This window comes from Notamacropus eugenii, chromosome 5 (assembly GCF_028372415.1).
Source record: "Notamacropus eugenii isolate mMacEug1 chromosome 5, mMacEug1.pri_v2, whole genome shotgun sequence".
NCBI classification, from domain to species: Eukaryota; Metazoa; Chordata; class Mammalia; order Diprotodontia; family Macropodidae; genus Notamacropus; species Notamacropus eugenii.
This window is the reverse complement of record NC_092876.1, coordinates 414,796,903-415,066,087: the sequence shown is the minus strand read 5'-3', so window position 1 is coordinate 415,066,087 and position 269,185 is coordinate 414,796,903. Positions and strand designations below refer to the sequence as shown.

Genomic DNA, 269,185 nt, shown 5'->3' with positions numbered 1-269,185 from the left:
GTTTACCTTTGTAACTTCACCTGGTGCCTACATTCAAGAGAAACTTGCCTAAAGGTCAAGCTTTCATCTGGCAACTACCTCTACCCTTTACTCAGGTAGTTTTCAGGTCATATCTGGGTCTCCCTATTTTTTGCCCAGGGCTTAAAAATGAAAAGCCTCAGGGACAAGTATGAGAATGGGGACTAGGTCAAGAACCAAAAAAGAATTGATCCAGCTCTTTAGGAGGATTTAAAAGGAAATAGAAGTTTATAGGGAGCTGGGAGAGTCATAGGTGTCTTTGAAAATGAGCTCATTGATAATAATTGACTCTCAATTTTGAAGTACTGCCAGAAATTTTGAGATTTTAAGTATTACCATTAAAGGTTATGGCAGGTGGCACAGTGGACAGAGCACTGAGTCTGGAGTCAGGAAGACCTGAGTTCAGATCTGAAGTCACTTAACCAGGTTTGCCTCAGTTTCCTCATCCACAAAACAAGCTCAAGAAGAAAATAGTAAATCACTCTAGTATCTGCCAAGAGAACCCCAGAAGGGGCCAACAAGTGTTGGTCATGTCATGACTGAAACAACTGAACAGCAACAAAAACTAGTGCTTATAAAAAATCCAGATTTGATTTGGTCAAAATCTGTCCTGAAACTAAATCATAGTGTGACCTAAATGCATTCTCCTATAAGGATGATTGTGGTAAAACAGAACCTGATATAAACTATGTTTGCTATTTGGCATTAAGAAATGTACTTTATGTCTGTTTACCTCAGTTTACTAATTTGTAAGGGGATAATAATAGCACCCACTTCACAGGGTTGTAGGGAGGATCAAATTGTATAATAATGGTGAAGTGCTTCCCTAGATTGTGGCAAACATGGTATAAATGTTAACTTATTATTATGATTTCTTTAATCCAATGTAATTCTTCCATACTGGATAACTTTATACTGCGTTTTACATGTGATTAATATAAAATATCAAAGGGGGATAAGATGAATGATTTTCTATGTAAAATAATGTGGAAATGTATTCCACTAAATTGATAGCACCTTGTGATTTGGGGTGATGGGAACCCTGAAATGGAAAGGTACAGGGGGTCTGCCTTGAAAGAATTCAACCACTCAAACCTTCTTTCAGTCAGAGTAGGGAGGTTTTATTATAACACCAGTTAAGAGGACAAGATTCCTAGTAAATCTTTGAATTTCATGAGGATGGGACTCATGGTCTTATACAGAAAAAGACTGTGAGAAGATCTGGATGGGATTAAGGAGTGGCCAGTAGGCTGGGGTGGGCCAAGTGTAGACAATGAAAGGAGTTAAATGAGCTGGAGGCGGGTTGGGAGCGGGGGAAGCACAATGAAAGGATTATTGAGTATTGAGTAACTAGGCAGACTGGGATAGGTTGAATGCCTCAGGCAAAATGCCAGGGACTGGGTTACTGAAATGTGTGGGAAAGTTCAGGGACATTTAGAGATACCATGGTCCCATCAACCTGACTGGTAATGTTTGTTTCATGTTTTAAATGCATACTTATATTGAGAAACTTGATAATATCAACACTATTAGAAAAATAACTTCTCTTGTAATTCAGATACTGTTGGGTTATAAATTCAGCTGTTGTTTGAAAGCTGTTAAAATTTCATTGAGATTTTAATGATAATTTCAAGGATCTCTTAGGTTATTTCATCTGTTAAGTTTTAGGGATTTGCTATTTGGGCACAGTTATAAGGTCTTCTCCAGCCCTGCTGATAATATGACGCAAGATTCTAAAATGCTTTAATCCTAAGAAATTGTACGGGGGTTGCAATTTTACCAACCTCTAGAGTAAATCTCATCTAAATTTATTTAACTACTAAAGTCACATCTTACCTTAGTAGCAAGGTCTCAACAATCTTCTGGAGGTTTGGAGTCAACTATCATGTATTCATTGTGGTAAGACCACTAAACTAGTTTCCTTGATCGAAGATCAGGTTCTGGGCCCCTATGGTTTTCACAACACTTTGGGGGCAGCTAAGTGGTGCAGTGGATAGAGCACCAGTGCAGGAGTCAGGAGGACCTGAGTTCAGATCTCACCACAGACACTTGACACTCACTAGCTGTGTGATCTTGGGCAAGTCACTTAACCCCAATTGCCTCATCCTGGGTCATCTCCAGTCATTCTGATGAATATCTGGTCACTGGATTCAGATGGCTCTGGAGGAGAAGTGAGGCTGGTGACCTGCACAGCCCTCCCTCACTCAAAATAAAAGTCAAGTGCAAGTCATATCATCATTTCTCTGATGACATGGTTTTCTTTGGCAACGAAGGACAAACACACACACAATACCTCACTTCTCTTGCTGAACTTAAGACTCTTTTGACACCAACATTTGGCCTTCCTGTCTATAGTAAGTCTTTTACTTTATTAACGAAGGGAAGGAATTAGAAAAATAATAACAGAATTCATCTGGGAGAACAAAAGGTCAAGAATATCAAGGGAATCAATGAACAAGAAAATGAAGAAAGGCTGCTGTGGATAAAAGTTCTGTAATAGCTGTACTTCCCAATTAAATATGCTGGAGCTTCCCTCCTTCACAAGGAAGCAGGACTAGCCAGTGAGAAGGATTTCTCAGGCTCAGAGCTGCTTGACATGCCAGTGATCATTTTCAAAGTAAATTGTAGGTGAACTTGGAAATGGCTGCAGAGGCCAGACCAGATCTTGAATGGCTCAAGATGACCTTGAACAGCAAATGAAGACTCGGAAATTTCTGCCTTACTCTTTACATTATTATATCTACAGATGTCTTCTTCCTTAACCTCTTCCCCCCAAACCTCTAGAAACTGTATTATCTCCCCTCTTTGAGCAGCTGAAGAACTCCCTCCCCTACAAGACTTTTCTGACAATAAATACATTTAATTGGGCCTGGGGGTTGTAACAGCAAGGACTCCGGCATACACAGGAGGGCCTGCTGTACAGGTTCTTAGATCTCCTTGTCTAAAAGGAAAGCAACTTTCAAAAGGTCAACAATCTACTTTAATCAAGCACATAAATCATTCACTTAGTTCAGGAGAAAAGTCAGCACCCTGAACCTCAGAGAAAACACAAGCAGAAATTGCAAACAGACCAACAGACAGGGCTTCCATCTGCCTGACCATAGACAATACATACATCGTTACCAGAGAGAAAAGCACCAAATTTGGGTTTTCAAAGATGGAGGGGCTCCTTAAAACAGCTGCCCAGAGTCTCATCTGGCACAGGAAACTTCTTCCAAAAAATAAGCCCCAAAACAAAACCTCACCTCAGAACATATATACTCTTTCCAGGGCTGGAGAGCACAACCTTCATGACCCAGTGCCTCATTAGAAATTAACAAAAGGAAGGTGTTTGAGGCCTGTTAATGGGCAGGGAACATCTTTTACTCTTCTCCCCCCGCCCCCCCAACATTAATCTTACCTTAATATTACAGGGGTCATTGGATTTTTGTTTGTTTTATATTTGCTTAAAAAAAAGAATCTTTATCTTGCCATAAACACATTGTTAAAAAGGATTTCTCTTAGATCTCATTATACTGGCCAAAGGCAAAATTACTTTAATGAAATGTACATAAGGAAATCATTGCCTGTAATATGTCATTTATTGCCCCATTTACAACATAACTTGAAAAATTGTGATGAAATCAAAATATTCCATGATATTACATATTTTTGCTTAACTAAATACTTCTTTAAATTTTTCCATCCTTATTTTTTATGCTTTTATAACAATTATATTGTCTTGATAGGCAAGGTATATAATTGCCTTAAAATTATATTTTACTATTTATAAAATGAGCATCTTCATTTTCTTCTCATTTGTTAACACCTACTACGGGTACCAGGTCTCAAAATATCCTACAAAGTGGAAACTAAAATAATATGGTACTAGCTAAGAAATAGAGTGATTGACCAATGGAACAGATTACACATACAGTATTGACAGCTGTCAATATATTGACATGATACATTGACCACAGTAACCTATGTTTGATAAATCCAAAGGGGCATGAACTCTCTGTTCAACAAAAATTTCTGGGAAAACTAGAAAATAGGTAGAAACCACACTTGGACCAATATCTTACACCATATACCAAGATAAGGTCAAAATAGGCACATGTTTTAAACATAAAAGGTGGCATCATAAACAAATTAGGGATGAAAAAATTATCTGTCAGATCTCTGGATAAGAGAGGAGTTTATGACCAACAAGAGATAGAGAGGACCATGTGAGGAAATTAGATAATTTTCCTTATATAAAAGTAAAAAAATTTTGCACAAATGAAACCAATGGAGTCAAAATGAGAAGGAAAGTCCCTTGTTTCAGTTCCAGGCCAGAGAGAAGAGCTGAAGGTTGCAGTCTTCAGGGAGCATGAGTGTTTGTAGCACAGCATGGCTGGGGATCCTAGTCATGGCTTGGTGGTAGAGAGGAGTGCCTGAGTTTGGGCCCTGGACAGAGCTCAGAAAATAACAGTAAGAAGGACCTGAGGTCTGGTGCACCATTCCCCATACCCTGGGACTAGAGCTGATTATAGTAATAAGCTACTAAAAATAAAATAAAATGAGTAAGCAAAGGAGAAAGAATCCATAGACAGCTATTATGAGGATAGAGAAGATTTGGTTTCATATTCAGAGAATAATAGTAAAGTAAAAAAATTCACTGTTACCACAAAGAGCAATGTCAAATGGTCACCAACCCAAAAAAAGTTCTTGGAAGAACTTCAGAAAGGACTTCAAAAATTAAATAAAAGAGATTGAGAAAAAATTAGGAAGAAAAATAAGAGCAATGCAAGACAATCAAGAAAATTATGAAAAGAAAGTTAACCAATTAGAAAAAGAGATCTAAAATCTTAAGAAAAATAAACCCAACTCCTTGAAAACTAGAATTGGGCAAGGGAAAGCAAATGACATTATAAGACACCAAGAAATAATGAAACAAAAGCAAAAGAATGAAAAAAATAGAGTATGAAACATCTCAGAAAAATAACTGATAAACAGAGACAATATAAGAATTGTTAGAATACAGGAAAGTCATGATCAAAAAAGGGATCTTGATACAGTATTACAAAAAAAAACAACTAAAGAAAGTTGTCCTGAAGTTCTAGAACAAGAGAGTAAAGTAGAAATTGGAAAAAAATCCAACAATCACCACCTGAAAGAGATTCCAGAGATGAAAGAAAGAGATGAAAACCTACAAGAATATCATAATCAAGTTTCAAATCTCCAAGGTTAAGGAGAAAATATTATGAGCAACAAGAAAAAAACAATTCAAATACTGTAGAGGCACAATAAGAATTATATAAGATCTAGCAGATGCTAAACTATAAGACCATAGGTTTGGAACGCTATATTTCAAAGAGCAAAAGAGCTGGAATTGTGGCCAAAAACAATTTTCTCAGCAAAGTTTAGTATAATCCTGTCTCAAAAATATCCAAAATAAATGGATATTTAATTAATTGAAAGACTTTCAGATATTTGTAACAAAAACACCATAACTTAATGAAAAATTTGGCACATAAGTTCCAGGAGATATATAAGGTAAACACATTAAAGACTTCTTACAAGGAACTCAGTAAGACCAAACTGTTTACTTCTTATATGTGAAAATGTTATCACTATTTTTAAGACTGTCATCAGAACTTGGGTAGTTGGAAAGAAAGGTTGGGACTAAGCTGAGTATGATGGGGGTAATTCTAAAAAACAAAATTAGGAAAAGGTAAAAAGGAGCAATTATACAAATGAAGTATGAGAGGATGAACTGATATAGAGGAATTAGGTGGAGGTGGAGGGCTAGTAGAGCTAGAACCTTATTCTTATCAGATCTGGATTAAAGAGGGAATAGTATATAGTCCAGAAAGATATAAAAAGTCTTTTCTAAATGTATAAATAAGACAGCAAGGGGACAGAATGGGGGGATGGACTTTGAGAAAGATGTGTAGATTAAGATATAGGAGGGTGGCAGGAGAGGAAAACTGAGGGACTCTTAGAAGGGGATAGAATAAGGAATAGGAAGATAAGGGGAGAAGATAAAGGAGAGATTCTTTAAAAGTGTGTGGTTTAGGGAGGTAGTGGTTTGAAGTAAACTAGAGGAGGGATAGGGTAAAAAGAGAGGCCGAAAAGGATAATAGTGAGAAAAATAGGGTAAAGGGAAATACACAAATAATAATTATAACCCTGAATGTGAATGAGATGAATTCACCTACAGAGTGGAAAAGACAAGCAGAATGAATTAAAAATCAGAATCTGACAATATGTTTCTAACAAGAAATGCATTTAAAAATGAGAAATACACACAGATTTAAAGGACCAGAGTAACACTTATTATACTTCAGCTGACATTAAAAAAAGCAGAGGTAACAATCATAATCTCAAAGTCAAAGCCAAAATAGATTTAAGTAAAAGAGATAAATAAGGAAACTACGTTATGATAAAAGGTACCATAGACAATGAAACCATATCAATATTAAACTTTTGTGCACCAAATATGCATCTAAATTTTAAAAAGAAAAGTTAAATGAATTACAGATGAATATAGAATGTAGTACTATAATAGTGAGGGCCTTTCATCTTCCTCTCTCAGAGCTAGAGAAATCTAACTAAAAAATAAATATGAAAGAAGTCAGAGAAGTGATTAGAATCTTAGGTAAGCTAGATATGATAAATACTTGGAGAGAACCTTTTTCTCAGAGGTACAAGGTACATTTACAAAGAATGACCATGCATTAAGGCATTAAAATTTTATAGCTAAAAGTAGAAAAGGAGAAATATTAATATTAAACTATTAATATTAAATAGAAATAGTAAATGCTTCCTTTTAAGAAGCATTTAATGCAATAAATGCACTATAAACTATGTACAATGCAATAAAAATTATATTCAATAAGGTACCTAATCTTAAAGAATGAGTGGGCTAAAGAGTAAATCTTAGAAACAATCAATAATTTCATTAAAAAGAATGACAATAATGAGACAACATACCAAAATTTATGGTATACAGCAAAAGCAGTAATCAGAGAAAAATTAATACTTCTAAGTACTTACATCAATAGAATAGAAAAAGAACAAATCAATGAGTAGAGTATACAACTAAACTAGAAAAAACAAATAAAAAACCCCCAATTAAACACTAAATTAAAAAAAATTAAAGGTGAAATTAATAAAATTGAGTGTAAGAAAACCATTGAATTAATAAATAAAATTAAATGAAATAAAATTAAATAAAGCTAGGAGTTGGTATTATGAAAAAAACCCAAGAAAATAGATAAACCATTAGATAATATGATTTTAAAGAAGAGAGAAGAAAATAAAATCACTAGTATTAGAAATTAAAAGGGTGAATATACTATTGTAGCGCCAATGCAATATTCACAGCATCTAGGGTGGCCATGAATATCCAGGGACAATTCTGAATCTTGAAATGCCACAGACTCTCCACATGGAAGGAAGAACCAAAGCATTTATTCAGACACCAGAAAGTCAAATCCATCCCAACATCAAAAGGCTACACACAATAACAATGTAGAGACCAATACCATCCCCAAGCCTTCCTCCTGCTAGGCTTCCCACAAACCAGATGCATTAAACAAATCACAAGCAGGCTACCATAAAAAAAAAAAAAAATCAATCACAGAATCACTCATGCTATCCAGCAGCCTGCATCCTTTCTAGCTCTGACCGCTCTAACCAAATTTCCTCTCAGCTCTGCTCTAACTCTGCCTCTTCCTGTTCCACCCATTCAGCAAACTCCTTCCACCACAGGCTCCATGTGATTCAGACTCATGTGACTGAGTTTTCCATGCGACCCAGGCAGGTCATATGGGCCTATTAATGAATATGAAAGATTTTCCCATTTAAACTACCCAAAATCTTTTGTTTTCATTACATAGGTCAGGTGGGACGACAGGTATCAACAGAACTGTAACAGGGATAATGGAAAATAAGCATATAAAACAATATCTTAAGCAACTGGTGTCAATAGAACTTTACAACTATAACAGGGATCACACGAATGAGCACAGGGTAGGGCTTGACCATAAGCACCCCATCATTCACCCCTCAAACAAGTGAGACCCAAAATTTTGGGGTAAGGGATGAAAGTCTCTTCTTCCATAGCTACTTCCTGCTGAGACTGGGTGTAGAGCTTTCCCTGCCCTAAGAGGTCTGTAAGGTAAATTAAGGAGATTCTCCCCAGCCCCTTGCATGACTGCCATATGACCTGACATAAGGAATGTAACTTAAAGTTGATATGCGTAACTGGGAGTGCCAAAGGAAGCAATACATAAGAACTGAGGAACCATGTAGCCATGGCTGGGGTGAAACAACACCTTACCTTAAGAGTCATAAAAGTCCTTAGTGGAGGATGTGTATGTGCTGCAGGACCTGGTTAGGGTTAGTCCTTGAGCACATAGATCAAAACAGACATCTGGAACTTTAGCCAAGTTCCTTCTTTGTTCTACAGTTGTTTTTCTCTAGAGCTACATGTGGGAGAGGAATCTTTGGAGGTCTTTTGCTTCAGAAGTGGGGACACCTACTTCGAATTCTCTTAGCCAGGACCCTACAGACTGCCCCCCGCAGCCTCCCAGTCGAGTTAGATGATGAAGCTCCGCCTGGCTGATGTGTTTTTTCTCTTTTTCTGTTCTGTCTTAACTATTATCTATTAGATACACTTACGCTTGCTAACTTTCACTATTTCTAATATTGTTGAATAAAACTTAATTGCCTATTAAGCTTGTTTGAATGTGTGCCATTGTATCTTAAGATCTGAACCTAAAGTGAAAGTACTGCACCGTCTGTAATCCCTTTTGATTACAAGTTCCATTAGAGGGGTCAGCTCCTCAGCTGGCATCTAGAGTTCACTGATGCCAGGTCCAGAAGTGACACAGCACATCGTATAGGGGGTAATGACTGGCTTAAGCAATCAGGCATCTGCAGAACGAGGGTACTAGGCCTGCAGAAAGCAAATCTGACAAACAAGGTGAACAGACAAAAAGCCAAAAAGAAACAAGGAGACAATAACCAGAAGAAGGGTAGACAGAGGGTCAGCCATGCTCCTGGAGTCCATGAGCCTAATATCATAGCCTCATTCACTATTATTTACTGTTTTTCAACTTGCAGTACCAGGCCCATCATTCTGGCTGGATGTATACCCTCTTTAATATGAGGTGGAGTCTGGCCAACCCCCCTTCCCCATTCTCCCTTCAGGTGTGATGAACCTGGATATGATGTTTCAGAATAATCTACAGGGGCAGCTCCTACCCGCCCACTCAGTCTAAAATCAAGCCTCTTTCCTCAATACATTGTGTATAGTTCATTAGTTGGAATGCCATCTATTCTTGCAAAATCTACTCCTGCTCTTAATAGAGCTGTAAATAATTCTTTTCTTGTCAATCCATTCTGACTTTGAATCCTCTGACTATGTGTTTGTCTCTCTTGAGGAAATTTATCTTTTTCACTAATTCTCACCATTCATGGTACCAATGATTCTCCCATCCTTTGGGTGAACTGACTCAAAATATCTGTGCCCTTCTGCCGTGTAAAATCCTCACTTACTTCCCCAAACACTGTGGGAGGCCCCTGATTCTTCAACTTCCTTCTCAGTCCTAGCTGAATTCCAGCCTCCTCATTCTCCTCTCATGCAACCTCCTGGCCTATATTTAGGCCCAAATCAAGCCCAGTTTGTGCAAGGGCTGCACTGATTTTCCTATTGTTAACTTTTCATTTCCTGTGAGCCAAACCAACAACAGCTTTTTCTTCTACTACCTGAAACTCCCTAGCTTCCTCTCCTAAAGGATGGTTTGAACACTGTAGGATAAAAAGCTTCTCCTGCAAACCAGCCAACTCCCTTTCCATCTGATTCTTTTCCTCCAGCAACTTGTCTCTACTTTTACATACAATTCCACAGCCTGTTAGCAAGGCCCAGCCTCTCCCACACAGCCCTGCCACTTCTTTCCTTATTTTCATTGTTATTCCCTGCAAATATCTTTCCAAGTCTCTGGGTTTTCCCTTCTGTAGCCCTGGTTCCCAGTTTTCACAAAGCCAGGTATCTTTAGCCCATTCTCTTGCTAGGGAGGAACAAAGCAAATCATCCCACCCTGGAATGTCCATTTCTTCCTCTGTCTCCTCTGCCTTTCTGAATCCAAATACAAATCTGATATTTCTCAATCCCATCCCTGTTACCATTTGTAGCACCATTGTGATATTCACAGCCATGAATGTCCTGGTGCAATTCTGAATCACTAAATACCACAGACTCCACATGGAAGGCAGAACCAAAACATTTATTCAGACACCAGAAAGCCAAATCCATCACAACAACAAAAATTTATATGCAATAACAATGCAGAGGACAACACCATCCCCAAGCCTTCCCCCTGCTGGGCTTTGGAAAAAACAAGTCACAAGCAGGCTCTCTTAAACAAAAGCACAAACAAGTCCTCCCACTGACACTAACCAGCCACCTGCATCCTTCCTAGCTCTGACTGCTCTCAAGACTAAATCATCTCAGCTCTGCTTGAGCTATGCTTCTTCCTCTTCTACCCATTCAGCCAACTCCTCCTACCACAGGCTGCATATGACTCTGGCTTCCATGTGACTCAGGCAAGGCACAGGGGCCTATTAGTGAATATGAAAGGTTTTTCATTTAAATTATCATTACAACTAGTAACGAACACAAAATCAGACCAATTATAAGGAATTATTTTGCCCAATTTTATGCCAAAAAATTTAACAATTTAAGTGAAATGAAAGAATATTTACAAAAATATAAATTGCCTAGATAACACAAGAGGAAATAGAGTATCTAAATAGGCCTATTTTAGCAAAAGAAATGGAACAGGTCATAAAGGAGCTTCCTAAGAAAAAAGGACCAGGACCAGATGGATTTACAAGTGAATTCTATCAAACATTTAAAAATCAACTCATCCCAATATTAAATAAATTATTTGGAATAATTGGCAAAGAAAGGATCCTACCAAACTCCTTTTATGAAACAAATATAATACTGATACTTAAACCAGAAAGAATAAAAACAGAGAAAGAAAATTATAGACAAATTTTATTAATGAATATAGATGCAAAAATTCTAAATACAATATTAGCTAAAAAATTAAAACAATATATTACAAAGAGTATACATTATGACCAAAGGAGATTCATACCAGGAATAAAGGGATGGTTTAAAATAAGGAAAACTACTAACATAATTGATTGTATCAAAAATAAAAGTAACAATCATATGATTATATCAACAGATGCAGAAAAAGCATTTGCTGAAGTGTAACACTCATTTCTATTAAAAACACTTGGAAGTTTATGTATAAAGGAATTTTTCTTAAATTGATAAGAAACGTTTACCTAAAACTATCAGCAAGTATTATTTGTATTGAGGATAAGCTAGAAGTCTTTCCAGTAAGATTTAGTGTGAAACAAGGATGCCCACTGTCACCAATATTATTCAATATTACATGGGAAAGTCTAGCAATCACAATAAAAGAAGAAAAAGAAACAGAAGGAATCAGAATGGACTATGAGGTAATAAAGTTATCTTTTTTTGCAGACAATAATGATGATATACTTGGAAAATCCTAAAGACTCAACTTAAAAGTTAATTGAAGTCATTAAAACTTTAGCAAAGTAGCAGGATATAAAGTAAACCCACATAAATCTTCAGCATTCCTATATATCACCAACAGGATTCTGCAGAAAGAGATAGACAGAGATGCCCTATTTAAAATAACGCTAGACAGTATAAAATACTTGGGAGTACATCTGCCAAAATAAACCTAGGAACTACATAAAGAACATCAGAAAAAACTTTTTATACACATAAAATCAGATTTAAATAAATGGAGAAATATTAATTGTTAATGGGTAGGCAGGGCTAATATAATAAGAATGAAAATTTTTACCAAAATTAACCTATATATTCAAAGCCATTCCAATTAAATTACCAAAAAATTATTTTACTGAGCTAGAAAGAGTAATAATGAAATTCATTTGGAAGGACAAAAGGTCAAGAATATCAAAGGAACTAATGAAAAAAATATAAAGAAAAGAGGTATAGCAGTACCAGATCTTAAACTATATTATGAAGCAGTAATTATCACAGCTATCTGGTGCTGGCTAAGAAGCAGAAAGCTAGATCAGTGCACAGGCTAAAAATACACTTTACAGGAGCAAACAAATATAGTAACCTAGTGTTTGACATATGCAAAGACTTAAGTTTTCAGGATAAGAATTCATTATTTGGTAAAAAAAAAAAAAAAATCATTAGGAAAACTAGAAAACAGTCTGGCAAAAATTGGGCATAGACTAATATCTTACACCATTTACCAAGATATGGTCAGAATGGATACATGATCTAGACATGAAGGGAGATATTACCAGAATAGCCAAGTTTTTAGTTGATCATCACCACAACAATACTGTTACTATGTACAATAATCTCCTGATTCTTCATATAGGTCCTCTGTAAGGGAAAGCAAAGTAAGATCTTTTGCTGTTTTTGTTTCACTCAAAGTGCCTATGAATAATGTGATTAAGAAGGATCTTTCTCACCCATTGTTGGGCCTGGGAACATTTGTAGGAAGGTCCATGCCTTTTGTTAATGAGGCACTGGTTCTCAAAGGATGTGATGCCCTCTGGCTCTAAAAAGTGTATAAAGACTCTGAAGTTCGGGTTTTATTTTGGGGGTTACTGGCTGGAAGTGTTTATTTGGATAGACAAGGACTCTGGGAAGCTCTTAAGGAGGCCCCCCCCTCCACTTTGAAAACCCAGATGTTGGTGCTTCCCTCTCTGTTAACTATGGTCAGACAGTTGGACCTTTCTGTTGAATTCAGGCAGAGGAAGCCATGTCTGTTGATCTTTGATTTCTGTGTACTTCATCTGAAGTTCAGGGTACTAACTACCCTGAACTAGGTGAATGATATATGTGCTTGGTTAAAGGAATGATACATGTGCTTAATTAAAGTGATTGTTAACCCCTCAAAAGTTGCCTTTCCTTTTATGAATGCAGATTTAAGAACCTGTGATAGCAGGTCCCTCTGTGTATGTTGGGATACTTACTGTTACACCCTCCCATGTTTCCTCCCCCATGCCCCGCCCCATCATTTTCCATAGTACAACAGTACTCCATCATATTCACATGCCACAACTTGTTGAGCCATTCCACAGTTGATGAGCATCCCCTCAATCTCTAATCCTTTATCACCACAAAAAGCTGTTTTAAATATTTTTGTACATATAAAGGCCTTTTCCTTTTTCTTGATCTCTTTGGGGTACAGACCTAGTAGTGTTATTGTTGTGTCAAAAGGTATGCACAGTTTTATAGCCTTTTGGGCATAGTTCCAAATTGCTCTCCAGAATGACTGAATTTATAACTTGACAAATAGTTTGTTAGTGTACCTATTTTCCCTCAACCCCTCCAGCATTTGACATATCTGATGTCAAATATACAAGGAATGAGCTTGTTACCCATGTGTGGGATGGCTCAGGTCCCTACATAAATCAATTACTCAGAGGCCTCTCAAAGTGATGACAGAAAAGTGATTTATTCGATTCTTGAGAAGCAGGGCTCACCTGTAGGAGTAGGAAAGCCGAAGACAAAGAACAGGATAGTGATTTATATAGACCCTAACGCAAGTCCCTCCTCCCCGCACTGATCATTATCCTCATTAGCTGAGAATATGGTCTTACATTCTAGACACGAAATCTAACCAATCCCTTTTGAAATGAAGACATCGAGGAATTATGTAAGTTTTGTCCAATCATTGAGACCCTAATACACTACACAGTTTTATATCCTTATATGGAACTATTCTATTCTAAAAATATTGTAACCTTGAGCCTTTAGGCCTTACCTCACCCCTGGGAGAAAAATTACAATCTGAGGAGTCTTCACTAAGTCTATCCCACTCACCCAGAAGATGTGCATTTCTCTTCTCAATAGTGATTTAGAACAATTTTTTCATGAGTATAGCCAGCTTTTTTTATTCTGAAGACTTCCTATTCATATCCTTTGACTATTTATCAATTGAGGAATGGCTCTTATTATTATAAATTTGATTCAGTTCCGTATATAGTTAAGAAATGAACAATTAGCTATAATTTTTTTTACATTACTTCATCATCTGTGGTAACTTTTAGCAAAATGTAGTTTTCCCAATTCTCTCTTTTAATTAGTGCTAGTTTTGCTTTAGCTGTATCTGAGATCATGATTACTATCCCTCCTTTTCTTATTTCAGGTAAAGCATAATAGATTTTACTCTAGCCCTTTATTTTAACTGTGTGTGTGTGTGTGTGTGTGTGTGTGTGTGTGTGTGTATGTGTCAAGTATGTCTCTCCTATAATCAACATGTTGTTGGATTCTGGTTTCTAATCCATTCTGCTATCTTTTTCTGTTTTATGAGGATGAGGTGATCTCATCCTAGTCATGTTCACAGTTTGATTATGATTATTAATTATGATTGATAATTGATATTTTTCTCCATCCTATTTTCTCATGTTTATTCTTCTTTCTCTCTTTTCATCCTGTCCCTCCTCAATAGTCTTTTTTTTTTTGCTTCTATTGTCTTCCTAAATCCACCCTTCCTTATATCATGCCCCACAATATCTCTTATCCCAATTGCCTTGTATTTCTCTGTTGAGTTAGATATATTTCTATACTCAACTGAGTGTGTCTATATATTCTTCCTTCTTTGAAACCATTCTGATGAGAGTGAGGTTCAAGCATTTCTTGTCATCTCCTGCCCTCACCCCCAACTTTTAGCTTGCATGTCTCTTTTATGTGAGAAAAACCTCCCCATACTTCTTTTCCCTTACAATTTTTGGTACATTTCTCTTTCCCATCCTTTAACTTTTTTTTTTTTTTGGAGATCATCTTAATATAATTGACTCACACCTCTGTCTATATAGATTCCTTCTAACTACTCTAATAATGATAAAAATTCTTAGGACTCACATTGTGTCATCTTCTCATACAGGAATGCAAACAATTCAACTTTACCGAGTCCCTTATAATTACTTTTTCATATTTATCTTTTTATGCTTCTCCTGAGTCTCATGTCTGAATATAAAAGTTTTTTTTCAGCTTTGAATGTTTGCAAGTTCCCTATTTCATTAAATATAAATTTTCCCTTCTAAAGGATTGTACTCAGTTTTGCTAGGTAAGTTATTCTTGGTTATAATCTTAGCTTCTTTGCCCTCTGGATTATAATATTCCAAGCCCTCTGCTCCTCTGACATGCTGGTTGCTAAATCTTGTGTGAGCCTGACTGTGGTCCCATGATATCTGAATGGTTTCTTTCTGGCTGCTTCCAATATTATCTTCTTGACTTGTGACCTCTGGAATTTGACTATAATACTCCTGGGAGTTTTCTTTCGGGGATCTCTTTCAGGAGGTGATTGATGGGTTCTTTTAATTTCTATTTTACCCTGTGGATCTAAGAGCAGTTTTCCTTTATAATTTCTTGAAAGATAATGTCTAGGCTCTTTTTTTTTTATCATAGTTTTCAGGTAGTTCATGAATCTTAAATTATCTCTCCTGGATCTATTTTCCAGGTCAGTTGTTTTTCCATTGAGATATTTCACATTTTCTTGTATTTTTTCATTCATTTGACTTTGTTATCTTGTTTCTTGATGTATCGTGGAGTCATTAGCTTCATGTGCCTAATTGTAATGTTTAAAGAATTATTTTCTTCAGTGAGCTTTTGTACCTGGTTTTCCATTTGGTCTACTCTGCTTTTAAAGCAGTTATTTTCTTCAGTGAATTTTTGTGTGTCTTTTACCATTAGGCCAATTCTGGTTTTTAAGTTCATATTTTTTTCGGTATTTTTTGGGCCTCTTTTACTAAGTTAATTATTCTTTCATAATATTCTTGCATTACTCTCATTTCTTTTCTCAATTTTTTTTCTCTACCATTCTTAAGCTCTTTAACTCTTCCAGGAATTATTTTGTTCCATTCACATTTTTCTGTAAGGCTCTCATTGTAGCTATTTTCACATTGCTATCTTCTGAGCGAGTATCTTTGTCTTTGCTGCCACTGCAGTAGCTTTCCACAGTCAAGGTTTGTGCATTTTGTTTTCCATTTGCTCATTTTTTCATTCTATTTCTTGACTTTGAATTTTATGATAATGTTGAACTTTGCTTACATAGAGATGAAGAAGCATTGTCTCAAGCTTCAGACTTTTTTTTTGGTGCTGCTGTTTTCAGAAATAGCTCTGAGGGTAAACAATTTTTCAGTGCTTCTATGGTGGTGTGATGCCAGGAGAGGTGTGATCACTGGTTCCGATTCTGATCCTTACCTAGGAAGGGTCCCTGATCCCCTGAAACCATAAGTGCTAATGCTCCTCTTGGCCCAGGAATTGTAACCAGGGCCCCTGTTCCCTTGTGAAAGAATACAAGTGCTCTTTTATGTGGAGGAACTGCAACCCAGAACTGTGTATAGGCAATAGAATTGCTAATCAGTACCAGCTGCACCCAATATCCACAAAGATTTTCCTGTAATTTCTTTTTCTAATTCCTGTCCAATTTTCTAATTCCTGCCTAATCTTTTTTTATCATCTCTGGGCATTCCCTCAAGACAGGCTTCCACCCTGGAGTTATACCTCTCCTGCTGAACTCATAAATTGTTTTAGGCAAGAAAAAAAGTCTCATTGTGACCTTTTGTTGGCTGTGCTGCTCCAAAATTTGACTGAATGCATTATTTTAAAGTGGTTTGGAGGGTAACGTTGGGAGAGTTCAGCGGGTTGCTGCCAGTACTCTAGTGGTTTGGCTGTAATCAAAACTGTATTTCTCATTATTAGTGATTTTGAGCATTCTTTTATAAGGTTATTAATAGTTTGCAATTCTTTTGAAAACAGTATACATACATATATATACACATATGTGAATATATATGGATTTATCTATATGGATTCAGTTATTTCAGTCATATTTCTTGGCAAAGGTACTGGAGTGTTTTGCCATTTTCTTCTCCAGCTCATTTTACAGAGGAGGAAACTGAAGCAAACAGGGTTAAGTGACTTGCTTAGGGTCCCATAGCAATTAAGTATCTGAGACCATATTTGAACTCAGGAATGAGTCTTCCTGACTCCAGGCCCACCACTAAACCACTGAACCACCTAGCTGCCCTGTATAAGATATACATAGATATTATATATGTAATTGTGATGAGGTTAGGGAACCTTAATGTTGAGGTGCTCGGGTCCCCAAAATACTGACATGCTGGGTCCTGCCTGTGGGAAACAAGAAAGGCATTATGTTTCCACAGATTTAAAATTCATCCCAGGTTTAAGTGATCAGAGTTGTGACCTAGCATGGGTCAGATTAAAGATCAGAAACTTGTGTGGAGGCTTGATGAGCTGTTTGAGGGACAGCCTATCAAAGAGAAGAACCTGAAGTCATGTGGCCAATGGACAGTGTGGCAGGGAGTCCAAAATTTGGAACAATATATATGGCTTGCATTGGTCTGAACAAATTGTAGTCTTCCTGTAACCTTACTTGGGAGCTACCTGATCATTTAGGGGGAATGAATACAATGAATAAAAGCTTTCCTGATATCACAAGTATTATTCTTTTTTTAAGGTCAGCCTGTTTCTCACAGTTGGGGGCTTGTTGGTTTGGCTTATTTCTCACATGCTCAATGAATTTGACTAAAGTCTTCTTTCAGCCAAAATAAAATAAAGTTTATTAAAGATTCGCCATATTGGGTTGACTCTTAAGAAGCCTAACTATTTGTCAAGTGGTCCAGATAGAATCTCAGCTAGACAGAATCAGAGTTGAATTGAATCTGAGCACCTTCGTGAAGGCAAGATGGAACTTATATACAGACTGTGGGAGGGATCTGGGGGTGGTCTGGTAGTCTGGGGTGATGGGAGGGTTTAGGAAGGATCTTGATGAGGAGTCCAAAGAGGATATTAATGGGAAGAGGGTAGCTGATCAAGAAAATAGCTAGAGGCAATGGGGGAGGTATCAGACAATGGAGGACCCGGTGGGAAGCAGGTGGAGCAATCCTGAGATTACAGATAATGGAGGGACAGGCTAGGAGATAGATAGATAGATAGATAGATAGATAGATAGATAGATAGATAGATAGATAGATAGATATAGATATAGATATGTCAAAATGAGCACAGGCAGCAGAGAATTGATCCATACTTTGTGGCATCTCAGCTTCAGAGGCTGCATTGAGTGCACAATCATCTGCGAACAGAAAATCATGGACCAACACTCCCTCCACTTTGGTCTTGGCTTGTAACATTTTCAAATTGAAGAACTTACCATCAGTACGGTGGTTGACCTTGATGCCATGTTCATTCTCACTGAAAAACACAGGTGCTCCATCAGCTACCACCACACCATCCATACGTGGAACCATTGGTTACAACAAATGGAGAAGTTTTGAATGCTGTGGATAAGTTCACTTACCTTGGTAGTATACTTTCCAGGGATGTACACATTGACAATGAGGTTGATGCACACACTGCCAGAGATAGCTCAGTGTTTGGGAGGCTCCGAAGAAAGGTTTGGGAGAGAAGAGGCATTAGACTACCAAACTGAAGGTCTACAGAGCCATTGTGCTGGCCTCATTGTTATATGCTTGAGAAACATGGACAGTGTACCAGCGCCATGTCAGGAAACTGAATCATTTCCACTTGAACTGCCTTAGGAAGATTCTGAAGATCACCTGCCATGATAAGGTACCAGACACTGAAGTCCTTGTTTGAGCTAAACTGCCAAGTATTCAAACTATGCTTCAGAGAGTACAATTCTGATGGGCTGGCTGCATTGTTTGAATGCAAAATGTACGCTTGCCAAAAAGACTATTTTATGGAGAATTTGCATGGGGCAGGTGATCACATGGTGGCTAGAAGAAAGGATACAAGGACACTCTCAAGGTCTCTCTCAAGAACTCTGGATTTGACTGTGCAACATGGGAGAGACTGGCACAGGACCGACCGCTCAGCACGGCATGCCTACATAAGAAAAGGTGCTCTTTGAGCAAAGCAGAATTGAGACAGCACAAAGTAAAGGTAGGATGTGCAAATTTGGAGTATTCCCAAATATTCACACGGACTATCTGTGCCCAACCTGTGGTAGAGCATTCCGAGCTCCTATTGGTTTGATCTACCAGTTGGACACGCTGAAATTTCACTTTACAATGGTGATGTCATTTTGGTCCTCTTGGAGAATGAAGGACAACAACCAACTGATATGTTATATATGAAAGTGATTCCCAAATAGATAAGTGTGGCTTAAAGAAGGGATGTAAATATATTAATATATAATCTGTGATCATGAGGATCTCTGAGAAATTCCACTGATAACTCCTTTGAAATAGGTTGCAGTTGATAATAGGGTATTGTATTGAGCTGGCCACAGCCCAAGATCTTCTGAAAGGAAGCCTTTAGGGTGGATGCATTGGCCAGTTCAAGTCAATCAGTTAAGATTCTCCAGCCAACACAGCTTTGTGGGGGAGCCCGGGGATACCACCCAATGCTCCATTTCTGCCAACCCAACCCTGGGTCAGCCCTGGAATTTACTAAGCTGTGCACAGGAAGTGAGAAATGCAGATCGCGCTCCTCTTAACGGCCCCAGAGGCTACTGGTAAACTGAGTAAGAACTAGCCGTTAGAGGTCACCCTTCTCCCTGGGCGAGCAGGTGCACGTTTCCGAGGCTGCCCTGCAGGCGGCGCTCTCCCCCTCCCTCTCCCACGTGACGCCGCGCCGGGGTCGCTTTGACGTCATCTCCGCGAGACGCCTCTTCGTCGCTCCTCTTCTCCCCGGTGCTTGGGGAGCTTCTCGCCGTCATGTCTCCGGCACCGGAGCTTCCTTCGGAAATCCAGCTGGCGCAGCGGCTGGCCGGCAACGAGAAGACGACCCGGGACCGTGCGGTGAGGAAGCTCCGGAGATATATCCACGCCAAGACCGCAGCGGCCTCAGGTGGGCCTCCGGGGCGCTGAGCGGCGGCGGCACGTGGCCTGGGGCCGCCGCGGGGAAGGCGGAGGGCTTTGGGGGTGGCCGTCGTCGTGGGGGGAGGGGGGAGGGGAGGCGAGAGAGAGGGGGCGGGGGGCGGGGGCGGAGCGGATGGGGGAAGCGCGCAGGCGTCCTCGCGGAGCTGCGGGGAGGGGACGAGCCTTCGTGGGGGGGCGGGGGAGGCCTGGGGTGACTGTCGTTGGGGATGCTCTTGTAAGGATTCAGGCCCCCCCTCTCTGGGGGCTTGCGGAGGCCGGCCGGGGCTGAGTCGGGATTAGAACCCGGGTCTCTGACTCCCACCCTAAATCCGTAAGGCGAGGATGACGGCGATAGACAACGGGGGGTTTTACCTCCTGGCGCTGGTGCCCGTTTCCAAAAATGGAGGTGGCGGAGCCATGGGCTAGCAAGATAAAAGTGGGCTGTTATTATTTTTACATTTTAAGGGTCTTCTTAAGGGGAAAAATGTGATTTACTAAACAAGGATCATGAAGTGGCGGCTGTGGCTCAGACGGTCTGTGAACATTTATTAAGCCCCTGCTGTGTGCCAGGTTCTGTTCTTCAGAGTGCGGTGAATGGCAGAAAACTGCCCGATCTCAGGAGGCTTTTGGGGTGGGGGAGGACACAGCGTGCCCAGTAACATGGGCAGCGAACCAGCGAGCGGTGCCTGCTCTGTGTCAGGCTTGGCATCAAGTGGGGCAGACTCAAGGAAAGGTGCACAAAGCGAGATCCAGGGGAGCAGGAAGCGTGGAGAGTAATCAGGATTCTTGGGGTGGAGATAACGGTAAAAGCTAGCTAGCCTTCACATAGCACCGTAAGGTTTGCAGAGTTCTTTGTAAATACCTCCTCTTTATCCTCACCGCTCGGAGACAGATGAAGAGACTGAGGCAGGCAGGTGAAGTGACTTGCCCAGAGTCACACAGCATCGATTTGGGCTGGGACTCCAAGAGACTGGCCAGGAGACAGACATAAGGAGTAAGAACATTTTAAGTATGAGAGACAGCCCCAGGTGGAGGAGGAAGGAAGGTATAAGAAGACTCCAGAGATAGTAAGGGGCCAGGTTATGGAGGGCTTTAAAAACCAAAGAGTGCATTTTATATCTGATCCTAGAGCTAATGGGGTGCTGCTGGACTCTGTTCCCTAGGGGTGTGTGAGGTGCAGGTGAGACCTTGGATAGGTGAGAGGAGGAGGGGGAAGGCTTTTCATTTTATGTGTTTTGTATGTTACGTAGTTGTTGCATGTTGCATGTTGTCTCATCCATTAGAATTGTGAGTTTCTTCAGGGTCATCTTTCTTTGCATCTTTGTTTTATGCATAATAAGTTCTTAATAAATGTTTGTTGACTGGCCAACTAAGAGACTGGCTCTTGCAGTCATTCAGACTTGAGGTGATGAGGACCTGCACCAGGATGGTGGCAGTGTCAGAGGAGGGAAGGGGCTGCTTATGTTATCACTAAGGTACCCTGTTGTTGTGTTCATCCTTTGCTTTCGAAGACCATGCCGTCAGAGCAATGACGACATGACTTGCACTTGACTTGTTTTGAATGAGGGAGGGCTGTGCAGATCACCAGCCTTGGTGCCTCCTGAGCCGTCTGGGTCCAGTGATGATCAGACATTCATCAGGATGACTGGAGAAGGCACAGGATGTAACGGGAGACCTTAGCCTTTTTAGGCTGAGGCCTGGTAGTGTCTTAAACCTAATGACTTTTGTTTGGGACGTAATCCCAAACTGGCATTCAAGAACTATATCTGATGGACCCTTGTTTGAACCTCCCCAAGATTTGGGGTAACTTACAGAATTGGGGATATGGAACAGTGTGTTCCACACTCCACTTTTTATGCCGTGTCCCAGAAAATACTTAGAGAGTTGATTAGGGAAGTCCCCTAATTCAGTGAGATGCTTCTTTCTCCCTCCTGGCCAATCAGTTTGTCCAGAATACAGTTTGTGAACTTGCCATGGATGGAGGTAACGCATTAGTCATAGCCTTTGCTGAAAGGAGGAGAATTTCTCCGGTCCCTGCAAATGGGGCTTTCCTAACATACTTGGCAGTATGATCATAGCTTCATAGCTTGAGGAAAAAGAAAATTGCGGCCTTGCCAAGGTCACACAACAAAGTAGTGTGTACCGGAGGCAGAGTTTGAAACCACATTCTCCGATTTCAGAGCCACTTGATGTCAGTCTTGTATTTTGCTGCCTCTTCAGTTCATCAGGGAATACGAACTGAGCCTCTCTTGATTTTTTCTTTTCCTTTTTTTCTCCCTTGGATTTCAGATTGAAGAGAAGGGATTGGGATGAGGTGGGGTGGAGATTTCCTTCCCTCCAGACCTCTGAAGGAGCAGAAAATGATGACTTTCAGGAAAAGTACATGGCCCACAAGCTTTGTTTGTCCAGGCAAACCTGGGGGTGGGATAGGGTGTATGGCGAGAGAGTGAGGAGAGTGGTTCTTGCTTCTTTATTTCCTAGCTGTTTCATTCTGCCTTTTTCTTTTCTGAAAACAGATCAGAGACTAGAGTTTCTTATAATAGTCTTTTTCTTTCCTCAGGCTTATAAGTCTCAATACCTAGAATACTTTACCTTCTCACCTATATCTATTAAAATGCTTAGCTTCCTCAACTCAGCTCACCTGTCACCTCCTTCAAGAGGTCTTTGCTGCCTTCGCAATAATTCATCCCATTCATAAACCATAATTTTGTTTAACCATTCCCCAGTTGATATGAACCCACTTTGGTTTCCAGTTCTTTGCAACAACAAAGTATAACTACATTTCCTTTGTTCTTGATCTCCTTAGAGTATCGTGGTGGTATCCCTGGGTCAGAAAGTGTGCATACTTATTTGACTTTGAGGGTATTGGCCTAAATTGCTTTTCAGAATGGTGGAATTAATCAAATATACAGGTTAATCACCAGTACATTAGTGTACCTGCCTTCCGATGGCCCTTCCAACAATTGTCATTTTCCTTTTTTGTTATTTTTTGCTAGCCAATGAGTGTAAAGGGAAGCTCAGTCATTTTAATTTACATTTTTCTCATCATTAATTTTTTTGGAGCATTTTTTTCGTGTGGTACTATGGGCTCTGATAGGTTTTTGACTTATTTTGCTCAGAATCAAGCCTTTTTACCTCACTTCCTAACCACCAGCTCCAAACTGTGCTGCTGGTCATTCACTTCCCTCCTTTTGCTCCCTTTTGTGTGTTATATGCCTGAATTAAAATGTAAGCTACTTGAGGTTGGAGGTTGTCTTGGTTGTATTTGTATCCACAAACTTAACCCAGTGTGCTGCATACAGCACTTAATAAATGCTTTCTCTCTCCATCTCTAGCTTTGTCTCTATCTTATTTCCCTATGTATGGAATGCACTTTGGCCTCAGTTCTTTCTGAATTGGGGTGAAGTGGGAGGATAGTGATAGTTACACAGAAGAGAGTATTAATATCACTGATTTTTTTAAAGTCTCTACCGAGTTTTAGGTTAGATATCACCTCTTCTGTTAGTGTTTCAGCCCCTCATCAAAGTTTCCTAAAGTGCTAGTCAGTCTTTGCCCTGCTTTATATTATATTTATCTGTGTACATATTATGTCCTCCTCAAAAGACTATAATCTCTCTAGGGAATGTTTTGTCTTTATATACCAGTACCTAGTGAAGTACTTTGCAAGTAATAGATACTTAATATTTGAATTGAACTTAAATTCATTTGAATTTGAATTACTCCCAAATGCAGAGAGGCTGTTCTAAGGTTCTAGTGTTAAGGGCATTCTGCTTATTTAATGTAGATATTGCTGATTATTTATTCTAAGGAAAAAAACTTTGAATTTGTATTCAGAATAAATTTGGGATCATCTTGGAGTGGGGAGTATGAAAATCATTCTCTAATGAGTTCTATTCGTTTGCAAACACAGAACATAATAGTAAAAATTTATATTACTTGAGGTTTTCAAATAGATATATTATCTCATTTGTTTGTGAGGTAGGTTATTATATCATTTTACAAAGGAAGAAACTGAGGGCTAAGAGGTAAAAGTCAGGTTCAAATTTAGATTTTCCTGACTCCAAGTCATTTCAGTATACCATCTGATGTCTAGGAGAAACTGACTTTTTAAAATCCTGATGTTTTCTTTTGTGAGCACAGTGCTTACCTGTTAAATTGTTGCTTTTGTGTTGGGTGTTATTCCTCCTTATGTTATAGCAGTTTCTTAATTTTGATTCGTGTGTGTGTTTATGTATATAAATTTAAATGTCATTTTTGTTTTTGTTTAGGTGGTTTCAGTCATGAAGAATTGCTAAAAATATGGAAAGGGCTTTTCTACTGTATGTGGATGCAGGACAAACCTCTCCTACAGGTGAGATCTGATTTCTTAGTTTGGGTTGAATAGTGACATTTGGAAGGAGTCTGCCTGTACTCATAGAAAGACCTGTCTAGGATAGACTCACCAGGGTGATCAATACTCATGCAAATGCAGGGAGAGAAATAAATTAGGCCAGAATTGTCAGCATCGTTGGTTTTCTATACATCTGGAGTGACTGGTACTTTAGAATAGTCTTATAGAATTCCAACTTTCTTGTTTTATAGAAGAAGGAACTGAGGCTCAGAAGGGTTAAGTCACTTGTGCAAGGTCATATAGGTAATAAGCATCAGAGTAGATCTAAACCTGGGCATTCTAACTCTTTTCCATTATACCATAGGTCAATTTGGAATGTGTATCACTTTAGGGGAAAGGTGATAGGAAGAATAACAGGGGCAGGGCTTAGCTAGCATTGAGCCCAAAGTGGGAGACAAAATTACAGAAAGGAAAATGGAAAAGTACGAAGAAATATTTTCTCCTTTTAGTTTTGCCTTGAGCCCTGATAAAAGCAGCCTCCCTCCTGGTGCCACTGAAACGATCCTATTCCAGGTCCACAGATGTTTTTCTTTTATTAATTAACATACTTTGTTTGGTTTCAGTATATAGATATATACACACTCTCTCTCACACACATACAGTTATCCTGAACTCGGCAGGCACCGACAAATAGACATGAAAAACAAAAAAGATTGTACGTGAAACTGCAAATATGTACAGCTTGAATTTGTTTAAAGTATGTAATAAATTCATCTTGTTTTATGCTTCTCAGCTTCCTTGTATTTCTTTTGCACTTCCTTTCATTGTCTTCTAGGCATTTAAAAAATTATGTGTATTTTTTCAGTCAGCAAAACTCTGTCTTCTCTGCCTCTCCCCAACCCTTCTCTTGAGATTGAAGGAAAAATAAGATCTTGTTACAAATGCGTAATCAAGAAAAACAAATGTCCACGTTGGCCTTCTGTGGTCTGAGTCTTTCACCTGTTATTAAAAGGTGGATAGCTTGTTTTATCATTAGATCTCTGGAATATTATTTGGTCATTACATTGATCAGAGTTCCTAATTCTTTCACTATTATATTTTGAGCATTGTTATATACATTCCTAGTTCTGTTACTTCACTCAGTATCACTTCATAAAACTCTGTCTAGGTGTCTTTGAAACCATCTGCTTCATCATTTCTTACAGTACAAGAATATTCCATCATATTTATATACCATAGCTTGTTTAACCATTCCCCAATTATTTAATACCTCCTTGGATCCCCATAGTTTGCTACCTCAAAAAGAGTTATAAATATTTTTGTATATTGTTAGGAATTACTTTGTTTAGGATTAATCTTTTCCTTAATATATTCGCCCTATAATTTCCTCTTTTCTGCTTTTTCTCTTATTTCCCTGTTTATTGTACCCAACTCTGTGTGTGAGTAGGTTTAGTTTTTCCTCCTTTGACCAGTTCAGATGAAAGTGAGGTGCAAGTGTCAGCTATTCTCAACCCCCCCCCCCCAATCCCATTCCCTCTTCCTTGTTTGTATAGATGTTTTATTTGTGCACTCTGATTATATGGCATAATTTTCCAAAACCTTCCTTTCCTTCTTCCTTCCTCCAGCACCCCAATATATTCCTTTTTTCCTCTCTGTTCTTAAGATCATCACATAATTGAACCACTTCAAGTGCTTGTTTAATTAGACTCCTTCTATGATCCTTGATGATGATAAAGAGTTCAGAGGTGACACCATATCCTCATATTTCAACTTAAGTCATTTATCCTTGTTTATTCCATATCATTGTTCATGTGTATTTGCCTTTTTAAAGTTTCTCTTCACTTCTGTATTTGAACTTCAGAGTTCTGGTATTTTCATCAGGGATATTTGGAAATTATATTTCACTAAAGGTCCATTTGTCCCCTGTAGCATTGTATGCAGTTTTATTGGGCAATTAATTTTTTACTGTAAACATGTATCTTTTGCTTTCTAGAATATAGTATCCCAGGTTCTCTGTTCCTTTATAGTGGTGACTCCTTAATTGTGTGTGATCCTGGCTGTGACTTTGTATTTGAATTCTGTCTGGCTACTTGCTGTATTTTTTGCTTTCACCCAGAAGTTCAGTATTTTGACTATAATCTTCCTGAGTTTTCATCTTGCATTTCTTTTAGGATGTGACTGGTGGATCTATTTCCATTTTTCTCTGTGATTCTAAGAAATCTGTACAGTTTTCTTTAAGATTTCTTGTGGTAAGATGTCCAGGCTATTTTTTGGTCATGATATTTAGGTAGTGTGATGATTATTTTGTTTTTTCTCCTCCAGCGGCTTTCCAGGTTAGTTGTTTTTGCTGTGAGAGGTACCTTATGCTTTCTTCTGCTTTTTCCTACTTTTTCAACCTTTTGAGTTAGTTTTACAGTTTCTTGTGGGTTTTTTTTGAGGGGAGGGGTGGGCAATCAAGGTTAAGTGACTTGCCCAAGGTCACATAGCTAGTACATGTGTGAGGCTAGATTGAACTCAGGTTCTACTGATTCCAGGGCTGGAACTCTTTCCACTATTTCATCTAGTTCCTCCTTAAAATTTCTTATTGCCTCATGGAAACATTCTGTACTCCCCTTATTGTGTAGTCAGGAAGACCTGGGTTTAGGTCAGGTCTCTGACCCTTAGCTCGGACAAATCACTTAAAAAAAATAACAAAAAACCCCACTCTTTGCTGCAGTTTTCTCAACTGTAAAATGACTCTTGTAATTCACCTGCCTTCTAGGGTTGTTGTGTTTATTAAATGAGATATATGTAAAGTACTTAACACAATACCTTGTGCATCATAAGCCCTTAATTTTTTTTTTATTATCAGTTCCAAATTCTCTCCGCTCCCTTCCATACCCATTGAGAAGGCAAGAAATATGGTGCTCTTTATGCATGTAAAAACATCATGCAAAACCTAAAGAAAAATAAAGTTAAAAAAAATGCTTCAATCTGTACCCAGTTCGTTAGTTCTCTTTGGAGAGAGATAGCATTTTCTATCATGAATTTTTTGTAATTATCAAGAATCATTGTATTGATCAGCATAGCTAAGTCTTTAATAGTTGATCATATTTGATCACTTTTACAATATTGCTGTTCCTGTGTACAATATTTGGCTTCTGTTTACTTTGCATCAATTTATTTAACTCTTCAGGTCTTTCTGAAACCATCCCCTTCATTGTTTTTTACAACACTTCAGTACATTCATATACCGTAACTTGCTCAGCCATTTCCCAATTGATGGGTATCCCTTTAGTTTCCAGTGTTTTGCCACCACAAAGAGCGGCTATAAATATTTTTGTACATGTAGGTCACATAGTAGGTTCTTCAAAAATGCTTGTCACTCTCTTCCTTACTCCTCCCTTTCTCCCTTCCTCCTTTCTTTCCTTCCTATCTCCATTCCTTCTCCCTCTCTTCCTGTAGCCCACTGGGCACTGTCATCTGACTTACTAATGTAGCTTTCAGACTCCTTAGGACTTCTAGGCCTTTCCATCTTCCCTGTAGCTGAATTCTTTTTTTACATGTTGTCTCCCCCTCAAGTGAGCTCCTTGAGAACAGGAACTGGCTCTGTGCACAGTGCTTGTCATACAGTAAGCAATTACTTTTTTTTTATTCAGTAGAACCATATTTGTGTAGTGACCAGGGAATTTTTTGTTTTGTTTTTCTGCACAGGAGGAACTTGGAAATACAATTTCCCAGCTCATTCATGTTTTTCAGAACATAGAAACCCGTAAGTATATTGTGGCCTTATTTAAGATGTATTTTAAATGCTGAGTTTAGACCTTTGTAGACCAGAACTAATCAGTCAATAACTGGCTTCTGAAATCTATGCCAATCAATACAACCATGTCATAGATTCCCTCCTACCTGAAAGACTTAGCCAGAATTCATTCATTCTTTCTCTCTCTTTCTCTTCCTTTCTTTCCCTTCCCTTTCCTTCCCTTCCCTTTCTTTACCTCCTTTCCTCCCTCCCTTCCTTCCTTCCCTTCTTTCCTTTTCTTCCCTTCCTTCCCTCCTTCCTTCCTTTTCCCCAAACCTTACATTCAGTGTACTCTGAAGCCCATAGATGGACAGTAGGTCCCTGCCCACTTACTGGCTGCCTTAGACTGATTATCAGTAGTAACAGTTTCTCTTTCCTTCCCACCTTGATTTAGTCATTTTTTTCTTTTCATCATTAAATGGGCCATTCTGTCACTACTTCTTAAACAGGCCTATTCACTGAATGCCTGTTACCTCTCTCTAAGTGAGTACCTAAAAAGACCTTATCCTAAAAAGGCCAAGATCTCCGATTGCATCCTGGGCCTTCACTCGTCATTCTGATGAATATCTGGTCACTGGACCCAGATGGCTCTGGAGGAGAAAGTAAGGCTGATGACCTGCACGGCCCTGCCTCCCTCAAAACAAAATCAAGTGCAAGTCATATCATCATTTCTCTGATGTCATGGTCTTCTTTGAAAATGAAGGATGAACACGACAAGCCAGAACCTGTAAAATATCTCAGAGGCCAGTGGAATTTTAGTCTATCTGAAAATTTTGTTTGTTTCTACTCCTTTTTTCATGGTTAATTGATGTATGGCTAATTGCCATTGAAATCCTGATACCTTTGTTGCCAGGGTCTGTTGTTTAAGCATTAATGCTCTAAAAAGAATAATATTACTTTTTAGTGAGGTATTAGCAGGTGATAATTCTGTTGCAACAGGAAATACTGGTTTTACTTCACTTCTCTTTAGGTAGGTGTAGTAGTCAAAGACCATAGCTACTGGTAACTAGAGCCAGGACTTAGATATAAACAAGGTAATTGATTACGTAGGGCATTCAACTAGCCACACTCCGGATTAAAATGTAATAGGGAAATATTTAACAAAATAAAAATTCAGTAGAATACAGGTAGTGGTAATATGTTTTTCTAAGTCAATATGCAACCTGCAGGGATCCTAATGTAAGGTTTAGTGGCTGTTTCTATTTGAGTTTGAAACTATTGACTTGGGCAATGAGAGACAGTTTTTAATATTGCCTCATATATGTACATTTTTTTTTTTTTTTTTTTTTGTACAAATGCTTAACTTGCGATTTTAATAAAGACAATTCAAACTGCATTAAAATTAAATGAACATAACTTCACTTACAATGAGATGATTTTTAAAAAACCTGAGAATGAAAGTAGTGGTAAAATTATTGCTTCCAAAGTTCAAAGTTGGCACAAATCACAGAGTATATTCACACCAAAAAAACCCTCAAAGTTACATACTATCTCCTTGTCTTTTACTTTTTAACTTCATATTTTCAAAGCTACTATTTCATAGCTTTTACATCAAAAGTAATATCACACTGCTGTTTGAATTTCTAAATTTTTATATACAATGCTAAGGTAAAAATCCAAAGGATAATGGCATAGATACATAGGTATGACTTAAAACTTGCAAGATAATAGCCCAGTAAATATCTGGAAAACGTTACTTCTGCAATTCTAACAAATTGATCAGACAACACAATAAATGTCTATATTGGAAAACCAAGAATATTTAATAATCCTTATCTGAAAGAAAACTGATGCTTTACAATCCCTGATGCTGTAAATTTTGAAACTATACTTTTAATTTACAGAACTGAGGGAACTGATGTCTCTGTGTGTGTGTATTATATATAAATATATATAGATATAAAATACATACACATATACACACATACAAACATATGTGTATGTATATATGTGCAGAATGTGGTTTTGCTTAAAGTGTCCAAAACGACAGTTATTTTACTCATGTAAAAGCATAAGGTGCATTTTTTTCTTGCTTTACATTCATCTTAGATACAAGTTACTTACTTTCCAATAAACAGTTTCCACCTTGATTTACTGCTGTTTTTGAGAAAGATTTTGAAGTACAAAGTAAAATACAAAATCTCCTAGTTTATCAGTACAAGTTATTAAAATTCTGATAGTTTTGCAACTGTTGTGTCAGCACTACATGTACCATGTAAAATGTTAACTTCTGCTAATGGTTTACTCCAAGATTATACCATTCATGCCACTTACGTAGTCTGTAAGTGATGTTGAGAAAAAAACTGAAACTCAGCAAACTGACAGTTCCAGATGTTTAAAAAAACTTGGATTTCTCATATTTTTGTGCAAAATTGAATATAAAATTATCATGATATGGTCTAACTTAAATATTTCTGAAAAAATTAACTAGCCTATTATTGGGTATTTCGAGATATACACTTAAAATTCTGAAAATACATTAGCCCTGTCAAATATCTTAACAGTTACAAAGTATTGCTGATTGTAGAGGTGCATAAATGACTGAATGCACAGAAGCTTCTCTGGCATTTGTGTTTTCTGGAAAGCTCAACCCACTCTTTCACTGACTATTTTTGCTAGAAGAAATCAAAAGTGACAAATTAGGGAGGGCATTTCATTTTTATGGATATGAGCATTCAGAATACTGGTCAAAAATTGTAGAATTTCATCAAACAAGAGTGAATGATGGTCAGAGAAATACATACAAAAATAATAATTTTAAAAATCTGTTTATTTCTATGACCACACTGCTAAACTATATCAGGGTCATTCTTTAAATGGCTGCTACAAGGTTAACTTACTTGCATCATAAATACAAATTATTTCAAGTTGTATTTCAAATCATATACATTTATACATTTCTTTTATCACTTCTTTTAGACAAAAAGGATGTTTGTGCTTTTTGCAACCTGATCTAAATTTCTATATCAAACATTCTAATTCTATATCTTAAAATCTTATTGGCCAGAAGTCTCTGTGGGATGTGAGGAAATAAGGTGGGGAAGGAATGAGGTAGAGCAGGAAGGGTATTGACTATTAGACAGCAAAGCAAAATTCCGGAATATATACAACTAGTCAAATACTTCTTTATTAAAGACTGACTACTGCCTTTAAAAGGGCAGTATATTTAAAAAAAAAAAAATTTAGCTCCCCCACCCACCCCAACAAAACTCTTTACTTTTACAATGGCCACATTCTTATAGCAATTGTATCTATAAAACAAGAGTATACCAGTTTTCATAATTTCTTCACAATGTGTGCTTAAAGACATTTCTACATCTTAAAGATGTTGTTTTTCATAACGCAATCTAAATCCTGTGCTTTTAGAGACAGTAGCTTAGAAAAGGTTCGTTATGGTGGACCTATTTACAAAGCTTATTCTTTAGGTTAGCAATAAATAATCCTGATTTGGAAGAGTGGATACTCATGCATAACTGACAAGATGGACGTATACTCTCAAAATATTTACATAGTAATATCTCCTTCATAGCATTTCCATCAATAGCGGAAAGATAATTTTCTCTAACATTCTTCATATTGTTCAGTCTTGCTTTTGGGGGATGCACCCTTCCATTTCTACAACTTCTGGCCATCCTTCATATTTGTTTGTGTCCTTGTTGTTCTTTATGTGCTGTTCAAAGGGGCTTTTTGTCTTGATACCTTTTCCACCACAGAAGACCCAGTTGTCTCTAAAATCAAGGTTGGCTATTGCTGTACTTCCCAACGAAGCAATCAGTAATCTTGCCTCATTATTGAGTTTGGTTGCTCCATCATCATATGTTCCCATTAAAACTATGGTCCCATCCTGAATAGACTTAAGGAAGTCAATAAATGGTGCCACATCTCCTCCCCACATATCAAAGTATTCAGTGCGTAATGCTTCTCCTGTTTTTCCATTTACCAATGCAACATTGATTCCTCTTCCAACATTATTCTTTACACCACTCATTAAAATATTGTCTTCCACACAAATTTTGGGACCAACAACATTAGCTGCTCCACTTGCCATTTTGAAGGCAAAATGTTTTTCCGGACAAGCTTTTGAAATTCCACATTTATATCTGGGAGGTTTTGTATAAGCTATCTGTAGTGCTGACCTTGCAAATAAATTTCCTAAATTTGAATCCAGCTTTATTTCAAATACTTGAGATATAACATAAAATGTCAGTAGAAATACTGCTACAGCAACCACCAACTTTACAGCCCCTGCCATTCTCATGTTTGCGTTTTTCAATCTATGGCACTATTTTGTTAAATAAGTATCCTGCGAGTGCGCGCGCGCGCGCGTCCGAGGGACCGACGGTCCGAGGCGAGCGGCCGTCTCCCTACCGCGCCAACGGTCTTTACCGGCGCCCGCCACCGCTCGCGTCCGGTCCCTGCCCGAGGCCGCCGGGAGTCACACGTCTCCACCTCGAATGGTCCTGGTCCTCCTCCTCCTCCTTCTCCTTCTCCTCTCCCTATATGTACATTTTTTAATAGTATTTTATTTTTTCCAAAAAATCCAGTTTTTAACATTCATATTTTTCTTTTGGCAAGGCAGTCAGGGTTAAGTGACTTGCCCAGGGTCATACAGCTTGTTAGGTGCCCAGTGTCTGGGGCTGGATTTGAACTCAGGTCCTCCTGATTCCTGGACCAGGGCTTTATCCACTGTGCCACCTAGCTGCCCTTTAACACTGATCCTTTAAAAATTTTGACTTCTAAATTTTCTCCCTCTATCCATTCCCTTCCCCCTCCCTAAAGTTTTAAGCAATTTTATATAGGCTATATATGTGTAATCATGAAAAACATTTTCATAGTAGTCATGTTGTGAAAGAAGGAGCAGATCAAAAAGAATCATGAAAAAAATAAAGTGAAAATAGTATGTTTTGATCTGCATTCAGACTCCATCATTTTTTTCTCTGGGTCTGGAAAGCCTTTTCCCTCATTAGTCCTTTGGAATTATCTTGGGTCATTGTATTGCAGAGAAGAGCCAAGTCATTCATAGTTGATCACTGCACAATGTTGCTATTACTGTTGTACATTTTTTTAATGCCAAAGTATTAGGTTCTCTTTAGGATGTAAATATATTGTAGTATGTCGAGCTGCATGGATTTATAATGAAGACTTAGCATTTCCAGTAGACAAAGGAGATAATTTTTTAAACCTTGCCTACACCTCCCAAAGGCTTTGTCTCTGCTTTTTTGGTGACCTCATACTCCCCAGTGAAAATCAGTGGAATTGTTCTGGGAGTAGTATGTAAACTGCTTTTTGTCTTTATTTTTTCTTTATTACAGGGGAAGGGGGTAAAATATTTTTGAGGAAAAAGTTTTTGTAGAAACAAAAGATATCAGAAATTCAAGAGTAAGAAGAGCCGAGCAGTAGTGGTTAGTACTTGATGTAAGGATATTTTGCCCTCTTTATATTAGCAGTAATACTGTTTTCCTGGGATAAGCATTTAAAACATGATCTAATACCTCTCAAGACTGAAGTGTCACTGCAGCTTGTTTTTTATTAAGTTATATGGGGCTGAAAAATAATAGTAAGTCACTTTACTTCCCTGGGCTTCAGTTTTTTCAGTTGTAAAGTAAGAGAGCTAGATAAAGTATCCTCTGAGGTCCCTATTGGCTCCACTTCAGGGTTCTTAACTTGGGGTCCGTGGCCTATAAATGGATTTTAGAGTCTGGAAACTTAAATGCTTAAAAAACTACATCTTTATTTTAATATGATTTTTAAATTTGTGAACCTGTGCATTTAAGATTATTTTGAGACAAAGTTCCATAAATTTCACCAGTCTGGCCATGACAAAGAAGGGCTAAGGACCCCTCCTGTAGATTTATAATCCTATGACCTTACAAAAGGAATCCAGAAAGTATTGCTAAAGATTTTGGAGGTCTGGGCAAGAAACTGAAGGGCATCTTAAGGAACCACTTGGTGTTTTCATTATTGCCATCAGTTAAATACACACTTGGGAAGAGAGATTAATTTGGGAAATAAACACCTGGTTAATAAGATGGTGTGTCCAGATGAAGTTTGGCTTTCTGGATCCTGGCTTGCAGTATAGGAATGATGTACTAAGAGCTAGTAAAACATGTGTTTGCTCTATATTTTAAAAATCTAATCAATAATGCTTTAAACCTAAAAGATAAAGAGCTGGGAAAAGGGAAAATTGCTTTATCTCTCTACCTAACTAGATGCCACTAAGATAAACTACAGTATAGGAAAAATATTTAGCAGTCGAGATAGTGCGTGATTTATAGGAGACAAAAGTCTAAGAAAGAAGCTGCCAATAAAACCCACACACAAAAGAATGAAGTATAAGTGAAAAACAAGGTGAACTAGAGATACTAATGTAAGCCCTAGTCAGTTTTATTGTTGGAAGGACAGAATATTCCATTATTCAGGGGGTTTTTTGTTATTTTTTTTTTAGCTTCTGTCCTAGTCAGTCATAAGCTGAAAGAGGCATTTTAAGGAATTTAATGAAAGAGTTATCAGTCTTTGAAATTTTGATTGACTTCTGTACATGGGCCTTGTCTCTTCACTTCCCTCTACTCCCAAATACTATTTGTATACGTACAGGTAAGACTCCTGTGATCTTCAAGATTACCCATTCTTAGTGCCTGGGTCCACCAGAAATAATGACTGTTCTTAGTCTATTGGATAGATTGATAACTGGTTTGTATATATCAGATGTAGGAGGATAGGTTATAGTATCATACACTTGTGGAAGGAAGCTTAGAAGTCATTTTGTGGTTGAGGAAACTAAGACCTAGGGAGGAGAAGTGATTTCTTCCCCGGGTCACACAGTAGTAAGCTAAGGCACTTAGCTCTAAACTCCATGATCAAGCAACTTGATCTTTACCCTGGCCATTTTCTGCCTTGTTGCCACCTGTGTTTCTTCATTCTCCACCCCCTATTTCCAAATTTGCACCTTTCCATTGACTCTCTCAGAACTTTAACCTTACCTCTGAAAAGGGCTTGTGAAATTAACTTATATATTCACCTTTTTGTAAAAATTGATTTTTTTATGCTCTTTTTTATATAATGGTCATTTTTTAGAAGTTCTCCACTTAATCCCGCCTTCTTTTGTAACAAATCAACGCACTGGTCACATTTGAAACAGTTGTTCTTTGTTCTAGGCCTCAGTCATGCATTTGTGATCAGCAGTCTTCTGAAGTCATGATTGGGCAGTACATTGTCAAAGTATTTTCTATCAATTATTTTACAGATTATTAATTGTTGATGTTAAGACTTAGAAATCTTTATTCTCCTATAGAGCACCTGTTTGTTCAGACTTTCTGGCAAACCATGAACCGTGAGTGGATTGGAATAGACAGATTGCGCCTGGATAAGTTCTATTCGGTAAGAGATTTGCTTATATGCATTCTCCATTCTAAGTAGGTTGGCTTATATTTGTGTTAGGGAGAAGTTTAGCTCCCTAGTTTGCTTCCTCATAGTTGTTATTTAGTTTTAATAGTGTTGCTGAGAAGAAAAAGGGGATGTGGCCTATAGTTCTGCCTCTAGGAAAGTATATCCTGTGCTTTGAAACAGAATGTTTCTTACCTAACTAATCATTTATTCAATGCCATCCAAATTAAATTACTTAAAAAAAATTTTACTTTGGTAGAAAAAATAACAACAGAGTTCATTTGGAAGAACAAAAGGCCAGGAATTTCAGACACCAGAGAAAAACGATGTAAAGAAAGGAGATTCAGCATTAGATCATAAACTGTTATATCATAAGGCAAGATCATTGTCGAAGTGTACAATGGATAATTTTGATTATTTTAAGTTAAAATTTCTTGTATAAATAAAATCAATGTAGCCAAGAATAGAATAGAAGGAATGCAAAAAGGAGAAAACTTTCATAGACAGTTTGTCAGGGTGTGATTGTGTTGAAATACTGCTGTAGGTTAGGAAATAATGAGCCGATTTATTTAAAGAAACATTGGAAGATTTGGCCCGATGAAGGAACATACTGTCCACCTCCAGAGAAAGAGGTGACAAGTGGAAGTTTGTATATATGTGTGTATGTTTATAGGGGGATGTGTGTGTGTATCCACTTTTAATTGTAGCCTTTTTTGGAGAGGGGAGAGAAGAGGAAAAAAAGTGCACAGCAGAGAATGAAAGAAAACCTTCCTTTTGTAAACAATGTTTTGTAAACAATGTGTAGTATTTATTTTACAGTTTTCTTGAAATGGAAATGTGTAGTTTTATGTTAAATCTTCTCATGTTCTGCATACATGGAAATGTTTTTTTTCCTTTTCTCATTTTGTATTAAGTTTAAAAAGAATAAAAAATTTAAAGAAAAAAATTGAATTCTCCTTTTAGGATAAGGTGGCCAAAATTGATGTGTTCTGCCCTAACATAGGAGCCTTTGGTGGTTGACCACATAGCATGAAATGAAAGAAGTGAATGCATAAAATTCATTGTAAAAGGCAAATGTGGAAGCAGCTCAAGTATCCTGCTACTAGCCCTGGTCAGGAAAAAAGTTGCCTAATCATCTTGGTTGAGTTTAGGTGCTAGATAAAAAGGTTTATGAGAAGTTTCTTCCCCAAGCTTTAAGAGAAGCTAGCCTCCCTCCAGAAAGAAAACTGATACTTGTTGCCTTAGTTACAGTGTTGGTTACAAGGAGAATTTCCATATCTGACCATGACCTTAAAACTTTTAGCACTGGGAAGGTTGGAACTGTAAGATAGATGGCCTAATTACGTGGTGGTGACTACCCCACTTTTATTTTTGTGGTAAAGCCTATGTTTATATTTCTCTTTTACTAATTCTTCTTTTGTATCAAAGCTAATGCGCCTGCTTTTGAACCAGTCCTTCGAGGCATTAAAAAGAAATGGATGGGAGGAAAGGTGAGTAAATTCTGTTATAGAGTGATTGGTACCATCACACAATGAAACCCCCAGAACAAAGCACTCATTTTATAACTTTAACTAATTCCGATATTACAAGGTTGGTTTTTTTGTTTGTTTGTTTTTTTGTTAAAAGAACAATTTATTTTAAAGGGAGATAGGGTCACAAAAAATAGGTATGAATTTTGGGTTGGATGATCTGAAATATTTTTAGGAAAATATGGACCAATCACATCTAAATTATGAAAACTTTTCTTTCATACCTGAAGTTTCAAAAAGCACTTTCCTCAAAATTCCCTGTGAGATAGGTATTAAAAATATAATTACCACCATACTTTAGATGAGGAAACTGAAGTTCCAGTGGGTGTAATGACTGACCTACTCATGATCACATAGTAGAGGATAGGGTTTGGAATCAGGACCAGATATTGGGACTCTAAATTTAGTTTTCTTTATAGTATGATACGAGGTTGTATGGATTAGGAAATGACTAAATAAAGGTGATACATGAACATAAGTCAGTATTTCTGTGCTGTAAGAAACAACGTCTGTGATGAATACAGAGAAGCATAGACTTAGATGATCGTCTTTTGCAGTCAAGAATACAGTGTACACAGTGACAACAATGTAAATGGAAAGAACTATCACAAAAAAAAAATCACAGTGAATGTTGCAAAATTACAAAGAATAAACATAGCCCTAAAGAAGTGATTAAAAGAGTGAAAGACATTCCAACCCTGTTCCTTTGCAGAGGTTGGAGGGGTGTGGGTATAGAATATCGCATGTATTTTCAGATTTTTCCTTAAGATGTAGGAATCAGTTGTAGTGATCTTTTTTTAGTTCCTTTTTTCTTTGAAAAAGTATTGCTTGTAAAATAGGATGTCTCTGGGAGGAGGAAAGGACAGGAATGTTGTCAGAAATTTTGATCATGTTAAAAACAAAATATATCAGTAAAAATTAATTTTTAAAAGAAAATACTTAAGAAATTAGCAGCAGACATGCATTCAGTGTTCAGCCAACAATTCAGACTTTCATAAAGTGAATTAGATGATTGGCCCGTCTGAAAAAAACTTTAAATAATAAATAATAGCATTGTAAAATAGGAGTATATGAGGCAGCAAGATGGACTGGAAAGTGCATGAATAGTCATGCACTATTGGGTTTGAACCCTGTATCTCATCATCTTGATCAACTCATTTAACCTCTCTGAGTCTCATTTTCCTTCTCTATAATATGGAGATAATAATATCTACCTTATAGGGTTTTTTCTAAGGTTCAAATATATATGTATATAATATAATAATAAAAAAATATATAAAACTCTTTGTAGACCTTAAGTACTATATAAATTTTATTTGCAAAAATTCAAATTTTCATATACTCAACTTTAGTAATTGGTCCTGTTTGTCATTTTATAGTCTATCATTTTTTTTATGATTGTCATCTCCATTTTATTTTTTAAAATTAATTTATTTATTTTTAGTTTTCAACATTCACTTCCATAAGATTTTGAGTTCCAAATTTTCTCCCTGTGTCTCCCTTCCACCCACCCCAAGACAGAATGCATTCTGATTACCCTTTCCCCCAATCTGTCCTCCCCTCCATCACACACCTCCCCTCTCTTATTCCTGTCTCCTCTACCTTCTTGTTGGGCAAGATAGATCTCTGTACCCGATTGCTTGTACAGTTGCATGCAGAAGCAGTCCTTGACATTCATTTTTAAAACTTTGAGTTCCAATCTCTCTCCCTTTTTCCCCATCCATCCCCACTGAGAGGGCAAGCAGTTCAGTATAGGTTATACATGTGTAGTCATGCAAAACACTTCCATGACAGTCATGTTGTGAAAGACTATATTTCCCCCCATCCTATCCTGTCCATCATTTATTCTGTTCTCTCTTTTGACCCTGTCCCTCCTCAAAAGTGTTTGTTTCTAATTACCCCCTCCTCCCATTTACCTTCCCTTCTATCATTTCCCCCCCTTATTCCTTCTCCCCTACTTTCTGTAGTGTAAGATAAATTTTCGTACCAAATTGAGTGTGCCTGTTATTCCCTCCTTAAGCCAAAAGTGAGAAGAGTAAGGTTCACTCTTTCCCTCTCACCTCCCCCCTCTTCCCCTCCATTGAAAAAGCTTTTTCTTGCCTCTTTTATATGAGAGATGATTTATCCCTTTCTGCTTCTCCCAATATATTCCTCTCTCACCTCTTATTTTTATTTTTTTAGATATCATCCCTTCCTATTCAACTCACCCTTTGCCCTCTATCTATATGTGTATAATCCCTCCAACTACCTGAGAAAATCTCAAGAGTTACAAATATTATCTTTCCATGTAGGAATAGTCCCTTATGATTTTCCTTTCCTGTGTACCTTTTCATGCTTCTCTTGATTCTTATGTTTGAACATCACATTTTCTATTCAGCTCTGGTCTATTCTTCAAGAATGCTTGAAAACCCTTTATTTCATTGAATGACCACTTTGTCCCTTGAAGTGATTCTTGGTTTTAATCCTAGCTTCTTTGACCTCTGGAATATCATATTCCAAGCCCTTCGATCCCTTAATGTAGAAGCTGCTAGATTTTGTGTTATCCTGATCCACAGTACTTGAATTGTTTCTTTCTGGCTGCTTGCAATATTTTCTTCTTGACCTGGAAACTCTGGAATTTGGCTACAGTACTCCTAGGAGTTTTCCCTTTGGGATCTCTTTCAGGAGGCAGTTGGTGGATTCTTTAAATATCTCTTTTAACTTCTGGTTCTAGAATATCAGGTCAGTTTTCTTTGATAATTTCTTGAAAGATGATTTCTAGGCTCTTTTTTTTTGATCATGGCTTTCAGATAGTCTAATAATTTTAAAGTTGTCTCTCCTGGATCTATTTTCCAGGTCAGTTGTTTTTCCAATGAGATTTCACATTGTCTGCTATTTTTCTATTCTTTTGGTTTTGTTTTACAATTTCTTGATTTTTGATAAAGTCATTACCTTCCATCTGTTCCATTCTCATCTTTAAGGAATTATTTTCTTCAGTGAGCTTTTGGATCTCTTTTTCCATCTAGCCAATTCTGCTTTTTAAGGCATTCTTCTTCTCATTAACTTAGATCTCTTTTGCCATTTTAGTTAGTCTATTTTTTAAGGTGTTATTTTCTTCAGCACTTTTTTGGGTCTCCTTTAGCAAGCAGTTTTTCATGATTTGCTTGCATTACTCTCATTTCTCTTCCCATTTTTTTCTCTACTTCTCTTACTTGATTTTCAGAATCCTTTCTGAGCTCCTCCATGGCCTGAGACCAATTCATATTTTCTTGGAGGCTTTGGATGGAGGATCTCTGACTTGTTTTCTTCTGTTTGTATGCTTTGGTCTTCCTTGTCACCAAAGTAAGATTCTGTAGTCTGATTCTTTTTCTGTTTTTTGCTCATTTCCCCATCACTTGACTTTTGAGCTCTTTGTCAAGGTAGTTCTCTCCTTCCACTAGGAGTGTAGGGAGGGGGAGGGAGGGGGTAGAGTGGGGTGGATACCGTCAGCTGCTTCATCCCTCTGCAGTCTGTGGGCCTAGAGCTCCAGAAACAGCTACTGCTGTTCTTTCACCTCCTCTTTCTCCCTGGGGCTGGACCACTCTCGCACAGGTCTGACAGGTTTTTTCCACTGACCTTCCATTTTGTCCTCTGTTTTGGGGTTGTGAGGTCTGGAGATTGCCACAAATGCCAGAGATTCAGTCCCTACCCCTCACCCCCACTTGCTGTGCTGGCATGGCCCGCATTGCACTGCACTCTGCTCCCAGCATCCAGCGTGGCAGGACAGAAGCTTCACGTAAGCCTTCCAGGCTGCCTTGGGTTGCAGATTTGCTTTGCGGGTTATGCAGTTCCAGAATTTGTTTAGAGTCCTTTTTTTACAGGTATTTGGCTGGATTTGAGGGGAGAGCTCTAGCAGGTCCCTCTTTTACTCTGCCATCTTGGCTCCACCCCCAGCAGCTATTAATAATCACCTTGGTGTTGTTGGAATTTGGGATTAGAAGTTTTCTGATGTCTGTAGCTACTACTGTGAGATGCAGCAACAACAATGATGTAAACTGACCGCAGCAGAGGGAAGTTAGCTAAATTGTACCTTTCATCTCTGCTATTCTCCCGGGGTGGGGTGGGGGGGGGGAGGCGCTAGAGAGCACTGAGGGAGCAGCAGGCAGTCAAAGGGAAAGAATGAAAAGTTCTGGGTAACTACACTTGGAGTGACTAATTGTAAGGCATTATAGGATTATTTGCATGTAGATCCATTTCTCCTTTGAAGTGATAGAACCGGAAAGAGCCTTATTGTTAATTATTTGAGGGTGAGGAACACAGTGAGCTCATTTTTGTATCTCCCATAGTATTTAACAGTAGACTCAGTAAAAAATTTTTAAATTTTTTACTTACTTGCCAGTGAATAATAGTATGGTGTGAGTAAGGAGAGGTGGTAAGTGATTTGGCATTCTTTAATCTTATACAGTAAGGAGCTAAGTATATATTTTTTTATTTCATACAACAGTTAAGTCAGGTAGTAAAAAAAAAAAAATATTACTCCCGTTTTGAAGATGGAGAAACTGAGATGAAATGACTTGCCCTATCTAATTAAGTGTTGGATTCGAAACCACATCTCTCCTGATGATACCTGGCTGTTGTTATACTGTGTGAAAAGTCTCCTTGTGAGCTTAGGAATGGATTTTAAATATATTTGTGTCAGAGACACTGTGCTAGGCACTGGACATACAAAGATAAAAAGAGGCAGCAGTCTGCCCTTAAAGAACTTACCTCCTAATGGGAATGGAGGAAGGACTATCACACCTATAGTATGCCACAATGAAAGGCAAATTAACTGGGACAAAATGAAATGATTAAGTTTCTTGACATATAATAAAGCATACAAGTTTAGTCGTTGAGAAAAAACTCTTAAAATATTCCTTTTTGCTGTTTTTTATACAATTTTGTTGAATTCATAAGATTTTGATACATCTTTGTTTTTTATACAGTTTTAGCGTTGAATTTATAAGATTTTGATACATCTTTAATTTTTCATCATGAAATAATTCTTGACTGCTAAGTGGAATAAATAGACTGATGGTTGAAGAGTCCACTTTTCTTAGTGTAGCCTTGTTTGTTTATAGTGCACAGGTTTTCAATGAGGTTTAAATTAAACGAGTTCCCAGGCTCTTGAAACATGTTTATTTTTATCTCCATCTTTCAGAAGATATGGTATGTGGTATGGTGTAATATCATGTTGGAGTATTCAGTCTCCTTTTGAGAATTTTTACATTTGCAAAATAATTCTACCTATCATAATACTTACCTGACTTCATCATTCCTTTAGTTGGGACAGGAATTCCAGCTCTAATGGAAGTTAAATCTAATGGACTTTTTTGGGGGGGGGGGTGGATGTTTTATAGTCTGAAGATGCCTAGATCTTTGGACTTTTGACAATGGTTTTGTTACAGCCTGGAATGAAAAAAATCCTCGTATTGTCTTGCCCATTACTTCATGTCAATGATTAGCAGATTTTTTTACTGCTCATGATACTCTTGCTTAGAACTTTAAGAAGTCTAACTCCATACTCCAAAGGAATCCACAGCCCACTTGTTTTCTGAGGATTTAATCAGGCTGTTTTGCAGTAGTTTTTCATTTTATTATGTTTCTTTTTTTAACCATACTTTCCTTTGTGCTTTGGTCTACCTGTTCCTTTTTCATCTTGGGCTTGCATGATCTTTGAAAAGCTTGATTTAAATATATTAACAGCCACGGCAGTATATGTAACAGTCTTTGAAATGTCCTCTTTAAGAGTTACAAGTTTTACACACTTCCTTTCTTAAAAGAACAAAGGGGCATGATAAAGTACTTGTTTATGGCATAAAATCCAGCACTAAATTGACTTAATTAACTAATGGTGGGGATTCTAGCTCTATCTAGAGTCGTTTGGTCAACGTTCAGACTTCTTAGTCAACCTGGTGTTGGTAAAATCACACTGGCACAAGCATTCGTTGCTGTCACAAAATGAAATCATGCCAAATATTAATGATCGGGGTAGGGAACCTGCAGCTTTGAGGCCACATATGACTTTCTAGGTCCTCTAGTGTGACCTTTTGACTTAATCCATCTTCACAGAATAACTCCCCTTAATAAAAGGATTTGTTCTGTAAAACTTGGACTCAATCAAAAGGCCACACCCAAGGATCTAGAAGGTCACATATGGTCTTGAGGCTGCAGGTTCCTCACCCCTGTTCTTCACCTCCAAGTAATTAATACTCCGTTTTGTACAAGGTTGGTTGTGATAGAGTGAAAGGACAGAATAGGACAAAGTGTGTTCAGTAGTTTTTCAGTCAGTCCAACTCTTTGTAGAACCCCATTTTGGAGTTTTCTTGGCAAAGATACTCCTGGAGTGGTTTGCCATTTCTTTCTCTAGCTCAATTTATAGATGAGGAAATTAAGGCAAACATGGTTAAGTGACTTGCTCTGGGACACACAGCTAATAAGTGTCTGAGGCCAGATTTGAATTCAGGAAGGTAAGTCTTCCTGGCTTCAGAACTGGCACTTTATCCACTGACTTAGCTGTCCTACCAGACAAAATACTCTGGGAAATTTTTGAAGAGAAACTAAACGCTTTTAGTGTGGGGAATCAGGGAATGCTTCACAGAAGAGGTGGCATATTTTTATACATTTTAAGTTGCTCATTGCCTTAGTTAATATTTATATTTCTGCTGTTTGTATTTCAACGCTAGAATGAAGAAAGTACCAGAAATGGTTTAGATAAGTATTGATGGATGTGTTATTTTTGCATTTTCTAAATTTATAAATAAATTAAATCTTGGAACATAGGCAGATTTGTAGAATTTTATTTTTTTAAATGTGTATGCTTTGTTTACCTCAGGGTTATTGTGAGGAAAGAGGTTTATAAACCTTAAAGTGCTGTAAGCATGATTTGAAGGAAACTCAAATGGATAATACCATCATTTTTCATAGAATGAATATGGTACCCTGCTACCTATAATCATTAAATAAGATGTTAAATGAGTATGATCCTTTACAATAGAGTAGAAATAAAAAATATGATTTATGAGTCTTTCAATTAGTCTTGCTTTTCTGGTCTTTAGAATTTTTTATGTTTAAATTTTGCTATTTTTGTAGTGTTTTTAAAACCTGTCTTTGATGCTATTTGAATAATTTTTCTTGGTCAACTGAGTTATGACTTGAATGCAAGCGTAACTTTTTGATTTTAATAACTGGTTGCCTCTTTTTGGCTCATCCAGTCAGGTTGAACTACTTGTGGACATCCTAATGAAAGAAATTCTGCACCCAGGCAGTGAGGCGCCTTGTGGGGTGAAGTCCCACTTTATTGACATCTACTTGGAGGAACTGACTAAAGTAGGAGCAGAAGAGGTGAGAAGGCTCCTGGTAGTAACTTTGGAGCTGGGGAGTGCGTTACTGTCTTTGAAATGTCACTTAAACAGCTTTTATTGTCTTTCTTAAATAGCTTACGGCAGATCAAAACCTGAAGTTCATTGTTCCATTCTGTAGAATTGCAGCAAGGACGAAGGAGTAAGTTTATATACTGTCTTTGTTGGGCTTGATTATGTTTTAGTGGCTTTTGAGCCATTCAGGATGACTTTTTCTGAAATAATGATTCATTTTGGGAGAATTCATTAGGGAGAAAAAATAGTAATGGTCATTTGTTAGAGAATGTACTAATGGAGAAAATAACTAGGACTGCACTGAGTTGTGTGGTTAGTTGGGATTCAAAGCAAGAGTTTACACAGATGTAGCCATGTTTAAACTTCACATTTATAGTTCATGTTTCTCCTTTTTAGTTCTACTTTGCTGTATAATATAGTTGGAGGTATCTTTGAAGCAATTTTGGAACAAGCTCCCTTTGCCATTGAAGATTTAATAAGAGAATTAAATGAGAACAAAGAGGACAGTGAACCACTTGAAGCTGAATCAGATGACATGACATCGATAAAGAAGCAAAAGAAGGGTGAGATGTGGGAATGAATTTTTACACTTTGTGGCTCTCAGTCTTTTTCTGTATAAATACATACAGATATGTTTTAAAATAAATTTTACTGCTGTGTTTTATTTTTACATTGCTCATGTTCCCCCCCACCCCAACCTTGAGGCCTACCGTATGGCAGAGAATACTTTTTTAAAAGAAAAAGAGGAAGAAGAGATAAACAGCAGGACTGATCAATATATCCTAAAAATATAAAAATATGTGCAGTATTCTACAGCTTTGCTGTCCCACCTCTGCACAGAAGGAGGTGGTGATGGTCTTGTTTTCTTACATTTCTTCTTCTTCTTTGTAATTTTGCAGTATTGGCCTTCAGTTGTTTTATGGTGGTTGTTCCTCCCGTTTGATATTGGGGTTGTCACTGTGCTCTCTTGGCTCCGATAACTTGACTCAGCATCAGTTCATATTCTTTTCATGCTTCTCTCTGTTTATTACATTTGTGTTTCTTAATATATACACCTAGTTATCCTTGCGTTTCCAGTGCTAAGACAGTGTGAGGCATGTAGTAAACACTTAATGAATGTTTATTTTATTATGTTATTGTACTTCAATGTAATTTGTTTCCTTTGTCATCCTGTTTTACGTTATGCATTTCAGAACATTCTGAGAAAGAATATGTAGGCTTCAGTGTACTAGCAAAGTGACAGAAGAATTAAGGACCCTTGCCTAGATAACAGCATTCCAGCAGTATTGTTGATTATTGAATGATTATTATATGAGACTTTTGAGTCACCATGATGATGTGCTCCCTTACCAATAATAAAAGGGCAAGAGAATTATTGATCAAAGTGGCTTAAACTGCAGAGTTTATGAAGGGGGAAATAAAGTGAAAAAAATTAGAAAAGTAGGTTAGAGACAGATTGTAGAAGGGATTAAATGCTAGGCTATGGAGGGATCTAATGAAGTTTTTTTTTTTTTTTAATCAGGGCAGGGCAGTGACATGATCAGTCCTTTTGACTTAGAAGGATTATTTTGGCAGCTGTGCAAAAGGATATATTGGAGAGAGGAGAGACTTAAAAGGAAGGAAGACAAGGGGGCTCTTATAATATGCCAGTTAAGAAATGTTAAGGGTTTGAATTGGAGTGGGGATGATGTAAATGGAAAGAAGGGTATAACTGTGAGATGTTGAAACAGAATCACTAGGACTTGGCAACTGACTAGATGCTGGTGCACCTAAGACGTGTGAACAGTCAAAAGCGATAAAACTTTAAAACTAAATGACTCACTATTATAGATTTAAATTTGGGTATGTCGAGTCTGAATGGCTGTGGGTCATCCAAGCAGAGACAGTAAGGTCTGAAGTACACAGGAGATGAAGTCAAGCTAGAGACGAGATAGATGGACATCGAGGTGATGTAGGGGATGGAGCAGGCTTTCACAACCTGCAACCCATGGGCCGCTTGTACAAACCCATGGACATACCAAAGGATTTTGAGCAGCTCTCAAAAACTGTAGAGGATGTTTTCCTCTGCATTTTTCATGGGGTCCCTGAAATTCTTTGGCAGACCACAGATTGTGCAGGCCTTGGTTGGAGTAACGGACTTTTGGTTAGGAGGACATGCCTTTGAGTCCTGCCTCAGTCACTTTCCAGTTGGGTGGCGCTGGATAGGTCGCTTGACCTCAGCTTCAGTGTCTTTATTTGTAAAACAAGAATAACTGCACATGCCCTTTGCAGAATTGTTGTGGGGATCAAGGAAGGTTACATGTAAAGCATTTTGCAAGCCTTAAAGCTCTGTATTATTGTTAGCTTGTCATTTACTCATTTAGAAACTGAGCCCGTGGCTCAAAGGATAAAGTCTAAAAATTCTTAACCTGATATTAATGGCTCTTGTCAATCTCTTTCACAAAGTCTGCTTTTTCAACTTTATTGTCCGTTAATCCCCTATTGTGAAGCCTTTGATCCAAAAGTATTGGCCTATTTGGTGTCCCCAGAACATGCTATTTTTGATCTTTCTTCAGTCTGATTTCCAACCTTTCCCCTTCCCTGCCTTGTCCTAATTCCTTACTTTCTCCTTACTCTCCTATATGAATTTCACTTGAAAAAAGTCCTATGTTAACTTGCATGTTCTTAAAACTTCTTCCTAGGTGCTAGTGATCTCTCTCCTTTGAACGTCTTACAGCCTTTTCTGTTTGTCTGTGGCTTTATCTACTGCCTTTGTATAGTTTTTAGTGCATGTTCTTACAGGGTAGTGTACTATAGTTAATAGCCTCTCAATAAACCATTTGTTTTTTTTAATAGTATTTTTTCTTCTAGTTATATGTAAAAAAAGTTTTCAACATTTATAAGATTTTGAGATCCAGACTTTTTTCTCTCTCCCTGTCCTCCTCAAGACAGCAGGCAGTCTGATATAGGCTATACATGTACAATCATATTAAACATATTTCTGCATTAGTCGTGTTGTAAAAGAATCAGACCAAAAGGGGAAAACCAAGAGAGAAGAAAAGCAGCACAAAGGTGAAAATAGTCTGCATTCAGACTCCATAGTTCTTTCTCTGAATTGGATAGTATTTTTCCATCATGAGTCTTTTGGAATTATCTTAGATCATTGTATTGCTCATAATAGCCAAGTCTATCAATTAAAAAACCATTGTTGAGGATGCTTGTATCTGTATTTGCAGGAAAGAAAGGTGAGGATTCCTTTTTAAGAGAAGATAAACCAAAAGCGAAAAAGCGGAGAAGTGGCAAGGGGCCCATCGGGCATGTCCTTCAGGTACGTGTTGAGAGGGTCAGCACTTGTGCACTGAAGTCTCATTGCCCAGGCAGACGCACGTGCGTGCATGCGTGCGTGTGTGTGTGTGTGTGTGTGTGTGTGTGTGTGTTTGTGTGTGGTTTGTTTTTAGATTGTGGTTTTTGTTTATTCATACTTGAGACAAAGCAGATTAATTAGAACAGGCTGGAAATAATAACACGGGACTAGTAATTTTCAATGGCACTAAGAGGTGAATTCTGCTGTCAGGGCTTAATTTATGGCAGAATTAAAAATCATAAAAGGTTTGATTTTTTATTCTTTCTGAACACCTTTCAGTGCTCCATTCTTCTGCCTTGGGTTCGTGAAGCTACTTCCAAGGGTAGTAGTTCCTCTTCTAGCCCCCACTCCTCTCTTTTCTCCCAGGGATCTCCTTAGGATCATGCTTCAAAAGGATCTGATATGTAAAGAGACCCTGTGGAATCAGAGAGCCTGGATTCAATTTTAGACTGTCATGATTATTACCTATGTAGTTTTGGGAAAGAGACAAGCTTCCTGGGTCTTAGTTTCCTCTAGACAAAGGAGACTTTGAACTAAATGAACTCTCAAGTCCTTTTCATCTTTTAAAAATCTCATTCCCTCTGATTCCCTAAGCTGATCTTGTCTCAGTATTTGGAAGAAAACTGATCAAAGTAGTTCACATACTGGAGGAATTACCCCCTTCCTGTGTTATTTGTTTCTTGAAACAGGGTCTTTTTAAACAAAATAAATCTCTATTTGAGTCGCCTGCCTCCCTTTCTTTCCAGTTATTCCCCGTACCGTAGAATAGGAAGTCCTTAGTATGGAATCACATCAAATAGCACTCCCTTGACAGAAATTTTCTATAGAACTTTGTAGCTGTAGATATTAGCACACCTCTACCTACTTCTTTCCAGAGAATGGAGTTAGCTGGGACTTAGCCATGTGCATTGGACCCCTTTTTAGTGTTTGTCTAGTTAAAAGAGGAATTACTCTTTTTAGAAATAAACTCACTGAGATGTTTTGGTTAGGAAAAGGGTGGGTCGGTTGCAAGAATTTTCTGTGAATGAGTGGAAGAAAAGAAAGAATAAGTAGATCCAATAAAACTTTTGTTTCTTGTGGAAGAAGACAGTGATTGCTCTTCCATCAAGTAAGATAATGGGAGAAAGTAGATTTGCTGCTCAATAGGAAATAAGTCCACATACCCTCTGAAATGATTTTGCGTGCTAATCTATACGATGGGTTCAGAGGTTTTTCAGAGAAGTTAACATTACTGACCAAACTAGATTCAGAAAATTGAGTGTTCGTTGTTTTTAAAAATATTTTTTTTAATTTAACTTTTGATTTTCTTTTCCCTACCTCAGCCAAAAAAAAAGAAAAAAGAAAACCCCTGTTAATACACATACTTGGTCTAGCAAGTAAATTCTCACATTTACCCTGTCTAGAAATATGTTTCTCCTTCTCCATCTTGAGTTTGTCACCTTTCTGTCAGGGTAGTTGTTTTTCTATGTAACATTTTATTATATAAATTATTCTCCTGATTCTACCTACTTCACTCTACATTAGTTGAAGTACAGTCTTGCCCATTTTTTCTGAAAATGTCCATTTCTCATTTATTGTGGTGCCTAATATTCCATCATATTGTATATCTTATTTGTTTAGCCATTCACTAGTAGATGGGTAATCCCTGTTTTTAGTTTTTTGCTACTGCAAAAAGAACTGTTGTTCACATTTTTATACATAAGAGTCTTTTTTGTTCTTTTTTTTATCTTTAGGGCCTACTAGTGGAATTTCTGGATCATATTGCTATGCACAGTAGTAAACTACCATTGTCTTGGAATAGTTCCTTTCACATTAGGTAATTTCACACTAGATGGACCCAGAAAAAGTAATGGACTTGTTTTAAGTGAAATCTTTTTTTTTTTTTTACTAGTTTAATTATGAAGAAATTGCCAGTAGATTGTTTGAAATGGCCAGCAAGCAAAGCACTCCTTCCTTGAATAGGAACCGTCTCTACAAACTGGTCAGAAAGTAAGTACTTTTTGGACACTGGTTAGCATCGCTCTTCCCTGCAGCCTTCCTGATGCTTTGCTGCTTTGAGACCATTCTCTTTATCCTCACTTGTGAAAAGCTTCTTTCTCTGTACAGGACCCCCTTCTGTGAGATGACTCTACCCTGCTTGATGGCAGAGATAGGCCGTCATTCAGCATGCACTTAACCAGATTGTGCTTGCAGTTCTTTGGCAAATTAACTTGCATTCAGGGTAGTTTTTTCACTGAGGAACTCTTTAGTTCTTGTCCTTCTTGTGCTCCTTGTCCTGCCACTCTTTTTAAGTTTTCTTTCCTGGATCATCCTCTCTACCCATCCCCCATGTGGGGTTCATCCCAGGTATGTGTCCTCTCTCATCAGCTCCCATGAATTCATTCAACCATCATCATTACATTGATGACTTTTAGACTGATCGGTCAATTTGTCTGTTTACCTTTCTCAGTCAGAAAGCATTGTATAAATGTACAAGCAGACGTTCTGTCTAGCCTTTAAAATATAGTTACAGGTTTAAAAAATACAGGTTATATACCAAATAAATACACAGTGAATTGGGGAAGGAGTTGCCAGCAGTTAGGGGAGTCAGGAAAGGCTTCTTGAAGTAGAAGGCACTTGAATTGAGCCTTGCAAGAATTTGAACAGATATAAGGAGAGAGAGGAGAAAATTTCAGCTATGCTGGCTAATTTGTTCAAAGGCATGGAGATAGGAGGTGGAATAGGGAACAGTATGTAGTCCATGTTGGCTTGGTAGAGCTTAATACTTGATAAGGGCTGGTTATATTGACACATGCCAGTAATCTCTGCTGCTGAGGGAGGCAGAGGCAGACTGATGGAGCAGTTGGGAGCTCTGAGCTAGGGCTAAAGCAAATTTGAGTATCTACACTAATTCTTGAATCAGTGCAATAAGGCCTCTTAGAGCAGGTTGTGGGTGGGAGAAGGTATGGGCAGGGTGGGATGAACTGAACCAGGTTGAAAAGTGAGTCAAAACTTCCATGCCGATCAACAGTGGTATTGGGTCAGGCCATTGCATTTCTAACCTAGGTTAGTTAGGGAGATACCCAGTCGCTTAAAAAATTTTTTTAAATTACTTATTAATACTTCTCTATTTTTGACTATTTTTCCATATGCAGTATAATTAAATAATGAGAATTCTTGGAAAGCCTACTGGCTAGAGGTTTGAGATGTTGTCTTATGTGAGAATGTAGTGCCTTTTCAGTATTCTGAAGTAATGAGGTTTTTTTCCTTTTCAGGTTCCAGAGTCTTGCAGAAGGTAAGGATTACATTGTACAGAGGTAGCAGCTTCTTTCTTTGAAAAGGATTACTGCTACTCTTTAGATTGATCCTTTGTGGAAAGTAATATGTACTTTGTCTTTGCAAAAGTGTCTAGTAATACTTCATGTGGAAAAGGAGGTATTATTCCTTGTATCTGAGTGGTAATGTGCTGTCCTTCATGTATGATACTACTAACACTTTGTAAATAAAGATGATAGTGAATTGAATTATTTTTAAGTTTATAGGATTACACATCTCTTCACTCTGTTTCTTGTATAAGATAACATATACGTAAGGCAGTTGGTTGGAATTAGGAATAAAAGACAAGGTGTCTTCAAGTAAAGTTACATTGCACATGGAAGGATGATGACAAAACATTTGAGGCTTATCCTTAGGCAGGCATTTCCACGTCAGAGCACTTGGGCACTTTGGTTCTCATTCCTAGGTCAAAATGCAAATATAATCTGGAATCCATTAGTACTGAGAAAATGACTGGGTTTAGGTTTTTCAGGGGGTAAGACTAAGTTTAAGAGTTTGCCTGTTATATCTCACTTCCTGTTTAGTTTTTAGAATTTCTTTGCTACTTGTTTCTCTGGGGCCTATAGAGGTTAGGTGTATATATTTGTATTGTTTTGGGTTTGGATATCTGTCCAGAATTTAAAATTGTTTTAAAAACAGAATATTAATTAGGATAAGCTGGAGACAATCATTTGGTCCTAGAAAAGAACCTGGTTTAAGTTCTTTTCACTGATACTGTGGTGGGTGTTCCCATCTTTCTACTCATAATAGTGCTTTGTGGTTTGCAAAGTGCTTTACATGTTACCTCTTTTGATATAACAACCCTGTGAGATGGATGCTATTTTACAGATGAAGAAACTGAGATTGAGAGAGATTAAGTGACTTGCCCACTCTTCTAGTCACAACCATGATTTAGGCTTTTATCACTTCTCACTGGGACCACTTTTTAGCCTTCTGACTGCGCTCCTCGCCCCAGATTTCTCCCTGCTCTAAGCCATCCTCTGCTTGATTGAGTGTTGTTTCTGTGCTATCAAATACAAAGTTGTTGTTTTTTATCTTGAAGGTTCTTAACATGGGTTAGTTTTTTTTTTCCTAAAAGGAGACAAGTTCATCCCTGGGACATGATTGGTCCAGGGGCTGAGGCTCAAGTGGTACCTCCCTTGACACAGTTTCCTGATAACCTCTGGCTATATTGATTAGGCTTTGTGGTGACCTAAGGACATAAAAAACCCACCATCATGGAGTAAGAACATTATATATTTGTTGGATGTTCCAGGACCATACAAGTTACCACACCCTATCGTGCTGACTTAGTGATTTCTATATGGAATCAGGGGGCACCTTGTTCTCATCTAGTATCTTTCTTTATGCTATGCCTAAATACACCTCCTTTCATTGACTATTGAATGTCCAGATTGTATCTCACTTTGGGCTTCAATCTAAACTAGCAGGGTGCTGGCCTGAGTCAGGCCTACCTACTGGCAATACCTAGCCTTCTTGCTCCTCCTTCAAAATGATCCTACCTCTCACATCTCTATGTCTTGACACTGGCTATGCCCTAGCCCTGGAACACTCTGCCCCTTCACCTCCCAACCCTTAGTTACCTTGGCTCTTCTCATCTTACCTTCTGCAAGAGGCCTTTTCAAGTTCCCCCAGCTGCCAATTCCTTCTCCTTTGAGATTACCTTCATCTCCTCTCTCTGCATGTCTTTGTATGTACTTTCTTAATTACATCTTATTTCTCCTGTTACTACTTAGAATCCACAATGACAGGGACTGGTTTTTTTTGTGTTTCTTTGTGTTTTCTGCACTTAGCCCAGGTACCTGGAGAAAAGTAAGCATTTATTGAATAAGTGCTTGGTGACTGACTGACTTAACTGTGTGATGAGTAAAATATCATGCAAACTGCAGTTGGTGCAACTGCAGACTGATATCAACATTTTAGTGGTCAATATAGCACTAATGCAATAAGTCATAAAACCTGTCATGCTTTTTTAAAAAAATTAATAATTTCGTTGATAGGAATTTTGAGCCCCCCCAAAAAACCCCAACAACTCCCAAACAAACATGAAGACAACCTATCTATAAAAATATTCATGTTGCTTCAGTTATATTGGAAGCAGTCTGTACTTGCAATAAGTGCTGACAGTGGTAAAAGAGCCAAGGTTGGTTACTGTAAAACCATAAAAAATATAATGGAGGTATCAGAATCCAATAGGGAAAAAAAATCTATGTGTGGTGATACTGAAACCCACACAACTCAAACTATAGGCATATTTCATGCAACTATACAAAAAAGGGGCCAGGAAGTGCTGAAATTCTAAACAGTCCTTGCAAGAGATGCTGAGCAAAGCGTTGTGTTTATTTGTTTGTTAGTTTTGTTCTACCTTTTTCAAGGCTTAGGGTTTTATGTAAGATTTGCCCTTTGTTTATTAAGTAATTGATTTATTTAACAATTATTAAGCTTTTAATAAAAATTTTAAAAACACTATGAAGATGAAGAAGTTATATTAAAAAATATATTTTCTCAGTAGTTTAATTTGGGATTGCTAGGTATAAGTACCACTGGATTATTTTTCAAAACACTGAACTTTTAAAAATCTAATGTGTTAGATGCAGATTTCTTTCAGTGCTTCAGAAATGGCAATTCATGAATATATTTTACTTGCCAATTTCAATTGACACATCTTGCCTTAGATTTTAGACACTTGAATATAAATATTTGTTTATACAGTACATGTCCCAAGAAGGGACTTAAAATTGTTGTACTTGAAAAGCTACACAAACTGGTTTCTTTCATCTGTGATGTCATACAGAGATAAATGGTTTTGTGTTACTGAACCTTAGAATGATGTCTTTTTAATACAGAGGTTCCTTCCTTTCATTTATAGGAAATAATTATGTAGAAGGTAATGAATTTGATTTTTGGTCCAACAGGCATATTCCCTCAAGATGGCCTTCCTCAGCGTAAAAAATTGAACAAGAACAGGCTACAGCAAGAGAAGACTTGTTTGCCAAAATCGAAATTGCAAAAAAAGAAAGGTAAGAGGTCAACTCAAAGTTTGGGGATAAACTGTGCAATTTATGCTTAAGGGAGGCCTTCAGCTTCTGGGTTAGGAAATCTACAAGTTGTTTTAAGTTCCTGGGCCAGCACACAAAGGGAAATCTGAGATTTTGATGTCAAGGTCCTTCTTAGCCTGTGAAACTCTTGTATATACTTGATGAAGTTACACCCTAACTTTCATTTTCATGATATTGGCAGCTGATGTGGAGGAAGGATTGCTCACCAGAATCACCAAATTTGCAAGTGTCATTAAAATTCTCATTAGGTGGTGAAATAATAAGTTTATAAGTACAGGAAGACTGTAATAACTATCAAGGAGCAGAAAAGTAGCAGATGAGGGTTGAGGTAACTGATACTGTGAAATTTGCTCATTGATTTTAAACATGATAATGTGGATTAGAAAATTGGTTTATTGATTATAGGAATGGAAATGTGGATTAGAAAGTTGTGATTAAGCCTGGCATTCAGAATAGTTGATTACTACAATGCTTCCAGGTCCTTTGTTTTGAAGGTCCATGACCTTGATTTTTAAATTATTAGCACACTTACCTATGTGGAGTAGAAATTCTTACTAACCAAATTCACACTAGCCTAACATAATAGGTGAACATTGAATATACATACAGGGTGTCCCAAAAGTCTCAGTGCAGTTTTAAGTAGTTAAAGTTTAAAACTGTATTTGTCAATAAGGCTGGTAGAAAACTTTTCCAGTCATATTACCTGCGAAGCCTAATTGAAAGGTTATTTGATTAGTAGAATAAATAGCAAGATAGTTTTTAGGATATTAAAGTATTAGTCTCATGAATGTTTCCTTTCCCTCACCATAGTGGTATGCCCTCTAAGCTAACTGAGTACTTATCTCCTTTCTTAAACCTGGATATTAACAAATTAATACATGTCAGATCACCCTTTTCTAGATCCTTGGTATCATTTTATGAAGATTTTAAACAAAATGGTTAGCACTAGTCCTTGATAAAGTCTTATGTAATCTTTATGCCTTTCGTTGCTTTTTACTTAATAGGTAAGCTCTTAATAAAATGCTTGTTGAATTAATGATTTAACTGATTCTAAGCCAGGTCCCTTTCCTTGACAAAATGGCATCCTCAAAGCCATGGTGACTTAAACTGTTGCAGTCTTGATTATATAAGCTTTTCAAAATATAATCCATATGGTGGTTCAGTGTTGCATTGATTGCAGAAATCCTTTTTACCCTGTATTACTCCCATGTTCCTTTTTCCCATGCTTTCATCCTCTCCAGCTCAGCTCCACTTTTCAGTCTTCCTTTCCTTTGATGAGGATCTCATTGTGCTCCTGGGACCTCTGCTGAATCACTAAAAAACTTCCTGCTGAAGTTGAACTTGGTATAGTGTAGTGATGCCAAACTAGTAGAAATGAGGGCTACTGAACTGGACATATGGGTCCCTATGAGTCACCTATTGACTTAGTTTTAAAATATAATATCTATGTTTTATTGTATTTTTCTTTCTTTTTTAAGCCAAATAACATTTTAACCTGATTTGGGCTCACTCAGGAGAGTCGTGGGCTGCACAGATCCCAGAGATCTCACCTGTGGGTGGGGTTTGACACCTCAGTAGTTTACAAAATATTCTTCTTGAAGTCAAGAAGATCTGGCCTCTCATGGTAGTTGTATGACCATGACCTGTGACTGATCCTCAGTGCTCCACGTCCTTCACCTGTAAAATGGAGATAGTAATACTAATTTATCGTTGACTTTGCTCCAGGCTATCTCAGGACCCTTCTTGGAGAGCTAGGGCCTGAAAAGACCGACCACCCCTGGAGGCATCCTCTGCCTTTTGTTATTCTTGTCTAAGCTGCTAACTGCTCACTGGGCTTGGATGAAATGGGAGTCAACAGCTTTATTCCATCTGATTAGATGGAGGAGCATCAGCCCTAGCATTGTCATTTATCTACTTTTTGTAAGCTAAGGAATCTTAAATTCTTGATGTCTGCCCCACCTATTGCCCCCTTAGGAGTCATGGACCTTTCTCTCTGCCCTGCAGCTGTTGTTTCCTCCAGTTAGAGTATGAGCTTTTTGAGAGCAGGAGCTGTTCTCTTTTTCTTTTCTCAGTGAGTGCTTAGCACATATTAAGTGCTTAGTAAATGCTTTTTCTTCCAGTCACACTCCCACATAATGATAGGTAGCCAACATATAAGTAGTTGTTGATTTCTGTGGGATATAACCCACTAGATGTATTTTTGTCTTGTCATTTTTACAGGGAAAAAAGGTGAAAAGCAGAATATGGAGACAGCTGTGACTTCTGAGAAAGATGGGTCAAAAGCTGTGAAGAGAAAGAAGATGAATAAAAGGAAGGATATGAGCACTGATTCTTCTTTTCCTGATGACACAGGCATGTCTGATACAGCTGTTCTCTGTAATCCTCAAAACAACAGCTCGAGAAGGGCATGTAAAAGAAAGAAGGGTCAGGGACTAAAAGCCATAGACGTAACAGAAGGCCTCCAAGAGCCAAATAAGAATGATGAAACAGAGACCCAAAAGAATGAAAAAAAACAAAGATTGACAGACCTTGAAATGACGCCAGCCATTGGCAAAAGCAGGAAAAAAGATTCTCGGAAGAAGACAGAGACCAAGGAACAGCAAACGAGTAACTTCCACACCACACTTCAGAAGGCTTATACAGAAACTACTGCTGTGAAAGGATTGCCAGCGCATCCTGTTAGTTCCCCAAAGCTGGAAAGTAATGACGTAGGAACCCATAAATTGGTCAAAAAGCAAAGGAAGCAAGTTTTTAATGGAAGCAACCACCTTGCTTCCCAGGTAGCCTCAAAGATTCCTTCAGAAACTCTGAAAGAGTTACAGTTAAGTAGAACCAGTGACCTAGAGTCAGAGTGTCAGGATATAGATACCACTGTAATGATGAAAAAGAAACATAAGTGGGATAGTAGAAACAGCATTGTGCCTCTCCAGAAAGATAATGCCGGGAGGGAATTGGCAAAGAATACAGAAAATCCAACAGATTGTGATTTTCTTCCTCCTCCAAAAAAGTCAAACAGGAGTGTCATTAGATCAACAGGTTCCTTAAAGAGGAAAAAAAGTAAAGGAATTTTTTGGTCTCTAGGACCAAGGATGATTTTCAGATCTCCAGGTAAAAGAGTGAAAAGAAACAAAAGGCAAGATCTTTAATGTTTTCTAAGTTTTTAGGACTTGTTTTCTGGGTGATCTTTGAGGATTCCAATTTCCAAAATGAGTAGGTAGAAGAAATGCTTTCCATCATAAGGCAAATAAGCATTCCAAGATGTCATTAGCAAGGAATCCCATTAAAAGTACTGTTTTTTCAGCAATAAAAACTAAGTTGTCTCACAAGAGCCAGTTCAGAAACTGGCTTGATTAAAGGCCCTGGGAAGAAAATTCTTAGTTTTGAAAAAAAATGGCAAGACCTCTAATGAAAATGACTGTAGAAGGGACCAGACCTTGAAAACATGAATGTTTGATGAAGGCCTTTCTGTATTTCATAAAATATTTATGCTTACAAATTGGGATTAGCTCATGAAATATGTTAACTGTCCTGGGTTTCTTGCAATTGTGAGTCACTTTTTTCTTTTCTTTATTTTGTTAATGTAAATAGTATTTTATTTTTTCCAATTACATGTGAAGATAGTTTTCAACATTTATTTTTTACAAGATTTGGAATTCCAAATTTTTCTCCATCTCCTCTGCCTCCCCATGACAGCAAGCAATCTGATGTTGTACATGTGCAATTATGTTAAACATTTCCACATTAGTCATGTTGTGAAAAAAGACACAAAAGGGAAAAACCACCCCCAAAAAGTGAAAATAGTATGTTTCAGTATGCATTCAGACTCCCATCAGTTCTTTTTGATTATACATTATACAGTCACTTTTCAAAGATTAAAATTGTATGGCCAACCTTGGAAAGCTGTGAGCCTAAAAGTAAATTTTTCATTCCAGAAAAATGTGGGTGGGTTATGTGAGAAGTGGAGGGAAGAAAATTGGAAAAAACAATGCTAGGGTGCTCTCATTAGAGTTGGAAAAAAATACAAAACGTGGACAGTTATGTGGTGCAGTGCATCAGGAATCAGGAAGATTCATCCTCCCGCACTTCTCAGCTGTGTGACCCTCAGTGAGTCACTTAACCCTGTTTGCCTCAGTTCCTTATCTGTAAAATGAGCTGAGAAGGAAATGGTAAACCACTCTAGTATTCCTTGTGGAGAAAAGCCCAAGATGGAGTCATGAAGAGTGGGACACAACTGAAATGGCTCAACAGAAATTGTCACAATTTAGACTCCACTTTCAGCCTTAATAACAATGCTTGATAGGACCTCTGGTAGTGATGACAAGCACACCCATAAACATTTTAACAGTTTGAAAATCACATGTGTTCTAGGTGTGAGGACAGATTTGTAATTATCATCATAACCCATGTGTTCTTTTTTCTGTACCATCATCACTTTCTGTCTTGCCAGTCCAATAAAAGACAAGAGTGAAATCTTTGTCCTCAGGGGAGACGTATGTATATGTGTGTGCGTGTTTGTTTAGTTTTGCTGTAACACGTTTTCCTAAATAGTTCTTAAAGGAAAAATGGAGTGCAGTACAATGTTCAGTAGAAGACAGGCTAATCAACAGCATAATTTATGTTAAATGGGCCCTTAAGGACTACTCTGGCAAAGTTAGGCTGGCTGCCACTCCAGGCCTCAGAGCTGGAAGCCATGGTGGAAGATGGGTGTGGCACAGAGGAGCCCTTCTCTGACTAGAGCTTCTACTGCAGAAGACATACAGTAAATATTTCACTTTATTTTGAAAAAGACCGGATGTTTGCTTGTGGAAGTGAGTGTCAGAAGAGTTATAACTTTGTGAGTTATTTTGAAGTGCTGTAGTTTTCTGTTTTTTGGTTGTTTCTCAGTAAAAATCATAAATAAACAATTAAAATTTGCTTTATATTTAAATTGTTTCCTATTACATCAGTCATAGAACAAATTTGTACACACAGGTTTGTCTGTCTATGTGTGTGTATGCACACACCTACATGGATATACAAAATAAGAGGTAATTTTGGGGAAGAAGATTCTGGTTGGCTTGGGCACGGGGTGAATCAGTCAAGCATGTATCTGCTAGATGCCACCTGGGGTCAGGAAAGGCATGTAAAAGAGGGCACTTGAACTGAATCTATGGAAATGGGGTTTTGCAAGGTCAAGAAGATTGAAGGATTGGGGGGTAACTGGCACAAGGTATCCATAAATGGGAGAATGACTGGAACACATGATGTGGAACACAGTTTGGTGGGGCTGCAGAGGATAGGAATGTATAAGGTTGGAGATTTATAAAGAGCTTCAAAGATTTGAGTCTAGAGATAATAGGGAGCCATTAGAGTTTATTGAGCAGGCACCTGACATTCTTAGAGGAGTATGTTCATATGTGCATATGCACATCTAGTTTGATGTGTGAGTAAAGAGAAAAAGATGCATGTGAGAGATATGGTAGAAAAGACAAGATATGGTAACTGATTAGATATAGGAGGTGAGATTGAGCATTTGTAGACAACACAGACTGCGAGCTTGTGTATTTGCAAGGATGATGGTGCTTCAAGGAAATAGGGAAGTTTAGGATGAGTGGCTTTGTATTGAAAGAAAATTATTTTTTGTTTTGAGTCATGTTGACTTTGAGGTGTGACATACGTAGTCAAATGTCCTGGTAGTTGGTGGATTTGAATTTTGGCGAGAGACTATGCCCAGATATATAGAACTAGTAGTCATCTGCATAGAAGTGACAAACCTATAGAAACGTGAGGTCACCCAGTGAAACTGTAGAGTGAGAAGGTGGCCCAGGATAGCCCTGGGGCATGATGTAGGTAGGTAGTGAACCAGCAAAGGAGACTGAGAGGTAGGAGAAATGAGAAGTGGTATGAAAACCCTGAAAGGAAAGTATCCAGAAGAAAAATATAGTCAACTGTGCCAAATGCAACAGAGACCAAAAATGAGGATTCAGAAAAACTATTGAGTTTGGTAGTTAAGAGACTTGGTAACTTTGAAGAGGGCTGTTTGAATTGATTAATGAGGTCTGCCACCAGATTGTATAAATTAGAAAAGTGAGTGAGATGAGGTTTTGTGGAGTCTGACTGTAGGTAGCTTCCTCCTAGAAGAGTTTGGTTTTGAAAGGGAAAGAAGATATCAGATGGACAACTTGAAGATTATAGGGTTTAAGGAAGGTCTTCTTAAGGAGAAAGGAGATTTGTGCCTATTTGTAAAAAGCAAGGGACTAATTGGGAGAGAAATGGACAAAAGGGGACAGTTTGGAGCCAGTCTAGTCTGCTAGAGAAGAACAGAAGGGGTTTAATTAAGGGCATGTGTGGAAGGATTAACTTTGGCAAGGGAATGGGCTGAAACCAGAATAAAGGAGAAAAAGAAGGATATAATGTAATATCAGGGAGTTTTGCAATGTTGAGAGGGAAGTGATTTTAAAGGTGAGGGGTTTTAGAGTCAATAGTCTCCTGTTTTCAGTAAAGGATAAGGGCAGTTTCTTAGCTGAATAAAGGGAGGTAGTAGTAGTAGTAGCTTGAGGAGAGACAATTTGAAGCACCCTTATTAACAAGGTTGTTGTTTGTCCTTTGTTTTCAAAGAGGAACATGATGTCATGACATGCAAGTGAATTGGATTTAAAGTGAGGGAGGGCTGTGCAAAGTCTACAACCTCACTTTCTCCTCCAGAGCCATCTGGGTCCAGAGGCCAGATATAGATCAGTACAACTGGAGATGACCCTGTTTGTAGTGGGAGACTTTGACCTTTTTAAGGTCTTTCCCAGGTCTCAGTTTGCCTGAGGCAACACCTGTTCAGTCATTAAGGGTAGGTAAGAAATGAGGCCAAAAATGGCCCCTTTTCAATGGTGTAGCTGAGGTGGAGTGGAGGAGTAGATCATGGGAGTAAAGTACATCTGAGATACAAGGAAATTAGAATGTGTGAGGCAGCATCAATGTATTGAAAATCCCTACTCTGATGACCAATTCAAACATCTTATAATAAATTTGGCTAGAATCAACCTCAAAGGAGAGGTTGCGGTGGTGGTAACAGGTGTGTTCTGGAAGTGGTAATGGGGATCAAGGAGTGTTCATTTTTCTTCTAGGATCAGCCTGTTAAGTGTTATGAGAAGGTGCAATCAGTATCTAGATTGATGAAGGCCATTCATAAGAGATTCCTCTCTTTCTTGTTTCTCATCTCACATCATTGAGATGGTTTCTGCCACCACCTGGTCCATAAACCCCATTTCTCCCTGCTTGTACAAGTGATCTCAGTCCGTCCCATCACCTCCAGAATATTGCCCCAGGTATCACTTTTGCTCACTCAGTGATCTTCAGTTGCTGTCTACTGGATGCTTTTCTATTATCTATAGGTATATTCATGTCTCCCGTTTTCTCACCTCCTCACTTGATCATGTGATCCTCCAACTAATTGTTCTGTATCTCCTTTTGTAGCTAAACTTGAAAAGACTGTCTAAAATTGGTGATTCCACATCCTTTACTCTCACTATCTTAAATCTCTGCAGTCTGTTTTCTGACTTCATTGTGTAGCGAAAATTACACTTACCAGAAGTTACTAATCATTCAATTGCCAAATCTAAGGGCTTTTTGTAAATCCACATCTTAATTGACCTATTTGCATGCTTGGGCACTGTCAATCACTCTCATTGATTCTCTCTTCTCTCTGTAACTTCTCTTTCCTGGTTTTCATCCTGCCTATCTACTCCTTTTCTGTCTCCTTTGCTAAAACTTTATCCATATTACATTTTGACCTGGACCCTCTTCTCCCTCTATACGATTTCACTTGGTGATAACAGTATAACAGTTTCCATGGTTTTGGTGCTCTCTTTGTGGATTACACTTGCATTTACTTGTGCAGACCTAACTTCTTTCCAGACCTACACTCTGGAATCTCTGACTGTTAGAGAACTGAACTCGTAATCTTTCCTCCAAACCCTGCCCTTCCCCTAACTTTCCTAGTACTGTTTTCATTCATTTTTATTTTATTTTTCAGGTCCAAATTCTCTCACACTTCCCTCCCCTTCCTCTCCACCTCCCCCCCAATCCTTGCCATGAGAAAGCAAGAAAAAACCCATTACAAACGTATAGTCAAGCAAAACAAATTTCTTCATTGAGCATATCCCAGAAAAAAAAAAAAGCCTCAGTCTGCATTAAGTCCATCACCCTCTGTCTGGAGGTAGGTAGCATATTTCATTTTAAGTCCTTTGGAATTATTGTTCATCATCATCCATCAAGGTTGCCAAGTGTTTCAAAGTTGATTATCTTTTAATATAAAGTTTTTATTTTAACAATTTTTCTGGTTCTCTGCATTTCACTTTGCTTCATTTCTTGCAAGTCTTCCCTTCTAAAACCACACCTTTCCTCATTTCTTGTAGCACAATAAGTATTCTATCACATATGCTGTAACTTGTTTAGCCATTCCCCAGTTGATGCATACCTTTTGTTTCCAGTTCTTTGCTAACACACACACACGTGTACACATAGCTTTTTTACACATAAATCTTTTTTCCTCTTCTTTTTGGGGTACAGGCCTAGAAGTATCACTAGGTTGAAGAATATCTATCTATCTATCTATCTATTTGTCTGTCTGTCTACCTATCTATCTGTCTATGTATGTATCCACTCTCTTAAAATACAGAGTGGTTGGACCACTTCATAACACTACCAGCAGTGCATTAAAATATCTGCTTTGGCATAGCCAGTCTAGCATTTGTCATTTTCCTTTGTCAGATTTACTCATTTATTTTCCTCACAGTTATTCTAACTTACATTATTAGTTATTTAGAGCATTTTTTATATGGCTCTTGATAGCTTGGATTTCTACCCCTGAAAACTGTCTGTTCATGTCAATTGGGGAATGACTTTTATAAATCTGAATCAATTTCTCTATCATAGAAATGAGATCTTTATTGGAAAACTTGCTGTAAACACTTTTTTCCTCATTTGCCTACTTCTCATTTTAGCTGAAATGATTTTCTTACGCGCTCACTTTGTTCACATTTTTAAAAATCTTGGACAAATATGAAAACAATAAGAAAAAGAAACATACATCAATATTACATTTAAATATATAAAAAAACCATATGCACAGCAGAATTAGGAGAGGATTCAGAATATATAGTGATAACTTACCATTCAAGAAGGCCTATACATTAAATGCTGTGCATTATGTGGAGAGCTGTCCTTATAGGAGGCATTAAAAAGCAGAATTAGCCAAATGGAGGAAAAGGTTCAAAAGCTCACTGAACAAAATAGTTCTATGAAAAACAGAATTCTTTCCCCCTCTCTAAACCCCCTCCCTAAGTGACTTGGAGGGACAGAACTGGCCCCAGTTGGATGCTACACTCTTTCCCTCTGTCTTTGTGGAATGTCACACAGTGCTCCCTACACACCATGTGCCACACTACTGTCCCATTTCCCTTGTTTCTCAGTTTTCTGATCCAGCACCAGAAACTTAGCAAGCCATCATGCAGGGAAGCCTAAACTTCTTCAGGCCACAGATAGGTTTTTAGTGGCTCACTTTTCAAGTAAAGATATAATTAATGATTAAACTATTTTTCAAATAAACCATATTTTTTTAAAAAGGGAAATTTCAATTAATATCAATTAATTATACTTGTTCCTTAAGATTTTTATTTATCATGAAGTCATATTAATGTTAAAAATTACTTTGCTAAGCGGTACAATTTTTAATATATACAATATATTTAATAATATATATTATGGGATAAACTTATATTCTCAAAAACACTTCTTAAAAAATTAGGATGTAATCCAGAAACTTCAATCAGCAAACACTTCTTTATGAAGTTACCTTCAATAAAAAAAAACAACAAACTTGCCAGGACTATGCATTTCTTTAGAGATCTGAAAACTAACCTTAGTAGCTGCCTCATTTTCTGAGTTTACTTTCTTGAAAAACCCTTGTTCCCCACTGAGATTTTTTAACAATTTGGACACTTTGATTTGTTTTTCTTTGGTGTCCTTTGCTTAAGTCAGGATGTTTTGATTAGAAATGACAGTGAAGATTATATTTCTTAGGAATGGCTATTACTTCTTGGCAACCAAGGCACAATATTTTGTCTCTTGTGTAAGTCATTGTGTAAGTCTATTTGTTCACTCTGATTAAACACACATTTCTGATTCGATCTTCCACTTTTTTAATCACCCATTTTACAAAGTCACCCCAGAAACGTCAACATTAGAACCAAAAATCTCCGTAACTCCTAGCATACAAAGAATTATTGAACTGAGTGTCTGACCTTGGAGAGAGCACCAGACACTCATGTAACTTGGAGGGCGGCCACTCATTTTGTTCAACAGCGATAAAGACTGGAAACAGTGAAAAGATGCAACTCTTGCTCCTCTCAGACTTGACACATGGAAAACTATCAGTTTCTCTTATGTTGACTTCCTCCCGAAGTCTTTTTTTTTCAGCAACCTAAAGTGGTGTTGACTTCTTCTGTTTTTCTTCTTGAAGCTGGAAGCCAGAAGTTCCTAAAACATCTTGAAACTTGAAGAAGACAAGAACCCACCAACACCCTGCCCGGGGCAGGGCATTCATCTCCATCGAATGGGGAAAGAGTCTCATACCCATGGAATCTGAGTCAAAGGTTATAAAAATCTTATGTTTGTAATGTGGGCTTACTTTGGCCCTACTCCCAGAGGGTCAGATATGTTTACATTTCACTTTTTCTACAGAGTTCTTCAGCAACCTTAGGGTGTTGCAGGGTGGGGGTGGGGCAGAGTACCTGTATTCTTTCAATTTTAGGGACACAGTGGCTGGCAACCTTGTCCTATTTAACTGCTTAAATTCATAATAGCTTTTACAAAGGAATGTTTAAAGGCATATTAGGAGCAAACATGCGAACAGTTCCTCCAACATCTCAGGGTTTAATCTCCACTACACTACCTCATTCTTTGGAAAAGATGGGAAGGATTAGCTTCACTGCTTAATTCAATTCTTACATAGGATCAATCCTACCAAGTTCAAGTCCAAAGCCCCACTGGGCGAGTGTCTGGGACCCTGGCTTCTCAGGGTTTTCCTATTGGGCTGGTTGTAATAATTAGCCTGGAATCTTGGGCTCCAAGGTTTCCCTGGCTTAAGGTCCCAGGTTGCCGACCCCATTTCCTGCACCTAAAACTGAGAAGAAGAGTTAAAGAGAATAGAACCCCAAGCCCATTTCTTGGAGTCACCTAGTCTAAGTTTAGGCTCCCGGCTTCTCTTAATCGCATCACTTAATTGTATCACTTGTTTTCCACTCCTGCACTTGCCGAAGAGCTTGACTATGTGGTGATTTAATCAGGTGATTTAAAAGACAGATAATTTTAGCTACACGTTCAGTGGAAAGAAGCTGTCTCCAAACTCATGGTAAGCCAGTGCAGACTACACCAGTCTTCTCGTCTCCCTCAAAGAAACAGGTCTCTGGCACCTCTCAAGTGAATGTTTCCATCTTAGGTGATCAGGGTATACTCCAAACCATGTTAATCAACATGTTTTTAAGGAGTGTATGTATGTGTGTTCTTTAAAAACTACATAAATAAAATGTTGACAAATGTAATCACATTCTGGAGAATTTAAATAGTAATCCTACAGCAAATACCTATGAAAGTAAACAATCATTTTGTAAAAATAACTATGGCTTACTTTCTGTGTTTTGTAAGTCCAGGTTTCCAAATATTGGGTTTTCTCAAAGGACAGCAAGACTCTTTTACCTCTATTTCCCCTAACCATCATTCTACACAGACACCTACACCAAATATTTGCCTTAACCTCCTTAGACCAAGGCAATTTGATCAGGTTAGATCTCGAGCCTCAGTCTTATAAACTGTTGCTCAAATAAAGCCAGGTTAGGATATTTAGTAAATCAAACAAATGATTTTTTAAAATGAATTTTCAACATCCTGGCTATGAGGTGTGCAAACAAAAGCCTGGATGAAGGGACTTGATTAGAAATACCTGCCTGTCGTTTCTGAGATAGCAGGTCAGGAGAGACAATTTGTGGCGACCTAGGGCCACTCTCTTTCCTCATCCACATGCCTCAGCCTTCCTAGTTAGGACATGAGTTTTATCCTTTGATCTTAAGCAGAGGTGTCAGGCTGCTATGAAGAGCTTTCAAGGGCAGCAAGCAGGTCACTTATGTGCCCTCTCCCTTGGCCAGAAAATTATGTTAACACACTGGCTAGTAGGCATTTGTCCAGCTGCTCTGTGGGTTATTCTTAGCCTCCTCATAACTGCTTCTAGTACACTAGATGTACACACAGCCTCTCTTTAATCTCCTCTTCAGTGAAGTCCTTAGATGGCATTCCTTCATGGTCTTGCCCAGGCGTTTGCACCAGTACCACACTATCTCTTTACTTTGACAATTTTAATTTAGGTTAGTGAGAATATAAGATTGATTGTCTTTTATCCTCAAGATAAAAATCAATCAGCCATAGGGTAAGAATATCACTGTTTTAAACAGCATTTCTCAAACTGTTTTATGATAAGTATAATGTAAATAGGAGTTATATATGAAAGTTTTGATATTTTTCCCTCTAATGCTGATTATGTACTCCCCTCTAATGGTAAACATGAAACTATTTTACTATGTAAAAATACTAATGAGTGCTTTCAATTTTAAGGCTAAAGTCGTCTATGATCAAATGAATTAGGGGACTGCTATGTTAAATACTTTCCAAAGAGATCTTAAGTCAACCAAGTGTAATTTCTAATCTTCTACACCTGTTCCTGAGGCAGGCTTCTGTACTGCTTGTCCTGTGGCTAGTGCAAGATAAGGTCAAGTTGGAAGGAGTCACTCTTCTAACCAGCTACTTCCCAGGCCTCGACAGCTTAGGGCTACAAAGGATCCTGTCCACAGGGTTGTTAAACAATAATAGCTTAAGTGAATAACTGAAGACCTAAACAATACAGCTTATCACTCAATCAACAGGGTGAACAGTGAAGACTTTGAATCATGGCTTTGGTACTTTTTGTGTGATCTTTGGAAAGTTACTTGGCTTCTCAGTTTCACACAAATTTGGTGGGTTGGACTAAATTCACTTCAATTTGATAAGTATTTATTAAAGTGCCTACTATGTGCAGGAAGGCACTATGATAGAAGCTGGGGAAACAAAAACAAAAATGATGTAGTTACTGCCTTCAATTCCCCTTCTAGCTGACTCTCCATGATGAGGGCTGGAGAGATAGGGGTACAAGAACTACAAGGCTGGAATTTCCTGCGTGGGCCATCTGGAAAAGAATTCATGAACTCAAGAATTGTGGAGATCAAGGTAAAGATTTTTTACCCTTTTCAGCAGGCAACAGTTCTTAGGGAATCTGCAACCTTAGAGGGTTACAAGTAAAGTTTATATAGGTTATTCTATAGTAAAACATGTGCCAAATATGCTAACTAGGTGATTCAGGGCAGGATTAGGGAGTGGTTAAGGAGTGGTTAGTTCTTAAAGGAACATGCACTTTTGATATGTACTGCACAAGTATTTTACCCAGAGTTCATTGGGAAATAGCCCGAGGTGGGGAGACTAATGGAGGTGTGGTTTCAGGCCTGAAATATCACTAACTCACCTAGTGGTCAGGGCTGATGGAGTAATACCAGGCTGCTCTCTTCAATGTCTTGTTAGACAAGATAAATTGTAAAGGAGTACAAGTATGTCTACGTCTAGGATACACATGATTGGGCAGTGAGTAGTAAATGTTGTTATGACCCAGTACACAGCCTGTTCAGCCAGTACACAGCTGGTTCAGACTAATAAATTCTATTGGTGCAGCTGGCTACTGTAGCAGGAAGGGAGATAAAAGCTTGCTGGGGCAGGCTGTCCTTGGGTGGGGAGAAATTGCTTGGACAGTGTTTTGACGCTAGAGAGAAATGTGATTTTTTTAGAAAGAAGAGTGATTTTAGAATTGGGATTCAAGCACATGCACCCAAGCACCTCATCATCCAGACTTTACCATTATACTCCCACACTGGTACCTTTTCCCTGTTGGCTTCTGGTTGTTAACTTCCTTTTGCGTGTTGGGTTAAAATTAAAATCCCTGTGAACTGCTAAAATGGAAGAAACCTGAGGGTCCAAAACAGGGACCTGGAATGAACCAGAGTTGAATCACAGTTTATAAAGATTGTGACTGCATTTATTGCCTAAGAAGAAGAAACTTGCAAGCTGGAGCAGTGGAACAATGTTCTCATCTGCTCAAGGGGAACTGGGAAAGTGAGGTATTTATACATATTTGAGGTATTTGTGGCTAAGTCAGGGTTGAAGAAAATAAATTGGGAAGTCAAGAGTAAATTGGAGATATAGGGAGAAAATATCTATAAATAAAATAAAACAGGATGTTTGCTTTTCTCTCTGAGCTGGTCAAGACTGGTTTCAGCAGTTGCAGGCATCCCTGAGTTTAGCTATAGTTAGTTTACTTCCCTGAGGATCACTGGCATGTCAAGCAGCCCTGGGCATCAGAAGTCCTCTTGATTGGCTGATTCTTGTGCTACTCCATTGTCTGGTTCCCCTGTGAAAAAGGGAAGCTGTAGCACTTTTAATCAGTTAGTACAAGCACTAGAAGGCTCATGTCCACAGTTGTCTTGCCATCAGAAGGTTAGCTCCTTGAGGAGAGCTACATTCTTTCTTTTTGCTTGTGTTTGTTTGTATCCACAACACTTAGTACTGTTTTGGGAACATAATGCTTATTGCAGGCAATAAACTGCTTGCATAGGAGTTTATATTCCACTGTGGGAATACAGCAGATAAATAATACAAAGTATATGCAAAAGGAAGGAATAGCATTGTGGATAGCATTAACTGAGATCAGGAAAGACCTCTTGTAGGAAGAGTCAGCTGAAATGAACGATGGATGGAGCAAGGTTACTCCAAGAGGAGGAAGTAAGGAGGGAGAGCATTACAGACATTGGAGACAGCTTGTGTAAGGGCAAATGCCAAACAAAAAAGTTTGTGTTTTATCCTTGGGGCACTAAGGAGCCATTGAAGCTTTTTGAGGAAAAGAATAAAATAAACATGTGCATTATCTGTTTGTTAGCTACGTGGAGGATGGATTTGAGAGGTGAGAGAGTAGGGGCAGGGAGACCAAATTAGTAAGCTGTTATTGCTATAGTCAAGGTGAGAGGTGAGAAGGCCCAGTCCTCTCAGGACCACCATTTTAGGAAGTACATAACCTTTACTTTATTCATGTTTTAGATTCACCCTCCAGACTTCTTGTCCTCTACACCAGCTGCCTTGGCTCCCTTGGAGAAACCTCTTTCTTGAGGCCCTGAGAGGTGACTAGGTCCTGAAGTAATGTAATACATTTGGGTTGTAAAAATGCATAGATGTGGTTTGTGGTCAGTTCATCATCTTCTACTACAAATGTCTCCTAATGGGAAGAGGAGAAAAATAGGCAGAAGAGGATGTGATCTGCCACTTTCATCTCTCTGTTGTGCCTGCCTGATCTCCAACCTCTGTGTGAAGAGGAGAGGTCAGATGGCATGATGACCATGCCATCCATCTCCCCTGTTTATGTACCCTGAGGGCAAGGAGCAGCACTTCCATCTTTGGCTGTGCCTGATCTCCAGCATTTGAAGGGAAGAGAGGAGAAACCTTCCATAGGATCATGTGCCTCCCATCTCATGTGACTTGTGTGTCCTGCTCCATCTCCAGCTGCCTCTTGGAAGGGAAGTGGTGCCTTTCACTTAATGATTAATATATTCGCACTAGAATCACATATCCCAGTGATTCTGAACCGCTGCAGATCATCGTCCAAACCTCATATTTGATTAATGTAGCATTAAAAGTATAAACTAACTTTGACAGTATTATCATTTTTGTTACATTGGCATGGCTCCTCCATGAGCACTAACTATTACTCCTGCTACTTAAGTTGTTTTTTATTTCTTTTAGGGACACTTGTATCAGTAAGCACCCCAACATACACAGGGGAGCTGCTATCACAGGTTCTTAGATCTGCATTCATAAAAGGAAAGGCAACTTTTGAGGTTAACATTCATGTTAATCAAGCACATGTATCAATCTTTTAACCAAGCATATATATACCAAACCAAACCAAACCTCTCCTCCAGGAGGAACTTGGAAATACTATTTCCCAGCTCACTCATGTTTTTCAGAACATAGAAACCCGTAAGTATATTGTGGCCTTATTTAAGATGTATTTTAAATGCTGAGTGTAGACTTTTGTAGACCAGAACTAATCAGTCAATAACTGGCTTCTGAAATTTATGCCAATCAATACAATTATGTCATAGATTCCCTCCTACCTGAAAGACTTAGCCAGAATTTTCTTTCTTTCTTTTCCTTCCTTCCTTCCTTCCTTCCTTCCTTCCTTCCTTCCTTCCTTCCTTCCTTCCTTCCTTCCTTCCTTCCTTCCTTCCTTCCTCTTTCCCAGCTTGATTTAGTTCTTTTTTTCTTTTGCTCATTAAAGGGGTTATTCCCTGACTACTACTTAAAGAGACCTATTCACTGAATGGGTGTTACTTCCCTCTGAGTGAGTACCCAAAAAGATCTTAGCCTGAAAAGGCCAAGGTCTTCCGTTGCATCCTGGGCCATCTCCAGTCATCCTGATGAATATCTGTCTGGTCACTGGATTCAGATGGCTCTGGAGGAGAAATGAGGCTGGTAACCTGAACAGCCCTCTCTCACTCAAAACAAAGTCAAGTGCAAGTCATGTCATAAATTCTCTGATATCATGGTCTTCTTTGAAAATGAAGGAAAAATATAACAACAACAATATCATTCACCTACTTCAGGGGAGTCAGCACCCTGAATTTCAAAGAAAATACAGAGAAATCAAATTATCAACAGACATGGCTTCCTTTGCCTGAATTCAACAGACAGTTGGACCCAACTGTCTATGACCATAGTTACCAGAGAGGGAAGCACTGACATCTGGGTTTTCAAAGTCAGCATCCCAGAGTCCTCATCTGGCCAAACAGATAATTCCAGTCGGTAAGCCCCAAAGTAATCAACAGACATGGCTTCCTCTGCCTGACCATAATTCAATAGACAGGTATAGCTGTTTGACTATAGTTACCAGAGAGGGAAGCACTGACATCTGGGTTCTCAAAGTTGGGGGGCTCCTTAGCAGCTTCCCAGAGTCCTCATTTACAAAAACTAAGACCCAAAGTGAAACCTCAACTCAGAGTATTTATACCTTTTTTAGAGCCAGAGGGCATCATAACCCTTTCACCCAGTGCCTCAATAGAAGAAACAAAAGGTACTTGGGACCCTCCTACAAAACAACTCCCCTAATCAAGCTTCCCATGATGAGAAGACCTGTCAATGTGTGGGAAAGATCTTCTTTAATCACATTATTCAATCAGGGGTACTTTTAGTAAAACAAAAACAGCAAAAGATCCTAATTTGATTGCCATCACACTGTTCCCTTCCAGGATCCTTGGCCTTACAATCTAAATGACCATAGATCCTGGAACAAATAGAGGCATTATACTTCTTGATTATACTAAAACAAAAACAACAAAAGATCCTACTTTGCTTGCCCTTACAATATCCACCCTTTCAGTCTAAAAGGCCTTACAAATCTAAATGGCCATAGATCCTAGAACAGATAGAGGCATTATATTTTGTGATCCCAAATCCAGGTGATTTAAGCAGGTCACTTAGGCAACTTGTATCTGAATAGGCATTAATATTTCTTTAATAAATACAACATAGTTCTCACAAAATAAACACATGTAAATGTAAAGTCATGAACTTTACATTTGCAGAATACATAACATAGCAACTCATTACCAGAGTGGTCATATGGCTTTAAACAAACAGAAGAAGAATGCAAAAAGGCACACTCAGTGCCTTGCTGTGCAGTCCCAATCTTGCCCCAGGACTGAACTCCAAGCTCCTGGGTTCCTCCTCCTGCAGCAAGAGCCAGTTGCTCCCAGCTTGCCCTTGAATCTGAGCTCTGACAGCTCTGTACTCCCATTCCTCTAACCTCACCAAGGTCAGCTGGGTCGTTTGGCAGACAATTTTCCGGTCCTATTCCATGGCTCTCACCAAGGTCAGCACGCTGGCAGTTTTCTGCTCAGATTCCAGGGTTCTCTTCCAAGATCTTGCTGCTCTGGTCTGGTTTCTGAATACAATACATTTTTAGGGCCTTCTCTCCTCCACCCCACAGTCAGGAGCTGGGCCAATCCACTCGAGCTGTGGCTCTGGCCATCCCTACTTCCCATGGATCCACAGAACAAAAATAATCACCACAACTGGGAAACAACAGACATTTTTTGTAGTCCCACAAAACCCCATGCTTTCCTTTTATTTTATGCAGATCCTACCAACTATACCATAATGTTATAGTAAGCACCTCAACATACACAGGGGGACCTGCTATCACAGGTTCTTATATTTGCATTCATAAAAGTAAATTCAATTTTTAAGGGGTTAACAATCACTTTAATCAAGCACATATATCATTCACCTAATTCAGGGGAGTCAGCACCCTGAACTTCAAAGAAAATACAAAGAAATCAAAAGATCAATAGACATGGCTTCCTCTGCCTGAATTCAACAGATAGTTGGACCCCAACTGTCTGACCATAGTTACCAGAGAGGGAAGCACTGACATCTGGGTTCTCAAAGTTGGGGGGCTCCTTAGTGGCTTCCCAGAGTCCTCATCTGGCCAAACAAACCTTCTTACAAAAACTAAGACCCAAAATGAAACCTCAACTCAGAGTATTTATACCTTTTTTAGAGTCAGAGGGCATCATAACCCTTTCACCCAGTGCCTCAATAGAAGAAATAAAAGGTGGGGTGGAGGCAAGATGGCATAGTAGAGAGATGCACATTCTCTAGCTTTTCCTCCACAGCCCATAAAATACCTGAAAAGAAAGACTCTCAACAAATTCTAGAGCAGCAGAAGCCACAGAGTGATGGAGTAGAAGAGATTTCCAGCCCAGGGTGACCTGGAAGGCCAATGGGAAAGGTCTGTTGCACTGGACATGGAGCAGAGCACAGCCCAGTCTTGGCCACATGGCACCTGGAGGAGCAGGCCTTGGGGGCGAAATCACCAGCAGCAGCAGAGGTACACAGATCTGTCAGCCCACAGGTGACAGATACTTAAAAGGTCAGTGAGAGAGCTTTTTCACCACCATGACAAGAGAGCAGGTCCTGCGCTAGCTCTGGCCCCTGGTGGTAGTGGTGGTGGTAGCAGCAGTCAGCAGTGGCAACAGCAACCTACTGTGGTGGAGGTAGAGTGAAAGGCAGCAGCTAGATTCCATTGTTGAAGCCTCAGCTTAAAGCCCCTGGGGGAGTTGAGCAACTGAGCTTAATCTCAACCCTGAGTCGTGGCCCTACTCCCCACCTAAAGCCACAGGAGGAATTGAGCAGTTGAGCCAGCCCTGGGAGTAAACTCCTCTGGCTTGATTGTGCCACCTTGGAGGAACTGAGATCTTACAGGTCCCCAGAGTGTTCCCTACTCTTGACAAAAGACCCAAAAGTCAAGTAACTGGTTGGGAAAATGCCCAAAAATGGGGAAAAAAAATAAGACTATAGAAGATTACTTTCTTGGTGAACAGGTATTCTCTCCCATCCTTTTGAATGAGGAAAAAAAATGTTTGCCATCAGGGGAAGACATAAAAATCTAGGCTTCTGCATCCAAAACCTCCAAAATAAATATTCAGTGGGCTCAGGCCATGGAAGAGCTCAAAAAGGATATTGAAAATCAAGTAAGAGAGGTGGAGGAAAAACTGGGAAGAGAAATAAGAGCAATGCAAGAAAATTATGAAAAGTGAGTCAACCGCATGCTAATGGAGACTCAAAAAAATGTTGAAGAAATAACACTTTTAAAAATAGGCTAACTCAATTGGCAAAAGAGGTCCAAAAAACCAGTGAGGGGAAGAATGCTTTAAAAAGCAGAATTAGCCAAATGGAAAAGGAGGTTCAAAATCTCACTGAAGAAAATAGTTCTTTAAAAATTAGAATGGAAGAGATGGAAGCTAATGACTTTATGAGAAACCAAGAAATCACAAAACAAAACCAAAAGAATGAAAAAATGGATGATAATGTCAAATATCTCATTGGAAAAAACAACTGACCTGGAAAAGAGATCCAGGAGAGACAATTTAAAAATTATGGGACTACCTGAAAGCCATGATCAAAAAAAGAGCCTAGACATCATCTTTCATGAAATTATCAAGGAAAACTGCCCTGATATTCTAGAACCAGAGGGCAAAATAAATATTGAAAGAATCCACCTCTCCTGAAAGAGATCCAAAAAGAGAAACTCCTAGGAATATTGTAGCCAAATTCCAGAGTTCCCAGGTCAAGGAGAAAATATTGCAAGCAACTAGAAAGAAACAATTCAAGTATTGTGGAAATACAATCAGGATAACACAAGATCTAGCAGCTTCTACATTAAGGAATCAAAGGATTTGGAATAAGATATTCCAGAAGTCAAAGAAACTGGGATTGAAACCAAGAATCACCTACCCAGCAAAACTGAGTATAATACTTTAGGAGAAAAAAACGGTCATTCAATGAAATAGAAGACTTTCAATCATTCTTGATGAAAAGACCAGAGCTGAAAAGAAAATCTGACTTTCAAACACAAGAGCCAAGAGAAGCAGGAAAAGGTAAACAGGAAAGAGAAATCACAAGGGACTTACTGAAATTGAACTGTCTACATTCCTACTTAGAAAGATAATATTTGTAACTCTTGAAACTTCTCTCAGTATCTGGGTAGTTGGTGGGATTATACACATACACACACACAAACATACATGTAGAGAGAGACAGAAACAGAGAGTACAGGGTGAGTTCAATAGGAAGGGATCATATCTAAAAAAAATAAAATTAAAGGGTGAGAGAGGAATACATTGGGAGGTGAAAGGGAGAAATGGAATGGGGCAAATTATCTCTCATAGAAGAGGCAAGAAAAAGCTTTTCCAATGGAGGGGAAAAGGGGGGAAGTGAGAGGAAAAAAGTGAAGCTTACTCATCACATTTGGCTCAAAGAAGGAATAACATGCACACTAAATTTGGTGTGAAAATCTATCTTACACTACAGGAAAGTAGGGGAGAAGGGGATAAGCAGGGTGGGGAATGATGGAAGGGAGGGCAAAAGGGAGGAGGGAACAATTAGAAGTAAACACTCTTGAGGAGGGACAAGGTCAAAAGAGAGAACAGAAGAAATGGGGGGCAGGATAGGATGGAGGGAAATATAGTTAGTCTCACACAACATGACTATTATGGAAGTCATTTGCAAAACTACACATATATAGCCTATATTGAATTGCTTGCCTTCTCAGTGGAGATAGATGAGGAGGGAGGAAGAAAAAAAAGTTGGAACTCAGTTTTAGGAACAAATGTTGAAAATTGTTTTTGCGTACCACTGGGAAACAAGAAATACAGGTAATGGGGTATAGAAATTTATTTTGCCTTATAGAACAAGAGAGAAGATGGGGATAAGGAAAGGGAGGGGTGTTAGAAGGGAGGGTACATTGGTGGAAGGGGCAATCAGATTGCACAGCATTTTGGGCAGGTTGGAGAGGAGAGATGGGGAGAAAATTTGGAACTTAAAATTTTGTGGAAATGAATGTTGAAAACTTAAAATAAATAAATAGGAAAGAAAGAGCAAAAGGTACTTGGGAGCCTCCTACAAAACAATTCCCCTAATCAAGCTTCCTGCAATAGGCAGCCTCATCAGTGGGTGGGAAAGATCTTCTTTAATCACATTATTCAATCAGAGGCACTTTTAGTAAAACAAAAAACAGTAAAAGATCCGGATTTGATTGCCATCATAGCACTTTGTAATTGAATCTATAAAAGGTCTTCAGTGTGCTTTAGAAGATTGATCCTTGGATACTTTATTCATTTTGTAGTTTTTTGGAATAGGATTTCCTCCTTCACAATTTTCAAAGCTTTTCTCTATTCAATGTGTCCTATTTGATTGTCACATTAACAAAGTATGAAGGATACAACATTGTTTCCTTCTTACAAATGAGGGAACCTGAAAGCTTAGTGAAGTAAAATGACTTCTCTCAGGTCACATAGTTGCTAAGTGACACAAACATGACTAGAATCTAGGTCTCCTAATCCTTAGGTCAGTGTTCTGGCAATTATATATTTCTTTGCTTCTAAAACTGCATCATTGACCCTAGCAGTTCACCACACACAACCTGGCCCCAACCTACACTTCCAACCTTGTGATATGACTCCCCTTAAACATACTTTTGTCCAGCCTTCTTGCTGTTTCTAACACAACACTCCATCGGAGTGGACTCCGTCTGAGTGCTTTTGCACTTTTATAAAATTTATAAAATTCCACCTCTTAGAATCCCAGAGCTTAAATACCAATTTAGCTTATATGCCAATTTCTACATTATCTTTCCTGATTCCCCCAGCTTCTAGTGCCCTCATCTCCAAAATTACCTTATATTCATTTTGCCTCCTTCTGTGTTACTTCCTCAAGGTGCATTCACCTTGTAGATTGGGTCTCTCACAGGTTGCTGCTGCCTGAAGTCCTAGGATACTCTCTGTATGGCTACTCTCAAGACCATGACTCATAAGCCCCAACCAATGTCCTTCCCTTTACTTATCAGCCAACAGTTAAAACTAGCTTAAAGAAAGGCATTAAATGGCATAGTAAGTACAGTAGCTATAAAACATTACCCCTCTCTAGAAACCATGAGTACATTCTTCCATAAATACATAAAATATCTGTAGGATGAATGGACACAAGGTACAGTGGTAGTGAAGAATACATTAGGGAATATATGGCCAAGGAAACTTGAATGTCTGCAACTACAGATGTCCTTTCTCTCCTTGTGGAGTCCTCATGATGCTCTGACCCAGGTACAGAATTGTTGCTGAGTGGGTTCATCACCTGGGTTTCTCAGGGTCTGCTCCTCTCCATGAGTTGACTCTCAGTAGCAAGTTCCCTTCTCTATTGTGCTTTCTTCTTTGCTGCCAGAGGCTATATTCTTTGAAGTTGCTTCAAGGCTTGAACGGCCCCTTCTCTGTACAAGACTGTCTGGAGAGTGTTTCTGCTTCTTCAGCTGTCCATTTAATTCTTTCCAATTGCCCTTTCACCTGCTGGGTGGTGCATTTCCAACAGGGCTACTAAATGCCATTGCCAGCTGGGATAGGAGAAAGAAATACTCTTTTTCCCTTCTCCCTGCAGGGTTCTCTTCCAGAGATTGTTTCCAGTATAGGATGACTCTTAAACTGTCTTTTAAAGTTGTGTGTATGTGTGTGTAATTACAGTTTGTCAAACAGCTTTGGTCCCCCCCTTCTAATTCACTCAAGGGACTTTTTTGCCCTTTGTAAAAGGATCACTGGGTATGGGGAATGACCAAATTTTCAAAGTTAGTTTAAAAACCTCATTATCAGCATGCCCCCTTTTTTTGTATAACAATAAAAGCCCAGGACTATACCCTGTCTCAGGCTTACTGAGGAGCCTCTTTTAGCTCTAGACCCATAAATGCTTGTCTTGGGTTCAGTCCTGGGGAAACTTAATCACCTAAAAGAAGGGTGCCAGTCTCTTTTGTCTTGTTTCTTTGGTTCTTTACACTCTACTACTTGGAGCCCTGGGAACAAAGCACTTAAAGTTTCAGTTTAATTCATGTCTTTCCTTGGGGGGAGGAAGGAGAAAAGAACCCAATGTACAGCATAGATCAGGCATAGGATGGCTACAAATGCCAAACAAGCTCAAACTGACAGAAAAAAATTCTTTAAAAAAAAACAACAACTTATACTCTTTCAAGGAAGTTGAAGCTTAAAACTATGAAAACCTAAAACTTTGTTTAGAGTTGTCGAATAAAGACTTTACATTTCACCTCAACTCTTTACTGTCCAAACAATTCCCCTCAGTCTTCTGGCTAAGGACTGAGCTTTTCCTGGTCAATGGTCAACCTTTCCAATGAAGAACCCTAACCTTTCTCTACCAGTAGTTCCAACTGAAAAAGAAATATTTCTTGATAGTCTCAGACCCACAAGATTGCTTCTAAAGCTGGACGTGTTCATCTTGGGATTGTTCAATCACCTGTGGTCAGGAAAGGAAACACAAAGTGAAAAAGTCAGCCAGGGATTCTAAGGCCCAGGCTTAGCTTGCCTGGCTAAGTGCTTGCTCTAACTGACACATGGGAACAATAGAAATGCTATGCTATGTGGGAAGGAGTATTCCCTTCCCCTACTCCTCAAAAGAGACTTGTGAATAGTCCTGAGAGATGAGAGTGACTCATTCCTTTTTAAAGATTCACTGAGTCAGCAGCTCTTACTGCTCAGTGGCCCAGCAATCTTCATCATCTCATAACAGAAGCCCTTAGGGTCTGAGCCCTAGGAGTCCTTGGAAGTTTTCAGAGGGGCTCTAGGGAACAGTTCTTGGAATGGCTCCTAAAGGGCCACTCCCTATAAATAGGACATTTAGGCACATAAATGTCCCTCATTATATATAGTTAGTATCTGGGCTTTCAGTAATTAACTTGCTTATTTTGTATATACCTGTATGTAGATGTATACATGTACCTGTTTTCTCTCCAGGTAGAATGTAAATTCCTTTAAGTAAGGGACATTTTTGTCTTTCTATTCCAAGGACCAATCAGAATCTCTGGCACATAGGAGCTTCCCTCACCCCAGTTTTGTTTTCATTTTGTTTCATTTTTCAAAAACTATTTTATGTTTTAATCAGCCAAGATTTGCTTTCTTATCCTCTTGCTCCAACTACTCCCTCCAAAAAACCCCCAGAACACAAGAAGAACAAAACCCATTACAAATATATATAGTCAATCAAAACAGTTTCTACATTGTCTAAAAGAAAATCTTTATCCAGTCTATATTCTGAATCCTTCAACTATCTATCAGGAGGTGAATAAAATGTTTATCATTATTCCTCTGGAATCCTGGATGGTCATTATGCAGATAAAAATTCAGCACAATATTATTCCAACAAATTTATAAACCAGAACTTATTTATCCATCCCTCCATTTGTTGGGCACCCTCTCAGATTCCCATCCTTTGCTACCTCTAAAAGAGTTATAAATGCTTTTGGATGTTTTTAGAGTTTATTTTGCTTAAGAATAATCCTTCCCCTTAATCTACTCTCTCTCTTATCCCCCCTCCTCACTTCTCCCATTTCCTTCTCATTTCCCTGTTGAGTGAAATGTATTTCTGTTTGCAATTCTGTGTAAGTGTGTGTGTATGTGTGTGTGTGTGTGTGTGTGTGTGTTCATCCTTCCTTTGACCAATTTAGCTGAGTGAAGTTCAAGTATCAATTACTTACCTCCTTGTATATGTAGATGTCTACATGTGTACCCTGATCATGTGCACCCATAAAAAAAAAGTTCAAGTGCCAAAGAAACTCCTTTCAAGATCATACAAGACTATGCCACAAATAGGATAGATCAGATAAAATTTTGGAATACAATATTCCCAAAGGCAAAAGACAAGGCCTTAAAACCAACAAAACTTATTAAGAAAAATTGTATATAATCTTACGGGGAGAAAATGAGCTTTTCATAAAAGAGAAGACTATTAAAAATTTTTGATTACAGAAATCACAGGAATACAAAATTTAAGAGTTAGAAAAGACATTGAGGGCCATCTTGTCCAATTTATACACAAAGGGAGAAGCCTACCTGACAAGTGATTGTCTAGTCTTTGCTTGAAGTCCTCCAAAAGAGAACCTACAACTTGTTGAGGCAAATCATTCCATCTTTGGACAGCTCTAATTGTTAGGAAGCTTGCTCTAACTTATCCTTTTTTAGGAACTTACGTTCATTAAAAACTTAAATTGGCCTCTTTTCAACTACCACCCATTGCTTCTGGTTCTGCCCTCATAAATGTCTTCTCAGTTTTCTTTGTATCTGTACATTTCATCATTTCTCATAGCACGATATGTCAACCAGACAGAATTGGCCTTTAACCTTATAGATAGCCAGAACTGAATGGAGCAGGCTAGAGACAAGAATCAAACAGCAGTTTAATTTCACACATATGCTGAAGCCCCACCCTTGGTGGGTGGACCTGAGGGAGCGTGAGGAGATCTCAATATTATTCCGATGGCTATGCAGTGAGCTACAGCCCTGACAATGAGGGTAAGAGCAACAATGAGGCAAGTTTGATTCATAGAAGGGCTACATGACCAGAACTTGTTCCAGCTTAGAGAACACCTGGTGCTGGTCAAAGCAATGCAGTAATGTGATTTTTCCAGAGAGTGAGATCATCCAAAGGGTGAGCACAAAGGATTGTTGTTATGGTAGGCTTAGGGCACAGCTTGCTTGCTGGGCCTTAGCTCTGGAAAATAAGGTGCCTCTTAATATCTTCACGAATAATATTCCATTGCATTTGTAACACAGTGGAGTTTTGTAAAGGGATTGTTTCCTTCTAAAGGCATAATCAGAAATATACAAACATTCCCCAATGGATAAATGGTCAAACGATATGAAAAGGCAGTTTTCACATGAAGAAATCAAAGCTACCTACAGGCATATGAAAAAATACTCTAAATCACTTTTGATTAGAGAAATGAAAATTAAAACTTACACCTACCAGTTTGGCTGGTATGACAAAAAAGGAAAATGATAAATGTTGGAAAAGGTATGGGATAATTGGGACACTGATGCACTATTGGTGGAGTTGTAAACTGATCTAACCATTCTGGAGAGCAGTTTAGAACAACACCTAAAGTAACCAAACTGTGCATACCGTTTGATCTAGCAATACCACTACTAGGTCTATATCCCAAAGATATCATAAAAAAAGGGAAAAGGACCTACATGAGCAAAAATATTTATAGCATGATAGCAAAATATTGGAGATTGAGGGGATGCCCATCAGTTGGGGAATAGCTCAACAAACTGTGGTCTAGAAATGTAATGAAATGCTATTGTGAAATAAGAAATGATGAACAGGAAGCTTTCAGAAGATGCTGGAAAGAGCTGTACCAACTGATGCAAAGTGAAAGGAGCAGAACCAGGAAAACATTGTACACAGTATCAGCAACATTGTGAGATGATTAACTATGAATGACTCGGCTCTTCACAGCAACACAATGAGCCAAGACAAGCACAAAGCACTCGGAGGAAAATACCATCTATATCTAGATAAAAAAATGGATCAACTCTGAAAGGAAATGGAAGCATTTTTTTCAATTATTTTATTCTTTCTCATTTTTTTTCCCTTTTGATCTGTTTCTTCTTTCACAATTGTGACTAATATGGAAGTATTTTTTATATGATAGCATATGTATAAACCTATATCAAATTGTCTATCATTTTAAGAAGAGGGGATAGGAGGAAAGGAGGGAGAAACATTCTGGAACTCAAAATCTTGTAAAAATGAATGCTAAAAACATAACTGGGGAAAAAATAAAATAATAGTAAAAAAAAAATGCAAACATACTCCCTCCCCCCTATATTCAGGAAGGCATAATTCTAGTTCTTCCTTGCACTACCTCAGTCTCTCAGGAGGAGAAGGGGATTAGATGTGCAGCTTGACTCAGTTCCCATGAATCACAGTTCTATTTCTAAGTCCAAAATTTCCATGGGACTCAAATCCCAGACATCTTGACTTCTCAGAGCTTCCATGCTGAGACACTTGGTTGCTGTACCACCCCACCAGCAATCCTGACTCCAAGGTGGTAAAGGCTGGAATGCCCCAGCACAGCATCATCACCTGGAATTTAGGATAATACAAACAATATAGAAGAGAAACAAATATACCTAGGCTCATTTCTTGGAGCAGGGGAAAGAGGGAGAACAGGGAAAGGTCAAGTCCCTTCTCTGTCTCACTGGTTCAGTTCACTGCACCATTCTGGGCTCAGCAGTTAGCCGCACAACTGAAAACATGGTGGAAAAGAGGGTTCCATAATCTTCTAAATTTTACCATCAGTGACTCAGCTATCATACCTTCCAGTTCTACCCCTAGGCTGAATAACCTACATGAACTCATTTCTTAATGATCAACATAGCCCATCATTCCATTTATATCTCAATGGTTCTGAACCTCTGGCTTCCGTTGTGCAAACCCTATTCTCAATTCTCCCACTGGCTTTTTCTTCATTATCATCACCTTCAACTCAACCCCTCTAACAAACCACTCTAAAGCTACCCATCCATTTCTCTGTGTTCTATTGAATGCCTACAAACATGCCTATGTCTTCCCCATCCTCAAAGAAACCCTTCCCTTCTTTATGCACACACACACACATATACACATGTATGTAGGTGTGTATGGTATGTGTGTATTACGTATGTATAGGCATGTATATGTACATGGGTGTATGTGTATACACACACACACACACACATATATATATACATATATATATATATATACATACACATAGACAGAGGGCACAAGGTTAGCTGAATATGAAGGGAGAATACCTAAAAACTAAAATTTACTGTTGAGTGGAATGTATTAGGAGTAAGAGAAGGGAAGAGGTAGAATGTAGCAAATCATCTCACACAAAAGAGGTAAGAAAGAACTTTTACAGTGGAGGGGAAGAGGGAGGAGATGAAAGGAAATAAGTGAGTCTTATTCTCATGGGATTTGGCTCAAGGAGGGAATAACACACACTCAATTGGATATGGAAATCTATTTTACCCTGCAGGAAGGCATAGGTGAGGGAAGATAATAGAAGGGACAGCAAATTGGGGAAAGGGATAATCAGAAGCAAACACTACTGTGAGAGGACAGGTCAAGGGAGAGAATGAATACATGAAGGGCAGGATAGGACAGAGGGAAATGTGGTTAGTCTTTCACAACTTAACTGTCATAAAAGTGTTTTGCATGGCTACACATGTATGACCTATATCGAACTGCTTGTTTTCTCATTGAGATGTGACTGGGGAGAGAGGAAGGGAGAGAATATGTAATTCAAAGCTTTAAGAATGAATATTAAAAATTGTTTTAGCATGCAACTGGAAAATAAGCTGTATATGTAATAGGTTATAGAAATCTATTTTACCCTACAGGAAAATAGATTGGAGAGGAATGGAAGAAGGGGAGGATAATAGAAAGGAGGACAGACTGGATGAAGGGGTGAATGTGGTACATGCTGTCCTGGGCGGGGGAGAGATGGAGAGAAAATTTTGAATTCAAATTCTTGTGGAAGTGAATGTTGAGAACTGAAAAATAAATAAATTATATATTTTTTAAAAAAAGAAAAAACCTGTCACTTGATCCAGTTTCCCTGCTAACTATTGCCTCATATCTCTCCTACCTTTTTTTGGCTAAGCTCCTTGAGAAGTATATATACAAACAATGCCTCCACTTCCTTTTCTCTCACTCTCTTCCAAACTCTCTGTAGTCTGACCTCTGACTTCATTTTTCAACTGAAACTACTGTCTTCAAAGTTACCAGTGATCTAATTGTCAAATCTCATGGCCTTCTCTCAAAGTTTATCCTTCTTGACTTCTCTTTAGTCTTTGACAGTGTCACTCATATTCTTCTTTTTGATATTCTATTTTTCCCTAGTTTATCATGATACACTCTCCCCTCTCAACCTACCTGTCTGAGTGCCGCTTCTCAGGTTCCTTAGCTGGATCTTCATCCCAGTCCAACCTGCTATGTGCCCTCCAAAGCTAAGATCGGGATCCGTCTCTCTATATATTATTTTGCTTAAAGATCTCATCAGCTCCCATAGTTTCAATTATCATCTCTATGCATATGATTTTTGGATTTACTTGTCTAATTTAACCTCTTTCCTGATCTCCAGCTGCCTGTTGGACATCTTGAATTGGATGTCCCCTAGACATTTTAAACTCAACAAGTCCAAAATGGAACTCATAATCTTTACCCCCCAGACCTTCTCATCCTCCTAAATTCCTTATTACTGTTGAGAGCATCACTATGTTCCCAGTTACTCAGTCTTATAATCTAAGTATTATCCTTGATTCCTAACTCCCTCTCACCCCTCCCCCACATATCTAATCAATGGGCAAGTTCTATTCCTTCTTCCTTTGTAATACCTCCCTATAGACTCCCTTCTCGCCTCTGATTCCTCTACTACCACTCCAGTTCAGAATTTCATCAATTCATGACTGTACTATTGCAATAAATTGGGGCAGCTAGGTGGTGCAGTGGATAGAGCACCAGTGCAGGGGTCAGGAGGACCTGAGTTCAAATCTCACCTCAGACACTTGACACTCACTAGCTCTGTGACCTTGGGCAAGTCACTTAACCCCAGTTGCCTCATCCTGGGTCATCTCCAGTCATCCTGAGGAATATCTGGTCACTGGATTCAGATGGCTCTGGAGGAGAAGTGAGGCTGGTGACCTGCATAGCCCTCCCTCACTCAAAACAAAGTCAAGTGCAAGTCATGTCATCATTTCTCTGATGGCATGGTCTTCTTTGGCAGAGAAGGATGTACACACACATTGCAATAAATTACTGGCTGCTTTTCCTGACTCAAGTTTCTTCCCACTTCAACATGGAGGGAATGAAGTACATTAATCACTGAGGAAGGAGTTCAGGTAGGTTATCATTGTCTGTAGGAGTTTAACCTGGGAGTTGTCCCACGAGTGTGAAGAGAAAGAATGCCCAGGAGTGTGCAAGACAACTGCTATGGAGTTGTAGGTGGAAGGAAGGAACTCCTGGATGAAATGCCAGGAAGACCTCTTAGGTAGGTACAGGCAACCTAAGTGATTAATAGTGTTGGTTGATATTCCTTCTCTTTTTCTACCTTCTCCTCTGTAGAGTAGGTCAAGAGGCGAAAATGAAGGAAAAGTAAAAGAGGATGGGATAGAGGGTATTGGTGTTGGTGTTGATGTTTTTTACCCTTCATTTTCTAAACCCTCAACCTGGTTTAGCTATCTGATGAGTGCAAATGCTGTAGCTTCTTGGAACCATGGGTGAGAGTTGGGTGGCAGGTAGACACCAAAGGTGGATGAGTAACCCTGAAAAAGGATCAATAAGCCCTTCTAACAGAGGTGCTAGTCTTCCCTGAAAACCTTATGCTCCAGTTAATATACAATTTACAATTATAGCCATGGAAACAAATGTAGGGTTTTGGATTTGAATGGATTAGAAAGCATAATCCAATAATACATTGTTTATAAGAAGCATACTCAAAAAAAGATTCGCACCAAATTAAAATGAGGAGTTGGAACAGAATTTATTATGCTTCCGGTGAGTTAAAAAAAGTAGGGATGGTAACCATGATCTCAGATGGTAAAAATAGGCATGGTTAGAAGAGATAAGCAGGGAAACTATAATATGCTTGAAGTTATAATAGACAATGAAATAATAATACCAGTACTATATATATATGTGTGTGTGTGTGTGTACATATATATACACATATATATACCAACTGGCACAGCATGTATCAACTCAAAGGAAGAGTTCATCAACTTGGAGGGAGAAATGTGCATCAGAATAGTAATAACTGGTGGCCCTTTAGACCTACACAAATCTAACAAAAATAAATAAGAAAAAAGTTCAAGACCTGAACAAAACTTTAGAAAAGTTAGACAGGCAAGATGTCTAGTGATTACTAAATCCTCTCATGGGAATGATTCAGGTAGAAAGGAATTGACAACTGGAGCTGAGATCCTGACCATTACTCTGTGTGTGTGCCATCAGAGAAATGATGACATGACTTGCACTTGACTTTGTTTTGAGTGAGGGAGGGCTATGCAGGTCACCAGCCTCACTCTCCTCCAGAGCCATCTGAATCCACTGACCTGATATTCCTCAGGATGACTGGAGATGACCCAGGATGAGGCAACTGGGGTTAAGTGACTTGCCCAAGGTCACAGAGCTAGTGAGTGTCAAGTGTCTGAGGTGAGATTTGAACTCAGGTCCTCCTGACTCTTGAGTTGGTGCTCTATCCACTGCACCACCTAGCTGCCCTGGCCATTACTAGATGGCAGACCTTAGAGCTGAGACTATGAGGAAGTAGAATAGGGTAGGCTTTCCTTTCACCCGAGGATAAGGGTTTTACTTCTTTTTGCAAGAGCTATATGATTTCAGCCTAGCCAAAAACTGGAAACAGAGGAAACTATGTCTAACCAAAAAATGCCTAATGTGTTCAGCAGAGAGCAAACCCTGTAACTAAGCAACATGCCTTCTAAAGACCTATCATTCAGGTAGGAGTAATACAGGAAGATATCATGAGAGGTCATGAAAGGCCCTGTAACATTGGATGTATGAGCTATCCAACCCCATGTGTTCCCCATTGTGTGCAGAGGCATTTACTCACTCATCCTATGGATGGTTTGTGTATTTGCAGAAGGGTATGCCAGAAGTTATGAGACAGAATGGGAATATTCTATTGTAAATCTTCTTACTCTATCATTCTAATAAATACTTTTACCTTCAGCTAATTGTGTTTTCTGACTGAATATTGAAAAGTAAACACATCAGTGGGAGCTTGGTAACTTTAGCTTTAGCAATGTGAACGCACAGAGTGCCTTTAACATAGGGTACTCATCCACTGGAGAAGCTATCTCCAAGTTGAGGCTTAATCCAAGCGGTTACATTTGTATTACATTAAGAAAAAATTTAACTTTTGAAAGTACTTTTCAAAAATGTTCTCATTTTAAACTCATACTACCCCAGTGTGATAATTGGTATAGCTATTACTACCTACATTTTATAGCTGAGGAAGCAGACCGCCCAAAAGGTGATAAGATCATAGAGTTAGTTAGTGGCAGAACCAGCATTAGAACTGGAGGGCCCTATTGCCAAAGACTTCAGAATATTTGTCCAGATTTCTTTCGAATGAACTGCTAATATTCTAAGCAAAATCAAATTCAGTATTTGCAAGGCAGGTAGAAAAAATCTATAATCAGAACCTCACCAACATCCTGTCATGCAGGTATTAACTTAATTAAACCAAGAGAATAAAATTATGAGATTATTGGAATTATTTTTCCTTATTTGTATGTAGTTTCTATCTGAGATTTATTCACTGGGGAACAAGAAATGCTGTTTTTCCCAATCACGCAATTAACAGCATTGACTATTACTAATAGAGCACATTCAACTTCTTGATTTTTGTTCCACAGTCTAAGTGTGTTCATATTTAAAGTGTGATTTTTTTTTAAATGGCAAAATGGGCCCTAGCAAATTTGGAGAATAAATAAATAATATCACAGAAAATATCCATAAATACGCCCTTTCCCTCAAATGAAATGAAAAGCAGAAGGTCCTAAAATTCTTGCTCTCTTAAATGATTCCAAGAATTATCTCCAATGACCTTTACCCTAGATTACTTGCAGTTGCCTAAGGTAAAAAATGGATGCAGTCCAGTTCCAGTTTCATTAAACATGTTAGCTCAGAAAAGATAAGCATAACTGCTTTATGTCCTCCCCAAGGCTCTGTTTTTCAGAATTGGTTTATTCCAAGTAAAATAATTACTTGGTCGTATGCCTAAGCAGAGAGCTTTAATAATCAAAAAAAAGATTTAAGGGTGTCTGGACTCATTTTCTTTCACCTAATAAAAACATCATTCTGAATCTCAAGTCAAAGTAATTGTATTTTAGAAGTCTATTTCTCTGGAATTATGCTTTAAATATGGAATACAATTTTCCTTCATTGTTTTAAAAAAAATTACTAATTAAAATTTTAAAATGCTAATAAAGCATATGTACTGTATCCTCACAAGGACAATTTCCTTGCCTTTAGAGCTGAAGGTAAATCAAAAGTTCTCTTTTGAAACGAATTTGGAGTTCCTGGTGCATGCTGCAATTTTTTACCTGAGGAGAATATGTCATTGTAGAATGTTAGAGTTAGAATGGATTGTAAAGGAAACTAGTTCAAGTACTCCATTTTTTGATGAAGAAATGAAAGTGAGAGAAGTGAAATCATTTGTATCAAATCTTCTAGTTTGTTAGGAAAGTGTTAGGGAATGGACTTAAATTCAGGTCTCCTAGATATCAGTACAGTATTTTTACCATACTGTGCTGGAGTGCTCACCAATCATATGGACAGTATTGCTATTATGTTAATGCAAAATTACCTCACATTTTATAGAATAATATCTGAGATTTAGAGATGTCCAGTATAATATGTCTTAAATAATATTCTGAAAAAATGAATTTGTATCATTCTCATTTATCATATAATATTATTCTTAAAAAGCATCAGTATAAACTGTGCTTTGAGTTGTTTTTCCAGGAATGATAATGAATTTGTACTGATCTCTCCATGATCTTTTCAGATCCCCTCGTGACCATAAAGCATGTATTTGCATAACAGCTTGAGAGGCACAGCTATGCAGGCTGTGACCATAGTACAGAGTTTAAGTTAACTGTCCCAGAGGTCACTAAAGGCATGACTTTGGCCTCATTATCACAGTGTTAAAACCAAATGAACCAACTAGCTGCAAAAACAGCACAGAATAAATTTCTTCAAAGTATTGGGCTCTCTACAGAATTTAAAGCTGAGGTATTTACCTTCTTCCTGTATTCTTCCCCAGTAAAACAAAATAGACACATCTATACAAGATGAAAAAAAAAAGAGATAAATCCATATTTCTCTTTGCTTCTGTCAAAAGATAGTCAACATTTAAGTTAACATTACTTTGGCAACATTTAATTAAAAAGAAGAAGTTGTTAAGTATAAGTTGTTAAGTATAAAGTAGGAATGTTAAGTATAAAGTAGGAATGACATCTTGTCCCCATTTCTCCCCTCTATATTTGCTTCTATCCCCTTTCCACAGCCATACATTCTCAGTGAGGGAAGGGGGAAGAATGCCTTCTTCTTATGGTGCTTTTGACAGTCTTAGTGATAATCAGGAGACAAGGAACAGCAGTTTTGTAACTGAGTGATACTTTTTGCCTTCAATATGGTTTTGATTTGTAGTAATACAGTCACCTTACCCAGACTTATTCTTTCTGCTATCACTTGAAATTCCACTGAAGGAGGCTATGATAAGAACAATATCTACTTAGGTCTCTGTTGTATAAGATGGACTAGTTTTTTTTCCCCTAAAATCTAGGGAAGTTGTCCCTAAGACTTGATTATCACAGGGGCCAGGACTCTAGTTTTCTGGTCACCTAGGGCATAAAAGGCCAGCCCCAAGTAGTCAGTGCCTTCTTAGACTAGACAGATGACCCGCTGCTGTTTGAATCACCACATCCATCTAACCCAGGCATTGGGGAGCCTGTGGCCTCAAGTAGTCCTAAAATCACAAGTGGTCCTCTAGTTTCTCAAGTACAGCCCTTTGACTGAATCCAAACTTCACCTTGATGCTGCAGGTTCCCCACCCCAATTATTCTAGACAAACACATCGTTCTGACAAGATAGACTTCAGTATGGAAGCAAAGCTGGGTTGTATCTACTTAAATAAATATCGTGTTCTTACTCAGTGTTCTTTCAATGTTATTGTTAAGTAAACTTATTTTTATTAAGTGTTGAATGTTTTACAAGTCTCATTTGTCTCATTTTCTTTCAATTTTGGGCTTAAACCACTGGACTGGTCTGAGTCAGGCCTGGCCTACAACATTTGGCATTAGTTGGCAGGACTGGATCAGAATGACTTTGGAGCTACAGGGGTTGAAATGAGGGAAAAGCAATGAGTAGGACTGGGTGACTGGTTGGCCAAATATGGCAGAATGGCACCCTGTGGCCAGGGACCTTCTGTCAACCTAGGTCCTATTAGGGGATTCTAATCCATTATTAAAACCCCTCTATGGACGCATTTCCCCTGAATTGATAGGATTATTCTGGTCAGTACTAAAGGATGTTGGCATGAAAACTAAAAATAGTGCCAGATCAAGCATTTCCTGGTTGTTATTAACAGTACTAGAAAATCTGCATTGCTAATATGAGGGAAAGGAAAATAAACTGACAATGTGCAGTCAGCAATTAGTGACAGAGCTTTTAATTTTTAAGGACTATGCCCTGAAAACAAACCTATTTATGAACCTAGTTATAACACAATTCAAAGCTTATAGGAACAGAAACTGATATGTTGTAGATAGGAAATATAGTTTCCAACACGGAAGTCTTGGAAAATGTGTTGAATCTTGTTAAGAACAGGACACAAAGCAAGAACATGGGAGGAGAAATGAGAATGATAACTGGGAACCTGAGTCAAAAGAGATACTCAGGTTTATTTTATTATTACCTCCTCAAAGGTCAGGGTACAGAGAAGTGGCACCTTGGATAGAGCTCCAGGCCTAGAGTCAGAAAGATCTGAGTTCAAATCTGATGTCAGACACTTACTAACTCTGTGAACCTGGGCAAGTCACTTAAACCTGTTTGCCTCAGTTTCTTCTTCTGTAAAAAGTGAGTGAGAGAAGCAAATGGCAGGCTACTCCAGTGTCCTTGCCAAGAAAACCCCAAATGGGTTGATTAAGAGTAGGACACAACTGAAATGAATGAATGAACATCAACCTCCAAGGTCAGATAGTAGGAGGTCTTTTATCACCAATATATGTTAGCAGAAAACAGCAATCTGAAAAGTCACTGGAATAATGGCTACTGAGACTATGGTCCAATGGAGCTATAAGCTTGGGGAGCTCACAGGAAACTTGTTTTCATAATGTCAATTAAATCAAGGTCACTTACATGGGGACTTGTGCAAACTTAGCCCCATAAAGATGAATTCCTTGTATAGACAGTTCCCCAACGTGGAAAGGCAAAGAATATAGTGAAATAACTAATAGTGTTCCCACCACAGACCCCTCACCTCATGACCAGTCAGCATCAAGAGCAATTTGATTTCCCCTTCTAGGTGGCATTTCAAGCTTTAGTTATGTGCCTCCCTTAGCACACACCTGCACCAACATGAGCAGATCAACTAGTGAAACCTATCACAGCAGATAAAGTGGTCTTCTGGGTAAATGTGTTCATCCACTATAATAAGCACTCTGAGGATGGTAGAAGAAAACATGGTACCTGTCTCCATGGTAGGTGGGTGAAGGGTATCCTTTTTCATAGGAAACTTTGGGTGTAAGAGATCATAAAAATGGGAAAGGGTCCCATATGTACAAAAATATTTATAGCAGCACCCTGCTATAAATTAGTGAGGTCCACAGCCTCATACCACTCACCTAGCGCCTGGTCTCCTTGGCCTACCATATAGAAAAGGTCAGGAATGGTGGCCCAAAACTGGAAATCAAGGGGATGGCCATCAATTGGGGAATGACTGAATAAATTGTGGTTTATGAATGTAATGGAATGCTATTGCACTATAAGAAATGATGAACAGGAAGACTTCAGAGAGGCCTGGAAAGACTTATATGATCTGATGCTGAGTGAAAGAAGCAGAACCGGGAGAACTTTGTGCACAGCAATGACCATAATGTGTGAGAGTTTCTTTTGGTAGACTTGGAATGTCACTAGAATGCAAGGACTTAAAAAAAGTCCCAATGATCTTTTAAGGCAAAATGCCTTCCACATCCAGAGAAAGAACTATGGAATTCAATCGCAGAATATAGCAAATCTTTTTTTGTGTGTGTGTGTATTACATTTTGGTTTGTTATATGATTTCTCCCATTCGTTTTAATTCTTCTGCACAGCATGACTATAGTGAAAATGTATAAGAATGTCTGTATAGAACCTATATGAAATTGTATACCATCTCAGGGAGGGAGGGAAAAGCTGGGTGGAGGGAGGGGAAAAAAATCTAAGTTATATGGTAGTGATTGTAAAATACTGAAAATAAATAAAATTAATAAAAAAAAAACAAATTAAAAAAAAGAAACTTTGAGTGTGACTCCTGAAACATGGGAATGAAGAAGATTGAAGGCTACCCTGGTGGAGTGCTAATAAAACTACCATAACATCCAGTATTAGATAGTAACAACTCTTCAGTCATGCTCAAGCCTAAGGTATATCCTAAAGTTTTTGTCCTAATTAGTTATAAGGGGCAGTTGGATCCTACCTACTTACTAGGTTACTATCATGCCAAGGGACTCCCCCCCCCCCCCCCCACCAGGTCCCTCTGGATACCTCATTTGCCACAGGGTTTCATGAACTCTTTGGAGTTGTTACCTATATGTTACCTATATGTTGCCTATTTTTTCCCTAGTCATGGAAATGTAGGAGGCCTAACTATTTGCTACACCAGCTTTTTTTATGATAATCATGTGGTCAGCAAGGAAGATAGATGGCACCTAGTGACTTTTAGAGGATGTGGGGAGCTGAACAAAGTCGACATAGCCAATCATGGAGGCCATTCCTGACCTTTTCTATATGGTAGGCCAAGGAGATCAAGTTCCAGGTGAGTGGTATGGGGCTGTGGACCTCACTAATGGCTTTTTAAAAAATTCCTCTGGCTGAGTACAGCCAGAAGTAGTTGGCTTTCACCTCAGAGGGAATCCAATATATTTTCATCATCCTTCCCTAGAACTACCTGAACTCTCTCTCACACTGCCACAGTCTAGTGGGTGAAGACCCAAAAGAGGCTTCACTCTTGAGAGCACTGCTTTCTAACATTACAATGGCGATATAATGTTCATTGGGACATATGAGGAAATGCTGGCAGAAGCTTGAGATAAAATGATGGCCCATATGAGGATAAGAGATGGGAGATCACCCCTAAGAAAAATCTGGAGTCCAACCTACTTAGTCAAGTGGGGAATACAATGAATGGGGAAGGCCCAGATGATTCCAAATGCATCTGTCAATTGATACTAGAAGCATCACAGGTCTTTAGCAGAATGGGCAGCATCTCAGGCAAAAGCAACGCTAAGAGTATAGACCCCCAAAACATCATGGACACTGAAAGTAGGTAATGTTTCTGATACCTGAGATTTCTGAGTAGGTTGCAGCTCTGCAGGAGGACTCTAGTCTCAGTTCTGGTACCATCTTTCTTCTGTTAGCCCGGTTTTTTATTATCTATGAAATATTTAGCTATCTTATGTATTGCCTGGCTCACCAAATGCCCTTCCCATAGTAAGAGAGGTCTGTGCAACTATGTGTCAGCTTCCATCACACCAACCCTGAGGGATGGAGGTCCTGGTAAATCTTCCCTATGGGCTGAGGTATAAGAGACATGTCTAGCATATGAGAGAGTATTGAGGCATGGGGAAAACACAGATCTGGCTAAGTTGTATGGGGCCTTGAGGGAACAAGACTAGACAATTATGGATTCTCTCTTTTAGAGCCAGAATCAATGGAGGAATTTTGTGAATGCCTCCTCCTACATGCAACTGTTTGTGGGGCAAAGACATCACACACATTCTGCTAAATGGAACAAAGAAATTGACTCCTTTATAGGAAGGGCAGAGTTTGGGGAGTGGAACCCACTACCAATCTGAACATGGGAGCCATGCTGCCACAGTGGGTGCAATACCATATGATTCCATAACTAAAAGTGAGACATTTACTTCTACCTAATAGAGCTCCTTATGCCAATTGGAGACCAATAGGGAGAAACAACAGTTTTGTCATTATACCCCTGAATCTTGGTGGAGGTGAGGGAAGTAACTGTAGAGGGACAGGAAGTATTATATTTCATAGAAGCCATGTTCAGAATGAATCAGCAACATCTTAGGAATGGGAAGGATCTACAATTCAGGGGTTTCTTGGACCTGGTCTATAGGAAAACTTATCTGATGAGAGTGAACTGCTTTTGTACATAGTTAACTACCTCTTGCCCTTCTTTATTTTTGTCCCCTAGTGTAATGGTAATTTAAATGGGAAGATCTTTCTCATCCATTAATAGTCCCATGTGACCTGCCTGGATCACATGGAAGTCTGAGTCACATGGAGCCTGTGGTGGGAGGAGCTTGCTGAACAGGTGGAACAGGATGGGTAGAGCAGAACTGGGAGGAAATACAACTCTAGCCAGAATGATGACCCCAAATCTGCAAACTGGAAAACAACAAACACACAAGATCCCAAATATTGAGTATTGGACTGTGAGGCCAGATGTCCCAGCACCTTATCCAGGGACACCTGGTTTGGCAGGATATATTTACATTGTTTAGAGGACTTTTGGTTGGATAGAAAAGAAATAAGAAAAATCACTACTGGAGAAGGTATGAGAATCCCTAAAAATCATTTTGGTCTGATATTACCTAAATCAGAATTAGCAGCTCAAGGAATATATGTATTGGCTACAGTGATGGATTCTAATGATCAAGGAGAAATTATTTTGACATTCAAAAATTTAGGTGGAAAACACATAAAATTTTGTAAAAATGATATAGTAGTTCAAGTGATTATTATTCCTTGTGAAACTATATCCCTTGTGAAAACTGATCCTCCTTCTGAAGTAACTAGCAGAGGAACTGAAAGGTTGGGTTCTACTGATAGAATAAAATTGGGAGCTAAAGTATGGGTGAAATGGAAGCCAGATAATGTTCCAAAGGCTACAGAAATTATAGTACACAGGAAAGATAATACCATAACTGTTGTTTATTAAGGAGAAGATGATTACCAAATTGTACCCTTAACTCTATATTCTGCTGTTAATGAGGTTATGATAGTGGGTTCATGGATTCCAGAAGCATCTGACTTGCTTCTGGTTATTGTCTCCTTGTTTCTTTTTGACTTCTTGTCTGTTAAACTTGTTTGCTAGATTTGTTTCCTGCAGGCTTAGTACACTCTACCTGCAGACTCCTGATTACTTAAACCAGATGTCACCCCCTGTCCACGACTGTGATATGTCACCCCTGGACCTGGTGTCGACCAAGCTCTGGATGCCAGGTAAAAAACTGACCTCTCAGATGGGTCCTCTTGGGGCAGGGACAGCTGTGTCCAATTTCAGCAGGAAGCAACTACAGAAGAAGAGACCTTCACCCCTTACACCAAGATTTTAGGCCCCATTTGTTCAAGGGGGAATGATGGAGTGCTTGTACTCAAGTTCCATCCTAAGATATTGCTTTGTGTGCTTATTTTATGTGATCCCTGTTGTATTGTTGTAAAGTTCTACTGACACCAGTTGCCTAAGATAATGTTTTATATGCTTATTTTCTGTAATTCCTGTTACAGTTCTGTTGATACCAGTTGCCCCACTGACCTATGTAATGAATACAAAAGATTTTGGGGCCAAATGTAATGGTAATTTAAATGGGAATATCTTTCCTATTTACTAATAGGCCCATGTGACCTGCTTAAATCACATGGAAGTCTAAGTCATATGTGGTGGGAGAGCTTGTTTGTGATTTTATTTAAGACAGTCTGTTTGTTATTTGTTTAAGGGAGCTGGTTTGTGGAAAGTTTAACAGAGGAAAAGCTTGGGGATAGTGGTGCCCCCTGTGTTGTTATTGTGTATAGATTTCTTTGTTGCTATGATGGATTTGGTTTACTGGTGTTTGAATAAATGTTTTGGTTCTGTCTTCCATGTGGAGAGTCTGTTGTATTTTGTGATTCAGAATGGTGCTGGAATATTCCTGGCCACCATAGGTGCTGTGAATATCATATTGGCCATATACCTGGATAGAGTAGGCTGGGCCTCAAAGTACCTGTCATGGGGCTCCACATATCCAGGGAAAATGACTTAGGTCTCCTTCAATTGTCAAGTTTCCTTTCCCTTTGGAATGGTTTGGACTGCTTCTTCCCAGAAAAGGCTGGGGCAGCCATGGGATGGAAAATTTTTTGAGAAGTTCCTTGTTTCCTAACAACACTGAGGAGATAAAAATGTCTCTGTATAACTATTTTATAGATATAGAATGTGTAATAATTTGTAAGAAAGGAGATTCCTTAGCAGACTTGGTAGAAAGCCTGAGTCTCTGAACAGAAGCCTCTAAAGAGACAAAGTTTTAGTTTTATTTTCTCCCCTATAATACTCATAGAGAGGAGGAGATCCTGGCTGATGGGCTATGGATATCTGAACTGGTGATGGTACAGGGCAAAGCATCAGTATTGACCCTTGAACCAGGACAGGCTACATGCAAGTAGATAATGACCTCTTTGAAGCCTTACTAAAGATGATCTCAAATTGAAATGGAAAATAGTTGGCTGTGCAAGAAGTATCATCATCTGTGCTATTGTCCAAATGTTCCCGGTGCTTCCTTTGCTCATTGTCACTGCTTTGTACCAGGAGAGCCACTTTGAACTGTCCTTAAACATTAGCTACTACATAGAAATCCTGGTATTTGGTCCTTCTGAAGGGAGGATACAAAGGCTGGGGTTTCTGGTATTCATTATCCTTAATATTCAGTCACCCTGGTAACTATACTCCTTCAAGAGACTATAACACTGGTTGCTCCTTTTTTTGTTACTTTTTTTTTTTTACTTGCTCTAAACTCCTTCAGTGCTGCTTATGTCAGGCTTTTTGAATCTCTGAGGTTAGGGTTAAATAACAACCCTAGAGTTATTTAAGTGGTAGAAGTTCATCTAGAAGAGCTTTAGGACCTTGAAACCAAGGGGAGGGGTGTTGTGTAGGAGCAATATCTACTAGGTCCCTAGGCTTTGATAATTTTTCCCTAAAAAACAGGGAAACTGTCTATGAAACTTTATTGGTTCAAGGATGTAGGTCTTCAGTTGCTGAAACAGATAACCCATTATCACTGTGTGAATTACCACATGTATCTGAACCAGCACTCCCTGCTGACCAGACATGTTTTTAATGGAGATAAAGGGAGCTGTATCTACCTGAGCTAGTTCTGTATCCTTCCTGAATATCCTTGGCATGATATTGTTAAGTTAGCTTCTTTTTATGAAATGGTAAATAGTCTGAATGTCGTATTATTTTAATTCCTAGCTTAAACCACTAGACCAGTGAACCACAAAAGAGGCATAGAAGCAGGAGTGAAAGAATTGAGAAAATGTTGCAGTTCTCAAACTTTTGCACTCAGAGAACCACTGAATCGAGATAAAAGATCTCACATTTTAAAATAGTACTTCATTGTTTTGATGCATCCATGATCACATCTATAGGGGGATTGGTGCAGATCAGATCCTATCCATGACTTCTTATCTTATCTGATCCTTGCTTATATTCGCCCATAAAACCTCCACAGAGGATCCAACCAAAACAATGGTGCTTTTCTAAGTCTTTCTACAATTCATTTGTACCTATGCAGCAGTTGATTCCCATGCTACACAAACAGTCCACTTTTTCTGATCCCTTACAGAATTTCTTGATTATTATTGTAAATATAAATTACTAGAAATATAAATAAATAAAAATTTGTCTAAATATAAAAATATTATGAATAAATATTATAGTTTGTAGTCTACTTATGCCCACCATGTACACTCTGAACTTGGGTCATTGGCAATTTCAATTCCTTAAAGACTGTGCTATCATGTGATTTGAAACTATACATTACTAGGAGAATATTGGTTTTAAAAAATGTGGATTTGTGTCAGGAAAATGCTTGGGATCATTAAGAGCACTTCACAGTTTTTCAATCCAATCTTTTTCTGTTTGTTTTTAAAAATTAGTCTAGAAAGGGCTGTCCCTATGTAGCATCAAGGTGTCATTATGTGACTGGAAGGGAGGCAGAATAGATATCTCTAGCCTCTTTTCCCCCACCTTTTTCTAAGGGAGACTTTATTTCTTGCCAGGAAGGGAAGCAGGAGACTGGGGCCAGGAGCTTGGCCACTCTGAGGGGCCAATCACTCTGAGAAAGGGGATACTGAGCTAGAGTTATATCAATCTGTGTCTTGGGGATGTATTTGTAAGGTTTATGTTAACTTCTCATTACTGTTTCATTAGTGCAGGAAGTAGTACCCCAACCTTTATACCCACCTTCCATGATGAACAAACATAACAGGTAGCCAAGATATCTATTTATTTAAGTTGGTAACAAAACAGAAAATCAGCAAAAGTACACATAGAAGAATATGTACCAAATAACACAGAGTGCAGTAACTCCCCCATTGGGAGTGAGACAATTCAACTCAACTGAGACAGAGTCCTGGATGTCAGAGAAGTTCCCTGAAGTCTCTAGTGTCTTAAGCTGGGAATAGCCATATGTTGGAGACTGCCAACTCCTTGTACATCAGCTTCTTTTCAGAGTTTTTCCCTTTGGCAACTTGAAACGGGGTTGGTATCATCTGTCTTCTTTATTGAAGCTGGAAGCCAGAAGCTCCTGAAGCCTGAAGAGACTGCAAGACTGATGTGAGTAAACAAACCAAAAAGACTGCAGCTCAAAGAAGAACGAACCTCTCTTCTTTCCCGCTCTTCATAACTTTACCTCATTCTACATGCAGATGCAGGGCATTGATCTCCACATGGAGATACCACACCAATAAACTTTGGGACTTAGGTTATACTAGAAAGCATATAGAAAGATAATAAATCTTTCATTAACAAAAGAAGTATCTAAGATCAAGGGCCAGAATTATCTGTAATGGGAATAAGCCTTTCGAGTAAAATCAGGGGTAAGGCAAGGACGTTCATTATCACTATTTCTATTCAATATTGTACTAGAAGTGCTAGTTATGGCAATAAGACAAGAAAAAAGATTATTTTTTAAGAAAAGGAAATTAAAGGAATCAGCATGGACAAATGGGAAACAAAAGTATCACTTTTTTGCAGATAATATAATGGTTTAGAGAACCAAAAACTAATCTAAAGTACTCCAACTAGTCAACTAAAAATTAACCTAAACAATTAATGACTTCAGCAAAGTTGCAGGATACAAAATAAGCTCACAGAAATCATCTGCATTTCCCTACATTTCCATCAAAATCTTGCAGGAAGACATAGAAAGAAATATTCTATTTAAAATAACTATAGATACTTTAAAATATCTGTGTCTATCTGATAAGATACACATAAGAACTATAAGAATACATTGCTTATATAAATACAGATCAAAGTAATAGGAGTACTAGTAATTGCTTGTGGGTAGGCCAAACCAATGTAGTAAAAATGACAATACTTTCTAAATTAATTTGCTTCTTCAGTGCCATACTAATCAAACTACCAAAGGATTATTTTACAGAGATAGAATAAAAAAATAAAATTCGTCTAGAGGAACAAAAGGTCTAGACTATTAAGGAAATTAATGAAAATAAGTGACAAAGAAGAGAACCTACCGTGAGAAAGTAGTAGGAACAAATCTCAAACTATACTACAAAGTTGTAATCATCACAGCAATTAGGCACTGGGTAAGAAATAGAGATGTCAATCAGTGGAACAGATTAGGTACATGATGTACAGAAGTAAATGAACAGAGTAACCTGTTTGATAAACCCAAAGATGCTAGCTAATCAGGCAAGAATTCACTATTTTACAAAAATTGATAATAAAACTGGAAACCAGTCTGGCAGAAATTAGGATTCATATTTAGGTATACATCTCAGACTGTATACCAAAGCAAGTTTCAAATAGGTACATGATTTTAACGTAATTGGTGAGATCATAAACAAATTAGTGGAGCATGGAAGAAATTACCTGTCAGATCTATGGAGAAGGGAAGAGCTCATGACCAAACAAGAGATAAAGAGGTTCACAGAAGGTAAAATATATAGTTTTGGTTACATAAAATTTTAAAAGTTTTTGCACAAACAAAACCAAAACAGGTAAAATTAGAAGACAAGAAAGAAAATGGAGGGTGGGGGGATCTTTGCACCAAATTTCTCCAAAAGAAAAGATCTCATTTCTAAGATACATAAGTAACTGATTCAATTTTATAAAAATTAGAGCCATTCCCCAAATAACAAATGTCCAAATATTATGAATGGGCAATTTTCAGAGGAAGAAATTAAAGCTATCAATAGCTACATGAAAAAAATGGTCTAAATTACTAATATTTAGGAAAATGCAAATGAAAACCCAAATTCTGTTGATTCATACTGCCATCTTAATTTTGTGTATTTTTATCTTGTTCCAGTTTTCTTTTTCTTTGCATCATCTCAAATAAGTCTTCATATATGAAAGGCACCATGGCTTAGTGGATAGCAAGCTGGCTTCAAAGCTAGGATGAACTATTTCAAGTTCTACCTTTGATATATTGACTTTATGAATGAATAAGTCACTTTTCTGTGCTGCGTGTAACTCTCTAAGACTTAAATTGCAGAGAAGGCGCTATCTACATTGATTGAGAGAGTTGCTTTACCAGTGAATTCCCTAGACCAGTGAAATTATAAGTCTTGTGCATGTTCCTATAGTAAAATAATATTTCACTATAATAATAAGCCACAATTTTTTTCAGCCATGCAGTCAAGGGGCTTGTTTCCACTATAAAAGTGCTGCAATGGATATGGGCCTTTCTATCACTGATATCCTTGGGGTATATCTCCACTTATGGTATGATTTTGAAACAAAAAAAAATTCGATACCATTTTCTAGGATGGCCAAATCAATTTATAATTCCAATAACTGTGTATCAGTATGCCTGTTTCCCCACAGTCCTTTCAAAACTTCATCTTTTCCAATTTGATTGGTATGAATTTGTTTCAATTTACAATTCTCTTATTTGCAGTGATTTGAAGAGTTTTTTCATATGGTCATTTATAGCTTGCATTTTGTATTTTAAAAACCATTCATCTCTTTTGCCCAATTATCTATTGGGTAATGACTCTTGCTTGGTTTTATTCATTTGTGTCAATTTTCTATATATCTTAAATGTCACATGTTTATCAGAATGTTTGATGTAAAGGTCTTTTTTTTTTTGCCAGTTGATTACTTCTTTTCTTATTCTAGGTGTATTGATTTTGTTGTGCAAAAAGTTTTAAATTTTCTATAATTATTATCTATTTTGCCATTTACAATCACCTTATTTCCTTTGCCTGGCAATGAATTCTCCTCATAGCAATAGTTGCGAAAGGTACCTGCTTCTATTCTCCTATGTCTTGTTTTCTGATATTACTGATACTATGCATGTTAAACCTGCTTATACACTAGAGCTTATTGTAGCATATTATGTAAGAACAGATATAAATCAAATTTCTGCCAGGCTTTCATTTTTTTCAAGAGTTCTTATCAAATAGGGAATCCTTACCTTAGTCATTTATACTGTTACTTTTATCAAACACTGAACTATTGTGTTGTTTTTAGTTCATTTATCTAGTCTCTTACTTTTTTTTTTTAATGAGGCAGCTAGGTGGTATATTAAATATACTGCTGGACTTAGAGTCAAGAAGATCTGACTTTAGATCCTGCCTCAGATACTTACCAGCTGTGTGACCCTGGGCAAGTCACTCAACCTATTTCTTTATTTATAAGATGGAAGTTTGACGAATGGAGTCCACCCTGTGTGGAGGGCCTGGTAGCAGCAGGAGTGTATGGGAAAATATTAGACCATTCGCCCACCTTTCATCAAGGTAAACCTAGAGAAGAGCTCATTACTTGCAGTACTGTAGAGTAGCAACCCTGAGTAAGAACCTATTTCTTCTTTTAACAGGTGTAGCACTCAGCTCCCTTGCTGCTGCCATGGGAAAGGGGTCAAAATATAGGACACTCAGGGTCTTTTAGGTTGTTCTAAAGTGCTACTTCATTGAGAACCTTGAAGTTGTCATTGAAATGACTAATGGGTTTACAGAGAGAGCTGGTCTGAGTCAAGACCTGATTCAAGGCTGACCTCTGAGACATATTTGCTATGTGGCCTTGGACAAATCACTTACTGTATCAGTCCCCTTAGGTATCCCTCTAAGATTACAAGTTGCTGAACAGATTCTGATCTGTTTTGGTCTAGGGAATTCCAGGAGCAAACTGTACCCATGAAATCACAGATCCTATTAAAAAATACAGTAGGTTACCACCCATCTCACTGTCAACTATCATTTCTTAAACTCCACTACATGCCAACTAGTGGGGGTACAAAGAAAAGCAAAAACTTGACTCTAAAAATTGACTCGTTCTAATGAGAGGCAACACACAAATAATTGTGTACTTTGGAAATATATTACAAAATAGATATAATCTCAGAAGGATTTGTTGTTCAGGCATTTTTTGTTTTTCAGTTGTGTCCAACTCTTCATGACCCTGTTTGGGGTTTTCTTGGAGGGGATACTGGAGTGGTTTGCCATTACCTTCTTCAGCTGATTTTGCAGATGAGGAATTGGGGAAGACAGTGTTGGGTGACTTGCCCAGGGTTACGCAGGTAGTGGGTGATTGAAGTTGGATTTGAGCTCAGAATCATGAGTTTTTCTGGCTCCAGGCTCAGCACTCTGTCCATTATGCCACCTAGCTGTCCTTAATCTCAGAGAGAAGGCAAGACCTAATAATAGGAAAGGGATGACAATAAAGTATTAAGTTACTACAAAAGATGCAGCCTCATTTGGTGACCTCTTTTAACCATACAGTGCAAATTAGTCTTCTGGATGAATAGAAAAGGAAACAGATAGTATAAAGAATGATAGACCATATCTCAGGGACAAATCATTTGATTAAGCCAAGGAGAGAGAGACTCAAAGAGAAGCCCAGATCCTGATAGGTTAAGCAAAAGAAGGATGGGACTAGAGAAAAAGAAGCCAATTAGATCTGAGAAGCATTAAAAGAGAGGATGAGGGCAGGGTGCTTGGGTTGATTAGGTGTGAGGTGTGTTAGGACTGAAACAGTGATGGTGAAGCATTTCCTCTTCACATCAAGGTGACCCTGTATCTCTTTTTTCCTTGAACTCCTTTATGGGAGATTGAAAACTTTTTCTTTGCGAAAGGTTGATGCGAGTGGAGTTTATGTATCTTTCTTTGTTTTAAATGTTTACATTTTTAATAATAAAAATAGTATAATCAAAAAAATAAAATAAGATGTTACTTCACTTCAGGAGGGGGATCGCAGTATGGCTAAAAATCAGAATCTTATCTTGATCCCAAATTAAATTTATTCATTCTTGTGGTACAATCTAATTTGAAAAACTTCTCAGATTTCTGTTTGCAGTTTCAGTTAGATAAATTGGCTTACTTGCTACTTGATATTTTTGATGGTCTGTTGTGCAATACTTGGAAGGAAGGGGCTTAAGCAGATGAGTGTAGGCTAACGGCTACCCTCCTTCTTTGTACGTAATCAGGCAAGTGTTTTGTTTTTTTCCCTGAACATATCATATCCCCAGACTGGAGATATTTGAGAGGTGGCAATTAGATATAGTTCTGATATTTCTCTTGAAGACTGGAAGAAAAATTGCCCAGCTGTGGCAGGATTAGTTTGCTTCTTCCAACTTTGAACATGCTGGTTCTCATTCTGCTCTCTGCAGAGGCAGTTCAGATCTTAGGTCATATCCATCCATGCCACCCTCAAGCAGCGTCTGTGTAGCTAATTCCCACATAAGCCTACATGTAGAAATATGTCTTACAGTTATAGTATTTTTTATTTATATGATTATGTGTATTGTTTTCCTAATGTTGAACAAGTTTCCTTCAGAAATAGAAAGCTGATTTTATTTGGTAGGGTAAGGGAGGGTTGCTTTTGGGTTCAGGTAGGTGATTTGAGCATCAAGTGTGCTCACTTGTGTGCCAAATGAACAATAACTTTGGCAAATTTTGTGAAATGCTCCTTGTCAAATTTGCAAAACTTTGCATTTAGGCATAATTATGATTATCATCTATATGTGTGGGATGGTATAAGATGGTGCTACATTTTGAGACTCTTATTTGGAACTAGGGGAAATCAAATGGAAGGGCAATGCTTTTGGCTCCTTCGAGGACTGTTTTGAATTTGGGAACATGGACAATATGTTCAAAATAAACTCCTACCTATTTACTACAGACTGCAAATTTTTCAAACGAGGGGAGGAACATTACAGGAGTGGAGGGGAGAAGACAAGACAGGGGTGAACTAATGAAACCTCTGCATGTAGAGGAGGCATGGAAGCTTGCTTCTGGGAGAGTCATGGTAATGTGGACGGCAAGTGTCTTAGAGAGAGACTCTGGAGCATGTGTTCTGCTTGATTCTGCTTGGCTAACCATGTGGTTGGGAGGAACCTATTTCTATTGACTGTGTATCCATAACTGCTGGCATATTTGAAAAGGCCAAGCAGCATCAGCACCATTTCCATTCCTCATTCTCATCTGGGGAGTTTGGTAATTTTCTCTCATGGTGTTTAGTGAGAGACTATGCTGTAAGAGAAAGGGTATTTCTTCCCTCATGAGGCTATATGGCTCCAAGGAGTAGGACTCAGTTCTTGGTCTTATCTTTTGTCCTTTTCTGGTGTCACCGAAGGCAGTAGAATCTCCAGCCTTAGGAGTTTCAAAGGTAAGGAAAGCAAGCCATAAGAGTTGGAATACAAGAACATTTTCCAGAGTGACCTCAGCCCATCGGATCTCACCCAACAGTCATGCCACATTTGGACTTGAACTTAGTTGGAAACAATGTTACATAGGAACTGAGCTAAATCTCTTGATAACCAGGTGGTGTGGGGAGATTATGTTCCTGAGTTATTTGGGGACATAGTCACATGCTTTTTCTTGCTACATCTTTGACATAAATATTTCAATGTAAAAGTTAACTGATGTTAAATGTTTAAATGGAACTGTGATACTACTGCTAACAATGTAGGGGGTGTGTGTGTGTGTGTGTGTGTGTGTGTGTGTGTGTGTGTGTGTGTGTGTGTGTGTGTGTGTAACACAGCCATGGCACTAGAGAAGACACAGCAGACTGCCCATGGGAGAGAGGACCAGACTATACAACACTACCCTTTCTTGGATCCAGGTCCTTGTGTCCATTCATAATGGTGCAGTGCCTCTGCTGCTTCCCTTTCCGGATTTCCCTTCTATATTATCTTCTTTACATATTTCCAAAGGGTGGGGATAGGCAAGTTTATCTGTTAAAGTCAGGCTCTCAAAGTGGAGCTAAACTCCCCAAGTGAGGGGTCAAGGAAGAGGAGGCTAGGAAATTTATATTTGACCCATCCAGGCATCTATCTCCTTGGTGCAGAGACCTGAGGATATTGCGCTTATGACAATGGCATACACTCGTTATCAAAGAAATGTAAATAAAATGAAAGCATATAAACCCTGAGCATCAGAACTTCACCCGTATCTCCTAAACTAGCAGATATGGGAAAACTCATTTTTGGAATGACAGTTCACTGCTTGAAGAGTTGTCAACTGGTTCAGTTGTTCTGAAAAACAGTTTAATTCTTACCATTTTCCAATATTTTATGATAGAAATTTGAGAAAAATGCCTTTAAAGTTTATGGCAGGGATTAGACTTGACAGGTCAAATGAAAAACAACAAGTATCCGTATCTAGGATACAATAAAGTAAGCTTGAGATTTACTAAGGAAGTTGTTGGTATCAGCAGGAAAGAGGATACTATAGCTTTGACATGTCTATAACTGCCAATATTCATTAAAGGAAAAGTATTGATTGAAACTAATTCTATCTTTTCTAGCAGGATACAGCAAGAATAAAGTTGGGACTCAATACCTATACATTTTGCCAATCCTTACAGATTGTGCAGAGGCTTACAAGAGGACAGAGCAAGAGGTGCCAGCAAACACCTCAGGAACACTGGCTATTCAGCCATTGACTTCTAGGATATTTGATTTTAGGAACTTCCCAGTACCACAGGAGTGGAAGGGTAGGTTGAGGCTGAAACTTATCAAAAGGAAATACACATTTGTACTTCATGAGTGGGATATGGAATGTGTTCAAGGTACAGTAACACACGGAATCCAGATCTCCAATTTCTGACCATTCAGAGAAATATCTAGGATTCCTCTATGATAGAAGACTAAAGTTAACATCTGAAAGAAATGTATCATCACAGAGTCAAGAAACCTTTATGTATCACTCATAGTTGTGATACCTAAAAAAAAAAAAAAAAAAGGAAATTATGAATGTGTACAGATTACCAGACTTTGAACAAAAGAGCTAAAGTGAACCTGTATACTGCGTCACAGGTGCAACAGGCCTTGGATCGTTTGATAAGTAGCCAGTGATTTTCAGTTTTAAAGTTAGTTGCATAGAGGATACTACCAGATTCCTGGATTTGAGAAAGACAAGAAGAGACTGCTTTTAATTATCCAGCTGGATTTTTCCAGTTTGAGCATATGTCCCAAGGCATCTTTAGGCGCACAAATCACTTTTCAGCAGATGATGGAGAAAAGTAGTGGGGGACATGAACTACTTGGAAGTGTTAGTGTACCTTGATAACATCTTTGTCTTTGGTAAGACCCTGGAAGGATACAAGGTCTGGAGCTGTCAATTAACAAGTGCTAACTTTGTAGTTTCTGTTAAGTATGTGGGCCACATCAAATCGCATGTGAACATTGATCCAGAGAAGACATTCTCCTACAGAGAAACAGAATGTCTTGAATAAATACAGAAGTACAGTTGAATCTGTAAGTTGGTGTTTGGCCTATCCCTTTGTGGTGCACTGTGGCAAGTTTGGGCCCAAACTTAGTCCCATTTTCACATCTTCCCCAAAAGGAGATCAGGAGGAGTCTTGGATTATACAGGTCTCAAGAGTATTAAAACAGTGGAGAGCAACTGAGTCAGAAAAGGCAAGATTGATATTATGTACCTAGGAAAACACAGATTTAAGGTCAGACTGTTACATGGAGTTATATGGATTATTTAGAAGAAGTAGGAGCTCAGTACAGTAAAAGCAAGATATGACAAGACGCACTTTACTGATCCTATCATACTGCATGAAAGAGCAAAACCTGCTGACGTCATGTTAAGGCAGAGGCTCCCTGTGGCAAAGAGGTATAGTAGAATCTAAGTCAGTGTGCAGAGGAGGAGATACAGACTATCCCCACTTTGCTGAGGTAGAAGCCACCAGAGAAATTAAAGAAGTGACAGTTACTTATGAGCATGGAACAGTTCCATCCTGATAAGAAGGGACTGGCCTCTGTTGGCCTAGGATACTTCTTGAGGGTGAGCCAAAGAAGCAAAGCAAGGCAACTTTAACACCAGTGGTCCAAAAAACCAAGAGACCTTCTGCTTCCATAAGCACCAGAAAGCAAAATGCTCCAAGCTCAGGTGGATTACAGATCACACAAGAGATCACATTTACTGGGACTTTGCCCTAAACAGATAACTAACATCAAGATAAGACCTTTATGGAGAAAAATATTTTGACAAGATTTGTGATTTAAAAAAAAAGCCCAACATACCTAGAAACAAAAAATACATGCAACAACTGGAAAATGACTGAAAAAATAGTGTATTGATATAATGGAATATTATTATGCCATAAGGCAGGAGTACCAAATATGCAGCTTGACAACTAGATTAAAATGTAATTGGAAAACACGTAAAAAAATAAATAAAAATGCAATAAAACATAGATAATATTACATTTTAATGCTAAGTCAATATACTGCTCCCAAGGGAGCCTTATGTATGGGTTGGTGGCCCCAATTTCTATTTGAGTTTGATATCACTCCCATAAGGGGTGACAGAAATAAAGAATACCTGTCTTTTAGTCTTTTGGCTTTTCTAGGGAACAAGGAAAGAACACTGTGGATCTAGAAGACGACTCAAGCAAGGGGGAAAGTGAGAGTCAGGTGGGGTCCATGCCTATTGGGGAGGAGGGAGGTGTGTGATGAGGGCCTCACAGCAGGTATAATGAGGGGAGAATGCATACTTCTGAGCACTCCTTTCTCTGGTCAGGAAACATGCTTTTTCTAGATTACCTCCTTATTCTAGAGGAACCTAGGGTCCCTCAGGGCACCTAAAATGGAGGTCAGGTAGATGGGGTAACAAAGGTCCAGAAGAATGATGTGTTGGTCCCAGGGCTGACAGGTGGTAGAGTGGAACAGACTGTATTTAGCCCAATACCTCATTTCCTCCTATCTTTTTTAAAATTTTGGAGAATAAAGTATCTCAGGAAAAAGTTCTTCAGACAAAGACTTGAGGAAGGGATGCAGAGGAGAGATCCATAATAGCACTCTTAGCTGTGTTAGCTTGAGCAGGGAGCCAGGCTTTCAACTTTGAGAAGCCTCACCTTATATGAAAGTATTAGAGACAATAAAGAACTATTTAAGCACAAAGTTCATGAAGAGATTAAATTTTTATAGTGTCCTAGAAGGCAAAAAGGAGCAAGAAAGAGATAGATTAAATTAACATTTCTCAGAAATGGAAGTAACAAGTGAATATTATTCAAAGAAAAAGAAGGATGGAAAGGCAGGGAGCATTAATTAATTAATTGCATCTTATCTTTGCTGGAAAAGGCAGGGGAGGGTTGTTATAGGTCGGCCTGACTCAAGCCAAAATCCTGTTAGTTCAGATTCACTGTTGGGTTAAAATGTGGCACTGGTAGGTCAGTCAGTCAACTTGCATTAATTAAGGGCCTGCTCTGTGCCAGGCATTGTGCTAAATGCTGGGGATTCGAAGAAAGGCAAAAAGCAACTGCTGCTCTCAAGGAGCTCACTGTCTAATAGGAAAGACAACATGTAAATGACTGTGTGGGCCACACAGCTACTAATCGTCTGAGGCCAGATTTGATCTCAGATATTCCTTACTCTAGGCCTGGTGGTGCTCTATCCATTAAGCCAACTACTGACTCTATTTGATGCTGGAGTTAATAGGGGACCACTATAATAGGAGGGAGGGTGACATGGTCAGACTTGCACTTGAGGAAAATCAATTTGATAGCCAAGTAGCGGAAGGATTGTAGAGAGATGTGACAGGGAGACCAACCAAAAGGCTATTGCAAGTCTAAGCACGAAGTATTAAGGGCCTGAACCAAGTTGGTTGCAGTGTCAAAAGAGAGCAGAGGGTATATATGGGAGAGGTTACAAAGGTAGAAGCCATGGGACTTGACCACTGATTGGTTGGGGGGGTGGGGAGGATTGAGCAAAAGGAGTCAAGAATGATATATAGGTTGTAAATCTGGGTGACTGGAGCCTTCAACAGTAATGGGGAAGTTATAGGGGAAAAGACAATGAGTAAGGTTAGGGATATGAGTTTAAGATGCTACAGAACACCAGTTTGAGATGTCTAAAAGGCAGCTGGAGGTGCAAGACTAGAGGTCAGGAGAGAGGTTAGGGTTGGACATGTAGATCTAAGAGTCATTTGCATAGAGATAATAATTGAAACCATTGTTGTGTTGTGTTTGTCCTTCGTTGAAGAAGACCATGGCATCAGGATGTGGGAGCTGATGAAATCAATAAGTAAGGTAGTACAGGACTGTGCTCTGTGGCAACTGAGCTAAGCTATACACTTCATCTCCTTCCCAGAGACTGAGGTAGTTCAAAGTGGGATGGGGATTATGTTTCTAATGTTGGGGGAGTATGTTTGTTATTATACCGTTTGAAGCAAATATTTCTGTATAAAAACTAATCTGACAATGGCTAAATAGAACTGGGTGCAGAAGACCATCCCCTACAATTGCAGGCACACCATCAGTGGGGTTAGGGCCATTTGCAGAGAGCCAATAGACCCCTCAAAACTTCCGGCAGAAGTCAAGGTGGTGTGGGGTTACACTACTTTTTGTCTATTATTTTCCATCACATTCTTGAACTATTCTTCCAAATGTCTCCAAGGATCCTTTTCACATATAAGGTAAGCACCACTGTAGGTGTAGATAAAGATTTACTCTGGGTTTCTGCATCATAGGGAACCTAAAGTTTCCCCTAAAGATGGCTGCCAATGCATAGGACAATATGAAAGGGTTCTAATTCATCCCTTATGAAGACAAGCAGGTTAACCTAAAAGGAATGGCCCGAAGAGAGGGATTAAACACTTAGGGTTGATTAGAATTTTTAAGTAATCATTTATGCCTTTCTCCTATGGACTTGTAGTACATAAGGATCTTAAACTGTCTAGACTCAAAGCAGCCTAAGGTAAGCAGTCTATGTCTGGTGAAGGAAAAAAAAGAAACAACTCAAAAAACAAATAAGCTCCCACTGTATGCTTCAGGAAAACTGCTAGGCATCATTATTCATGGCTGTAAAATCTATATTTTTCATATTCACATCATATCCATATTCATAACTGGAACAGTAATATAACAGATATCAATAAATAAACACACAAAACATCCAAAAGTTATGTCAAAGAAACTGGCATGACTTGTAAAAGAAACATATTGGAAATCTTCGATTAAACCTTAAGCCAGAATAAGAGGGTTCTCCACCCCCTATCACTTCTTCAACCAGTCCTTCTTAACTGGGCTGTCTAAGAATGAGTCATTCCTTCCTTACTGAAGACACAGACTTCTTTTTCATTTCACATCCATTTTCCTTGTTGTATATCCTTTGGAGATCTTTTCAGAGATATATGCCAATTGCAAAATAGCCTGGACTCATGATCTGAGTAGACAAGAAGGCAATATGAACAAACATTTTAGACCTAGCACAGCCTCACTCTTGATTTGTACTTTGCCTTTTCGTTTTAATTTTCTGCAAAATGGTGATGACCCATCTGTAGGGTGGCTGTGTCAAACCTTCAGTGATTGCTAAGAGCTTGGAAAAACGGAGAATTATATAAATGCTACTTCCAACACTTAGTGAATATGTTAAGTGGTAATAAAATGATGTCATTTTTATTTCAGCCAAGATCTCATATGGTCTGTCCCAAGGGTTTTACTAAGTTAAAAAGGCATTTTACTTGGGAGAATACAAAATAATTAAAATGTTGCCAACTAAGCTACTAAAACCGTGTAAATAAATAACTAGGATGTCCCGGGCAAAGGAGATAATGTTCCTCTGGAAGAGAGCACTGCTGTAAACTTTGAATGTTTTTCGTGTTTTTCTTTTTAAGGTTGGAGTGACCCCAGTAAAAAAAGGGGAAGAAGGGAGGGGTATGTTGTCAAATTAATCGTGGTGTGTGTCATTTCCCCTTCTGCAGTCCACTAGGTAGAATCAAGCTGCAAACTCCCGGGAGTCTTGGCCTTGACTAGACCCTTAACTCTGTGTGTGTGTCTGTGTGCGTGTGTGCGTGTGTCTGTGTGTCTGTGTGCGTGCGTTGGGGCTTAGAAAAGGAAGGTCTTTTCAAATAGTTTCATGGGTGAGGGCAGTAAAAATTCGATTCTCCAAGGAGCCCTGGCCTTTCCCCGCTTTCTGCATCACCAACAGAAGGGGAAGGATGCTTCCCCTCCTTCCTTAGTGGCATCACAACCCAGCTGGCAAGGTGCCGGGCCGGATTGTCCTGGGAGCCCCCTTCCGCAGGACCCAGAGCCGGGGAGGAGGCGAGCACGCGTCCCCACTCTCCGAGGCCCCCCGGAGGCGGCGCGGGGCGGGGGCACGGCGAGCAGGCTCCTCCCCCTGACATCGGAGGCCGCCCTCCCAGCTCGCCCTCAGCCTGCGGAGCCGCAGCCGCCCAGTGCTATCCCCATCCCCGGCCCCGGCCCCGGCCCCGGCCCCAGCCCGGCCCGGCTCCAGCCCGAGACCCCCCGCTGCTCCTCCCACCGAGCTCTCCTGCCCCCAGCGGCCCGGGAGGAACTGTAGGACTGCTGCACACAGGAAGTAGCGGCCGCTCCGGAGGCAGCCCCCGAGGAGGAGGAGGAGGAGGAGGAGGAGGAGGAGGGTGGCAGGGGAGGGGGGAGGGTGGGGGGAGGGGGGAAGGGGATTGGGGACCACGGCAGCTGGAGCTGCCACCCTGTATAAAGAGCTGGGAACCGCGGGGGCCGAGGCCACCCCGAGGACCTAGCGACAGCCGGCCCCAGACGTGCGGCCCGAGCCCCGGCCCGCGCCGCCGCCGCTGCCTCGGCCCGACCGCAGGCGGCCCTCGCGGCCTCAGCCTCCCGCGCCCCCACCCCCTCCTCCTGCCGCGGGGGGGAAGCCGGGCAGCCGCTCAGGCGGCGGCGGCGACTGCCCGGGAGCTGGAGCTGACGCGGCGCGGAGGAGGAGCCGAGGCGCGGGACCAGACGCCCGGGGCGGATCGTCGGCGGCCGCTGCAGGTGGGTCGCCGGGGCCGGAGCTGGGGCTGCGGGAAGGGAGCGGGGCTGGGGGGCCCTGCCTGCTGCACTCTGGCCCGAGGTCGGGTGGTCCTCGCCTCCTGCCTCGTCCTCGGGGGCGCCCCCGAGCCTCCCCCGGCTCTGCCCCCTCCCCGCATTGGGATGGCCGGTGCCACCCGTCTCACCCCTGCCACACAGCCCGCTCTGAGGCGTTGCATGTGCGTACGCGCGTGGGGTGTGCGCGCGTGTGCGGTGTGCGCGCGTGTGTCTCTGTGTGTGTGCGTGTGTGTGCGCGCGGGGACCCGGGGCGCTCGCCTCCTCCCTCTCCTGGAGCGATGGACTCTGCTGCATCCCCTGGCCACCCGTGTAAGAGCGGTGCGCGCGCGGCCGTGCGCGCGTGTGCGTGTCCGGTGTGGGAGGAGGGAGGCTGGATGCCGCCGCTGCCTTGCTGGGTCAGGCCGCGAGGCCGCCGCCGGGGGCCGGGGCCGCTTGGAGTGGGCGGACGGATGCTCATCCCGGGCCCTGGGAGCCCGCGCGGCCCCGGCCCTCCGCCTCCCCGAGCGGCGGCGCCCGCTCCTGCGGTGTCCCAGCCGGCCGGCAGGCTCGCCGGGCTCTCCGGCGGGGGCCCGGGGCATCTTCTAAATGGGCTCGGAGCTGTCCAATGGCGGAGGCCCGAGGCCCGGGAGGTGGTGCGGCTCTCACCAATGGGAGCGCCCGCCAGGCCGGGCTGGGGGCTGGAAGGGGAAGGGGGAGAAGGGGCTGCCCGAGCTCCGCTTCTCCTGGGGGCGGAGGGGCTGCGTCATCCTCCGCTTCTCTCGGGCCTCGCTGACCCCGGGTGCCCCGGGCCGGTCACTCGGTGGTGTGCCCCTCGGGCCGCTGAGCGTTCCCTAGACCCGGCGCTTGGGATGCTGCCTGTCCTTCATCCATCTGCCCAAAGCCCAGACGGTGGGGACCAACTCCTTGACAGGAGAAGTCTGTGTTGGTGTCTGTTTGACAGGCTCGGGCTGAAGGTGGGGTGCTTGGAGAACATTAGATGCTGCTTTACGGTTCATTCTCCTGTCGAAAGATAAATGTGTATTTCAGCAAGACTGTCAATCCCTAGGTCACTTCACAGATAACACTGCTATTTCTGGGCCCCAGAGAAAGAGAGGAGGGGGCCCTTCTTTACAGAGGAGGGGGGCTGTGGATGTTGAACTTCGGTTATGCTGTCAGACCGGGCTGATGTTGGGAGTTTTGCTTAACTGATTTTTTTTTTTGTCTTTGTTACCAGAAATGGCGGGCTAGATAGGGAAGGAGGAAGGTGATGTAAAAGCAAAAGATAATCAAAATGAACTTCCTAATTGCTACTTTGAGGAAAAATTTTTTTAACAACCACTTAGAAGACCACTAGGATAATTGTTCACAAAGTGCTTTAAAAAAAAAGGTTTGTTTTGGCTGTTTGTAACCATATTGGAAAAGTATGGAAATTTTCTTTTTCATTTTTGGTGAGGGTAGGGGTATGCTTCCTCCAAACATGTCCTCTTCTTTGGTTCTCCTGTTTATAATCTCTTGTAAAACATATGTTGGGGGCTTTCATCTTCTGACAACGCATGGATAGATATCGGGGGGTAGAGTAATAACTGGAAAAAATGATTTTTGTAACTGGCTTCTTGTGTTATTTTCCTGCATAACCTGAAAAGCTGTGTATATAGCAGTGTTTGAAGAATATGCTTCTCTTCATTGGGAAATATGTGTATGATAATCTTCTAAAAGAAAAATGTGTAGACTTATGGGACAATAACTTAAGTAGTTACGTAGGTATTAAAAGTGGAATAAATTTCAAATAGAATATCTAAATGATGGACCTGGTTAAGGAGATAGAAAATTGTAGGTAATAACTTTATGGTCCAGTTGCATTTCAATTAAATCTCTTTTTTTCTTCCGTATTTGTTTCATGTGAGAGCTACACAGACTGGTTTAGGAGTACTTTAAAGACCTTTTATCTCATTTAGATATGGGTTCTTTGAAAAGAGCTGTTAGGATGAAAAAAAATCATTCTTTTCCTTTCTCTTACCCTCGCTCTGTAAAAGAATAGATTCTGAAATTTTCTTTGATAATTTAAAAAATGTTCTTCCACTAGTAAGAAATCCAAGGTCACCCTCCACTACAACTCACCTGTGAGTACATTTGTATTACTGTGTCTCCATTAGTAAAAGTGATCATATACATGCTAGACACTGATAATACTTCTTGTTGCACTATGACTCTTGGGGGTGCAAATGTGAAAGTACAAATCCATTGATATATATTTTGAGCTAAATTGCATATAAGGGGTTTTCAGAGCCTGGTATTTATCATTCATTCATAGACTGGGTCTGTGATTTTCATTGGTTGCAAGGAAATCCCCATGCGGAAAGTTTTTCTCCTAATACTGGTTGGCATCTTCTGTGAAGTTTATAGTCTTAAAAAAGTTACCTAAAGCAAGGAAATGGAAAGAGAGGGAAACTAAAAAACACATAAGGATCACTGTGCTTGATTATAACAGCTTCATAGTAGCATCATCTGTGATGTTTCATTGTATTTTTCTTTAATTTATTCCCCAGTTGTATTGTAATCTGGTTTGTTGCCAGCTGAGAAGTGTTCTGGCACCTCAGTACTACACTATTGAGAGATGAAGTGATTTGCCTGTGGTTATACAGCCAGTATATGTCAGAGGTGGAACTTGAAATCATGTTGTTCTGCCTGCAAGGCTAAATCTCTCACTCTGCTGTGCTGCCCCTTTTATTGTTTATCAACCATATCTGAGGAACCAATACCAATAGTAAAGAACATTTTCATCTCATTGATTAATATTCCAAGGGTGTCTGTAAGAGACAGTTTAGAAGTTTTTGAAAGTTAGTAAAATTTCTAGAGTGTGTGTATGTGTGTGTTTCCAGACTTCCAAGGTAGTTTTAGTGAATTGCTTAATATATGGCAGAGAAGAGCATTTGAGGCCAAATTTTCCTGATTTGGAACCACTTTATTGCTTTCATTTTACAAGATGGGAAATTGAACTATGGAGGCAGGAGTTAGTGGGGTGAATTTGCTAGGGCCATTTGTGGGGACTTTCAGTACTGTGCTCAATCTACCATTTTGCCCTTCTGTTGAAAGACTATGACATGAAAAAGGATAAAACTTAAAGATGTTGGTCAGAAAATACTGTAAAACTTTCTGCTTAGTTAACATGTTATAAACAAACCCAACCTCACCATCAGAAAAACTGGGTGTCACTACCTCCTATGTATGCTACACTAAAACAAAACAAAACTCCATTCTAAAATGGAGTGACATCTGTCGTGCACCATCTTAAGTTTACTAGAAGAATCATGTTAGTTAATAGATGACAATAATTATATAACTTTTTCTACAAGAAGTCTAAAGACCTAATTCCAAGTGAAACCAGGCAAACGGTATCAGCCCTATTTTACATCTGGGGAAAATCAGTAACAGAGACCTTGAGTGGCCACAATCTGAATGAATAAAGCCAGTGTTGGACTGGTAATTCTCTAGTCTATTTATCTTTTATTCATCTATTTATCTTTTATCCCTTAAAGATGAGTGTTTTTCCTTTGCCTCATCATTTTTTTGAGTGGAAGGAATGAGATGTTACCAGATTTAAAAAGTGGCTTACTCCTCATTTCTGCTTTTAAATAGAGCCAGTTTGCTACATAACTCTTAATTAAAAGTCAGTTTTGGCTTCATGGCTTTGCCTTCTTTCCCTCTCTGGCGCCGTAGAAACAGTAATATTTTATTGTTACAGGTTGCTGCTGTTGAACACTTATGTTTAGTTGAACACTACTGGTTACAGTTACTCTTCTTAAAAAAAAAAGATATCTATAATATGGCTTCTTTAATTGTTCAGTCATCTCATTTGAGAAGTAACCTTTACAATAAATCTGGACTGAACTTTTTTCAAATGGTCTCGTAGAAGTTTCATGGGATTTTATGGTTGGCTAATTGAATTAGGTTGAATTGACTGTAATTTTTTTCATAATTATGATGTCTTTTTCCTAAACTCTTTTTTTCTTCAGACTAAATTTAACATTTCACTTTTGGCATTCTAAATTTATCATCTCATGCTGAATTTTAGGCAATTAGGTCCATTCTAACTAAAGTTATTTCATATTCAAATTCTGTGTCATCTTTCATTTAATTATGGACGCTTTTCTATTATATTAGCTTTAAACTGAAAGAGACATAGATCCTGAGTAACTGATCTTCAAAATGTAATTTGTTTTGGGCCTTGAGAACAAGAGAAAACCAATTTAATTCTGGCAATTTGCATGAGTTCATGCTGAAGAATTGTCAAAGGTAGTTTGCACATCAGCTAAATTAAAATTAAGCTTATGGCCCAGATAGGGTTTTATTGACTAAGCAAATTTTCATAATATTTTCAAAGTTTAGCAGTCTTAGGGAAGGGGTACATCTGTCTTATCATCGTTGAATCTAAATAAATACAAACATCCTTCAATACATGAAATAGTAGCTCCATCTATCCATTTAATCCTATTTACAGTAATTTTAAAAACTTATTTTAAAATTGAACTTAAAGCCTAATTAAAATGAATACTTCCATGTACTTAAAACAGAAAAAGATGATTGTGTGTGAAACTTGCTCTTTTATGCATAGTTTGCTTTTCTTCATATATATGTAAAATTCAAACTTTTATAGTCAAGATATTTTATAACACTAAAACCAAAACAACTTGGAGAAGCCCAAGTTTAAGGTGCAGAGAGACTTTTCTGTCTTCAGGTGTCTTGATAGAACTATTTTGTTTTAGTTAATAATAATGATGATAATAAATTGCTGTAGTAAGCAAGGAAATCTTGAAATGAGTATTGCCATTATCTTTCTCTCTTTCCCTAACTAGTTAGGGGAAAAAAAATTATTCTGATGATCCTATTAGTTCATTCATGCTTTAGATTGTACTTTTAGAGAGACTAAGTAGATCTGGAAAATTCATATTTCATAATAAATTCTCAGATAATGAATAATAATAACTCAAAATTATATAGCAGTTTTCATTGTGAGTTGCTCAATGCCTAGTGCAATCCTTGTCTCATAGTAGGTACTTAATAAATACTTGTTGACTTGATTGAAATTTAGGCCCAGTGAGGTTGTGATTTACCCAGTATCATGTGACTAGAAAGGGGAGCTAGAACTCAAAACCTGAGCCTTTTGACTTCAAGTCTCTATAGCTCCTACTGCTGCCAGTCTTTATTTACATTATACTTGCAATCTGTGGGTATGCCCTACTTTCAGGAAACCAAATATGTTGAATACATATACAACACAATATCCAATTCAATTCAATAGGACAGCTGGTGGTAGTCCTGGAATTGGGAAGAACAAAGTTCAAATCTGGCATCAGACACTTACTAGTGTGTGACCCAGGGGAAATGACTTTTATCCCCATTTGCCTCAGTTTCCTCATCTATAAAATGAGTTGGAGAAGGAAATGGCAGACTCCTCCAGCATCTTTGTCAAGAAAACTCCCCCAAAAAGGGGCCATGAAGAGTTGGACACAACCATAAGTGACTAAACAACAACAACAAATTCAATTAAATATTTGTAAAATGCTTTTATCTGCAATGTACTGGATTAGGTTCTGAGGATATAAAGACCGAAATTGGGTGGGGATACATCTTATGTACAAACAAATAAAAGGTAAATTGAGAAGGGTGAGAGAGCTATAACAATCAGGAAGACTTTGAAGAGAAGGAAACTAAGAATTTGAAGAGGTAGAGGTGGGGAAGAAATGGAATCCAGGCAGGGAGTGGAATATAGACTTCAGAAAATAGATAGTAGGCAGTTTGGCTAGAACTGAGAATTTGTGAAGAAGATTAATTATGAAATAAGTTTGAAAAGGTAGGTTGGAACCAGAATGTGAAGGATTTTAAATGTTAAACTGAAGAGTCATAGGAGATTTTAGGCAAAGGAGTGACATGGTCAGAGACAAGTTTTAGGAATATGAATTTGGTGGCTGTGTGGGAATTGCAGGTGGAGAGCCTAATTAGGAAGGAATTGAAAAAGGCTAGGGATGAAGGTGATTATTAGGACGTCAATTAGAGTAGTGGCTATGTGAGTAGAGAGAACAGTACAGATGTGAGAAATGTTGGAGGTAGAATGAAAAGGAAAGAGAAGACACAAAAAAGACTCCATGGTTCCAAACATAGGTGGTGAGATGGGGTAGAATATTAGTGCTTTCACCAGAAAAAGGGAAAGAGTAGATTTAGGGGAGAACAGAATAAGCTTTGTTTGAGATTCTAATGGAAAATCTAGTTAGAGCTGTCCAACAGGCAGTTGGTGATTTGGGATTAAAGTTGAGAAGAGGAATTCAGGCTGGAGATATACATACATATCTATACATATACACACATATGTATGTGTAGACATGTATGTACCATGTACATGTATAATACATGTATGTATTCATGTATACACACGTATTTGGCCAGTAGATTATTGTAGAAAGGTTCTACGTGGGCTAATATAGATGGATAAATTGAACTTCAAAAAAGTTACATTGTAATAGAGGCAAAGGGGTGGACTGAATTAGTTGCAAAGAGTGATGTCTATTCTGAGGGCAAATGGGAGTATGAAACAAGTAGCAGTCATGGCTGCAAAGGGTGACCAGAGGTTCATTGTCTTTTAGGGGAATCCTGCTTCTTGTGATTGCAAGAAGAATAAGAGTGGGAGAAGAGGTCTAGGATAAAGAGAAGTTTGATTGTTGCACAGGGCACAGTGAGGAAGAGAGCAGAGGAGGTGATGAGGGTGAGATGGGAGAGTATTAGTAGGGGAAAGAGGTTTTCTCCTCAGCAAATAGCAACTCTGAATTATTGGGATTAAGGGAGGAGTTGGTGGAAATTTCCTAGTTTGACTAAGTACCAATTAACTGGGGCTCCCATTCTCCAGGGTCCTCTGATGACAGACTGTATTGTCTCACACATTGGGAAAGAAGGATTTGAAGCAGTAAAGGTTCTAGTGTTTCTGTAAGCAAATGTCTTGGGACTTTACTAAATTCACACTAGGGGCTGATTGCTTTATTCTGAAAATTATGAGGATTGATGCACAACCTAGACGATGCATGTGTATCTTGGCTCCTCGGATTATTGATCTTCAGAAAGGAACTTGTAGTAACGTGCTTGATACCTGAGGCTTAGGTTGATACCTAGGTCAGTTTCGAACTACCGATATGCTGTTGCTTGTTCCACGTGTTTAGATAAGTAGGGAGCTGCAGGTTCACATGGCAGTAGGTTTCTGGGTGAGGAGGCCCTTAAATCCATTTCCTTACGGGGGCATAGAGCAAGAACTCTATTCTCCTGTTCCAGTTAATGGATAAAGGAGGAGAGCATTCTGGTTACTCAGGCTTGAAATCTTGGAGTTATCTGTCTCTTTCATTTCCCTTATCCACCATATTTAGTTAATTGCACAATTCTCTCGATTCTGCTTCACAGTTCTGCTTCCACAATTTGTCTTGCATTTATCCCTTTCTTCTCTCTCAGTCTTAGAATTCTTAGTTTCCTTCAAGGCTCAGCTCTGATGCTACCTGCTATCCTTCCACTATTTCACTGTAAATTTTCATTACTTGATCTAGAATCTTGTAATTAACATTCTGACTAGTCTTTCTCTAACTAATCCTTTACATAGATTCCAATACAGTCGTAATCCACAAGTCTGATCATGTTACTCCCCTGTTCAAAAATGTTTAGTGGCTCCATACTGTTTATAGGTTAAAACATAATACCTCTTCCTGGTATTTAATCAGGTAATTAAATGAATATGTGAACTCATCAGTTTGGATATTCCCAATAATGATGCAAATTGCAACCCATCCTGTCCCTGTCCCTTGCCTCAGTTCCCCACAGGAGGTCAACTTGATGCTGGTTGGAGGTCTTCCTTATTTTTTTCTTCTGACGTTGAGAGGAAGAGCATTTGGACTATCCACCTGTTATCCCTTGCCGTTGCCATGTGTATAGGTTATGTTCTTTTTTGAGTTTTCATATCCCTGATGATATCCTTTATTGTTTTCATTCTTTGAAGCTTTTTATTTGTTATATGTTACAGCCTCATTGCTCCTACTGTCCACCATTCTGTTGCCCTCTGTCTTATATTCATTTTCATTTCTTTGGGTAAATCCACAAAAATCATCAACTGTGTAATACCCTTAAAATCTAGCAAGAAGAGATAGAGAAATTCCGTTAAAATTACTATAGAACGTATAAAATACTTGAGTCTACCTTCCAAGATACAAACAAGAATTATATAAATACAACTATAAAAAACTGTTTACAGAAATAGGCAGACCTAAATAATTGGAAAAAATATTAGTTATTTATTTGTAGGGTAAGCCAATATAATACAATTGACAATACTTCCATATTCCATTTGCTCATTAAATGCCATACTGAAATACAAAAGTGTTATTTTATAAAACTAGAAAAAAAACAAAATTCATATGAAAGAAAAAAATTCAAGAATCTCAGAAACAATGAAAAGAAATGGGCACAAAGGAGACTTTAGAGTACAGTGCCAGATCTCAAACTATTCTATAAAGCAGTTATTATTAAAACAGTTTTGGCAGTATTTGAGAAATAGATTGATCAGTGAAACATTAGGTATATAACATACACAACAAATGTATCTAATATTCTTAGTATTTGATAAACACAAATACTGAGATAATGATTCATTATTTGACAAAAAAACTATTGGGATAATTGGGCAGCAGTATGGAAGGAATTACATTTAGACCTCATGACTTATGTTAAGATAAGCTTGAAATGGATATGTGACTTAGATATAAAACATCACCACAAACATATTAAGGAAATAAGGAAAAAACTACTTATCAGATCTATGGATAGGAGAAAAGTTCATGACCAGTGAATAGAGAGGATCACAGATGATGAAATGTATAATTTTGATCATGTAAAATAAGAGGGAAACAGTTCATTGGAAAAAAAATCTTTGCAGCAAGTTTCTCTGATAAACTTCTCAATTCTAAGATACATAAGAAACTGATTCAACTTTATAAGAAAAATAGACTCCTCATTTGATAAATGATTTTAAGCATATGAACAAAAGTTCTCAGGAGAAGAAACCAGGCTGCCCATCGCCATCTTCAAGTCACAAATAATTAGAGAAATGCAAATTAAAACAATTCTAAGATTCAACTTCGCACCCTTCAGAGTGACAAAGATAACAAACAGAAAATGATAATAAATGTTGAAGGAGTTGTGGAAAAACAGGTGCGTTGATGCACTGTTACTGACCTGTGAAGGAGTACAATTATTTGGGAAAACAGTTTTGAATTATACAATTATACAACCAGTTGCTAAACAGCAAAACAATCAATAAACAGTGTGTGCCCTTTGATCCAGATATATCACTGCTAGCCCAAAAGAGATAAAATGTACAAAAATATATATAGTAGCTCTTTTTGTGTTGTCAGAAGAAGGAAACAAAACAAAACTAGAAACTAGGAAGATCTCCAACAATTGAAGAATTTATGAAGAAATTGTGGTATAAGAATGTGTTGAAGTAGTATTGTGCTGTAAGAAATGAGGAAATAGGTGATTTCAAAAAGACAACAGAAGACTTATATATACTGATGCAAAGTGAAATAAGCAGGACCAAAACAATTTGTACTATAACATGAGTGTTATAAAAATGAACAGTTTTGAGTACTTTTATAAACTGAATGGAACGAGCAGAACTGAGAGAACAATTTGTATGATAATCACATTGTAAAAACAACTTTGAAAGCTGTATGGATTATGATAAATACAATGACCATGATTTCAGAAAACCAGTGATGAAACATACTATCCATTACAGAGAGGTGATGGATTTAAGGTGCAAAATAAAATGTGTTATTTTGTTACTGCCATAAGAGGAATTTATTTTTACTTGTCTGTGAACTTGTAAAAATAATTTTTTTTTCTATTCTTTCCCCCAGTGAGGTAGGATATAGGCAGGAGAAAATAATTGACTTCTGTTAATTTAAAACAATACATGTGTGGGGGTGCTACAGTTATTACATGTTTCATACACTTTCAGATGGATATGCAGAACTATTATTTTCATTTAATTGTTTTACTTTGCTACAAGAGTCTTCTGATGAAGTGGAAATAATCTGTAAATATTTTTAATGTAAAAACAAAACAATCAATAAAGCTGAAAGTGTTTAAAAAAAGAATGTGTTCCATATTTTGTAGCTACATAACCTCACCAAGAAATGGGTGTTAAAAAAGAATACTGGCATTGATGGCCCTTTAAAAATCAATTCTATCTTACTTTTCTACCCTGATTTCATGTGACCTCCATTCATGGGCTTTATTTTCCAGCCTAACTAGTCTGTCAACTCCTCTATGAACCTGACATGTCATCTTCCATTTCAGTGTACCCAAGTGGGCTGTTGTCTGAACCTGAACCTGTAATGCATGCGGTCCTTTTCTCTGACTTTCACAGAGTCCTTCTTGTTCTTCAAGTCTTACCTCCTTTCCTTTTTCATGAGGCCTTTCTTGAACCTTTCTGTTTGAAAGTGTTCTTTTTGCTTCTCAGATTTTTCTAGATTACTTTGTCTGAGCTTCTTCTCTGTCTTCATTATACTCTACCTTGTGTTTTGCTTGCCTGTATACTTATAAAAGAATCAGCGTTGCAGGAGACCTTAAGGCTTGTCTTGGGGCATTTCAGATCACTTCTAAGTCTGATAGTCTATAATTCTGTGAGAATATGCAGAAAGAAAAAAGAGTACAACTCATACTTAAATAGGAATCTTCTCTCCAACATTCCTGAAAAGCAATCATCTAACCTTCACTTCAAGACCCCGAGGCAGCATGATGTCCTTAACTTTTCTTAGTTCTAATTCTTTTTGACAAACCTATATAGGATTGGACATTTTTGAGCCCTTTCTTAATATTTCCCTCCTCTGGGTTGTTATGACACTTGACATGATGCTGGGTTTTCATGACCCTTGTTTGTGTTCTTGTCTGTCTGGCTGCTCTTTTGATGGATCTTTATCCATATCGTTCTCTCTCACTGTGGGTGTACATCAAGGTGCTCTTCTCTCTTGATAACCTCATCAGTTCCTATATATGATAGGACAGTTATCAGGGTTTCACTCTTCCTTAGTAACATAGGTTAGGTTAGTTTTTCCATGAAAAGTGTCCAAGTTGTTACCAGAGACTTAATTGGTCCAGGGGTCAAAGCTCAAGCTACACTGGAGGCAGCTTCCTGCTAGTATCTGACCACACTGAAAATGCTTTTTGGTTACATAAAGGTATAAAAAAACCTACCAGTGTGGAGTCAGGATCCTTTAGAATTAGGGATGTCTCCAGACTGTTTAAGTCAGCATACCTTGGCTTGCTGACCCGTTGTGTTTTCATGTGGAGATGTAGAAGAGTGGACATCAAACCAAGTTATATGCTGAAGTATTGTATCTTTGCTGAATATCCTTTGCATGGCTAAGTAAACTTCCTTTTGTTAACTGTTGAATGGCCTATGAGTTCCTCTTATATTATTCCAGCATTCAGTGTGAGCTAACCAGGTTCTTGGCCTGTTTGTGTTAGGCCCACCATGGCTTAAATTACCTTTCCAAAGCTGAGGTCTCATAACTAGCCTTAGTCTGTCTTCTATATCACCAGCTGCCTATTGCATATTTTGAAGTAGATACTGCAGAGGCATCTAAAACTCAACATGTCCAAAATAGAATTCATTATCTTTCCCTTCAAACCCACTTCAGAGCATTTTAAGGGTGCCACCATCCTTCTAGTCACTTTCACTCAGGTTGGTAACCTTGAAATTCTCCTTATCCCTTTACTTTCCCTCACACATGTCCCATGTATTGCTAAGCCCTGTTGATTCTATTTCTATAACCCCTCTATCATATTCATCATTTTCTCTCCTCTCATGGACCAATGCATGAGAGGGTTCAGACTCACATTACTTCTTACTTGGGAGATCCTCCTCATTGGTCTCTCCACTTCTAGGCTCTTATCTTTCCAGTTAAAACTTCACTACACTGCTAAAGTGATATTCCTAAAGCACAAATTTAAGCATGTCATTTATGTATTGAAGAAGGGCTAATGGTTCTCGATTGCTTTTAGGTTCAAATAAAAGCTCCTCTCTGTCAGTTAAAGCCCTTCAGAATCTGGCTGCCTTTCTTTCCAAAATTATGAAACATTATTCCTCTTCACACACACTCATCTAAACTGGCTTATTGGCTTTCCTGTAGATAAAACATTCCATCTTGTATCTCCATAGCAAAATAGCTGTCTCCTGTGACAGGAATGTATTCACTCTTTACTTCTGCCTTTCAGAACCTCAGCTTTCTTCAGAGGCTTTTCCAGATTCTTCCCTGACCCAGCTATGAGCGCCTACCGCTCCACAATTGCCTTTTATTTACTTTGTATATATTTTGTATCTATGAAGATGTATACAAGTTGTTTCCCCCGATAGAATGTAAACTTGAGGGCAGGGACGTTTTTTGGTCATTGTATCCTCAGCACCTAGCACAGTACCTTGAACGTAGTAGGTACTTAATAATAAGACTGGTTGATCTTACACTGGAGGGACTGGTTTCAGATACTTGCTTTGTCGCTTAGAACATGTTCAACCTTTCTGGGCCTCAAGTTTCCTCAATTGCAAAATTAGGTGGTTGGACTAGATAAGCTTCAAGGAGTTCCTCCCAGCTCTGGATCCAGATACACTGATAGGGAACTCACTACATATTGAATCAACTCTTTATTGGTTAAGACCTCAGATTGTTAGGAAGTTTTTCCTTAAATATGCATCCGTCTTTCTATAACTTCCAACTGTTGATTCTGGGTTTGCCCTTTTGGGCCAAGGAGAATAATTCTAATCTCTTTCACATGACAGCTTTTCACAGAATTGAATATAACTACCATATTCTTCTAAATTTTCTCTTCACCAGACTAAATATTCCTGGTTGATCCAACCAATCCTTGTTGCCAATTCCCTCTCTACCCTTATCACCCTCCTCTGGAAATACTCCACTTGTTAGCGATATCCTTCTTAAAATGTGACCCAGAAATGAACACAACAGTTTATCTGTAGTCTGACAGGGATGCGGTAAAGTGGGATTATTGCTTCCTCATCTTTGCCACCACCAGTAACAGTTGCTGACCAGCTGCCATGAACAGGCAGATGGGTTCAGGAGTCCTGGAAGTGGAAGCACCCTCTAGTTCTGGTTTTTGAGCCCAGCCCTCACAACCATCATACAAGGAGGCAACTCCTGTGGAAGAGCTAGCTATGTTCACCAACTGTTGACTGGCTGTTGCAAGGCAGCTAGCCAAGCTAAAGCACTAGGGGACCCTGAAGAGAGATATAGGAGGCAACATGTGCCAGGCAAGTCAAACTTCCTTCTTAACCATCATTTTCCCTCAGACTCTGATGGAGATAGCCCAGGACTTTGAGACCAAGAGCCTTGGGAATAGCATTGTTTCCAGCCTAGTGCCTTCAGTCATTCTCCTGCTGAGAAACATCCCCTATGGACATAAATTCTGGCAACTGCTTCCATAGGTGCTTCAGTAACAGCTATTGGAGACCCAGAAAGGAAAGTTCTTGCCACCAAAGATCCTGTTGAGACTCTCACTGAAGACACATTTGACACTGTCAATTCAACACCAGAAATTGATAGAATTTTGCCAGTGGAAATAACATTAAATACAAAGCATTATCCCCTTCTTTGCTGCTGCACCTTAAGAACCATGAAATTTTTCATGTGTGTTGTCATCCTATTAGGAGCTCCTTCAGAAGAGGGACTGTCTGGCTTTTCCATGTGTGTTCTGTGCTTAGCACATAGTAAGTAATTAAATGCTTCATTCATTCATTCATTCATTAGTTTGTCCATTGTGCTTTTATTAATTTACCCTGCTGACCTCAAAGTTAGGAAGATCTGAGTTCACATCCTGCCTCTGACTCATGCTCTCTGTGGTATTTTAGTCACAGAGATTATTCACATCATCTCTCAGTTATCCAGCCAATTCTGAGACTATAATTGTGGAGCAGATATGCATTGGTAAAGGGATTTTCCTCACTGGGAGAGTCCTTTATCAATGAAATATACCAGTCATCCTACCCCCAAATCTTAATTGCTTTTTTGGCTGTCACATCACTTTGTAGACTCATTGAACTTAACAGTGAAGAAAAATAAGATTTAGACTTGCCCAGGATCACACAACTAATAAATGTGGATTTATGACTGAGACTTCTGATGCTAAATTCAGTATTCTTTCCATTAGAGAATGGTATGCTAATAAACTACTTAGGGACCCCAGTGTGGTACATATATATTCTTAATCACATATTCTGGCTTGTTCTCTCTCTCTGTATATATATATATATATACACACACACATATATATACACATATATAATATGTACATGTATATAGTGTATATATATATAGTATGTGTATATGTATATATACACATACATGTGGAATTATCCATTTTTAACATTCATTTTAAAAATTGAGTTCCAAATTTTCTCCCTTACTTTGAGAAGACAAGCAGTATATCATTTATGCAAGTGAAATCATGCAAACCATATTTCCATATTAGCCGTGTTGCAAAAAATCCCAACTGTAATAAAGAATAAGAGACAAAAAGTTAAAAAAAAAGTATACTTCAGTTTATTAGTTCTTTCTCTGGAGGTGGATAGTATTTTTCATATGGTTCATATTTTGATAATATGAATTGAAATAGGACCGAGTCTGTTGGTAGTTTGCATATAATATTTTTGTAAGTGGGTACAGAGAATATCAAATGTATTGCTAGTTGACCTTCAAAGACACAATCAAGTACTGGGGTTATATTATTTCCCACTGATTAATAAAGCTTAGCAAATTCAAATGCCTACCTTTTTTTCTTCTACTGTTTTGAAGGAGTAATTGGGTAAACTGTTACCCATAGTAACAACAACTGAATATTTGGCAGCATTAAGAGATAGGGTGTCCAGAAAGAGAGTGCCAGTGTTCCTCACCCTAGTCTGTGAGTAACATTTAAAGAATGACATGCAGAGTAGGGCAGCCAGAATGGTGAAGGGTTTTGAGGTTTTCTATACTAGGCTTAATTGAAGGAACTGGGGATATTTATATGCCTGGAGAAGAAAAAATTGAGTGGGGAGCATGATAGCTGTCTTATGGAAGGATTACACTAAGTCTGATCTAGAGGGTGGAAGTAGAAAAAAATGAGTATAGAAGCAGATTTAGGAACAGTTTAAAGGAAAACTTTTTTTTTTAAAAAAAAGAATCAGTATTGATACTCAAGTGAAGTGGACTGTCATCTGAAGTCTTCATGGAAAAGGAGGATGATCATTTTTCTGGTGTGTGGTAGAGAGAGTTCTCTGTTAAACATGAGTTGAACTAGATGGGCCTGTCTATGTGAGACAATTAAAGTGAGTCTTGCCTTGTTAAAGACTGAAGGGTGACTTTGCCGATCTGTGATGGATGTGGTGATAGAAACTGGAAAAGCAATTGTGAGAATGATATATCTGATGGATTACTAATAACAGTTTTTTGGCTTTAGACTATATTTAGTGATAATTCTCAACATTTTGCTACTTTTAGATCATGTCTGTTGCACTTCAGAGTTTCCATTCCATTTATGTTGGGTAGGGCTTATTATGTTATGTTATATTAGGCCACTTACTTGATTTTGATGCTATTTTTAGCATGTCTATCACTTCCAACCTAACCCTTGTACTCTCCCATAGTAAAAACTAAAGATTCTCTATACTGGGAGAGAAAAATCTTGAAATAAGGTGATATGAGGTAGTTTCCAGTTGAGAGAATTGAAGAGGAGGAAACAGGTGTTCACAACCAGATGTACTCAGTAATGGTAGTTCATTTTGCAAGAGAGTATTTACTGTCTAGATGAATCTTTCAAAGCTAAATCACTAGTCACTTGGTGGCTGATTTAGAGAGACGGGTAGCTGTTTGATGCTTGAGCCTTCCAAGTGATCAAGGAGGAGTAGGGCAGAGTATTCAGGCAGGAAAAGAGCCAGAGAAGCAGTTCTATAGGCCTATCTTTGAGAAAATCTTTTGAAGGATTTTTATGCCCAGTAGAAATTATATAATTTGTCTTGGAAAACACAAAGTAATTTCCAGAGAATCTATAGAATTTGCATTCTAGTGTTTCCTTCATATTGAAGAAAATAATTTGGACATTTTTAGGAGCAGGTTTTTTTTTCCCCTTGCCAGTATACAATTCCTTTAGCACTGTTTGAAGGAGGTGACACTTGTAAGGAGGTTTCAATGGCTGTGATGTCTGCTGTTGGGAGAAGAGTATTGGGAAATGACTGTGGTGTATGAAAGAAAAACTTAAAAGATGGCACAGTTCACTGAGCTAGGAAGCAAAGGGGACATGAATCTTAAGAAGAAATTCGTTATTTTTTTTTCAAAGATCTACCATCTCTCCCTTCTGCTCCCTCACTACCACCAGTAAGAAAGCAGAAAAAAAATCTGTTACAAACAGATATAGTCAAGCAAAGTAAGTCCATGTACTTCAGTGTCATATATATTCTACATGTACACACAGACACTACATGCAAACACACATGGTTATGTGGACATATATGTTTATATGGACACATGTGTATATGCGCGTGTGCACATACACATGCACACGCATATGAATGACTGACTCATTCCGGTCTCTGAGTTCATCACCTCTCTGTTAGAAGGTGAATAACATGTTATGTTATGACTCCTCTAGAGTTGTGGATGGTGATCGTATTGATCAGTTGCTAAAACTTTCAAAGCTGATTGTCTTTACTGTATTGTTACGTACATTGTTCTTCTGGTTCTGCTGTTTTTGCTCTGTGTCAGTTCATATAAGTTTTCCCAGATTGCTCTGAAACCCTCTCCTTTGTTGCTTCTAACAGCACAGTTGTGTTCAGTCACATCCACATGCCATAACTTGATTATTCACCAATCTGTGAGCAACTTACAAGCTCATATTTCTTTGCTATCTCAAACAGAGCTGCTATAAATATTTTTTTAATATATGTATCCTTGCCCTCTTTCTCTCATATTTTTTGGGTGTAGTGTATTCACTGAGAATTATCACTAAATCAGAGGTTATACATAATTTTTTTGTTTTTGGAAGCTGCATATATGCTTTTTGGGCACATATCTAAATTACTTTCTAAGAATGGCTGGACCAGTTCATAGGCACACCAATAGTGCATTTATATACCTGTTTTCCCATAACTCCTCTAGCATTTGTCACTTTCTTTTTTTGCCAGCATTGTCAATCTGATGGATATGAGGTAGAACATTATAATTGCTTTAATTTGCATTTGTCTAATTATTAGTGATGTAGAGCATTTTTTATATGGTTATAAACTGCTTCTATTTCTTTCTCTGAAAACTGCCTATTTATATCCTTTGACTGTTTATCAATACCTGTTATATATTAGAAATATAACCTTTATTAGGGAAACCTGGTATAAGTTTTCCCAGTTACCTGCTTCTCTTTTCCTTTAGGTATATTGGTTTTATTTGTGTAAAAAAACCAACAACTTTAATTTTATGTAATCACACTTGTCCATTTTATTGTCTGTAATCTCTTCTACCCATTGATCTGAAAGGTAATTTCTTTTTTCCTCTAATTGGTTTATTATGTCACCATTTATGTTTAAATTATATGTGTGTATATGTGTGTATACATATACATACACACATATATACACATATACATTTTATTTGGAGCTTATCCTATGTGAGGTGTTGGTCTACATCTACTTTCTGTTTGATTACTTTCCCAGCAATTTTTCTTTAATAGTGTTGAATAATTTAATCAAATAATAAACCTTAATAGCTTGGACTTTTGAATTTATCAGTTTATTGTATATTGTGTACCTAATCAGGCCTACTGATTGACCTCTCTTTTTCTTAGCCAGTGTCAAATTATTTTTTTCTTTTCTTAAATTTAATTAATTTGTTTTCAGTTTTCCGCAGGCACTTCCATAAGTCTTAAATTTTCTCCCCCTCCTTCTCCCTTCTCTGTCCAAGAGAGCTTGTAATCTTGTATGGGTTCTACACAGACATTCTTATTAAACACATTTTCACATTAGTCATGTTGCATAGAAGGATTAAAATGAATGGGAGAAAGCATGAGAAAAACCAAACCAAAACATAACACAAGAGAAAAATAGTCTGCTTCGTTGTGCATTCCGATCCCATAGTTCTTTCTGTGGATGTGGATTTTGCTTCGAGTCCTTTGGGAATGTTTTAGGTCCTTGCATTGCTGTGAAGGGCTTAGTCTATCAGAAACAGTCCTCACACTCTGTGGCTGTTACTGTGTATAATGTTCTCCTGGTTCTGTTCATTTCACTCAGCATAGGTTCATATAAGTCTTTCCAGGATTTTTTTGAAGTCTGACTTTTTAATTTCTTATAGCACAATAGTATTCCATTACATTCATATACCACTACTTGTTTAAGCATTCCCCAATTGATGGGCATTCCCTTGATTTCCAATTCTTGGCTACCACTAAAAGAGCTACTGTAAATATTTTTGTACATGTGGGACCTTTTCCCATTTTTATGTTCTCTTTGGTATACAGCCCTAGTAGAGATATTGCTGGTTCAAAGGGTATGCACATTTTTGTAGCCTAGTATCAAATTCTTTTGATGATTACTGGTCTGTGGTATATTTTGAGATCTGCACTGCTATGCTCCCTTCTGTTCCACTTCTTTTCCCCATTAATTCCCTTAAGATTCTTGACCTTTGGTTCCTCCAGATGAATGTTGTCATTTTATTTTTTCTAGCTCTATAAGCTAATCCTTTGGTTATGCTTTGTCACTGCATAAATAAGTTAATTTTGGTCATGTTATCATTTTATTATACTTGCTCAGGATCCCCATGAGCAATTAATATTTCTCCAGTTATTTACATGTCACTTTATTTATATAAAAATGTTTTGTATCATATTCATACATGTTTTGGCAGGTAGACTCCCAAATATTTTATAAATTCTGTAGTTATTTTGAATGGAATTTCTCTATCTTCCTGCAGGTTTTAATTGGTGATATACATAAATGCTGATGATTTGTATGGTATATTTTATAATGTGGAACTTTGTTGAAGTTATTAGTTGTTATAAGTAGTTTTTTTAGTTAACTCTTTAGGGTATTGTAAGAAAACCATCATATCATCTGCAAAAGTGATACTTTTGTTTCCTTTTTGCATATATTTATTTCCTCAGTTTCAGGAATTCTAGCGCTATATTAAATAGTAATGGTAATGATAGACATCATTGATGTACCCTTTTCTTACTTTAGAGTCCTTTATTTTATTCCCATTACATGTAATACTGGCTCTTGATTTAAGATAGATACTACTTATATTAAAGGAAGCTCTATTTATTACTATGCTTTCTAGTTGTTTTTTAAAAAACAAAACAGGAATAGGTGCTGTATCTTGTCAAAAGCCTTTTCTGCATTTATTGACATAATAATATAGTCATTGTTGGTTTTGTTATTATGTGGTCAGTTATGTTTATAGTTTTCCTAATATTGAGCCAGCATTGTGTTCCTGGTATAAATCCAGTCTGGTCATAGTGTGTAATATTTTGTATGCTGTGTTGCTCCAGTGTTATCACGTATATTTTATTTAAAAATGAGTTTTCTGTGTTTTGACTCTTTCTGGTTTAGGTATCAATACTATTTCATAGAAAGAATTTGGCAGAACCTCTCTTTTTTTTTTTTTTACTATTTTTTTCAAATTATTTAGTATTGGAACTAATTATTCTTTAAGTGTTTGGTAGAATTTATTTGTAAATCCATCTGGTTCTGGGTTTTTTTGAGGAGGAAGCTCATTTATGGCCTGTTCAATTTCTTTTTCTGGGCTTAGAAAAAACCTATTTCTTGTTTTATAAATCTGGGAATTTTATATTTTTATTTAAGTTCTTGGTTTTATTGGGATATAGTTTGGCAAAATAGTTTCTGATAGTTTATCAGTTGTGAATTTACCTTTTTATTTTTGATGATTTGTATTTTGAAATTTTTGGTAATTTGGTTTTCTTTAAAAAACAAGCAAACTAATGGTTTATCTATTTTTTAAAACTAGTTCCTAGTTTTATTTATTAACTTAATTTTTTTGGCTTTCAATTTTGTTGTTTTCTCCTTTGATCTTAGGTTTTTTATTTTGGTGTTTAATTGTGTGTTTAGCATTCTTTTGGTTTTCTAGTTTTTAAAGATTATATGCCTAATTCATTGATCTATTCTTTTTCTCTTTTATTAATAAAGGTGTTTAGAGATCTAACACTTACCCTTAAGGACTGCTTTGACTGAATCTCCCAAATTTTGGTATGTTGTCTCATTCCTTGTCATTATCTTTAATACAAATTGTTATGTAATTTTATGTATCTATGATTTGTTCTTTGACATTGCTTAGGATTAAGTCATTTTGTCTCCAGTTAATTTTCATTAGTTTATTGAATGGTCCATTATTGAATATGATTTTTATAGTACTGTTTTGTAAAAGATATGTTTAAAATTTCTGCTTTTCTGTACTTGTTTATGAGGTTTTTATACCCTAATACATGGTTAATTATTGTAAAGTTGCCATGTATAGCTGAGAAATATGGATACTCAAATTTTAAAAATATTTTCAGTCAATCAAAGTCTGCCTTCTCTCCCTCTCACTTCCCCTCACCCCAACGGAGAAATCAGAAAAGCAAAATCTGTTACAAACAGGTATAGTCAAGCAAAACAAGTGTACACATTAATCGTCTTCCACTAACTTTACACATGTGTGCCTCTCTGTATACATATGTGTATATATACACATGTGTGACTTAATCTGCTCTCTTGTACATCACCTCTTTATCAGGAGGTGAGAAACTTGTGTAATTATGAATTCTTTGGACCTGTGATTGGTATTTATGTTGATGAGTGTTCCTAAGCCTTTCAAAGTTCATTGTGTCTTTACAGTAGCGTATAAATTGTTCTTCTTGTTCTGCTTACTTTACTCTTCATCAGTTTTTACAAGTCTTCCCAGGTTTCTTGGAAACCATCCCTTTTGTTATTTCTTACAACACAATAGGATTCCATCATATTAATGTACCACAACTTCTTCAACCTTTTGCCAGTTGATAGACATTCTCTTCAGTTTTCATTTCTTTGCCACACAAAAGAGCTACTATGAATATTTTTCTACATATGAGTCCTGGTCTTTTTTTTTTAATATCTTTGAAATATAGATCAAGTAGTAGTATCACTGGGGAAAAGGACATACATAGTCTAATAACTTTTGGGATATAATTCCAGATTGCTTTCCAGAATTACTGAATCAGGTCACAGTTCCATCAACAGTGCAGTAATACATACCTGTTTTCCCACAGCCCCTCTAGCATTTTTCCTTTTCCTTTTTTTTTGTCAACTTTGCAAACCTGATAAATATAAAATAGAACCTTAGTTGTTTTAACATTCATTTACGTAAATGTTAATTATTTAGAGCATTTTTATATGGTTTTTGATACCTTGGATTTTTTCCTCTAAAACTGCCCATTCTTACCTTTTGACTGTTAGTCAGTTGGGGAATGGCTCTTCTTATAAATTTGACTTAGTTCCCTTTATGTCTTAGAAATAAGACTTTTATCAGAGCAACTTGCTACAAAGTGTTTTTCCCCTAGTTATCTGCTTCTCTAATAATTTTACTTTTTTTGTAAGTGGGAATTTACAGTTAGGATCATTAATTGTTTATTTCCTTCCATCCTGTTCTCTTATACTCTTCCTTCTCTTTGTTTCCTGGCCCCTCTGTATAAAGAAGAGGAAGATTGTGAGCATTGACTCTGCTTAACACCTCTGTTTGATCCAGTCTGCTTCTGTTCCTCTGCCACTCCTTTTTTCCCCTCACTCAGAGGCCAGTCACAGGCTCTGTCTTTTTTTTTTTTTTAAACTTCTTTGTCATTGATCCTCTGTGGTTAGAGTTTGTGTTGCTTATGATTAATGCTTCTAGTAATCTATCCTTCTCCTGTCATCTCCCTTTCCTTCCTGCGACTGTTGAAATGCATTTTTTCATCTTACTCTGTATGTGTGTGTATTCCCTCCTTTGACTAGTTCTTTTGAGAGTGAGAGTCAAGTGAAACTGCTTCCTGTACCCATTCTTTCTTGTTTGTATAGCCTTTTACTTTTATACTCTCATTATGTGAGATTATTTTCCCTTCCTCAGGATACTCCATTTCTTCTTTCTTTTCATTTTTATTTTAAGATCATCAGAACATAACGAAGCCATTCAAGCCCTCTCTCTTATTAGGCTGTCTCTTCAACTCTTGATGATGATAGAATTCTGAGGGGTTACATGTAACATTTCCCCATGTAAATAGTTAATTCTTGTTTAGTCCCTTATCATTGCTCACTTATGTTTACCTTTTTCTGTTTCTCTGTTTCCTGTGTTTGTGTTTCATAATTTCTACTTAGCTCAGGCCTTTTCATCAGGAAATCTTGGAAGTGGTTTGTTTCATTAAAGCTCCATCCTTCCTCCATCCTTCTCCTCCTCCCCCAAAGAATTTGTTTAGCTGAGTAAATTATTCTTGATTGTAAACCTTTTGCCTTCTGGAATATTCCTTGCTCTTTCTTAGTGGCAGTTGCCAAAGCTAATGTGACTATATGGTATAGTCAATTCTGCTATTATGTATATATGTTCTTCCCAAATCACTGTTATACAAAATCAGCACATAAAAACCACAGGGTTTATGAGAAAGATGAAATTTGGGGCATGATACTAAAAACGTCAGTGACACATCATAAAAGATAGGGATCTAATAAAAATGGTAGCACATTTTTATTTGTTAAATGGATTAAAACTACACAAATACTTTAGTAGTAGTGACATTGTCTTCAGGATGCTGCTCAGCAGGGGCCCCACCTCCACTCCTGTTTCCCATTGACCTCTGACTGGCAAAATTACTGCTATGGGTGAAAAGGAGGGAGACAGGGAAGCAATATACATTTGTATGGTGCCTCCTAAATCCTGGGAGGTAAAAGCTATTATGATCGTCATTTTACAGTTGTAGAAACTGAGGCAAACAGTAGTTAAATGATTTGTCCAATGTCACACAGATTGCAAGGATCTGAGGCAATATTTGAACTCTGTTCTTCCTGAGGTCCTAAGTTGAGTTTGCTTGTGAAAGTGGTTGCAGCTCGTGAGTTTTGTGAAATAGTGTAGTTTTCTGTGTTCTTGCTGTTTCTCTCTGATAAAATTGTGTATAAGAAAACACAAAATATCCATTAGGCTCAAATGATTCCCTAATATATCAACCTTTTGGAACAGATTTGCATTTTCAAACAAGATAGCAGAACTGACCGTACTTTAATTCTTTCTTTTTGACTGCAGTATTTTTTCTTTGATATGGAAGCTGGATTTTGGTTATAATACTTCTGGTAGGTTTCCTTTTGGGATATATTTCAGGATGTGACTGGTCTAAGAGATCTGGGTAGTTTTCTAATTTCTTGAAATGCAGTGCCTACATTCTTTTTAGTCATGTCTTTTAATGATTTTTAAAAGATCTTTTCTTGATCTACTTTCTAGGTCACTTGTTTTGGTTATAAGCTACCTTATATTTTCTTCTATTCATTTTTCATTTTTAGTCTTTTCATTTTATTTTTATATTTCTTGTTTTTTTATGGGGTTATTAACTTCTTTTTGGTTCATTCTGATTTTCAGGAAATGTTTTTCCTTAGTTATATCTTTGTACCTCTTGTTCCAAGATGTTAATTCTATTTCCATTTCTTTCTTCTGTAGCTCACATTTCTTTTACAATTTTTTCCCCACTAGTACTCTCTTTTTACTTATTAAAAACATAAAAAAAACCCACCTCTTGCATCATCTCTTCAACTTGTACCCACTGTGTTTTTCTCTGAGGCTTTGCTTATTATAGATGTTTTGGAGTCATTCTCTTCTTTTAGTCATTACCTTAAGCATCACAGTCACCCTAAAAACTCTTTAGAGTAGAATTCTTTTTGTTTTCTCCTTCCCGTGGCCCATTTCCCAACTTCAGATTTTATGTTAGGCTGCCAAACCCAGACAATATTGCCAACTGGAAAGCTTTTCTGGTTCAGAATGACAGAACTTCAGGCTCTTTTTGGGTCTGGGATTCCTGCTGTAGTTATTCTGGCACAGATTTCAGACTGGACTAGAGTCTGGAACTTGAATTCCATTTGTTCATGTAGTTATAGCGCCAATACAATATTCATCGCTCCCATGGCAGCCATGAATATCATGGCACAATTCAGAATCATGAAGTGCCACAGACTCTCCACATGGAAGGCAGAACCACAATGTTCGTTCAGACCCAAATCCATCACAGCAACACAAATCTATAAACAATAACATTGTAGAGAACAACACCATCCCCAAGTCTTTCCCCCGCTAGCCTTCCCGCAAACTCACAAAAACAAATCACAAGCAGGCTTTTTAAAATAAAATCACAAACATTCACAAAATCTCTCACTCTAGTGAGCTGCCTGTTTGCTTGTATCCTTCCCTGCTCTAACTGCTCTCGAGTCACTTCCTCTCAGTCATGCCCTAGTTCTGCCTCTTCCTGTTCTACCCATTCAGCAAATTCCTCCCACCACAGGCTCCATGTGACTTAATGGACCTAGTAATGAATAGGGAAGATTTTCCAATTCAAATTACCATTACAGTAGTCTTGAAGCTGCTGCTTTTTATTTGATTCTTCTTAAAAAGACTGCCTAGGGTGACTGTTCCTTATTCTGGTATACCACACCTGGGTACAGGTTGCTTTGTCAGTCTGAATCTGTGAATTGGTACTCACTAGTGAGTGACAAAGATGCCACTTAAAACCCATTCCTGTGTTGTACACAAAGTTGGGATGTATCTGGGATCTTTTCTTGCCTTGGTATATAGCTGCAGCCTTCTTTTATACGCTGGGATTGAATGCTAATCATAGATTTTCTTGGCTACACTTTGTCTCTAGTGTCTACAAGCCTCCCCATCTGTCTGAGTTTGATCTAGAATGGAAAAATGAGCTACTATATTTCCTGATGAGGACTTAGTTCTTAGTTCTGGTGGATTTTCTAGATTGGTGTGGAGAAGTTGTTAAGTAGAACTCAGTTTTATTTCCTGCTACTCCACAGTCCTGGTTCTGCCTCTTAGGATATTCTTTTCTATTCCTATTCAAGAATTATGATATCTATAATATGAATCATGTAGCATATCTGAATCTTGTGAAATTCTCTTCAGACCTTAACTTGTTTCTTCTTATTTTTGGTTAGATTCATCTAGGTCTGAAAATGGTACAAGGGGGTCCTTATTACGGTTTTACTGTCTGTATTTCCCTGTTGCTCATTTAACTTTTCCTTTAAGTGTTTAGATACTTTGTCATTTGTGCATACATATTTAGCATCGATATTCATTCATTTTCTCTTGTGTCTTTCAACAAAATGTAGTTTCCTTGTTCATGTCCTTTAGTATGTTTTTGTTATTGCCTTTTTTGAGATCCTGGTTGCTATCTCTCTCTATTTTACTTCAGCTGAATCAAACTAGCTTTTACTCTGGCTCCTTATCTTTACTTTGTAGATCTCCTTCTGTTTCACATGTATTTCTTGTAAACAGTATAATGTTGGATTCTACTTCATAATTGATTTTGATATCCTTTTCCATTTTCTGAGTTCATCTCCATCACAGTTATGATCATTAACTGCGTATTTCCCTTAATTTTATTCTCTTACACATTTCTTTGTTTATTGACCTATCTTTATAAAGAAGAAAAAAGTTAGGAGAAATAAGATGTGTGCTCAGCATCCATGCTCTATTTGACTCAGTCTGATTCTGTTTCCTGTCTCTTTTGTCTTTCCCTAACCTGGAGTCCCATAATAGGTTCTCATCTACTATTTCTTATTAAACTCATCTTTGTGATCTATTCTCTGTGGTTAGAGTTTGTTTTGCTTAATCGCTCCCTCTTCTTGTCCCTTTCCTCTTTCCCCTCCTATTTCAGTTTTGAGTGAAATCTATTTTTATAATGTATGTGTATTCTTTTTTCCTTTGATTGGTTCAGTTGAGGGTCAAGCGTGGCTGTTCCCATTCACCTGTTCCTGCTTTTTTGTATAAACTTCTACTTGTGCACCTTGATGTTATGGTATAGTTTCCTCTCCCTTCCCTTGTACTTCTCCCCTCCCCAGATAGTCCTTTTCCCATCCCTTTGCATTTTTCTTTTAAGATCATCAGATCATTAAAACTCCTCCCTGGCCCTCTGCCTCTGTAACTCCTTTTGATGGTGGAATTCTTCAGAGACAAATATATCATTTCATATTAGAATGTGAACAGTTTATGCTTGTTTATTCCTTTATGGTTGCTCACTGATATTTACCTGTTTATGTGTTAATCGATGCCTGTTTATGTTTCTGACTTTCTCCTCAGCTCTCCTCTTTTCATTAGATTCATTAGGAATCCTTCCCCTTGCCTCCACCCCTGTTCCCGTCCCTATTCCCATCCCATCCCCCACAGGATTATACTGAATTCACCTGGATAAATTATTCTTGATTGTGAGCTGATATATTTTGCTTCTTGAATACTTTATTCCAAGATCTTTGCTCCCTTAGAGTGATGCCTGCTAACTCTTGTGTGATCTTGATTATAGCTTCTTAACACTAGAATTCTTTCTTTTTGGCTGTTTGCAGTTTTTTTTGTTTTACCTGGAACCTCTAGATTTTGGTTGTAATGTTCTTGGTCTTCTTCTTTTGGAGTTTTTTTTTCAGAAGATAACTATGTGGATCCCCTTCTCCCCCCATTTTCACTTTGGTCTTTAATTCTAAGAGACCTGGGCAGTTTTATTTTTTATCAATATAAGGTCTAGGTCTCTTTTTTTGGTCATAGCTTTCTGGTAGTTTGATGATTCTTAGGTTATCTTTTCTTGATATCTTTTCTAGGTGAGTTGTTTTTGTTTTGTGATAGCTTACATTGCCTTCATTTTGTTTTCCCTCTTTTGACTTTGTTTTTAATATTTCTAGGTTTTCCTTGGAGTCATTTGGTTCTATTTGGTCCCCTCTAATTTTTAAAGTTTCTTTCTTGAGTATAGTTTTGTACTTCTTTTGCCAAGCTGTTAATTTTCTTTTTTTTAATAGTTTTATTTTGTTATTTTTAGATTTTGACATTCATTTCTACAAAATTTTGAGTTCCAATTTTTCTTCCCATCTCTCCCCTCCCCCCACCCCATAATACCGTGCATTCTGATTACCCCTTCCCTCAATGCGCCCTCCCTTCCATCACACCCCACCATTCTCTTATCTCCATCTTCTCTCTTTTCTTGTAGGGCAAGATAGATTTCTATACCCCATTACCTGTATTTCTTATTTCCCAGTTACATGCAATTACAATTCTCAACATTCATTTCTAATACTCTGAATTCCAACTTCTCTCTCTTCCTCCCTCCCCACCCATCCCCACTGAGAAGACAAACAATACAATACAGGTTACATATGTGTTGTTTTGCACAAGACTTCCATAATAGACATGTTGTGTGACTAACTATATTTCCCTCCATTGTACCCTGTCCCTCCTTTATTCTGTTGTCTTATTTGACCTTGTCCTTTCCCCATAGTGTTTACTTCTAGTTACTCCCTTCTTCCATTTGCTCTCCCTTCTATCATCCCCCTCACTCCACTTGTCCCCTTCTCCGCTACTTTCCTGTAGTGTAAGTTAGATTTTCATACCAAATTGAGTGAGCATGTTATTCCCTCCTTAAGCCATATGTGATGAGAGTAAGCTTCACTTTTTCCCTCTCACCTCCTCCTTTTTTACCTCCATTGAAAAAGATTTTTCTTATCTCTTTTATGAGCAAGCTGTTAATTTTCGTTCCACTTCTTTTTTTTTTATAACTCATTTCCTTTGTATTTTCCTCTAATATTTTCATTTCTTTTCCATTTTTTCCCTTTAGTGTTTTCATTTCCTTTGGAAATTTTCAAAATTCTGTCTTCCAACATTCTCATTTAACTTATAAAACGTTTTTTAAACTCTCTAAATTTTTTTGCTTTTTTTCTTTCAAGAATTCTTGTTGACTTGGTGCCCAAGCAATGGTTGTTTTTTTTTTGAAGCTTTTCTTATAGCTGTTTGGGAGTTGCTCTCTTTTTTTGGGTTTGTGTGTTGTGTTTCTGAAAATATAACTCTTTATGGTGGAATTTTTTTTTGTTTGCCCTTTCTAGCTTACTTCCTTGTTTTGGAATTTGGATTAGACCTAGGCTATGCGCATTTCTGAACGGTATTCCTTGTTCTTGTGTCTTTTTGGCTCTTCCTGCTCCTTTCTCATGATATTGAGTGTTACCTTATTGAAGGCTCTTTAGGACACGTATTATGTTTAACTGTAAACTTTTAGTGAGCCCAGGCCATTTGATTCAAGGTGAAGTCTAAGTGCTCATCTCCTGGTCTGAGCACAGTAATTTCCTATTTTGGGTTTTGATCTGAGTACACAGTTGTGGGGTTTTTATTGATGGGAACTTCACTGTGCTGCTGTTGGACTCAGGCACTGTCAGCCAGTTGGAAAGCTCTGCAGGTTCAGATTAACTGAAGTACAGGCTCCCCTTTGTTCTGGGCTCCCTGCCTTGGTTTTTCTGCTGCATGCTTGGCCTGTGCTGGGGATTGGATCTGACCCCTGCCCTTCTCCTAGGGTTTGAGTATTATAGCTGCTGCTTACTTCTGTACTTTCTTCTTGCTCAGTATACAGTCTTAGACTCATGAACACTCCCTGCTTTGCACTGCCACCCATGGGCTCAGGTGCCAGGCCTAGAGGCCTGTGGGCTACCCAAGTCTTCCCTTACCTCTGTCGGAGGTCTTCGGTTGGCCAAACCGGATGCTCGTATGAGAGAAAGGATGTTCCAGAGTCGAACAAGGGTTGAGCTTTATTTCAGGGTCTAGTTACAAGTGGAGGGGAATTCTTCCTTAGGAGGGAGAGAGAAAGATCTCCCAAGGAGGCAAAGATCTTACAATAAGAGATTGGAAGTAGAAGTATAAGTGGGGAAAGAGGGGGAGGGGAGAGAGGAGAGAGGAAAAGCGGAGCCTTGTGTCCTGTCCGCTCCGCACCCCTCCGCCCAAGAGAGCTTTCAGGCTTTCCTGATCCTACTTAAGTTCTCCAGCCGCATAGTTTGCATCTGAATACCGTGCTGTTAGGTGTGCCCAGATCCGGGACAATCTCGAGGGCGGGGAGAGCTCTCTCCCATCACGTTTCTCACGGGAAGAGGCGGAAATACACGAGATAGCTCGGTTCACCTCGATTCCCAGTCGTTTCCTGGGGGGTCTCATGAGAACTCTAAGATTTAGAAGTTCCCACCTTTACCCGCCTGAGACTGTCCACATGGAATTGAGCTTCCATCCCCAGCACTCAGGTCTTCTTTTAAGGCTGCACTGGAGCTGTAACCTAGAGTTTGAGCAACAGACCTGCTGGCACCAGTTTTTGCTTTTTGAACCATAGTTGCTGATCCTCATCCACTATCTGCATTGGAATGCCTCAAACCCATGGTGTGCTCTTGACTAGAACCCACTCCCAGAAGTCTTCTTTATTTCCCTATGATGACTTGAGCTAGAAAAATAACTGATATTTTTTTCATGAATTTTCCTATCAGGACTTGGATTTATCTTCTAATTCTTTGTGCTGTAGTTGTGGGGAGAACTGAGTTATATCACTTCCTCCTACTCTGCAATCTTGGTTCCATCTTATAATGTTGACTTTGTAAGGGGATATTAATATGGCTCTCAAATTATATAGATGTCATTTGCTGAAGATGTAGTTAAAATTACTTATTAGGAATGTAGAGAATTTTTAAGATTATTAAAAGAGAATGATGATCTTGTTAATTTTCTAAATTCTTGATGACAAAATTTTTAGTTCACAAGTTGAGATTGGCTTTAAAGCAAGAAACTGCTGACTGAGTGGCCTACTCCTATGTGCAGCATTTTTGTTTTTATCTCTAGAGATTTTTCATATAAGGTTCAGGATCACCAGATACTAGAGGACATCTAATCTACATTTCTGCTAAGTTCATTTCTTTCTTTGACTGAAGCACTTACCTTTACCAAATAATTAGTGGTCATGACAAAAATGATAGAATAGCATCCTGTAGAGTTCCTGCCATGGAGGTTGGAGTAATTTTCCCCTAAAAGTCAGGGAAGATGATACTCAAACTCATTTGGTCCAAGAGATTATGGCTTCCTGATTACCTAGGACACAAAAGAATCATTCATGAGTCTTAGGTGCCTCTCACACTTGACAGATATCTCAGTGTCTTGGGAATCAATTTACCTTTGTGACCCAGTGCAGCCTCTGAGAAGACCTTTTTTCCATATTAAGACATGGGGGCTGCATCTGTCTGAACCAGGGTGTTGTCCTTGCTGAGTATCCTTTCTGTGACATTGTTTAATAAACTTCTTTCTTGTTAAGTGTTAGGCTCCTAGTGTCTCCCTTTGTTCTAATCCTGAACCTTGAATCACTGGACTGCCTTAAGTCAGAATTGACCCAGAACAAACAATATCCTAGAATTACAGGATTTTAGAGTTGGAAGAGTACATCTAGTTTAATCCATTCTGTCAGGCCAAAGAAAACTTTAAATCAGAGAGAAAATATTCACTTGGCAATTATTTGAGTAATACTCTATGCAAAACATTATTGTAATAACTGTGGGGGATAAAGTGAAGTATATCAGCCCTTGCCCATGAGAGATTATAATTTAGTTAAACAGAAAATATATACATAGAAAGCCAGACTCTAAATGAATTAAATAATAGTAGATGCCACAACACAGCATATGTCATAAGGCAGTATATGACTATATGCCAAATAAATGGAGACAATATGCTATGAATTTAGGGGAGGTAATCACTATGAGTGGAATTAGTCTGGGCATCATGATTCCATGAATTCAAGGTGGAATTCAAGCTCCTCTTGAAGGATGTTTAGGAGGTAGATAGTTAATGATAATGATTAGGGCAGGGATTAGGTGAGAAAAGCATTAGCAAAGACACAAAAGGCTGGAATGAATATAATACTATATTCTGTCCATCAAGAGTAGGGAAGTGTGTTGTCATCAGTCCTTCAGAGGCAAAGATTGATTTTTTCATTTAATTTGAATTCTGATGTGTTTTGGTGCTCTTTTCATTTATACTGCTGTGTTCATGGTGCATTGTTATATCGATTCTTTTTTCTTTGCTTTGTATGTCTATCCATATTCCTCTGAATTCTTCACACTCATCATTTCTTATGGTGCGATAATTCCATTACATTTGTATATATCAGTGTTTGTTTAATCTATATCTCAATGTATGGGTACCTACTGTTTGTGGTTTTTTGCTGCCACAAAAAGTGCTGCTTCATGTGTACACACACACACACACACACACACACACACACATGCACATATTCATACACACACCCCTATCTGTGTATATATAAAACCTTTCTGTCTTTGATTGGAGTATAAACTCAGTAGTGAGATTGCTAGATTGATAGTTTTAGTAACTTTTCTCAAATAGTACCATGTAAATGTTGGACTAGTTCTAGGCTTTGCCAACTGCATATTATTAATAATCTGTCTTTTACGACATTTTCCCAATTTATTGGTGTGAGGTGAGATGTCAGAGCTGTTTATATTTATCTTATTAGTAATTTGAAGTTTTTTCATGTTTGTTTCTATTTTTTCATTTGAAAAACTGGTCGTATCCTTTGCCCACTTGTCTATTGGGGAATGGCTATTAATTTTATATATCCATGCCAATTCCTTATGTATTTTAGATATCAAAGTTTTACCAGAGATATTTAACATGAAGACTTCTTTCCATTTAACATTTTTTCTTAGTTTGCATTGATTTTATGTACACAAAAACTTTTTGATTTTTCACAACCAAAATCTATCCTGTCTTTTATGATCTCCACTATTTCTTACTTGCTTCTCAATTTTCTGTTTACATAGATATCAGTCTCTGGCCTTGGGGGAAGAAGAGTCCAATTGTATGGTGAACCAATCAATAACAATCAGTTCACATTAGTATGTTTTCCTATGAGCCATTCGTACCAAACTTGACTAATTAACTAGCCCATAAAAAGGACCATGAAAGGAAAATACCAACATTTCAGAGATGCCAGTAGAGCTGTGATTGGTGTTTTAATAACACAGATATTAATGTTAGATATATTTTATTATTTTCCAAATAGAATATTTAAAAAAAAACACTAAAATGAGAGATTACATTGGGTTAGGAGGAAAAAAGTAATTGTGCTTCCATTTTTCAGGTCTATTTCCATGTAAAATTGAGAACTTACTTGAAGATATTTCCATATATTTTCTTCCTACTAATCTTACATGTTGATCAGTTACAAAAGAGTTATAAATATAATTCTGAGATTAGTTATTTGATGCTCTTTCACTGGAAAGTAGAATTTGAAAATGCAAAAATTAGAAAAGAATTTAAAAAAAGAATACAAAAAAAAAGTCTCCAGGCTTATTGGGTTACAAGGTAGGAAAAGAGGTTAAAAGTAGTCAGTGTACCAGGCAGCAAAATTTCCGTACATGCTGTCTGAATTGAATGCAGTATAGTTAATATTTAAAAGGTGCTGTTGTGATTTCATGGAAAATTGTAGTAATTTAAAAATTTATAGCCAATCTTGTCTGTAGTTTTCAGGTTTGTCACTTTCTGGAATGCTAATTTGCTTCTAAAATTGAATTTCATTCCCTGGAGCCTAAAATAGGCAAGAAAATACCTTTTTTTAAAAATCACATTTCTTTGTATGTTGGGGCAAAAAACTTTTTAAATGACCAGCTTAATGCATTAGACATTGTCACCACTTTTCAAAGGATGCTTCAGAGAGCACAGGAGGAATAATTAAGAATCCTGAACGTGGGACTTAATGTAATTTCTAAGCTGTCTCTCTAATAGGCATAAGGAACCAGAGGAACCCAGCTCTCAGATTTTACTTTCGTCACATAATTAATTTACATATAAATTCATTCATTTCATTTTGACATTTAGCAGGTTAGTCATTTATGGTTGCATATTTGCCTAGGTGGCACAGTAGATAGAGTTCTAGGCTTGGAATCAGGAAGACTTGAGTTCATACCTGGCCACAGAAACTTACTAGCTATGTGACCTTGGTCTAATTTCTTTTCTTTTCTTTTTTTTAAAATTTATTTATCTATTTAACTTTTCAACATTCATTTCCACAAAATTTTGGGTTCCAAATTTTCTCCCCATTTCTCCCCTCCCCCCACCCCAAAATGTCAAGCATTCTAGTTGTTCCTATCACCAATCTGCCCTCTCTTCTAACATCCCTCCCTTCCCTTATCCCCATCTTCTCTTTTGTCCTATAGGGCAAGATAACTTTCTATACCCCATTATCTGTATTTCTATTTCCTAGTTGCAAGAACAATACTCAACAGTTTTTCCTAAAACTTTGAGTTCCAACTTCTCCCCATCCCTCCCTCTCCACCCATTCCCTTTGGGAAGGCAAGCAATTCAATATAGGCCATATCTGTGTAGTTTTGCAAATGACTTCCATAATAGTCGTGTTGTGTATGACTAACTATATTTCCCTCCATCCTATCCTGCCCCCCATTGCTTCTATTCTCTCTTTTGATCCTGTCCCTCCCCAAGAGTGTTGACTTCAAATTGCTCCGTCCTCCCCATGCCCTCCCTTCTATCCTCTCCCCCCACCCTGCTTATCCCCTTCTTCCCCACTTTCCTGTACTGTAAGATAGGTTTTCATACCAAAATGAGTGTGCATTTTATTCCTTCCTTTAGTTGAATGTGTTGAGAGTAAGCTTCATGTTTTTTCTCTCACCTCCCCTCTTTTTCCCTCCACTGAAAAGTCTTTTATTTGCCTCTTTTATGAGAGATAACCTGCCCCATTCCATTTCTTCCTTTCTCCTCTTAATATATTTCTCTCTCACTGCTTAATTTCACTTTTTTAAAGATATGATCCCATCCTATTCAATTCACCCTGTGCCCTCTGTCTCTGTCTCTGTCTCTGTCCCTCTCTCTCTCTCTCTCTTTCTCTCTGTCTCTCTGTGTAATCCCACCAACTACCCAGATACTGAAAAAAGTTTCAAGAGTTACAAATATTGTCTTTCCCTATAGGAATGTAAACAGTTCAATTTTAGTAAGTCCCTTATGATTTCTCTTTTCTGTTTACCCTTTCATGCTTCTCTTGATTCTTGTGTTTGAAGGTCAAATTTTCTTTTCAGCTCTGGTCTTTTCATCAAGAATGCTTGAAAGTCCTCTATTTCATTGAAAGACCATTTTTTCCCCTGAAATATTATACTCAGTTTTGCTGGGCAGGTGATTCTTGGTTTTAGTCCTAGTTCCTTTGACTTCTGGAATATCCTATTCCACGCCCTTCGATCCCTTAATGTAGAAGCTGCTAGATCTTGTGTTATCCTGATTGTATTTCCACAATATTTGAATTGTTTCTTTCTAGCTGCTTGCAATATTTTCTCCTTGACCTGGGAACTCTGGAATTTGGCCACAATGTTCCTAGGAGTTTCTCTTTTTGGATCTCTTTCAGGCGATGATTGGTAGATTCCTTGAAATACTTATTTTGCCCTCTGGTTCTAGAATCTCAGGGCAGTTTTCCTTGATAATTTCATGAAAGATGATGTCTAGGCTCTATTTTTGATCATGGCTTTCAGTTAGTCTCATAATTTTTAAATTGTCTCTCCTGGATCTATTTTCCAGGTCACTTGTTTTTCCAGTGAGATATTTCACATTATCTTCCATTTTTTCATTCTTTTGGTTTTGTTTTGTGATTTCTTGGTTTCTCATAAAGTCATTATCCTCCATCTGTTCCATTCTAATTTTGAAAGAACTATTTTCTTCAGTGAGCTGTTGAATCTCCTTTTTTATTTGGCTAATTCTGCTTTTGAAAGCATTCTTCTCCTCATTGGCTTTTTGAACCTCTTTTGCCAATTGAGTTAGCCTATTTTTCAAGGTGTTATTTTCTTCAGCATTTTTTTGGGTCTCCTTTAGCAAGGTGTTGACCTGCTTTTCATGCTTTTCTTGCATCTCTCTCATTTCTCTTCCCACTTTTTCCTCCACCTCTCTTACTTCATTTTCAAAATCGTTTTTGAGCTCTTCCATGGCCTGAGCCCATTAAGTATTTATTTTGGATGTTTGGGATACAGAAACCTTGACTTTTATGTCTTTCCCTGATGGTAAGCATTGTTCTTCCTCATCTGAAAGGATGGGAGGAGATAGCTGTTCACCAAGAAAGTAACCTTCTATAGTCTTATTTTTTTTCCCCTTTTTTGGGCATTTTCCCAACCAGTTACTTGACTTTTGGGTCCTTTGTCAAGAGTAGGGTATACTCTGGAGACCTGTAAGGTATCAGTTTCTCCAAGGTGGCACAATCAAATGTGTGCTAGTCTGAGTGCAGGGAAGGATTTTTGTGCCCAGAATCTTAGCCACGTTTTCCTCTCCACAGGCACCTGACCTCCAGTTCTGCCAAGCTAGCACTGGGGGGGTGGGATTCAGTCAAGCTGCGGGGGCAGGGCCTCCATTCAGTTCGAGACAAAGACCAGCTGCCTCAGGGCGTCTACACAGGGCTGAGGTAAGACTCAGCTCTTCAGTGCCCTCAGGGGTTTTTACTATCCAGCTGTGGTCTCAGGCTGCTGTAGGGGCTGCCCTGAGAACTCCTGCTCCCTGCCTGATGTGAAGGCCCTTCTCCCTTCCTGGCCGGCTGAATAAACCCCGTCACTGACCTTTGGCGCCTGTGGGTTGAGGGATCTGCGGACCCTCTGCTGCTGGGTCTGGGGATTTGTCAACTGGAGATTCCACCCCGGAGGGCTGGTCACGAGCGGAGTGCTCTTGGCCAAGGCTGGGCTGGGCTGTGTGCTCTGAGCTCCGCTCTGCGTCCGGTGCAACTGATGTTTCCTGTGGGTCTTTCAGGTCACCCTGGGCTCGAAATCTCCTCCACTCTGTTGTTCTCCACTTCTGTTGCTCCAAAATTTGTTGAGAGTCCTCCTCTACAGGTGTTTTATGGGCTGTGTCGGGGCAGCCTCCATATGCATGTCTTTCTACTCCGCCATCTTGGCTCTGCCCCCCTCGGTCTAATTTCTTAACCTCTTTTTGCTTCAGTTTCTTCACCTGTAAAATGGGGATAGTAATTGCACCTATCTTCCAGCATTATTGTGGGGACCAAATGAGGTAATATTTGGGAAGTGCTTAGGAGAGTACTTGGCACATAGTGGGCACAATAGAATTGCTAGCTCTTATTATTTTTACTCCTTACTCATTTAGCATTACTAAGTTACCATTACTTACAAATCATTACTAGGTGTAGGATTGTTAAAAAGAAACAAAGAGAATGTGGGTCCTATCCTTGTTGGAGTTCACAATTTCAAACAGTTGGAAAAAAAATTCAAAGTGAGAATGTGTAATGCTCCCTATATCTTTTAGTGCTTCTATGTTCTTTTGCTTTTTTAAGTCTGAGTTCTGAGCTATTTCTGACTATCCCCTTTTGGGAATAAGGTAAAGGAAAAATAAACCAAGGGAGGTCAAGAGGGAAAATGTGCCTGCGCATGGATGTTTTTTCTGTGTAGTTGTCTTCTCTCCCAAATGACACTTTTTTTTCTTGTTTAGCATTTTTTCTCCAGTTACGTGTAAAAACAATGTTTAACATTTGTTTTTAAAACTTGGAGTTCCAAATTCTCTCCCTTCTTCCCTCCTTAACCGCCGTTACTGAGAAGGCAAGCAATTTGATATAGATTATATTTGTGTAGTCATGCAAAACTTATCCATAATAGTCATGCTGTAAAAGAAAACATAGGCAAAAAAAACCCTCAAGAAACATAAAGGAAAAAAGTATTCTTCAATCTGTATTCAGATACTATCAGTTCTTTCTCTGGGGACGGATAGCATTTGTCATCACAAATCCTTCAAAATTGTCTTGGATTGTTGTATCGCTGAGAATAGCTAAGTCATTGACAGCTGAGCATCCTACAGTATTGCTGTTTCTTTGTTCTCAGTACAGTTCCCTTTGCATCAGCTCATGTAAGTCTCCAGGTTATTTTGAGAGCTTCCTGATCATCACTTCTCATAGTATTCCATCATAATTACATACCACAATTTGTTCAGCCATTTCCCAATGGATGGTCATCCCCTCATCTTCAATTCTTTGCTCCCAGAAAAGAGTTCCTATAAATATTTTTGTGTGGATAGATCCTTTTCCTTTTTCTTTTTTATTTCTTTTGGGATACAGACCTAGTAGTGGTATTCCTAGGTTAAAGAGCATGCATGACTTTACAGCCCTTTGGCCATAGTTCCAGATTGCTCTACAGAATGGTTGAATCAGTTCACAACTCCAAAAATGGTGCATTAATGTCTCATTTTTCCCCACATCCTTTCTGACATTTGCCAAATGACACTTTAGTACTATGTCTCAAGAAAACAACATATTCTTATTTGGAGTCATTTTAGATTTCTTGTTCTAGGTCCTGATTTTTTTTTCTCAGTTGTTGAATCATCAAGTGGCTTAGCACAGTTGACAACATTTCTGTTTTTTAAAGTATCCAGTCTAAGAGTAGTAGAAATTGGCAGTTAGCTTTGAAGAGTCTGTGTAGGATTTTAAATTAACTGGTAGAGCAACCTGTATTACTTTCTATCTTATTCTCATGCCTTTATCTCATAGTAGAAAGGAAGTAAAGAAGAAAGGAAGGAAGGAAGGACTAAGCATTTATTAAGCACCTACTACTACGTACCAGGCACTATGTTAAGTGCTTTACAAATGTTATCTCATTTGATCCTCCTTACAACCCCATGAGGTAGGTGCTATTATTGATATAGTATTGCATTTATGACTGGAAAAAGTCCTTGTATTTGTATTGAGTATTAATTATCTATTGAAGAATCATCTATGAAGAATAAATACTCAGAATTTTTGGGAAATACAGTTTCAGTGATTCAGGGTTATGGTGACGAAATTAGCATATTCATCTTTTTGCTACAATGTCACCTGATATTTAAGTGACCACTGGGTACAAATCATTATGTACTCATTACAATGCTTTCACATGTAAGCTTGAATGTACTTCTCAGTGCCCTGGGTATCTGCAGAGAAGCATTAGTAGAGAGGTTTTCTTCATTCTAGAATTCTCTACACTAAATAAGTCATAGGTCTAGTCCCTCTCTATCTTGTAAGATATATGCAAAAATAGAAATTAAAAAAGGATAAAATGAAAGATGACTAAATATTATTTCAAAAGTATTTTGCTAAAAGTACAGAAAAAAACTTTTTTACTATATGATATAATATACTTCATTATTTAAAAAAAAAATCTCTGTATGACTTGGGCAATAGGGCAGACTTGTAAATAGCAGTTGCTTGCTATCAATTAATTATTTAATTTGATCACTGTAGCTAGCTAAGTAAATGAAATTATCTTTCTTTTAGGTACCTTAAAAAAACTGAAACATGCACTGTAAAATAAGCACATAACAGGTCACTGAGTCAGTGAACCTAACTTTTCAGTAAGACTTGTGTTTGTGTAGAGTTTGCCATAAACAGTATGAAAACAATAAGCAAAAGAGTTCACGATAAACAGTACAAAAACAATAAGCAAAAGTGAATTATTTGAATTCAGCAGAATGTTTTCAATATCTATTCTTCTGTATGTGGTTCTGCTTACTGAATGGTATCATACCTTTACTTCCTACTAACATGTGAATATGTTATGGATTTTTTTTTATATGTGTTAGAAAACAGGAAGGAATATCTGAATTAATAGGAAAGGGAAGTAATAAGTCTGGCCCAGTACTTTGTTCCTGGATAATTGATCCTAGTAATAGTAAAAGGGAGTCACTGGAGTTTATTGAATATAAGGGTGCCATGATCACTTGGTCCAGAGGATGAACTGGAGTAGAGAGAGACTTGAGTCAGGGAGACTAGTTAATGAGGCCAACTCTGTAGTTTTAGGGAGAGGCGCTAAACAAGGGTGCTGGCTGTACGAGTAGAGTGAGAAGAGGATTTATATGAGACATATAGTGGGGGTAGAAATGACATGTTTTGGATGTGTGCAATGAGTGGAGATGAGCATGACACTGGAGTTGAAGAACCTGGACGACTGGAAGGCTGATGGTGCCCTTGACAGAAATAGGGAAGTTCAGAATAAGATTGGATTTGGGAAGAAAGATAATGTAATTGAGATCTGTGCTGCAATTTGTACTCTACCCATACCTATTCAACCCAAAATAAGAAGGGGGCACAGTTTGGGGCCCTTGCCCTCACAGAGCACAAACAAAACTTGCGTTCCAGGAGGCACTTTTTGCATCAGGGAATGCATGTGTTGGAGGAGAGTAAGTTTTTCAGTTGTGCAGTCTTGGTTTCAGTTACATCATAATTGCCCTGCAGGTCTTCTGACAGATATTATCATCATCGTTATCATCTTGGCCACTATGGTAATGCCACGGTGATACCCATAACAGCCGCTAGGAATATGCATGCATATTTCCAGGGTAAATTTGTAAAATATAACTAACTTTATTCCTCAGAGATGAAACCAAGATATTTATCCAGATACCAGAAAGCCAATTCCACCATGGTAACAAAAATACACATCACCAATCCAGGGAACACTGACGTTGCCAAGCCTTCCCTCTATCAGGCCTCCCCAAAAACAAGCTCCCTTGGCAAAATTCCTCCCTCACTCACTCACACTAGCTACTGTGCCTCAGCACTGCCTTGCTGTCTTTCGACTCTGCCTCACTCTCACTTCCTGCTCTACCCTCCTGCTCCACCCATTTGGCAGTCTTACTCTACCATGCCATGTGACTCAGGCTCCATCACAGCAGTCAGCTGGGCCCAGTAATAGAACTTTAAGGTTTGCAACGTACTTCGCAAGTATGATCTCATCTGATCCTCACAATTCAGAGATAGACGCTGTTATTATCCCCATTTTATAGATGAGGAAACTGAAGCAGACAGTTGTTTAGTGACTTGCCAGTATCTGAGGTAGGATCTGAACTCAGGTCTTCCTGACTTAAGGTCCTAGGCTCTGTCTACTGGGTTTCCTAGTTGCCTGACAGAAGCAGAAAGATAGGAAGCTTGTATAGCTGTGGGAAGGGGTGGAGTGTGGTTGTGTGAGAGGCAAGACTTACAATTAACTCTTGAGGGCAGGGTGGGATTTCATCTATCTTCTCATGATCCATTTGGTTGGTTTCATTCTTTGTGGAGTACCACACCTCCCCATGAGACTAGGGACTCCCCCCCTTCTGGATATTGTTGCCCTAGAGTGAAGCTAACAGTAGAGAAGAGAGTGAACTTTGTGTTCATATTCTTTCTCCTGCACTGGGGCGCTGTACGCCTAACTTGTTTGCCTCACTATCCCCGACTTAAAATCAGGATCATATGAGCACATTCCTTTTAGGTTTGTTGTGAGGATCAAATGAGATAATATTTGCAAAGTGCTTAGCATGGAGTAGGCACTTAATAAATGTTTGTTTCCTTCCTTCTCCAGTGCTTGACTCTTACCACACTCGCCATTTCTTGCCCTGAGACCCTGTGCTTCTTATTGATGAGATTTCACTTTCCATGATGTATTCTGGCCATCTTCTTGCCATGCCACTTTGTGTGTATGTGATCCCTCTCCTCCCCCTTTTTCTACCTCTTGCTCTGAGAAAATCAATACCACCTAATACCTAGAAAGGACATGTAAATCAGTAAATCAAACCATCCCTTTGGTTTCACCAGGCCACATCACCTAGCTACTGACTCTTATTATAATGTAGACTGTTAAACCAAGTAAGTGCCCATCCATTAGGGATTGGTTAAACAAATTGTGGTTCATCTATGTAATAGAATATTACTATCTCTTAATAATTAACAGAAGGATGTTTATTTGACTATGGCATAGAAATCCATTTCACAAGGATGTAGCACAGTAGGTTGGTAGTTGTGGCTCCCCCCTCCCCCTCCCAAATCTCTGCATAGAAGTGGTTTGCTGTTATGGGACAAGATGTTGCAAAGACTCCCCAACATCTTCCAACTGTGAAGGGCCTGTTCCAAGTGGGCAGGCCTCTTTTATACCCTTCAACCAGGAATCCTGACATGGTTGAGCCTTAGTCCCCTAGGGCAGTCTTATCTTCAGAATAACTTCCTTGATCATTAGGGAAAGAAGTAGTCTAACCTACTTGGAAAAGGTGAGATGGGGAACCCTCATAGGTACTGATCCTATTATAGTTTTATGGGAAAGCTATGATGTAAAAACAAGAGTTAGTAATAAAAATTTATTTTTAAAAAATGCAAGCTTCTTGTGGGCAGGGACTAGTTTGCTTCTTTTCTTTTTGTGTTGCCAGCACTTGGCATTGTGTCTGACTTACAATAAGTGCTTAATAAATGCTTTTCAATTAATTAATGACTTCATTTAGCCAACAAGAGGAAAGCTAAGTGCCCATTTTGTTTTATTTTATTTTTTAAAGAGAAAAGAAAACAATGGCAAAACTGAACACAAAGAAAACATTGTGTTGCTGGAAGTTGGGAACTTGAGAAGTAAAATTGAACTATTTTCTCTTTCCCCATCATTCTGGAATTCCTAAAATCACCTGGTTTTCTTTGGACAAGGGATTACTTGGAATGGGAGTTGTTATTGTTCAGTTGTTTCAGTTGTGTCCAACTCTTTGTGACCCCATTTGAGGTTTTCTTGATAAAGATACTGGAGTGATTTGCCATTTCCTTCTCTAGTTCATTTATTTACCTCAAACTGAGGCATACAGGGTTAAATGAGTTGCTCAAGGTTATATAGCTAGTAAGTGTCTGAGGTAGGATTTGAACTCAGGTCTTCTGACCCCAGTCTTGGTACTCTCTAGAGTTCTTCTAATTAGGTTATCTTCCTCATCAGATTTGGCACTTCTGGAGCCAAGATAAGCATTACCTCTAAGGCTAAAGGTCATAGAGTCCATTCATTATATCTTATTTCATCTGATGTTCGATTTAGAATTTTTATTCTTGTGACAAGACGTTATTACTTGTATTTCATTAATTCATCTCAACATGGTCAAAGAGCCCTGAGTACAAGCCCGTTATAGGATAGTTATTCTCCATATTCTCAGATAGTGCAATTGTAAGTAATTTAAGATTTCCTCCTTGACAAGTAGAGTCAGAATGTTCGAGTATTATCTGTGCCTTGGTAACTTTTGTTTTATAATTGTTGTTATGAATTGTCAGGTCTTTGAAAAATGATTAGGATTCAGCAGAATGTGTGCAAATCATTTTGGCTAATGTGTTTGGCTAACATACTAATAAAGATAAATTTCTTTATATAAACTAAACTCTTAGTAGGGTTGGGAGGGCTTTCATTAAACAAACATTTATTAAGTATTTACTCTGTGCAGGACATCATGCTAGGCTCTGGAGGAGATAATATTTAGGTAAGGTGGTCTTTGTCCTCGTGGAGGTTATAGTTGATATATATTATATATACAAATAGACAGATTTTGTGTATATCACACAATTTTGGGGAGACCAGGACTGAGATTTCATTGATACAGAGAATTCATGGTATGAAAACTCCACCTACCAATGCAGATGGACATTTGTCCTAAAATTTATAGTCATAAAGAGTTACGTGAGGCACTGAAAGGGTTCAGTGACTTGTCTATAGAGTCACGTAAAATGAAGCCAGGTCTTGACTCTGAGGACAGCTCAGCTGTACCATACTACCCCCTAAATAATAATACATGGTAAATGCATTAGAGAGTTACAAAATGAGCGCTACATGAGGTCTAAGCTGATGCATATGTGTTGGTCTGTTACTAAAAGGGAGATCAAGGAAGAAGGCATTCACACTTATGTTTGAAGCATGAGTAGGGAGTACCAATGAGAATGAGAAGACATTCCAGGGATAAGAAAGACCATAAACAAAAGCACAGAGGTAGAGAGTGAAAGGCACATTTAGGGAAGAGGATGAGGCCATAAATAGAAGTCCGGTTTGGCTGGAATGGAGAGTGTGTTTCATCAAAGGCAGTACTATCAGTCGGTCAGCAAACATTTATTCCTGCCTCTATGCCAGGTGCTGTTCGAGGCTGACTAAATTTTGGGAAAATAAGGTGGTGCTAGATTATGGAGGGTCTTAAATATGAGACAGAGGAGCTTAAGCGTTAGTAGTGGTAGTCAGTCAGGAGCTGCTGAAGAATTTTGAGTAGAGGAATGACGTGCCCTGATTTATACATTTTAAAAAAATGTATCCTAGAAGCAATATGAAGAAACAAATTGTAAGGGTGAGAGTAGAAGAGGAAAGCACTTTTAGAAGGTTCCAATAATCCAGGTGGGTAGGAATTAGGGTCTGTCCTAGTACAGTAATAATACAGAGAAGGATGACTTTGAGAGGTGTGAGGGTGGTGTTAAAGGTTTTGAACGTGGGAGATCAGATAAACGGTGGTGCCACGGACTAAAGAGGGAAATACTGTGAGCTCATTTGTAAATATACCAAATTTAAGGTATTAGTGGGACGTTGGGATGTGAATATCTGATTGGCATTTAGAGATGTGAGTCTGGAACTCAGAAGACGTGTCAGTACTCAAGTTCATGTTTTGGGGAATCATCTGTAATAGGGCTGGTAGTAGAGTCGTGTGCTTTGTAAAGTGAGTATGCTCCATTAATATTATGACCTTGACTCTGCAATCTCTTTTCTTCCCCATTAATGTATTTTTTATTGTGAACTTAAGAACAGTAGGAGGACCATGCTTGTTAATTGCATCCGTTGATGCAAGAATTTTAAAATAATTTAAAATGTAATTTTTGTTATTTTATTGTAATTTACTATGATATCTATCTGTACAGATGTACTTTACATAGAAATACTTACAAGAATATATTTTAATTTTATTTTGAAATAAGCATTTTCATTCTGTTATGCCTATATTTCATTATTAAAAGAAGAAAGAGGCTTGCATAGGAAATGAACTTCTTTATGTATGGTTTGTTTTTTAAGAAGAGTGTTTATATACACATGTATTTAATTTAATAAGGTAGTAACAAAACTGGTTTATTTATTTGGGCTCCTTTCTGAACATTTTGTTTTCTTCTGTGCATTAAATAAGTTTTTCTGCATTTCTCTCACTAGTGGCTAACCTAGGGGTGAGGAATCTGTGGCCTCGATTTATTCTGTGAAGTTTGGATTCAGTCAAAGGGATGCTCTTGAGGACCTAGAGGGCCACAGGTGTCCTCGAGGCTGCAGGTTCACCATCCCACCTATAATCTCCCATTCATGTAGTAGAAACCTTCCTTTGTAACAGATATGTGTAGTCTGGCAAACCAAATCAACACATTGGCCCTGTCTGAGACTATATATTTCAGGGTACCTCTGTAATATATTGCTTTTTTCTCAAGAGGCAGAAGGTATATTTCATCTTCATTCTTTTGAAATTAATATTGTTTGATGCTTTGTTCAGAGTTCTGAATCTCTCAGAGTTGTTTTCTTCATGTTATTGTTGTCTCTGTGTAAATTATTCTTCTGGTTCTTCTCATTTCATTTTCAATCAATTTGTACAAGTCTTTCCATGCTTTTCATAATTCATTATTTTCATTTCTTAAGGTGCAATGAAATTCCATCACAATTATATCTCACAGGCTGTTCAGCCATTTCATAGTTAATGGATACCTATTTTGTTTTCAGTTCTTTGCTCCTATAAAAAGTATTGCTATAAATAAATATTCTCAATCTTTTTCCTCTGCCTTGATCTCCTTGGGATACATGCCTAATGATACTATTACTGGGTCAAAGGGTATTTCCAGTTTAGTGACTTTTGAAGTGTATTTTCAGGTTGTTTTCCAGACTGGTTGAGTCAGTTCTTAGCTTAGACATAACAGAATGAAAATGCTTATTTCAAAATAAAATTGAAATATATTCTTGTAAGTATTTCTATGTAAAGTACATCTGTACAGATAGATATCATAGTAAATTACAATAAAATAACAAAAATTACATTTTAAATTATTTTAAAATTCTTGCATCAACGGATGCAATTAACAAGCATGGTCCTTTTAGTGTTATTAAGTTCACAATAAAAAATACATAAAGGGGGAAGAAAAGAGATTGCAGGGTCAAGATCATAATATTAATGGAGCATACTCACTTTACTAGAGGGTGTTCAAAGCACACGACTCTACTACCAACCCTATTACAGACGATTCCTTAGGTCAGTTCTCTTTCTTCCACAGCCTTCTCAAAATTTGCTGTTTTCCTCTTTTGTCATTTTCCACTTTAAAAGTAAAGCCACAGGAGTGTTTTAATTTGCATTTTTCTAATTAGTGATTTGGAGCATTTTTCATATGGTTGTTAATAGTTTTGCTTTTCTTTGAAAACTATTTATATAATTTGACCATTTATTAACTGGGAAATAACTGTTGTTAAGTGATTTTATTAATTCTTTCTAAACTCTTGGATATTAGATCTTTATCAAAAAAATTTGTGCGAAGATTCCCCCCCCATATCTCCCATCTAACAATATATCTTTTATTCAAAAGCTTTGAAATTTTATGTGATTAAAATTGTCTGCTTTATTTTTATAATTTCCCCTGTCCCTTGTTTAAGTAGGAGTCCTTTTCCTAGCCATAGCTGTGAAGGATATTTGTAGGCAACTGGCTAGCACAGTGACTAGAGCGCTGGGCTTAAGTCACTGAACCTGAGTTCAAATTTAGCCTCAAGCACTTCTAGCTGTGAGCAAGTCTTTTAAACTGCTTCAGTTTCTTCATCTGAAAATGAACATAATGATGGCATTCGCCTCATAGAGTTGTTGTGAGGATCAGATGAGATCATAATTGCAAGTGATTAGTGATTAGCATAAGTGATTAGCACACAGTAAGCACTATATAAATGTTAGCTGTTATCATGATTTCTTTTCTCTTTTAATTTTTTACGATGATACTTTTTATATTTAGGTCATGTATTGTGGCATATGATGTTAGGCATTGGTCTAATCTAAATCTAAATCAGTTCTCCCAGCATTTTTTATCCAATAAGGAATCCTTTCCCCCAAAGTTTTTATCCTTAGACTTATTAAACACAGTGCTATTATGTTAGGTTATTTCTGGGTTTCATTTACCTAATCTGTTCCATTAGTCAACTTTTTTATTTTTATCAACTACCAAATAATTTTGATGCTCATTACTTTGTCACATAGCTTGATATCTGAAAGTGCTAGTGCTCTTTCATTCCCTGTTTTTCATATTTCCCTTGAAATTCTTGACCTTTTGTTCCTTCAGCTGAATTATATTATTTTGTCTAGCCCTATAGGTTAACCCATTGGTAAGTACTACATATGTAAATGAATTTGATAGTGTCATCATTTAAATTTATGTTGGTATGATCCAACCGTAAAGAATTAGTATTTCTCAAGTTATGAAAGTCTTCCTTCCTTTGTTTCTTTAGTTCTTGAGTACACACATATTGGTAGGTAGAATCTCAGATTATTTATATATAGATATACCTTGGAGATATGGTGGGTTCAGTTTTAGACCACTGCAGTAAAGTGAGTCATACAAATTTTTTGGTTTCCCTGTGACTATGAAAGTTATGTTTACACTGTACTGCAGTCTAAAGTGTGCAATAGCACTATGAATTAAAAATATATACACCTTAATTAGAAAATACTTTATTGCCAAAAAATGCTAGTCATCATCTGAGCCTTCTGCAAGGTGTAATCTTTTTGCTAGTGGAGGGTCCTGCCTTGATGTTCGTGGCTGCAAACTGATCAGGGTGATGGTTGCTGAAGGCTGGGGTGACTGGCAATTTCTTAAAATAAGATAGCAATGAAATTTACTGTGCCACTTTACTCTTCCTTTCACTTGAACACTTAGAGACTATTGTAGGATTATTAATGAGCCTAATTTCAATATTGCTGTGTCTCAGGAAATAGAGAAGGAGGAGAGGGAGAGAGGGAGGGGAATATCAGTTAGTGGAGCAGTGAGAACACATGCAGCATTTATTGATTAAATTCATCATCTTATATGGGCCGTGCTTGTCGCACACCAAATTAGTTATAATAGTAACATCAAAGAACACTGATCACAGATCACTATGATTGAAATAATAATAATGAAAATGTTTGAAGTATTGCAAAATTACCAAAATGTGACACAGAGACACGATGTCACCACATGCTGCTGGAAAAATGGTGCTGGTAGACTTGCTTGACACAGGGTTACCACAGACTTTTAATTTGTTAAAACATAATATCTGTAAAGCATGATAAAATGAAGCTCAAAACTGTAGTTATTTACATAACTATAGATAAATATAGATTTTATCTCTTTCTGCTAGATTTTGTTATTAATGTACATAAATACTGATTCTTTTCCTTGTTTATTTTATAATCTCTTTTTCTGCATTGGGGCAGGGAAGAGGGAAGGGAATAAACATTTATATACTGCTTACCACATGCCCGGTACTGTCCTGAGGACTTTATAAATATCATCTCTTTTGATCCTCACAAACACCCTGATAGGTAGGTATGTTATCATCTCAATTTTACAAATTAGTAAACTGAGGCAAACTGAGGTTAAGAGACTTATTCAGGATCACACAGACACACAGTGTCTTAGACTGGATTTGAATTTAGGTCTTCCTGATTCCAGGACCAGTGCTCTGTGCCCATGGTGCCACCTAGCTGCTTATTGAAGTTATTGTTTTAATTAATTTTTAGTTGCACCTCTAGCCTAACGCTGTTCCTAAATTTTTATATAGTGATATCCTCTTCTCCTCTACCTTCCCCTTCTAGCTTGATGTTTTGTCTTCCCCTGTTAGAATGTAAGCTCCTTTTGAGTAGGGACAGTCTTTTCTGGTTTTATTTTATTTATATCCCTGAAGTGCATGGCACATTGTTTAGCACATAGTAACCTCTTAATAAAATATTCTTTCTTTACTCTTCTCTGCTCACGCCTCTCCTCACGCCTCTCCTCTCTCTCTTCCCCCCTTCCCTCCTCTCTCCCTCTCTCTTCCTTTTCTTCTCTTCTTCCCTCTCTCTTTCCCCCTCTCCTGTTTTCTCTCTTTCTCCTTTTTTCTATCTAGACCAGATCACATTTCTAGCTCATAGCTAATGGGATATATAAACACACATGTTATGAGGAAATCCGGTAAAGGATGGAGTGAGTCAAACCTTATTTGTTAAACGTTTTTGCAAATGGACTGGTCCTTTTATCTGTAACATTTCATTTTAAACAATGGATTTCTTCATTTATATTTCACTTCTTAAAATGCACAGATATAGAACTTGTGTACTTTAGGTATAACCTTTTAATGGCTTTAATTTATAATACCTTATTGTCTCTGAAATTATCAGAGACTTTGCTCCCTACCATCTCTCGAGTGAGTACAACCTTGCAGCTATGGAGGCAAACTGGGAATACTCAGGGGGTTTGGCGTTGAGGGTAATTCTGATATAATTATATATCTGTATTTCAAAACATTTTGTTAGTTACTCAATTCCTCTGTTAATATCTCATTGTTTTGGATAACTGGATTTTACTCTGAAGCCATGAAGGGCCCAGTGACTCCTTTCAGGTATTACAGTGAGTCAGTGACAGTTGGAATTAGAATCTTAAGGGTTTTGCCTTTTAGTTTTAGTTTACAATGCTTCAGGCCTACACTGTAAATGAGGAGATGACTGAGAAAGGAAGCAGTTAATTGAAATACTGAACCAATAGTTACACTTTGTTTACCTCAACATATCTCCTAGAGGAGAGTTTGAGGCTACTGTTTAATGTTTTAACCAACCACAATAATGCCTGCAAAATGTATAAACCACAGCTTAGAGAAAAGGGCAATTTCTGATATTTTCCAGATCTTATTTTCATTTTAGTGACTAAAAGAGGAGAAAAACCTTTGTAATTCATTGATTCACTAGGCTTTCTAGATGAGGGTCTTTATCCACTAGCTTTTGAGTCACTGATTAGGACAAAGTGATTGCATTTCCTATTTTTTCTGTTTAGTTGTCTCAGATTTGAATAAATGTAGCCATGTGAAAAATTTTCCTTTGCCATGGTTTCTTACATGTCAATACCTAACTAAAAAATATCCCTCAAGTCAAAAGCTCCCTCTTAGTTGAAACTTTACTTTGTTTGATACCATATTTTCCTATAGAAATTTTCAACTTTCTTTTGAATTTCTGACCTTTCTATAGGTTTAGCTTGACTCTTTAACAGCCTAAGATCACTTTAGTGAATTTAGTTGGGATGGTACTATTTTTGTTAAAACTCTGAAAAATTTAAGTTTTGTGAACTCACAATATCAGTCTTCGTTACAGAGCAGAATTCTGAACGAGGCTGGCCTAGCTCAGATAGGATTCAAATGAATTTATTCAAATTTCAAGAAAGTAATCAGATCTTCTAGAAGATATTCCCAGGACATGAACTCTGAGGGAAGCCCTAGTGTAACTGTAGTTTTAATGGTAATTATCAGAGTAATTACCACCTCTTTTAAAGAAGTTACTAATATACTTCCCTAGAACTTCAGCAGAGGCAAAGAAGTAAAAGTATCGTAGTCAGTATGAGCTGTCACAAAATGTCTATCTACTATGTGCCGGTCATTGTACTCAATATTATCTCATTTGATAGATGCAATGTACTAAAGTAGCAAAGTATCTTTGACACTTAATTTATGTCTTGTGTTATACAAAGATGATACTGTTGATTTAACAAAGCACCTTTTGTGTAGCCTTTTGTAGTTGATATACAACAACCCTGTGAGGTAAGCAAGGATAAGTATCGTCATTCTGCCCCAACTCAGTCGAATAGCAAATGATGGAGCCAAGATTAAAAACCAGATTTTCTGATTCTTAGTCCACTGTTCTTTCTACTACATCCAGATAGAGGGAAAAAATCAAAAAGAAAGATAGCAAATGTATTGTTTTCTTTCATCAGTGTGCCTTCCAAGGTGATTATCAGTCAACTTAAAATATTCTCACGGTAATTGCCAACAGTCTCTTCCTTGCCGATATGATGTGTTCTCAGTTCTCAACCTTCTTGGGCTCTTTCCTGTGTTCGATACTGTTGACCGTTCTCTCCTCCTAGATACTTTATTCTTCTTGGTTTTGTGATATTAGTCTTTACTTCCACCTCCTAGAACCCTTCACTCCCTTCGAGAATAAATGAAAGAAAGAAAAGCTTTTATTAAGCTTTTACCATGCTCCAGACATCCTGCTAAGTTCTCAGGATGCAAAGATTTAAAAAGAGACAAATAGAAGTTTACATTCTAATAGAAGTTGACAGCAGGGAAGGGATGTTATGCAAAATGAAAATGTTGGGGAAGGGAGAGAAGGCAGGCAGAAGGTAAGATGGCCAGGTTGGATGGTTGGATGGTGTGTGTGTTCGTCCTTCGTGGTTGAAGAAGACCATTCTATCAGAGAAATAATGACATGACTTGCACTTGACTTTGTTTTGAGTGAGGGAGGGCTGTGCAGGTCACCAGCCTCACTTCTCCTCCAGAGCCATCTGAATCCAGTGACCAGATATTCCTCAGGATGACTGGAGATGACCCAGGATGAGGCAATTGGGGTTAAGTGACTTGCCCAAGGTCACACAGCTAGTGAGTGTCAAGTGTCTGAGGTGAGATTTGAACTCAGGTCCTCCTGACTCCTGCACTGGTGCTCTGTCCACTGTACCACCAAGCTGCCTCTATGGTTGGATGAGCTATAAAGCTGATGTTTAGGACTAGTCCGTAGAAATGGTGGTTTGAGTACTAGTTTGTACACATTGGTCACCAGTTAACTGCACAGGGCCTTATGTTGGGAGTTCCAAGGATGAATAAAGTGTCTTCCCCAGGGAGAGAGCAGGGTTCAGGAACACGTGGGGATGGAGATTAAAGTTTCAGGTCAGGTCTTAAAGCCTCCTCTATTGGGGAGAAGTAGATTAGTGGCAGCAGGCAAATGGTGAGATGGCTTGGAGGATAGCTGGTGGAAATAACAAGTTTAATCCTGGTGTAGCGTGTAGGACCACTTAGACACCACCCTTTGTACAAAGCCTTTCTTTATTTCCCTAAACCGTTTTAGCTGCCTTTCCGTAACTACCTTGTACTTATTTTGTATGTATTTATATGTGTACATGTTGTCTCTCCTAGATAACATAAACTCCTTAAAAGCAAGGATTTTTTCATGTTTTGCCTTTTTATTCCTAATTCCTAGCACAGTGCCAAGCAAAGAGCAGGTTCTTAATCATGAATTTTTGTGATTAATTTAGAAACAAGACATTTTATTTTCAATTTTGGACAGAAAATAGAGGCTTGAAATGAAGGTTTTGAGTTGAAAAGGCTTCTGCATAAAAATGCTTGTTCAAGCTATGGAAATGAATCAGGTTTTTGAGAGAGAAAAAACTAGAAGGTGCTTCCCTATTATTAGGGGATGAGAAAAAGAAAGAAGTCAGGAGAAAAAAGAAGCTGTAAAGCGTGATAGATAGCAAAGAGAGTATTAAAGGAATCAAATGTCACAGAGAGGCCACTTTGTGTAATAGATATGTTCTTGAAACAGTATTTAAATTCAGTCTTGTGAATTATCATTTTTGAAAAATCCCAATCCAGCTAATTCTTCAAAGGAAACTAATTGCATTCTTTTTACCTTTTGATATTCCCAGAACACTTAGAACAGCGTCTCCAGACTCAAGCAATACTTGTTGATTGTGATTTCTAGGACTGTCTTTTGCTTAAACTAGATTAAAAATTTTTTTGGCACTTGGCATAGAGTTAACTTCTGTGCAAAATAAAATTATTGCATAATAGTCACTATTCAATCTGGTTAAATTATTGCAGTTTAGACCCAATTAGTAAATTATTTAAAGCGCTGTTGGTGCAGTGCATAGAGAACCTGTCCCTGAGTCAGGATGATGGACATCTATTTAATTTCTGCCTCTGCCACATACACCCGCTGGACTCTGTGATAGACGTCAAAGTTCTTAACCTTTTCAGTTTCACAGGCTTCAGTTTTCGGAGCATTGGTAGAAGTTGCCTCACTGGGAGCTCCCTAAAGTGATGAAATCACAGCTATATGCCCCCTCCCCCAAATAGGGGAAAATGCCCTATTCAGAGCCCTCAAATTTGGATTCCATCCCAAAAGTCTGTCGTTTTCTTTCTTTCTTTTTTTCTTTTTGGCTACAATATTTCCCTCGGAGGTTCTCATCCTGAAGTTTGTTTCCTTTCCTTCTTCTTTTTACCCATCTGGAATTCTTCTGTTGCTGCTTCCAGCACTGTGCTTGGCAAGTAATCAGTCTCTACTTGTCTAATAGCTACCCTGGAATTGGAGGTGCAGCTGTTTGCCATTTCGTCCCCCCCAACCCACTTTTAACTTCCTCTTTATTTCTGTTCCCTTTTTTTCTCCCTCTCTCCCACAATACTTTTTTTTTCATATATAGTAGCTAATGTTTTTTTCACTAGTTCCATTTATCTTTACTATCCATTAAAGACTACAAGTACCAGGTGATGGATGAACATATTTATTTTCAGGATCAATTTTGAAACCTCATAAAATTAGGAGGAAATGGTGGGTCAGTGAAATTTTACTATGAGGAGATTGTAAGGAGAAGAACTCACTGTTATTGGAAATATTCTGCTTACTACATGATTTTTGCTGTTGTCAGTCATCTGCATTTACCAAGTGGGAAGTTCCCACTGTATGTAATTAGTATACATTAGGTGTTGTATATATAAGAGAAATAAAAGATATGATCTCATTGTCTGGGAATTTGTAACAAATTACTACTAATAATAATTTTTATTGTTATAGCTAAAGGTACCAAACATTATTAGAGGGAAAAGGGGAAATTCGGCTAAAGGCAGCTCTCTGGAAAAATTCTATGTGAGACTTACTCTGTGAAAGTATTTTAAATGGATGAAATGAAAACTCATAGACTCATATAGAGTTGTAAGCATTTGAAAAAAAGTTACATGTCCTTGAACTCTTCCAGTCCCCACTGAGAAAACTGAGCTACAAAACAGGTTTAGTGTTTTATCCAAATTCAGACACCTAGAGTGGGAAGCAAGGGGCCATAACCTTGCAGGTATTGTCATTCTCATTGTAACAGATGAGGAAACCGAAACAAAAAGAGGTAAAGTGACTTTCAAATTTGTTTTCATCTATATTACCCAGAATTCATTAATTTACTGAGATTATCTTCCGGTCCCAAACTCATCAACCTAATAATTCCTCCACAATGAATTCTAGCCTACTAGAGCCAGCTAAGCATGACTTATTTATTTCCTCACTTTGTTCATACTATTCCTTCCACATCTTCCCAATATTTTTCTTTCCTCTCCCTTTCCAAGTCTTACTTTAAAACTGAGCTTGAAACATATTTTTCCCAGGAAGCTTTAGCTAAATTTCCCCTTTCTCCTCTAATAGTGCTTGGTACTCCTAGTTATAACAACAAAAGAATAAAATTGTACTGTATTCCTCAGGTTGTGAAGAAAATGCTTTGTAAATCTTAGAGAGCTCTAGAAAAGAAAGCCATTCATCTATTTGTATATGTGCAGGTGACACTTAGAGCTATATGTTCAGCCACAGTTTCTCTCCTGAGTTCCAGCCTCAGATTACCAGCTTCCTACTGGATGTTACCGACTTAAGTGTCCCATACTAGGTGTCCCAACTAGGTGTCTCAGATCAACTAGTCCAAAGCAGGAACTTATTACTCTACCCCTCCATTTCCTCCCTCCATTCCCACATCTGCCCCTCTGACTACCTTCCTCTTTTCTATTGATTGGGTACCATGATCGAGTCACCTTGGATTGCAGCCTAGCTGCCATCCACGTCTAGTTCGTTCTCCAAATCTGTTCCTCTACAGCATTTCTTGATTCTGTCCCCTATTCTGCTATCACTCTAGGTTAGAACCTCATCGTCTCTTGCCACTATCACAGTAGTTTCCTGGTTTCCCTGACTCAAGTCTCTTCTCTTCAACCTGTCTTCCACATCGTTGCAAAAATGTTATTCCTAAATTACAAGTCTGTCCATATTGCTCCTCTATGCAACAGTGACTCCTTGAAACCTTTACAGAAGATACAATTCCTCTCTTTAGCATTTAAATCCATTTGCATTATGACTCCAGCCCACCCTTTTAGGCCTTTTGACCATTGCTTCCTTTAATATATTCTAGTTCCAGACAAAGTGGCAGCTAGGTGACGCAGTGGATAGAGCTCCGGACTAGAGCCAGGAAAGCATCCTCCTGAGTTCACATCTGACCTCAGACACTAGCTGTGTGACTCCTGTTTGCCTCAGTTTCCTCATCTGTAAAATGAGTTGGAGAAGGAATGGCCAACCACTGCAGTATCTCTGCCAAGAAAACCCCCAGTGGGGCTGTGAAGAGTTGGACAGGACTGAAACAACTGAACAGCAGCAGCAACAGAAGTTCCAGACAAATTGGCTGACTCGTTATGCCCACAGACTTTGCAGGCTGTGCTTCTTACCTGGGTTATCCTCCCTTTTAGAATTCCTAACTTTCTTTAGGGTTCAGGTCACATGCCACTTCAAGGGGGCTTATCCCTCAAAACTTTTAATGTGTCGCTAAATTACATTGTATTTATTGGTAGATATTTTATATTTACTTATTTACATTCATATTATTGCACTATAATAGACTATCAGTTCCTTAAGGGCAGGTACTGATTCACTGGCATATAGTAAGCTTTTAATAAATGCTTTTTCATTCGTTATTTTTGTGTTTTTTTTCCCCTTGGTACCTAGACCATAGAGAACAGGTACTTAAATACTTGTTGCAATGATTTGAAGAAACCAAATCTTGTCTTTCCTGGCAATTAAGTAATAGGTTGTCCTTTTACATTAATATTGCTTGGCAAATATGCCACGACTTGTATCCTGAAATGGTAACTAGGCTTATCATAAAGTGAAGGTTTCTAGAGGCAGCCAGAACAATTTAAAGAGGGGTGGCCTCAGAATCAAGAAAATCTTGGACATGTGACCCTAGGCAATCACTTTAATATCTCAGTGGAACCATCTGTTAGGTTATTGAGCTGACCTGCTTTGGTAGAGTGTCGCTATCAGGAATTCCCTACGGCAGTGAATCCGTGTTCCCAACTTTCTCAATCTAGACTGGATCACAACTTGGGTGTGCTTCCATGTGTATTCTTTTTGGTGAATCACTCTGAAAAATAGATAGTGGAAAAGAGAAAAATAATAACTTAAATGAGCATTTGTTTTAAACAAAAGATGAATTATAATAACCCCCTTCTAAGAGGACCTGTGGGTGAGAGAAGAGTAAACAGAGGGAAGGGAGAGTTTAGCTATTGATTGATTCTGTCCTTTCCAGAAAGTATTGAGAACGTTGAAAAAGAGGGCAACGATTACCACCATGAAAAATTTTGGAGAAATAAAAAAAATTTTGCTTGAGGCCATTTTGGTAATATTATACAGAATTATAAGTCATATTTATGGAAATATTTTATGATACATAATTGACTTATTCTTATTAAATAGGTAATACAAAGTACTCTTACTCCAATTTTGTAGATTAGCTGAGGCTCTCAGATTCATAAAGTTCTTAAAATTTGAATCTTTCCCCAATATACCATGTTATTTTTACATAGAAGAAACAAAAGATCCCCCAGTACACTTCCTGTCTCACTTGGGTGCTTCTATCCACAGAAATGATTTATTTCTCTGAGGAGGTATTTTTACTGGCAAAATATTACTTGTACTGCCCCACGACGTGTTGCCTGTCATGTGGCCAGTTTCCTTTAACTTGTTTTTCTGAATGCATTTGCTGTGTTGTCTGAGACTAGCCTCTCATTGCATTTAAACCTAGTTGTTTGTCATCTCGTTCTTCAGGACCCAGGCCAGAGTTTGTCATTTCTTCGAGGAAGCTTTCATTGGATAAGCAAAGAAATGTTGGGAAAAAAACTTTATATTCTCCCTATAGCTTAGATGTCAGTCATTAAATATTTTTGAAAGATACCTTCAGGGTGTACAAAGAGAGGAATTCTATATAGGCTGTCATATCCATACACAAAAATGTGTGCTTGAAACTATAATTATTTGACTGCTATTAACTGTATTTTTCAGTTGTGTGGAAACTGTAGCCTAAGCTCCTTTCTTCAAGTTGAGGGCCATGCCATTTCTAGAATCATCTTTTCTTTCCCTTTAGAAAATAACTTTCTGTAGTAACAGGAAGTACTTTCAGAAGGACTGGATAGTACTGGAAAACCCCAGGCTGTCCACAGCTGTGTTTGTGCTGTATCTAGCGTATAACTGGTATTATATTTTATAAGAAACCGTGTTAGCTTATACTTACCAGTTTATTGATGTGCTGCCTTTTTTTTAATCTTTAAAGTTAATTTTGCTTAATGCATTTATTTTATGAATATATACATACATACTTTCCCAGTCATTCAATGTACATTCGTATATATATTTATATATATATCATATATACGTGTGTTTTACTTTCAGGCCTCAAAGGCTGGAAAACGTAAGAAGTGCTACTGTTGACGATACTAAATTTTGTGCCTTGGTAAGTGATGTTTTAAGTTCATTTTCCTCCCTGAATTCCTTCCCAGATCTTTCATATGGTAGCTGCTCAATAAATATTTGTTGACTTGTTGAGTTTTTAAAAAGAAATGGAAACTTGGGTTAATTTTTAAAATATTGTACTATTTAGCCCAGTAAACACTAAAATGTGCTAAATTTGCTAAAATGCGAACTAGCCAAAAGCTTAAATAATTAGATTTTTCTTTGTATACTTTATTCATACGAGATAGAGAAAAATACCTAATTTATCAAGGAGTTACTGAAAAACAAACAACTTCTGGAGTATGTAAAATGGCCAGCACAGATTTGATTTTGTCTTTATATCTTCTGTATCCAGAGTATTCTAAAATGATAATTGATGTTTATATTGATGACAAATATTAAGGAATATCTAAGTACTAAGGTACCTTGTGAATTATCAAAGAAAAATTAAATTATGTTCAGTAGTACTTAGTGGCAACTTATATTTTTATATTATTATTATTTGAAAATGAATACTCTAAATATGGTTTGTATGAATATGCGTGCATTTTAATTTTAATGTATACATGTAGGTAGTACATCTGATAACTCCTTCTTAACCAGAATATTAACTTGACCTTCTTATTTCCCCTACCATTCTAGATAGGAGCTTATTATACTTGAGTTTTATTAGATATTGAATTAATAAGTTACTTGTGATTTCTACTGATGATATTAGTCATAGACAACCAGATTGATGTGAAAATTAGAATGTAAATCATTCAAAAGCTAAGCTCTTTTCAAATTACTTGCTATTTCATTTTTTTCTATTGCTTGTTTTCTTTTTTTCTCCTATCATAATGGACTACCTTTCATTTTATTTTCAGAGGATAGCAAATAGAAGAATTCTTAAAATATTTATTGTCTTATTGAGCTCTTTATACGGTTCTCTTGGTGATCTGTATTTGTGAGATGAGAAAATAATGTGACTAAATGAAATTATATGGACTATATTATTTTAGTGAATGGATGCAGGGGCTTTTCTCATTGGCCTTTTACTAGTGTTGTTCAAAGAGGTAACAAAAAAAAAGTTATCACTTGTCCTTTTCTCGTATTCTTCTGGACGATGTATAATTGTTAACATTGGTTTATGAATACTGGGGTCCCCAGGAATAGCTTTAAAATATAGTTTGTCTGTACTGTATAGTGTGAGATAGTGAAAAGAGCGCTGAAATGAATCCTGGCACCTGGGTTCCAAATCTTTTCTCTTGTGTGACCTTGGGCAAATGATCTGACCTTTTTGGGTCTCAAGTTCCATATCTGTGAAATGAAGGGTGCAGGAGACTGGATGAGATGACCTCTAAGGACCCCACTAACTTTAGATCCATTATCATCCTTTGACTTTGATAACATGTAGCTTTGTTGCTTTGAATTTATTTTCATAGAGGGGAAGACATTTTGATCCTTACACTTCAGTTTAATCAGGCCTTTCCTACATGAGACCAAGTATTTTTTTCCACCAAGTTGCTAAAAGTGCATTTGTAACTGCTCTCATTAATTCCATAGTTGAACTGAATTGAGAGGAGATGATTGATAGAGCAATTCGGTTGTTGAATATTAGAGTAAATATTTGCTAGTTAATGACATTGCCACAAAAACTGACCATTTAGAACAGCTAAAAAATTTCAGTGATATCCTGTTATCAATTATGACTTTTTCAGACAATAAAAAATAGGTTTTTCAAGTTCAAGTGATTGTGCACATGTGTGCTTTTTAAATATTGAAAACTAGGTATGCTTAACTTAAATGTGGATAGTTTTATATCTGTTTTCTTGATTTTTCATTACTGTCACAGAAGATTTATTTAGATTATTTGATCTTTTTATCGAAACTATATTCCTATGATTTTTTAGTTGGGGCTTACAGTAGCACGTAAGTTCCTTAAGGATGTCTCATCTCTGTATTTTCAGTGACTAGTGCCTAATAAATGTTTAACTTAGTTTTAAAGTAGTTTTATAAATATGAGCTGGATGAGTGATGCCTGGCAGTAGGAATTGTGGGGATTGTGTCCATTTCTGTTAGAGCTTATAACTCCCCACTCTTTAGCTGGGGTCCTCAGGGTTCAGAGCATTTTTCACACTTCATGACATAAGCATTTAATATTGTTGCATTAGACTTATGTGTGTAGCCCATAAATAAAAGGATGTGAATCAAAACCTAAGTCAACTGTTTGTCATTGAATGTATAGATACATATACCTAGCTCATCCAGAGGATCATAGAATCTCCCAGCTGTTTATTATGGAAGAATTCTTCCTATAGCATACAAACTTTTGCTTGAAGATCTATTCTACTTTTGGATAGAGCTAATTGTTAGGAAATTTTTTCTTGCATTAAGCAACGTTTTGTCTCTTTGTAGCTTGTTATTGTCGTTACTATTGGCTGTGTTCTCTGGGGCCAGACAGAACGTACCTAATTCGTTATCCACAGCCATTTCCAGACTTGAACACAGCTATTATATTATTTCCTTGCTAAGTTTTCCCTTATCCATCCCCAGTTCCTTCAACCAATTCTCATAATATATGATCTCAAGACCTATTCATCCTCCTCTGGAAACTCTCTGCTTTATCAGTTAATTTCCCAGTATCTCAAACTGAGCACAGTATTTCAGTTGTTGTTTGACCAAGACAACTAATTAACGTAGCGTAAGACTTCATTTTTTGGCATATCTCGCTGACTCATAGTAATCTTTCTCATCTTGTGCGTGTGAAGTTGCTTTTTTGAAGCAAATGTAAGATCCCTGCAGCTTTTCCTTGTCCATCCTTACTGCTTTACTTCATACTTTATCAAAGGTACAGATATCCTTCACATTCAGCTTCTCTGCAGTGAAGCTAAAAGACAGCTCAAGTGTGGTGTTTGTCTGTTTGCTTCGTTTGATATATTTTCTTTTTGAAAATTTCTGTGCTGATCGTCAGGCAGCTGGCACAGTGGTAGGACTTTCCAGTACTTAAACTTTTCTTTGATAGTCTTTAAAATTCAGTTTGCTGGAATGATTCATCAAAGTATTTTTGTTTTTTAAAGGTACATGATTTTATCTAAGGAATAGGGAATCTGATTTTTGTGGGTTTGTTTGTTACAATGGGGCTTTTCTGAATAGTGAACAAGAATTTATTGGTGCCTACTGTATGCCAAGCACTGTGCTGTTCATTGGTAATACAAATATGAAAATGAGATAGCCCTTGCCCTCAAGGATCTTTTTCCTAATAGAAAGAGAAAACATATAGAGGGGAGTGGTAGCTTTGGTCTAAGAAATGACATGAATGGCGAATATAACATTTAAGTGAATTGATTAACACCCTTTCCCTAAAAAGTGTAAAATGTGTTATGTGCACATGGAGGGTTGTGGGTGAGGAAAAGATATGTGCAGTAGCAAGAAGATGGCTGGAGTGTATGGGTACTCATTATTTAAAGAAGGTTACAGTGTCCTTTTTGGTGTTGAAACACTCTGTCCTATATTCTAAAACTTTAGTTAAAAGTAACTTTAGAGGCGAGATGACAGAAGCAGAGAAGAGCTCAGTCGAGTTCTCCAAAATTCTCCTCCCCAAAACTCTAAAATAATGCCTCAAATTGAATTCCAGAGTGGCAGAACCAACAAAAGGTTGGTTGAAACAATTTTCCAACCTAAGACAAATTAGGAGGTTGGCAGGAAAGGTCTGTCTGACCAGAGTGGTAATCAGGCCTGAAGCCCAGTGCAGACTGTGTAGTACAAGCTGCACTGCCAGCAGTGGTTGCATTGGCGGCAGCAGCAGCAGCTTTCAGAGTTCTCAGCCTCTAGACAATTGGGGGGGGTCGGGGTGGTATTGAATAGCTCTTTGGTAGGAGATAATGGTACCCTTTGCCAGTGCTGGGTTCAGGACCCTTTTGTATTGTCCATACACAGTTCTGGGTTGCAGCCTCAGAGCCAAAAGAAGTGATAGCGCTTGCAGCTGCAGGGGAGCAGTGACCCTGGTTGTGCCAAGTCAGAAAAGAGGGTTTGTGGTCACTCATGGAGGAGTAGGAATCTTGTTATCAATCCTAAGGCAGAGGTGAGCATTAGCACTTGTGGTTGTATGACAGTGGGGGACCTGGTCACAGTTCCAGGGTCAGGAGGAGTGCTAACACTGGTGGCTGTAGGGGAACAAGGTCCCTTCCTGGGTAAAGACCAGAGCACAGGCCAGGAAAGTAGTAACCACAACTCTCCTTAGATCATACTGTGTTGGAAGCACATAAACCTACAGAACCCCAGAACTAAATCTGAAAACAGCAGCATGAAGGGCTGAAGCTTGAAACAGTTCCCCTTCCATCCTAGGGTAAGAATACAACTTTAAAATAAAGTTAAAAGTCAATAAGTAGGCTGGAAAAATGAACAAATCTCAAAATAGGAACCTTGCTATAAGAAGTTATTATGGTGACAGGGAAGATCAAAACACAAATCCAGAAGAAGAAAATGACGTCAAAGCAGCCCCAAGCATAGTCTTTTTTTTTTTTTTTGAGGGGGAAAGGTAAGGCAATTGGAGTTAAGTGACCTGCCCAAGGTCACACAACTAGTAAGTATGTCAAGTATCTGAGGCTGGATTTGAACTCAATCCCCCCTGACTCCAGGGCTGGTGCTCTACTCACTGTACTACTTAGCTGTCCCGCAGAAGAATCATCTTAAAGAAAAATGTAAAGTAGATGCAAACACAATAAGAATTCCTATACTGGTGGGGAACCTCAACTTTTCCCTCTCAGATTTAGATAAATCTAACCACAAAATTAATAAGAAGTTAAGGAGATAAATAGAATTTTAGAAAAGTGAGATATGATAGACCTTTGGAGAAAAGTGAATGAGAATAGGAAGCTGTATATGGCATCTTCACAAAATTGACTGTGTTTTAGGGTATAAAAACCTCACAAATGCAGAAAAGCAGAGATATTAAATGTATCCATTTCTGACCATAATGTAACAGAAATTATGTTCAATAAAAGGTCATGGAAGCATAGATTAAAAATTAATTGGAAACAAAATAATTCTAAACAATGAGTTGATCAAAGAACAAATCATAGAAATAATCAAAACTAGTATCAGTTCGTCAGCATGAACTATTTGTTTATTCACTGAATATACCTAGATACTATGAATATTAAAGTTTTTTCTTTGAAAAAATTTGTCTTGATATATTTTGGTTTTTATCTCCTTAAATTCTGATCAATTCTTTACCCTTCACTTAAACAGTGAATCATCTTTTGTAAGATTAAAAACAGAGAAAAAGAAATTCAGCAAAGCTAACCAACACATAAACCTACATATATTGTTCGGTACCCATAAGCCCCATCTACAAATAGGAGAGGGAAATGTATTTTCTCATTTCTTCTATGAACATCTAATTGAAGGTAAGAGCATGCTGGTCTTGGAGTCAAGGAGAGATTGGTTCCAATATGACCTAGGAGATTTATTAACTGTGTTATCATGTATTAGATATTTACCATATCTGAGTATCAGTTTTCTCATCTATAAAAAGAGAATAATATTCTTTAATCTCAGAGTTGTTGTGAGGAAAGCATTTTATTTAAATTCAAATTATTATTATCACTAAGAAAACAATTTAAGTTTCAACTAGTTATAGGTATCATGGGCTCTTTTTTAGAGAACTGGACTAGGGAACAAGAGTCCTGAGTTTGATCTTAGGTGACTTACTTAATAAAATGGGAATAAAATTTCCTGTCCTTCCCTCCCCGTTCCTTATATAATGAGCAAAATTACTAAGGGAGGTTGAGGAGGTTATTGAGATAAAGTTTGCATAAAATTTTAAACTCTGGGAAGGGAGGGGGAAAAATCTAAGATATATGGAAGTGATTATAGAACACTGAAAACAAATAAAATAATTTAATTTAAAAAAAAGAACATAGAATTACCTCCATTTCACAAACAAAGGATCTGAGGAGGATACACACACCACTCTAAATTAAAACATCACTATGTACATAGGACAGGTCAAATTGAGAAGTGTGAAATATTAAAGATGGGATAGATTTCTTCTAGTGAAGGGCAATCAGGGTAGGCATCATGGAAGAGATGGCACTTAAGCTTAGACTTGAAGGAAAAGGAAGAATTTAATTGATGGAAATAAAGGAGGATTCCATTCCCAAGGTAGGAGATGGTATATGCAATGACACAGAGAGAGAGGTTTATGGAATGGCAGAGAACTGAGTTTTGTTGGGTTATAGAAAACAGGATGGAGAACCATTTGAAATAAGACTGGAAAGAAGGATTGGAGATGGATAGTGAAGCACCCTGATGCAAGCTTTTGGTGTTGACCGGCCATTTCAATGATATGTTTGAAGTCTGCTTCAGACCTTTACTTGTTGTTGGCACTGGGCAAATCATATAACCTCTCATTTTCAGTTTCCTCATCTGTAAAATGAGGATAATAGCACCTACCTGATAAGATTGTTGTGGGGACCACATGAGATAATGACCCCCACCCCTACTTCTAATGTCTTCAGTCTGAGATTCCATCTAGTTTACACTGAATATATTTTGATCCTATTTAGCTATTTGCACATTGTCTCCCTCCATTAGACTGTGAGATCACTGAGGCCAGGGATGAGATTTTTGCCTTTCTTTGTATCCCCAGTGCTTATTAGCACAATGCCTGGCACATAGTACATACTTCTCAGTGGTGATGATGATGATGTAATGGCAATGATAAGAATTATATATGTAAATGACTTTGCAAACAATAAAAGACTAAAAAAAAGAATTTTAAACTGTGCAAAGTATTATTAAATAAAGTCTTATTATCAAAGAAGTTACTTATGTTATAATTATGAGACATTGTAGATGTGCATAAGAATTCTAATTACAAAACTGACCCTAATTAAAAGGCTGAGGTTATATCATATAATTGCTTCATTATTTTTTTTTCTTGTAAGAAAAAGAGTCATTGTGGGAAGCTGAGTAGTGAATATCATTTAATATTGCGGAAACCCTTATTGCTGCTGAAAGTGTGGCATGAGTTTTCTGAGACTGAGGCTGAGTTGAATTTAGGAGAATTTAAGTTCAGATAGACTTACACTGAAATCATAGAACTATTTACAAGAGAATGAATCACTTTTTACTATATAACATGTTATCTGTGATGGTCTTTAGGAAATAAGATTCAGTCATCATCTCTTTGCTAACTACTTCACTGACTTCTATTCAGAAGGATCATTCTTTTTCTTCTAACTTTTCTTGTAATTTTTGAGCTTTTTAAAAATTCTCAGAAATAAAGAATATTTCTCACCACTGAATTTATGAATATTCTTTTAGACACTTAAAAGCTTTGTGTCACTGGGCAAGTCAGTTATTTCGTAGATCTCAGCTTTGTCATCTGTAATGTGAAGAGATTAGATTTCATAGTCTCAAAGGTTCCTTCCAGCTCTAAATATATGATCCTGTATTTTGACTGTGTGAAAGAACCCAGCCAAAGTAATCTCATGATAATGACAGTTGACTTCAGTTGTGTGATCTTTAAGAAGGAGAATATTACCAAGTCATCAGGAAAACAAACTTCCTGATTCTGAATGAATGATTAAAAGTGGAGGTAGGCAGGGATCAGAGGTGGAGGAGAGAGGAATAAAAGAACTAGAATCTAAAGGGGTACATTAGATTGTCTTTTAGATAATTGGGGAATACCAAAACAAATTATGTTATATTAGTGTCATGGAATATTATTTCATCATAAGAAATGACAAAAGAGATAATTTAGAGAATCTTGGGTGATGTGAAATGATGCAGAGTGAAGTGAGTAGAGCTATTAAACTGTACGAAAGCAGCAGCATTTTAAAGAAAAATATCTTTAAAAAGAGAACCTCCTAAATCAAAGAACCTACAGTAGGCATGTTACCCTCCTCCTGACAGAGAGGTAATGGTCACAGGGTACAAAAAGAGATGTATATTTTTGGACACGACTACATGTAGATTTATTTTTCTTAACTATACTTATTTGTTATAAGGGTTTTTTTTCTTTCTCTTGATTAATTTTAAATGGATGGGGCATAGGTAGAAAGAAAATTTACAATAATCCCTTCCCCCAAATAGGAGAGTCATTGAAACATTTTAAAAATGCATAGAAAAGAATAGGAGAGGGAAATAGAACTAAATGGTGGAGTGTTAGAAAGCAGTGCAGTTAAGTTCCACCCCTCCCCATTCTTTACCTCCCTCCCCCCATTTCTCCCCCCCCACAATTCTCACCACTGAATTTATGAGTATTCTTTTAGACACCTAAAAGCTTTGTGTCACTGGGCAAGCCAGTTATTCTGCAGATCTCAGCTTTATCATCTGTAACGTAAAGAGATTAGATTTCACAGTCTCAAAGGTCTCTTCCAGCTCTAAATATATGATCCTGTATTTTGACTTGCTCTAGACTGCATTCTGGTGGAGCAGTTTAGAAGTCACAGTGAGTCATTTGTCCAACCCACTTTAACACAGCCAGGAGAATATCTATGAGCCCTCCTGCTCCCAGGGAGGACTGTGCACCAGGGCACGATGAGGTCCCAGACCCATGCCAGGGCATCACCAGACCCATACTGGTGCATTGCAGTGGAGACATTTGTGAACTGCCAGCTTTGCCACCCAGTTCTGGGTCATACATCCAGAGTGAAGTGAGAAGGGAGCCATGTGAAGTGGGGTGGCTTTCCAAGGTAAGGAGGCCTTAGGCAGTGTACTGAGAAAGGAAGAATTTCATAAACCAGCAGTAACAGCCATGTGTCTCACCTGTTCATGCTTTTCTGAGGTATTGAGTGCTGTGTTATTCCAGGATTTCAAGGGCAGGTTAGGGACCTGCACACTTTCAGTCTTCCCTAAAGAGTCTAATCCAAGGCAAAGCATCATCATTGCCCTCTTGGTCTGAGCTCTGTCAATTCCTGACCCAAGTTTCATTCTGATCAAGACAATAATGCTGCTACGCTCTGCCCCATCAGACAGCTGGGAAGTTTCTTTTGCTTTTGTAGTTTGTATCAGTTGTGTAGACTTCCCTTTGGGCTGGGATTTCTACCCTAATTATTCTTTTGTAGGCTAGGTTAGATACATGAACAGGACTGGCCAGCATCTTCCCTCCAGAAATGCAGCAAAATCAGCCTTCACTTGAAGTCTGAAGTTAAGAAGGAGGCTGGAAGAATGAGCAAACAAACCAACAGAATCCTACCAGGAAGAGCTCTTAGAGTGGCAAGGAAGCTTAAGATACAAACCCCAAAGAAGAGCCTCCAAAACGTCTGCAAGCAAAACCTCAGAGAACAACAGCGCTTGGGCAAAAATTCAGTTTATAATTCCTGGAAAAGATGGAGCAAGAGTTTTGAAAACAGTTCCCAGTGGTGGATGATGCCTTTTTTTTACCATAGTGAAGATGGACTCTTGTAGTACAGTAAAAAATTACTCTCCTAATGCAAGGCAGTGATTATGAGTAGGACCAGTACCAGGAACATCAGGGCCATAGCATGGACGATAACACTTCCCATATAGTCCGATTTTTTCATCACACATCAGGATCACCTGTGGTAAAGTGTCACAAACTCCTTGTATGTAACCTGTTTGGGGATCTAAGTGGATACTGAGGCTCTCCCAATAGTACTGCCCCCTCACTAATTCCTGATTTAGCCACCAAAACCTCCCCCTCTGTGAGGTATATAAGAGGAATGATATTAAATTTTGGCTTCCCTTAGAGATCTTTTTAGAGAGGCTACCCGCTTATTTCACAGGGACTAAATGAGGTCTCTCCCTCACCTCTATCCAGTGACTCAGAATTACTACCAAGACAGTGAGTGATCCTTTTTCTTTTCAGTAAATACAAATATACCATAGTCATATATCAACAATTCTCCCCCATTCTATTAGAAAGTAAGGTACCTCCCAACAGTACCAGTCTTTGGTTTCCCACATCCCTTCTGGGAAGGAGTTGTCCAAATGATTCCAGAAGAAAAGAAGCTTGCCATTTGAGGATGACCTGAATTATTTTTCCAAGGTATATAGGGTCTTCTGATGGAGCAAGAATGTTGAAGTAATGTTTACTCTGTTCTGAGGAAGAAATAAGGTAAAGGGTCAACTGGAATTATATCCAAAAACAATCCATTATTATCAATTAAATCTTACAGGAGATTGGATCCCAGAAACTCAACTGGAGTGCCCTTCCCCTTTCCCAGGGTAGTATTGATTTGTCTGTCACAGGCATGGCTTTGGAGAGGATAGACATTTGCCCACATGGGCAGTAAAGGTACATGAGGATGTAACTCTTGATTGGCAGAGGCAAGATTGAGAGCCACTTGGATTATGTTGGTGATCCATTAGGTATGGAGAACCCAGTAAGGCAGGAACCTTGTCCTTAGAAGTATTGTGTGGTCCTGAGCCCTGAATAACTTAGCGTCACTGCATCATTGTCCATATTGGCAGTAGGTCCGTTCCATTCTCCAACTTCTGCTGTTTTTGTAATGGCCCCAACCTGGTTGTTTAGTGAGTGATGTTTCTGATGGGTCCTGACATACCCCACAAACAACTATGTATTGGGAGACATCAGCACAATTCCTCCGCTGATTCTGACTCCAAAGGTGAGAACCTTTGATTGGCTAGTTCTTTTCTCTTCAGACCCCAAACCACCTGGAAAAGCCCAGAGCTACTGCCTGAGAATCAGTGTGAATGATAATCTTCTCAGACTTATCCCTCAAGGCTCTTTCATGCGTCGGCCCTGCAGCCTGGAGCTCAGCTCTCTGGGAGAACTTGCCAGGAACCTCATTCCCTAGGATATTTTCTGTTACTGGATTAGTGGCTGCTGAAGTCTAGTGGCATATGCTTTTCTCATAGCAGATGGAATTATTGGCAAAGGGGGGAAAATGGTGTCAGCCTCAGTAATAGTCACATGTGGCACTAACACTAGAGAACCTGGGTAAGTGAGATTTTTATAATACTATTTCCATTTAGCAATAGAAGCTTTCTGTGCCCTATTCATCTTGTTAGAGAGAACATCTTATATCAACCAACCTATAATGAGCAACTCTAGACAAAGGGTGATTGTAGAACACCATACCATCTGTGGCAAGCAACTGCTTTTCAAAATTGGAATAGTGAGTGGATATTCTGGCTGCTATAGCTACTTTGGAAGTCCATTAGTTGCTTATTCTGGCTACTTCTTCATACCTGCTAAAAGCTTCATTCATCCTGGTCTTTATGGACTAAGGCCTCTGGAAACATGATTAGGATCATAAGGGCCCAGGAGGGAAGATTGTGGGACAATCTGCTTTGCATTTTCCAATGTTCTAGCTTGTTCTGTGGGTGACTTGGTAAATGTGGGACATTAGGTGAAGAATGTGGGTTCTCTAAAACCGGAATAGTGTCCAGTAAGTCTCTAAATTTCTTTCTTAGCAAATGTTAGCAGCTTATTCCTAACTGAACCTGGAACCCTCTGGGTTTTTTCAAAACTTGTTTAAGAAGCTGTGCCCAGGATTTTATTAGGTTTGATTTCCTATTCATATATCCTTGATATAACCACCATCTGTTTCAGGGCTTCTGCCTCCATGACCTGCTCTAGTCTAGTAAATAGTCTTTCATTAATGCAGTAGTATACCTCACTGTCCTGAGGAAGAGGGCCTCTTACTCCTTCAGGTCTCTGCTCACCATATTGTGGTGGTATGGAGAGTTTAGGTAGCTTTTAGGAAGGACGGTGAAGATATATTGTACTCCTTCCCAGATGAAAGCAAGTTGTTCCTGACTAGTCTTATTCTCAAAGCAGCTAGGTAGTGCAGTGGATAGAGTACAGGACCTGGCTCAGACATTGTGATCAATGTATTCTTTTAATTTCTGTTTTACCTTCTGCTTCTAGAATAGCAGGGTAGTTTTCCTTGATAATTTCTTGAAAGAATTATCTTTTTTTTTGATCATGGCTTTCCCATAGTTCAATAATTTGTAAATTGTCTCTCTTGGATCTATTTTCATGTCAGTTGTTTTTACAATGAGACATTTCTCATTGTGTTTTTTCTTGTGATTTTATTTGTTTGTTTCTTGATTTCTCATAAAGTCATTAGCTTCCATTTGCTCAATTCTAATTTTTGAGGAATTATTTTCTTCAGTGAGCTTTTGTGCCTCTTTCCTCGTTTGGTGATTCTGCTTTTCAAGGCATTTTTCTCCTTATTGGCTTTGGACCTCATACTGTTTGACCTATTCTGTTTTTTTAAGGTATTCTTTTCTTCAGTATTTTTTGGTGTCTCCTTTACCAAGCTGTTGACTTCCTTTTTTCTGTGATTTTCTTGCATCACTTTCATTTGTCTTCCCAGTTTTTCTTCTGCCTCTCTTATTTGATTTTCAAAATCCTTTCTGAGCTCTTCCATGGCCTGAGACCAGTTCCTATTTTTCTTGGAGGCTCTGGATGGAGGAGCTTTGACTTTGTCTTCTTCTTCAGAGTATGCATTTTGATCTTCTATGTCATTGTAGTAACTTTCTCTGGTCAGAATTTTTTCTGTTGCTTGCTCATTTTTCCAGTCTATTTCTTGACTTTTAAGCGTTTGTTAAAGTGAGACCCTGCTTCCAGGGTGGAGGGCACACTGTTCCAAGCGTCAGGAGCTTTGTGCAGCTGTTTTCAGAGATACTTCTAGGGACTGTAAGTTTTCAGTTCTTCCAAGGTGGTATGAGCTAAGAAGAGGTGTTTCCTCGTCCACTGGCCTGTGCTCTGGCCTGTGAGTGGCCACAAGCACTCTTTTATGGTCTGAAACTGTGACAAGGGTCCCTATTCTACTGTGGCTGCAGACTCTGGTGTGCTAGCTGCCATCCAGGACTGTGACCCAGATCTGAGTATGGACAAAGCAACAGAATCCTGACCCTAGTGCCAGCAAAGAGACTCTTGTAATCTCCTTCTAACCAGTTGTTTGACCCCCTTATCGTTTGTGAGCTGAGAGCTCCAGAAATAACTGCTGCTGCTGCTGATTCAGGGGCTCCCAGGTCTGTTCCTGGTTTGCTGGGTCCCATTCTGTGCTGACACAGCATGTGCTGGACTGTGCTCCATTCTCACTCAGGTGGATAGACCTTTCCTGCTGACCTTCTAAGTTGTCTTTTGCTAGAAAATTACTTCACCTTGTCCTTTTGTAAGTTGTACTGCTTCAGAAATTGCATTATGGCATTATTCAAAGGGCTTTGGGGGAGATCTCAGGCAAGTTGCTGCCTTTTCGTGGCTCTGCCTCAGCACCCTTCCCATCCCCTCTTCTATGACTAGGCTCCCATTCTTGTCTGATAGTTTAGATCTCAGCAGGAACCTGAATCTCTGGGTAAGAGGCTGTAGGGTGAGTTCTTGATGGAGGTCAGTCAGTCTCTCCCTCTCTCTGGAGAGATGCATTCCTTTGTGTGACTGCCACTTCTCCCAGCTCTCCCTCAGCTTTCATTGCATTGCCCCAGAAAACTGAGTACATCCTCTAGTTACTGAATGTGCCTACCCAGTTTATTTCCAGCTCTCTTATGCTGACAGTCCAAGTTATGCAAAGAGATTAAAAACAACCAGGGAATGATGGACTTGGCATTTTTTTTTTACTCTCCTAGTATCATCCTTCAGCACTAAATGAACTAATACCTCTGCCTGAATGAGAACCTGCTCCTTTACCTTAGAGAGGACTCCCCATGTATGATCAGGAGAGCAATCCTTTGTCTCACCATCTGATTACCTCACCCAGTTTCGTATTTACAGGGTCCTTCCCCCAGCTCAATCAGAAGGTGAGCCACCCAGCTTACCTCCCTCCAACTGCAAAAAGAGGCGTAGCTTTAACACCTAATACTGTCAGTTCAGACTTGATGTTGAAATGAAAAGAGGCAAATCATTGAACACTGAACACTGCAAGGATATCCAGTGAGGATACTTAACTTCCCTAAGTACCGTCCTCCCCTCATTTCCATAGGGAAATGTATCTGATCAAAGAGACTGATAAAGTGACTCGTAAGCCAACTTTTGGAAGGCCCTAGAACTAAGAATGGTTTTTACGTTTTTATTTATTCTATTTACAAATATAAAAACCATTCTTCACTTGTGAGTGGTACAAAAGCTTGCAGCGATCCAGATTCAGTCCTCGGCAGCCCCTTCCTTAGATGACCAGGAAGCTGTCAGAGAATGCAGGACCAATCAGGGCCTTGGGGCAGCTTTGTCTTTTAGGTAAAAGCTTCCCCGTGCATGGATGAGAAGAAAGAATCTGCATCAGGGAATTACTGGTCATGTCAACTTTACTTATTGCCCGTATAACCTTTGTGTAATTTATCAGGCTATTTTAAAGGCACATATTTTTACAGATATCACTGAACTAAAATTTAGTACATATACAGGTTGGTACCTGGTAAAAATATAAATATAAAATTTTACATTTTCAAGAATGAGAAAAATAATTTTCAAGTGAAAAATTTCATACCTGCACAAGCCTGTTTTCTCTGCCTGTATTTCATCTGTCTTCCATTTTCTCCTTATTTTGCTTTTATTTTACATTAACAAATAAAAAACTTAATCCATTTTTCCCTCTATGACCTCTTCTCCTGCCACTGAGCAAAAAAGCGTTTCCCCATCCCTTGAAAAAAAAAGCCTTCAATACATACTTGCATAATTTGGCCAAAACAACTCTGACATTACCTATGTCTGAAAATATGTCTCTTTCTGCCTTTTAAATTAATTACTTTTCTCAGGAAGTAAATAGTGTGTTTCATCTTCATTCTTTTAGAGTTAGATTGGTCAGAGTTTTAAGTCTTTCAAAGTTTTCTTTATAACATTATCATTATTGATTGTACCATTTTTTGGAGCTTATCCTGCCTTCCTTATTGCAGCTTCTCTCCTAGCCTGTACTGGTTTCCCTATCCCAGCTCCATTTGCTGCTGGCAGGGATTGCTCACATAGCCTCTCACCAAGAGCCTTTAGGCCCCAGACCTCTTTTCCTGAGTTCAGCTGGCTTATCTGATATGGCTCTTCCCCTTGTATCTCAGGTCCTTTTCAGATATTTACAGGAATTTGATGAGAGAGCTGGGCACCTCTACAGCCTTTCACTTTGCCATTTTAACCAAAAGTTCCATAGGTATTTTGATGACATGAAGAAAATGATAATTGATGACCCTATTAGTTAATAGAAATCTTCCAAGGATGGTGATTGTGGGTGTTCTAGTTCTATGAGGGAAGTAAAGGAAACTTGTATGTACTTCCTGTTTGTATAGTCTTGTGGGAATGTATCATACCAAGAAATATCAATGTGAATATTCTATTAGTTTAACCATGAAAATTAGGATTATGTATCCAGCGGTAAACAAAGTCAGGAACATTCCAAAGGAAATCAGAGAGCATGATACTAATTTAGAAGTTCAGTTCCCGTTTTTTTGACATTTATGTTTATATACTGTGATTTGTATATAGAAGACACTTTACAAAAGTGTATATTTAATTGAATTGTGTGAATAAAGCCTCAGTGTGAACATTTGTGTTTCTACTGATGAGGATTAAGAGTTATACTAATAAGTGGGTCCAGTTGGAAGTGAATGAATTTAACAGTGGGTGGACTTTTGAAAATCCTGTGGGGAAGTGAAAATCCACTTAGGTTTAAATATTTTCTAAAAGAATGCGAATACTCAGCAAAGCACCGTTATGTGTTAGAGGTAGAAAAGACCTCTTTGGCTTCGTTTAAAACAGTAACAACGACAACTAATAGCTTTTTATATCTGCCTAAATCTTTCCTTTCTTGGAGGGTGACCTTTAAAATGGATTTGCCCAAAGAACAATGTGGTGTTCTTAATGAATATTGAAACACCATAACCTGTGAGTTCTTTGCATATACGTTCTGTACGTAACAGAGCCAAGGTCTAAAACTTTGACCCCACGGGCAATAGGGGTATCTAATACAGCCACAGATTAGAATATAATTTTCATTTATATGTAATATTTATCAATAATATCATGTTGCATGCAACATTTATAGTCACATAAATCACTAACATGGATGATTGACATAATGTTGCTAGATTATGCAGTTATACTATTAATAGAATTATCTTTATGATATATAATTTCTTTCTTAAAAATAATTCTCATTGTCTGGATCCGATAACATGTGCCTATAATACCTGCCGCTAGAAAGGGTGATGCTTGTAGATCACTTGAATTTGAGAGTTCTAAGCTAGTCTGGCATCTGTACTGAGTGGCACCACAATGGTGAATCCCTGGGAGTAATGGTTTTGTTATCAGGTTGCCTAAGGAGGGGCAAAGTGGAGTAGGTCAAGTTTTCTGTGCCTGTCAGCACTGCTTACTGAACTGCTAGCTGAGGTGAGACAGAGAGACCCAGTCACAGAAAAATAGTAAATAATAATAAGTTATCAATATATTTGGTAATTGACTCATTTGTCCCAATGTCAAGACAAAGGTTTGAAGTTTAATAAGTCAATAAATTGTTTTCTTATTGATAGCCTTCATAGGAAACATTACTAGGAAATCAGAAGTCCACATTCCCAATAATTAATCTGTGTCAGACTGAACTTTGTAAAGAGCTTTCTAGATGCCTTACCAGGAAGTGTTAGAGAAGTGTTCTGTGTGTGCCTTTCCCTGTGATTTATTGGTGGGGAAGGGGAAGAAAAAGAAAATTGTTTCTTGTCAAAGTAAATGAAGTATGAAATATGTCTCCCTAAGCTAACCAAAGGTACTTGTATTTGTATGAACATGTCAGGAGCATTGAACTCAAAACTCTAGTTTTGGAAAATGAATTTCACCAACTTAGTCTCCGGCCTTTAGTAGAATTGGCTAAGTCACACCCGTCACATGTCTGTCTCTCAAGGTGAGTGCTGTTAATAAGTTAGAATAAGTTATAAAGAGGCTTTAAAATTAGCTAATATTATCAGAGCCACAGATTCCTTCTTCAGATATTGACTGACCTTTAGAAGTTACTGTGATTTGGAAGTTGTTTTGTGTCCTGATATGCTTAGAATGCCTTTTAAGGGTTTTGTATATGCATGTACTTGTATGGCACATTTAATTGGTTAGATAACTAGTTATTGCTACAAAACCAAAGGCTGAAGTATATACTGCTTTCTTTTAAGTCAGTGAAACAGCAGCCTCCCAGAAAAGGGACTGCATTATGGATGGGGCCCCTGAAAGCTTCAGAGGTAGGTTTGCTATTGAAATCTAACTTTAAGAAGAAAGAAAGTTGGGAATTTTAGGACCTTTGAGAAAAGCTTGGTTCTGTCCCCCTGACAGAAAATTTCTCTTTTATTAATAATCCATTTTAATGTATTAATGTAATTTTATTTTCTAACCATAGTTTTTAATAGTTTTTGGCATACTTGGCATCTCTTTTTATTTTAAAAAAAATTTATATATGATTTCCAAATAAGAGAATGTCCACAGTATAATAGGCTCATAGAATATAGAACATAAGAGCTGGAAGGGACCTTAGATATCTACCGTATCAGCCCTCTCATTTTTTTAGTTAGGGGAACTGAGGCCCAATTAAAAACAATTGTCCAAGATCATATATCCACTTATAGGTATCTAGGTGGCTAGAGAGAGTGCTGGACGTGGAATCAGGAGTTCAGATTCTGTCTCAGACACTTACTAGCTATGTAACAGTGGCAAGCCTCAGTTTTTTCATTTGTAGAATAGAAATAAGAATAGTAGTACTGGTATCTGCTTACCTCACAGGGTTGTTGGGAAGATAAAATATGTGAAACACTTTGCAAACTTCAGAGCTCCATGTAAATGCTACTATTGCTATTTTTTAGTTGAGCTGTTATTTTATCCACATAAAAGTCCTCTGCCTCCCTCCTGGGGTTCCTCACCTTATTTGTGATTTCATTCAGAACAGGTCTGTGAGCGTGGAGACTCACTCTGCTGCTGTAGATGGACAATCTGTCTGTAATTTATACTGTTGGAGAGTTGCCTGGGGCATTAATTAAATGACTTGCCCATGGCTGCCAGTATTATGAATCAGAGGCAGAACTTGAACTCAGGTCTTCCAAATTCTGAAATTGACCCTTTGATTCACTATTCCGTACAGCCTCTCGACATACGTATGCCAGCCTTTCAAACCAAAAGCGAATTTTCATTTAAGGAAGCATACCAGTTGAATTAATCTGAGAGTAAAGTTAGCACATTTCTTCCTCCTGCTCCAAGAGTAAATGAGAAAGGACAGAGCATGGGTCTTATTCATCTACTTCTCTGCTGCTGACCCTGATTATAACAGTTTATTCATTATAAATGGTTAGCTCATTATTGATAACACAAATCAGTAACTGTCACAGAATCATCATTGTCATCAGCTTGAATTACTCATTGAAAATTGATTTAATGGGGGAGAAAAATAAATGCTTTGCAATTGAAAAAAAGAAAATTCATTTTACAAAGGAAATAGGTTATAGGGATCAAATGAGAGAAGTTTGTTGTTATTATTATTACGTACTTTTCCTGCCGCTTCTGAAAGATTAAGGTAGCCCTCTGTAGGTATGAGGTAGAGACTTAGTTTAATGATTCCACCTCTCTGCTAAGTCTTTTAAATATGGGAAACTTGGTAATGGAGAATTCAAATTCCATACCAGAGGGGAAAAGTTCTAGCTTGTGGGTCAACCAGAAAGTTTTTATTACTATAACTGAACTTGTTAATAATAAATTTTAATAGTCTTTTGTACCAGGCATTATGCTGGCTGCTGGAAACATAGAGACAAAAATTCAACAGTCCTTGCCCCTAAGGAGGCCCTTAATCCCATTCCCTCCTCACATTTTCAGCAAACTATGCAAGTTGTCACTCCCCACTCTCACTGAAGTTCAGTCTTTCCCTATGTATTGGCACCTTTATTTCTTCCCTTCAGACACCTCTCCCATTAATGTGTTCTGTCTTTGTCTGACCATCCATGCTGTTTTTTATCCTTTTTTATCCTTTCATCCATTTTTATATCCTTCTTCCCCTTTATGGCTAAACTTGAGTCTGCAGTCATTACCTCTACATCCTCTCCTCTCATCCCCTTCTAAATCCTCTGTAGTCTAGCATCCACTCTCATTATCGAACTGAAGCTTCTCTTTCCAAGTCGCTAATTATCTTTTAATTGTCAAATCTACTGGCTTTTGCAGATCCATCTGCAAACTTTGACCCTGCTGATCATGTCTTCTCCTGGATGATCTTTTCCTCTCTAGGTTTTCATAACCTTGCTCTCTTCTGGTTCTCCTTCTACCTCTCTGGTGGCTCCTTCTCAGTCCCCTTTGATGGTTCTTCAGCCTGGTCGTGATTACTAATTGTGGATACTCCCCAGGGCACTGTCCTGGGCTCCCTTCCCTTTCTGTACCTTTTCCCTTGGTGATACATCACTGACTGCCTTTTGTACGTCTCAAATTGGATGTCCCGTAGGCATCTCAAACTCATTCTATCCAAAGCAGAACTCATTATCTTTTGCTCAGAGCCTTTCTTATGGCTGCTGAGGCCCCACCCTCCTCCCAGTTACCCTGGCTTACAAGCCTTCATGCTATCCTTGACTCTTCACTTATCACTTCACGTTTCTCATCTGTTTTGTCATTTTTACCTTCACAACATCTGTTTTTCTCTACTAACATTCTCTCTAGTGAGATAGCTGCCACCCTGGTGGAGGGCAGCATCTCCTCACTTTTCTCTTAGATTATTGTGATAGCTTCCTGTTTGTTCTCAAGCTTCAAGTTTCCTCATTTCAATCTATTCTCCATTCAGCTGCCAAAGTGATTTTCCTAAAGCTCTCTGAGCATGTCAGTTCACTGTTTGGTAAGCTTCAGTGGCTCCCTTTCACCTCCAGGATCAAATATAAAATCCTCTGTTTAGCTTTTAACATCCTTCACAGATTTATCCTTTCCTTCCTTTACAATCTGCCTCCATACAGTTCACTTTTTGTGTTTTCTACTGTCCAGCAACACTGGTCTTTCTGTTCCTCCCTTTCCTTTTTCATTGACTATTTCAACATCCCTGGAGTGCTTTTCCTCTTCACCTTTGCCTCCTGACTTCCCTGGATTCCTTCAAGACCCAGCTCAAATCCCACCTTCTGCAGGAGGCCTTTCATGGTATCCTCACTGCCAATGCCTTGTCTTTGGATTTACCTCTCATTTACACTATAAATACCTCTTTTTGCACGTCATTGTTTGCATGTTGCCTTTCTTCCCTCTAGAATGTGAGCTTTTTGAGGACAGGAATGTGTTTTTCCTTTTTTTTAATCTTAGCATACTACCTGTCATGGAGTAAAGGCTTAAAATGCTTCTTGATTGATTGAAGCTTTGGAGAGATTAGGGATGGATATATATATATATATAACTCTGTGATTCATCTGTATAGTAATGATAATCAAACCCACCAAAGCTGATAAGGTCATGGAATGAAAATATATTTAGGGAGTAGCATAGAGGGCACAGAACAGAGTCCTGGAGACACCTATAGTTAGAGGTCATGAAATAGTTGGAAAAAATAATAATAACTAGAATTTCTAGTCCTTTAAAGTTTGCAAAATGCTTTACAGCTATTACCTCATTTGATTCTCACAACAGCCCTGAGAGGTAGGTCTAATTATTATCTCCATTTTACAGATAAGGAACCTGAGACAGACTGAGATAAACTGAAGTTAACAGCTAGTAAGTATCTGAGGCTGGATTTGAACTCAGCTATTCCTGATTCTAGTTTTAGCGCTCAATCCACTGAGAAACCTCAGAAAGACCAGGTCAAACCAGGTCTGATCAGGTCAGAGAAGCACCTACAGATAGCCATGCTATGAAAACTCAAAGAAGATAGACTATTTAGAATAGAATGATGGTGGTCAATAGTATTAAATGCAGAAAAGTCAAGAAGGATTATTTTTTTAAAAAGGCCATCAAATGGCAAATTAAGAAATTACCAACAACTTTGGAGAGAGCAGTTTTAGTCAAACGGTGAGGTCAGAAGCCAGATTGCATAGAGTTTAGAATTGATCATTAATGGTTTTGAAGAGAACAGTTTCAGTTGAGTGATAAAAGCCGGAAGCCAGATAGCCAAGGATTTAAAAGGAATATCTGCACTCCTTATGGCTATTTATTGGTCTGAGTGTATGTATATTATGAATGGAAACTAACATGTTGAGGGCTTGAGGGTATGTTTTATTAACAAGGTACAATTAAGGAACTTCTAAGTGCTGTGTATTGACTGAAACATTCTTTAATGAAAAATCTTAAAGAGGATTTCAGTTGACAACAAAATCATTCCCAGTTATAGTACTTTATATTAGTTATTTTAAGGAAATAATTGAACATTAGTTTTGTAAATTCATTTTTGTAAACTAGTTTTTCTGTGACTGTATAGTAATAATTTTTAAATAAGATAATAACTTACTGATAATCACTTAATAGAATTTCTTTATTCTCTGAATCAAATAGATACCACTTCCTATAAGAGGCCTTTCCTCGTCTTCCTTGTTATTACTATTCCATCCCTTCCAGCATTATCTTTTTTTGTTTGTTTTCCTGCTGTATCACCTAGTAGAATGTAAACTTTTTGAAGGAAGTGACTTTTTTTTCTTTAGATAACTGCCTTGAAAGTAGTAGTTGAATCTTGTTGATTGATTGCTTAGCATACTTTCGTTATTTCACTTTTCTAGTGGGATGAGCATATCCTTTTTGGTCTACTCTGGTTTTGAGGAAGTCTGTTTCTTGGGAATGGTTTGCTGCTTTCTCTTTTAGGCCATTTATTTTCTTTCCAGTTCTTACTAACAGAGCTTTCTGATCAACCTGGGGCTTTCTTTGTAAGGGAAAGGGGTGAAGGATTCCTTTGGCTTTGCTAGTGATTTACTTTCCTATTGCTCTGAGCTTTCTGGCTGACTCTCTTGCAGTTGTGGGGTATAAGTCATGAGCTGTTGTCGTTGGATTTCTCCATCATTATTTTGTTAGGTGCAAACTTTGGGGTTTTGCTGGAGTAAGAATGTTGGAGTGGGGTTCAGGCAGGCTAGAAGTATGACCATATCCTTTTAGACTTATGTAATCTACTTCTGACCATGAGGGGAAGTATTCTCACCTCTATCTTTAGTAAGAATGAATTCTTTTAACCTTCCTGTCTGAGATTTAGAACTTTGAATCGTACCAGATTTCGTTTATTTAACTTGAACCTTGACACATTTTTTGTTTTGAGGAAACTTTGCGCATTGAAATATGAGTACTTCTTTTCAATCTTTGGGAATTTAACAGTTTTTGAAAACAGATAATGAAATTAATTTTTTATTTTAGGGAGTTTAAGCCTCAGTACAGTGGATTTGGGCAAACATCAAGGAGTGTCCCACGTGCAGAACAGTTTTCTAATAGAGAGGCTCTGAAAATTGGTAAAATGTGTAGTGAAGACAAAGTGTTCATTTTAAGAATCAGGTGCTTGTTCTTTTGTTATAAGTGTTCAAAATGGGCAAATTGAAAGGAAAAACCCCTTGCCAATATTAATGATTAATGATAAAGCTGTATTTCTTTGTATTAAACGTATGTTTATGTTAAACAGTCTTCCTGAATTATTATACTATTCAGCCCATTTAAAATAAAAGCCCTCGCCAAATAAAGACAGGCTTGTTAGTAGCTAGCTTATCATTCCTGTCTTTGTCGATGAGTTAAACTGGGTATTTGACTTGGAAGCTGTAGTGTGTATTCATCAGTCATTCATTGGAGTTTACGTGGCTGTGTCTGGAGGGAAGAAGTAGTTCTGTTTTTGTCTTCGTGTCCCCATTACCGAGCACAGGTCCTGCACCTTCCATTTGTAATGCCTTGGGCCCTCCTCTCCCCCTCCTTCCATCTTGTATCCATTTTGTATATACACACATACATACACATACATGCACATACATACATACACACATGCATACACACATATGCATACACACACATGCATCTCTTGGCTGGATTCTAAACTTCTCAAGGGCAGTGACTTTCACTTTTGTGGTTGTATTCCCAGGGTCTAGAATAGTGCCTAAAAATAAACACTTAATAAGTGCTTATTGATTGATGTATTCTAGTTAGAAGTCAATGCTTATTATCTTTTGGGGGGGATCAGGAGGCAGAGATGATGAGGGAGAGTACTCCAGGCATAGGGAGTCTGGAGATAAAATGTCATATGAGAGGAACAGCAAGGAGACCAGTGTCACTGGATCCCAGAGTACTCAGGCTGGGTATTAGGTTGATGTTGGTGAAAGAAAGTAAGGGATCTAAGGTGATACCTAGCTTATCAGTTTAGGTGACGGAGAATGGTGGTACCTTTGATAGCAGGAAGGTAGTTCAAAATAGGAGAGGGCTTGAGAGGATAGACAACGGAGGTCAACTTTGGATATGTTGAGTTTAAGATGTCTACCAGACATGTAGTTTGAAATGTCTAATGGTCAGATGGAGGTGCAAGCCTGGAGGTCAGGAGAAAGGTTTGTCCTGCTTAAGTACTTCTGAGAATCTTAGTACACAGATGTTAACTGAAGCCTTGGGAGCTATGAGATCACCAAGTGAAACAGTATAAATGAAGAACAGGACAGAGCCTATGGGGCACTTGTATTTAGTGAGAGCATGGCCTGAATGAAGATCTAATGAAAGAGACAGAGAAGGAGGTCACAGAGGTAGGAGGAGAACTGGGAGAAAGCAATGTCATGAACATCTAGAGAGAAAAAGGTATTGAAGAGAAGAGAGTGAATCACAGTGACAAAAGACTGCAAAGAGGTCAGGAAGGATGAACACTGAAAAATGGCCATTTGATTTGTCACTTAGGAAATGATTAGAAATTTTGCAGAGAGTAGTTTCAGTTGAATGATGAGGTCGAATTGTAGAAAAGTCCAAAAGAAAGAGGAGGAAAGTGGAAGCACTGGTTGTAGATGGCTTTCTCAAGGAGTTTGGCCACAAAAAAGAGAAGAGGAGATGGAATGAGAGCTAGTAGGAGTGGACAGTTCAAGGGAGTCTTTTGTTGGTAGCAGTAAGGAAGCAGCTGGTAGCAGCAGCAGTGACAGTGCTCTTAGTGAGCCCCAGGGAGCAGTGGCAGGGCCGTTGCACGGTGCAGGCCTCCTGCATCACTGTTCCAGCCCAGGGCAGGATCTCAGGTCCTTAGAGTGGCAGTTGATGCTGGCAGAGTATGCAATAGGCAGATATGGGGCAGAGGACAACAGACAGAGGACCCAGATGTTGGCCCTAGTGATAGCAGGAGAGCAGCAGATCATCTTTCACCAATAGCTGCATCCCAGTGGCAAAGGAATAGGCATTGTAAAACACAGTGGCAAAAGGCCAGGCCTCATGTAGCCTATTGATTACTTCAATGTAAAACTAACTGGCTCCTTTGTATTGCTGCCAGTATATTACCAATTGGGCATTGCTCAACTCCTCCCCAGGAATGGCTTACAGGAACATGGGTAGAATCATTGCGAGGGTGCTTGCTTTTTGGCAATAAAAGAGATGTGAAAGTGCTTACCCAGTTCCCATAGAAAGATCACAGTCTCCCAGAAGCCTCTAATGGGGTGGAGATTTTGCATTGTCTTCCCCTACGCTCTCATTCCCCTGGGGAACTCAGGAAGCAGTGATCCTGGCTGGCAGACTGAGAAACACCAAGTTGGTGGTGGTATAAGGCAGTTCTTCCAAAGCTCTGGTGATCTGTGAGTATGCAGGAAGTGTCACCCTTTGTATTGTAATTGTGATATTCCTGGTGTTGTTCCTGCTAATGGTCATTTTTTTTTTTACATGGAGAAAACCACTATCAATTCCAAAGTGGTGTCACTTACCACATAGACCTGATTATAGATCTAGGACTCAGGGCTTCCTGGTACTCTCCAGATTCAGTCAGGCCTTCAGGAAATTGCTATATTGGTTTGTTTTTGCTACGTTTTTGTTTTAATTTTTTACTTCCTCCTTTTTTTGTTGTTTACTTGTTTCAGTTATGTCTGACTCTTTGTGACCCCATTTGGAGGTTTCTTGGCAAAGATACTGGATTGGTTTTCCATTTCCTTCTCTATTTTATAGATGAGGAAACTGAGGCGAACAGGGTGAAGTGATTTGCCCAGGGTCTCACACAGCTAGTAAGTATCTGATTCTGGATTTGATCTCAGGTCTTCCTCACTCCAGGTCTGGCACTCTATTGACTGCATCACCTAGCTGCCCCTTTTCCTCCTTTAGTGCTATCTGTATCATTATTATTGTTTGTTCTCTGTTCTCGAAGAGGACCATGACATCAGGAAGATGATACAATGACTTGCAAGTGAATTGGGTGTAAGTGAGGGAGGGCTGTGCAAGGTCATCACCTTCTCTTTCTCCTCCAGAGCCATCTGGGACAAGTGGCAAGAGGTAGATCAGGACGACTGAAGATGGCCCCTAGTGCTGCTTGTATCAAGTCTCTTGAATACCAGAGGTCAAAGTTGACCAGTAATGGGCTTGAACTCATTTAAGTACAGAACACAAGTGTCAGACACACTACCCCCAAGCTGTACGTAGCCTAGGTTATTCCTGAGTGCACTGAACCAGTTTAAAAGGTAGTTGGGAAATATTTAGCAAAATAAATAAAATACAATAAAACAGCTATTACATTTTTAAAATAAACCAGCATGCAGTCCACAGGGATCCTTATGAGTGGATTAGTGTTTCTATTTGAGTTTGGCAGTAATATTCTATAATACCATAAGAACCTTACTGCCAAGGAGTAGTGTGGTAACAACAAAATACTAAACTCCCTCCACCCCTCCTTCATGTAAGATAGATTAATTTTTTTCTTAAAAGATATTTAGGATATCCTAGATTCTTGGTTTGCTCGGGTTCATGAGGAGCTCCAGGTACCGTATCTGATTCTGGGCTGGTGGGTCAGAATGGCAGGTTAGGCAAGGAAGCTTTGCTCAGTTGAATCAGTTCAAGGTGTGCTTAATGCCTATCTTTGTTCAGTATTCTTCTCCTTCTTTGGCTAAGGAAATCTCTTTTGGTTAAGTATCAAGTGACCTATGAATGTCTTATTTTGTTCCTGTATTGAAACTAAACCTTCAGGGCAGCCCAGAGCAGCCATGCCCTCCCTGCCCCCTTCCCTATAAGTTTAGTAGTATATGTATAACATTTTAAAATAAAGATGTATCTTTTGAGAGTATGTGCTCAAAAACGTTTTACTGATAGGGCTGTATGACTAAAAAGTTTGGAGGTCAATGTCTTTTACATTATAATCCAGAAAAACTGGATCTATCACCGACCCTATTTTTACTCTATACTTTCTTTCTTTCTTTTTTTTTAACTCCATACTTTCTAATTTCTGTGTCTTTGCAGGTGACTGAGTTGGTCGATCTGAAATGTTATCATAGTGAGCAACTGTGTTTTATTGTTTTTTTTCTATTTTTATTTTGGATTAGAAGTAGTCATTGGTAATTTTAGATCACTTCTGATGGATCATTAGACATTACTTTTTTTTTTTTAAGATTTCCTTCATATCCCAACTCCTCTGTGAAGCTGATTCTTCAAAGCTGAACCTCTTCAAATTTTTCCAGAACACTTTGTGTCACTCTACTGTCCCTATCACTCTCCACCTCATATTATACTTATTTGTATGTAGCCTCAGATTGTAAGCCTGAATTGTTTTGTGAGCTGCTTCTTAGGAATGACTTTCCTTATTGGTGGAGAGAATATAATATAATAATAATATCTAAACGCTTCCTGTCTGCGTGAAAGAGGAGGTTGACTTGGGAGCTTTGAGGTGCTGCCTCTTCTACATGTTAGTGGTTTCTTAAAGCCTTTTTTCTTTTTCTCTACCGGGTCTCTCCCTAAAGAAAATCTAGAACCATACTTAGCCAAAACAGAAATGAAAAAAAATTTCTCCTCTCCAAAACTCTTCCACTAACTCCTGACTACCTCAATCAAGCAAGCATGCAGCCTCACCATTCTCTCCACCAGTAGGGAGAACCAAGACTAAACTTCTAATCATCCACAGAAGCTTGTAGACCTCCTCAGGACAAGAAGTTTCATTTTTTCGTCTTTGTATCTTTAGCATCTAGTCCCGATGCCTTGCTTTGTAGTAGGAAACTTTAATAAATGTTTGTTGAATTAAATTGAATTAGCATTGGATAAATACATGCTTAATATTTCAAACTAAAATTTTATTTCTAAAGGATAGGAAGGGAGTATTTTTGTAATTGTTTATTTTAAAGTCTCAAGATTCCACTGGATCACAACGCAAAAGGAAACAAAATATTGTGAACATAACAGTGCATAAATGTACTGCCTAATGAGTGAGCTTCGTTGTGTGCAACTTGCTAATTTACTATAAGCTTCTTACTGGATTAGAACAAAGATGTTAGCATACAGTAATGTCTGTGGGGGAAGATATTTCCCAATTTATTATAAACTTTCTAACATTAATCCATTGAGACCCTTAAAAATGGACTGGTGTTTTTATAATTTGAAACTGGTTCTAGTTGAAGAATGGTTAACATTTCCACTACTCTCTGGCAGTTTTGATGAATTATGTCAACAATAGCCCTTCCATATTTTACCCCCACTAGTGCTTTTGTCATAATCCCTTCTCAAGGAGACTTGACCCATGTGTCCTTCTAACAAATAACTGTTCCCTCTCTTTCATTTCTCAGTCCTCTGTTTCCACTTCTTTAAAACAGCAGCACTGTCTCACCACTGGACTTACCCCTACCCTCAGGATTATAAAGATGTTGGCCAACTATTCTGTCTGTTTATTTTCTGCAATCTGTGCTACCCTGTTTGTGATGGCTTTAGCCTATTACCTTTACTGGTAAGTTTGATTTAGTATGATCTATATGTGCTCATGTTGTTGGTTTTCCTAGATGTTTTATTGTTATTGAGTGTCTCCCATGCAAGCTGTTGTTTTCCTGATTTTATTGTTTTTCTGTCTCCCCCCTCCACCCCTATCTCATCTTTTCCCATCTTCTATTTCTCCTTATCACCATTTCTTTTTGTAAATCTTGCTACACTCATATGGGTTCCATGTTTAGTGATTCAGTCTTTGTTTTATTTATTAGAATAAAATGAAAGCTCTGTGGCTGACATTTGAAGCCCTTCTCCCCTCATTGATAAAACTCTGTACTATACAGAGAAATAATCTCTGTTGAATTCTGACCCCTTTTTCTTTGATATCATGTCCTTGTTACTTTCTCATTTTTCCCCTCTGAGGTGATATGCTGATATGGAAGGAAGGTTAGTGAAAGGAACATTGGTCTTGAAGACATGTGTTCAGGTTCTGGCTTTGACTTAGAGCAAATTGCTTCATCTCTTTGAGACTTGGTTTCTTTATATGTAAAATTGGGTGATGCACGACCTGCCTCACAGGGTTGACATCAAGCACTGTTTTTGTTCTGTTGTTCTTCTTTGGCAATGTAATGAAGCCTGGGGACTCCTCAGAATAGTGTTTTTAAATGTGTAAAATACAATACATAGCTATATATGTATATGTGTATATATATATATGAAACTAATTACAGTAAAATACAGTTATCAAAATGTGTATTTTTGAAAAGTTCACTGACACCAGGCTAAGAACCTCTGAGTGAAGAAACAACTAGAATTGAAATCCTCGGATCAGAGCTTTAGAGCTGAAAGGGATCTTATAAGTCATCTAATCCAATTCACTTATTTTACAGATTTGCTCAAGGTCACATAGGCAGAAAGGAGTAAGAATTTGAACCCAGGTCTTTTGTCTCCAAATCCAACATTGTTTCTGCTATGTGTCACTTTCCATATAGAGTCTTAGAACTGACAGGGACACCAGAGGTTATCTAGTACAGTCCATATGTAAACAGGAATCCTCTTTATAAGATTCCCTAAAATGATCATCCAGGTTCTACTTAAAGGCCTATAGTTACAGAAAATTCAAGCTCTCTAAGGCAGCTTAACCCCCTTTTGGAAAATTGTATTAGTTGTCAATTTTTTCATTAAAACTTATTGAAGCCTTATTATCTATTTGTTGTAAAATAGTACTTTCCCCCTAATTATATATGAAGAGAATTTTTAGCATTCATTTTTATAAGTTTTTGAGTTCCAAAACTCAAAATCTCCATCTTTCCCTCTTTTCCCCTACTCTCTTCCTAAAATGGTAAGCAATTTGATATCATTTATATATGTGCAATCATGTAAAGCATATTTCCATATTAGTTATAGCTGTGAAAGAAGAAACAGGCCAAAAGGAAAAAACCATGAAAAAATAAAGTACGTGAAAAAAGTATGCTTTGATCTGCATTTACAATCCATCAGTTCTTTGGATGCGGATAGCATTTTTCATCATGACCCCTTTGTAATTTTCTTGAATCATTGTGTTGCTGAGAAGAACTAAATCATTTATAGTTGATCATCACACAGTGTTGCTGAGCTTTGTACTGTGTACATTGTTTTCCTGGTTCTACTCATTTCACTTTGAATCAGTTGGTACAAATTTTTCCTGGTTTTTCTGAAATCTGCCTGCTCATCATTTCTTTGCACAATAGTATTCCATTATATTCATATACCACAACTTGTTCAGTCATTCCTCAATTGATGGCTATCCCATCAATTTCCAATATTTTATCTCCTATGAAAAGGCTTCTATAAATATTTTTGCATATGTAGGTCCTTTCTCCTTTTTTATAATCTCTTTGAGATACAGATTTAGTAGTGATATTGCTGGGTCAAAGGGTTTGCACAGTTTTTTATTTTATTTTCTTTTTAGTTGCATGCCCAATTCATTGATCTGCTCTTTCTCTCTTTTGTTGATCTAAGAATTTAGACAAATAAAATTTCTCCTAAGTAATGCTTCGACTGTATCCCATAAATACTGGTATGTTGTCTCATTGTTGTCATTCTTTTTTAAAAATTGATTGTTTCTATGATTTGTTCTTTGACCCACTTATTCTTTAGGATTAGATTATTTAGTTTCCAATTAATTTTTAATCTATCTTTCCACTGCCCTTTGTTGAATGTAATATTTTATTGCATTATCCAAAAAGGATACATTTAATATTTCTGCTTTTCAACATTTGATTTTGAGGTTTTTATGCCCTAGTATATTGTCAATTTTTATGTAGGTTAAAAAAAGGTATATTCTTTTCTCTTCCCATTCACTTTTCTCCAAAAGTCTTTCAAATCTAACTTTTTTAATATTTACCTCCTTAGTTTGTTTCTTACTTAGTTTTTGGTCAGACTTATCAAGTTTTGAGAGGGGAGGTTGAGGTCCCCCACTAATATAGTTTGGGTGTCTATTTCTTCTTGTAACTCATTTAACTTCTCTAAGAATTTGGATGCTATACCACTTGGTGAATATATATTTAGTTATTACTTCATCATCCATATACCTTTTAGCAAGATATAGTTTCCTTCCTTATCTTTTTAAATTAGATCTGTTTTTGCTTTTGCTTTGTTTGAGGTTGGGATTGCTATTTCTGCTTTATTTACTTCTGCTGAAGCATAATAGATTCTGTTTCAGCCTCTTACTTTTACATTGCGTGTGTCTCTGCTTCAAGTGTATTTCTTGTAAACAGCATATTATAGAATTCTGGTTTTTGATCCACTTTGCCATCTACTTTGATTTTATGGGAGGTTTTATACCATTAACATTCACAGTTATGATTACTGTGTATTTCCCTCCAGCCTGTTTTTCCTCTTTGTCCTCTTTCCTTTTACCCTTTCCCTCCTTACCAGTGTTTTGTTTCTGTCCATCACCTCCCTCAATCTATCCTCCCTTGTATTAGTCTCTCCTCCTTGTTACTTAATCTCCTCCCTTCCTACTTCCCTGTCAGTTAAGATAAATTTCTACAGTCTACTGATTGTGTATATTATTCCCTCTTTGAGTCAATTCTGATGAGAGTAAGGTTCAAGCAATGCCCACTGCCTACCCTCCCAGTCTTCCTCTCCATTGTAATAGGTCTTTCACACCTCTTCATGTGAAATAATTTACCATGTTCATCTCTCCCTTCCTTCTTCATCCAGTGTACTGCTCTTTCTTAGCCCTTAATTTTTTTCATGTCATTCCCTCAAATTCACCCTATACCTGTACCCTCTGTTTATGTATATTCCTGCTAGTGCACTATTATTGGTACAATTCTCAAGAATTACAAGTATAACTTTTTATCTAGGAATGTAAGTAGTTTAGCCCTGTTGAATCCCTTATTTTTTTTTACCTTTTTATGTTTCTCTTGAATAATGATGTTGGAGACCAAATTTTTTTTAATTTCGCTCTGATGTTCTTATGAAAGCTTCAAATCCTTCTATTTCATTGAATTAGCATTTTTCCCCTTGAAGTATTATGCTCAGTTTTGCTGGATAGGTGATTCTTGATTGCAGTCCTAGCTCCTCTGCCTTCCAGAATATCATGTTCCATGATCTCCCCTCCTTTAAGGTTATAGCTGCTGAGTCCCGTGTAATCCTGACTCTGGCTCCCCAATATTTAAATTGTTTCTTTCTGGCCTCTTGCAGTATTTTTTCTTTGACTTGTTAGTTTTGAAATTTGGCTATAATATTCCTTAGAGTTTTTATTTTGGGATCTTTTTCCTGAAGTAATCAATGTATACTTTCAGTGCCTATTTTGTCCTCTGGTTCCAGGATATCAGGGCAATTTTCCTTGATAAGTTCTTGAAATATGTTATCTAGGGCCTCCTTTTGATTATGACTTTCAAGTAGTCCAGTGATTCTAAGGTTAACTCTACTGGATCTGTTTTCCAGGTCAGTTGTTTTTCTAATGAGATATTTTTACATTTTATTCTATTTTTTCATTCTTTTGATTTGTTGTCTCATAGAGTCATTAGCTTCCACTTGCCCAATTCTATTTTTTATATTTATTTTTATTTCTTAATATATAATTAATTTATTTTTCAGTTTTCAACATTCATTTCCACAAGATTTGAATTCAAAATTTTCTCCCCATCTCTCCCCACCGCCTACCCAAGGACAGCATGGACCCCATCCACCCCTTCCTCCACTCTGTTCTCCCTTCTATTACTCCCCACTTATTTCATTACTCTCCCCTCTCTTTTCCTGTAGGGCAAAATAGATTTCTAAACCCCATTGCCTGTACATCTGATTTCCTAGTTGCATGCAAAAACAATTTTTAACATTCATTATCAAAGCTTTGAGTTCCATATTCTCTCCCTTCCTCCCTCCCTACCCATGCCATTGAGAAAGCAAGCAATTCAATACAGGTCATACATGTGTGGCCATGCAAAAAACTTTCATAATAGTTATGTTGAAAAAGACTAACCACATTTCCCTCTGTCCTATCCTTCCCTCCATTTATTCCATTCTCTCCCTTGACCTGACCTCCCACAAAAGTGTTTGGTCTGATTATCCCTTTCCCCAATTTACTGTCCCTTCTGTTATCTTCCCTCTCCTATCCCCTTCCCCCCTGCTTTTCTGCAGGGTAAAATAGATATACATAACCAATTGAGTGTGTATTATTCCCTCTTTAAGCCAAATCCCATGAGAGTATGGCTCACTTTTCCCTTTCATCTCCTCCCTCTTCCCCTCCTTTGTGAGAGCTCTTTCTTGCCTCTTTTATGTGAGATGATTTGCTACATTCTACTTCTCCCTTTCTCTTATTCCTAGCACATTCCACTCAACAGTAAATTTTATTTTTTAGGTATTCTCCCTTTATATTCAGCTCATCCTGTGCCCTCTGTCTATGTGTGTGTATATATGTACCCACACATATATAATACACACATACATACCCATAGACCCCTACACATACACACACACACATTTATTCCCTCTAACCCTAATACTGAAAAAAGTCTCTTGAGTTACAAATATCATCTTTCCATGTAGGAATGTAAACAGTTCACCTTTAATAAGTCCCTTATGGCTTCTCTTTCCTGTTACCTTTTCATGTTTCTCTTGATTCTTGTATTTGAAAGTCAAATTTTCTATTCAGCTCTGGCCTTTTCAACAAGAATGCTTGAAAGTCCTCTATTTCATTGAAATTCCATTTTTTCCCCTGAAGTATTATACTCAGTTTTGCTGGGTAGATGATTATTGGTTTTAATCCTATCTCATTTGACCTCTGGAATATCATATTCCAAGCCCTTCAGTCCCTTAGTGTAGAAGCTGCAAAATCCTTTGTTATCCTGATTGTATTTCCACAATACTTGAATTGTTTCTTTCTGGTTCCTTGTAATATTTTCTCCTTGACCTGAGAACTCTGGAATTTGGCTACAATTATTCCTAGGAGTTTTCCTTTTGGGATCCCTTTTAGGAGGTGATCAGTGAATTCTTTCCATTTCTATTTTATCTTCTGGTTCTAGAATATCATGGCAGTTTTCCTTGATGATTTCTTGGAAGATGATGTCTAGGTTCATTTTGGGATCATGGTTTTCAGGTAGACGAATAATTTTTAAATTATCTTTCCTGAATCTATTTTCCAGGTTAGTTGTTTTTCCAGTGAGATATTTCACATTGTCTTCTGTTTTTTCATTCTTTTGGTTTTGTTTTAAAATATCTTGATTTCTCATAAAGTCATTTGCTTCCATCTGCCCCATTCTGATTTTTTCCTTTTGTATTGCTAATCTGAATTTTTTATTAATTTATTTGTTTTCAGTTTTCTACAATCACCTCCATAAGTCTTAGATTTTCTCCTCTTCCTTTCCCTCCCTCTCCGAGATGGCATGCAGTCTTATATGGTTTCTACACATACATTCTTATTATACACATTTTCATATTAGTCATCTTGCATAGAAGAATTAAAATGAATGGGAGAAACCATGAGAAAAACCCAAACAAAACAAAACATAACACAAGAGAAAATATTCTGCTTCATTCTACATTCCAGTTCCATAGTTCTTTCTCTGCATGTGTATGGCATTTTGCCTTAAGAGTCCTTTGGGGTCCATTCTAATTTTTAAAGAACTATTTTTTTCAGTGAACTTTTGGACCTTCTTTTCCATTTGGCTGATTCTGCTTTTTAATGCATTCTTTTCCTCATTGGCTTTTTGGACCTTTTTGGACTAATTTGGGTTAGTCTGTTTTTGAAGGTGTTATTTTCTTTAGTATTTTTTTGGTCTTTTTTTTGCTAAAGCAAGCTGTTGACTCATTTTTCATGATTTTCTTGCATCACTCTCATTTTTCTTCCCAATTTTTTTCTCTACCTCTCTTATTTGACTTTCAAAACCCTTTTTGAAAAGCCTGAGATCATTGCATATTTTTTTTTTTTTAAACTTTGGATGTAGGAGCCTTGACCTTGCTGTCTTCCTCTGGTTGCATGCTTTGATCTTCCTCTGATTGTGTACTTTGCTTTTCCTCACCTGAAAGGATGGAAGAAAATACCTTTTCACCAAGAAAGTAACCTTCTGTAGTCTTTATTTTTTCCTCCTTTTTTGTGCATTTTCCCAGTCAATTACTTGATTTTTGAGTCCTTTCTCAAGTGAAGGGTATACTACCTCAGGCTTCAGAGCTTTTGTGCAGCTGTTCTCCGAGATATCTCTAGGGACCTGTAAGTTCCCAGTTCCTCCAAAGTGGCATAGTCAAGGGAGAGGTGTTTACTCCTCTCCTGCCCTACGCTCTGGTCCATGAGCAACAATAAGCATTCTTTTCTGCCCTGGAACTGCAAGTAGGCTTCCCTCTCCACAGCCACCAATGGCTTTGCCATGCCAGTGCTCCTCTTCAGCCCAGGGCTGCCATTCAGGCAGGACTGAGACCCAGATCAGTGGTTCAATTCCCCCAGGGTCTGTAGGCTGAGAGCTCCAAAAGTGGCTGCTGATGCAGCAGTAGCTGCTGCTGCCCTGGGGCTGGGGCTGGGGCTGAGGTTGGGTCTGATGGTGCTCCCCTCTCACTCAGGTGAAAGAACTTTCTCACTGACCTTTGAAGCTGTCTTTGCCGTTTTGTGGGTTGAGAAATCTGGACACCATAGCAGCTGCCCATGATTCAGCATCCTGAAGCCTGCTCTAGTCCCATCTGTGCTAGTGCTGGACTGTGCTTCACTCCAAGACTAGTGTGATAGACCCTTCTTGTTGTCCTTCCAGGCTGTCTTGGTCTGGGAATCTGTTTCATTGTCATTTTGTGGCTTCTGCTCTCTGTAATTTGTTTAGAGTAATTTTGTTACATGTATTTTAAAGGCTTTGTGGGGAGAGCTTGAGCAGGCCTGTGCTTCTATTCCACTGTCTTGCCAATTCTGATTTTTAAAGAATTATTTTCTTCAGTTCACTTTTGTATCTCTTTTTCCATTTGGTCAATTTACTTTTTAAGGAATTGTTTTCTTTTTCTGAAATGTTAACTCTTCTTTCATAATTCTCTTGTATCACTTTTCATTTCTTTTGCCAGTTATCTTCTACTTCTCTTATTTGATTTTTAAGCTCCTTTCTGAGCTCTTTCATGAATTTTTTATGGGTTTGAGACCCAATTTCCATTCTTCTTTGGGAGCATTGTTGTCCTCAGGACCTCTTGTTGCTTGCTGCTGCCTTGCTGAGATGCTTCCTGTCCTGGACTGATCTCCCCTTTGACCTGAATGAGACAAATCTTTCCTGCCAACCTTTCAAGTTTCTTGGGCTCAAAGGTTGTTTCACTCCATCTTTTTGCTGCTTCTACTATACCAGGATTCATTTGTGGGTACTATTTTATGGTTATTTGAAGATGAATATGGGAGACTTCAGGTGATTTCCTGCTTACTCTGCCATCTTGCCTCTTGGAAGTGTCCTTGAGGCCTTTTTAAAATGAAACAAAACAATAGTTATTTTCTTACTACTGCCACCACCTTCTCACACACACCCTTTCTCAGTTTTCCCACCTACCCCCATCATCAAACTTTCCTTTGTAACAAAGAAAATCATATAACGAAAAATATCATTCCAATTCTTTAATCTTTAGCTTGTCCTATAAGCTGAATTCTTCCTTGTGACCTCCAAATATGCTCTGGTTTCCCCCATAGTTCAAAAACTTGTCACTAGATTTTACCATGTTTACCAGTTATTTTCCTCTCTCTTTCTCTTCTTTGCCAAACTCCTTGAAATAGCTGTCTGTAACCAGTGCTTCTACTCCTCTCCTCTAAAACCTTTGAAATATGGCTTCTAGACTCACTTTTCAATTGAAATTTCTTCCTCCAAATGAGCCTAATCATTTCTTGATTTCCAGATCTAATGTTCTCTTCTAAGTCTTAATATTAATTGACCTCTGTGGCATTTGACAATATTGACCACCTTCTCCTTGTGGATCTTCTCTTATCTCCATGACACCATTCTTTCTTGGTTCTCTTCCCACCTGCCTCTGACTGCTTCTTCTCAGACTCTTCTACTGGATCATCATCCATATTAGGCTCAGTCATTATAGGTGTTCCCCAGGGCTCTATCCTGGGCCCTCTTCTCTCTGTACTCTCTCACTTGATGATCTCATCAACTCCTTTGAGTTCAGTCATCTTTTCCAGGGAAATAATTCCCACATCTGTATTTCCAGCCCTAATCTATCTCCTAAACTTCAGTTTTACATTAACCAATTAAACTGGACATTTAAAAGTGATGTTCCATAGAAATTTTAAGTGCAACAAGTCTAAAACAGAATTCATTACTGTCACCATTTCCTTGTTACTGTTGGGGGCACCACCATCTCTCCAATCACCAGGTTCTCAATCTAAGGGTAATCCTCAACTCCTCCCTGACTCATTCCACATATCTAATCAGTTGCCAAATCTTATCATTTCTTTCACTATTGTTATAGTCTTCTAGTTGGTCTCCCTGCCTCATGTCTTCTGTTCCAGTCCATCCTGCACACAACTCCCAAAAGTGATTTTCCTAAAATATAGCTCTGACCATGTTATCCTTTCTACTCAGTCAACTCCAGTGGCTCCCCATCACCTTCTGTATGAAATATAAAGTCTTCTCTTTAGTATTGAAAGTTCATCACAACTTGCTCCTTTCCTAATCTTCCTTCGTTTTACTTACCTACACATATCCACAGTTGGTCCACTTGTTTTTAAGGAATGATACTTGATTTCTCAAATACAGGCCTTTGCATTGGCTGTCTCCTACGTTTAGAATGTTCTCCCTGTCAATTTCCATTTCCTTGAATCCCTGCTTTCCTTTGTCACATCTTACATTTTATCTCCTCCAGCAGTATTCCTGGTTCTTTCTACCTCTTTCCTTAGCTTCTCGTGCTATCCCATCTAAGATTACCTTCCATCTATTCTACATTTATCTTGTGTGTCATAATTTATATATTTTGTTTCCCCCGTTAGAATGTAAGCTCCTTGAGAGAAATAACTGATTTTGTTTTTTATTGGTATCCCTGATGCTTAACACAGATTCTGGCATGTGGTAAGCACTTAGCATATTTGTTGACTGATCAATTACCAGTGTGGTCCATATTCCTCATTCATGGCATCTCTCTCTGCTTTTCATGGACAGGTCTATTTTGTCATTTACCGTGAGACCATGATAGGTCATTATAATTCATTAGAGTACCTTTTAGAATCGTTTACATTATTGTAATAATTTTGTACATTATTCTCTTAGATTTGTTTGTCTTCCTGTACTAGTTCATAAAGATCTTTCTATATTTCTCTTCCTGACAAACTTCATTTGTCATTTCTTATGCCACAACAATATATCTACGTAGTATATTTGCTCATTCATTCCTTATGTGCTATTGACTTGTTTCCAGTTTTTTCCTACCCCAGAAAGTTTGGACAGCTCTGCAACTTTTGTATTCTGATGTTACTGTACCCATTATTTAAAAAAAAACAAAAACCCAATGTGTCAAATACTGAAGCAAAACAGGAGATGATGGAAATAGGTTTAAGGGAAGACAAAATGGGAATGAAGGAAATGAAAAGGAAGATGTGTGTGATATTTCTGAAAACTAGAGACAACATTCCTGATTTTCTTCCTGTTTCCTTCTCTCTCCTTTCCTTTGCTCCTCTGTTCATTTCTCCTTTTTTTCCTCTCCTTTTACCTGCTCTTTTCTCCCTTATTTCCTTTTTTAGTTATGAAGACCTGCCTCTGGTAAAACTTGGTTAATTTTTTGATCCTTGTGTGCATGTTCTACTTTCATTCTATGTAGCTGCTGCTTTTTCTTAGTCCCCAGATTCCCAGTTGAATAACAGTATCTGGACTGGCTTTCCAGGTAGGCAGAGTTAGCAGCAGTCCCTGTCTGCTGTCTGATCCTTAAAATGTTTTAAAATGATAAGAATGTCTTTTAATTCTGCAAGGAGAGCTAAAATTAAAAATGGGAATATCTTTGAGAGAGGTAATACATTGACCTAATTTGCTTTTTGAAGGAGGTTTTTGTATAGGGAATGCTAAAGGAAACACTTCAACTCCTAAAAGTGACTAGAAAAGGAAGCATTCAACATGAAGAATGCGAAGTGAGGCTGACAGCTGAAGACAAACTTGGCTTTCTCAATATCACAATGCTGCCAGAATAGACAAGCTCTCTACCCTGCCTGCATAAATAGGAAAGGTCATCCTCTATCTGTTATCTTCCAACTTCATCTGATTCAAAAATTCTACTAAAACAGTAGTTTTAAGAATAGAATTCTTAATGTGAACATTCCATACCGATAGTAGTGAATATATCACTCAAATCTAGGGAAAGTTACTAGGACTCCAGTTTTAAATAATTCTATCAGGTTCTAGAAAACAAATCTAATTATAGGTCAACCTACATTTTATTAATATTTCTGTACTTCATCAGATTTGTGATTTATCCTCCAGTGATACAGATTATAACACATATATGCTTTTTTGTATTGTATGGCTCTTGGCTTTATCCTCCTGTAAATCTTCAGCAGACCCACATTGGTACCTTTCTCTAAGTCTCTTAACTCATTAAATAGGTACCAGGGAGGCACATAGGCCAAAAGAAGAAGTATCAATGAAGCTTCTTTGTTTTTTAAGTTTGTTTTTATTTGGGTAAGGGAGGTATCATCTTTGCCAATTTGCTGAGGGTGAGGTGAAACCTCAGGGTTGTTTTATTTGTATTTCTCTTATTAATAATAATATAATTGCAATAGTTTATTTAAGGACTGCTTGATCATATTCTCTGGTTACTTATCTGTTGGGAAATGGCTGTTGGTTTTGGGGGTGTGTGTGTGTGTTAATTTCTATATATCTTGATAACCCTTTCCCTTCTTAATCTTCAAGTATTTTGTTTGTACAGAAAATTTTCAGTTTTATGTAATCAAAATTACATAGTCCTTTATTGTTTCCTTTATCATTTATTTGTTGAAAACATGGGTGTTAAAGGTATATGATTTGCTTTTCTTCTAATTTTTTCTAGACTAAGATTTTTAGTATAAAGGTCTTGTATTTATTTAGAACTTATTGTGGAATGTGGTGTAGGGTGTTTATATCTAAGTTTAATTTCTATCTGATTGCTTTCTAATTTTTCCAGAGTTTTTTTTTAATCAGAGAGTTCTTTCTTAAATTTTCCTGTGTTTGTCAAACACTGTGTTGTTGAGTTCCATTGTTTATGACTCTCCCTTATGTAGTCTGTTCCATTAATCTACTCTATTTTTTAAAACTAATACCATGTTTAATAACATGTTTTTTATGATCATCGTTTTATAATATGTGTTTTAGAAGTGCTATTCTTCCTTCATTTTTACCTTTTTTCATTATTTTCATTGATATTATAGATGTTTTGTTTCTCCAAATAAATTATATTATTTAATTGAGTTTTATAAATTATCCCTTTGATAGTTTGATTTGTATAGCATGAAAATGATGAATTATTTCTTCAAGATGATAGAATTAACTAGTTGAGCTACTTATTCTTAGAGTTTAAATGGTGTATGTTCCCTGAACAAATAAGTTAGTTCGTAAGCAGAATGGTGCTTGACGTTGGTCTCAGTTCATTTTACATAGAATCAATTCCCTCCTCTGTCCTAGTTTGCTGGTTTCATTCTTAGCAGTGACACTTAGCAACACTCTTTATTTTGTGTGTATGTGTGTGTGTGTATGTGTGTGTGTGCAAATTGATTGCATGGGGCACTTCTCTGAGTTCCCTCTCTTTTTTTAAATAAACAAGTAAAGTTAAGTAAACAATATGCAACATTTATTATTGCATATTATCATTATACAGTATTATTGCTACTTTATATAGTGTCCTTCTCGTTCTGCTCATTTCCCATTCTACCAATTCATGTAAGTCTTCCCAGGTCTTTCTGAGAGCCTCTTGCTTGTCATTTCTTATAGTATAATAGTATTCCATCACAATCATATACCACAACTTCTTTAGCCATTTCCCAATTGATGGACATCTCCTCAATTTCCCATTCTTTGTTAACACAAAAAGAGCTGTTATGAATATTTTTGTACATGTAGGTCCCTTTTCTTTTTGTTTTTTATCTCCTTTGGATATAGACCTAGTAATGGTATTGTTGGGTCAAGGGTATTCATGGTTTTATAGACCTTTGAGCACAGTTCCAAATTAGTCTCCAGAATGGTTGAATCAATTCACAACTGTACCACAGTGCATTACTGTCTCAGTTTTCCCATATCTCTTCCAACATTTTTATTTTCATTTTCTATCCTGTTAGCCAATCTGATATATGTGAGGTGGTATCTGAGTTGTTTTAATTTGCATTTTTCTAATCAATTTAAAACATTTTATCCTACATAGCTCTGATCACTTTGTCTGAAAGCTGCCTGTTCATATCCTTTGACCATATATCAATTGGGGAATGACTCTTATTTTGATAAATTGGACTCAGTTCTCCATATATTTAAGAAATGGAACCTTTATTAGAGAAACTTGCTGTAAAATTTTTTCCACAGTTATGATTACTGTGTATTTCCCTCCATTCTATTCCCCCCCTTGTTTATCCTACTCTTTCTCTTTTTTCACCCTGTTCACCCTCAAAAGTATTTTGCTTCTGACTACTACCTTCCCCATCTTCCTTCCCTTTTTTTCCAGCCCCCTTCCCTCCTCTTATCCTTTTCCCTTCCTACTTTCCTATAGGGTAAGATAGACTTCTGTACCTAAGGGTGTATATTATTCCTTCTTTGAGTCAATTCTTATGAGAGTGAGGTTCAAGTGCTCTGCCACCATTCTCCATCTTCCACTTCACAGTAAAAGCTCTGTTGTGCCTCTTTTGTGTGAGATAATTTACCCCATTCTATGTTTCCTTTTCTGCTTCTCCCAGTGCATCACTCTTTTTCACTCCATTTTATTTTTTTAAAGATAATCATCCCATTATATTTAACTCACCTATATCCTCTGTCTATACATACTCCTTCTGATTGCCTTCATAATGATAAAATTCTTTTTTTTTTCATTTTTTTTTATTTAACTTTTAACATTTATTTTCACAAAGTTTTGGGTTACAAATTTTCTCCCCTTTTATCCCCCCCCCCCCAAACCCAAGCATTCTAATTGCCCCTGTGACCAATCTGCTCTCTCATCTATCCTCCCTCTCTGCCCTTGTTTCCGTCTTCTCTTTTGTCCTGTAGGGCCAGATAGCTTTCTTTACCCCTTAATCTGTATTTCTTATTTCCTAGTGGTATGAACATTACAGTTGATCCTAACACTTTGAGTTCCAACTTCTTTACCTCCCTCCCTCTCCACCCCTTCCCTTTGGAGGACAAGCAATTCAATATAGGCCAAATCTGTGTAGTTTTGCAAATGATTTCCATACTAGTTGTGTTGTATAGGACTAACTATATTTCCCTCCATCCTATCCTGTCCCCCATTACTTCTATTCTCTTATGATCCTTTCCCTCCCCATGAATGTCGACCTCGGATTGCATTCTCCTCCCCATGCCCTCCTCTCTATCCTCCCCCCCACCCTGCTTGTGCCCTTGTCCCCCACTCTCCTGTATTGTGAGATAGGTTTTCCTATCAAAATGAGTGTGCGTTTTGTTCTTTCCTTTAGTGGAATGTGATGAGAGTAGACCTCATGATTTTCTCTCGCCTCCCCTCTTTATCCCTCCACTAATAAGTCTTTTGCTTGCCTCTTTTATGAGAGATAATTTGCCCCATTCAATTTCTCCCTTTCTCCTCCCAATATTTCTCTCTCACTGCTTGATTTCATTTTTTTTTTAAGATATGATCCCATCCTCTTCAATTCACTCTGTGCACTCTGTCTCTATGTATGTGTGCGTGTGTGTATGTGTGTGTGTGTACTCCCACCCAGTACCCAGATACTGAAATGTTTCAAGAGTTACAAATATTGCCTTTCCATGTAGGAATGTAAACAGTTCAACTTTAGTAAGTCTCTTATGACTTCTCTTTGCTGTTCACCTTTTCATGGTTCTCTTCATTCTTGTGTTTGGAAGTCAAATTTTCTTTTCAGCTCTGGTCTTTTCATCAAGAAAACCTGAAAATCCTCCATTTCATTGAAAGACCATTTTTTCTCCTGAAGTATTATACTCAGTTTTACTGGGTAGGTGATTCTTGGTTTTAGTCCTAGTTCCTTTGACTTCTGGAATATCCTATTCCATTCCCTTCGATCCCTTAATGTAGAGGGTGCTAGATCTTGTGTTATCCTGATTGTATTTCCACAATACTTGAATTGTTTCTTTCTAGCTGCTTGCAATATTTTCTCTTTCACCTGGGAGTTCTGGAATTTGGCCACAATGTTCCTAGGAGTTTCTCTTTTTGGATCTCTTTCAGGCGGTGTTCTGTGGATTCCTTGAATATTTATTTTGCCCTCTGGTTCTAGAATCTCAGGGCAGTTTTCCTTGATTATTTCATGGAAGATGATGTCTAGGCTCTTCTTTTGATCATGGTTTTCAGGTAGTCCCAGAATTTTTACATTGTCTCTCCTGAATCTATTTTCCAGGTCAGTTGTTTTTCCAATAAGATATTTCACATTATCTTCCATTTTTCCAATCTTCTCGCTATGTTCTGTGATATCTGTCTTTCTCATAAAGTCCTTAGCGTCCATCTGTGCCATTCTAGTTTTGAAAGAACTATTTTCTTCAGTGAGCTTTTGAATCTCCTTTTCCATTTGGCTAATTCTGCTTTTGAAAGCATTCTTCTCCTCATTGGCTTTTTGAACCTCTTTTGCCAATTGAGTTAGGCTAGTTTTCAAGGTGTTAATTTCTTCAACATTTTTTTGGTTCTCCTTTAGCAGGGAGCTGATCTGCTTTTCATGCTTCTCTTTCATCCCTCTCATTTCTCTTCCCAGTTTTTCCTCCACCTCTCTAACTTGATTTTCAAAATTCTTTTTGAGCTCTTCCATGGCCTGAGCCCATTGGGTGGGCTGGGACACAGAATCCTTGATTTCTGTGTCTTTGTCTGATGGTAAGCATTGTTCTTCCTCATCAGAAAGGAAGGGAGGAAATGTCTGTCCTCCAAGAAAGTATAATGATAAAATTCTTATCTTCCTATGTAGGAATGTAAACTGTTTGACCTTATTGAATCCCTTAGGATTTCTCTTTCCTGTTTACCTTTTAATACTTCTCTTGAGAGTTGTATTTGAAGTCAGATTTTCTATTCAAATCTGGTCTTTTCATCAAGAATGCTTGAGAGACCCCTTTTTCAATGAATATCCATTTCCCCTGCTAAAGTATTATATACCTCAGTTTTCCTGGGTAGGTTATTCTTGGTTATAACTTTAGCTCCTTTGCCTTCTGGAATATCATATTCCAAGTCCTTCATTTCTTTAATGTGGAAGCTGCTTTATCTTATGTAATCTTCAGCATGGCTCCATGATATTTGAATTGTTTCATTTTGGCTGCTTGCAATTTTTTCTACTTGATCTGGGAGCTCTGGAATTTGGCTTATAATATTCCTGCGAGTTTTCATTTTGGATGTCTTTCAAGAGGTGATTGGCAGTTTCTTTTAATGTCTTTTATCTTCTGGTTTTAGTATATCAGGGCAGTTTTCCTTGATAGTTTCTTGAAATATGTGTATGCTCTTTTTTTTTTTTTTTTGATCATGGCTTTCAAGCTGTTCAATAATTCCTAAATTATCTTTTCTTGATCTATTTTCCAGTTTAGTTGTTTTTCCAGTGACATATTTAACATTTTCTTTTCTTTTTTTTCATTCTTTTGATTTTGTTTTATTGTTTCTTTGTGTATCATGGACTCATTAGCTTCCTCTTGCGTGATTCTAATTTTTAAGGAATTATTTTTTTCAGTGAGCTTTTTGTATCTCCTTTTCCATGTGGCTAATTTTGCTTTTTAAGGAAATCTTCTCTCTTCTCATCGTTGGATTTTTGTGCTTCATTTACCATTTGGCTTATTATGTCTTTTCAGATATTATTTTTTTCAGTATTTTTTGTGCCTCTTTTGCCAAGCTGTTGACTCCATTTTCATGGTGTTTTTTGCCTCAGTTATTTCTTTTCCCAATTTTTCCTCTTATTTGATTTTTAAAATTCTTTTGGAGCTCTTCTAGGAATTCTGTTTTTGGATCTTGGACCAATTTACATGTTCCTTTGTGGCTTTGGATGTTGCAGTTTTTTGATTTTGTTGTCTTTCTTCTGAGTTTGTGGTTTGATCTTCCTGTTACTATAGTAACTTTTTTATAGTCAGGAGTTTTTTCTGCTCTTTGCTCATTTTTCCAGTCAATTTCTTGACTTTTAACATTATGCTAAAGTGTAGCTCTACTTCTGTAGAGAAGGGGCACTGTTACAAGCTTTTGGGGTTTTGTGTAGTCATTGTCAGAGATAATGCTGGGAACCTGTAAGTTTTCCAAGGTGGTGTGATCTAAGGAGAGGTGTATTTACTACTCTCTTGGCCTGTGCTCTGGTCTGTGTGACTCTTTTCCACCCTGGAACTGTGACTAGGCTTCTTGTTCTGCGTAGCCACAAGCTCTGGTGTGCTAGTGCTTCTTTTCCCCCTGGGATGGAGACCTGGGACTGCAACCTGAATCCACATATAGGCAGTACGATAGAATCCTGCACCCAGTGCCTGCAAAGGAAACCCTGCAATCTCTTGACCAGTTGTCTCTTTCTTTGAAGTTCAAGCCAATAAAACATTTGCACTCAATTTAGCATTTTTTGACTATCCTATACTAGCAGGTCATTTCCCCTCCTTTTTCAAGTAGTTCAAAACCTGACTCACTACCTCCTCAACTCTTGCCTTTATGTCAGGGGACTTTAAAATTGATGTTCCCTCTAATTCCCTAAACCTCCCAACTTCTTAGTCTCCTTAAATCCCATGACTTAATTCTTCACTCCGCTTCATTAGTACACATGGATGATCATTCCTGCACCTCACTATTACCTAGAAATATTCTACTTCCTTAATCCAAACTCGAATAGTTGTTTATGTGATTGTAGCTTCCTGTCATTTTGTATTTCCTTTTGCATCAGCCCCCTCCATCACACTGAGATCTCTAATTATCTCAGCATTTCCTCAGGCCATAATGCCTCCTCTGACTTTATCTTTTTTCCCTTTTCAGTTTCAACCCTGTAGTTAGTCATTTCAATCCTGCACCATCCTCTATTCTGCACTTTTTCCTTTGTCCCCTTGTCCTATCCATACTCATCTCTTACCAGATCCCAACCATGGATTATTGCTCCCCTTCTGTTCCTGCTGAACAGACCTAGGTGAAGTCACACAACTGCCCCCTGGGGAAATACATTTTTCATGTAGGCCTTTACTTTCCTCCCACCCTGATTGCTATCTCCCCATAAAAATTATTCTGAACCTTCTCTTCTTTCCTTCCTCCCACACTTTCTTTTCTCCTACTTTTTCTCACTTGTTGACCTTCTTTACTGAGAAAGTGGAAGCAATTTAATGTTAAATCCTGCTTTTTTTCCCCTCTCTTCTTAAATCCTCTTGATATCATTCTGTACCCTCTTCCCTGTTCCTCCATTGTCTGGCAATGAGGTAGTTCTTCTCTTTGTAAAAGCAATCTATTTACTTGATCCCATCCTCTCCAACTCGTCTTTCTCTCTCTCCTGCAACCTCTTCTTCTGTACTAGCTTCTTTTCAACTACTTTCAAACATGCTGTATCTCCCCCGTCTTAAATCTTAACCATCCACTCAAATGTTGGCCTGTATATTTCTTTTGTTTCTTAACTCCTCATCTCTTCTCCTGTCCCACAATTTGGTTTCCATTGTCTTCACTCAGCTGAAACTAGTCTCTCCAAAGTAACCAGCAATCTCTTGCTTGCCAAATAGGATGGTCTTTTCTCAGCATTTTACCTCATCCCCTCTGCTGTCCTTGATACTGTCAACCACCCTCTCCTCCCAGATGCTGTCTTCTCTCTGGGTTTTTGTGAATGATCAGTGGATCATTCTTGCTTCTCCTTGGCCCAGTGGATAAAACATTACTCCTGGAATCAGAAAACCTGAGTTCAAATCTGGCCTCAAATACTTATTAGCTTTGTGATCCTGGGCAAGTTATTTAACCTCTGTCTGCCTCAGTTTCCTCAACTATAAAATGGGGATAATAATAGCTCCTACCTCCCAGAGTTGTGAGGATTAAATGAGGTCCTTGTAGAGTTCTTAGCATAGCTCCTGGCATGTAGTAGGTACTTAATACTTGTTTCATTCCTTTTCTTCCTACTTCTCTGACCCATCCTTTGCTGGTTCATCCTCTATATGAGTATTCCCTGAGTGTTCCTCAAGGCTCTGTTCTAGGCCTTCTTCTGTCCTGTGTCTGTACTCTCAATGACCATATCAACTCATATAGGTTTCAGTCAGTCAGACATTTTATTAAGTGCCACTATATGCTGGGCACTGTGCTAAAAGGTTTAATTATCTTCTCTATGTCTTTGACTGATGTATCTTTATATCCATTCACAGTCTCTCTTTTGAGCTTAGTCCCACATACCCACATCACGAACTCTCTTGCATTCGTTCACTTCTCTTCACTTACCTAGTTGTCAACTTAATTTAGGACCTCATAATAACATTGAGTTATTACAGTGGGCCAGGCATTTTGCTAAGTGCTAGGGATACAAAGAAATCCAGAAACCCCTCAAGGAGCTTACATTCTAATGGGGGAGACAACATACAGAGTACTCTGTTCATACAAGATATATACAAGGTAAATGAGAGATAATTTCACAGTGGACCAGGAAAGGTCTCTTAAAGAGGGTAAAATTTTATGTGACTATTTAAGGAAGCCAATAGGCATAGATGAGGAGGGAGGCACTGGGGACAATCAGTGGAAACATGGGGTTGGAAAGTGGAGTGTGGTGTTCAGTGAACAACAGGAAGACCAGTGTAGCCAAATTGGGACATGTGAGGATGATAGCAAATTATAAAGGTAGGAAGGGACCATTTTGTGAAGGCATCAGAGAATTTATATTTGATCCTGGAGATAATAAGGAGTCACTGGAATTTATCAAGTAAAAAGAGAGACATAGTCAGACCTGTGCTTTAGGACAGTTACCTTGATAGCTGAATGGAGGAATGACTGAAATGAAGGGGCTTGAGCCAGGAGGATAACCAGAAAGCTACTGCAGAAATCCAGGCATGAAATATTGAGACCCTGCACCAGAGTGGTAGCTATGTGAATGGAGAGGAGAGGATATAGAAGGGAACTCTTCTGAAGGCAGCAGATTTGGAGATGCAGAGTGAATGCAAGAGGAGTCACAGATGATGGTGAGGTTGCAAGCCTGGGTAACTGCAAAGATGATGGTGTCTTTGGCAGTAATGCAGAATTTGGGAAGAAGGGAGAATTTGGGAGAGAGAATGATGAGTTCTGCTTTGGACATGTTGAGTTTGAGATGTCTACAGGACATCCACTTCAAGATGTCCAATAGATATTTGATGATCTGAGACTGAAAATCAGGAGAGAAGTTTGGGCTGAATTAATAGATTGGAGCATCATCTGCTTAAATGTGATAGTTGCACTTACGGGAGTTGATGAAATCATTAAGTGAGGTACTGTTGAGGAAGAAAATGAGGGCTCAGGATAAACTTTTGGAGGAGGGACATCCATGGTTAATGAATGAGATATGGATGATGAAAAGAGCCTGATGGGAGAAGACAACGCATAAAAAGAAGCCAAGAAGTGGTGATTGAGGGGGAAGAAAATAGTTGGCACAAGGTTGTAATAGAGAATTTCAAAGAAGTGCAACAGGGTAGGGAATGAATTTTGTATCCAAAAACATTTTTTTTTTAAAGACAAAGTCTTTTTATGCACCTGTTGATATAATCATGTCACTTTTGTTTGATTAATGTATATGATCTATTCTGTTTATGGTTTGCCTAATTTTGAACCAATCCTACATTCTTGTTTAAATTTTTTCAGGTTATAGTGTATAGTTTATTTTCATATTGTATCAAGGTTCTTTTTTTCATTGTAGTTTTTTTACTTCAGCTGAAGCATAATAGATTCTGCTTTAGCCTTTTGTTTCAATTCTGTGTGTCTCTTGCAAACAGTATATTGTTGTATTTTGTCTTCTAATCCATTCTGCTGTCCCCTTTGATTTTATGGGTGAGCTTATCCCATTCATATTCACAGTTATGATCACTAGCTGTGCATTTCCCTCCTATTTTCTTTTGTTTTTCCTTCTCTCTGTCTTTTTATCCATTCCTCATATCCATTTCTCAAAATTCTATTTTGCTTCTGATCACTACCTCCCTTAATCCACTCTCCCTTTTTATCATTCTTTCCCCCTCCCCTGATATCTTTTATTCCCTTCCGCTCCTATTTCCTACTGGGTAAGATAGTTTTCTATATTTTTCTATATTCAACTGAGTGTTGAATATAAACACACGTGCACACACATATATACATATACATACATATGTGTGTATACATTCTTCCCTTTTTGAACCAATTCTAATGAGAGGATAATATTGCCCACCCCACCCCCATTTTCCCTTCCACTATAAAAACTCCTCTTTTATGTGAGAAAATTTTCTACATTTTACCTCTCCCTTCTCCTAGTGCATTCTTCTTTCTCACTTCACTTTTTTTTAGATCATCCCAACATAACTGACTCACACTCATGCCCTGTCTGTGAATTGCTCTAATAATGGTAAAGTTCTTAGAAGTTTCATGCATCATCTTCCCATATAGGAATGTAAACAGTTTATCCTTATTGAGTCTCTTATGTTTACCCTTTTATGTTTACCTTCTGATGCTTCTCTTGAGTCTTTGGTTTGGTAAATTATCTATCTAGTTCTTAGCTTTTCATCAGGAATGCTTGGAAGTCATCTAATTCATTAAATATCCACTCCCCCCCACCCCCTTCAGGATATGTTCACTTTTGCTGGGTAGGTCATTCTTGATCGTAATCCAGAATATCATATTCTAACCCCCTGCTCCTTTAATGTGGAAGCTGTTAATTCTTATGTGATCTTGACTGTTACTCCATGATATATGTGTGTGTGTGTGTATGTGTGTATAATGTATATATTTTTCTGTATCAAGAGCTTTTATTAACAATTTAACATCACCAGATTCACCATGCATCCACTGCCCTTCCCAGAAGAAGGAACTATAACTTCAGGGACATGTTCCATCATGGATGCTCCAAACTCACTGGGGTTTGCTCATCATGGAAAGTCCTGCTCATGTGGGAAGGCTTCTCACTTAAGCCAGCTAGTTCTTAAGCTCCTCTACCACCTGCCTTGACTCAGGAAACTTCAGTTGTTTCATGGGGGACCCTTTTTAATCCCACTCCAGAGCTCTGCCTGGCTACTGTTGGGGCACTGTAGTGTCACCTCGAAGCTGCTCCAGTGGGGCTTAGTGGCGTTTGAGCTTAATCACATTCAGCATTACAGGCAGCTCTGGGTGGGCCATGTGGCATGTGTACATGTATTAGCTCCAGCAGTGCTCCATGACCACGTGTGTCTCTCGTGCATCACTGCCCTGGGCCAGCTTCTCTGGCTTTTCAGCTTCCTTGTCTGCTGCCACATTTGCCTTGTGCTTCCTCCTGTGAGGAGCCATGGCACATGTAGGTGACAAGGCACGTGTAGATTACTAGCTGGAATGCTCACGCCGCCGAGCTTCCTACTCCGTGATATTTGAATTGCTTCTTTCTGGCTACTTGCAATATTTTTGCCTTGACCTGGGAGCTCTGGAATTTGACTATGACATTCCTTGGAGTTTTCATTTTGTATTCTCTTTCAGGAGGTGATTAGTGGGTTCTTTCATTTTCCATTTTACCCTTGGTTCTAGCATATCAGGACCACTTTCCTTGATAATTTCTTGAAAGATGATGTCTAGGCTCTTTTTTTGACCATGTCAGGTAGTCCAGTTATTATTAATTATTAGTTAATCTTAATTAATTTCTCTTCAGTTTATTTTCTAGTTCAGTTATTTTTCCAGTGAGATAGTTCTTTTGATTTTGTTTTATTGTTTCTCGGTGTCTCATGGATTCATTAGCTCCTACTTGCCCAATTCTCATTTTTAAGGAATTACTTTCTTCATTGAGCCTTTGTGCATCTTTTTACATTTCGCCAACTTTGTGATCTTCTCTTCAGTGGATTATTGTTCCTCTTTTACCAGGCTGTTGGCTCTTTTTTCATAATTTCCTTGTATTCCTCTTTTTCTCCTATAATTTTTTTCTACCTTATTTTTCTTTTGAGGTTTTGCTTGTAGCTGCTTTGATATCATTGTCATCTTCTGGTTTGATCTTCCCTATCACTGTAGTAGCTTTCTATGGTCAGGTTCTTTTTTTGTTGTTTGCTCATTTCTATTTATTAACTTTTAATTTTATGTTAAAGTTGTGCTCTGCTCCTGGGGTGGAAAGGACTCTGTCCTAAACTTCAAGCCTTTCATGCTGCTGTTTTCAGAGCTTGCTCTGGAGGGGGTCTGTAGGTTTTCAGTGCTTCCAAGGTTGTATGATCTAAGAAGTGTGATCACTGCTCTTCTGGTTTGTGTTCTGGTCTTTGCCCAGAAATGGATCTTGTTCCCCTTTAACCACCAGCGTTAGCACTTCTCCTTGCCAAGGGACTGTGGAGAGGACCCTCATTCTCCTGCAGTTACAATTCCTTTTGCTCACCTTTGCATCAGAATTGCTCTTCCACAGACAATCACAAGCACTCCTCTCTGCCTTGAAACTTCAATCTGGGCCCCTGCTCTTCGGCGTCGTAAGTGCTATTGCTCCTTTTGGCCCTGACACTGGCACCCAGAACTGCATATGGGCAATGCAACAGGGTCCTGAACCCAGCACCAGCAAGTGGTGTCCTGCAATCTCCTGACAAGTTTTAAAATCTCCCATTTGTCTGTGGGCTGAGAATACCTGAAGCTACCTGTGCAGCTTAGAGGTAGACCTCTAAGGGTCTACCAACACCCTGGTGAGACAGACCTTTCCTGCTGAGCTCCTAAGTTGTCTTGGGTTGGAAAATTGCTTCAATCAACCTTTTGTTTGTTTTGCCACTACATAATTCAATTTGAGGTATTATTTTAGAGGGGAATATTGGAGAGCTCAACTGAGTGTTTTTCTATTCCATCATCTTGGGTCTGCTTCCCACTCTTATTGCTTTTCCCAATTTTTTCTCTACCACTTATTTTTCTTAAAATATTTTAGCAGTTATTGTTGGTTCATGTCCAATTAACATTTTTCTTTGAGGCTTTGCTTGTAGCTGTCTTAATATAATTTTCTTCTTCTGCATTTATGTCTTGGTCTTACCCGGCATGGTAGTCCCTTTTTATCATCAAGTTCTTTATTTTGGTTGCTTGCTCATTTTTCCCTCCCATTTCTTGACTTTGAATTTTATGTTAAACTTGGATTCTCTTCACCACTGCATTGCTGGGGAAAGCTAAACGAAGCATAGCTGATGATTGCACAGTGTTGCTGTTACTGTTCACATATTCTCCTCATTCTGCCCACCTCATCAGCTGCATCAGTTCAAAGTGTACAGATTTTAGATAATGCCCCAAGTCATCCAACTATACTCTGTTAATTGTGTGAGGACGTGAGCATGCAAATTCATTAAGATGTGGGTGCGGCTCTCTGTTTTTACCTCCCTGTTTATGAAGAGTTAAAGAAAGAGAAGATATTTTATTCTGCTTTCCTAAAAGGTTTTAAACAAAAATAACGTTTTCATCATATAATCAATGCAGGCTTATCTTTAGAAATGGTATTCAGGTATGTTTTTTATTTTTAAGATTTTGTTTTCTATAACTACTTGATCACTTTGTAATAAACTTGCATCAGAAATACATTTGTTTATCTTTTCCTGTTATATTACATTCATAAAAACTTAATTTTTAAAGAATTTTCAGTTTCCATTGCATTGGAACTAATGGCCATATCTTACATGCAGTTATAAGTTTGAATAGTCTGAATTTGAGTAATGTGACCACTTCATTGGATTCACTATTGCATTAATTGGTATCTAGTTGTCCATTAATGTGCCAGAATTTGTTCATCCGTTCCATTACCAATTTTTTATGAGGCCATGTGGGCTTGTTGTAATATCTGCTTCTTTTTCTAAATATTCTTGAATCATTCCCCTATCAATATTATCTGAAGTTTTTCCAAGAATAAAAGTCAAGTACATTGGCCTATAGTTTGTAGACATTACTTTTTTCTTTTATAAATAGTAACTTTTGCCTTTCTTGAGTCTTGTGACATTAAACTTGTTCTGCTTGGTCCCAGCTGACAGAAGTATGACCAACAAGTAGAAATTATGGAGAGGCAAGTTTGGAACTGATTTAAGAAAAACTTTCCTAAAAATTAGAGCTATCCAAAAGTGAGATGGACTACCTTTGGATGTAATGGGTTCTCCCTCACCGAAAGCCTTCAAAAGGCTAAAGGACCATTCATTGAGCATGTTTGCAAGGACATGCTATATTAAGTACAGTTTGGACTACTGATCCCTGAGATTTCTTTTAACTCTAGTGTGATTCAGAAAAAAAAAATGTGAATTAAAAGTGACTCCTGAGATAATACCTTAAGCCCATTAAATTCAAAAACATGATTTTAAATTTTCAAATTCAGATCTGGCACAGCTAGAGAAGAATAATTGTGCTATTACACCACTTGTAAAACTACTAATTGACACAGTCATTTTAGAAAACCTTTGTTTTCTAAATTATACAATGAGAATTATAAAGCTACTTATGTCCTTTGATGCATCATTCCTACTCCTGAAATGTGCTCTAAGGATATTATTCACAAAAAAACCCAGTAACCTTTTTGTAGAAAAGCATTCCTGGTGGCACTATTGACAATACAAAAAATTGGAAACAACTCATGTTTCCATTCATGGGGGAATGGTTGAATGTGGTGTATTACTGAAATGGAAATTATTATGCTGTTAGAAATTACAAATATGAAAAATACAAAGCATATAAAATGGATTATGTGGAATATGCAGAGACAAGAGAATAATGTACTCACCAGTTGTAACTATGGCCATAATATCTATTAGTTCAGAGGAGAAGAGTTCAGAGGCAACTCTTACAGCATTCCTGCCTCTGCTGTCAAACAAGTTCTCCATTTTCTCATTGTTCTTAAAAACTTTTATTTGGGCCTATATCTGGGTTCTTTCTGTATTTGAGTTCAATGTCTGTCTCTGTTTCCCTCTGAATTGTATATGTTTCAGCCCCTCATTTTAACTCTATGTAAGTCTTTATTTCAAGCATTTTTTTTTTTACAAACAGCATATTGTGGATCTTTTTTTAATCTTCTGTTATCCTCTTCTGTTTTATGAGTGAGTTTATTCCTTTTATGTTCATGATTATGAATTTGTTATTTCCTTCCACCCTGTCTTGTAACTTTTTCTTCTCTCTGTTTCTGCCTGCCACTTGACAAATAAGAAGAAAGAGGTAAAAGAGAGGGAGGTTACTTAATTCTTGTGATCTAGAAATTAAATGGCCTGTTTTTGCCTGTTGCAACTCTTCTCTGCCCCTTGTCCTCTTACCCCTCTCCCTCCTGCAATGTTCTAGGTTTTCACTTTCTTTTATTTTAAACCCTCTTTAGCAGTTTTCTCCCTGACACTGGAGTTTGTTTGGCTTGTGAGTATTTCCCTACATATTCTGCCCCTTCTCCCCTTCCCTTGTCCTTGCCCCTTAGAGACAGCTAATGGTATAGTGTATTCAGCCCTGAGTTTGAAATCAGGAATATCCAAATTCAAATCTGACCCCAGACACTTAATAACAGTGTGACCCTGGGCAAGTCACTTAACCTCTGTTAACCTCAATGTCATTAGCACATGTATTTAATACTTATTCTCCCCCTCTTCCCATTTTCCTTTTGAGTTGAGTGCATTTCTATATTGGAATATTTATCTGTGTGAATGTGGGTGTGTGTAATGATGTTCAGTCTTTTATTTAGTTCAGATGAAAGGGAGTGAAGGCTTATTTTTCCTGCCTCTTCCCCCTTTCCTCCATGTTTAAACAATTTGTGCACTTCTATTATGCGATATAATTATCTCTCTTTTCTCCTACTTCCTACTCTAGTATAGTTTTGTGTCCCCACCATTTCTGTCTTCTCCTGAATCAGAACAGAACTATCCATCCTGTGACTAAAAAAGCAGTCTCTTCTATAATAAATACCCCAATTTTATTCTCTCATATGCCACATATCCTCAACTCTTAATATGTGCTTCTTTTTTTAAGCAAAGAAGGGCAAGGCCAGAGGGGGCCAAAGACATCATCAAGTCCAAGTTCTTCATATTACTTATTTGGAAATGGGGACCCGCTGAAGTGAAGTAACTCACCTAATCTCTGAGGGGGGATCTGAATACATGTCAAGTTTTAAAAGTAGAAGAAAGTTCCACAGGAGAAAAGGAAGAATTATTGAACATTTGGAGCTTAGAAACATATTTGAGGTTCATCCTAAGGAAAAGAAACCTGATTGCTTTAAGAAAGAAGCAGTTGCTTGTTTCATAGTCATGATAACGTAGATACACAGATGCTGTCAGATCCAGTAAGAATCAGAGCTAGGTAGTAATTGCTGGTGATTCTTTGCTGAAGGATGTTAAGGCAGCTATTTCTTGAAGTGATAACAGAAAAGAGGGCTTCTGTCTTTTCAAGGGATATATCCAAGATGTGGCAGCCCTTACTTAGCACAGTGTTTGGCACATAATAGGCACTTGATAAAATTTTATCAACTGGCTGACTGGCAGAAAACCTTCTAAGACTTGTCAAATGGATAGCTACTACTCTGCATCTGATGAATGATATGGGGCCAAATTGTACTGCCAAAATGAATTGAGAAAGCATTGTTAAAATTACATAGTCTTGGGCAAGAACTTGATTTTCAGGGCACAGGTGATATTTTCATCCTTGCTACCCTCTGAAGGCAATAACAGAGACAACAACTGACGTTTAAATAGTACTTGAAAGTTTGAACATCATTTTACATACACTCGAAAGGCAGACTTTAGAAATGACCCATATTTAAGAAGATTGTACCTAAAAACAAAATTGATGTTTCAGAACTACCCATTTTTGGCTCCAACTTTCAAATTGATAAATTCCTAGCAAGAAATTTTCTACCACTAGTCTGACCAACTTGGACACTGTCTTATTTTTACATACGTATGTACACATGTATATGTTTGCATATATGTGTGCATGTATATATGTGTGTATATATATACATGCACACACATACATACATATATGAAGTGTTCCCTCCTCTACCGTCTCTTCCTCCTCCACCTTGGAAGGAAACGAAATACCAAATAGAGCATATGGAAACCTTTGACATCATGTTTTGCTCTGTGAGATTAGGTTGAAGGAATATAATTTAAACATTAATCAGTAATACCTCACATACAATTTTGATTTATTGAGTATCTAGGTGTTCCCTAATTCATAGCCATATAGCATCGCTGGAAGAATATCTACCTCTCTAACTCATCTTTACTTTCCTTTGCTGAATCATCATTGTCTATCTTTTACACTCTGAATAAGGAAGTCTCCCAATACTTCTGTTCTGTACTTTCTTTTCTTTCTCCCCATATATTGTATCCTTTAGTGAGGCCATCCATTCCCATGGATATCATTTTTATGCAGATGACTGTTGGAGCTATATATCAATTCCTAATCTGTACTCCTCACTCTTGTCCACATCACAAACTGTGTATCCAAATGGTCTTAACATGTCCAAAATGGAAATGAATATTTTCTCCTCAACAAACCCCACTCTAAAACCCCACTCCTTATTTCTTTTGAAGGCATCTTCCTCCTCTTAGCTGCCCACATTGGTGATTTATGGGTCATCTTTGACTTCCTTTTCCTTTGCCTCCCATAAATAGTTAGTTGCTGAATCTTGTTCAGTTTACTTTTATATAAAATAAGATCATAGGTTTAGAGCTGAAAAAGGGACTTTAGAGTCCATTGAGTCCAATCTCCTTATTTTATAGATGAAGAAACTGAGCTTTCTAGAGATTAAGTGACTTTCCTAAAGTCACATACTAGTCGTCTCCAAATCTAACACTCTTTCCATTGCACCATGACTACCTACAAAAGGAACCCTAAAGAAACTAAATACTGGTTCAGGATCACTCAGCTTGTTAGTGACAAGGTCTGGCATAGATCTGAAGGTCTCCTTACCTGTGCTCCAAGATACTTTCCACTGTGGTACATTTGTCCTTGTATTCTGTGGTTGTTGCTGTGTACAAAGTTCTCTTGGTTCTGCTCCTTTCACTCAGCATCAGTTCATATAAGTCCTTCCAGGCCTCTCTGAAGTCTTCCTGTTCATCATTTCTTATAGCACAATAGTATTCCACTACATTTATAAACCACAACTTGTTCAGCCATTCCCCAATTGAGGGGCATCCCCTCAGTTTACAGTTCTTGGCCACCACAAAGAGAGCTGCCATAAATATATATAAAATGTATTTTTGTACATGTGAGACCCTTTCCCATTTTTATGATCTCTTGGGGATACAGTCCTAGAAGCGATATTGCTGGGTCACAGGGTATGCACATTTTTGTAGCCCTTTGGGCATAATTCCAAATTGCTCTTCAGAATGGTTGGATCAGCTCACAGCTCCACTAACAGTGAATTAGTGTTCCAACTCTCCCACATCTTCTCCAACATTTATCATCTTCCTGTTTTGTCATGTTAGCCAATCTGTTAGGTGTGATGTGGTACCTCAGAGTTGTTTTGATTTGCATCTCTCTAATCAATAATGATTTAGAGCATTTTATCATATGACTATAGATAACTTTAATTTCTTCCTCTGAAAACTGCCTGTTCATATCCTTTGACCATTTATCAATTGGGGGAATGGCTTGTATCTTTGTAAATTTGACTCAGTTCTCTATATATTTTACAAATGAGGCCTTTATCACAGATACTAGTTGCAAAAATTCTTTCCCAGTTTTCTGCTTCCTTCTTAATCTCATTTGCATTGAGTTTGTTTGTATAAAACCTTTTTAATTTATTGCAATCAGAATTATCCATTTTGTACTTCATAATGTTCTCCTTTCTCAGCATCTTGTGTAAGAGTCAGTGGCACAGCTTTGAGGGTTCTCATCTTATATTCATTCTGCAATTCCCCCTTTATTATCTATTCTAGTTAACTTCTATGCTTGGGCTTGCAGGGATGAAGGAAACTTGGGCTATTAAAGAGTAACCTGAATGTAAATCATCACTTAGGATTAGAATGTATTTTGTTGGCTAAAGTTATAGGTCTTTCAGTTTTCTCCATCTTCTTATACATTCTCTTTTTAAAAAAATAGAATTCATATACTTGAGTTTGTCCCCACGTTTTCTCTTTTGAAGTTTACATGACATTTTCGTGTTTGTAGTATAGCTAAAGACCTATCTAAACACTATAGATCCCTTAGCTGGTTCTCCTTTACCATTCAGTTCTTCATCTTAATGATTGGCAAAGCAACTAAATTTTGTGTCCTTATGAAAATGACACATTTTGAACCAGCTGGTTTTTTTTTTTAAATATAGTTGATAGCCAAGGGGAAACCATTTTCTCAAAGAAGGTAGTAGTGGTTGTAGCTATTTATATACTGTGTCATCCCATGAAATCTGGAAGTGCTTAGTTTTGCATTCTATATAGAATTGAACTAGAACAACAGATGCCATGCTTTTAGAATAAATCTAGTGTGATAAAAATTAGACTTAGAACAACACCTGACACTGTATTCCACAATACAGTCTAAATGGATACATGAACTTAGTTTTCCAGATCATTATATAAAAACAAATGAGAAGAGAAGCAGATTTTTTATCTCTCATAACTATGGGTAGGTGATGTATTCTTAACCAAACAAGAAATATGAAGTAATTACAAAAGATAAAATGGATAACTGATTTCATGAACCTGCAAAGATTCTGCACAGACAAAATTAATGTACCGAGGATAAGAAGGGAAATGGAAGAATAAGGAAAAAATCTTTGCAATAAACTTCTCTGATAAGGGTTTCAAATCCAAGATATCTAAACAATAAATATTCATGTGTATATGATTAAGAACCATTCTGTAATAATTAAGTGGTCAAAGAATATGAACAGTTTTTAAAAGAAGAATTGCAAAGTATTTACAATCTCATGAAATAATGTCCAAATTACTAATGATAAGAGAAATGCAAATCAAAATAATCCTAAGATTTCACCTCACATTCTACAAATTTGCAAAGATAAAAAAGGTAATTATTTAATGTTGGAAGGGTTTTGGGATGGTAGGTACAGCAACACTTTGCTGATGGAACTGTGACCATTTTGGAAAGTAATTTGGAATTATGATATAAAGTGACAAAAACACCCATACTCTTTGACCCAGACACTCCTTAATGTCATGGGCCAATACCTGAATGAAGCCACTGATAGGAAGAAAGTCTCTACATACAGCAAAATATTTATAGCAGGACAAAGTGCTGTCATAGCACAAATTTCAAAGAACTGGAAACAAAGTAGATGGCCATCAACTGGAGAATGGCTAAACAAATTTTGGTACATGAATGTAATGTAATATTACTGTATGAAATAATGACTGTGATGAATCCAGAGAAAGATGGAAAGATTTACATGAACTGATGTATAGAGAGGTAAGCAGAACCAGGAAAACAATAGATACAATGATGTAAATAAAAAGAACTACACACCAAAAAAGTCACCTTATGGGATGGCTCTCTGGAAGGAGTAAGGGAAGCATATTTAGAATAACTATGATGGTGTGAAAAACAGACAACATCAATTAAAACTTATTTTGAAAAGATAATAAGGTGCGAGGATTTAATTATTTAATGATGACAATTTTAACATTATGGTTTCCAAATTAACGTTAATTATAGTCTGTGAATGAGGAAGCCAAAAAACAAAGGTGGAATGATAACGTTTTGCTGATTGCCCATGCCTGTTGATGCTGCTGTAGTCCCACCTCCTTAAGGTTAGATAAACAACCTTATTTATCTTAGATACATAACCTAAGGTTAGATGGCACAATCCTTAATGCAGAGGCAGTAGAGGAAAAGGGGCAAGGAGGATTGCTTCAGTCCTCAGGATTGATTCAGCATCTGGTTTGTATGAATATATAGTTGTAGAATATGAGAAGCAGGTATTTGTTATTAAAAAGTTATGAAAAATTATTGTCCTTTGATTTGTATTTCCAGTAATGTCTACCCATTCTCCCTTATTTCATTCAGCGTGCTCTGTGGCCAGGTACAAGCACACACTTACAAAGTCTTGGACTTTGGTTATTGGTTATTAAATTTTTGTAGCTTCTTAACATTTTGCAGTCTTCTTATATCTATAGGTGACACACACACAGGTGGAAAGAAGCTAATGGATGACAGAATGGGGATCTAAAAATTCTTGACAGGCTCAATGAATGATATTAAATCCAAAAGAGAGGTTCTCTCCCTTCCCAACCCTCCCTCTGGGGAAAGAAACATGAGCTTCAGGCTCCCAAAGGAGACCCAAGATACTACCCTCCAGCCTCTCTACCTTGGGCTATTGATCCATGAAGTAGATGCTCCCTGTGGTTTACACCACGATGATGACTGCTACCCAGAAACCAACTGGAAGAGTGTTATTTATTGGCAGCCCATAACTTTGCAAATAATGCTTCACTTGATATTGGCATAGACTTGAAGAGAGCCCTCCTGACACAACAGTTGTCGCAAGAGAAGAGAGCCTTATGTAATGCAAAACAGTGTAGATTGTCTGTGGGATGGAACTGAAATCAGACTATTTGTACATGTACATGTACATGTATAAGATCATACATGGTTTCTGCCACTTGTTTGATGGTCAGGAAGCTTGTTGTGTGACGCTTGAGGCTGGTATAAATCCTTCAGGTCATGTGATGACAGTGTATTCTGGCTTTACCTATACTTATGGACTTCCATGGGAGAAATTCTGGCAGAGTTTTCAGGACAAAGAGAAGATTATGCTAAAGGAAAAGGAGGATTCATGCATATGTATGCTAAGAACTTCTAATGGTGGCAGTGGCTTTGTTGGAGCTCTGATAGCTCTGGGAGCTAGTATTGGCCGGGCCTATAAGTGTACTGGAACAGATGAGGTCTGTTTGACTTTGTACAGAGAATGTGTTCCTAATAAAGGTCAGATATTTGAAGCTTACAATATGGTGGCTTGTATTTTTATTTGTGAGAATAATCAATATAGAGTGGGAACATCTGTAGAAGCAGCAACCATAAAAGCAGCCATAAAAATAAAGAATAAGGGTACATGGTATGGATGCTCTGTGTGCCCCTGCATCAGCAAAATTTGCAGCTGCCTGATGCATATCATGAAAGGGCCCCAGGCTGGTGGAACTACAGACCATATCGTTATTGTGGATACATCATGAGTGACCCTGGGTTCAGTTATACTAGGGAAGAAATTCAGGAAGGAAGGAGCAAGAGTGACCCTGTCATGCTTCTCAAGGATGACAGTGAATAATCTTACCAGTACTGAGGAAGTAAAGGAATGTGATGTTAAAGTAAGGAAAGAGATTGAGGGTGCCTTCTAGTTTGCTACAACTGATCCAGAGCCATCTTTGGAAGAATTAGGCTATCAGATCTATTCCAGAGAAGCACCTTTTGAGATTTGTGATGTGTATCACTGCATTAAGTATAAATCTGTCAGCTAAAAGTAGGGTGTATGTGTGGAAACTTAATTATAAGGTCATTAATAGGACATTATCTTGTCAACTTTAAGAAACTAATTATTAGGTTTAAGTGTTCTTAGCTTTCTTAAGGAAAGGATGAAAGCTACAAAAATAAAAACATTTTAAACTGTCATTAAAGGATACTAATTATATTCATTAAATTCAGGGGATACTACTAGTTACATACCTGCTATATCTGTTCATTGTTTTACTAAAAGAACCTAACCAATTAAAAAACTTCAGTAGAGAGAATTGTAAAATCCTGTACTTAGGTTAAAAAGTAAAAAAGTTAATAAGTTCAGGAGTTATGGTTAAACAAGCAGTTCATTTGAAAAGAATCTTGATGTTTTGGATTTACCAGTTAATGTGGTAGTCAACAATGATCATTCTTTGACTCTTTTGAGAGGCATGTCATCCAGACCATAGGAAGTAAGGAGTAATGTGTTGCATTTTGGGCACCATATTTTTGGAAGGTCATAGCTAATCTGAAGAATTCCAACAGCATAGTGGCCAGAATGATCAATCAACGAGCATTTATTAAGTGCCTATTATGTGCCAAGCCATGAGAATATAGATTCAGAGAATGAAATAATCCTCACTCAATAGGAGCTTACATTCTAATGAGGAAGACAAGAAGTACATGTTTAAATATATACCCAGTAAATACAAAGAGAATAAATACAAAGTTGTTGGGGAAGAAGAAACCTGGTATTTGTGGGATTAGGAAAAGATGTTGTAGAAAATGATTCTTGAACTTCATTTCTAAGGACAAGAGGGATTATATGAATTGGAGGTGAGGAGGGAGTGTATTCTAAGGCATGTGTGATGCCCAGTGTGAAAACAGATGAAATATTTATATGTGAGGAACAGAGAAAGGGTGAGTTTGGATGAATTCCAGAATGGGAAATTGGAAGGATAGTTTGGGGCCAGAATTTGACGCATTCTGTCCATTCTCTTCATCACTTTGCTTGTGGTCCCTTATACACTGAGCCAAGACCAGGTGCATGTTGGATTTTTACCCTTCATTGCCATTTTCAGATTCTTCTTCATGCTCTTCTCTGAGCATGGTCACTCAGCAATCTCTTTTTCCTTTGAATTACATGAAGAAGTGGTCCTTTCCCTTGCTAAGGCAAACCCCTACTACTTCCACAAGGGATCTCATTCCATTCATCCCCACTAGCTATCATCCCATATCTCTCTTTCCTTTTATGGATAAACAGCTTGAGAAGACTGTCTGCTCTCTGTTTCTACATGTTTTCCTTGCCCTTTCTTCTTTACTCTTTACACTCTGACTTCCTACCTCATTCATTTGAAACTACTCTCTCCAAAGGTATGAACAGTTTTTTAAAAAATGTTTTTTATTTTTCTTTAGTTTTCAACATTCAATTTTATAAGATTTTGAGTTCCAAATATTTTTTCCCTCTTCTCCTCAAGACAGCATGCAATCTGATATACACTATACATGTACAATCATATTAAACATATTTCCATATTAGTCATGTTGTGAAAGAAGAATCAGAACAAAAGGGAAAACCATGAGGAAGAAAAAAAGAGAGAAAATAGTGTGCTTCAATTTGCATTCATATTCCATAGTTCTTTCTCTGGATGGGGATAGCATATTTCATCTGGAGTCTTTTGAGATTGTCTTAGATCATTGTATTGCTGAGAAGAGCTAAGTCTGTCAAAGTTGATCATTGTACAGTGTTGCTTTTACTATATAAAATGTTCTGGTTCTGCTCACTTCACTCAGCATCAGGAACAGTTTCTTAATTGCCAAGTCTAATGACTTTTCCCCCAATCTTCTTCCTTCTTGACTACTATAGCCTTTGACATGGTCAGTCATCCTCTTCTTGATATTATTTTCTCCCTAGGTTTTCATGACACTGCTCTCTCCTTATACTCTTCCCACCTACAAGATCACTCCTTAATTTCCTTTGATGAGTCTTTATTCAGGTTATACTCAATAACTATGAGGCTCTGTCCTAGGTCCTCTTCTATTCTCCCATTATCTTATTTTGTTTGGTAAGCTCATCAGTTTCCATGGATTTAACTGTCAACTCTATGAAGATGATACTCAGAACTATACGTCTAACCATAACCTCTTTCCTGACCTTAAGACTTGCATCTCCAGCTACCTATTGGATATCTTGAACTGGATGACCCAAAGACCCTTCCAAAACTGAACTCATTTTCTTTAGACCCAAATCCCTACCTCTCCTGAGCTTCCCTATTATTATTGAGTATATTATGATCCCTCCAGCCACCCAGGTTGCAGCTTAGGTACTATTCTTTATACTTCACTCTCACCTCCTCCTATAAATAATCAGTTACCAAGTCCCATTGATTCTGTGTTTGTAATGTCTCTTGTACATGCCTTCTCCTCTCCTCTGAAACTTCCATCACCCTAGTGCAGGCCCATGTCATCTCACACCTGGATTATTACTATAGCCTTCTATAGTCTACCTGCTTTAAATCTCTCCCCAAGTCAGTCCATTTTTCGTTCAACTACCAAATTCATTTTGAAGTCTGACCAGGATATGTAATCATATGTCACCTCCCCCTCTCCCCCATTCAGTCAACTCCAGTGGCTCCCTAATGCCTGTAGGATCAAATATAAAATCCTCTGTTTGCTTTTTATAGCCCTTCATAACCTGTTCCCTTGCTGCCCTTCCACCCTTCTTATACCTTATTCCTCCATACATACTCTACAATTCCATGACACTGGCCTCCTTGATGTTCCTCAAACATGAAATTTTGTCTCCTGACTCTGGATGTTTTCACTTGTTGTCTCCTCCATGCTTGGGATTTTTTTCCTTCCTGTCTTTACCTCCTAGATTACTTGACTTTCTTCAAGTCTTAGCCAAAATCCTACCTTCTACACAAAAACTTTCTCAGTACCCCCTAGTCTTAGTGCCTTATTTCCAAGATTATCTCTAACTCATCATATATATATTTTATTTATATAGACTTGTTTGCATGTTCTCTCCCCCATGAGATTCTTAGTTTCTTGAAAATAGCAAGGACTTTTTCTTTTTAAAAATATGTATATTCCCAGCTCTTAGCAAAGTGCTTGACACAAACATTTGTTGACTTACCTTCCACTCCATAAAGATATAGCATCCTGTTTAGATCTTAGTGACTGTTCTCTATGGGCACCTGGGTCATATTTCTAAGGGGAAGATCTCAAAGAGTTCAATACCTGGCTCTTCACCTTTTTATCTGCCTGTAAGCTGAACCCTCCTCTGTACTTTCTTTTAATTAGAATGTATGCCCTTTGAGAGCAGGTGCTATCTTACTTTTCTATTTGTGTCCCTAACACCTAGCACAATTCCTCTTACATATTATAGACACTGAATAAATATTTGTTGAAATATTTCTGGAAGGAACTGAATCAATATAGTTAATATGCTAATGTGCTCTAAATTAATATACATAATTAATGTAATTTGAATCAAAATATGAAGAACTAGTTAAAATCATAATGAAATGATATTGTGTATATGGATAAACGCAAAAGTTAGTGAGGGTAGATTTGTACTCTAAGACTTTAAAACAAATATATGATATCATAATTAGTTGGTATATTAACCAGTTATCACAAAATTTTCTGGGCTAGAAGAAAAATAGTAAACTAGATAACTGTAACAATGAAGCATTTTTTTGTTAAAAAACTATTTGTACATAAACAATGAGATCTTTACTAAAAATAAATTTTTTAAAAGAAAAAAATTTCTTTTTCAAAAAAGAAAAGAAAAACCATCTATGATTCAGAGTTCCATACAGAAGTAGAAGAGAAGCTTTTGGCTCTGGTGGTGGTGGAGATACATACACATAAATATCACACATAAAATGAAGGGAAGGGATGATGAATTGACAGGGTTCTTGGCTTAGACAACTAAAAGTGTTAGTGAAGTGTCTATAAATGAGATGTTACAAAGGTAGAATTGATAGGACTTGGCAGCTTGATTGCATGTGGGAAGGGTTGCGTGAGAGAAAGTAAGAAATAAAGGATGATACAGGTTGTAAGACAAGGTGACTGAGAGGATGGTAGTACATCCCATGATGATGGGGAAGCTGAAAAGAAAGGAGAGTTTAGGGATAAAGATAATAAATTCAGTTTTGGATAAGTTGAATTTAAGATGTCTGTGAGACAAAGATGTCCATTAGGCAGTTGAAGATGTAAGTCTGGAGATCAGGAAAGAGGTTGGAGCTAGACAAATTATTCTGAGTATCATTTGCTTAAAGATGGTAAATGAAACATGCGAGCTGATGAGCTCACCAAATGAAATAGTATAGAGGACCAAGAGAAGAGGGCGTAGGACAAAGGGTTAGGAATGTCCATGGTTAGTAGGTATGGCCTGAATGAAGACCGTCAAAGGAAAATGAGAAGTAGTCAGAGACTAGGAGAAGAATCAGGAGGGATCACTGTCATAGAAAGCTAGAGAGAAGACATCATCAAAGAGAAGAGGGTAATAATGTCGGAGGCTACAAGAGAACAAGGAAGATGAGGTCATTAAGAGACTGTTAATAACTTTGGAGACAGTAGTTTCTTTTAATGAAGAAGTCAGAAGACAAAATTCAGAAAGGAAATAACTGACAAGTAGACACCTTTATTCATTAAAATTCTTTAGATACAGGTAGCTGCAGGGGATAGGGACAGGTACTAGACCTGTGATTTCATTGGTATTGGAACTTCCTCTACCAATGTAGATCAACACCTTCTCTTCAACTTAAAATATTAGTGTTTTAATGCCCTCCAAGTAACTTGCCCACCATCACAGTCAATACATGTCAGAATCATCTTCCTGGCTCAAAGGCCAACTCTGTTCACTAAACTATATTGTATTGTGTCTGCAATGTGTAGTAGCTGCAAAGGGTATTTAATTGATTGTGTTTACATTTTATTGTTGTCTATAATAATTTTTTAAAAGAACATGATAATTCAGGATCATTGTCCTAAGGTGAGTTGAGGCAATACATTTTTTCATTGTTTACACACGAGCCTTTCAGCTGAAAGAGTCCTAACTTAGTATAAGAAGACCTGGGTTCTAGTCCAGACTATGATTTATTAGCCATAATCATAGGCATAATTGCTTAATTTCTCCGACCCTCATTGCTTAACTTCCGAACTTTTTTCCTCAGTTGCAAACTAAGAGTCTTAAATACTTCTCGTAAGGTTGTTGTGAGGAAAGTACTTTGTGAATGAATTATAAAGTTCTACATAAATGTGAGCTACTCGTATTGGTAGTTACCTGTCATTGTCATCATTGTGATGCCCTGGAAGACATCACTAAAACACTTTCCTTTTCTTTTCAGGACATCTGTGCTAAGTGAAGGACCCTGCACCCACTACTAAGGGATTACCATGGGCCTACTTGCATTTCTGAAGACTCAGTTTGTTGTACACCTGCTCATTGGGTTTGTCTTTGTTGTAAGCGGGCTTATCATTAACTTCATCCAGCTATTGACCCTTGTCCTCTGGCCCATCAACAAGCAGTTTTACCGAAGAGTAAATTGTCGCCTTTCCTACTCACTATGGAGCCGTGAGTATTTTTTTAAATTGTGGAAAAGCTAAACATTTTAGATCTAACATAACTGTTGAATTGTTTACAACTGCAAATAAACTATTTTCCAGCCTTCAGCCTGCTGAGATTACTTGAACATAATTTAAAATGCTGAATATATTTTCATAAAACAGAAGCTATAAAACTCTGGCCAGTAGAGAGGTCCTGTGGCTTAATAGGGTTTAGTTAGTGAGTATTGTAAGTTGATAAAATACATTCTGCAGCTTAACAAGTCACTTTATTCCTTTAAAGTTTGGTTTATAACACCCTCCTTGTCATTCTCTCCACCATAGACTTGCAAGCAGAACACTTTCCTCTTTCATCAGTGACTTCCACATCTGGACTGTCTTTCTCTTCATTGCATCCCCTTCCATAATCTCTTCAGTAGTCACATTTGTGACCCTGGCCCCTCAACTTCTTAATCTCTAATTCCATACCTCCATCTCATTCTGCCTCAACATCTTATAGGGATGGTCACACTCTAGATCTCCACCATCACTCAAAACTCTTCCTCTTCTAAGATCCTGAACTTCAAAATCCCCTTGACCACAATTTCTTGTCCTTCTGCCTCTCATACATCCTCCTTCATTTTGCACATGCTGTTCAACATCATTGTGATTGTCTGGTTCCTTTGTTCTCCCTGCCCATAATTCCTATGCTGGCATCACCTTCTCTTCCTCCTTAACGTTTTGAAACTATAATTACTCCACCTGAGCTCTCCCCGCTTCATTCTCCCATGTACTCTTTCTAATACCTGGTAGTACCCAAGTCTGTCTTACACACCATCTACGCTCTCTGCTGTCATGTCAGAGTTATGCTTGAGAAAGTCAGCAAAGTGTTCTAAGTCCAGTAACAATTTGTACTATATAGGTTGTATATACCTACCCTAGAGCAGCTAGGTGGCTCAGTGGATAGAGTACTGGGCTTGGAGTTAGGAGGACTCATTTTCCTTGAAACCAAATCTGGTCTCAGATGCTTACTGGATGTGTGACTGGGCAAACAGCTTAATTCTGTTTGCCTCAGTTTCCTCATCTGTAAAATGAGCTGGAGAAGGAAATGGCAAACCACTCTAGATCTTTGCCAAAAAAGCCCCCAATGTCATGAAGAGTCAGACGCAACTGAAAATGACTGAACAACAAACTGTACTTAAGGATCTCAATAGACTTCCTAGTGACTTAGTTTTTAAAATATAGTATTATCTATGTTTTATAGTATTTATTAGGGTGATGGTTAAAGAGCGAGTTAGTGGAGTTTCACGTGAGGGGATCACCACCTCTTTTCTAGTTAGGAAAGGCTTTCTGGACAAGGGTGATGAGTTTTGTAATTGAATAATAAAAGAATGAAAGCTTGTGGAATTAAGAAATATGGTGAGGGAGAAAAGGTAGGTGTAAGTGGTTTGATAAGATGAAAGAAATCATTGATTATGCCAGGATTTTTTATTCTTCCAACTTTTTTTTCATTGAGTACTTTTGCTAAGTGAGTGATAGGAAAAAAAATTACAGGGTTTAGGCCTTATGGCATGAGGTGTCTCAGAATTAGCAAAGAAATTATAATTCCCTGTAATTTAAAACAATATATAAAACAAATATATATTATTTGACATCTACATGATGGGGGGAAAGAGGATATTGTGAAAATAGATTAATAAAAAGTTGAAACAATCAATAAATTATTCCGTATTTATTAAACATCTACTATGTGCCAGGTACTGGAGATACAAAAAGAGACAAGAGACAGTTGTTTCCCTCAAAGAGCTCACAGTTTAATGGGGGAGATAACAAATGGATAATAAATATATACAATCTACAAACAGGATAAATAAGAAATAATTAACTAAGGGACGAAACTAGAATGTTAGGAGGGGTTGGAAAACGCTTTCTATAGATGGTAGCATTTTAGCTGGGACTTAAAGGAAGCCAGGGGAGGCAGCAGGAGCAGATCACAAGGGAGAACACTCCAGATCTGGGGGACAGCCAAAGAAAATGCCCAGGATCAAAAGATAAGAGTGTATTGTTTGTGGAACAGCACTGGATCAAAGAGTTGGCATTCAAAGCCAGTTTTCTAACACTTTACTCCTTGACCTATATTCTTTGAGAAAATAGTTTTGATGGAAAGATAAGGTTGAATGCTAGTTCATTAGGGGTTAAGAAAGGAGTGAAAGGAGAAAAAAATGAGGTACTTATTGTAGACAGCTTTTTTTGAGGAGTTTAACCATAAAAGGCAGGAGAGATATAGGACAATAGTTATTGGGGATGGAGGGATCAAGTGAAAAGTTTTTTAGGATGGGGAAGACGTAAAAGCATGTTTAGAGACTGAAAATAAGTGATAGAGTGGGGATGCCAGAGGAGGTAGTCTGTTAGAGGAGACAGGAAGGAATGGAATCACGTGCAAATAGAGGGATTTGCCTTGATAAGGAGTAAGGCCACTTCATGTGAGACTGGGGTAAAGGAGAAGATAGTGGCAGAAGGCACCTGTGTGATAGGAGATGAGGGAGAGGGAGCTTCCTCCTTTGTTAAAGGTCTGTGAAGAAAAAAAGATAAACAGTTTTTCAAGGTTCGAAGCATCTGGTTGACAGCAGTGCTTTTACTACAACCTTAGCTCATTTCCAGGATCCTTCAGGTCTGTACAGCTTGTTCCCATGAAGGGCATCATCCCACATGTTCTTTTATTTATCTTTTTATCAAAAAACTTCAAAGAAAACCTCTAAAAAAATTCCTTAATTCTGTCTATTTGTAGGGTTTTTTTCCATGTTTGTTTATTCAAGGTTCCATTAGAACTAAAATGTCTTCTATCCCTGGAGGTCTTAGCTCATCTTTAACGTACTACTTTGCTGCCCATACTTCTGTTTTCTGCAGGTATCTGTTTCTCCTTCCTCTGCTGTTCCTACAGCCCAACAGGTCTTAATTTTTCTTCTTCATTTTTCTAATTAATCCTGTGATTTTTCTTCATTTTTCCCATATTTCTGGAGTCTCTTGTGTTCTTACAAAGCCAGATTGCTTCTGTAACTCTCCTGTTTTGTTCAGCTGCTTCTAGAGCTGATGTTCTCTGTTGGTTTATGGATTGATTAGGTAGTAAACACACATGGCCGTGTGGATGTGCATGTAACCCTCTATCTTGAAAACTAGCTGCTATGAGTTGAACAGAAAGGTAATACACAGAGGGACAAAAGAATAAATCTCATTTTCTGAGGTGGAAATTCCTCAAAAATTATCAAACAAAAGACTTCTAATTGAATGACACTCAAGAATACTAGCACCTCATTCCTATTTTTGAAACACCTTTAGGTCAATACAGTGTGTATTATACTTAATTCCATTACTGTAGTCACCAGCACAAGATCATAGTATACCTGGCCCACATGCTATACATGCCTACGTTCTCCATATTTTTATATTTTTTTATATTACCCTGTGTCGACCTGAAAGTTTGGTTAAAAAAGGCAGATGGGCTAAATGCATATTGTTTATTCCCTTAAAGCTAGCGGTTACATGATCATGGAGCCAGAAAAACTTCTGACTGACTAATACAAGAATGACCAGGTTTAAATCTCTTTAGGACAATCCAAAGTTGTCTGTGTCCTTCAGATTTATGGTCTTCATGAGTAATTAACTATAACATGAGAAAGGAATTTCTTAATTGGATAGGTTGTAAATACAGTAAGATAAGAGAGTTGACAAAGTATTGATTGAAATTACAACTCAGAACATCTGTGTTTTCTTTATCACTAATATGTCATAACATAGTGTATTACCACCACATTAAAAAAACGTCCCATTATTCAAGATAGTGTCTAGGTTTAAGGGTCTCATAAGGAGTGCTAAGTCAGCCCCACCTGGCCTTGTTGACATACCTTTTTGACAAAAGGTATTCTCTGAGTTTACTTCGGAGAACAAAGAGACTGTTAGAAGCTCTTCTTCTGACTGATTAATTCAAGCTCTGGCCCTTATTAAAGTTCAAAAATGATATTAAATATTATCACCTGCCAAATACGTTATATGTAAAAACTAAAAGAGGATGTTTTATACCTGTCCAACTGCCCAACATGCTTCCGTACATACACAAACATCTTATGATCACTCCTATATTGAGCATAGTTGACTCAGGTCGGTACTCTGTTAGTTTAGGTTTGGTGTTGGAACAAAATGAGATTCTCATAGGTCATCTAAAAGTTAACAAAAGGAGGTTCACTGAGCTATAGCATAGAAAGGACCACGAATACTGTAGCACTTAGCTTGGGTAGGCCCAGCCTCCCTGGTCTCCACATGGAAAGCTTCTGATCAGCAGGGCAGGGTCTGGTGTGAGATGTTGGGAAATTTGCCCAGTCTCCACCTGGGTGGGCCTTTTTATGCCTACATTATGACTAAAAACCACCAGGTAGCTGAGTTGAAGGAGGCAAGTTTAAGCCTTAACTCCCTGGGACAGTCAAGGTCAGCCTTTTTGGAAAAAGTAAGGCTTACCCATGAAGGGTAAGGGGACATCCTGGTATATAGTGGTCCTATACCAGGTCCATTTTGTGTAATTTGTACATTGGATTGCACTGTGTGTGAATACTGAGGCAGACTGGCTGCTGAAGTATTTAGCAACATTTGCCTTGGCTTGATCCTAGTTCCCAGCCAAGCTCTCACTCTCTGTCTGCCCTGCTGTAATCAATAGCATCCCTATAATCTCTCTGCTAGCCAACTCCCAAACTTTTTCTAGCTAGAGATAGATTAGAGTTCCTTCTCTAACAAGGCTTGTACTCCTCCAGCCTTCGCTGGCAAAACATTCCTGGGAACTCGTAACTTATTCTTTATATGACCTTAATACTCCTTCAGTTTGGACATAAAATCATTGTGATTGTAATTTGCCCTGAGACTAACATAATTTTGATGATAATGTCAGTCTAGTCCAGCAAAGTATCCAACTGTGCATATATCCGTGATGGAAGACGCTTTGCAGAGCAGATTTATCACTTTCTCTCTTCTGTGGTCTTTTGTTCTTAATACTTTGGTGCATTTAATTTCCCCTGTTTTAGTAGTCCTGTTATTGCAGAGTATAACTTCATGCCTTTTTATCCTATAGTGTTCTTATTCTTGTCTTTACATAAGTCTTTATAGAGGATCTATACTCGAGAAGCCTTCCTTTGTTCTTTTAATTTCTCAAGGTTATCCGTACACCATCAGTCTGTGAGTCTGTTGTTATCTTTCAATTTCAGTACATGGCCAGCCCACCTCTTTTTCTGATTGTACATACCTTTGATAGCCTTTTGTTTAATGTTGCTAAATAGTTATTTCTCCCTACCCCTAAGTATAGCTGTTGTTCTGGGGAGCACAGAGCAACTAGAACACTTTAATCAATCAGTCAGTCAGCATTTATCAAATGCCTGCTATATACCAGTCACTGTGCTAAGTACTAGAGATACAAAAAGAGGCAAAAGGTTGTCCCCTGTGCTCAGAGAACTTACATTCTAATGGGAGAGACAACATGCAAATTTATATGAAAAAGAAGCTATACCAAATAAAAAGGAAATAATTAAGAGAGAAATTACTGGAATTAAGAGGGATTAGGGAAGGCTTCCTGTGGTGTGGCTTTATTTATCACTCTGGGCCAAACACAAATTCCTAATGCTGTTTCTACCTAGTAATTGGAGTATCACCTTTTTATATGATCCCTAAAATTAAGCTTCCTTAAAAACTGGCAGGAAAGACAAAAAGACTATGAACTGTGTCTTTTGTTTTTGTTCAGACTGTTTCACAATGAAGAGCCTCTTTTCCTTTGAGGTTCGTGACCATTATCTTTTTGCAGTACTACAAAATCTCTATGTGCCTAATCAATATTTATCTAATTCTAACACTCCTCCACTTTTTATTCTGTGAATTTGTTAATATAAATACTTACCTTTTCTTTCTCTGTTTGGACTCCAAGTAGTCTCTTTGATGAGCCAGGACTACAATGATTCCTCTTTCTATTATTACAAAGCTCAGTATTATTCACCAGGCCTTGTAGACCTAGAACAAAAGATGAAGTAGAAATACCTGCATAAAATCCCCATCCAGTGCCTCTGTTCTCTGTAGCCCAGGAGCCTTATTTCATAGCATTCCATGGGAATTTTTTTTAAACTTATACTCTTACTTATACTTGTTTTTTTTTACTTCTCCATCAGTGTGTCCTGGTATCCATGATGCACAAACTGGCCTAGAAAAAAAAGTCAGTATTTTGACTTTGTTCCAGATATGAAGGAGTGGTTCCCCTTTGACTTGCGACAGATGTAGAAATCAAGTTCTCCCATCAGACATGTACAGGTCACAAACCCTTTCCCCTGACAAATAAACACATAGGAAGTCTCCCACTTAGATTTAAGAAAGGGGACATATATATGCCATTGACACATAACTCACACTCTTTCCAAGTACTTCAGTGACACATGTAGGGGATCCAACCATGTGTGGGCCTTGTCTTGCTCTCCATACACAGATTCTATCTGAGTCTAGAATGGATTCTCTTTCTGGTGCTCATCCTTTAGGATCCTGTCCATGAACTCAAATTGCTGAAATGACTATGGGTGGTAGGTCATGTGAAGCTACCTGTTTGGGGATGATAACAAGTTAGCATAACTTTAAACTAGCTCAGGAAAAATTGACTTAGTTATAAAATTAATACAGCATAAAATCAGTTATACTCATATAATAGAAACTAGAGGTAACATTAATTTTGACATTTTTAGCCCTTTCCAGCACTGGCTGCATTTTCACTCATTCCCCAACCTCCACCCCCACTCACAAGTTCTCTCTCTACTACTGTCATTCAGCAGCCTCTTCTCTTTTGAGGTTTATGAAATCCATTTCTACCACCCAGTCAGATTTTTGGGCCAACACACTCCCCTTTTTTTCCCAATGAATTCAGTGACTGGCTCATAGTCTTTCTCTCAACTCTATACTGTGTTCTGTGGAGTCCCTCCTCCCCTTATCATATTACTGATCTTGCCCAACCAAACTTCAGCCTTGAATCACTACCACCATCCACTGCCTTACTCCTATGTGTATGCTACAGGGTAAAGGCAAATAAAATCATGAAACCATTCTGACTTAGGTCCACTACAGATTTATGACATAACTTCAACTGGGCCATCACTGTTGCAAGGTGATCCTTTTATACCTCCCTAATTAACTCACTATCCCATTCATTACGGCAGCTTTTTCAAATCTTTTCATCCCTTTTCATGCTTTCCATGGCTCTCTCTGGTCCACCCATCCTCTTAGCTGAACCATACCTTACATTGGACTGAACACCTGTACTTCTCATCATCATCTCACAGATGCCTCCTACCACCATCTCTTCCTTCACCACTGTCATAAAGAGGTGGCCCTTTCATTTGGAAAAGCTAACTCTTCTGCATGCACAAATGATCCCATTCCATCCCATGTTCTCCAAGAGATTGCCTCCTCTGTCATCCCTACTCTCTTCTTTATTCTTTCCCTCTCCACTGGCTACTCACCTACTGCCTACTAATATGTCCATGTCTCTCATCTTCAGAAGACTCTCATATGATCCATCCATCTCTACTGTCAGTTCATATCTCACCTACTTTTTGTGACTAAACTCCTTGATGCCTTCACATCTTCTCTTCTCACTTTCTTCTTACCTGTCTACAATCAGGCTTCTGACCTCATAATTCAATAGAAGCTGCTCTTTCCAAAGATACTAATGTATCTTAGTTTTTAAACCTCAGTTCTTATCTTTCTTGACTTCTCAGACTTTGATACTCTCAATTACCCTTTTCTTCTGGATTGTACATAGTTGTTTACATGTTGTCTATCCCCATTGGATTATGAGCTCCTCAGAGGAAAGGACTGCCTTTTGCTTTGTTCTATAAAGTAGTCCTTTTGTAGTTTGCTCATTATCTTTCCTTCCAAACTTTCCCCCTCTTTCTAACTTCACTATTACTGTCAAGTGTATCACCATCCTCCTAGTCACCCAGGCTCCCAACCTAAGTGTCATCTTCCACTCATTACTCTCTTGAACTCCCCATGTTCAGTCAGTTGCCAGATCCTTTCATGTCTACCTTTGTGACAGCTATCATACTTGCCCACTTCTTTCCTTTAACATTGCTGCCACCCTAGTACAGGCCCTCATTGTCTCTCACCTGGATTATTACAGTTGGCTTTGGGTTGGTTACTCTACCTCAAGTCTCTCCACTACAGTCCTTCCTTTACTCGGTTATAAAACTGACCTTCCTAAAGCATGGATCTGATATATTATTTCATAATTGAATAAATTCTAGTGGCTCTCTGTTATTTCCAGTATCAAATATAAAATTTTCTGTTTGATTTTTAAAGCCCTTCATAGTCTTCTCTGGACTTCTTACACCTTACTTTTCTCCCTTCTCCCTCAATGGGTCTGCGATCTAGTGACATTGTGTGTGTTTGTCTTTCGTTGCCAAAGAAGACCATGCCATCAGAGAACTGATGACATGACTTGCACTTGACTTTGTTTTGAGTGAGAGTACTGTACCACTCTGACTCATACAATGAGTACCATCCAAATGAACATGTCTTTGTGTCTATTCCAACCTATAATCATGGATTAATATTAGCAACAATATCATAACTAATATACATGTCTGTATATGGAGCCAAGTTAGAGTATGATCTTCCAATGAAATAAGAATTAACTCTGTGGTGGATCTTAATAGAGACATACATTTAATTAGTGTTCAAAGATCACATGAATTGATAGATTTAGAAAATCAAATGCCTATAGCAGGGATTTTATCACAGTCTATGGACTTCCTTTTTTGTTTTTTCATTTTTTAAAAAATATTTTGACAATTATGTATTTAAGAACATTATTCTCAGGAACCCATTGGCCTCCTTGCTGGCACTCCATCTCCCAAATGGGCAGTTTCACTGGCTGTCTGGCCCCTCATGCCTGGAAATATCTCCCTCCTCATCTCAACTTCCTGGTTTCTAAAATGCCACCTGCAAGTTACCTTTTCTCGTTCTCCTTAATCTTAGTGCTTTCCCTCTGAGAGGATGATCTGTAGTTTATCATGCATAGGTTTTGTTTGTACATAGTTGTATGCTTGTTGTCTTTCCCCCATTTGACTGTAAGGTCCTTTGGAGCAGAGACTCATTTTTGTTTCTTGCCTTTCTTGATGCTTAGCATGATGCCTGTCACATAATAGACCCTTAATAAATCATTGCTTGTTGACTACCATTGACTTGACTGAATAAATGAATTAAGTAGTATTGTCAGTTTTATTGTAATATGATCGTCCTCCCCATGAGCAACTAACATTTCTCCAGATATTTTGATCTGTATTTCTGTAAAACATGTTTTGTAATTAATTTATAATTATGTAAAAAATATACATATAAATATATAATTTATAATAAATTTTTATAGTTAAATTCATGTAGTTCCTTTATGTGTCTTGGGAGGTAGACTCCCAAGTATTTTATACATTCTGTGGTTATTCTATATAGAATTTCTCTCGTTGGTAATACTGATGGTTTTTGTGGATTTATTTCTTGTTCTTTGACTTTGCTTAAATTATTATTTGTTTCAGTTAATTTTAGTAGACTCTCTAAGGTATGACATCATTAGCAGAAAAGTAATGATTTCATTTCTTCTTTGCTTATGCTGTTTCTTGAATTTCTTGTCATAATGTCATGTTATACTATATTAAATAGTTGTGGTAACAGTAGACATCTTTGCTTTATCCCTGATTTAGAGCTCTAGTTTATCCACATTATTATAATGCTAGATATTGGTAACTACTTACAATGTGGAGGAAAGGTTCACTGAATTCTTATATTTTAATTGAATTTTTATGTTTTTAGTAGAAATACATGTCTTGTCAAAAGCTTTTTACATATGTATTTATATCATCACATGTGATTTTTGTTATTCCTTTTGTTATTATATTTTAAAACTGTCTTGATAAGAAAATTGAAAAGCCTAGAATTCTAGAACACATTGCTATAAAGCAAGGGTTCTTAATCTGGGTCTGTGAACTTGCATTTTCTTTTAAAAATGTGATAACTGACTTTCAGTGTAATTGGTTTCCTTATAATCTTACGTGTTTTATTTTCTACATTTAAAAACATTCTGAGAAGGGATCCATAGGTTTCACTAGACTACAAAAGTGTGTGGGGAGGAGTCACTTAAAAAAAAGCTTTAAAGGCCTGTTACTACCTGTACTCTGATAGAGCAAACAGGTCAAGGGCAAAGACTTTGTATAATTAATTCAACTGTGACTTGTATTAATGACCTTCCTTTCCTTTATATTCTCTAGAGTTAGTCATGCTTCTGGAATGGTGGTCAGGCACAGAATGTACTTTATTCACAGATCAGGAAACAGTGAACAAGTTTGGAAAAGAACATGTGGTCATCATCCTTAATCACAACTTTGAAATTGACTTCCTATGTGGCTGGACCATGTGTGAACGATTTGGTGTGTTGGGGGTGAGTAACTTGAAAATTGAACCAGGAAAAGAGGTTTCAAAAATAATTTAATTAAAATGAACAATAAGTAAGTAAAAATGTCTGCTTCTGAGAAGCCCTCAGAATTCTATAGGTTTTCTCCTTTAATGCTTATTTGTCTCATTCTCAGAAGATAGAAAACAGGCATGTGATTGATAATAAAAGCTAGCATTTATATAGCACTTTAAGGGTTGTTAAAGCACTTTACATATGCTAAATGCTTTACATTTGACTCTCACAGTGACTTGTGTGGTAAGTACTTTTATTTTTCCCATTTTCCAAAAGTGGAAACTGAGTTTGAGAGAGATTAAGTGAATTGCCTAGCTTGTAAATGTCTGAGTAAGTCACAGAGCTTGTAAGTGTCTGAGGCAGAATTTGAACTCAGATCTTCCAGACTTCAGATCCACTACTCTATCCACCTACCTGCGTTGCTGCCTCTACATTGATTTGAATGCATCATTGTTCTAAGCATACTTTAGGTTTTCTTTTTTAATATTTATCCCCTTCATTCCCAGACGATAGGAAGTAGACATATATTATTGAATTGTAACTACAGTAACTTTTCCAACACTTTGTTAAGTTCTGGGAATACAAATAGAGACAAAAGACAGGTCCTGCTCTGAAGGAGTCTACAATCTAATGGGAGAGACAATATGCAAATAAATATATACAGCTGAGGAAAGTGAGGCAGACAGGTCAAGTAATAATAGGTTAAATGACTTGTCCAGGGCCATATAACTAGTAAATGTCTAAGGCTGGATTTGAACTCAGGTCCATTTTATTCCAAAGCCCCTGTGCTCTGTGGTGTTCCACCATCTGTGCCACCTTGCTGCCTCTGTGGATTGATTTGTCAAGAGAAAGAATATTGAAAAAGAAAACAAGATAGAGGACAGGAAAAATATAGCAGCTGGCTAAGGACGCAAGTAGTAGATGTAGGAGAAGGGCAAGGAAGGAGAATAAAACGTAAAATAGAACTGAGCATTCTGTTTTAGAATAGAGAGCGTCAAAAAAGAGAATTGTCATATATTTCAGAGAGAGCACAGAGGATGAGAGTGCAGGGGGGCCATTGGGTTTGGCACACCAGAAGTCATTGGAAATCCTTAGAGAAAATGGTTTCAGTGAAGTGGTGGGGATGGAGGCTGAGTCACAAGGGAGGAGGAAAGTGCACTTGTTCACAAAGCACTAACTGCTTCGGAGCCTCTTCTGTTCAGAAGATGGGTGAAAAGCTTGAAGGGGAGTGGAATAGAAGGAAAGAGTTGTTTTAGGATAGTGGAAACAAATGTATAGGTAAGAAGGGAAGGAGCCAGATTAGAGGAAGGAATTGACAATGTAAAAGAATGAGTAATGGATTGTCAGAGATCAGAGTAATTCAAATGTGTCATTCTTCCAATAGGGCAGCTCAGTGACATGATGGATAGGACCCTGAGGCTAGAGTCAGGAAGACCTGAGTTTAAATTCAGCCTCAAATACTTACAGGCTGTGTGACCCTGGGCAAGTCACTTAATCCTGTTTGCCTCAATTTCCTCATCTGTAAAATGAACTGGAGAAGGAAATGGCAAACCACTCCAGTATCTCTGCCAAGAAAACCCCAAATGTGGTTGCAAAGAATCAGACACAATTAAAAACAACTGAACAGTTCCACCAATAAACCAGGATCTAAAGAACAGGGAAGAAGGTAATTTTTAATGACAGGCAATAGTCATTTATTAACAGGCACAGGTGAAGAGCATTCTCCCAAGCTTCATCAAACGGTAGTCCAGTACACAAAGAAAAAAATTCAACTCAATTCAATAAGTATTTATTGAAAGCCTACTGTACACAAAGCACTATGCTAATCCTTGGGGATACAAAGGCAAAAAAAATGGAGAGACTTTCTGCCTTTAAGGTTCTGGCAAAGTTTGTTGGAATTTCTCACCAACAACTATCCTGGTCCAGCCCCTTGTCACTTCTCACATAGACGAGAGCAGTAGGCATCTAACTGATTTCCCTTCTTCAGCTCTCTTACCACTCTGATTGTTTATCTACAGTGATTTATTTGATGTGTAGGTTTGACCATGTCACTCCCCTACTCGATAGAGTCATGGCTCCCTATTACCTCCAGGATCAAATATAAAGTTGTTTGTCATGTAAAGCTCATTATAGCCTGACTCTGTCCTACCTTTTCCATTCTTATACTTTACTACCCTCCACATATGCTACAATCCAGCTTCTCTGCCCTCCTTTCTTTTCCTTTTGTATGACAATTCATCTCCCATCTCCATGCCTCTTCACTGACTATCTTCTATAACTGGAATGCTTTCCTTCCAGACCTTGCTCTCTTAATTTCCCTGGCTTCCTTTCAAAATCAGCTCAAAGTCCTTCTTCAGGAACCTTTATTGGTTCCTCCAGCTACTAGTTCTTTCGCTTCTGAGATTACCTTTCATCTACTCTGTATTTATCTTGTATTTATTGTTCAGTCATGTGTAACTCTTTGTGACCCCATGTATGGTTTTCTTGATAGATATTGGTGTAGTTTGCCATTTTTTTCTCCAGCTCATTTAACAGATTGGGAAACTGAGGCAAGCAGGGATAAATGACTCTCCCAGGGTCACATAGCTAATGTGTCTAAGGCCAGATTTGAACTCCACAAAAATTAGTCTTCCTGACTTGTGATCCAGTACTCTATCCATTGTGCCCTCTGGCTGCCTAGATATATCTTGTGTATACCCATTAGAATGTGAGCTTCGTGAGGGGAGACACTACTTTTGTTCTTTGTATCCTCAGAACTTAGCACAGTGCCTAGGACATAATAAGTGCTTAATAAAGTCTTTTTTGACAAAATGTCTGACTCATGTGGGTGCTCACAGTCTGCTAATTACTTTAAACCATACCTGTGTGCACGAAACCTAGGTACCTCTGTGTGGTTTGCCAGATACATTGATGGAGCAGCATTTTGGGGCAAAGTGGTAAGATATGGAATCAAAGACATAGGTGAAGGAATTAACTTTGGCACAGAGAAGAATCATCTGTTTTCCAGGATGGAAGAAAAGGGAAAAAAATGGCTGAAGATAGCATTTTTGAAGTGCAGAGGAAGGGAGGTTGAAAAACATTACACATTATGTTAATGGTCCTGATCTCAATAAAGTAGAAGGTGCCCATCTGTGGTTGGGTGGACATTTGAGAAGTGGGGAGGGTGAATATCTTGGCAAAGAATATGCTGGCAAAAGAGCATTTTTGTCTCTTGGAGTTTATTGTAATAGAATTTAGTCTGCACCTTCTATAGTCTCTGTCCTTTTTTCATTTCACAGTTGACATTTGACACAAATCTAAAATATTATCACCTTGTATTACCAAGGTTATTTCCAAACTTAAAGTATAATTCACACTCTTTATGAGAAAGAAGCTATTTTTTAATTTCTTCAAAGTATTGAGTTTACTCTGTCAGGTTAAGGACTCTGAAACTAATGGACTTGGTTGATGATGGAGATATCTTTGAAAAGTTTAGAAGCAGATTGACTGCAAGGGAAGGAGGTCGATAGCAGTCCCTAGCTACAACTCCCATTACTCCTAGGAATTCTGCCAAGCTGCACAGGGTCATGGTGGCAGCTTATTGCCTTGCCAGCAGTCAGCTTACAGTCAACCACCAAATGGTTAATCAGGATCTACAGGCTGAGGAACCATGTTCTGAAACAGATTCTTAGCCTTTTTTTTTTATGTCATGGATCCCTTAGTAGTCTGGTGAACCAAATGGACTCCTTAGAAAAATGTTTTCAAAGCTATAAATTCAAGTATAAAATTGCAAAGGAAACCAGTTATATTGCAATTCAGTTATGAAAATATTTTTAAAAACAAGTTCATAGAACCCAGGTAAAGAACTCTTGCTCTAAAAGAGGCCTGCACTCCCTGCAGCCCACAGGCCCCTTACAGCCCTCAGACTGCTTGAAGCACGCCGAACGATTTCAGGTGGCCCTTGAAAAATGTAGAGGAAAACATCCTTTGTATGTAAAGGAAATCCTTTGGCATGCATGGGCCACAGGTTGTGCAGGCCTTCTCTAAAGGAACCCTTAGTCAGACCAATATAGTGGTATCCTCATTTTACAGGTGAAGAAACTGAGGCATAAAGAAATTATTTCTTGCCTAATATTGTAAGCAAATTATTAGAGAAACTAGCAAAGGTTTTCTGATGCCAGTTCTAGCAGTGTTCTGTGCTCTAGGTAATCGTACCTGATCTCAATGTTGAATTTGTTGGGTGTTTGTGACTTTCCTCATGCATATACATTTTTCTTCTTTTCTGCCTCTAGAGCTCTAAAGTCTTGGCTAAGAAAGAACTGCTTTATGTGCCCCTCATTGGCTGGACGTGGTACTTTCTGGAGATTGTATTCTGCAAAAGAAAGTGGGAAGAAGATAGGGATACTGTTATTGAAGGATTAAAGCGTTTGTCTGACTATCCTGAGTACATGTGGGTAAGTGCGTTCAGAGTTCACAGTTCCGTGTCAGCTAGCTGCTAGAGGAGGGGGACATTTTTTAGTTAGAAAACAGGGTCTTAAAAATAATTTGTGTTAAAGTTTAATATCTGAGCTCTTACATGTGGTAGAAGTCATCTACAAATGTCATTTAAAAGCAGATTTATGAAAGAGTATAACTTTATTACATAGGCATATAAAATTGATATTCACTATTCTATAACAAGTACAAAAACCCTACTGTAAATGAAAAGGTAAACTGTACATTTTCAGATACATCCTAAAATGCAATCACATGTCTGTGGTAGGCAGAGTTAAAGCCCATCCCAGTTGTGGAAAAAAAATAGTTCTTTGCCTTTAATTTTATTTAAAGTTTTTGATATAAGGTTTCCAAGTTTAAAGAGTAAAAACTGTGCAAGAACCTTCCAAACACCCCGCTTAAAAAAGGTCTTGGGCAATGCTCTCCAGCTATTAGTGTAACAAATCAGTAAACTATTGTGTGCTGAATTTGGTACAGCTAACCTAGGGCTGCTAGGGCTACATGTGGCAGGACAGGAGGAGAGAACTTTCCTTTTCCTTAGAGAGGAAAAGTGCCTCCTCTTGAAATTTTTTGTTACCAGCACAGCTCTGGAGGCATTAGCAGCAAGAAAATGGATAAACTAAAGTTTTATTTTGCGGGGCTTGGTTTTTTTTTTTAATCTCTTTCAGAAAGATAGTTGATCAACATCACTGTCCAAGTGGCCAAGCTAAGATTATTCTTCACAGATAACTTCTCTTTTTAATGGCTTTATTATTAGAAAGGAAAAACATATTTTCCTCTCTACATAGAGGTCACCCTTACTTCACATGTCTGATTTTTAGCATCCCTCTTGAAAAGTTTGATGAGGAAGGAGATTGACTAAAAGTTGACTAAAAGTAGTTTGAGGGAATCATTTGTGGAATAGATTACTTGTAGAGTAATCCATACTCTATCTGATAGGGTAAGAATACCATGACTAATCAGAAAATGAACTGGATGTCTTTCAAAGCCATAGATTTAATTTAACTATGGCATTTCTAAGTCTAGTGCTGTTGCTAGCCAATGGAATCCTTTTTTATTCCTCTTACATAACTAGGAAAAAAGTTCCTTTCCAAAGAGATATCTTGAAGTCTCATGTCTTAGGGTCATCAATTCTGAACTAAAAAAAAACTTTTAGAAACAACCTAATCCACACTCTTCATTTTACTGTAGTAAGTGAGACTTTGATCCACTCTCTTTAAGACTATTGCAGTAACCTCTTAATTGGTCTTGGTTCTTTCCAGTCCATTATCTACTCAATTGCCAAAATAACCTTCCAGAAACACAAACTCCTCAGCTGTTCGTCATGATACTCTCCTTCACAAATTGTACCCTCTAGCCAGACTGCTGCATTTGCACAGGCCATTCCCTCTACCCTGAGTGTTCCCTTTCTTCATCTCTCTCTCTCAGAATCTTTGACTTTCTTCAGGACAAAACTCAGGTGATATGTACTCCACAGAAACTTTCCTGATCTTCCCCTGTCCCAAGTTAGTGCTCTCTCCCTTACTTTACCTTATATATTGCTTACTTGTTTAAATGTTGTACCCTCTCCTCCCTGCCCCAAAGAGAATGTAAGATCCCTGAGGGTAGGGACTGCTTTATTTTTAATTTTGTATTTTTAGTATCTAACATAGCACCTTGTACATGATCGATGCTCAATAAATATCAGTTGAATTGAATTGAGTTGAAGTAGAAGAAATTATTGGATAGAAATATATAAAGCATATCTATAAGACCGATAAATGTGTGATCCCCAGCAGTGCAATGATCAAAGGATAAGAACAGTTTTTTGGAGGAAAACTACAATGATACTTCTCTAATAATTTTAGATACATTTCTAAGTTTTCTAATACTTTAGATGTTTCCAATAATTTTTTAAAATCAAATTAGGAAAACTGTGTGTAAGAAAAGTTGTTTTTTGAGATGTATTTACTGGGTTTCTTTCCTATATTTTCTGTCCTAGTTTCTCTTGTATTGTGAAGGAACTCGATTTACAGAGACAAAGCATCGAATTAGTATGGAAGTGGCCGAATCTAAGGGCTTACCCAAACTCAAATATCATTTGTTGCCCAGAACCAAAGGCTTCACCACTGCAGTCCAGTGTCTCAGGGGAACAGGTAGGGACAAGTTCCTGTTGGCTGATTTCTTCAGGTTACACGGGTTTGCAGGCTTGCCCTTCCCAGATCTCTGAGCAGCAGGGCCATTTCTTTGGCAGACTTTGACGTTTGGGTGAGGTATGGTGACTACGTTAGTAGAGGGATCTCCCAATGAAGAACTTCCTCTACCAAAGCAGGTCTGCACCTTCTCTGCAGCTTAGGTCCTAGAGTGACCTGCAAAGAGCACCGCGAGGTCAGATGAGCTGCCCAGTGTCTCACAGCCAGGGTGTCAGAGGCAGGAGTGGAACCCAGGTCTTCTCGATTCCAGTGCTTGTTCTTTATTCACTTTGCCATGCTGCCTCTCAGGCATCAGGGTTAATATGAAAGAATTTGTGTGAAAAAAATCTTAATCATATTTAAAAGGAAAGAAAAACCGTGATGATTGAGGGTGAATTAAATGTTTGGATTTGTTTGACTTTTGAATTTTTCCATAGTGTTATTTAAGGTTTGTTTAAGGGCAAAACCAGTGTCCTGGCTGTTCTGCAGCGCATTTACTCAATCCTTCTTTCTAACTACAGTTGCAGCAGTCTATGATGTAACACTCAATTTCAGAGGAAACAAGAATCCATCATTACTAGGGATCCTTTATGGAAAGAAGTATGAAGCAGATATGTGCGTGAGGTGAGCGAGATGGGTGCATGAGCGTCGGCAGGCCCGTCAGGTGGCCGTTACTCTTCCCTCCCACCGCACCTGTCCGTCCATTTCCCCTTCTGTTTCTCTTTGAGCTTCTGCTCCTTTATCCAAGATGTCAAGATTTATACCAGCCTCAAGACTTTGTCAGTGGCCGGAAACAAAAGAAAAGTGGGGACTGAAGAAAAGTCACTTAGAAAAATGCTGAGGTGTACAACATCTCTTCAGCAGTCTATTGACCAAACTGGAAAGCTGCAGTGTGTGTCTACTCCATTTCAAAGGAGATTTAGCCTGTCTCTCTGTCATCTCTTGTACTTTCTGCTTCCCAAGTGCCCCTCATTTTCTAATTCCCCCTAAATATGTGTCTGCCATTTGATCTTCTCATTCTTTTCACATAATTAAGCTAGCCCTCTTTCCTGGGATCTGTGTAGATCCTTAATTTCCTGCCTTATCTCAGTCTACGTCCTCTCCTGCCTCACACCAAGCAATCCTTTATAAAATCTACCTCATATACTCACACACGGGGAAGGCAGAAACATAAGACAAAGGCTGCACTACAGAAAGAAAAATTCTCCGACCTTCATAATTCTCTAATGAGTAAGATACACTTGATTTTGATTGTACATAATATGATGCTTACTTAGCCTATTTAATTATATCACCCTGTACTACCACATTTCTAAGGAAAGGGAGAAGTTCTCGGCCTAGATGTAGATTCTTTTGTTCAGTGATGGAGTTTCCATGTTGCCAGTATTTCCTTCCATCTCTCTTGCTAACTCAAATAGTCAGGACTTCAGAGTCAGGTGTCCAAAGCCATATTTGATGGTCCTTTTTGTCTTTATCTGAAATGCACTAAGATCATCACATGGACAGACAGACCTTTTTGTTTCCTTTAACAAATTGTTGTCATCCCAACCACTGGTCAAATGCTTTCATTTTTCACTTGCCCACATAGCCTCTACCTACCACAAAATTCATTTTAGACATTGGAGGGACAATGATAAAATGTGCAATCTTCTAGATAAATCTACAGATTAGAAGTCTATAGGAATGAGCCTGTGAAAATAATGAACTATGGATTGCTTTTTTTTCCCTCTGCTGGACTTTGTGGTGCATTTCCCCACAGGGATTACATTAATAAAATCCCTACCTTGTTCTGAGGCTCCAGTTCGAAGGATGTGGAGTCATTACCAGCTATTAAGTGCTAACAGTATTTATTTTGATCTTTGGCTGTTCAGGTTGGCTTATGTAGAAATTACCTGGTCAGTGTCAGATGTGGCTGCTGTTTGTCTTTGATGATAACGGGCAAAGATGAAATTCAAGCTAAAGCATGAAAAGTCTGTTTTGTCCTTTGATTCATATTTATTTGTTTTGAAAACATTTTTATAGGTATAATCTTAGAAATTCTTAGGTTTTTCAAGTTTTCTTTGTGTTTGAGAAAAGCAAATCTCAGATCACAAAACCATTATATTCCCTGTTTTTGGTTATTTATGGTATTACGCGATATAGAAAAATGAAACACACTAATGATCCAAACATTTACTCATTGTCATTTTAGCTAGGAGCTTCACTCTTCCAACACCAAATCTCCAACCCCTAGTGCCTAACACTAGTAAGTCCTTAATACATGATTGTTGGGTTTAAATGGCTTTGTTTTTTTAAATAGCAGAGCATTTAATTAGAACATACTATAACAGTAAATAATAAGGGGAAATTACAGTCTAAAATCATTTTGTGCCACACACTGCCACATCTACAGGAAGAGGCACAATTTTCTCCTGCACCAGGGCAAGAGGAAGCACTTCCAGCGTAAAGGCTAGACCACCTCTCAATTTGCTGCTTCTGTGCTGTGCTCCTCCTGCCATCTGCTGGAGCTGTTTAGTTTCATTAAAGCTCTTGAAACGTGTCAACAGACCATCCCAGCTTCACAAAGCCTTTGTGAAAACTAGGTTTATTACAAGAGAAATGAACATGCATGTGGAAGCCAAAGACTTCACAATCCCTGCAGAAGTCTGCATTTTTATAATAGCAGGACAAAGGAAGGAGGAGGTACCAGAAATCTCCACCTGAAGGGCTGTGGCATGGGAGGGGACAGGAAAAGGACAAAATCCTTCCTGAAAGGGAGGAGTAAGGCAGTGGCAAAAGCCGAATTCTTTTCCCTTGGGAACTGCTTAACTATGAAGATAGGAAGATCTGCTTATCTGGGAAATTGCACAAGCAATTTCCCAGTCTAGTGCAGGCTGACTGATGCCTGTCTTGACTCCCCAAGGACACACAGAGAATCCAGTTTGGGATGCAAACAACAAATTATGTCAGCTGGGGGGATTTTATCCTTGACACATTCAAGGCCTTCTGCATGTTCTGGGACTACTGTTTCTGGAAAATATGCCAATTTCAAAAGACAAGTTCAGAGGACCCCTTAACAGTCCTTGACAAAGGTAAAATGTCCTCTTTTGATTATAGGTAGAATGGACCTTTCTCCTTTCCGTGTATACTGCAGTCCAAATAAACCAGCTTTTTGCTCTTCCTCACGGCATTGCATCTCCCATCTCAGTGTCTTTGGATTGGCTCTCCCCAAAGTCTGGAAAATGCATTGCCTCCTGACCTCCATATCTCAGAATCCCTAGTTTCCTTTGATACTCAACACAAGTACCACTTTCTACATGAGGTCTTTCCTGATGACCCCAGCAGCTAGTGTGTAGTCCTCAAAATCATCTTTTATATATACCTTTTTTTTGGTATATGCATTTTATGTGTCTCCTCTGGATAACTTCTAAGTACCTTTGAGGGACTGTTCTGTTTTTGTCTTTGTTTCCCTTTTGTTTTATATATTTTGTCTTTACATACTTAGCACAATTCCTGGCATGTGGTACATGCTTAATAATTTTTTATTGATTGAGTGATCATGCTTAAATCTCCCATCTTACAGATGAGGAAACTGAGGGCCAAAGAAGTCAAGTTACCTGCCCAGAACCACACCGGAGCAATTAGTTTGGAAACTTTAGCTGGATTTGAAGTTGGGAACCTTGGTTCAAATTTCAGCTCTGTTACTACTTTTGTGACCTTGGTAAAGTTGCTTAAGCTGGGCCTTAGTTTTATTATCTATAAAACGAAAGAGCTGGACTAGATGATATCAATTCCATTCCATCTCTTAAGTGTACAATACTATGAGTTTTGATCCCATAAGTGTATTCTGGTATCAGGCCTGTCTGGGGAATGTCTCTCATAAGATCTTGGCTCATGTTCCCATGTAGGAAAAGCCAAAAGATATCAGTATCTCTTTAATTTTGCTCTCCTTAACAAGTGAGAAATCCCTACAAACCCTTAGGCTAAGACATCAGAAATAGAAAAAGTCTTATTTTTGTTACAAAAAAATAGAAAGGAATGGTGAAGAACCCATAGAAACACTCAAGAAAATTCTCCCTCTCATCTCCAGGATAATGGAAAACACTTCTTTCCCAGCCTCTATCAGCTGTCAACAGTCAAGAAAACTCTTCAGTTTCTTCTGATTTCATTGTATTTTTCCTGTTATCAGCTCCAGTGGGTATACACAAGATGGATAACTAAAAGAAGAAGGAATGGAGGAATAACTCCCATTCATATAGTGCTTTCAATTCTCACAAAATACTTTCAGAATGACAACCAGGAGCCTTCTAGGTGCTTGTATACTGCTTCTATTTTAAACTGGTACTTTGGGTTATCTCTTCTGGGCCAGATTTCTCAGTTACTTTCCCATCTTCCTATGGAACATGGTGAAGGAACATCTTTGTGGATGACAAATCTGGATATCTGGCCAAGAAAAATGTCCAGAATGTCCCCAGATCCTCAGATTCTGTCATTACTAGGGTCTTGTGAACATTACAAAATAAGCCTGTCTTCTCACTTTGGTCGTTAACATGGAGGCAACCCATATTCACCTCTTTCTTAGGGTTCATTGAAAAATGAATGCTTGAATTTCCATTTTTTTGGAGACTGGTAACTGTTAAATTTGTTTAGCTACGTCTTAGAACATCTTAGACTTTAAAATTTTGTGAATTATTCAATTCGTTGTTGTCGTTGTTCCAGTCATTTCAGTCATGTCCAACTCTTTGACCCCATTTGGGGTTTTCTTGGCAAAGATACTGGAGTGATTTGCCATTTCTTTCTCCAGCTCAGTTTTACAGATGAAGAAACTGAGGCAAATAGGGATAAAGTGACTTGCTCAGGGTTACACAGCTAATAAATACCTGAGGCCAGATTTAAACTCAGGTCCTCTTGACTCCAGGCCCAGCACTCTATCAACTGCATCACCTAGCTGCTCCCAGTTAATCGGTTATTCTTAATCTTTCAGTAGGCAGACAAGTTCCTACTTATGCGAAAAAGAAATAACAATTATTCTTTAAGTGGAACTATAGGTAAGACTTAATGAATTTGATACTAATTATTTCCGTTTACCAGATGCCTTTAGACTGTGACATATCCATACATATATACACACCTATACACGTATTTAAATCCCGATTTTGCTTCAATACTTTTAAAATACTTTTTGTTCTGTATAGTACACACATAAGTTTCAAGGAATTGTAGGTGGGGAAGATTCACTTTGTTTTTAACCTTTCTAACAAACTAGGAGATTTCCTCTGGAAGATATCCCACAGGATGAAAAGGAAGCAGCAAAATGGCTTCACAAACTTTATCAGGAAAAGGTAAAGAATTTTGTTTTCTAGAGTAAAAGTCTTTAAAAGAGAATGTCCAAGGCAGGGGTGGGGACCGTGTGGCCTGATGGCCGTGTGTACCTTCTAGGACCTTAAGTGCAGCCTTTCGACTGAATCCAAATTTTAGTCCTGTAAAATTCAGCTTTAGTCAAAAGGCTGCACTTAAGGATTTAGAAGGCCACATGTGACCTTAAGGCCACAGGTTTCCCACCCCAATCTAGGGAGAGATGAATTTTAAAGGGTCAATAATCAAAATGTTCTTTTCTGGGAGATATAGGAATACTATTTTCATAATCAAATAGTTCTTTCTCATTTGTCATGGAGGTAGTTCTAGTCTACAAACTTGGACTCAAGTCTTTAACCCTTGCTTTATTCTGAAGTAACTGGTGTCATTTGTGGGAATTTGGAAAGCTCTTTTTCATTTTAAAAACTTAAAAAATAATTCATTTCTCTCTATTCTTTCTTCCCTATCACCCCTGTTAGAACTTCATTCATCCTTGTAACTTAAGACTCTGATACTACAGTACTGCAAAGTAGTGATAGTTTGAAAGGTCTTTGCATGCATTGATGTGGATACACCCTCCATGTTACAAACCATTTCCACTTTTTTATCCTGTATAGCTCTTATCCACATCCTCCTATACATGCTATTCTAAAGAGTTTGCAGATACCAGTGGAACACATGGGTTCATCTATTTATTCCTTAATCTCATTTTAAAGCAGACTGATTTATAATCCAGTCTCTGCCACAAGAGTCATTTAATCTCTCTCCTTATTTTACAAATGAAGAAATTGAGGCCAAGAGATGGGTAAATATTTTGCCCAAGGTCATACAAGTAGTTATTTTCAGAGATGGAACTAGAACTCATGTCCTTCTAACTTATAATTCAATGTTCGCTTTTCCATATTATGAATGCAGAATCTGAAACCAGGTTTTAGTAAATGGAGGAAAGGAAGAAAGTGTATGGGCACTGTGGGATGGGAATGAGATTTAGGGTACTTGAAGAGGGTGAAATGGATGCCAAAGATTGGCCTGCATTAATATCATATACAAATGAGTCATTTTTTATTTATTCTAAGAAAAAGGGCTTAAAATGTTCCAGAATAAGTTAGGCGTTTGAATCGGAGCAAGACTGCACTGAAAAATCCCAGAGGTGAAGTTTTTAAAGACCAAAGTGCAAATCTCACCTTAGATACTTACTAGCTGTGTGATGCTGAGCCAGCATTTAACCTTTATCTGCCTCAGTTTCCTTATCAGTAAAATAGGGACACTACTAGCACCTGCCTCCCAGCGTTATGATGGGGATCAAATGACATCATATTTGTAAAGCAAAGCATTTGATAAATGCTGGTGGCTCTTATTACTGTGACTATTAATAAAACAATGTTTAAAATATTGTGGGAGCCAGAAGAAAGAGTAGAAAAGGAGGCTGACTGCCTTTACCCCAAGGTAGGGAGAAATGAAGATGTGTTGTTGAAAATGGTTTGTGTTTGAGGGGTTGGGGGGAAAGTTTTTCGTATGATTTTTATACTTGATTGAGTAGTCATTCCATTGTAAGATTAAACTAAAAAACATTTGTAGTCACATCATAATTCCCACGGGAAATATTCACAATGAGTATTTTTTTCATTCTTACTATTTGTGATATAGTGAATATTAGTGATTCCAGGATACCACCTTTAGAAACTTCACTTCTTAAACTTTTTAGCTGCATTTAAAACAATTCACATGCCCAATGCATGACAAAATATGTGAATATTTATAATAGTAAAATAACTATAAAAACAACCTCTGTTATTTATCTGTATATAAGGATGAACATTTCTGCCCCTGATGTTCAGGTGCTTCTATCATTTTTATCTTCAAAGCATATTGGACCAAATTAGTGTTTTGGAATTTGTGTGACAGGGCTTTTTAAATGATTATTTTATTAAGATCAGAGCTTCACTTAGAAAGCGTTATTTTTCTTTGCCAACATTTTGCTGTTGTATTTAGAGGATGAATTTTATCTGTTTTATCAGTTGATTTGTTAACTTGCAGGATGCTTTACAAGAGATGTACAACCAGAAAGGTGTGTTTCCAGGGGAGCAGATTAAACCCACCAGAAGACCATGGACTCTCCTGAATTTCCTTGGATGGACAACTGTCCTTCTGTCTCCTCTCTTCAGCTTTGCATTTGGTGTTTTTGCAAGTGGATCACCCCTTCTGATAATTACATTCTTAGGATTTGTTGGAGCAGGTAATAAAAGATGGGTCAAATAGGAAGATAATTAATTGGAAATGGCTTCACATTGCCATTCAGAGTTTGTCATAATCTGTCATTGAAAGTGAAAATTCCGTGACAGTGACTGAAGCTTTTGTTATCAAGATGTTGAAAAAGTAAAGAATGAGGTGTGTGTGTGTGTGTGTGTGTGTTTGTGTGCATGCGCATGTATATGAAATAGAAATCTTTTGAAAAGTTATAGAAGTTTGTAAATTTCTTGTGGGCTTGTGTTTTTCTGTTTTAAAATTTTTATTAAATAAGCCACTATTTATTAAATAATCCACCTAATAATTTAATAGGGTTAGAATAATAGTGTAAAAATCGAGTACCTCTGTAATGAATTTTCCCTTATTTGTTCCCATGATGAAAGACATGCATCCCTGGGGTAATCAATCAATGCCTTTCCCATATCATAAACCAGCCTGGTATATAAAATAACTCGTTCAGTTTCTGTCTGGATCTCTCAACTCCTTTTCCACCTCTATCCAGCTCACTGTCAACTAGAAAGAGGAACAGGAAGCTAGTGGGGGAAATATATGGAGATACCTTACTAAACTTGGTCAGCATTGAAAACTCCTAACATATATCTGACTGTTCTATTGGACCATATGTCTGAAGGCCATGGTCCTTCTGCTCTGTCCATTCTTTTAACAGATATCAAGTGAACTTACAGACCTAATAGGTCCAGGGATTGCTTTGTGGTTACTCAGGAATGCGCTTGTTGCCTTATTAACGTACATGAGTGTTTGACAATGTGGGGCAAAATAATCTGATTTGTTTCCTTTTTTCTTTTCTGTTGTTTTTTTTTTAGCTTCCTTTGGAGTCCGTAGACTGATAGGAGTAACCGAAATAGAGAAAGGTTCTAGCTATGGAAACCAAGAGTTCAAGAAAAAGGAATAATTAATCGCTACAGATTGAACATGTGTAACCAGATGGTGTGGTATCAAATTAACTTAATTAAAAACAAAACAACAGAAAAAAACACTTAGAAACTATCTTTTTTCTTATTAACTGGTGACTAATATTAATAAATAAAACTTGAGCCAAGAGTAAAGAAATTGGAAAGATTGACAGAAGAAGAACATCAACTTTCTACCTGTGTTCACAGTGTAAGGATCTCAGTGTAATTCAAACTTTGGAAGAAAATTTGGGCTTAAAAAACTGGCAACATTTTGTTTTGTTGATGGGAAAGGGTGACGTCGGGGGATTTGAATTCTCCAAATGACCAATCTCACGAATGTGTGTTTTTTTAAGAAGCCTGTGCTTATAGGAGAAAGTTTGTTGGGTGCTTTCTCTTAAAACTAATGTAGCTCTTTAACAAAAAAGAAAAGAAAGGGCAGGGGAGTGGCAGCATCCCAGCAAATTTTTCTGCTCTCTCTCTTCCTCCTTTGATCCTCAACAAGCTTTTCCCCAGAGGAAAAAAAAATACTTCTTTAAATGAATCAACAGCTATCCCTTTAATGGAGTTTTGAATAAAAGGTCACGGGAACAGAGAGTACCTGGCCTTTTCTGCTCTGATTTTCAGGAAGTGCTAGCTTTTGTACTGTGGAAGGCACCTATGAAGAAATATCTCTCCTAGTGATAAGCACATTTTGATGGATTGAAACTGAGTAGTCTTTTTTCTTTCTACTTGTCTTAGTTTAATGACTTTATTTTCTAGAGCTAATGTTTGCCCCATTTTCTAAATGCAGGAATGCATTTTCTAAATACTTACACCACAGATCATGGTGTTTTTGAAGCAAGATAACCTTGGGAACTATATCTATAAAACGAGAGTTATTTACTCAGTAGTTCTGCAGCCCTTCTTTTCCTATTTCTCTGTTTGTTACTACTAGAATCCCATTTTTCTCTACCCATAGTACCCAGGAGTAGCTACTTTGCATGGATTTCCTTTATCAGTCAGCAAGCATCATAAAGCACCTTATTTACTTTTTTCTATCTACTGTAAAGTCTAAAGAATCGCACCTCTACGGAGATTTTCTATTATGTGCAGTGGAGGCATCCTTTGTCCCTTCTGTCAGATCTGTAGGATGCCCTTTCAGTGGTTAGGTCACCATTGAACCCCTTTCTATCATAGGTAGATGGAGAAACTGAAGACTGGTTTTTTTTTTCCCAAGGTTTTTGCTTTTAATTTGTGAAACCAATGAAAATGTTGATGAATTTTGATTTATTGTTGAAAATAGAAGGCAAAAAATTTGACTTTTTGAATTTATTCTTTTCCTTTATCCATGCCCCAAACAAGTATGACATGTTATGTTCTTGGAGGCAGCCCCTCGTTGTATTTAGGCAGGGTACTCATTAATACACTATGAGTGAACAGATGCAAGTAGCTTTGCAGCATTGAAGAAATCATGTCTAAATTCAACCTAAACTTTTATCTCAGTTGCAAAAAAATTAGAATCCTTGATGTTCTAATTGGCGTTGAAAGATAATAGTGAAATATTTTACTTTTTTCTGTATAATCCCAAGTCATATTTTAAAGTATTTACTTTAACTTGTGGCATTAGGTAAAGATTTTAGGTCATTAGGTAAACTGCTCCTCATTGGAGCTGTTTATTTCACCACCCAGCCCTAAACTATGAAGTCTCATGGAGGTAACAGGGGAGAGATTGTCTCAGAATAAGTGTATCTCACTCTTCCAGCTAAGTCGTTCCTCCCTAGCTAAGCACTCTGTTACCAGTCCTGCCTTTATTTACCTTTTTTTCTCATATTTTCTAGTCACCTTTCCTGTTCCACCTTAGATATTGTTAACACATTCTCTATCACCTTTATAAGGAGAAAGAAAAGGTGTTTCTTGTGATATTTTCAAACCAGAATTCAAAATGAATTGAATTTTCTGGGAAAGCAGAAGGTAGAGGGAGGGGGAAAATTAAAGCAAACTGATAAAACAATTATACATTGGCCGATGCTGTGTGTTAGAAAGATGTTAGTGAGGTTGTATATTTTCTTTATGAAGAAGATATTAAACCTATTTATATTTTCTTGGTAACTTCAATGGAAGGAGGCAGGTGTAGTAAAGGTTGCTTACCAACTACATTTTAATCTTATTCTCAAGCTGTGGTTTTTTTGAACAAATTTTTTGTTAAGGTGAAGGGGGAAAAATTAACTCTTTTTCTTCTGTGCTCCTCTATCTTAGCCTATTTCTCCCTTATTTTTCCTCCCAACTAAACTGGCAATACAGTACTGTGAATAAATAGAGAGTATTTTTAGTTTTTTAGATTTTCTTTTCATGATACACTGTTTCTGTGTGAATGTATTTAAGATCTTTATATTATTATTTGCTAATTCTGCCCTTCTAAACAGTCATATCTGGAAAGTTTGAAAGAAAAAGAGAAGACTAAAAAGTTCAACCACGCAGAATATATTACACAAGGAAAAAAAGCAACTTGGTATATTTTCTATTTAATTGACATTTCTTATTCCCCAGATAGATGTTTTTTCCCCTTTACATTAAAATACTATGTGTAAATTGACATTGATTCAGTAAATGGATAATGAAGATTAGGAGCTTGGATTGACAATTGCAACAATGGGCGTAGATTTTTATATCTTAGACTATTCTCATTTAATAAAACCTGGCTTGTATATTGGACCACCAAGCCCTCTAAAAGCAATAATAAATAATATCATGGAACTATCTTTTAGTCTTTACTTTTCATCCATGGGTTTTCAGGGTTTATTTTTGTGTAGTTTTAAAGTAGAATTAATCATTGTTAGGACAACGGGGCAGGTCCAATACCCTCTACTTCTTTCCTTTTTCTGATTTCTTTATACTTCTTCAGTGATTATTGGTGGTGTTTATACGAAGATCTGGTCTTTATCTGTGTGTCTAGAACAAAGGTTCTTAACCTAGGGGTCCATGAGCCTGTTTTACAAAAATGATTACTGTATTTCAATAATAGTTTTCTTTGTAATCTTTTATTTTAATGTCTTATTTTATACATAAAAATATTATTCTGAGAAGAGATCCATCACACAAAAAAGGATAAGAGCTCCTAGTGCACAGGAGGGCTTCTCCAGAGTTTCCATAGTTTTGTGCTCACAGTTTCAGGTAAGAATCAGGACTTTAATCTGAAAAACCTCTGAGCTTCCACCCTAGGCCCAGGCATCCTCTCTGATGATCAGAGTACAAGCACCGAGTGTTTCTGAGTATCAGTGGCCTGTATCATCTTCTGTGGCCAAACGAGGCACCTGGTTATTGAGAGGACAAAAGCAGAGTGGTCTGCAGTTAGGATACTTGACTGGTATCCTTGAGTTTTTTGAGCAGTCTCTTCTGAGCAGCGTTTCCCATTATTTTGCCACTGCGGCTTACACGTGTGCCAGCTCAGAGCACACAGGCCTCGTCTGTCCTTTGTTTTCCTCTAGCTTATCTCAGAGGCTCCCTGTTGCCTTGCTCCAGTTCTCTCTCCCCACCTGACTTTCACAAGGTCACAGTTATACAGTGTGATTGCCAGAGGTATCATCTTGCCCAAACCCTTGACTTAACAGGTAAGGAAACTAAGACCCAGGAAGGTGAAATACCCACGCATGGCCAAACAGCAAGTAAGTAACACAACCAGATTCAAAACCTGGTTCTCCAAAGTTCCAGCCCAGTGTTTTTCTCACTGTACCATGCTGAAGTGTATGGACATTATTGTGTGCACAATGGTGCCATAACATCTTTGTGTGCTCAGTTTGCCTGTGGCAATATTTAAAGACCGTTCCATTTGGATTGACCTCAGATGGATTTCAGGGGCTTTCCAAGTTCCCTGTTGTAAACTTGTGTTTTTGTTATGGGTACTACAGACATCTGCAAAGTTTGGCTTAATTCTTTGGACAATTCTTTTTGTTGTTGCTGCACGCAAGAACTGGAGGCAGTAGGTGAATGAAGAAATTTTGTGGGAACATAGCTTAGCTGTTGCGGAAAGAAGAATGTCTCCATAGGAAAGGGTTGTCATGAGGCTGAGAATGCTATTGTTTTAAGCCTCTCTTTTCCTGAAAGATAATCTTAAGAAAGGATCAAAACAAAAAAAGCCAAATGTCCTGAGTTTGCAGTACTAGTGAAAAATTAAATAGCTATCAGTTATGTATTTAGGGAGAGCTTCTCTATTTTGGGCCAGATATTGTGCTAGGTAGTTGGGGAGATAAAGAGAAATATGAATAAGACCTGGCCCTTTCCTTTAAAATATTTGTAATCTAGTTGGGAAGATATGGCATAAACATATGAAAAGTTAAATAGCAATACCAAAATATGAGAGCTGTTGCAAGTCTATACGTAGGTCATATTACTGCCAACTAGACTGAGGGATTGACAAGCTAGTAACTTTTTTAAAAATACCCTTTCATGTTTCTTTCTAGTTGAGACAGGTCAGAATTTATCCCCTCCAACCCTGCTCAGCTTCATACAAACTGTCCAGCTTGGTGTATAAGTCTCCTCTATGGATTTCCAAAAATAGCTAAAACATTTTCAGGGGAAGGTTTTCTCTGGTATGTACCAATTAGTGTTAATAAGAGTGTGCAAAGTTACGGCTAAATATTGCTATGTGAGCTAGGCCTTGGCTTGAAAGTTCTTAGGAACAGATATTAAGCATTTTCCATTCCCTTCTTTCACCTTGTCACAGTGGCAAATATTTGGGTGTATTGCATGCCTCTTCTCCAGTAACATCATATACAAATTGTCCCTTAGGTTATGGACATTTCAGACCTAGAACAGGGCATAATGTGGACTTCTTCTGCCCTGTGACATGACTTCTAATTATAGGCAGATTATATCATGAGACGTAAGTCAAAATTTCATCGGTTAAAATTGTTTAAATGGGCTCAAAAAGGTGGGAATATATACCATTTTTGTTCCTGAAGCCTCATGCTAGGAGATGCTTCATAATTTATACATTTATAAGTATATGCTTTTTTAAATAAAAATTTCCACAACTGTAAACTTTCATTTGTTGGAAAGAAGATTGGAAAAGAATTAAGTAAATCACATTTTTCTTCGTAATTTGGAAAGAGAAATGATAAGATTCTTACCATCTGCTCAGGTAGTGGGAAGAAAATATTGAACACTTTGGGGTTGAGCCCTAAGTAGGAATTGGAACAGGATAAACAGATACCTCACAAATGAGGTTTATATTCTTCAGTCTTATAGAAGTCTAATCCACTCAGATTTTGTTTTGTTTTTGACATATCTGACTTTTTAATTTCTTTGTCTTGCAGAAAGATTTGTTTAATCGGTAGGTTAATTATGAATGTGGTATTGAAATGCACTAAATTGTGTTAAACTGAACTAGGATCAGTTATTGAAATGGAGAAATGTCACTCATTCTTATACTATTTTTAGCATCTCAAAATTGTAAGTTGTGACAATCAACTGTTGCTTGCCTAAGTGCCAGGGAATTCAAATGATTTTTTTTTAATCACCAAAATTGCTTAAAAAAAAAAATGTATAATTGTAAATGAAAATATTTATTTTTGGAAAAGCTATGCCATTAATCTAAATCTTTTAACAAACTTTTGTGGGTTTTTTTTTCCTCATGCTGTTGTTGATCTACCATAATTTTGCTGTTGGGTAATTCAAAAAGGAGATTACACTGTATACAGGGTAAAAATGTATCATATGTATATGTCCTTTTTGTGATCCTCATTTTTAAAATTTTGCTACTTACGCAGCTTTATGTAGTTTAGGAAAATAATGTATTTATAGAGAAGACAGTTGAAGGGGAAAAGCTCATAATAGAGTCTGGAAACCGATACCCCAAACTATTGTCTGGATTTTCATGCGTTAAATGTCATTTATAAATTTAAATCTGCTTAGATGATGGTGAATACCCACTGAATTTTCAAAATACAAATGATGCAGGCATCATACTTGTTTAAGAAAATTACTGTGAAAAAGCACAACAATACAGTAAACATGAACAATTTACACATTTGCTTAGGGCAAAGAGTTTTAGAATCTTTAGTGTGGACTAAACATTTTCTTTCATCCTCACAACCTCTCAAACCTCTCCAAAGTAAGAATTATATGCAAGAGGTAAAGTAATTGCAGCCATCTCCATAGTCTACAACACCAAGAACCCTAATGAGGTTACAACCTGTTACCTCAAACGGCAGAGAGGGCTATTTCCTAACCCCTTACACACTCAGAACCCTCTTCCCTACCAATTCCCATGCTCTGTCAGGACTGCACAAAGAATTTAACAGGTTTATGCTGTGGGATCCACTTGGCCACTTGTCTTACTGCTTTTGCAGTTTTTGTCTGCTACAACTTCCCGCTTGCCCTTATCCCACTATACTGAAGCAACAAGCAGTAGATCTCAGCTCTGTCCCAATTCATCGTGTGCAGAGGAAGTGGAGGTACAGGAAAGTGTAAGCTTACTCTGTGACACCAGCATGCTGTGTTACAGCACTGATCAGCTGGAGAACTAAGAAGCAGAGAAAACTGGGGCAGGGACTGCACTAGGCCTGAAGGAAAGGGAACTGGTATCCAACCTGGAAGACCCTTAGGGCAGACACTAAGGCTAATGAAAAGGATTTCCCCTTCATGAAAGGAGGCTGAGACAGCTTTCACTGAACAGTGTTGAAGTGTGCCCTCAAAGAGAAGGACTTAGAAAGTGAACAACAAGGGAATGTGAGAGGAAAAGGCTGAAATTGTCAAAGGTCTCAGGAAGAAGAAAGCTCAGTTATCCTGACAGATAAACCAGCCAGGAAGATCTTATTAATCGAAGGGGAAATGGTCTCTAGACCACTGACACTAACCCAAACATCACTCGGTAAATATTGCCAAAGAAAATTAATGCTGAGGAGACTGAAGACCTTGTGGATTCTCAAGAGAGCATGGGACTGTAGCCAGATGTTCCCAAGTGGTTCAAAAGAGAAATAAGAACTGTGAGAAAGACATGATACAGATTACGAAAGTGACTAAGAGAAAAACCTTCAAATATAAAGGAAAGAAAATTTGAATAACATAAGACTATTCTGTATCCTCCAGAAAGAAATAGAATAATGTGTTAAAAAGAGCAGACATGTTTTAGAGGCAAACCACGGTAAAATGTATAACCTACAGACCTGAGACTAATCATCAATGAAAAAGGGATGAATGGCCAATTTAAAAGAGTCATTGGAAGAATTCCTACAGAGAAAACCAGACCTGTGTTGACTACTTGCTTTGCTAACACTCTACACAACAAAAGTATAAGAAAGGTAAATACAGCAACCAAGAAAGGTACAAGTAACAAATTACCCACAAGGAAAAAACCTAGAAAGACACGTATGATGTTAAGAACAATAACAACAGAGTGATTGCTGAGAGATTTCTTTCTCAAAATACAAAAGGAGACAGGCAGAAGCAAAGTGATATAGAAGTGATGGTGGAGGAACAGGTCTGAGAGCATGAACTAAACATCATAACTTACAGGTGAATCAGTGATTTTGTGGGATTAAACTGCAGAATGGGAAGGCACATAAAAGAACAGAGGGGCAAAGAAGATAGAAGGCAATCTGTGATGTGCCCTAATGAAGTCAGTCTTAAAGAATGAAGGGAAAATAGCACCTAGAGTCTCTTAGGAAGAAGAAGGCCTACAGGAGAATGGGTGAGGTGGCAAAAGGAGGGACTGAAACATGGGGAAAAGGAAAATCTCAGTTCAGTGCTGAAAGTGGGTCCCACTGAAAAATACTCCCATGAGGAATATTCTGCATTGGGAGAAGGGGACCTCATACTAGGTATAATCAGTCAGTAAACATTTGGCACTGTGCTAAGCTCAAGGATTTGATGCTTAGAGAGATCCGAAACAGTATACCTCCATATATAGCATGATGCTTCAGAAAAAGGGAGTTAGGGCTCTGAATCAGGGTAGTTGACATACAGAGTGGTGAGGGGAGAGAATAAACATGGGGTCAGCAAGAGGTATTACTGAACCAGACTATGGGGTGCACAAAACATTCCTAGCCTGGGGCAATGCTTCTGTCCTTTCTATCTCCATGGAAATTGCTACTTCTAGGAATGAGGCACAATAGGAAAAAAAAAGTGAGTGAGGTGGAGAGCAAGATCTGTAAGGCAATAATATTTTTAGAAGAGGGAAGTCCAAATAGGTGTATTAAAAGCTTTAATTTTATGAAGAATACAGAGACTGAAAAAATAAGTATAACGACAATGAATCAAAGATTAAAAGTTCAGAATAGAAAAGAATGAGGGAAGGAAATCCATGTTAGAAAAAAGGTGTAGAAAAATGGCGGGGGGAAGGTTGAAAAGGATTTTACCTAACTATATACTGTGGGGGGGCAAGGAAGGAAATATTAGATAACTAAATAAAAGGAAGAAATGGGTTTAATAAATTACATAAAATTCTAAAACTAGAAAGAGGGGTAACAAGGGGTGGGGATTAAGAGAAAGAGAGCCTATGACAAGGGTGTCTGAGACCAGATTTGAACCTGGATCTTCCTAACTCAAGACCCAGTGCTCTTTTCACTCTGCTACATAGCTGCCCAATAAAATGCTAGCATTAAATAGCTATGTAAGATTTGCAGTGTGCTTTTCCAGATGTTAACTCAATTATTTTTCAAATGAAATAGGTGCTGTATCCTCATTTGCTGCATCTCTCTTTTTTTATGCTCAGGGTTATACAGCTAAGTATATGAGGGAACATCTAAATTTAAGTCTTACTGACTCCACACCCAGTGTTCTGTCCACTGCACCACCTAGTTACCCTAGTGCCAAAAGTATCAATTTAAGAGCCATTTGCATTTAACTAATAATTAAACCCATGTTAACTGATGAGATCACCAGGAGAGAATGAAGAGAAAGAAGTGAGGTCAAGACAGAGTCTTGTGGTATACCCATATCTAGAAGACAGAATACAGATGATGATCTAGCAAAGGGGACTGAGAAGCAAATTAATAGAGGAACCAAGAGAGCTCTCTCTCTTCCTCCTTTTTTCTTTCTCACATACCAAGAGGGAGAGGGAAGGAGGTTGGGAGAGAGAGACAATCCAGGAGAGGATGGTCAATATGTCAAATGCTTTGGAGTAGTGAAGGCACATATGTGTCTTTATAAAGCATAAGTGTCCCTCACTTGAAATGGAAGAGGCAATCGCCAC

The 269,185-nt window shown here is 38.0% G+C and overlaps 3 protein-coding genes and 1 pseudogene across 11 annotated transcripts; 3 read left to right on the top strand and 1 right to left on the bottom strand.

Annotated features, from left to right (window-relative positions):
- The first annotated feature begins 19,684 nt into the window (after positions 1–19,684).
- Positions 19,685–58,984, top strand: RRP1 (ribosomal RNA processing 1). Of its 2 annotated transcripts, none has more exons than XM_072614822.1 (13): positions 19,685–19,933; positions 24,213–24,295; positions 27,968–28,025; positions 35,347–35,432; positions 36,867–36,928; positions 44,179–44,308; positions 44,403–44,467; positions 44,737–44,903; positions 47,556–47,647; positions 49,575–49,672; positions 50,938–50,957; positions 53,914–54,018; positions 56,278–58,984. In XM_072614822.1, exons 1-13 carry the CDS (start codon positions 19,801–19,803, stop codon positions 57,201–57,203), a joined length of 2,025 nt encoding a protein of 674 aa, XP_072470923.1. In that variant the 5' UTR covers positions 19,685–19,800; the 3' UTR covers positions 57,204–58,984. The 2 variants fall into 2 exon arrangements, with proteins under 2 accessions (XP_072470923.1, XP_072470924.1); XM_072614823.1 differs by lacking the exon at positions 19,685–19,933 and adding an exon at positions 20,118–20,380.
- Positions 31,161–32,549, bottom strand: LOC140507004 (protein FAM3C). 2 transcript variants are annotated; one of them, XM_072614824.1, is made up of 2 exons: positions 32,442–32,549; positions 31,161–32,358 (listed from the first exon to the last, which is right to left on the bottom strand). In XM_072614824.1, the coding sequence occupies exon 2, from the start codon at positions 32,311–32,313 to the stop codon at positions 31,636–31,638; it is 678 nt and encodes a 225-aa protein (XP_072470925.1). In that variant the 5' UTR covers positions 32,314–32,358; positions 32,442–32,549; the 3' UTR covers positions 31,161–31,635. The 2 variants fall into 2 exon arrangements, with proteins under 2 accessions (XP_072470925.1, XP_072470926.1); XM_072614825.1 differs by having other exon boundaries at positions 32,424–32,544.
- A 52,498-nt stretch (positions 58,985–111,482) lies between the features above and the next one.
- On the top strand, positions 111,483–265,953 carry AGPAT3 (1-acylglycerol-3-phosphate O-acyltransferase 3). Of its 7 annotated transcripts, XM_072614817.1 has the most exons (12): positions 111,483–111,607; positions 131,904–131,963; positions 149,282–149,414; positions 168,025–168,085; positions 234,157–234,383; positions 244,681–244,850; positions 249,149–249,310; positions 251,332–251,485; positions 252,043–252,145; positions 256,767–256,842; positions 258,893–259,091; positions 259,927–265,953. In XM_072614817.1, the coding sequence occupies exons 5-12, from the start codon at positions 234,206–234,208 to the stop codon at positions 260,013–260,015; spliced, it is 1,131 nt and encodes a 376-aa protein (XP_072470918.1). In that variant the 5' UTR covers positions 111,483–111,607; positions 131,904–131,963; positions 149,282–149,414; positions 168,025–168,085; positions 234,157–234,205; the 3' UTR covers positions 260,016–265,953. The 7 variants fall into 7 exon arrangements, with proteins under 7 accessions (XP_072470918.1, XP_072470915.1, XP_072470919.1 ...); XM_072614814.1 differs by lacking the exon at positions 149,282–149,414; XM_072614815.1 differs by lacking the exons at positions 111,483–111,607; positions 149,282–149,414 and adding an exon at positions 111,887–111,970.
- On the top strand, positions 211,131–234,150 carry LOC140507002 (pyruvate dehydrogenase E1 component subunit alpha, somatic form, mitochondrial pseudogene; annotated as a pseudogene).
- Positions 265,954–269,185: the final 3,232 nt, after the last annotated feature.

Excerpts from the sequence above, each read along its gene's own strand:
- RRP1 (XM_072614822.1), top strand. The coding sequence starts at position 19,801 with ATGTCTCCGGCACCGGAGCTTCCTTCGGAAATCCAGCTGGCGCAGCGG. Across the intron at positions 28,026-35,346 it reads TTTTCAGAACATAGAAACCC|AGCACCTGTTTGTTCAGACT; the intron begins GTAAGTATATTG and ends ATTCTCCTATAG. Across the intron at positions 47,648-49,574 it reads CCATCGGGCATGTCCTTCAG|TTTAATTATGAAGAAATTGC; the intron begins GTACGTGTTGAG and ends TTTTTTTACTAG.
- LOC140507004 (XM_072614824.1), bottom strand. The coding sequence starts at position 32,313 with ATGAGAATGGCAGGGGCTGTAAAGTTGGTGGTTGCTGTAGCAGTATTT.
- AGPAT3 (XM_072614814.1), top strand. The coding sequence starts at position 234,206 with ATGGGCCTACTTGCATTTCTGAAGACTCAGTTTGTTGTACACCTGCTC. Across the intron at positions 234,384-244,680 it reads TTCCTACTCACTATGGAGCC|AGTTAGTCATGCTTCTGGAA; the intron begins GTGAGTATTTTT and ends TATATTCTCTAG. Across the intron at positions 244,851-249,148 it reads AACGATTTGGTGTGTTGGGG|AGCTCTAAAGTCTTGGCTAA; the intron begins GTGAGTAACTTG and ends TTCTGCCTCTAG.